Raw genomic sequence first — 288,358 nt, 5'->3', positions numbered from 1 at the left:
TAAATCCTTTGGGAGTGAAATATGTGGTGAAGCTTTTACGTTTTACAAATAGCCACATGGACTCTTTACATGTGTTGTGTGACTTTAAGTGTGCGTACTGATCTCTGTGTGTGTGGGGTAATGTCAGTAAAACCCACTTTGAAGATTTTTTTCTTTTTTTCCCCATACAAAAATATAACTTGTAGTCATGTAGATCTGTATTTTCCATCCTGGGGCAAGGCAAGAATTGCAACTTGAAGCCCCTCTGCATTCTACAGATCCTGTCAAAAGCTCTCAAAGCTGAAATGTTTCTCTCATAGTAAAAACAAAGTTCCAATTTTCAAGTAGTGACTTAAAGAAGTAGGAACTTTAGGAGAAGCAATGCATATTCTTGAGCCTGAACTGCCATAATTGTAAGTTGCCAACACTGGAAATTCTGGTGTGTGAAATGGCAGAAGTCAAGCCAGGTGTTTGCTTTTTCTGGCAGGCATTACTCCTTTAATGTAGCCTGTGCTAAAACTGAGGTGTTATGTTGGGCAACGATTTCAGGTTCTCCTTCAGAGGGTAAGAGCACTAGTTGTACAAATATGAGTAAGTTTTGAGATAAAACATTAGCATCCCTACCACAAAAAAAAAAAAAAAAAAAAGGTGGATTCTTCACAGTTTATGCACAGCTGGCCTGATGCAAATGGCAATGTAAAGATGAGTGCTTGCCCTAACAAATTTCAGGGATATTCTTTGCAGTATTTATGTGATGGACATTGAAGAAGCATCCTTTGAGACTGCTTGCAAACTTGTTGGTACAAATTTGTTCTTATACCTAAATTCTTAGTCACTATGAATCATTGACCTTTTTTGACATGCCACAGCCTCTTACGTATAAAGAGATTGACTTGTAAGCTTTAAAACAATGTGTGGATGAAGAAAGAATTGCTTATTTTGGTCAACTATCAGACAGTTAGACTGAAATCACAATGCATAAGTGTCCTGGGGTGACTGGACAATAAGGAAGCAGATTGTGCATTTATGTAGTATGACTGCATTCTAATATAAACAACATCTACCCTTCAAGGCTGTGTTTTCAGCAGAAATTGGGATCATACCACACAACATCCAAGTTATAGTATTCTCCTTATCTAGGCTTCTCAGTTGGGAAGAACTCATTTTCATTAAATCACAGATACGCCATTTCTTATTAGAAACACAGTGAAGTACTCTGCTGTGCCTTGGAAAAAGTGTTCTTCCCTGAGTTGGTTTAAAAAGGTTATAAAAATGTTGGAGCTGCTGATAGCATTTTGATGGCACAATATTTTCCCACACGTTGAGAGCTTAGCCATTTTCATTCTTTATGCTTCTCACAAAAGGTGTCTATACTTCTATAGGTTATAGGTGTTAAACTACCAGAACAGCTTAAAGGTAGCTAAACACAAACTGAGAGTTCTCCAATGAAGGAAACACAATATAATAATGCAGGAAGACCTAGAAACCAGATAGACAGTGCTGCCTGCAGCTCAGGCTGCTGTGGCCACGTTGGGTACCTTCACAGCACTGGGCAGCATTCAGGATATTTCTGTGATTTTCAGCCAGGGTGTCATGTTTTGAAGGAAGAACGGGAATGCTTCCAATAAAGAATTTTGTCAGGGTTGCTGGAAGAAGCACACCCTAGGTTCCTTCTGGTGCCAGTGAACTGGGATTTCAATGCTGACATAACTTTCAAGTGATGCATCGATGCAGTCTATATTATGTTTGCTGTGAGACAGTGGGGAAAGCATGAAAAGCTTTCAAAAGCAAATATAAAATTGCCCGGTGCTGCAAAAACTTGGGAGCATAGTGAGGACATGCTATTGCATGGTTTGTTTCTCTTCTCCATAAGTATTTTGTATGCAAGCAATTCCAATCTTAGGAGCCTTTCTTTGAAAATCTTTTTGCTTATAACTGAACTACACCACTGATACAGAGAATCAGGTTAGAGGTCCATTAAGCCAAGTGGCTTTACTTCAGGAGACTACATTTAATGAAGGAAATAGTAACAATCCATATGCCAGCTCCAGAATTAAAGACAAAGTAGTATCTCAAAGCATGTGAGGCAAGGTCTCCACAACAGGGCTATACCTGCTGGTCCTGGACAAATCTCCAGAAAATATAGTAAGGGGTTAAACTACTCCCTTTAATGTTTTTGAAGGCCTGCTCCTTTATCTCCTCCAAGACATTTAAGGAAATCAGCAGGCTTTGGAGGAGTTTATTTCCCTTAGATGTTAGGAAGTTTTCATGGGGGCATTACCCTGACAGTTATTTCTAACATCCTTGTCTCATCCAGTGGGCAAATGAAGGTGGAGGTAGTGGCACTGCTGTTTCAGGTATGGAGATTCCCCTCTTACCATGTATCCTTCAGTCACAAGAATTCCCTCAGCTACTCCAGGAAGCAATATAGATGTATCAAGTAACACTGAGAATGAAGGAAGTGTTGATCAAGGCTGGAAGAGCTATAGGTGCTGGGATTTGCTTCGCTCTCCTTGATAGATGAAAAAGTGAGCTCAGAGAGTGACAATGCTTGCCTGGTTTAGAGGAGAACTGTGAAAGTTACCTCTTCCCTTCCCTTCCCTTCCCTTCCCTTCCCTTCCCTTCCCTTCCCTTCCCTTCCCTTCCCTTCCCTTCCCTTCCCTTCCCTTCCCTTCCCTTCCCTTCCCTTCCCTTCCCTTCCCTTCCCTTCCCTTCCCTTCCCTTCCCTTCCCTTCCCTTCCCTTCCCTTCCCTTCCCTTCCCTTCCCTTCCCTTCCCTTCCCTTCCCTTCCCTTCCCTTCCCTCCCCTCCCCTCCCCTTCCCTTCCCTCCCCTCCCCTCCCCTCCCCTCCCCTCCCCTCCCCTCCCCTCCCCTCCCCTCCCCTCCCCTCCCCTCCCCTCCCCTCCCCTCCCCTCCCCTCCCCTCCCCTCCCCTCCCCTTCTCATTTTTAAGTGGTTTTTAAGTGTGCTAAGCTCTTGGGAATTAACATTGACCTGGGCCTGGATCTCATAGATGTGTACAACAGTGACTTCTCTGATATACCACAGAGGTCCAGCCTATCTCAAACAGCATACATATTTTCACTTCTCTTTCTTCTCACCCTCTGCTGTGAGGATAACAGCCTCTAGTGTCATTGTGGTGATAATTGCATGTTTATGAAGCTTTCAGGTAATAGAATAATGAAAGCCATAATAATTGAGGAAATAAATAGCAGTTCATTTTCATCCAATTTTAAATACTTTGTAACTACTGGAGAGTGAAAGAAAACAGAGAAAGGGAAACGTGTAAACCTCAGAATGGGGTTAACTCCACACATTGGAATGACAGAGAAATAATGATCTATTTTTACAGCATAAACCACATTACTTCTCTCCTGAGCACCAGATAAATTTGAGGTCAGGCTGTTGAAACACGAATCAGGATCCATCTACAAAAAACATACAAATGGAGGAATCAGTGTTTAATAAAGCAAGTTTAAATTTTTTCTTGTGTGATTGTCCATGCAAAAATAATACTGATAATAAGAGCTTAATATTGTTCCTTTTTACTTTTGAGACACAGATCTTGATAATCTCATATTTGTAATTAATACAGCTCTAATTCTGTCACAAAACCAGAATTATGTTAGACAGAATGTTAGTGGTAACAGAGACCCCAAGATGAAAACTTCAGATACCTTATCTTCAAGCTGCATGTAGTTAGGAGGACCTTGTGAGAACTGAAAGTGGGAAGTTTATTCAAGTGATCTGAGTGCTCATTTAATGGTAATATTATTGGTGTTGTCCTTCCTACAGATTTTATCTGCAGAATCTTGGCGATGTCCATGAAGGATGTGTGTTGCACTGGGCAGGGATATGCCTACCTGTGTGATCTTTTGAACTCTGCTAGGATAACAGAAGCCAACATTGGCCAGCCTGGATCCTGCCCTTTATTCAGCAAGGCCAGCAGCAACCTGTGTGGGGAAGGTGACAGTGAGTTAGGAGCTGTGGCTGGGCCACACCATCTGTGTGTCTGGAGACTGTCTTCCTGTTTCTAAGATGGCATGAGTTTGTTTCTTTCATGTGTTTATCTTCAAGGCATATACAAACAAGGAGATCTACCTTCTCGGGAATTTGCCTCCCACCTGTGATCTGAATCATTGTCTTTGCTAAAAGTACTGCAGTGTTTTACAGGCAGTGGAGAGGGATATTCCACCTGACCTGCAACGTAGGGAATCTGTAGTGTAATTGAATGTTCCTTACCCCCTGCCAGGCACCGGCCTGGACCATGGTGTACTAGCACATGGTCTTCACTGTGACTGACCACAGTTTAGAGCCAGAAAAAGGAGACACTTTCCTACATCATTGTGGCATGCCAGATATTTCTCTGCAGAGCTGTCCCAAAGCTCCCTGGAATTGGTCACATCTGTCTATCTGTTCCCCTGATGCTTACACCTTGACAAGAGCTTCCCAGGTCCTGTTCTATCAGGTGAATGCAGTCCTTGAGGAAGAGATTTCAGGAGAACATGAACACAGGCTGTTTGACTGAAGTTCCTGATCCTGACTGAGGATTTGCCATTTCTTGTGTACTGCACTGCTGCACACAGCTGTACAAATGGCTTTTCCCAACTTCTTTTAGGCCTGTGCCAGTTAAATAAATCTGAGTGAAATGAGAAAAAAATTCTGCTCTTTTTGCAGTGTCTTTTTCAGGAGACCAAAGCCTAAAATCCTCTCACAGACCTATTCAAGTTCAGAGTGCTTTGGATATGTACTTGTGAATCACAGAATCATTTAGGTTGGAAAAAACCTTGAGGTAATCGAGCCCAACCTTTGCCTGATCAATGCATTGTCAACTGCACACTAAGTGCTATGTCCATTCATTTCTTGAAGACCTGCAGGGATGGTGACTCCACCAGCCCCTTGGAAGTCCATTGTAATATTTAACGACCCTTTACATTAAGAAATTCTTCCTGGTGTCCAACCTGAACTTCCCCTAGGGCAGCTTGAGACAATGTTCTCTTGTTCTGGCACTTACTGCCTGGGAAAAGAGACTGACCCCCTCCTGGCTGCATCCTCTTTTCAGGCTTTTTGTAGAGTGATAAAGTCACCTCTGAGCCTCTTTTCCTCCAGGCTAAACAACCTCAGCTTCCTCAGCAGCTCTTCATAAGATTTATACTCCTTCCTCAGCTTTCTTCCCTTCTCTGGACACACTCCAGCACATCAATTCTTCTTACAGTGAGGGGCCCAGAACTGGACACAGCATTCAAGGTGTGGCCTCACCAGTGCTGAGCACAGGGTAACAATCACTGCCCTGGTTCTGCTGGCCCCACTGTCCTTGATACAAGCCAGGATACCACTGACCACCTAGCTGGCTGTCAACCTGCACCCCTAGGTCCTTTTCCACTGACTTCTTTCCTAGCCAATCTGTCCTAAGCCTGCATGGATTTTTTGTGGCTGAAGTATAGGAAGTGTAGGCACCTGGCCGTGTTGAATGTCATACATTTGGCATTGTCCAATTTATCCAGCATGCCCAGATCCCTCTGCAGAGCCTTTCTGCTCCCCAGCAGATCTGCATGACCACCCAATTTTGCTTCATCCATAAACTTACTGAAGGTGCACGCAATCCCCTTATCCAGATCATCAATAAAGATATTAAACAGGACTGGCCCCACTACTGAGTCCTGAGGCACAGCACCAAATGGATGCAGCACCCACCATTCTCCACTGTCCTCTAGGCTCAATCATCCAGAACATTTATACAACAAAGAGAGCTCCTGTATAAGTCATGGGCTGCCAGCTTTTACAGGAGAATGACAGTGTCAAAGGCCTTACGGAAATCCATGTGGGCAACACCACAGCCTTTCCATCATCTGCTGGATGGGTCACCTGAAGGAGATCAGGTTGGTCAGGCCTTTCCTAAGCCTGTGAAGACTGTGATCCTGTGGTTGTCCTGTACATGCCGTGTGATCACATGCAAGATGATCTGCTCCATAACCTTCCTGGATACCAAGGTCAGGCCTGTAGTTCCCTGGATCCTGCTTCCAACCCTTGTAAATGGGCAGTGAACAACCTCCAGTTATTTGGGACCTCCTCAGTTAACCAGGACTGATGATAAATGATGGAGAGTGTCTTGGTGAGCTCTTCTGCCAGCTTCCTCGATTCTGGTGGAGGAATTCATCCAGTCCCACAGAGTTGTGAGTTCTAAGAGCCACAGCAGATCACTGATGATTTATTTCCTCCTGGTTTTCATAGGGTCTATCCTGCTCCCTGCAGGAGGGTGTTGACCAGCTGAGACACCCAGTTGCCCTGGGGATAACTGGTCTTACTGCTAAGATGGAGGCCAAGAAGGCATTAGGCCTTTTCCTTATGCTTGGTTGCAGTGTTCCACCCTGGGCCCAATAAAGGATGGTGTTTTCCGTGGCACTCCTTTTATTGTTAATGTATTTAAAAAATTCTTTTTATTATATTTTATACCATTTTTGAGCAGATTGAGTTCTAGTTGGACTTCTGTCTTTCTTTTTTTTTTTCTCTGCATGACCTAAAAACAGCCTTGTACTGTCCCTGAGCATTGGATGGGTTCCCTCATCCAAAGGGAACTTCTCTTTCTCTAAGTTACTGCTAAAGCTCCCTGTTCGGCCAGCCTGGTCTTCTTCCCTGCCAGCTCATCTATTGCCACATGGGGATGGCCTGCTCTTTTACGTTTTAGATTTCATCCCTAAAGTATGTCCAGCCTTCCTGGACCCCTTTGTTATTAAATGCTGTTTCCCAGGGGACTTTCTGAACCAGTGGTCCAAAGAGGCCAAGGTCTACCCTCTGGAGGCCCAAGGTTGAAGTATTTTGCTGATCCCTTTCCTTACTTCTCCAAGAATCAAAAACTCTGTGATTGACGGCCTCTGACCACCACATCTCCCACATCCCTTCTCTGTTTGGGAGCAGCAGGTCTGGCAGGGCATGCCCTGGTAGGCTTCCCTACCAGCTGTGTCTGGAAGTTACCTTCTACACACTCCAGGAACCAAGTCAGATATTTTATGTTCTCTCTTAGGAGAACAAAATTATCCATTATTGTGACTAGTGGCTTTTGTGGTATTTCTGGCCTTGTCAGAAGAAAAAAATATTCAGAGTTTTAGAGATTTATGTCTTTGGTTATTGTCTTAAATGTTGCTTCTAGCAGTATAGGCACTGCAAGAATCTAGGAAGAAGCACTCTTCCTGTTCCAAAGTGCTTAAGACACATTATAGCTACACTAAGAGTATTTTACTGGCATCAGTGTATGAGGAATACTTCCTTTTTTCATTGCTACATTTAGCACAGACTAGGATGGCTATAGGATGGCTAGTTTTTCCAATCTAATTACATCTTTAGTGGAGTGACCTGAAGCTTTCAGTCAGTAGGGACTATCCTCCTTTATTTCTCTGGATGAAATGGTGGCAAAAGAGCACAGCTGATCCTGTTGAGCACTATGCACCTCCCTCAGCTATCTCAAGGGCTGCTTAGAGACCCAGCATTTCTAAGAATCCCTGCCAGAGCTGTATGCAAAGCTTGTTTCTCTTTTATGCCACAGTTTCGTGCAGGAGGTCAAGAAAGTGGGCAATTGTTTTTGAAAGATTTCCTGGTCCTACTTTAGCAACAGAATGGGAGGAAGGCAGGGAAAACTCATCCAAATTTGGCTTCTGGGATTTTTGATCCTTTCTTGTTTTTTCCGAAATCTGTGCTTAGCACAGCTTACATCTCTAAGATAAAGGATACCCTAGATTGCCATGACCTCAAATTGTACCTATTAGGGACTGTTTCACTGTGTCCAAAGACTGCTTCATAAACAGCATTTTTGCCTACAAGATGTTCTGGCAGCCAGATGTGAAGGTTTATTCACTAGTATACAAGGAAGACATGACAGCCTTTTGGGATTTTACAAGCTGATTCATTGGATAGTGACTAAGAATGGTTATTCATCAGTAGCTGACTACTAAACCATCTTCCAGCCTGATAGGACAGCACCCATCAAAACTTCGCAGAAAGTTGACTTTAACCCCATATTTAGTTATCAGGTTTTAGGTCACGTTATGAATAACATTGTGATTCAGATGTCTCAGAGACGTTCAGAAATCTTTTATCATAAGGTTTCCTGGTAACAGTTATTAATCATAACGTTCCCAGAAGCAGGTACTCCCATGCAGCATGACGATTGAATGCAGGTGGTGGAAAACAGCCTTCTCCATCCATTTCCTAAGTAGGCAATGAAAAAGAAACAAAACCAAAAAACCAAACACCACCCCCCCCCCAAAAAAAAAATTAACAAAAAACCCCAACCACCCAACTAAAAAAACAAATCAAAACAAAACAAAACAAAACAAAAAAACAACAAAAAACCCACCCCTGTAGATACTTCCTCTGAACAGGAGTAAGGGAAGTTACAGTAAGGACTACTGACTGCGCCACACAGCAAAGGTGTTAATTTGTTTTCGCTTCCATCTTTGTGTCACTCGTGGAAGAACTGCCTTCTATCATATCCCTGAGTGAAGGCACTAGATACAAGTATGCAATCCTTCACCTTCTGCCTACCTGGGGGTTTTCAAGGGAATTTGTCACAGAGGTATTTGTGCTATGCTGAGCAGCAGGCACATGAGAATATTCAAAGGAAACTCCCCCCCCTGCACTACCTGCTCTGCATGAACAAGCCCTGCCCAGAACACTTCAGGGGGCAAGGACAGAGATCCTTCAGAACTGTCATTTGAGACATAAAGATGACTTTGCAAATGAGTATCACTGCTGCAGCCAAAAAGGCATGATTTTTCCAGACATATACGTCTGCTGCACCAGCATCCAAATCATGCATAGTTTGAGTGGGAAGCTGTCAATGGGAAAAAAAGGGAAGAAAAAATTACCAATTATTTTCATTCCATGTAGGAAAACATTTAAAATTTAAACTTAATTTCATCTAAAATACAATGAAGAAATCTTTTAAAATAGAAATGTAGTTTGAAATTGGAAACTCAATCCTGTATCTAAATCAAAGCCCTTATTATTGTGCATTTTTAAAATTCATCCTACTTGAAATCTGAAAACGTCCTAAAATTACTGTCACGTTCACATGAGAAATACCTAAAATGCCAAGTATTTGTGGGATAATTGCTGTTTACTTGACATTTGTTGCTGCCCTGAATTTCAGCAGACATATGCTTGCACAGTTCAGCCATTAAGCTTAACATCAGCCACTTTGCTAAGTTAAATAATTCAGCTGTTTGCATTTGCCTACTAATTGCTGAGAGCAGCCATTCACACAAAGGATTAAGTGACTATTATTCTTCAGAATAATATAAGTCTTTTATTCTGTAGGAAGTCTAAAAAATGTCATTTGGTACTTTCATGTATAGCATCTCTAGGAATAAGTTAATGGAGTACAGCAAGTTAAAAATATGTTTGGGTCTGTATATCAAATTCCATCTTGATGTGCTTTTAACTCTAGAAAAACATTTTGGAACGGAAATAGCAATTGGCTCTTAACTTCCATCTACTACTAGTGAAGTGCTGTTTTACTTCTAGAATGAAACAGTTCATTTAAGAAAAACCCAAAACAAATAAGCTGTCATGTCCAAAAGCATTTGAAAGCTTGCAGTAGGCATTAATGAGGACAGCAGACTCTTCCGTGATAGGGGTGCTGAAAACAACACAGCAATATATAATCAAATGAATACTTTATGAGTCATTATAAATCTGTCTTGAGGTAGTGCCTAGAAACTAGAATTACATTCTTTCCTAAACACTTTTAACTTAGTGGACCTTATTGCAAAATTTTTACAAGCATCTTTGACTTTTAAAAGATTTCCTTCCCTTTGCATTGATAACTCCTCCATAGAGTTCATCAGTTAGAAATCAGGGCATACATCTCAAGACAGTAATTTTCAGACTGTTCTGTTCAGTTTGAATAATCTGCTATGTATACATCTCAAGGGTTCTTTCCCTGGTTAAATAAATACGGAGGCTTTCACTAACTCTTGCACTTGCTGCTCTGCAAGTAGCAATAACATTAATCTAGCAAAGGAAAAATAGTTGCACTGGATTTAGCTCTAAATTATTAGATGGCATATCTTGCATAAATAAAAGCAATTTTATTTCCTTTGAAGCTTTCACATAGTGATGATGTCTAAGGCTGAGGTTCTTTGGTGCATTTTAGTGACTTCTGCATGGCCTTGTAAGCAAGGGGTTGTGTCTGCACAGCAGAGTGTGATGCTGTGCTGCAGCAACACTGTGCAGAGCAGCAGATGCAACAGAAAAAGTGCAGTGCCAGAGCTCTATAGGTGACTTGAACTTGTAGTAACTCTCAGTTCTGCCAGGCAGGTGCATGACCTAGTGCTGGCTCAGAATTGGCTCCTGGACTATCACTCAGTGACTCATGGTTCTCACTCATGCCTTAAAAAAATAATGGGCTTCTAATGTCACATCTCAGAACCTTTATTTAGTGTGTGCACCCCTGGACTTTTTTCCCTGAGAGGTATAAAGCTCAGTCATGGCTGAAATGTGCATTCATCATCATCTTTGACCCTGCTGCCTTGTGCCAACACCTTTGATGCTGGGTGACACTGACTGGTGCTGCTGGACGAAGGATGCATTCAGATGGATGGCTTAGGCATACAGAAATTCCCAGAAGCACGTGTCTCTGCTCATACTGGTGGGAGCTGGAGCTACAGTCTCCAGACAGGTTTTGCAATTTCAGCAGTTAGTTTGCTTCCCACAACAAAAGCAGACAACCCACCTTCAGGCAAAACTCAGCATTTCCCCAACATCTGAGAAGACCTTCTATAAATGTCACAGTCTTGCACTGTTCTACTGTACTCATGGACCTGTCTTTCTCTGTTAATTACCTCTGTCCATGCCTCAAAGTATTCTTTGTAGACCCTCATAGCTTAGAATGTCAGCTATAGCAGTAGGGCATACATGCACTTGCTGCAATTACTGTAGTCTGGAGGATGCTGGAAAAAGCCTCACTTCAGAGAAGCTCTCAAACCTTACATTTGCCTTCCCTTCCATAAAATCTACTGAACTTCTGTTTTTCCCAGAAAAGCTTCTTTGGACTGTTCGCTTTTGTGTAATTTTTGGTTCACAGAAAGTATTTGGTGATTTCACATAATTGTTTGTCTGTATCCCTATGTCTGCAAAACTGGCCATGTTGCCATGTTCTGGAAACAAAACTGGCTCAGAGAAATGTATAGCTTCTGATCAGTTTTGAAAACAAGTTTGAAGCCCTTCCAATGCAGGCACCACCTAAAGTGCAGCACTGAGCTGTGCAAGAACCAGCTTCTGACTTATGGGGGATTCTTTCCTTGCAGAATTGAAACGGGGAAGAGCTGACCAGGCTTTATTTTAAGGTTACATTCTTGCAAGAGCAGTATGTGATTAATGAAGGCTTTGAGCTTGTTATAGGCATGATCAATCTATGCTGTAAATGGCTATAAACAAAGCTAGGGAAGGTAATGTAGCTAATTCTAAGCCAATGTTCATAAACAAGTTGTCAAACTTTATCACTGTTGGTTAATGTCTATTAGCAATGTATTAATGGTTTATAAACTATTTATAAATGGAACCTTAATATAGGAAGAAACTTATGCAACTTGGTTCTATGGTTGTGGTTAAGTACAGAATCTTCTTCAGCTCCAGCTTGCACAGGTATTTCTTTTAACATTCAGAGATGTAGTACTGCACAAACACTTACGTTTGTGGGCCTTGATAAATGCAAAGCTGATATGCTGATAGAAGAAAGAAAAATATCACCATTCAGAAGGTTCTGGCCTGGTACCCACTTACTACTAATATTCCCTGATACTCTGCTCTGATCCCTCTCCAAATGGCTGGTGAAAGTTTGCAATATTTGATTGTTGTCCCAAGTTTCCTGTTGGATAAATATACAGAGGATTATTTTCCTGTGTAATTTTAAGTAACCAGTTCACACTACATTTGATCTCCTAATCTATGAAGAAGGTAAAATGCTACTGAAGAGGAAATTATTCACTGGCCTTAAGAAATGAGCAGAGATGATCTCAAGATGCCACAAGGAAACATGATCAGGCATTTCAGTGGAACTCAGCCCAGGTGAATACACTTCCTTAACCCTTCCTTTCCACATGATACCTGCAGAAATGGAATTTTTTTAAGAATTATTGACTTCACTTCCTCCTGTAGATGAACACTGTTTTGTGCATAGTTCAGCCTATTGGATGTGTCATAGGAATGTGGCATGTTAGAAGGCCATATTCAACCCAAAAATACAAAAAATTTTACAGATCTGAGTAGTGCTGTGATAAATACTTCAGGACAATAGGAAGCAATAGTGTTTTTCAAAATGTAATCTAGACCAATGTTTAATTTATAAACAATTCATCATTATCTATGACTGCATTACACACTTTGCAATTTAACCAAACCATGCTAAAAATAAAATAAACTCAACCTTGGTGTTTTTTTCTTTTTCTCTACATTTATAAGTAATTTTATTATTCTAATTTTTAAAGATGGCATGTTGTGCTAGCTTAATTTAGTTTAATTGAGTCCTTTCCTCCACAGCCCACCTCCCCTCTCTGGACTATCCATCATTTGCCCTGGGTTTCTGACACTTGACAATGCATCCAAACTACCACAGCAAACAGTGATCCAAAAGAGCAGCTTTAATGAGGCAGAACAAAGACCAAATGTCTGTACAGTGCAACATACTTGTGACCTAGCAATGAATGTTTCCTCTGGCATCCCTCAGGCTCTAGACCACACCACTCAGGGTCCCAGCTTCCTTCCCAGCCTCACTCTCCACTCAGCATCCCACAAGCTGGGAAAGTAAAGCCAGCATGAAAGGGAATGCATTCCTTAAAAAATGTGCCTTTCATTTTCTTGTTTTTTTTCCAGTTTGATGTGAGCTGTATTTTGTTGAGGTTGACAAACAAGGCAGCATTTCTGTGTATTAATGAGGCAGTGCAAACTCTCAACACGTGTTCAGGGTTCGCTTGAAATAAACAGATGAGGGCCTGTATGACCCACTGAGTTGTTTCTGATTCCTGTAGTGTCATTAAAAGGAATGACCTGTGTCATCTGTCTTCATCTGGGAAACACAGTCATTAATGTTAGACAAGACAAATTGGCTCTTCTAGACCGTAATGCAGTTTCTTGAAAAGTGATCTAAGTATGATGTTTTACTGATCTGCACCTAGGTGAGGAACACAAATGGTTAGGAACAAGCAATATGTTAGCATTAGCAAAGCTCAAGGAGAAAAGTAAAATGGTGAGATCTTCCAAAAACATGTTGTAGTGAAGAGCCCAAACTTGTGCGTAATTTTTTTTAAATTAAAGGTCTGTCAGAGGAACTTGCAAATTCACTGTCTGTGATGGAAAAACAAGCACTAAGAAGGAGATACAATATGCACCACACAAGGCAAGAAAATCAAATGAATATTTTTAAACCACCTCAGTGATTTACGAGTTACTGCCATCATTTGGAAAATGATAGGCTTATGAGACTAAAACGTTTTTGCCTGTCAGTGAGACAATGGTTTCTAAATGCCTACAGACCTCTGCCTGCAAAAACATCAAAATGGAATTAGGAGTAAGTGTCTAGAGCACAGGACACAGGGATGTTGGCAGGCCACAAGCCTGGACTCAAATACCTTTCACATGTCACCCTGCACTGGATGCATCAAAGGTAGACTTCAGCTAGTTCTGCAAAAATCACTAGTTTGCCATGAGGCTGCAAAATATAGCAGATGAGTGTTTGAGTCATCTTAGAGACCTCCTAAGGCCAAAGAAGATGGTGCTTGTGATGTATGAAGAGTAAACTTTCATAGCATTTCTGTGTTAACTCACAGTCTGTCCACCCCTTGGGGTAAAGTATCACGTGTGACCGTTTGGGGGCATTTTTTTCAACTACTATGTAAAGAAAGAGGAAAATGTGAAATGTTCTCTTTCTGCCTCTTTAATGTCTCTTTTGGTTTTCTTCCCATTAACAAATTTTACTGTTTGACAGTTGAGACAGCTCAGTTTAACAACACCCTGGTCTGGTTTCATGGGAAATATGCTGGAAAGAAACATCTGAAAACAACATGTCAGACAATTACACTCACTTCTGAATCAATAAAAGCTCTCCTTCAAAAAAGGTGATGAGAAATTATCCATCACTCTTCTTTAATTTTTCCCACTGCTTTCAGTTTTAGAGATTGGCCAGCAACATCTCTTCATCTGCTCATATTGTCCAATCATGAACTCTCTGGTGGGCTTTATTTGATGTGAGAATGAGACTTACAGGTTAGCTCCTTGACAAGTTTTATTATAAGCCTGCTGCTTTTATGAAAATGCAGAACTCCACCAAGCCACTCAGCTCTTCTCCTTGTGCTGTGCTCTCCTGCCAGCCCAAGTGGCAAACTGCAAACCATCTTCACACCAGATCTGCGACCAGGGTCAACTGCACTTTCTTTTCAAACAGGCAGTCTTTGGACAATGGTAGAAGCTGACCTTTGTGATCTCGGTGCAGTGAATGGGCTTGAAAACTGTTGAGCTGAAAAAAGGATCTTTTGACACCTTGCACATTAACACAGGCAAAGATGTTCACCCGCAGTAGCAGCCTGGCAGCCAGTGAGAAGATGAGAGAAATGATGCTAGCACTTCTTCACAGACAAACTGCAACAGCAGCTCTGTGTTTTGGCAGTAGGGACACCAGGTTTGCACTGAAACAGAGGAGAAATCTGTGTCACAGATCAAGTGCTGCTCTGCACTCACAGTTTAGCAACAGTTGAGCATTGGTAAATGATGCACTGCAGGACGTGTAGAGCATACACTTTAACAACCAACTGTGACAGTTCTTAAAAAGGCAGATAAAGGGTTCAATGCAAAGTAAAAGGGGTGGAAAAATTAAATTAACAATATCCAGAATTCAGAGCACTTTTGTCCTAAAGCCAGAACACAAGGTCTGCACACCTGAAAACTTATCCATTTCTCAACTAGGTAAAATAAACTTCTTTCTTTTTCTCTTTTTTTGTTAAATGCAAAAAGGAGTTATCAGGAAAAAACCCTTTACCTAGGTCTCTTGCTGTTTTGGATCTGGATACAAATATATTTCGCAAGGGCTCTTTCTCTCATCCCAGGCTGATTTCTTCTAAACCAGCAAATTACTGAAACTTCAGCACAAACAGAAAGCTGCATCATTGTGATTCTTGCAACTTTCTGATGAAACTTACAACATATCCGTACATTTAAGGAATGTTGCTTATATTTAAGTAAGAAATAAACAATTTCCATACCAAACATGGACAGATTTTAGTCATAGTATTACTGAGAGAAACATCTGTTCCTGTGGTTCCTGAGATCTCAGATGTCCTGTGCTGATGTTTGATCCATATCTGCTGCGAAGATCAAAGCTGTAGAAGGCAAAGTTTCTGTCTTTTTTTTAGGGGAGTGAGGTACCATAAAGAGAGTAGGGAGGGGATAGGAGCTAAATAAGTCACATAACTGCCTTCTAGTTGATGGACAGCACAATGGAAAGAGGAGCTGTCTTTCCTCTGTGCCACCTACACCTTCCTGTGATAACCAGTCAACACACAAATATCTGCCATGGGCTGTGCATCATAGGTATAAATCAGAAGTCCCACACAGTGGTATAAAGATAAGGACTTAATCCTTTACTGGGTTGTAGGAACAGTCATTTATCTACTATGAGTCTGATGTCAGGGCCTGAGGAGCAGATCTTTGAAACACAATTTTTCAATTAATTTTAAGTTCTCCCACCTCCCTTCTTGGGAATTCAGTTGTAGTTTACATATAAACCACTAGGAATTCAACTTCAAAGTGAAAGTTTCCCTATACAGCACTGAGCTAATTCACTGGGTAATCTCTTACTCTGTCACACAATAAAATAATGGGAGACCAGCTCTATCCATCCTTCAGTTCAGCCTGCTGTGAAATTATCAGCCTTATTTCTCTGAAACAACATGTGGAAGGAAATGTGCAATGAAATTGCGCTGGTGCCCTTTGAATGATGAGTGTTACTAAGTAGAAGAAATGAGGCAATGTGGCCATTCAGTGCATCCTCTGTTTCAATTTGATAAATTATTCCAAAGTAGATTAAATTGTATTCTGCCTGTATTTTTCCATTTTTTTTTTCAAGTGAGGTACCATTTTCTTCCTAGGTTTTTAACTTAAATTCATGCATATTATTTCCCTTTCCTTCCCCCTCACCTCTTTTCTTCCCTTTTGATCTAAGTAATGTAGAAAATGAGTCTGAAAATATAGAAATATGTTCAAGAAATACTTGACTGCAAGAGATCCAATGGAAGCAATTGAGAGGGGTCTAGAGCACTAACCTTGCAAAAATAGGTTTTGGGATGTGTCTGGCTCAGCCAGGAGCAGAAGCAACTTTGGCCTTGTGTTAGCATCCCAGTGCCTATGGGCACTGTGCGGGTCAGCAATGCTTACAGGAGATGGAGAGATGGTGGTCATGACTTGAAACAGGAAAGTTTGTAACTGCATATACAGGAGAGAGAAAAACATTGCAAGATTTATTAGCCATCAGGGCAGGGTCCAGAGGGGCTGTGCTCTTGGGGGTGGTTTTCAAGAGCTGATTTGACAAAACTCCATGCAACCTGTTCTGAACTAATAGGTGGTTGCTCTGAACCGGATGTTGGACGAACCTCCCACCCAACCTGAATCATTCTGTTATTCTAACACACATCAGGATCAAGGATTTTTTCACAAATAAAGACAAAAATAAAATACACTGTACAAGTTTCTGCAGTCTTGACTACAAGCTATACAAGCACATTTAATTTCTCATTATCATCTAAGCTCAAACTCAATTGCAAAAATCACAAAGGAGCAAACAAGAGCTCCTCATATAAACACAGTACGCAGTTGTTTAACTTTGCATCTGGCCTCCACTGGAATGGCTTTGAGGGCTGACTTCTGCCTTGGTCTAAGCCTCCACAGTATTAACTTTAAATTTGCAAGACTTTTGCCAAGGCACTTGTCCCAAAATCTTACAACTGTCACAATCTCTTCTCTTGAGGCAGCAAAATGCTTAGGCTTCTGCTTCAGTCTGAGCCCTTAGCTGGTATTTTACTGTTGAAGCAGGCTTACAGTTTCTTTTCTGATCTCAGGTTATACAAAGTGATAGTCTATAGAAGATGATAGTGGCAGATACAGCTTCAATACCTCAGCAAGCAGCTGCCCCAGAGCACCTTGAAATGGCTCTGCTGAGCTTGATTCAGCTGGCATAGCAATTAGAGCTAGTCATTCACTGCAAAATCCAACATCAAGACAAAGTTTTGAAAACCCAAAATTTGTGATGTGCAGTTGGGGCTTGCACTGCACCCATGCCTTTCACTGAAATATGGTTTGTTTCCCACTTTTTCTGTGAAAATGGGAAGGTCACTAGCTAGAATCAGTAAACACTCAAATACAAGGAGACTTTGCAAAGCTTGTAGGAGTTGAGTACACTCTGTAAAAATTATAGTCATTTATCTTTGTTAGCAGTGCTAAGGATGTTGCACAAACCTGTAGGAAATTTCCATCCAGGGCAAAGAACAGCACTCCTCCCACCACCTTGTGTTCTTATTGTGGCTCTGACAGGACATAAACTGTTACAAAACGACCCAGAGCTGCACCACAACACAGCAGCCAAAGCGAATGATGCCTCTTGTAACTCCATCTCCCCGGCCCTCTTACCAGGTGAAGGTCAATGCAAAGAATTAATTAGCTCACACCTGTGATTTGGGAGAAGATATTTAAAATACCATCTGTTAAAAAGAAAAAAAAAAAGTGAAAGCCACTACAAAAGTCTGAACAGTATTTTTGGGTTTGTGATTTCTCAAGCTAATTTCAAAACAGAAGAGGACGAAGGGCAAGGGAGTAGCTGACTAAGTTTTTGATTTTTCAACTCTCAGTAATACCAGCATGCTTTCCAAGGATTTTGATCCCTATTCCACCATCAAAATAAAATGCCTGCGTTTTTGAAACTGCTCCATCAATGCCCTGAGGCATGTTCTTTGAAAACATAGAAAAATTGTGTTCCCTGCTTGTTCTGCTAGATATAGAGAATTAATCTGAACACTTTGGTTTTAACCACAGAACTGGACATTCTGGGATATATAAAAAGTACATTTTCACATAGGTTCAGTTGGGATTTTTGTTACCATTTTTGTGCTTCTCCCATTAACTAGTGAAACTGAAAATGTTGAGAGAAAGACGTTTTCAGCCTGTGAAGGCCAAATCTTTACTGTCAGAATTACTCATTTGGGAGGTCTTGCTGTCCTGGAAGCAATTGTGGTTGATTGGTATTACTCTAAGGCCACATGTCACTGTGGCAAACACAGACAAATGATGGGGGTTTGTTTTCCATTGCATCAAGAACTGATTTATCTTAGAGCTGTTTGTGTTTATTTTTCTGGAAATTTGCTAACGTATAACCCAGGAAGCTGGTACATGTTTTTATTCAAATAATTCTTGTTTTAAAGTCCTTCCTCCACTTCAAAGTGGCATCCCCTTCATATATTAGCAGATTCCTGTTCTTTTGGACCTATCCTCCTTATATTAACACTCTGCCCTATTCCAGTAGGGATCCATTGGTGTCCCATGCAGGTAGTTTAAATTATTTCAGTGGTGGCAGGAGCGAGGCAGTATTAACTTTCTCACAATTCAGAGGATTTTTTTCATAAAAGTTGAATTGATGTGCCAAAGCAGCTCTATTATACACACAGGAAAACACAAAAACAGCTCAGTTCAGCCAGAAGAGAAAAAGAGGGCTTGGTGCAGCACCTGTAGGAGAAGATACCAGCACAGCGCTCCATATATCAGGGCAAAGACAGTAACTGCACTTTCTGGATCCACTTTCTCCTACTTACAGGAAAAACTACCCCTGGGAACAGTGTAGCTTTCATTCCTGGTTAGAGCTGTGATGGGCACGCAGTGCCCATCCCTCTCATTGCATCTGGCCCCGGTGTGCCAAGAACATGCCATTTCAAATTAGATGCAGGTAATATAACCCTGAAGGTCAGGTTGCTGATTCTTGGTGTATGGAAAAGAGTCTTTCCTTGGACTGTGATTTCCAGTCCCACACACAGATCTGCCTTCCACCCACTGACTGTATGATGCTTTCTTGTCCACTTTTTCTCAGACATCATAAGTCTCTCCAAGATATCTGGCATCTCTAGAAAGGGCAGGATTGTTTTACCCTTGCCAGCCTGCCTGGTGGGAGAGAGGAAGTGGTGGGAGGTCTGTATGGGAGTGGTACAACAAGTCCATTGTCTCTGTTTCATTGTGCTTTAGGATTTCTGAAGGCCACCCAAAAGGGGGGTTCCCTTCCTGATGCATAGTCCTGCTAATTTAGGGAGGAAAATGTCTTACTCATCCTTATGTTGGAGGATTTCAGACCTTGAGGAGGAGCTGCAGTGAGAAAGCTGCAAGCTTGAGAAAAAGTCCTACCAGGTAACAATGTTTCTGCTTTACACCTTTTTCAGTAAAATTAATATTAAAGCACTGGACTCATGTGGTGGAAAATTGGATTATGTCCTGGGTCTCTCCTAGTTTACTTTGGCATCTATAATCAAGTACTTCAAAAGAAATTTATGAAGGAATACAAATATCTCAACTATCTTCCATCTGGAAAGGAGCTGATCATGTATACCTTTTAGTAAGTTTTTTGCCAGAAATTCAGAATACAGTTTGAGGCATGTTTTGGGTGCAAGCAGCTCCCAGAATTATTCAGAATTATTTGATCCTAACTTTTGGCTGAGGCCTACCTTTGTAGTAGTGCAAATAAATTAGTAATTTTTCTCAATTTCAAAATTTTTTGAAGATATAAAGGTCTGTGCAGAAAATAAGGAGATGGTCCTGTGTTCCTCACGCTTACCTCCCTGTCCCCAGCTGTTTGATGGCATCTTATACCAGCTCTCGTGCCTAATGCACCTATGACCAGACAGACCAGGAAGCTGATCTGCCTTCAAAGTTAGAACTTAAAGTCTCCTAGATTTTCAAGGTTCGTTCTTTGTCAACACAAGGAAGGGACCAAAAACAAAAGCAGAATGGCAATACAACCTCTTCTAAAACAGGTTGCTGGATATCAGTCTTAAACTTCACAAACCGAATAGCCTCAAATTCCTTCATGCTAAGGAACATAAATAATTCCTGCTATAGAAAACCCATTTGTTTTCCTTGATTATTTTATATGCAAACTGCATAAGCATAAATTTGCCACAGTGGTTATAAATTTAGGCCTTACTTTTGAGCAATAAGAGTGTGTTCTTTTTGCTGTAGTGGGTGCAGTCCTTGGATTACCTAAAACTATATGTACATCTGTCTCCTCAAATCATATCACTTTTTCAGCATGTGCTTGGAAAAGAAAGTAACACTGTCATACTCCTAAACACAGCACAGTAATCTGCCCCACAGTTCCAAAGTAGAAGCAAAGTGGAAGATTCTACTGGCTGACAAAGATTATCTTCTGTTTCCTGTTTCAGTGAAGAAAAATGAGCAAAAATAAAGGTCATCTGTGTTTATATTAACTATACAACAGTTCCACTATGTTTCGTAACAAACTTGGGTCATTATTTATCCACTTGTCCTTTATATCACAGCTTTGAACTCCGGGTTTGCTTATCATGATCTTTCTAAAATCCGTAAACAGTCAGGGAGAAGTATTTCTAGTTTTCTAAATAGAGCATTAGGTCATTTTATTATCAGAGAAATATAACGCTGCCCATCTGTTGTTGTTTCACATGTGGAACAGCAGGCAGCCTCCTCCTAACCATTAATTATTTCAAGGAAGCCACTGCAGCAACTTTGCCATAAGGGCCCGGTTTCGTTTCTGCTCGTCATGATAGCTTTCCCCACAGGCATTCGTGAGGTGTGGGTAGTGCTAATAAAACACCCATTCACGCAAATCCCCAGCTAACAACACACTTTTGGTACAATTTGCTTCAAATGTTTAAATTTTGTAATTGGAGCAAAGGTAGAGCTTAGTTTTTGCTAAGGACGTTAATTCATCTCTCGGTTCAAAATCAAGTTTGCGTCTTCTTGAAGCCTCGGAAAAAGGTGAAATTCTTTACTTCCTAACCCTGGGATATCATTTCCTGGTAGATCAACATACTGCTTCCTGCAGCAAGATGTCTCTCTTGTTACTGTCATATACCATAAAATACAGGAGACCAGTAATGAGAAATAATAATTAACTAGATCCCAAAATACTAAGTCCCTTTGTGGTTCACTGAAAACATATTCTTCCATGTCAGAAGGTGAAAAAAATGTTGAGGTAAACAGGTTCAGTCACAAAGTAAACAGAAATCCACTGTGGTTAGAAGCCCCTCTCGGCAGCCATTGTGTTTCCGCAAAGTGTCTGCGCAGTGCTTAGCAAACTTTGCTACTTCTTGCAAGTGCTACAGTAGTGCAGAAACAGAAGATGTTATTTCATAGAGATAAATACAACTAAGGAGTTATCAAGTGTTTTTGTCCCTTCTTGAGTTTAGGTAAAAGAGCAAATTGCATGTGAACTTACTGCAACCTCATATGATGTGACCTTCTCATATACTACTATTCTTCCCATTTCCCACCATTTCCCCTTTGTAGTACCAGCTTCTTCAGGCACAACTGTGCCCTAAGAATTCATCACTTCCACCTCATGAATAACTTACTCTGCATCAAACAGCAAGCTGTGCATCAGGATGTGGTGCTTCTGTTTCTGTCTAAGCGTCATGAAGATTTATATTCAAAATGTCTAGCAAAACTCAGTTATCAGGTTACTCCTACTGAAATTGTAAAATAAGACACAGCTTGACTGGGTACCACTTGAGTCTCTGTGGAGTCTCTCTTCTTGTCAGGATGCTTCAGAGAACATTACACTCTGCAACACACTGGGGCTAGCCTGGGCTATGGAATTTTCTGGAACACCTGTGGTGTCTCTCCTGGGAAGATTGTGCTGGGGTTGAGGCTGCTTGTTTGTTTTAGTTTGAGGAGAGATTTACCAGGGATTCTCCCTGGCAAAACTGTGATCTTCTAGGGAACTGTGATGTCTAAGAAGTCCCAGACGTCTTTTAGGTGTCCTCTAAGAATTTTTTCAGCAGAAAGTAGTGGGCGTGGAAAGGAAAGACTGAAAAAGATTTAATGGGCCAGCAGCATTCCCCAGACAATATTATAAGAAAGCTTGCAATAGGATGCTTGTCACTATTATACAGACTTTACAAAGGAATGTAGACCCAGGTGGACCAGTTGGTCATTTTTCTTTAAAGATCAGCTGGATGGGAATATGAATGTTCCAGGTTTATATCAAAATATCTATTAGTTATACATAGGTGAACCTACATCAGGACATAGCTTTGTATATTTTCATGCAGTAGGGACAACTTCCTTTGTTGCTTTATACAAATAAATCACATGCATGATCAATACAACAAATAAGGTACATGAAAAAAGAATGGAAAAAAGTTTTTAAGACAGCACTCACTGGGAAGCTACACAGATCCTCTCATGAAGAAATGAAGGGAACAGAAGGGGGAAGACAGGTGAGTTTGGAATTGCTCTATAGTTGAGAAGTGTCTCTCCTGGGAAACAGATGCACCATCTTCCCTTTGCTGTAAAAAGAGGAGTATGCTCCGAGCTTGAGGAAAAGTGAGAACTGCAATGAGGCTCAGCACTGTGCAAGTAACTCAGACAGATATCCTGGGTTGGCCCCTGCTATACTGCCTGTTGCTCATCTACCATGAGCAAAATCCAAGCTAGGTGCTGGTTTACTCCATATGCATCCTTCCATGACACTGCTGATGCGCATGCTTTCAGATCCCTATCCTAATCACTGAGAATTTTGTGAGCAGGAACCTGACCAAAAAGTAATTTTACTGGGAAAACTACTGTCTTTTTTGAGGTCTTACTGTAGATAACGCTTTTGTTCCTGTAAGTATAAATAATTTTCAATATGAAGACTGCCTGAGTTGTTTTAATGTCCTGGAGAAGAAGCATCCTGTATTTTTATTTTTTTTAAATTTATGTAATTTCCAATGACCCATAACTGTTTGCAAGGGCTTGGACCACTTTTAATATATTAAAAAAACATAGTAATGTGCAAATTAAATGAAAGTTTAGATTAAATTGTTTTGTTTTGTTTTGTTTTGTTTTGTTTTGTTTTGTTTTGTTTTGTTTTGTTTTGTTTTGTTTTGTTTTGTTTTGTTTTGTCTTGACATGTGTGCATGTGGCAGTGATTAAGGCTTCACATGGACCAGGATGCAGGTGAGATAACTTCTAAGCATGTTAGAACTGCATAACATATTCCATTCTTGATTATAATCCCCCATAAGCAATGGCTGCATATTTCATACAGCAGCAAGGATGACCACAAAATATGTGCTATATTCAGATAGTGCATTACTTTAAACTAGATGCCACTGCAAACACATTTAATGTCTCTTTCTTCTATTTTCCCTGTCTCAGGTTGGTGTGTCTTTCATTCAAACAGATTGCTACATGTTACAAAAGTTCTTTAGCCTAAATCTTGACTCCACCTTATTGACGTTGGGACTATAGGTTATGCTTGTTTCCATACCAATCATACAACACAATTTAATAATGGAAGTTTAGCCCTGAGATCTTTGCTGAGTGTCTTAAATGTTATATTTTCTCTTACTCATGTAGCTAACAACTATTTTTGTGTGAATCAGTGGATGTACCTCTGTCCATTTCACAAAGGCCAGCTCACCTCTAGAATGCTTCTCCCCAAAAAAGTGGAGTCTGTGCAGAGGAACTGACTAATCCTACCGCGATTTTTGACCAGGAGATGTCTGTGCTTAACCCTACCCTCTTCTTAGACCCCCATTACACAGCTATGTATCAGCAGCAGCAGCACTACTTCCAAAGATGGGGGTAGTGCTAAAGGCAAGGCAGGGTTTTTCCAGCAATCTTTGATTTCTAAGCTTCTAAGGAGACTTTATGAAACACGTAGTAAGTACATAATAAAATATATATAAAGTAACAGAGCAGCAATAAAGTAAATTGGAGTAAGAATGAGCTAGGTTCTTGCAGGTAAGCAAAGAGACTATAAAATAGGAGGAAATAGAATGAAGGTCACTGTTTTGGTTTTTTTTATCAGAAATCTTGTCCAGAGCTCCAAATCCATTTTCAAAGGACAAAAATACATGTGTGACACGTGAGGAAGTGAACTCTCCAGGATGTGCTTTGGGAGTGCTCTAGGACAGAGGCATTTTGGAAAGAGGTGATAGTGGCCTTAAAAGGGCAGTGATGAGATTGTCAAACTCCTGTGTGTGGGTTCTGGAAAAAAAAGATATATTTGAAAACAAAACAAAACAAAAAAAACCAAAAAAAAAAAAAAAACCAACCAAAAAAAAACAAAAAAAAAAAAAAAACCAAACCCAAAAGCTCCTGGAAAATGTGAGCAGCTAAGCTAATTGTAGACACTTGGAAAATGGAAAGATGTTTCCTTTTTTTCTTTATTTTCAAATAGGAGCTTTTGCAATCTGTCTTCTGTTCAAAGTATAAGTAAATATGTCTTGATTTCTGTGTCTGTTGTGGGCACCCTTCACAATCACAGCCTACAAACCTAAATAAAGAAAATCACTGGAAGGTAAACCCAAAATATTCCAAAATACTTCTTATCAGTCATTAGGAAGTGGCCCTTTTTTGTGGATGGGTCCACACTATTTCATTTTTACCCATCCATCAAATAGAAGCTTAGGAAATACTCATATCAGCTAGTAAACTTAAGTTGCAACTTTGAATTGTAGCAATTGAAACAATATAAATGATGGGTAAATTACCAAAAGATGACTCTAGAGTCCATTACCAACTCCAGTAGACTCCTGGTAGACAACACTTCATGCTGATGTAATGTATGCAATGCTTGGTGTCATTTCAACGGAGGTTGTAGCATATGGAAGTACAACCAGATCTCTTTCAGACTACATACCTGACCAGATTCCCTCTGAAATCCATATTTCTTGTTCCAGTTAGCAGTCCTCATCTGGAAGCAGCAACTCTGTGAAAATGGTGATATATTGTAGGCTTTCAGAGATAATTCTTTGCCTGAATGAACTGGAGGAATGATTTCTTTGTTTCATGTTTTGTTTCAAGGAATCAAAGAAAACCCTAGAAGGCTCTGAACTTGCTGTGAAATATCTTCATACTGGTCACTAGGATCTACATTCTTTTTTTCTAAGGCCACTGAAAAACTACACAGAGGGTTTAAATTAAAATTAGAAACTTGTGTGCTTTTTCTCTGCAGTTGTGGCTATTTTTTTTTTTTTTTCAGCTCTCATTGTTTTCCTATAATGTTTATTGCAGGACTGCCCTGCTGTTGATAACAGTGCCAGTTTTGTCTTAAATAGTGATGTTGTTATCTGTTGCCCTTGTGTTTGGTGAAAATTAAAAATATCTTAAAGTGAATCCTGCTTTACAGTCCACCTGTATTTGCTACTCAGTGCTGGAAAGCATGATTTGTAAATTTACAGACCTGAAATCCTCTTTGAGAGGGAAGCACATTCTTGCACAGACAGTTTTCTTTGGTTGGTATAGCACCTTTCTGTGATCGCTGGGACTCACATCCTGTTATGTCCTTTGCAAACAGCCACAGGGCTGTTCTAGAAGGCTCTAGGAAAAAAACATTGCTGGTTTTGAAAGCTGCTGTCCAGCATCTCACCTTCTTTACCTGTCCAGAAAGAGCTATCACACAGAAAGTCTTTATCACCACTTCATTTAGCAGCTCTTGAGGCACTTAGTAAAAGCACTGCAATGTACTGAAAAAGCCAGAAGAAATCTACAACACTGAGTCTATAACTGATTTCTTCAATCATATATGAAAACTGTAGCTTTTTCAGCAGAAGGTCATGGTGCACAAGCCATATCGTTGTCTTTCTCTTCCTTCATTTAGGCCAACAATTAATCATGGCACAAGAGGTAAATGAGTGGGGGATCTCAGTGTAAACTGTGCTGGTGGATTGGTAAACATTTCTGGTATTGTTGCAAATAACCAACACAAGTGTAAGGAATGGAAGTTTAGCTTTAGGCCTGTATGTTTACCATTATGATTTTAAACTGTTTATAAGAAGAAGAGTGCTTTAAATGTTCCTGAGGAGATGGGCAAAACCACAGGGCTGCTAAGGGTTTAACTGAGAAAAAGTGTTTCCCTTAAAATTCAGAGAAACATGGTCATTTTGCAGGCATGGTTTGTCATTTAAAACATTGCTGTTGACATTGTGTTGTGACACCAGCCTAAAACATTTATGGTAACTCCAGTAATGAGGTGTATTAGAAGCTGGAAGGCAACATCTGGTTTCTTCTTTATCACTGTGTTCTCAAACAGCTAATTCAGAGTTTTCCATGTAAAGTAGCAGTATAATCCCAACAGTTTCCCTCCACCTTCTTCTCCCCCACCCACCCCACCCCCCTATTTTTATTGGAGATGTTAAGATGTGGATTTAAATGTCTTTCAATACAGCCCTAGATCCAGGCTGCACAGCAGTTGGTGAAAGCGTCAGTTTTCATGGTGAGCAGTAAAAACCTGACTGAGGTTTTCCACTAGATAAACCAATGGCTAAAAGTTAGGTAGACCTGGGTGCTGTTCTACTAGATGCTGGGAACTGGACTTGGCACCTCCCACACGTCAGCCAAGAGATCTGGTCCGGCAGCTGCCTTCCACGTTGGAGACCTTGTAGTCCATGACTCAAATTCTTTCTCTGCATGACAGGGGTCAAAACAGCCCTTAGCACTATCAAGAGGTTCTCCAATAGATTAGGAATATGTTGTGGTTGGAGATTATTTTCTGTCCTGTTTAATCCTGGAGACAAAACTAGGAATCTCTAACTGGATTATGGTGTTGGTAAGCAAAGAACTTGGTTCCAGTCAGTGTTCCAAGGTTTTTTTAAACATCCTGTGAGGTTTGGCACCCTGACTTAGGATTTGTAAACATGTGATGTTGGCAAGTAAGAAACCAATCTCTACTCCCAAAACAGGTGGGGAAGGACATTAGAAAGACAAAGTCCCTTACCTTGGGGAAAGGGATCTTCAGAGCTCTGGTCAACCTCCACTCAGCAGCAGTTCACAGTAGCCTGGTGTTACCTGAGGAGTAGCTTTCATCTCGACACTATACAGAGGAGAAGGACAAATACCTAGTTTGTGATTATGACAGACTGAAGTTAACAAAAATAAAGTCATTTTTTGTTACTTTGTAAAACTGAGTGCTCCAAGAGTGCATTTCAGACTGACATCAGCGTTCATTAGCAAGAAGAACACAAGGACAGATGTAAACAAGACAGCTGTCTTCACCTGAGAACTCTCTCACTTATTAACATGTTTAGCTGATTGCTTTTTTTGTTGGGATGATACCAAGAAGGCTATCTGACCACAGTAAGCTGTAGAGCACTGAACTGCCAACAAATTACATGATTGCTTGGAAAATCTTTAATTTAAATAGAATAGACCAAATATGAAGGAGAAGGCCAGCATCCTTATCCCATGTCACTGGTTTTGCTCTTTAACCTTGTCTTCTCCACAGCTGGATCTAATGCCTGTCTTTTTCTGCACGTGCCACTCAAAAGAGACCATGTAATATTGTGTGACTTCCATGTGTGGGTGGGTGTAGCCTCTCTCATGCTGCCCTGAAATCAGCCCTTACCAGCTGGTGTTTTGCTGTCAGCAAAGGTCTTTCTGGATTGCACTACTGAAGAGTCTGCAGTCTTCACTGTGTTTGTCTTTCCTTGGTCCCTGTGCCTCAGACACATTTTAGAGAGTGACTTCCCAAGCTTTTGACCAGCACCCAACCCATTAAACCTCAGTATGCCAAGTGCTCTTTGTATGAAACAGTATGTAGGAAAATCTAGTCCATATTGTGGAGCATCTCCCATGAAATGAGGAAAATGTTGATGAGCTGGAGGGGGAAGATGCCTTTAATACAAACAATTTGAGGTAGACATGACCTATGCCAAATTCCTGGAGGAATTTCTTTTAGAATTAGATTAGATAAGAAATTAGAAACCCTGATTAGATTAGATTTAGAAATCCTGTCAGTGAGGACTTTCTAGATAACCCAGAGCTTGCTGGGGGCCATCAGGGATGGAAAATACAATTTAGTCTCTATCATATGGATGCTTTTCTAGTCCTTAAAAATTATTTGACTGTAGGAGTAGCCCTTCAAGACCATGCTACCTGGGCCAGTATTTAGGCTGAGCAGTTAGATTTTACTTTTCAACTCTGTCTCCAGCCCAGATAAGGGGCTTTGGTAGTAATGGAGTGATTTCTAGCTGCTGTAAATGTGAGGGGTTATTTGAATTGCCAAGCTTACTTTAGATGATGAGCTGATGAGGAAGAACTATAGTGCAATTATAAACAATCAGTCATAAACATATAGCTAACATCTACCTAGACCACTGACCTTGAGACACTGCTGAGATCATAGCCAGACCCCTAGCAATATGTCTGCAAGAAAAAGACAATTAATTACAGACTGATTGGCTCAGTTAGGAGGATTAAAATATGCCTCTTTATACAGCAAAGGACCAACTTAAATTACCTCTGTTACACAGGATAGTTGTATCTGTCTAATGGCCTCTGATCCTTCCTGAAGGGAAAGATGGTTTATTGTTTGCTATTTCAAATTTTCTGTTGAAATAACCTGGAATCATTAATCCTGCTCTTATTTACCTTTCTTTATCTCAAAGTCAAGAACAATAAAAAAATCTACTTGTCCAGATATTTATATATGAAGTTTTACTGAAGAAAAATGTATTCCAATTTATATATTCATAATTTTAAACAAACATTACATACATTACATGTATCAATGTATGTATTAATTTATATCTATATACAAATATATCTGTATATAGATATAAAAGTACAAAGGCTAATATATAAATACATAAAATATATGTATTTTTATACACACACACTCTCACAGGTGCATCATCCATACTGGCATCCTGATACTCATAGTAGCCTATGAGTATCCCCTGAAAGAAAACACATGAAGAATTGCAATAATGACATGTTGAAAGTCACCTTTCAACAATGCTCTCTTTACCAGAGTACAGAGCACAATGGCAGAGTAGAGTGGAAGGACGGACTCTTGTGAACAAACTATTGCAGTGATCTCAAGCTCCTCATGGGGAGATTTTGCATGTGAGATCTCTCCTTTCTCTTGCCAATAAAGCCTGTAAAAACAGAAGTTTATCAACAGCACTTTATTGAAGCTGCAGGTGAGCCCATGCCAAGGGCAGGGAAGAGTAGAGGATCTGAGTATGTTTTAGACTATGGATTACAGCAAGAAAGCGGAACACCTGGCAGATTTATAAAAGAATTGATAATGTATATCATGGAATAGAGTCAGACTGAGGCACAAGCCCATGGAGCATGTATTAAATTGGTCAGTTTGAGCTTATGGAGAAAGCAAAGTGGAAGGAACCCAGTGAAAGTCAAGAGAGACAAGTTCATGATCCTGTACCTGGCAAGAATCAACCCCAGGCACCATCAGAGGCTGGGGGTGACCTGCTGGGAAGCAGCTCTGTGGAGAAGGACCTGGGTGTCCTGGTGGACAGCAAGCTGTCCATGAGCCAGCAGTGTGTCCTGGGGACCAAGAAGGCCAATGGGATCCTGGTGTGCATTAGGAAGAGCATTGCCTGCAGGTCAAGGGAGGTGATCCTGACCCTCTATTCAGCCCTGGTGAGGCACATCAGGAATACTGTGTACAGTTCTGGGCTCCTCAGGACAAGAGACACATGGAGGTCCTAGAGGGAATTCAGAGGAGGACTATGAAGGTGGTTGAGACTGGAACATCTGACTTATGAGGAAAAGCTGAGGGAGCTGGGCCTGTTCAGCCTCAAGAAGAGAGGTCTGAGATGGGATCCTATCAATGCATACAAATATCTGACGGGAGGTTGTTGAGACAATAGAGCCAGGCTCATTTCAGGGCAAGGGCCAGTGGGCATAAACTGAAACACAGGAATATCTTTATTAAGATGAGGAAAATCTTCTTTATTTTGACAGAGCACTGGAACAGACTACTTGGGGAATTTGAGGAGTCTCCTCCTCTGCAGATGTTCAAAACCCACCTGGACACAACTCTGAGCAATCTGCTTTAGATGAACTGGCTCTAGCTAGGGGGTTTAGACTTGACATCTCTAGAGATCCTTTCCAACCCCATCCATTCCGTGATTCTGTGATTCTGGTGGATTTCTGTAATGTAATCACTTTGTGGTCTTGCCTAGAAAATGTGGAATGACTCAGCACAGTTTTTCTCCAAGCTTATATTGCATGTGGAGTTCGTCATAATATAGACTTCCGTTTCTTAGCCTGTAGCATGCACCATGGACAAGCACTAAAACCCACTTCAGAATAGAAGTTCATACTTGGACACCTGGGGCTTGATTCAGGAAGATGTTTAACCGTTCCTAACTCTTCTTGATTTCCAAGAAGCTAATGCAAGTTCTTGGAAGGTAGAATGTGTGTCTGCAAGTACTTTGCCGAATCCATTAATAACAGCTTATGTTCCCATCACATCTCAGTCCCTGTTCAGGTTAATCATGTTTATGAAGTTCTTCAGAAATATAAAATTACTCATTGATCAAACATCCATGAATAATCAAACATATTTAAAATATAAATTGCATTTCTGGATATTGTTATGTGCCAGAGGCAATTCTCTTTAGAATTGCTAAAACTCATACAATTATTTACTCATTATAAATTATTCACTTGTTTGTAATAAACAAGTAGTCTTCACCACAATTCTTGGATTTGGTTCCTCTAAAGAAGACATATAAAGTGAAAATTGGAAGGATTCTGGTAAATGGCTATTATTGAGGCACTATTTTCTATGTCAACCAGATTTGGAGCTGAATATTTTGAAGAGATTTTATTAGATGCTAAAAACCAACAAAAAAAGAATGAATTTACTCTAAACCAGGTTTCATTTAGGAAAAATGGGAGCTGTGTCAACCCCACAAAGGGTGGAATATATTCAAAAGACTGCTCAGGCAAAGTTCTGGACTGACAGAGAAATCAATTTAGAGAGAAATTTATTATGCAATTAAAACTGTAAAAATACTGTTTAATTTAAGCCCATAAACATCCAAGTATTTGCTTCCTAAAACTGGGTGGTAATGGATCCTTTTATATCCTGTCTGGGTCCACATATACAAAATTAGAAGGTTCCATTGTTTCTAAGGAATGATGGTAATGGAATGATAAAGGGACATTAAAAAAGAGAGACAAAGGCATATTACATGTAAGAACCAAAACAGGACATGGAATGGCCTTGTTGCAGGTGTGTGGCAACCATATTCAGCCCTTCAGGAGTCAACCAACACAGCTTGATTGGCTCCCACCCATGGAGATAGTCTGGAGATACTGCATCTCTGGAGATACAGTGGCCCCTTAGTGGGGCCAAGCCTTAAGAAATCAATTTATATCAGTTGATATAAATATAATTGACCTTTCTTGATAGGATAAATGTTGCCAAAATTAGTCCCTTCCTTTGCCAAGCTTTTAGATACACATTACTGTATAGAGATGTGGGAGTTGCCATCTATGCAGTGTGAAGATAGGAACAGAACCTAAGCACAGGGCAAGATGTGATGTTATCCTCAAAGAAACCTATTTCTTGGTTTGAATTTCATTTGACTATCCTTGTGTCAAGGTATATAAAAAGTATTTTTTTCAGTTTAAAAATGGAATTAAATAATGCCCTATGTTACATGAGGCTTTAGGCTTAGATCCTCAGAGATATTTGTCTTTGTAAATTTAGTGCCTGAATAGTGAATCCACACTTTACACTTTGGATCAGAAATGCCCAGTTGCTTTGTTCAGGCACTCTTTTGAGTCAGCTGCTCAGGTGGAAGTGTCAGCATCACCCCAATGGAAGCTGCCACTTCTGCAATTCTGCTGGCAGAGAGGTTTTCCAATATGCTGTAGGCAAAACCAGCTGGCATAACACAAACCTAAGCCATGTGGTTTACACGTGTAAACCTGGATGATCTTCCTTGAGGTGGTGTTAAGCACCTTGGCGATGTTAACGTCATCATCTGGCTTAGGTCAGTGCAGTGTTCAGCTGTAAGGCATGGCACTGGCACGCTGATTGCAATGATTCGCCTGCACCTGGCCTTCAAGGTCCAAACTGGAAAAATGTGCAAGCAGAATTGACACTTTAAAAATGTTGAAAGAGAACCAAGAAAAAAATAATCTATAGTATGACTGGGGAGTAAGGATTAATAAAAATTAAAACTCTGTTGAAACATGGAAGTGCCTTCTATTATTTCAATTTTGTTTATTCTGACCTTATGGGTCCTTTTATAAACAATTTGAAACCATCATTCTGGGGACTATGGTGTGCTTTTCTTCTCACAGGGCAGCTAGGTGTCCCAGGAGATTTGCAGTAAGACCTTTTCCCATTCCTGACTCAGGCAGGCTCCCTTCCTCATAATACTAGTAACTGTTCATAACATGAGGAGAAGTTTTGCTCAAGAGATTTCACAGACTGTCTACAAGACACTGGCAGCATGGCTGGAATTCACAGGGTAACAGGCAGAGCACAGAATCCTGTTGAGGGTATGTGAATGTGTCAGGAGGAGGGCTAGTTAGAAAAAGGATTAGTGGGCATCAGGACCTACTCTCAAACAGCCTGCACAGAGCTGTATTTGCAGTTTTTGGCCATCTCCCAGACTGAAATGGTGGTGATTTTGATCCTCACCCCTACCCACCTTCAATACTTGTATTTGATTTCCTGGTGATTTTTAAAGACTATTTCATGCTAAATTTGAAAAAGAAGTGTGCTTTTTTTGGGTGTAATTGTCAGAGGTCAGAACTGTGAAATTCAAAACTCTGAAAGACAATAAATGCAGAGTTTTCACACTCACCAAGCAGAATATCCATTTCAGTGGAAGCCAGGCAGTATTACACATACTTTAATTTAGAGTAATGTAACAAACACAAAAGCAAAATACAGCCAGAAAACAAAGGAGTGGAAGATTCAGAAACAACTCAGCTACCAGCAATCATCCACCCCCTCAAATTTATTAAACTGTAGCTTCAAACTAGCTTTTGTCTTCTCTGTCAATATCTTTTTTCTAGGTGTACATATATAGCCACCTCCATGGCCTCAGGACTCAAAAAATCATGGAATATTGTGTCTCTCCATTGTCAACAGGAACCAGATAGGACACATGGTATAAAAGAAGCTGAGGTTTTCACAGCTAGCTCTCCATTGCCATTAACCCAAGTCCCCGTGTATCCCAGCCTTGGTGGCAAGGGCAGCCAGTTTCCACATGGATTGAGGGATACTCTTATTCCCTGAAGGAGGGCAGACCCACACACTTTTGAATCAGACACCTCTGCCATCCATCTCCTGCAGGTGCACATACAATCTGCCCACAGCATGTGTGCTGAAACACTCCCAAGCTACCTGCCCTGCCAGCCAACAGGCATCCCACAGACTGAGGAGGGCTGCTGAGTCCTTGGGTTGAGAACCCGTTGTTCCCACCCTGTGGGAAGCTAAAAGCCTGTTATATTGCTATCTATTCAGCTTCAGTACACAACCAACTTTAGACAGTGTGACTCATCAGTGGTCTGCTGCAACTTCTGCCCAAATTCTATTTGGTGTCCTTTTATTTAAGAAAATAACTTCTCAACCTTGAAGACTGATTTGATTTCTTGAAAATACAATATTGATTTTTTTTTTCTTTGCCCTTCTGCTAATATTTGCTGTTATAATGGACTGGCAATGTAAAAGTGATTGTTAGAGCAGGTACTGAGCTAAAAGACAGCAAAATACAACCGACTTCATAGCACCTTCCAGCCTTTCCTATAATCACAAATATACATGATTATCACATCTGTAAAGAGCTTGTTGCTTTTCTTTTCCTTTTATCTGGTTGCTCTTAGGGCTCTGGGACCTCAAATAACATGGCATAAAAGAATGAGGCACAAAACCTGAAGGTGAATCATAAATAGGTCAGATTCTAAGTTACAGTCAGCACTCCAAACCTTGAGCTCTGACATAATTATTTGCAGCAAATCAAAGTGTTACTGCTCCCAGCTGTCTACACTGCTTCTCTGCCAGAAGTTGCTACTCCCATGGTGGAGTGAGAGATGCACATGTGCCTACACCATAGCCCAGTGTGTTCTTCAGAGTTTTAACTGGGGGGTGGAAGGCAGAGCACAGTTACTCCTTAACCTACAGCAGATGAAACCACTTGAGCTTATGATTCAAGGTCCACATATCCCAACTGCACCTCACAGGTAGTGCGAAATGGCCTTCAAGGCTTCATTACAATTACAGGAGCAGTACTACTGTACCTCAGTGCAAAAGAGATCCCTGGTCCATTTAGAAATAACCTCAACTTTACAGATTCAAAAGAAATCCAGCTATCCAGTGACTGAAACTGCTATAGTCGTGTAGAGGATTCATACCCACCTTGCATGAGGTGGTTGGAAGTATCTGGAGGAAAGCCAACAAACATTTTTTGTTACAAGACACAAGTGAATTGGATATATTTTCTTTGAAAGTTGTCAAATCTCTAGTGTCAAATCTCTGTGTTTCTTGCCTTCACTTTTTGAACAAAAACTTAAAATCAATTCTCCATATATTTGGTGTGCTTTCAAGGTGCATTAAAAAAAGGTTGCATGGTTTTCCTCAGTTTCTTGAAGCTTTTGTATCTATATACCAGCTTGATGTCAGAAGAAAATGCATGTGTTCCTCTTTCTACAAAAATGATTGACTACTTCAGGTGGATAATGGATTGGACTTAGTAGTCAATTGACCAGTCCAGTATCCAGTCTGATTGATGATTTTACCTTTCTTTCCTGGTGAAGAAGACAAGTGTCTCTTTTGTTGCTGTGGGAGCTCCAAGGCCTAATGTAGCCTTTTAGTTAGGTAATTTCACCACTGAGACAGGAAAAATGGGTCTTTACCATCAATATGTGCAGGTGCAAATGAAAGACAAAGAGTTCATAAAGTTGGATGCTGAATAAAGGCTAGAGGATAGATGACTTGAATCAAATTGAGCTCTCATTTTGGCAGACAGGCAGAGCACCCACAGGCCTTTTTTTTCCCTGCATCTCAGAATCATAGAATCAACAGAATCATCAAAGTCAGAAGAGACCTTTGAGATCATCAAATCCTATTGTCAGCCCACCACTACCACTGTAACCCCTAAACCATATCACCCAGAACCAGATTTAGAGGCCTCTTGAACGCCTCCAGGGATGGTGACTCCAGCACCTTTCTGTCCACTTAACATTGGAAAGGACAGCACCATCACCTATCTTCTGTGATGCTTGGGAAATAAGTTACCAAAATTGCTAGGAAGCCGAAAAGTCTAGAAACATCATATTCATATTCACAAGTTCCTGCATACATGCATCTCAGATGGTTTTGGGGATGCCGAACCAAAGCCTAATTGTCTATATAGACATCAGTGTGAAAGCTGAGGCCTAAGGGGCAACCAGAGACAGACATTCAAAGTTCAGGTGGTCCTCTGTGCCTGAATGGAGTCAGGGGCTGAGTACAGTGTTAGCATGGTCTTTGGAAGCACCTACTGAAAAACAAGACACACCTATGACAAGCTGCTGAATGGTGGAAAGATAGTCACCTTTTAATGACAGTGCAATCTTATTCTCCTTTATATCACAATCACTTTAGAAAATGTGGCCAAAGTCACTGGGTCCCTTGGACAACACTAAAAAGCGTATCCAGAAACAAACCAGCTTTCTGTGTGGCTAACACTGAGCTGGAGTAGAAGGGCATCATGAATATTACATTCCCTCAGTATGAAGAACGTGAAGGTTCTAATTTCTGTGTGTTCTCTTTGCATTGTTGCAGGAGTGTGAAGAGGGTGTAAATATAATGCACAACCAATATAAAGCTGCAATATACTGTCAGGGTGATGCAAAAGGGTATTTTAGCTGAATAAATGGTTGCCTTGAGATTTTATTATTGTACTTACAGTAGAAATACAGCCAAAGGATTACAAATCATCCTGAGATGCAATTCTTCTGTGCTTGGTGGAAATCCAGGTACCATAGCCCCAGTCCCACAACAGACCTTGTTTCTGTCTTGTGCATTTCCAAGCTGGAAATCCTCACTGAATGGCTCAAACCCATTCCTAGTTCAGATGAATACAGGAAGAGGCCTCCTTCTTATTGCAATGGCAAAAAAAAGGGGTGAGGTCTACCCACCAAGATACAGGTTTTCTGGTGACACAAATATGAAAGAGAAAGTATTTTTGAATTAAAGGTACCCTTTTGGATAGTGTTTCAAAATTCTGCCTGCTGGCTCTTTTCCCTACTTTCATTTTGATATGCCCCATGGCCGTATCAGACCCACAAGACACTGACAGCTCTGCATTTCATTTTCAGTGCTCTTAAATGATTTGGCCTACTCAGGCGTCATGCCATGATGGACATGGTTTTACCTTTCTCAGAGATACATGGTAAGGACAACCTGTGAAGAGCTTTGAGATCCAGAGCAGGAAAACAAAAACTGTAAAAACACTTGCATAGTGTTTTCTTTATAACCACTTGTACATGTCTGGATGTTGGATTGCTTCAGCCTTATTCCCCATTATAATTGATGACAATTTCCCGTTTGGCTAGATCAGTAGAGGTTTTACCTCATCTTCCTGGTGGGGCAGTCGCAGAGAAGAGTTGAGAAAGGGAAACCCTTTGAATCTTTGGGACATCACATCATAACTGTCTTCTTCAGCACATAGCTCTCCCTGCTGGGCAGCAGCCTGCTGATCCCTAGGGAACAAGGACACTGCTTTTAACAAGCAAAACAGTGTCAGTTAGAGCCTCTTATGACAGGAAGCAGGATTTTTAATTTCTTTTATATATATATATATATATATTTTTTATTTTTTTTTTAATGTACTCTTTTCCTCTTCCTGTTTTTAGAGAGTAGGAAGGAGTGATTGAAAGTGAAGCCTGGAAACAGCTGGCTTCTCTTTTGGGTCACAGAATTATCCAAACTGTTTGCAAACTCAGGTCTGTAAAGCTAACAAATGGAGAGTCACTAAGTCCACCGTATACTTTAGGTTTCATTTGACGCCCACATGCTGAAACTACCTCACTTGCATCTGCTGATACAGAGAGATCCTTGCTGGAGTGAAGTATCACCCTTGCACTGCTTGTCTGAACATGCTGATTTCTACTTCTGGAAAAATTTTCTTCAACTTTGGGCACTATGACATCTATGACTCCCTCTCCCACTTGCTTGAGCATGAGTGAAGCCACTTGCAAGTTCCCTTTACATGTTTCTGTAACAGAGGTGTTATCTTTGTAAGAGATGGACTTAGCAGAGCAAGGCACGTGGAAGAGAAAGCAAACACTGTGGCTGTGTGTTTCCATAACTTCCAGCACTGCAGCTTGCAGTCAACATAATCTTTGACTTAGGAGGAAATAAACCCAGGAGGAGAAAAAGTATGCTTCACTCTAAAAAGAATTGATGGGGGGTATATGTGACTGTCTCACTCCTTTAGATGCTCTTTATACCTGTGCATGTGGTGATTACAGTGAATGTTAAGATTAAGCACATTTAAGAGTTATGATGTATGCTGGAGGCTTCCACTATAATGCCGTATTGGTTAGGCTGGCTAAAGGTTTTCAGACATCCAAACTTTTCCAACGCAACCAATTTCTTCAGCATTATTCTTCAGCATTATTTTAGCTGTGTTACTTACACATCTGCAGTATGACAGTTCTCAAGGCCTATCCAAACCTGTGTTGTTATGATCTGGGATTTACAATGTGTGTAGGAGAATGTTGCAGAAATGCATTCCTTAACTTCACTGACTTTAAGATGTACTAATGATCCTAATGATGCAGCTTGTGAGGGACAAAACTCTCCAGCAAAAACCTGCAACCTGGAAGACAAGGCATAGCAGATGGATTTCAACTGTCAGATGATCAGAGAGAAAAGGCAACACAAATAAAGCGAGCTGTAGAATGGCCTGGCCCCTGTGCTACGTGGGCCTATCTGTATTTAATCTTTGTGACAGTTATGGTAAGAGTTTGTGTAAATGGAAGCACCAACATGGAAAAACTGTCCCTGGCACAGTTAAGGAGTTTCTCAATATGTTCTTCTTAGTTTTCATTTGTTAAACTAACAGCATCTATCCATTAACAAATGCCATCTTAATAAGAAATCCTCACAGTGAGAAGGAAACATGCCTTTGTGGATTGTGTGGCTATAACTTCCAGCCACAACCAGATCAGCCAGGACATCAGTATTAAAAGGACTCCTCAATGATCTCTGAAGCAGTTCTTTCTGGTGGAACTAATGTTGGGGCAGGCTCTCAGAAAAGTTACCAGATGTCTCATACTAACAAAAGATAAATGAAACACATACTTCTCCATTTTGTTTTGTTTTGTTTCATTTTGTTTTTTTCAAAACTTCACCTCTAAGTTGGAGAGAACTTTTTTATATAGTACTTGTCATGCATTTGGCAGGACTCGGGGAGTTTGCATGTATATCTTTCAATATAACCACTCAGCTCAAATGCATTATTTGTAGTTTTGCTCCATCAAAACAATCAAGGTCTAAACACAAAAATTGCACTGTGAGACTGCCTTAAGGTAGAGAAAATCAGGCTCTGGTCTGATTGAAGACAACCTAGGTCTTCTGACATGTAGTTTTAGAACATGGCCCTGCTGAGATCATCTGTTTTCCCTTTCCATTAGGGAAAAGGTAGACATATGTCCTGAGCAGCATATACTACCTGAAAAGGTGATCTCCTTCTCTTACATGCAAAGACCTGCACAGACCTGGCCTTGCAGGTGGCAATGGAGCTGAGGAGGGGTGTGAGGGACATGGGACACAGCTCCTCCCTTCTCCACTCTAATGAGAGATCTCTGCAGAAAGGAGGACCAGCAGGCTTTGGTTCTACCCTGATCTCCCTCTGCCTTACCCTGCCCCCAGCCTTTTTACACACCAGCAATCCAGGAAGGACCAAGGCATCCATTTGTGATGAACAGAGGGAAGGTCCTACGAAACCATTCAGTCAGGTAATGAGGTGCATAGTGTTGAGGAGGTAAAAGACAAAGACATACGTGGCACTATACAGAATTGCCTGAAACACCCCCAGGCAAAATTAATTTAATACTTATTGCAACAACAACAACAAAAGGGAAATTCCCAGAATGTGTAACAAAAAGAAAAAAAATTTAACTTCTATAATTTTTACCTAATATAATTTTCAAAAGCCCAAACAAAACAGTAGAAAATTAGTTGTTACATGTATTTACTGAAATTAACTATTTGGCTTTGTATTAATTAAATATTTTGGCTGCCTACCTATCTTAAATTTTTGATGAACACTTAGCTGTGCTATCACTGAACACTGTGAACCTTCTAAATATTAATATTAATATTAATATTAATAATAATAATGATAATAATGATAATAATGATAATAATGATGATAATAATAATAATAATAATAATAATAATAATAATAATAATAATAATAATAGTAGGAACCTTCTAAATAATTTTTATTCCCAAAATTATTTACAGCAGTTAATATCCATCCATAATGGCTATTGTTAGACACTGTCAGATTTCCCAGCATATTGAGAGGCACCATTGCAGAGAAGCAGCTCACTTCATAAGGGGTCTAAGGAAAGACAGGAGTTCACAGGAAAAACCTATAAACTGTAGTCATGGAAAACAGGCTGAATGATAATTACAAGATTGGTGTGGTTGAAATATGCAGAAAATCCCCAGTTTTCTTGATGGGTACTGACAGAACAGCTGAGTGAGCATGCATTTGTTCTTGTTTCACCCAACAGTTTGACCCACTGCAGCTGAGAAGCACCAAATTCACAATTATCTGTGCGCAGTCTCCACTGTCACATTTTTGCTCACTATCTGGTGGGGACAGGGCAGAGAACATGCCTCTGTCATTGAAAATTCTCTGGACAGATTAAGCTCTGCACATGTTATTACCCAAGTGAGAGCCTGTCCACAGGAAAGAGAAAGCTTATTTCAATGTCATCATTAATTCAGCTGTGCAGATCCATCGTGTGCTTGGTATGGGCGTTGCCCACGTTTGGTCTTTTGTGTTGTAAAGTGAAATAACTAAGTGATGCTGCCTGTGAAAAGCCACTAAACAGAGATGTCACTGTGACCGACACAGGCTTCTGATTTCCATGAGTTTTCAATTAATGATAAAGCTGTACTTGTTATTTTAACTCAGTTCTTCAAGTCCTATCTTGGCCATCTGTTGTATGAACAAATGCAGCAATCATTCAGATCAAGGGAAAATGTGACTGCTAGAGCTGCTTGCTCTTCCAACCGGTCTTATTCAGATAACAAAACTGGTCTGGTTTAAAGGTATCACTGTGACCTTTATGAATGAGTAACTCACAACTTAGGAAGTGCAGTCATTACACAAAGAGCCTAGATAACAGGATAACAGGTCCTATGGTTCAGCAAGGCAATCCAAGAAAAAATTTAAAATCACTCTAGAAAGCAATTCCTTAGCCTATTTAATTGATATATGGCTTGTATGGGGAAGTCAAATCTTCTATCAGAGTAGTTCATATATGAAAAAATACAGTGAACCTTTGCAGACCATTTTTTCTCTAGCTCATCAATTTTTTCCAACTGTATCAATTGTTCCAATTAAGAGATGGTAACTCTCCCTTCAAGCATTGACCCAATTCTACCCCTAAATGACCATTGTTACAACACAGTCCTACCAATTTGTCCATCTGATATTTTCTGAAGTATTTTTTGACATGATCTACAACCTATTTTGTGATGTGAACTAGCATTAATATTATTATTTTATCAGCTTACATTTAAAAGTTCTATTGAAGGAACTGTAAGATTATAAAGTCAAAATCTAGGAATTATTTCTGTGACTATAATCTGTCTGTTCAACTTCCTAGAGAGTGGCCTTCATGGTACAGTCAGAAGTGACACTTTTTTCCCTTGTGACTTCTTCATCCACTACAACTCTTGACTTTCGGGCTTCTTAGGTTGGATCCAGTATTCATCTCTAGAGAAAGACATTTCAGGAATTTGCTGGTGCTTTCCTTACAAAAGAGTACTCTACAGCTTAATCTTACTGCAAGAATACTAGGATCTCTTCAGAAATCTGATTCTGATTGCTGGTGAGAGGAAATTAAAACTCACTTACAAGAGATTTCGAGTATCAAAAATTGGCCTAGCTTGTGGATATTGCTTAAAGCACTAGGCAAGTTTTCCATGCTTTGAAGTAAACAAAATATCAGTTCTTCAGATAAAGGGTTAAGCAGTATTGAGTTGGAGACCATTTAATGGAAAGTACAGAACACTGTGTGAAAGGCAATTGAATGGATTATGTTCTCTACACCGTGCCCAGAAATTTAAAAATTGGATGTGGCACATCCTTGCTTTTAATTCTTAAAATTAATTTCTTAAAATTTAATTCCTTAAAAACATTAAGTTTTAGTGTGGATTTTAATCAGTCACATTGCCAGCAATGTGTTGTTTTTCTAAGGGCTCAAAGGCTTTTGAGGCTATCAAGAGAGTGTTTTATCCTATGGCACAGAAGGTGTGATTTCACTGGTTATAAATTAATTTACTTTAAGATATTAAAAATATTCTTCCACTGACTACCTGCAGAAGTAAGAGTCCAAAATGGCATCTTGAGTGCAGTTCTAGGTGTCATCGTACACTCGCATCACTGGCATTTCAGCTATGCACATCAATAATCACACAAAATAGGCAGGGGGTGACATGAATTAATATATACAGGTTTGTTTGGTAATTTGGAAGTGATTCATTTTGTTTAAGCAAAGATTTTTCAAAACAACACCAAATATATGTAAAAAGGGGAATTTTTTTTATTTTTTCACCTATAGGGCTGGGGTTTGTGGGCAGGGAGGCTGCACCATTTGTGCCTTTGACCCACTGCAATTTCCCCTGCCCACGGTAGGGTCTCAGCTGGCATTCAGGGATGGCTTTGCTGGGGCATGGAATGGGAAACCTGTCCCTTTTATCTGTTCTCTGGCTGCCAAAACAAATAAGGTCATGTCCCCACTAAAAAGCCTATGTGCAACTAGGAGACTATTCTCTTAATGTGAGCATTTATGTACCTTCAAAGTAAGTCTAAACAGTGATTTTTCCACCCTGAAAAAGTATCAGCTGTGTGGCACAAAAAAGTAAAGGAAAAGAAACATTCCTCTCTGTAAATTAAAAATAAGGGCTTTAAAGTTGTGTCTAACTAGGCAATTATAAGAAGACCTGATCATCAAAGGTTTCATCTTTGTAGTGAAAATTACTATCTGTATGATTTTCACACCTTTCTTCTGTTTCCCAAGCTCAAACAAGCAAAAAAATTCACATCGCCAGTTTTCTTGATTTCTTAAATCAAGGTGAATGTTACCATGAAAAGAGCCTGAGAGTTCCAGCACCCTTCATGAGGCTGTTTCTTGTAAGTATTTTGCTGGGCTTGAGTTTAGCTTTGTTGATTTTTTTTTTTTTGGCTATGAGAGACAGTTAGGCATACTCTTTTACACCATCAGGGAGAAAAAGCAGATATGAAAAGTACAATTAATAGATCTGGAACAGAACCTTAGCAGCAGCATAAGCAGGTTTTTTCCAAAGAGTCTGTAGTTTGAATCCTTGGTTCGCTCTCCTCAAAATTTTTTTGATTAAAACCAAAACAAAACAACACAAAAACCAAAACAAAACAAAAAACAACAAAAAAAAAAACACCAAAAAGAAACCAAAAAGAAAAAAAAGAAAGAAGGTTTATAAAGAAGGGTGGTAAAGGGGAAGGTAGGTGTGTCTGGCTTATGCTAGACTCAAGTCTGATCATCTTGATTTCTGCTAAGAGAGAAGATCAGGGCCAAGACACAGCACTAGTTGAAGTAACTACGCAGGAAGAGTCTGGATCATAGAGAAGCAGCCAAAATGTTTATTTTTTTTCTTCAAAATACACATCTGTCCAGGAAAAAATATTGTCCTTCCTAGCTATGCCTCAGGCAAATGTTTTCCATGATTCACTTAGTCTGATGCTTTATGTTCAGGTTTCTTCAAGTGGTGCTACTAAGCACTCTAAAGGCTTCCTCAGCAGAGCTGGCAGACAGCAGAAGGATCCTGTGCTGTTGAAAGGATATATTTCAAAGGCAAATGAAAAAATTTTGAGGTCTTTTGTAAATCCCCTCAGCTGGCCCAGGGCCTTGTGTAAAATTCGTGCTCCATGGTATCAAGGGAAGGCTTTGAATTTAGACTCCAGACTCAGAAACTTTCCTCACCTGGCACTTGGAACCCAACATTTTCTTGCCTGGTCCCTGCTTTTCAATTTTGTCATCCAGCTGGTCCAACCAGGAGAATATTCATGGGGTGCAAACACGCTGCAAAGCAGCTTGGATGAAGGAGATAGGAAAAGCTGCTCACAATGCAGGGGAGATATTCTTGGCTCTTCAAAACACCATTTTAAAAATTATCTGGCTCAGGAGTCTCTTGGAAAGTGGTGTGATGCAGGTAACTCCTGTGCCTGCTGAGACATTGCTGCAAGGCACAAACTGGCCCCAGCATGTGTCCTGCAGTGTGCTGTACAGGAAGGGTGTGAACTTGTTTGAGGTGAAAGGAGTTCCACAAGGAAATGCTGGCACTTCCAAGAAATCACTCAGGACATGAGTTGCCTGTGGAGTGAGTGCCAGGGTTGGAAGAACAGCAACCCATCTGACCAAGCTAAAGTGAAGAGACTTGCTCCTCTTCGGCAGCAGGAGCTAAGTCAACCCTGCTGAAATCTGAAGTACCGCTGTGTAATATGCATGCATCTATGATTCTTGAACCGTGACCATATACTGCTGTCACTATCCACTAGAAAGATACCTATCAGAACCACAAAACAGAAACAATCTGGATGTAAAATGCACTACAAAGATCAAGACAGTATGATTGAATATAATATCTTACAATTTTCTTCACAAATCATTTCATAAAAGCTGTAACCCAGACAGTTTAAAAGAGCAGTATTAGTGACATACAGCCTTAGTCTGAGAGCTTTGTTGTTCAGGGAACAAGGAGCTAAAAACACCTCCCTGGTTTCCTGTTCTCCAATATAATCAAAACAGTTGTACCTTTCCCACTCAGTAACTATTTTTCACATATAGCAGGTAAGGTACACAGGGCAGATACCCCATGGATGTAATTTTTTATGCTTTTTGAAGCAGTTCATTGTATAAAAAAAGTGGAATGTTCTTGTAATAGTAGACCAGCTCCAAAACCACACAGGTATTGCATTTTTTTTTACTTTCCTGCTTTTTTCTTTTGGTTTTTGTTCTGCTTCGCAATGTTTTCTTTATTTGTCTGGCCTATGCATTTTCCTTGCAATACCAAGTCAGTCTTGCATTCCTCTGACTTTTCAGAAGCCTGTGGCTGTTATAAGGCATCATGTGAAGGTGTTTAAATCATGCCTAAAGCAGACATACACAAATTTAAGCATGATCAGATATTTGTGGCCTGACTGGAGTACCTCTTTTCCTGATGAGTAGTGCTATAGTAAGTAGTCCCACTAACATAAATGAGATGACTCAATCACTCTGTGTCGCAGTTAAGAGGTTGGACACAGGTGGAACACCAAAATGTGTACGGAAATTCTTCTCTGCTGAGTGTGTGTCATGAGCAGCCAGTGCATGTGTCCACAGGTCCCTCTGTGGAAACACATCCTGCCTGGCTTCACTCTCTGCTGGGAATGAGAAAAAATGTCTCCCACTAATTTGCAATGTCTACCCGACAATATCTGCATTTTTAAATGGGATTTTGGAAAGAGAAGTGGAAGAAATGGCAGCATAAAGCTGGACAGAGAAAGAGGGTCCCTAAGAAATCGTGTTCCAGACACTGATTTGCTGGGTGGCAGTGATGTGTTACAGCTGGGAGCTTCCTTCTGGGAGGAATTTAGCTTGAAGACTCAAAGCCTGTTCATCATTAAAACCATGCTGATAGAGGGCAGGCCCTAGCTCCTCCTCTAAGCACAGCTGTTGCTGCCAGCCAGGACGTTTACTCTTTTCTGCTCCAGACAGAGAACATGGATTAAATGCTCCATCACTGTATTGTCTGTGTCCTCACTTTGTTTTGGGAAAAGAGACAAAGCAAAACAGGTGCCTGGCGATGCTTTGTTTTGGATATGGACAGCAAGCAGACTGACACTGATAAGGTCTAAAGTATGCACAAGCATTTTTTAGACCCATAGAGGACATCAAAGCTAGTTTAACACCGAGCTTGCTGGTAGGACTTTTGCTATTTCTATAAAACAGATAAATTCAGCATCATACTGCACATATGGCAATGGAGGCTATAATCCAGCCCATTAGTCTTGGTCATCCCAATACAGTGTAGGATGGATATTTGGAGATAGCAAGTGCCAGCAAGGGCCATTTCCTCTTTAAAGAGCATGTTTGGTGTTACAGAAGGTATCCTGGGGAAGGGAAGGTGTGCAGCCAGGCCAGCACGCCGCTGTCAGTCTGAAGGCAGCTCTGTGGCACCACTGACAGAGCCGTGCCTGCGCTCACTGCCACCCTCCAAGGGAAAAGGGAGCCTTGTCAGCTCAGCGAGGGGAAGAGGCAGCACCAGGCTCCTCTTCCACCTCCTCCTTCCCTGCCGAGCGCCGGTGTCAGATGCCTGGCCAGCCTGTCTGCCGGCGACAGGGCGATCGTGCGAGCCCCGCGCCCCGCGGTGGGAGCACAAGCACAGCCTTGTGCCCTGCAAAGCCGCTTCCCCGCCCACCTGCCTCCACATCCGCTGGTGTGCTGCAGCCGTGTGGCCTCCCTGACCACCCCCCCAAGGCTCACACAAGCCCGGGGAATGTCGAGGGACGGACATCCGAAGTGTGCAAGGGCAGACTCTGAAATGGTGCGGCTCAGCGCAGCCTCTTGGTTCCAGCGATGCTGCACTGACTTACACCAACTGAGAGCCTGCCCTCTGCTTTTGCCAGAGTTAATGTATTTCCTTAGAACAGGGATGGAGTGGTCTAATGGTAATTATTGTTAGGGAGGAAGTTGAAGTTAATATCAGTTTTCACATGAGTATAAATGCCAAGGCCTGAATACATACATTTCAGAAGCTAAGAGAAATTACATCAGAATTATGGCATTTCATTAGCATTTACATTATCTTTGGGCCCAGAGGGCTCGGTGGAAACAGAGCCTAAGAACTTTACCCAGGCTTTATAAGGACTTTTTAAATTGGGTCTTGGAAACCTCCAAGGATTAGAGAAGGCTTAGCTTCCCTGGGAATCATTTTGCCCTGTCTGGTTATCCATGGTTATCCATGTGGGAAAGAAGCATGTCTTTGTATCCAGCCTGAACCTCTCTAGCTTCAGCTTATGCCCACTGTCACTCTCACTTCCACTAGCCACTGCCAGGAAGTCTCTGCCAAACCTGTCTCTGCTCCAGGGGAAACCAGCCCCACCCAGCCAGAGGCTTCCTGGTGCCCCTCTGCTTTGTCACTGTGCCACCTCTCTGGGGCCCAAAACAGAACTCAGTGCTTGGATGGTCTGAGGTGCCCTGAGCTAAGGGGACCATCCCTCTCTCCTATAAAATCAGTCTGCCCTGTAAGACTTACAAACTGAAAAATAAGAAAAAAAAGGGACAAGCTGAATCATAGCAGAAAAATTATATGGAGAACATGGTTTGCCTAAACTTAGAGCTTACTTTGGTGAGACCAGAAGATGATCTACCTCACTGTTCTGCCCCTGAGACTAGCCAAGAGACAAGCATAAGGACAAGGGAGGCACACAGAGAGGGATTTTTGGGAATGATTTCCCAGATTCCAAGAACTTGACTCTCATGGATGATGAGTTCAGGTTTAACAGGTCCTGAATCACTTTTTGTCCTTAAGTTTATCAGATTGGTTTTGAACTCCATGCAAATCTTTACCATTTACAATGTGCTGTGATTAGGAGTTCCACAATGTATTTAACTAAATGATGTATGAAAAAGTACTCCGTTTCATATTTCAAACAGGGTTTGTGTTTGAAACTGTCACTTTTCTGTTTTATTGATGTGTTCCTTACTTCAATAATTCCCCAATAATTGTCTCTCTGTTCCAATTATATGGAATACATGGGACTCCACCACATCCACCAGACTGCATGCCTTCAGCCATCTGTCTTGTTCTCTGTACTTTACCCAGAGCAGATGCAGGAACAAGAACTGCACATGGTTTGGGGTTTTTTAATGTGGCTGTAAACCATGTTTGGCAGAGAGATGTTTTGTTTTCTTCTCTTTTCTTTCCCAGAAGTTCTTATCATGGAGTTTGCTGTTTGGGTGGAGTACTAGCTGTGCTGTATATAGCTCTATCTGTTTAAAACTGAAAGGTACTGAAACCCTGTACCAGTAAAAACCATGCAATCCATTCAGTGGTAAAGGTCAGGAAGGGTTTTTCATCTGTAATTTCCCAATCCCTTTACCTCCACTCCAGTGTCCTGCCTTCTAAGCTTAGCTAACCTACCTTCCAGGAATACTCCTTTGGGGTATTTCAGTTCTGGCCTCATGTCCTTTCAATTGTGCCTAATATACTCCAGATTTCACCTCTCTTTATCAATAACACAGTAATAGGTCAATGAGGACTATGCTCCATCTTCTTTTCTATTGAATGGAGAGTTTTATGGCATCTTTGTATTCCTTTCTTTCTGCAAATCCACTGATTGCTTTAGGCCCCACATTTACCCCAAATGCCCAAACTTCAGCTTTTGGAGTAACTTACCCCCTCCAGCATGTCCATTACCAAGAAAGCTGAGAGGCATTGTGGAGAGAGACAGCAAGCACATGAAGAACAGAAAGAGGGAGTGAGGTATCCCCTCTGTGCACACAGTCATCTGTAACCTTCATTATGGTGGTGACTAAACTCCATGGGCACTGCTCCACAGGCAGTAAAATGGCTCCAGCATGAGCTGTGAGTCCACACATCGGCATTACTGTTATGCTGGGAGTCACCTGCTGCCACCCCAGGGCAGAACCTGGCCCTCTGGGTGCTACTGGGAGATTAGTACTGGTGGGGTCAAATCAGTGGTGCCTTTAATCATTGTCCATAAGAAGGGAAAAAAACAGTTTTCACTGTTTCACCTGTCCCAGAGAGCAGCAGCATTTCTGAAAGGTGACATATAGTTAGTCCAGCAAAGTATAAAGGCCACCACTCTGGTTATATTTTTCTTCCTATCAATGACTTTTTCTGTGGCTGGTACAATGATGCAATTATAGTCTGTCATTGCTCTCTCTGTGAACAATAGATATGACCTTTTACCATTAAACAGATGTTGCCAGCCTTCCTCAGAAAGGTTCTGGCCTGTGGTGTGTTGTGGGTGAGGCCACTTAGTGGGGCAGCCTGTCTGCACAGGCTGGCAGAAGGGCCAGGTGTCCTGCACCCTATCTCAGACTGGGAACACCTGATTTTACCAGCAACACAGCCTGAAAGAAAAAAACAAAAAAAAGACAATATCTTGTGTCCTGAGTAAAGGCATCAGGTAAAACAGCTCTGTAGATCAATAAAACATCTTGAAGATCTGGCATCTTTATGGTACTGCCTTAGCTTTCATGAGCTTTCCTGAAAAAACTGACCCATTGTATCATGTTTGAGTTTCCACATAGGGAATCATTACACAGACTCCCTAATAGTGGAGACTGATTTCAGTTAAATTAAGGGAATGGTGCTGCTGACAATCTTCAAGAACAGATATATTGGAATCATGTAATGTTAAGGGGTTGGAATGGACCTTGAAGATCATCTAGTCACAACCCTTACTGCCATGGACAGGGACACCTCTCAATAGAGCAGGTTGCTCTAGGCCTTATCCAGTCTGGATTTGAACAGTGCCAGGGTTGGGTTATCCACAGCTCCTTGGGCAACCTGTTCCAGTGTCTCACTACCCTTACAGAAAATAATTCCTTCCCAGTATCAAACCTATGTTTCTCCTCTTTCAATTTGTACCCATAACTCCTTGCCCTGTCACTACATTTACTGACCAAGAGTCCCCCCCCAGCTTCCCTGCAGAGCCCTTCAGATACTGCAGGGTTGCTATGAGGTCTCCACACAACTTTCTCTCCTCCAGGATGAGCAGACCCAACTTCCTGGGTCTGTCTTCATAGGGAAGGGGCTATAGTCCTCTTATTACCTTCCTGACCTGTCAGTGGACTTGCTCCAACAGTTTCATGTCCTTATGCTGGGACCCCAGAGCTGGATGCAGGGTTCCAGGTGGGGAACCCACTGCACCCTTCTGCAGAGGGGCAGAATCCCCTCCCTCCCCTGCTGCCCACCCTGCTTTGGATGCAGCCCAGGACACGTTTAGCTCTCTGGGCTTTGAGGGCACATGGCTGGGTCATGCTAAGTTTTCATCCACCATCATCCCCAAGTCCATCTCCTCAGGGCTGCTGTCAATCACTTCTCCACCCAGCCCATCTCTGGGATTGTCCTGGCCCAGGCCCAGGACCTTACCCCTCACTTTCACGGGACCACAGATTCACAGAACGGGCCAACTTGGAAGGGACCACAGTTTCCTGGTACAACCTCCCTGCTAAAGCAGAGTCTCCCTGGAGCACACGGCCCAGGATCTCACCCAGACGGTTCTTAAATATCTCCAGTGAGGGAGACTTCACAACCACTCTGGTCAGTCTGTTCCAATTCATGTTCACCCACACAGTAAAGAAGTTCTACCTCATGTTCAGGTAGAACTTCCTGTGCATCAGTTTCTGCCCATTGCCCCTTGCTCTGTTGCTGGGCACCACCGAGAAGAGCCTGGCTCCATCCTCTGACACCTTTCCTTCAGAGACACATAGACATTGATAAGGTCCCCTCTCAGCTGTATCTTCCCAAGACTGAAGAGGCCCGACTCCCTCAGCCTTTCCTCACAAGTGAGGTACTCCTCTCACTCCATCATCTTTATTGCTTCCCCTGGACCCACACCAGGAACCTGCTGTCTTGCTGTCCACCAGGACCCCAGGCCCTTCTCCACAGACCTGCTATTTCTTGGAGGCGAACATTGTCATTTCCTTACTGATTACCAGAAGGCATCTATAGATGTTAGAGTAAATAGTAGCTAATTGACCATGTAAAACCACAGATGACTGAAGAAGCTGACTCATATCCCACCTTTTTGTTTAAACTTGCTGTAAATTCTTCACATTTTTTATTTGTAAGAACAGAGATAAACTGCTTTAAATGTAACCACAACCTCTAAACATTACATGCAATGTCTGAAGCATGGGTTGGAGTTTCTTTTGTATGAATGGGTGCAGCTTTGAGTGAGGCTGAGAGGTTGGATCAGCAGTTTCCAAGACATGAGCACTTCCTGCCTGAAAAAGAAAAAAACCCAACGGTTTCTGCAGAATGAAAAAGAGCAAAACAGCTGTCTTAAGGCCAAAGGTGCGTACGGACAAACTGGAAGAAATGGACATGCAAGGGGGAATTTTGCTGGAAGAATGTTTAGGTTCTTAAAGAATACAGGAGAAGTGATGCTAAAGAGGCTTTTTATTGTGGTCTCCAGTCCAAAATTCAGATAATTAAAGGTTTTGAAGATATCCTCCTGAACACATGAATGAAAGACAATAAACACATGGGAGTGAGAAAGCTCCTCTCCTCTTGAGCAAATCTGGCATTTGTACAGAGCTACACCAGAACCACAGGAGATTAAACACTACTTCCAAAACATTTCAGACACCAAAAGCTGCTGAATGTTGATACTTCTTTTTTCAGCCTGCTCACTGCGTCTCCACCCCATCAAGATCCTCAGGCAACTTGGGCTGCAGAATGTGGGGTCAGCCTGGATGTTAGGGCACTCTTCGGCTCCAAGGGGAGCCGCAGCACAGTTTCTTTCTCTTCATCACATTACAGCCTGCCAAAGCCATTAGCTTACCTGAGAAACTACAGTAAGTTCAGAAAATTGACTTTTCAAAACTAAGCCTGCCTTCTCTAGTTGTTCACAGGGAACAAAAATTGCATTTGATTGCTTTGCTGATCCTTAACTATTTTGATTTCATTACAGCAACTTTTGCTATTTAATTATTCCCTCCAAACTCAGGATAGTTCTCTCATTACTTACTCATTTTTGCCAGAACACTGGGATCTGTATCAACGTGACTTATTTTCTTGAGGTGTCCCTGACCATCAGACACTTCATCAGATTCTTTAATATCTTTTGCATCCTGTTGCTGTAGACAAGTCATGCACCTGCTGGACCATCTGCCGTTGCAGACTGCAATTCAACCCACGCACACAAGAGATTTCTTTATCCATTACTTTGCACTTTGTTAAATGGTAACTGTACAGTGAGGCTCTAGTAAGGTTTTTCGGAAGGTGTTTGAGAAACACAGGCTAAACCTGATTTATTCCTGCCATTAACTTGAGAGGACTCAAGTTCTGCCTCCAGAAGTTGAAAGCAGCACATGGGGAAGCCTGCAAGGCAGTGTGGCATACTAAGTGCTTCTCATCCTGCAGCCAGGGAGAGGGAGTGCAGTGGCACTAGACAGCCTAGACTTTTCAGGACACTTACGCAGAGTGCAGAAGTGCTTTTATTCCTTTCCTGACAATTTTCTTTTTTGTTCCCTGCCTTTGTCTCATGTTGGTTTTTGTTCACATTTATGGAATGGCACGAAAAAGCTGTGCTGTAATTACCTAACATTTGCATGATTTTTTTGGCTGCTATTTATTTTTCTCTCCTTTTCTTTGCCCCTCAAAAATCAGCCTATTGAGAAGTTGTTTTGGAGGTTAGGCAATTCAGATAAATACCAAGCTTTCCATCAAGCTCCCAAAGTCTTGAATTCACAATATTTTCTTTTCCAATTTCCTTGCAGTACAGGATGAGAATGTCTCCAAATTGTTGTGTTGCTTACCATGACCCTGCAACACTGAGAGCTGTACATCTGAGCTTAGTGCTTGCAAATCAATTGTCTTAAATTTCTTTATCCTGTGTAAGAAGACAGCTTCTTCCCTGAGAGAAGAAAATTGCAGGTATTGTTTTGGTAACTCTTAATCTACTGTATTGGAAGGGTGCATTCCCCAGGGGTAATTTTCTTGGATGATTTACTTGCTTAGTCTCTCAAGGCCCTTCAGAGTTGGTTGTTTTGGTCAGTGTCCTTGGGCAACTAAACCCTTGTGAAGAAACTTGGCCAAAATATCTTCTCTATGTTTTCTTTGTTCAGAATGTTCTATCACCAGTGCTGTCCTACAACCGGTTAGTGGGAACACATCAGTAACCCAGAATATTTCAAGGGAATAGCTTTCACTGACATTCTTATCAAATCATCAGGATTTGGTCAATTGTACTGTCTTTGCTTTTGCTACAGAGTCTTTATCTCTGGAGATACCACACAATTAAAGTGGCAAACTTAATTAATGTTAATAGGAGGCTGAGTGCCATTTACCAGCAAAATGTAGCCTTACAGAAGACAGAATACTTAACACCCCTTGACAGACAATAGAGGTCAGTATGGAGTGGAAACAGAGGCTGTTGTCTGCTCTCTGATTTGGTTCAGACCTTGGTTTTGGTTATAGGTGTTACCTTCCCATCTCCACATAGAAACTTTGAGAATTTGGTTATTAATCCCTTAGCTGAGGTAGTGACTCTAGATTACCAAATTCTCTGTGGCAGCTGTGGTGAATAGTTCAGGAGCAAACTACAGGATTAAATGTGTTTGCATAATGAGCCCCACACAGAGCTACACGTAGCAATCAAATTAACAAATACCACTTTAAAATGCTCCCTATTACCAACATATTTGCAGACTTTCTGTGGGTTAATCATGAACAGGCAAAAGTCTGAGCTTGTGGAATAGCATATTCATTGTAACTCATGAGTAAACTTGCAGGAGGAATTGCCATTAAAATACTTTCTTTCTCTGTTCAGTGAGGTGCTCCCACAACTTTCAGTGCTTTACTAGCAAGCTGTATAGAACTGGTACATTTAGGGTAATAGGATTCCTGTCTTGGCTCGGTTTTGAATGTTTTATGAGTCAATTAAAACCACTTGAAAGAATTTAGTGACAGAGGCACCATACATTTTACTCCCTGACAGCTATGTTCTGCATTGTTTTCATACGGGTAGGATTAATGAAGGTTTTTAAAAAACTTTGCCCCAAAAGGAAGTACCCAGATTCCAGTTATTTGTGTTTTTAAGCACTGGAACTTGGAAGTACAGCATGTAGGAATTTTTCAATGATCCGAACTAACCCTAAATATACATGCATTTAGATCTTCAAGCATGCTGAAGTATTGTGCTTACTGGGATCTGTGTGGTCCCACAGCACCTTCTGAGTTGTACTTTGTTGGTGTGTGTGTGTGTGTGCATGAGCTGAGAACCTGGAAAGAGTTCTGTCTAAAGAATATTTCATTAAAGTTTTATCCACAGGGGAAAACACACCAGTCTGACTACATCAGAACACTTAACACTGCTGAGGCTCTCCCACCTGACCCCATATTCAGACTTCCTTTAGATAGGGAGGAATTAGTCAGCAAACAGAAAACTATTTATTATCTACATAGGGATCAACTGGAAGTAGCCGTGATGTGTTAGGGACAAATTTTCAGGCATGAAAATCACTATTTCCATTTTAAAAAGAGCCATACTAATTTTCAGTCCCCAGGGTCTTACCTCTGTATTTCTCTTCAACTTTCACATTATATTCACCACCTTCCTCACCACATCTTTTGCCAAACAAAGTTATATTTTGCCTTTTGCCTGAACTTTTATGCTAGATTCAATTTTCCCACCACTGTTATACAACCCATAATACCTTAATTTGTGATTTTGCAAATCCATTAAAAAATAAACAAACAAAAAAACAAACAAACAACAAAAAACCTAAACTTTTTAAAATGTAGTTTTAACTCTGCCTTGACTTTTATTAGGTGTATGGCTTTGTAACTTCTGATGTCCCAAAATTAGGAACTATGAGACAGTGACTGTGAGGGTCCAGTCACTGAAACTGTGACAGAAGGCCAAGGTAACAGGACTTTACATCATGTCTCTGCATTTGTAGAAGAACTGGGAAGATTCTGGGAAAAAGTAACAAGTTCCTATGAACTCTAAACCAGCACTCATAGATCACTAAAGCCACTACTTGCTTTTAAAGTTATAGTGAAGGTTGATATTGTCCTGAAGCCTTAGACACTTGTTTAATTGAATGCAGAGTTAAAGAATATTGAACTGGTCATATTGGGTCAAACTAACTTCCCATCCAGCTTAATATCCATTTTTTAATATTCACTAGGAGCAGGCTCCTAAAGGAGATTACAACAACTAGACATGTAGAGAGCAATTTTCTGGATTTGTGCCCCCACCTCCTGTATTTCAGACAGGTACTATGTTCTTAGGATAACTGCTGAGCCCCTAGATGTGTCTGGGGTACATTCATCCCTCTCCCCCTCATCTTCCCTGTCTCCTATGGTTGTGAGGGCTCAAAACAGACAAATACACAGTTTTGTACTGGCCTGTCTGCAAGGTAAACCTCACCTCCACCCTACCCATCAGTGCACTGTGTTAAACACAATTTCAAAACACTATTTTTTGAGGCTTGAAATAACTGGATTTCCCTGGGCTTTAATTTACCACTTGACTAGTTTCCTATTTAACCTTTCACTTCAATCCTTATTTCACAGCATGAAATTATACCCCTGCACACCATATTTCTCTTTTTGAGGCAAGACTACCAAAATTATCTTTTGCTTGGATGTGATGGGAAATGCATGCAACTTTCTGAAACAACTCAGTGAAAACAACATATTGCTCATAGAAAATTCTCAGTAAAGGTTGCAGCTGAGAAACTTTGATAGGAGGAATGGCATATCAAACACACTTTACCCAAAGTTCTACTTATTTAGAAAGGGAAAGGCATGAAAACTTTCTGAAAGAACAATTTTTCCCAAACCCCATTTGTGAAAGGTACCTAAGTATGTGTCTGGCTTTAAGCAAAGGAGTTGTTATAGAAATACTCTTGTGCCTGATATAATGTCTGCTAAACCATTGATTTTACCAGTGATGCTGCAATTAATCACACTAGTTTTTGAAGCCTGAGCTACAGAGTCAAGATTTGCTAGCTATCGATATAAATATCTTACACAGACAAAACACTGCAGGGAATCTTACATTTCATTAGACACTTCTTCATTTTCTTGCTGGATGAAAAACCTTAAAACAAAACTGCAGTGACTGTACATCCTCCCTACCACTATTTATTCATTTTTGCTTGGGATTTAAATAAGAAGAGTTATGGTGGAAACAAAGCCCACACAGAGAGCCCTCTCCCCATAAGCAATATATTTTTGTTTACGTCTAGTCATCTAACTGATTTTCACGAGGAGCAGAAGCTCCAGTTGAATCAGTTCTGGAGTAGCTGTGAACATGTGTGTGAGTAGGTATGTACATAGGGGAAGCCCCATCCTTCATTTTGTGTATTAATGACAGAATGGATCCAAACAATTTCAGCATTTAACTGCAGGACTTTAAGCTGAGCTCTCAGAGAAATCCATACAAAAAATGTATATCTGCATGTGTGGTCTATGGTGCTAGACTTGTTGGTATGTTTAAACAAGAAAATATCTTACAGCCTGAGACAGTCTAGTCTAAGTTGTCCCACCATGTAATGGGACAAAGAAAGATAGCATGGTACTAGTCTGAGAGCTTATGTGAAAGAAAGGGTGGTTTCAATTCTAGTTCTTGCTCTTACTTTCACCAGTCCAAAATTTCTGACAAAGCTGCCTAAGAGCCTGACTGTCTCCTGAGAAATGAGAGATGTGCACTTGTATCTCTTCAAGCACATGAAGAAATTGAGTTCAGGTTTCTCCTTGGGAAGAGGACATTTGCCACCACTTAATTGTAAGTACATGCAGAAGGGAGACAGTCCTATGTTACAATCCTTTTCAAAGAGTACCTTCCCATTGTGTTTTTGTTTCACATCGGGGCTGTGAAAGCACCTCCTTGCAGCATGGAGTTGAAAGTCTCCAAAGCTTCAATGAGAAATCCTGTTTTATTGTTAACACTTTGATAGTTTCTTGCTTAGCAGACATAGCAGTTGTGGTTCCCACTATCAGACACTGAACACACCTCAGGTGATGAATGTGAAGCCTGTGTGCCTGACCCAAGATACTGTGTTGATGACCTGATTATGATGAATTTGGAACTCCAAAGCTGAGACCTTTTTGCCTGGTCTAAATACCCTCTAAGTCCTGTTCCCCTTCTGCAAGGAAAGAAGCTAGCAGCTTTGCCACTCTCTCACGTGGGTGTTTTGAAGATGATATATCTTGGAGATTGCATACCACTGAGATAATATCATAGAGAAGGCTGCAAACACCTTAGATGATGGTGTGGGCAGAACACACTCCAGAGTGCTTGTATTGCACTGATTGATCCCCAGAGTAAGTTGTTTTCCGCACAGAGCCTGTGGAGGAAAGGCAGCACATAGTGGAGCCTTGGAGATCCCTCAGCCAGCTGATTTCATCAGAGACACTGGGATAAGAGTGCACCACAGTAAATTGTACCCTGCCAGGAGCATAGATTTTGCTCATACAATATGGCAGGGATGCGTGCTGGTGCCAGTGCTCTCTCAGTCACCTTACTGCAGGACAGGCCAGCTTGTGGCTGCAGCAGAGGGGGCTTGCAGGCCATCAGAGAAGCCAGAACTCTTCCATCTTCAGGCTGTCCTCAAGACCACACATGGCATGCCTGTTTGACATGATGGCCCAGAGACAGAAACAGCATTACCAAACCCACCGGGCAAAGCACACTTTGAGATTGCTGACCATGAGAGTGCAGGCTTGGGAGGGGCTGGGACTCACATTCATTCTGAGATGTGTCACAACAGAGATAAGGGGGCTGATTGTGATGGGGTACAAATTAACGACCAATTTATGCATAGAGTGTGCCAGTCTAATTTGGAAGACCTTTTGGTCCCTCACTAGTGCACCAGGACAATGGGGATTATCATGCTTGATCACTAAAATCTTGCCCACAGAGATGAAATCAGTCCAAAAGAGATAGGCATTTAATGTGAATTTGTTAAACCACATTAAAGCTCTGTTTCAGCATTTTTAATCAAAGGTGCTTTTAATGTGATTAGGCTTCTGTAACTTACCAAGTGAATTGATCTGAACCTAATTTCATATTTTTTTAGTCCAGAATTAGAATGTCCATACAGAAATTGAATGAAGTTTTAGTATACATTTAAAAAATTAATTTGGATTTACTTCCATGAGATCAAAATGTCTGGACTGAACATGAGTCAGAGAAGTCACATCAATGAAGTGAGAGAGCTGTCAGTCTTCAAAGCAGTCCTCACTGCCAGTGCTGGAATAGCTCAGATTCAAACAGGGAAAGCCAAATTATTCCTGTTAACAGATTTCCACCTTCCATGTCTTTTTGCTTAATTATTTTCAGAAGCCATATCCTGGGTTATAACTAACAGTGTATTTCAGGAATGTAGCACATTAATGGGGCTAGCACTGTGTGTGCATGTGCATACGTATATATTTATAGTTAGGACTGAATGATGTAAAAAGTTCTGAAATATTAGATGTTAAAATACCCATCTTGCTGTGAAAGTTTCCTGAAGTTTCACTAATTGAGTCTGTAAAAATTGTTGGCAAATTGAGGCTATTGGATCTTGTTTTATAGCAACTTATATACAGATACATGTACAAACAACTCTGAAATGTGCCATTTCCTGAAAAGAGACGTTAATGGGACGTCATCACCTGTCAGATTGCTGCTGTTGCCAAAGATGTTGCCTTGACCTTTAAACCACTGTTAGGATACTTCTGTGTAATCAAGATTTGCATCTTCAAAATGTCAGTAGAACAAAAGGTACTGTTGTCCTGACTCAGCTGAGTTGATGTCAAAGACCTGGTGTTTAGCTGCTGACAAAATTTCAAGTCACACTTAAGATAAGACTGGGTTTCATTCACAGTTATGTTTACAACACATCATTCCCATTTCATTCTCTTTAGGATGACAGTTCTTAATCTTTTCTTGCTACCAGTGGAGGGCAACAGGCAGTTTTGAAGTTCACACAGTTTTCCCCTTGTCTCCATAGGTTTTAAGGAGCGCCAAATGAAGAAAAGGAAATATCAGTCCCCAGTTTAGGGAAGCATGAGAACAGGATTAGACCATGAACTTAATTATGAATTCAGGAACTGATTTTGTTAAATGAATAAATTTTCTGTACAGAAAAAAAAAATAGTTTTAAACCCTTTTTTTTTTTTTTTCCCTCTTGGTAAGGCATTGGAATTTCGAAGTACTTGTAATTAGGCCCCTTTTGTATGGTCATAGTATTTGTAAAAATGAACTTAGAAACAAAAGAAAATCAGATTGTTGAAATTATAGTCAATTGTTTGTTATTCTGGAGCATGTTTTATTTGTTTTTGTTTACTCAGCTGTCTCTTCTAGCTTGCATTACATTTTGCAGAGATGTATATATGAGTGGAAATATTAGACTTAGCAGCATTCTGCATTCCTTCACCTATGTAAGCACGTTCACATAGTGCAGAGGTCCAGAAGAGCCAGAGTACTAACATGAGATGAGCCTGGGCATAGGCAGGGCTTAGATTTTGTGCTGAAGAAGTCGACAAGGAAATAGCGAAGATGTAAAAGCTCCATACACAGTCTCTACCTATGTATTGGTGGCAAGTAGACAGCACTCCTTTTTAGCTGTCCTGTGATGAACTTATGTACATGAACATTTGACTGCTGTTCTGAAAGTAACTGTGCAATTTTTGTGAGATTGTGTAACATGTCTGAGCTACAGTTCCCATTCCACTGAAATTGGTCCCATCTCTCTAGTTCAAGAAGTCCAAAGTAGCCCTTGGCTGTAGGAACAGATAAAGTATTTTGAGATCTGGAAATAGTACAGTAAATTGGACTGTGCTGTACTAGCTCAGAAGATTGATGTTCACTGGGCATTTTCTGACCCATCTCTGACAAGCCAGCTCTTTAGCACAGTTCTGCAACGGAGGGGGTAAAATGGCTGATTTAAAATGGTGTTAAATCAGCTTCTACCCACTCTGCTGAAGTATCTCACAGATGGCAACAGCAGAGAAGGAGAAGCAGACTTAGGTACAGTAAGCAATACCACCCTCTTTGGCACTGGTGTACACAGGAGTAAATCACACCCTTCAGCTGTGGATCTAAGACACATTGTATAAAATGAATTATAATCTTTCTTCTCGGAATAATAGGCTTATTTCTGGAACAGATTTCTGGTATGATTTTCTGAGAAACTTCCCACTTCTAAAAGAGAAGGTGCAGGAATTCATCTGGGGTTTCATTTTCAGGCTGTCATTTTGAATGCATTCTTGGGCTGCTGGGGTCCTTCCACAGCATCTCACCCTCAAAACCAGGGTCTTTGGTGAGGGTGCACCCTGTGTCTTGCTCAGGTTGCCTCAGTGCCGATAACTCCCTGGAATGATGGCTTAATACTGGTGCACACAGCCTCGAGATAATTTGTGAGTATTTCGATTTTGCAGAGAACAGAAAAACAGGTTATAGCGAGATTATTTAAAAGTACACTTTGTTAGCCAACAGAGTCCCTTACATTTTGCTGAAGTAGGCTTCCTCCTTGCTAAGTAGTGACCCCTTAAGGAAAAATCGAGCTACTGCCTCCAGTGATTTCTCCCCATCTTCAGCTGTTCTTCCGTGAGGCTTACTTTTCCTCGCCGCCCTGCCTGGGGCTTATCCCCTCAACTTAATTTCAGCGCGCTTGAGAAAGGATGTCATAACCCTGTCTGTCAAGAAACCCAAAATGTGACTCAAATGCATCTGTAACTTTTTGTATCAATAATTGTACCAATGTCTTTTCCTTTTACTCCCCTCCCCATCTTGATTTGATTTTTCACTAAAGTTGTATTGCCAGACCATTTAGGAAGTATATTTTTTTGCCTGGATGTCTTGGAGTCAATGTTCCCCACCACTCCTCTTCTACCAAACATATAAGGATTAGACCAGCATTAGGATTTTTTTTCTGTTTGTTTCAAAGTCCAAATACTGAAAATCAAAATGCTGGTTAGCCACTGCATCTTAAAAACCTTCTCGCTCCAGGAAAGTATGTTGAAAAAACTTGAGTCCAAAATTTCAGCCAAGAAGATGAGGAGCTCAGCATATATTGGGTTTTTACTTCCGTGCCTTTTTTTACTGATTTGTGAAGATTTTTTAAATTACTGTGGTCCAAGAATACTGAAAAACCATTTTAAAGCATCTTCTGTGCATGATGGTCATTGTTTGATGTCTAAGGGACATGCACATGTCTTCTCAAGAGTAGAAATCACTAAGAACTGTGAAGTAGCTAACCTAGTTTTAGATTCTGACTCAATCGGCTTTTCCACACTGCATTACTTTTCCAGGAAAGACCTTCTTCCATTGTAAGACTTCAAGTAGTTTGTATAGATCTTTCCTTCTAACTTCTGAGTATTGTGCTTTCCACCCAAAAATGTGTAAGTGCAAGTCCTACAGTTAATAGTTATCTCTCCGAGCACGGATATGGCTCAGGTTAGCTGAACGATTACATACAGATTCCCGAAGTTTTCCAGATGATGGTGAAGTTCGGTTTGGTGCATTTACAGTGCTATCAGTTACTTCACAGCTGTCTTGGGTATGGCTGTATTGGATGCAGTTTCTTCTGCGGGCTGCAGCAAGGCTTTACCTGACCCACTGGTGGTGGTTCCGGGGCCAGCCCCGTGAGAGGCAACAAAGTAGAAACGAACCCACACTGAAGGCGTGTGAACCCACAGTGAGGCGTCCCTGGGACAGCACCTTCTTGCAAGTCATCAGGTGCGCGAACGCACGCTAGTCTTGCAGACCCTCCATCCCCTGAGCTTCCCCAGCCGCCGGGGAGCAAGCGGCACTGCCGGTAACCTCGCAGGTTAAGCGGAAGCCTCATTTTAAGCAGGTGCCTAAGTGGCAGCATGTCAGTACCCTGATGAATGCCGCATTCGGCTCTCGCTTTTCCCATGGTGGGGCCACCCTGTTGGCCGAGGGAGGCGCCGTGCTCTGCCCCTCGGCGGGCCCGCAGAGCCACCCGCGCCCGCAGCGCCCCGGGCAGCGCCGGCCGGCGGGGCGGCTCCAGGCTGCAACACCGCCCCGTCCTGCCCTGCCCGGCCCCTGCCCGCCCCGCCCCGCCGGGGCCGCCGTGCCTGCGCCCTCCCCGGGGCTGGGGCTGGGGCTGGGGCCGGGGCCGCCCCGCACCCTGGGGGCCGTGCCGGCTCTTCCCGAGAGCCAGCGAGGGGTGCCCGGGGCGGGCGTTTGTGAGGCGTGTGCCGAGGGGGTGTGTTTTTGGGCTGGAGTTTATTAGTAGTAGTAGTAAAGAAAGGAAAGCGGGGGGTGGGAAAAAAAAAAAAGGGGGTGGAGAAGGAGGGAGGGGGGTGAAGGAAAAAAAAAAAAAAAAAAAAAAAAAAAAAAAAAAAAAAAGGCCCGAAGAGGAGTTTCCGAAAACTTCCAAGGAACTCACGGCTGCGAGTCCCAGCGGCAGGCAAGAGCGATGCTGGAGCCTCGGGCGCTCCGGGAGCCGACAGCGGCGGCGGTGGCGGCAGAGGGGGTGACCGCGGGGATGGCGGCGGCAGCGGGGAGTGCGGTGCCGGCCGGAGCCGGGATGGCCGAGAAGAAAAAAGCCGGCAACGGCAGGAAGGGCAGGAAAGGCAAGGGGCCCGGCAAGAAGCCCGCTCCGCCGGAGGAGGGCGAGGCGCCCGGGTCCAGCACAGGTAAGCCCGTCGGCAGGTGCGGGGGCTGCCCCGAGCGGACCTTCCGCGGCCGCGGGTCCGCACGCAGCGGGCACATCCCGGCGCCCGCCGCAGCCTGCCCGGCTCGGCGGAACCTCCGCGCCCCGCGGCCGCTGCTCGCTGAGCTCCCGGAGCGGCGGCGCTGCCGGGAGCCCCTCGGCTGTCCGACCACGGTTCGGTCTGCTGCCCTATTTCCCTCCCGCTGGCCCCGAAATCCTGAGAGGCTCTCGGTCAGCTGTTGCTATCTTCATATTTTTCCCCACCCCCCTCCATTTTTTGGAGGGAGTGAGGCTATCTCTCCTATTACAAAACACATTTTCTGTCCTTTCCCTTCTCCAGGAATCACTTAGCATAGTTGAACAGATGGTCAACTTTCATATGGGGTATTTTGTCTAAACTTGCAGCTATTTACTCAGGGATGATCAGAGAGGACATTTCTCTCACTTAGCAGCACGTGTTGTTGCTCTCATGCCTCCTCAGTATTAAGCACAAGAATTCATGCCAGTGATGCATGCCATGCCACGAGGACCCTTGTCCTCCGTAGGTGTCGAGAAGCAGGACCCAAAGGAAAGGGTCACAGCTGAGCGTGCTGCCCCGCTCTCCATAGTTACTTACCTTTGTCAGCCAAAGCCCCAGTCAGGATCAAGACTCCTAGTGCAGTACAAACATATATGAGTGCATGATGCTTTTCCTAGAGACCTTGTGTTTATGCCACCTAGTTTTTCAGAAAGCCTAGCAGCATCTATGGATACCTTTAGCTTTTTACAACATATAGCTGCAGTTACTGATCTCCAATTTCTTTGAATTCTTTGGGGTTTTGTGAGAAATTGTTTTACAAGAAGCATGGGAAAAGCAGTCAATTGCCTGTGGTTTAGGTTTTTTGTTTGGTTGTGTATTTTTCCCCCTTTGTGGGTCTTCCTGTCCAAACAGCCAAATTAGCATAAAGCCCAGTAGGATAAAACTTCCTAAATATACCTACTACCTATTTTGCTCATGGCCAACATAGTGCTGCTCTTGACTTCAATCATCAGCCCACAGGGAGGATATGTGTGATTCAGCAGCAGCAGATATCCCTTTGGGCTACTAATTTTTACAGACTAGCACTGCCCAATGCATGCTCTTCTCTAGATTGTTTGGAGACACAGCTCACCCAGCTTCTGCTCAGCAGTGGCTGTAAACAAGTTTCAGGTACAGCCAAGGAGGTTTCCCTTTGAAACTAAGATAGAGACAAACAATTCTTTTGACCCTCTTTTTCTCTTTCATCGGATTTTTAAACTATGTTTTTACTTTTACACTGTTACACTATGCAAGCATTGTAAGCATCTCCTGCTAAAACTAACCACCCCAGCACTACAACATTAAAACCTCTGGCAAACTTATCTGTGACAACTGGGCTTTTTGAAGTGTTTGCGGGGCTTTTTGTTTGTTTTTGTGGCTGACAGCGAACAGAAAGACAGTGACAAGTTGGACAGTTTGTGATAGGAATGATCTATCAAGGAGGCACACATATTCTCACTGTGCATCTCAGGGTTTTATAGCATCCCATCCCATTTGTGTAGGAGAGATTTCTTTCTCCTGATGAGCAGTTTTCCTTTTGCAGTGGTGCTGAGGGAGTAGTGAAAGGAGCTGTGAACCAGTGGACAGATTTTTTGAGTAATCCAACCAAGTCAGCATTTAAACTAGGCAGAGATTTTTGGGAAGATGTAGAGGGGAGCTAGAATAACAGAGAAACCCATGCAGGTAAGCAGCACCTGTAGTTTAGGTATCTAAGTGTGGTTAACTCTCAGTTCTGGTGGTCTGATTATGTCTGCCATGGTGTATGTTTTACCCGAAAATCTGAAGGGTAGCAAATGTAGATTGAGGTTCATCAGGGCAGGATTCAGAACATGCCAGCTTCTACGGCTTTTCTAAAACTCTAGAAGGCTAAGTCTTTATTAAGCCAAAATATGTCAATGTTTGAAAGAGAAAGAATCCACTTTTCTGGCAAGTGCTTACCTCAGGTCTCCAAAGCACCAGGATGTTTTTATAGGTATGAAAGAGTACCGCCTTCATCCATACCTGACATTACTAGTCAAAAGTTTCCTGTGTGGGCAAGAACTGAACATTCTTCTGTCTTATGTAATAAAAATCCCATTCCTTCCAAGATGAGTGTATGTTGCAGGATAGTTCACATGTGTAGCTAATCCATGTAGTCTGTCTAATGTGAAAATGAAATACAGCATAATGCATAACTGTAAATTTGACTCAGAATCAGATAATGTTGCACTGGCACTTTTTAAAACACAGATTTTATCTAATCTGTTGCTTAAGGGTATTATATAGTTTGAGGGGCATTTAGAACTAGAACTGATACTTAGAATAGAAAGAGAAGAAAGAGTGGTTAATGTAAAAAGGTAACAAGACAGCAATTTTGCATTTCAAGCCATGGGCTTTTATTCTCTCTGTTCAAGCATATTAGAGCTTGAATTAATTACTAGACTACTACTAGTCTACTCATACTGATTAAGTACTGACATATGATAAGTACTGACAGTATGGGGACTGGGAACGCTCTGAGGGCCACCTGACATTGACAGGACCACAGTTTTACTTTTTGCTAATACTGTTTTGCAGCGTACCTGTTGTCATTTGGTGTGTTTAGGGTGTGCGGTCTGGGAGGTTATGAAACAGTTTTGATTTTGATTACCTGCCTTCTTTACTATGTCAGGAATTAGCTACTCTGCTGTGTTTCTGTCTGTGAGTTTTCATCCACTTATGGTCTTCCTTATGAAGAACAGTGGGTTGCAGACAGTCCTCAGTTTTAAGATCTGGTACAAGCACAGAAATCCTTAGGAGATGTTCAGTTTTTTGTTCAGTGTAGTTTTTTCTGACCGTAGCTTCTTGTAACTTAGTTTGTTTTTGGCTGTCAAAATCATATCAAATGCGCTTCAATCCTGGGTCTGGAAGCATTGGTAACTTCTCAATGGGTTGGGATTCAGCTTTGCTAATTGGGAAGAAAGTGTAAGAGAAAATCTTTCATATTCTCTCATAATGTACCCAGAAACTCCTGAACTGCTATTGGAGAAGAAAGTTAGTTGGGGGGGGGGGGGGGGGGGGGGAAGGTATAGGAGGTTTGGCCTTCTCTGCTCACCAGCACAGTGGTAACACAGAAAAAAAATCTTCATGTTTTCCAGTGTCTAGGTGGAGTCTGGGCTCTGTTAAAAAGTTTGGGGAGATCCATACTGCTATGATTTCCTTGTCACTAAAATTTAGAACATTTACTCCCCCTTGCTACAAGTGGTCTTGAATAAACTGTTACTATCTGGCTTCTGTCAAGACCAGAGTGACTGTATCTTCCTTTAGCAGGGCACTCTGGACTATGATAAATACAAGGCATGGAAAACTGAACAGGCAGTATTATAAATGGACAGAAGCTTACAGCTTTTCTCCAAGTTATGTCACTGAACTGCCATGCCAACTGAGCGTGCAGACAGGCTCAACAAATCTGCCAGCAGGGCTTCCTAGGACATTGCCAGCACACTGAAAATACACCCAGCCTGAACAGAGAAAACTTATGCAGGAACGCTGAGGCTGGGAGCCAAGGTCTCCAGACTTGCCCCTCACAGGGGCACTGCTCCTGATTTAAGGTGCTGTTAGAGCAGGAGCACAGGGCCTGGGAATGGGCCCTTGACCCTGTGTCAGCCCAACCTTCTGCCTACCCAACTTTAGTGCTGGACTGTGTAACATGGGGCTACTGCACTGAGACAAAGGAGTCAGCCCTGGAAAAATCCCTCTGTGGAAGATGTGTTTTTGTCAGTAAGGTGGAGTACCAGTGCAGCTGCCCACCCCCTAAGTTGTTTCCAGACATCTTGAGGAATATGAGTTTTAAGGTGGTTTTGCTTAGCAGAGAAGACTAGGGTGAGGTTGCTGGGCTTGAAAGGATGAAGTGTGAGAAGATGTGAAGCCTTTCTGAGGAGAATACCTGGATGTGTGTGAAGACTTGATAGTGCTGCAAACTCTAGCCTTGGGTTTTGTCAGCTGCTCTCTAGTGGTAGGAAGAGCAAGGCTTCACAAGCATCTGGTGCCAAAACACAGAGAAGGAAGAGGGAAGAGCATCGTATGGGTCTCAATCATCATTTCAGTGAAGTAACCTCAGCAGCATTGTTCAGAACACATCTGCACTAGCAGAGCCCAAAGTAGAGAGGCTGTGGTCATTGACATAGAAAATAAGTATCTCCTGGTCGGTTTGATTTAGAATTAGATAAAATGACAGGGCTTGGAGACTGCTTGACAGAATAAGCAGCAGAAAGTTTAGATGGGATGTGTATGGCTGAGCAGAACTGTATAATGACTGCATCCTGGAAGCAGGTTTGGTTGCCAGAGGAAGAAATGGTTTTGATCATATTAAAGACCAAGCTGCAGGTTGGGAGGATTAGAGCACAGTCTGAGAGCTGCTAAGTTTAAATTGATATTCAATAGTCATACAGAAAATTCAGAAGTCTGATCACTGTTTCAACATGAATTGAAGACAAGAATCTGGTAGATGGAATGAAAGTTGTGATATCTGACAAAACCAGTCCACTTTTAGAGGTGAACTATTGCTTAGGAGGAGTGACAACTTCTTTTGGTGTTTCCAGTCCAAAATATTTATGTGCTGCTGGTATGCTTGTACATTTTTCTGTGAGGAAAGCCTCTCTACCTGTGTGCAGTGCCTGCATTCTCCAAACATTCCACACAATCTTTAGAGCAATTTTGAGAGTGAATCCTTTAAAAAGCATGTGAGTGCATTCATGGGTTTTTTTAATAAATGAGATTAGTCACCATTCAAACTTTTTTGAATTAACACTACAAGTCCTACTTGACTGCAGCCATGGGAATGCAAACAGATTGGTGAGAACATACCAGTACAGTTGTCCAGTAAATACTGCATGTGTATTGAAAGACATTCCCCTGTGAAATAAACCCAGAAACTGTTCTGAACTTTGTGCAAATATTGATGGCTGGGGAAAGCTGAACAAAATTCTTATCTTTCGTGTAGAAATGCCAAAGCCTGCTAAGCTATGCACGGATTTTAAAACTTTAACCTCTGGCAAAGCTTGTGAGCTAACTCTTAAATCTGAGTTTGTCTATTTGTAACTATGGGCTTCTCAGATTTCTGGAAAGGCAGTAAGTGAAAAAGGTGGGGGGTAGGGTGGGAAGGTTGAATGAGGCAGTTTGAAACTGCACTTATAACTAAAAAAGAAAAAAGATCCTATGCAGCTGATATTTCAGAATACTTCAGCACTCACTATTTGGGGCAGCTCGTTTTTCATCTCCTCTACTGAATCAGTCACTTAGTTTGCATAAAAATTTTTTGGGTGCTTGGTTTGTGAATGCCTGGCAATGTAGGGTCTTTGACAACACATTCGACTTTAGGCACCTAAGTGGCAATTAGTTATTCTTAAAGTAAGGCGAGTTACACAGGCGGAGCTGTGGAAAACTTTCTTCCAAGCATCTCTGTTCCCGTACCTCCCCCCTTTCAGTCTATCTACAAGCATCTGATAGCCCTTTGAGGCAGGTGGTAATAACCGTAGCAAAACAGTGGAGAACAATTGTGTCTCAGGGTGTCAGGATCTGGAAATGCTATGAATTCTTACCAAATCAGTGTTTTGCTAACATTCCAAAAGTAACAAGAGTGAATGTGCCTTTAACAGTACTGATAGTTTATCGTGTTCCGTTATGATACAAGAAAACAAACCAAGTGTCAGTATATCGTATGAGTCATTCTAGTGGTGCAAAGAGCTGCTCGAACGTGCTTGAGGTGGTTGAGTTAACCCTCAGTTGCTACCTCAAGTACGCGGAGCCCTGGTTTCGGCGGGGGCGGCGGTCTTGTTGCAGGTCTAGAAAACCCACAGTGTCAGGCTTGTGTCGGGAGAGTCACGCTACCGGCGGCGGCGATGCGGCGGCGCAGCAGGGGCAGCGCAGCGGAGAGAAGAGACAGATTGCGGGGCTTGCGTGCGGAGGCACCCATGAAAGTGCTGCTTTAAAAAGAAGCAGAACAAGCGAACTAGCAGGGAAAGGGGGAAAGGGCCGCTGGTGACCTGCCGGGAAGGGACGAGGGGCTGGCGGAGGGTGCGGGTTTTGCTGCCGGTGCCCGCGGCGGCCGCGAGGGGGAGCGGCGGGAGCGCTGCTGCCCGCGGCTTCTCCGCAGCGGGACGGACCCGCAGCCCCCGGAGCTGCGTGGTTCTAGCGGGGCTTGTCAAGGCTGTTGTGTTGAAGGTCAGTGGATGTGCGGTGATCAGGTAGAGAAGCTGTAGAAGAGGGAGACTTTGGTCCTGAAAAACACTCTGCTCTGATCTCATGCAATGTGAGGATGAAATCGTCTAATGTGAGGTCACAGGGATGCTTTTATTTTCCTTCATTCTCTTGCTTCTTCCTTTCCTACCACACTTCCTCTGTCCCTCTTTTCCCTTCCTTTGTCCTTTTTCCTTTCCATCCAGCGGTTCTACCATCCTTTTATGCATTCTTTTTTGTCCTTCTTCCATACTTTTCTTTCTTCCTCCTTTCCTCCATTTTTCTTACTTCTCTGTTATCCCTCCATCCTCTTCTTTCTTTTCTTCCTCCTTCTTCCAGTGCATCCCATCTGCTCTCTTTCTGTTAATGAAGGAAAACAAAACAAAACAAAAAACAACAAAACAATAAAAGGAAAGTAAACCAAGATACTTCATAAGGGACTGATAGAGATCTTTAACATAACCTCCTGTCTGGAGTAACTGCTAGTTTTTAATTTATGCACAGAATACTACTTGCGTCTGGTTTTGTGTTTCTGGTTGTGTAATTTTCTGTAGGACCAGATTTGGGGAGAAATTGACCGTGTTATGTAGTTTGTTCACTATGGGCCATTTGAAGCCTAGCTCTGACAACCAAGTCCACAGGCTTCACAGGTCAGTGAGGAAGAGGGATACGTTAATCCACTGGTGACTGTGCACTTGGGAGCCTTTATTCACTCTCTTCGTGAATCTCTTCCTCAGGTTTTATGAGCTGATGGTCCTTCCACCTCTTTAAGCAGGGGGAATCCAGGTCAGGGAGTTTGGGCTTGGCATTCAGACATGGACTCAGGCTGAGCCTTCCTCAATGCCTTTCTCCTGCATTAACAGCTTTCATTTCACCCTTGAGTCAACCACATGCCATGTCCTATGTCTAATGGTTAATCCCTTTGAAGACAGTTACCAAAGCATGAATGCATACTTAAAGTGACTTAAACAGAGTCCCTAGTAACATCCAGTTGTGGAGGTGATAGATAGGGGTTGTTAGCACTGCTATTACTGCCAGAAGAGTTAAAGTCTAAATCAAATATTGGGAGACTCGTGTGTGTGTGTGTGTGTGTGTGTAAGCACATTCAGGCGTGATGTTTTAGTGGGATTTTTGGCTTCTACATTTATAATCTATTCAGTTTTCCTTTGGGGAAGTCCACTGAAAAGAGAAAAAAGGGGCTGTTCTATTAATGCTATATCGCACCTGTGTACAAAACAGCACTGAAAACTGATCTGAATTATTGTACTATATCTGGAATGGGTGGTCCTGTTATTCTGTGAATATATTTTTGCATGTCCTCTTGAATTGCATCAAATAAACTGGTGTTGTGTCATCACAGCCATTGAGCTCTAGCTGAAATCTCTGTCCTTCAAACTGCCCTCTGTCGAAAAAGCTCCCATTACCTAGGATCATACAGTCTTTGTATATTTAAGGTCACAACAGATCAGTCTGATCAGAAAGAAAGAAGAAACCAGAGTCTCCTGACTCTCAGTCCAACCTCTTCCTTCAAACCACTCTGATTTCTAACACATGGCCATGACATAGAAGTATCACAACCTGCCACTTGCTCTTTCTTTTTTTTTTTTTAATGTCAAAAAGATTCCTTTCCCTTTATGAAAATAAGTTTCTTGGAGGGCACTAAGCATTGTTACGTCTACTGCAGGGGAGATAGAAAGAAGACAGGTCTTTTTAGGTAGCAGGTACATTGCTGTCCCACTGCAACTATGCAGCCTGCCCTATGGCAGGGGCTGTTTCCACAGTGTGAATATGGGGATGAAGGGCATCAGAGAAGATGTCAACTGTGCCATTGTGCCAGGGAGAGTCACTGGCAGGATTTGAAAAACCCTCTGAGAAAAGGTTTTATTAGAAAAGTTTTCCAGCAGGCTGCTTCCACGGACAGTATGTACCTTTACCAGAACAAAAGAGAAACCTCCCATGCAGAGCTTCTCCATTCCAATGGGAACAATATGACCTGTGAAAATGGGTGTCCCAGGGCAGCTAGTGCCTCCTTCTTGTTTCTGCCCACTGCTGTACTTCTGCAACGATCCATGCCAGCTTTAGAGCAGTGTCCTGATCATCTCAAGAGAAGTTACATTAGGACAAGTTCGCTAAGCCTTTGAAAAACAAACCTGAAAACATAGTAGCTGCTAGGTGAGCCTGTTCTTGGAAAGAGTGGACTGGAAATGCAGAAGTAGAAACTGCCCTGTAGAGAGGGTCTTCACTGCCAAGCCCTAGAGGACTAATGCAGCTGCTAGTGCACTTGTGGGGTTGGTTAAAAGGCAGTGCTTTTAAAAGTCAAGGCAGTTGTGCAGTGAAAAAACTTGCCTGGGCATGTGGAGGATTTCTGTCCCTCATAGCATCTGAGATGAGGATTGGCATAATTTTTGAAAGATGGGCTATAGTTCAGCCAAAAGGTATGGGATGAATGCAGAAATTACTGGGTGAAGTGTTTTTTTCTGTTAGAAGCTTCTAGTCTGGCAGACATTCTGAGCCATTCTAAGTGGTGTAGATTCCAACAGTCCTAGCCCAATCTTTTTTATCTTGGTACATTTTGATTTAAATGCAACTTTGACTTAAGCATGTTGCTCATGGCATGTGAGAAGGCACTGCCAATGTACAAAAGGCTAACTGCAAATGCTGGATAATAAGATGAAATGTGGAAAAAAAGAAACTTATTATCAACCAGGCTGAAACTGATGTTAAGCACAGGTTTTCCTGGCTTTATGAAGTGCCAGGAAGGTCAGAAATTGGAAAAATATTTCAGAGCAATAACAACAAACTGAAGCTAGAGCAGGAAGGTTTTTGGAACAAGGTCAGAGAGAAGGATTTAAAATAGACAACTGTCCTGTTAACTCAGGTCCATTGCTAGGTTATTTGGCATTGATATGCCTTGGTTATTTTTCCTGTCTCTAAGTGAAGATGTCTTTCATCCCACACTGTCCTCACACTTAGAGTGAAGGCCATGTCACCTGGGTGAGGAGCCTCTTTGTAGGGACCATCCTACCCCATCGTCACTCATTGTGGCTGCAAGGTCCCTATTGAACTCATGTCACTTCCATAAATGCTGAAACTCACTGGTCTCAGCACCAGCGTTCTTCCTTCCATCCCCAAATTTCCTGTCTTCTCTCATCCATTCTCCCACTCACACCTGACTCTTAGAAGCTGATAGCAGTAATCAGGCCAGTTCCCAGGCCTGGAACAATCTAGTTTCTAGGCAGATTGCATGAGGGGAATAAATTCTTTGGCAGTTAAGAGTTGTACCTAACAGCAGGATGAAGCTTGTTGTTAAGATAATGTCACTTCAGTCCACAGAAAAAGACCAAAGGAGGGGATATAATTTCTAAGAGATGTTGAGAGAGAAGTAGCTTCATCTTGGTATTTTGTTTTGAAGGTATGGAATTAATTGCACAGATGCTGCCAGTGACATTGCTTCCTCTTGGGGGGAGGTTTTTCCCTTCTCTCATGTTACACAGATAACCAAATATCTTTAAGCAGACCATCCTAGGTGTCCTTTGGCAAGTCCCAAAAGGGCCCAGTAAAAATGCAGTTAAAGACACTACAAATTATTTAAACTGAGAATAACTGAAGGACTTCTGTCCCACAAAAGCTGTTTTTGAAAGAAATTGATATAATGCACTGTATTATGTCTGCTGGCCAAGAGTTAACAGGCAGAGAAAGATAATTAAATTGAACATCTAATGTTTGCTGTCAGGGTTAGTGGTTAACTCATCTGATGTGTGAAATGGGGTACCTGTATGTTTGGAATTGTTTTGGCATCTTTTTCATCTTACCCTCTTTATAACAGCAAGCTGATAGCTTTTACTCATTCTATTCTAAACTACTTAGCTTTCACAAAGAGAAGGCAAATTATTCATTTCTTTTTTCCCAAGTTTTGCTAGAGCAACATTAGTGTAAACATATATGTGGACTTGTGCACACACATGCACTCCAGTCCATCACAACTGCAGCAAGAGAGGAGCTGATTTGAGTTTCAAGACCTCCTAGAGATATATTACAACACAGAATTTATCCACTGGGGAAGTGTCAAGAAAAGGAAAGACTTCTTCTTTAAGACATTTTTAACTCACAGTTCCATAAAAATGATGGAGCACCTGGAAAGATCTCCTTAGGGAGCAGTCCTGTGAAATATGCCAACAGCTGGATGGCACAAATTTGGAAAACGTTGCTGTTCTTAAAGAACAGAACTGAAACCTCTGTGAGAAGGCAGTGTATTTTCCCAAATAACACCTTAAATTCCGTATTAATGTTATAGAGAGGAACAAATGCATGCATCTTCTTTTGATAATGCAGGGAAACAAGCTTTTCATGGAAAAGCAGAAATCTCACCATGGCTCGTCAGGGAAGAGTAGAAATGTCCAAAGTAGTGAGTTTACTTTTATTTATTTTTTTTAAAGCTGCAGCTGGTTAACAACTCTCTTAACAGATTAAAGAAACACCAAGCAGCCTCAGAATTGCCTTGTTTCATGGCACATTTCATGATGTTTCTCACTATCAGTTTCATGGCAAAGCTCAGTTCATTTCATATCAATGCCAAAGGCTCCAGGCACAAAGAGCTATAAATCACTTCGGAGTTGAGGGATAAAGAACAACTTCAGACATTTAGAACTGAAATTAGTTTGTGAGGCTACTTCCATTCAGAAAACCATGGTGACTGCTGGCTCTAAACTGGGGAGTAGGTAAGATAAAAAGCATAAGACAGGATTACGCTCACAGTGTTTGCACATCTTCTCCTGACCATCCACAGGGCACATGTCTGTCCAGTAAGACTGCTTGAGGGTTTTCCATCACTGTTCCAGTGGAAAGTCCCACCTCACCAGACCCAGGTCCTGCCTAGGAGCCTATGGAGGTTTCCATCCACCTCCAAACCGCACCAGAGGAACAAGAGGCAGCTTTTGAGTCTGCATCACACCACAAAGGCTCCCAAGCATCTCACCTACTTCCACTGCAGCTTGCTGACCTGTAGGGCTTTACTATGTCCAAGGACATCTCAGGCAATGATTGCTGGTTACTTTTTAGTTTTTTTCCTGTCACCAATAATCAGCTGTAGCTGAAGATGGGATAGTAGGCTAGTCTAGCTTTTTGTCTGATCAGAATGGTCATTTTTGTATGGCAAAATATGCTTGAGGATGAAGTGAAGAATGGGCATGTGGGCCTACTTGACAAAAGAAATTATTGGGTGTGGAGGGTTTTTCAAACAAGAGGGAGGATTTACACTTGACCAGGAATGACTCTACCAGCATCTCAGAGCACCTTCCTTAAGCAGTTGTCTATTTCTGTCATGCTCTCAGTGCTCTGCTTCTGTCCTGTGTCTGCTATATCTCTTTCCTCAGAACAACCATCCACATTTCTAACTCAGGTCTTGCTTGGAACATACTGTATATAATGTTTCTAGGTAGGAATGTGGGGGTGGAAAGACTACATGAGGTCATAAAGTTTTTGTGGAGTTGCAATTTGATCCAAAAAGTGAATTACCAGGTGCTTCTTCAGAGAGAGATTGGGGGGTTATATTTAAGTACGTCATTTAGTAAGGCCTTTTATTCCAGAAGATAATAAATTCCATTTATTCTCTAAATGTGCATTTGTTTTACCATAGCATAATACTAAGATGATGTTTAAATTGATCAGTAGATTGAACTTAACAAATTAAGAAATAAGAAAAAAAATAATAAGACAATGCTACATATCATTTTTCCTAAGAAACAGGATTTTACCAGACTACTGAGTAATAAAACCTTAAGAAGTCAATACATTTCTGATGTTCATTTTGATAAATTTACCGCTGCATTGCAGAGAAGGGGGAGAGGAGGGGCACTGCTCCAGTAATCAGCATGTGAACTCTCAGGGCCAGGGTGGGTATAGCATCTTTCAGTAGGCTTTCATCAAGATGGGTGGCAGAGAAGCTTTGTAATGCTCCGCAAATGTACGTGCTGTTGCCGAATGGTTGTTACCTCTCAGGGAGGCTTCTTGTACCTGAAGGTTCCTATGAAAGGGCATTACTTTCCTGTAAGCTGTAAACAGGGGTGCAGTGGATCATGGCTTGGCTGGGAAGCTGCTGGCTCTGCTCTGCAGCAGACAGAGCTTCTGGAACACAGGTTGTATTTTATTTCTGCTGTGTTTCTGAACAGAACCACTGAGTGCTGCTCCCCTACCCACTTGTTCAGGCATTCAGCAGGGAGAATCAAATGCAGGCAAAAATGGCTTGGAAGGCAAGAGTCTGTGGTTACTGGTCTGCTTATGCAAGGACACCTGGAAAGCTCATCCAAATGAGCTTTTAAACTGCATAACATTAAGTCATTGGATGACGACTTGTGTTTTTTTATTATTTTTAGCTATAAACCAGAGAGAATTAAGATCACTTTATTTCTGAAGGTGTGTCCTCACCAGAGTGTAGCAGAAGTACTTTAGATTCAGACTTTGCATTACTTCAGCAAGAGTTTTGCAGTCTGTCCGTGTACCAACAGCCCTAAAATGCCTTCCCCTTGCTGATGAACCCTGGATAATTTTCTAGCCCTAGTCAGGGGAAACCAGACACGCAGCCTGCAGTGCTGCTGTGGTATTACACATGAGATGTTACCCGAAGACAGGGAGAAGTCAGGTTGGAAGGACCATGTTCAAAGGGATGGGAGAAGTGCTTGAAAAGCAGGGACAGGACTGAAATTTGTGGACACTGAGCAGTGGGGAAATGAGTGAATAGAGACACCCTCAAGACCTAAAAAAGGAGGCAGGAGAGTGAGAGCAGAGAACTTGGGGAGAAAAATGTTTCTGGGAGATAAGGCTGCAGGAAGAGTAGGGGAGAGGCACACAGTCATTTTTTGGTTCAGTGCGAGACTGGAAGTTGGGAAAGGGGTGAAACTGAAATGTGACCGACCCACAACAAGGATGGAATGAGTGAAACAGAGAAGGAAGGTGGCCTTGCAGGGGGAGGAAAAAAGGCTGTTGATATAAATGGTGCTGGGCAGCCCTGCTTCCCCTGGGGTGAGCAAAGTGACTTCACTGACCACCCTCATAATCTGTTCCCTGCCTGCTTAGCCACGCTGTTGCCATGCAGTGACCATGGCAACCGAAGTTTCTGACTGGCAGTTCTAGGATGGTAGCTGGAGTGACAGTGGTAGTGAGTATTGACAGAGCGGAGGGAAGGCAAGCAGCTGTGGAGCAGGGGAAGTTGCCTGCATACAGTAATCGTCTTTGGCAGGTCAAGGGTGAACCGTGGCCTGCGGGAGTTGTACAATGCCCAAGGCTAGCAGAGCAGTGCTATAATAAACCCCAGATGTTTCCGCTATTTACAATGTATATGTTATGTTTAAACCTGAAAATGCATCCTAGGATCTGGTGGGTAGGGAAACAGTTATTAGCTGCTTGGAAATGACTTGCTGGTAATGTATCTGTTCCCCCCTGATATTAGCTGTTGCCTGTTTAAAATATAAATCTTCTAAGCAGAGACACTCTTGAACAGCCTCTTTGCCAAACCAGTGGTTCCATTTGGCTTCATGAGAAGGAGCTGGCTCTCCCTGACAGTTTCCTGGGAGGCTGCATCCTGGGCATGGCAGCCCTGGGAGCCGTGCTCACAGCCAGCGTGCCTTGGTGTAGGAGAGGCACCGCTGTCAGGCAGGGAGTGCAGCCAGCCACAGGTGTGTACTGAGCACTGTTTAATTTCCCCAGACTAATTATTTCAGAGCTGGGAGCCAGAACCCTTGTGGTACGTCATGGGCCACAGCACAACTTTGAGTAAGCATTTAAGAGAGGGATAGGATTTAGTTGATCGGGCTTTTATGCCAAAACAATTCCTTGTCTATAAAAGTAAATTAGTCAGCTAAGCTGTGAATTTGTGGCCAAATGGTTGCTTTGCACAGGACCCTCCAGGTGATCAATCCTACAGATGGTCCAGGCAAGGCACTCAAAATATTAACATTCAAAGTGAATGAGTTCAACTTCCCAACCAGTGGGAAGGCCTGGAGTGGAGGCTTCTGTTCAGAGATGAATCATTCTGAGTGAATTATACCAAAGCCACACAAATTTGGAAGAGACATTTTCTCTTCAGTATTTCATTGGATTTACCTAATCCAAGAAAAATGCACACCTTCAGTAAATCCTTAATAATTCCTCACACATGTCCCCTACCTGTCCTTGCTTCTCTGTCCACCAGTCTGCACTGTGCCACATTCATGCACCTTGTGGCACTTGTACAAAAGGACTTGTCTGGACCCCTCTCCACAGGGTATACTGAGACTAGCCCTTTGTGTCAGGAGTGGAAGAGGAGTGCTTTAAGATAGGTTGTGCAAAAACATTGCCGAAGATCAGATAACAGTTTGTGAGGAAAATGGCCAGAAGTTGAGTCCTCATCCAGACGCACCAGTGTTGTGCTGAGAAACCATTTTGCCCGGGATACCTGGGATATGTGGGAGAGTGGAGTAGTCACATTACACAGCATTTGTCATGTCTTGATATGAGTTTTGGGTCTGCATAGAAATGGATCTTGTGGCTTGGGGAGAAAACAATGCTGATTTTGAGGTTTTGTTGAATTTTTCTCCCTTATTTTCTGTTCCTACTCCAAACAGTCCCTGTGCAGCTTCTCCATCACAAGTCTACTGTGACTTCTATTAAGGGCGATGTCTTTTCTTCCTGAGCTTTATTGTCCTCCCACACCCCACTTGCCTGCCTTAGAGTGATTTTCTTGAATGTTAGCCCTGATAGACCACTCCCTGCCTAGACATCCAGTTTTACAGTATTTCACATCACACCTCATAAGAAGGGATCCAGTGCAAGCAGTCTGTGAGGCAGAGTGCCTGCATGATGATGTGGAGGACTCTCCGTACCTTTTGTTGATTCACTTGGACTCAGTATTGTGGGTGAAGGACCATTCATGTCAGTGGTTTCTAAAATGATACGCCAGTTTAAAATGCAATTAAGCCACGTCAGTCAATGTGAATTCAGTGCCTGAGGTGGCTGAGTGTAAAATGGCCAGAGTTCTGTGAATTCACATCCCATCCTACTAACTAGCTTCCCCACATGGAAAGTCAAATCTGTAAAAATGTTATTTTCCTGAGATCTTTTTTGAATTTTAGACTTACCTGTTTTGATGATTGCAAAAAAGGTTTTCTTAGTATTTCTCATATAATTCAATGTGATGACCAAGTCACATTGAAACTGCTGAACAAAAGTTAAAACAGGAAAAAAAAGTATTTTTTTCTCTTAATCTATGCCTAAAACTGAGGTGACTTCCTTTTTTCAGGATGTGATGGCCATTTACTCAAATGTGACTCATAAAGTCACTCATATTACTTACTTGTTTAGTGATCCTGTTGAGTCTGAATTCAAAACATGTTTTAATAAAATTTCTGCTTTTTTCCTCTCTTGGGGGTCTGGTAGATTCAGCTAATGCCAAGTCCTTGTCTATTTCTGTATTCTGTATTTCTCTGCAGAATAATCAATAAGATAACTAATGCATCAGGTAACACATTATTTTCCAGCCTAAAATCGAAAATGTAAGAACTTACAGTGTTCTTACAGAGATAGAATATCTTCAGAACTTGGAAAACTGGGTTACCAAATTGAAATTAAGGGCTGTGCTTAATTAGAAATAACGGTGTCATAAGAGTTAGAAGCCAGTGACAATCTTTCCCCTTTTTTTTTCCTTTTCTTTTTCTTTCTGGAGAAAGAATGAGGTTTAAAAAAGAAAAAGATGGTTAAAATCTGTTGTTTAAGTTCAGTGCTTCCTCTGATTATTTAAATAATGTTTTGATTTGGGAAAGAAGCCATGGGGATAAACAGCTGTCAAACATCTCAGTACTATCAAAAACAATGACATCTCCTGAGCACTGATAAATACTGAGGAATTAAATTACCATTTTTTTTTCCTTTTTCTTTTTCCTTTTTATTCTTTTCTTTCTTTTTTTTTTTTTTTTAATTTAGTGAGAAAGGTTAGGATGAAAATATTGTGAGAAACAGGGTACCTGGCCCTGGAGCTATTTGCCTTCCTTGGTATGGAAACTTTGGCTTCCATGATTATATTCTATGTTTGGTGTGTATTCAGTCAACCCTGGACAGGTCTGCAGGGAATACAGATGGAGGTGCTGTGCACTGCCAGCAGAGATGATCACTTTGTTGGTGATTTACTGGATTTAAATCCTCCTCCTCTATTCTCTCTCAGCTCATGTCAGAGTTGTTGCTGAGAATCTCTGAACACACAGTGTGTGCTCATTTCCTCTTCCTCCATCACAAATACTTGATTGTTCCATAGGCTTCAGGAAAACACTAATTTGATGCTGCTTTTCCTCAATCCTTGATCTGTTTGTTTACTACTGGAAATTCATGAAGCTCATGGAATAAGCAGTATGTAAAGAAATCAGGCCTGGAAACAATGTCCTGCAAAGTCCAAAGTATGCCTTAAAATCTTTCTAGAAATGGTGATTAAAATGGAAAAATATGGTAGACTTTCTGTGTAATTATATTGGGTTTTTTAATTATGTATTTCAGCAATTGGGTTTTATGACATCTTTCAGTAGCCAGATGCAAGTTCAGAATCAGTTAATACTCTGAAAACAGAATACTTATCATCTGCAAAGTATTTTGCTCTATTAATTGTTTCAATTTCTCCTAACCATAATGGTGTCCGACTTGGTTACTTCCTACAGAGAATTCCCTTTGTAGCCAGAAGGGGGACTCAGGATATTAAATTTCAGCAGATGCGGTGAACTCGTCCTTTATGTTCTTTTTTTCTGAATTGTTTTCTGATACTATTGTGATTCTTCCTTGGCTTCTTCCATCAATCTTTTATGGCTTTTATTGTCATAGTTTTCATTATTATGTACTCAGCAGTGTGGGACAAATTTCAGAAGGAAATACTAAAATGGACATTTGGACATGCCTGGAACCAGGCTCCAGACCATCAGGAAGCAGTTTGGTGTATCACTTCTTTGTCTGTTTATCACAGGAGTTTTCAGCCCATGTGTTGCAACATCTCCCCAGGGGTATATCTTCCCTCTGGTGTGTCAGTAGGATCCCAGATTGTAATTAATTAGGGAATTTTCTGGCTGTTGTGATACTCAAACATAAGAGTGGGTGAGACCCAAGTAAGAATCCTGGTCTGCTCAACGGACTTCAGACCATTGTCCAGCTCTTGACAAAAGAGAATAAATGACCATTTCTAAGCAGAGGTCTCCATGTTGCTTCATGTATAGTGGAACAATCTGTGAGAGAATAGCCAGAAGTTAAAAAAAATCAAATACAAAACAAAGCAAGCAAACAATAAACAAACAAAACAAAAACAAAAATAAGAATAAAATTAAAAATAAAAATAAGCAAAGTAATGGTGTAACAACAAACAAAAACAAACAAACAAAAAACCTGTAGAAAAATCAAAGTGTGTGGATACATTATTTTAGGTAAATAGAAGACTCAGCTTTTGCACAGTACCAAGGACTGAATTCTATCTGCCACTGGGTTTCTTGTGAGACAGCCCTGTTACCTGTTGTCATATCACCTTGTAGGACTGAGTCTTGCTGGAAACTTAATACATGGGGTAGTTCTGCTGTTGGGATTGCATATGTAGCCCTTGAAAACCCCTGTTTTTCAAACCCTTTTAGAATCAAGATTTTATCTCTGATTTTTTTTTTTTTTTTTTTTTTTTTTTTTTTTTTTTTTTTGTAATATGCGTTTCATTCTCATGTCTTCCAAAAAATGTGGACAAAATAGATGACAGGCAACCCCCTAGAGTTCAGCACAGATGGGGGGAAAGTTATGCATTCTGCCTGTTGTGTGCTATTTTCAGTGAAAATCTATATTGTAATTTGACGTGATACCGTCTTTTTAGGATAATGTGGTTTTGTTTGGTTTATGAAAGACTGGTTTGTGGACGATTTTTTGTTTTGTTGTTGGGGTTTTTTTGATTGGTTTGTTGGGGAGTTGCATTTTTTTCTTTTTTCGTCTTTTTTCTTCCTCTTTCTTCCTTTTCCTTCTTTTTTCTTCTTTTTTCACTTTTTTCCCTTCTTTTTTCTTTTTCTTTTATTTTTTCTTCCTTTTTTCTCTTTTCTCTTTTTATTTCCTTTTTCTCTTTTTCCTTTTTCTTTTTTTTCTTTTTTTTTCTTTTTTTTTTCTTTTGTCTTTTTTTAAGACTAGTCAAAGAAGAAAAACACTGGCACTGTGTAAGAATTAGTTTGAACACTATGCAGGTAGCCCCTAAGGGAGATTTGAACCTGTTTTCATTCTTGAGCTCATCTAGCTTGGGGAAGCATCCTTCCTGTGCCTGATAAGTAGCAGCCCCTCCTCTAACAGATTTTGAAGTTATTTAATTCAGATAGTTCCAGAGAGGCACCATGGCCACATGTGATAAATCTGGAGAATGAATTTTATTTCTGGTTCTCCAAGAAATAGATAAGCAATCTGGCAAGCTGCTGCAGCATGACACCAACACCACAGGGTGCTCTTGCTTTTCCTAGCCTGGACTTTTCCCTGAGGAGTTGTTTCAGGATACTCCTGTGTGAGACTTCATTCTGTTACTATAGTAAGGATTATGTAGATGGCTGCCTTCCTTGCAGCTCACCTGTCCAAACCTGTACAGAGCTGGTTTGAGGTCTGGTGTGACTCTGTGAAAGCAGCTTTGCTGCAGATTGTTTTGCAGTTGTTCTGTTAGTGCTCTTCAGTAATTTCTCAGCAGCAAAGCAAAAAAAAGCACATTTTATGCTGCATGCTGTGTGTATGCAGTCCACATGATTCATGACTGAAGTTGGTGCCTTGGATAGGAAGCAAAAGCCAAGGAAAATTTACCTATTGCACGAATTACAACAAACTGAAATTTCTTATAGAAATTATATGGAACAGATAAACCACAGGAGATGATATGCAAAAATCTTCAGCTCAGTAGTAGAAAAAATATTGTATTGTACCCAAGGCTATTTTCTCTGAGAATGAAACAAAATGGAGGCTAAGAAAGAGATGGGACATTGGTCTGATTAGTCTTTTTTGTGCAGTAGTTTATGGTCACATTGATGTCTTTCTACCCTGAATGATGAATGCATGTATGAGTGTTAACACACAAAGTCATTAGCAATAAAGTCATATTTCGTAATGCTATTGAAGCAAGAGAGAGCGTTGCCTCTAGAAAGACCCGATAGGACTAATTTAATCCAGAAGTTTATTGATTCGACTTAATTTATTAAGGAATTTATTTTAATGTGAGTTTAATCATAAATCAGCTTTAGATCAGTTTGAATGTGTTCACAGTGAGACTTTGCATTGGTTCAAATATAATTGATTTATGTTTAATTAGATCCCTGCAAATTTGGATGTAGATAAGGTCTCTATTTTTTTACTTCAGTAAAACTGTAGCACATTTCTCCATCATCTGGGGTGAAAGTCTAGCTGTAACGAATCAATGACAAAGCATTTTATTTTCACAGGGCCTGAATTTTACCTTAGTTCTGTTCTGGGCCCTGCATTTTTATCATATAGTAAATAAAGCCCTGGATACTGGAAAATTGATATAATCAATTTTCAGGGTGTGATTTTATCCAAAACTGTGACACACAAAAACCACTTGTAAGTTTAAAAAAAGTAGTGGGGGAAGGGAGTTTTACTTGATTTACCATGTCTTTATTCTTTTTGCTGGCAGTCTGTTCAGAATTTATGTGGAATTTAGTCCCCAACTCCTTTTTAGCTAAAATTTACCATATAAATGCTGATCTGCTCATGGGGACTCTAGATTGGGAAATAAGGCTTGGTAAATTATACACATTGCTTACTTCCCTTTGTATATTTGAGCTGGTCCACAAAGTTCACCATTGGCTTCTACGTAAGAAATTTATTCTACAATAAATGCTGTAATTTCACCTTGACAGTAGCTACTGGTGGCCACAATCACAAGGGTTAGAGTGTTAAATAATTACTAACTGTTTGGTGCATGTTTTAGTCTTTTTCAAGTACTCATAGATTTTAAAGCCATTGAGAGATTTTGACAAAAGGTTGACCTGGCCACATGGGCTATATTGTTATAGACCAGAAGCTCCAGGCTGGGCTTGGTGACCTGGTGGTCTGTGACACAGTTTTTCTGTATTTGCGTGAAGACTCCACTCCTGTATGGATCACTGCTTACCATTCACACACATTTCCCAGTATGCAATTCAAGCACTTACTGTTGATCTGGAATATAGTAATGTAATTTTTTAACTTTTGCCTAGAGTCCAAAACCATTTCAGAGGTGCATCATTTGTCTTGTCCCTTCTCCTGTGATTGCTGCACCATGGCATGTATCTGCACACTTTATTTATCATGTGGTTATGGATTTTTTGGAGACTGGCCTTGAAAATTATGCCTGATCTTGTATAATTTAGCCAGTGGAAAGATTTTCAAGTATGTCTTTTTGCAAGCTGTTCCCAATTGCAAGTATTTAGCAGTATTAGAATTTTATTCAAGTTCTTCTTTGTGTGAAGATAGCACATATATGTTCAAACAATTGTGACATAAATGCTTCCTTTTCACTGCCGTTTCAATTTCTGATTTGCCATAGCTGCAGAGTATAAATGTGTAGTTCAAGTATGTTGGAAGTAAATTATGTTGAGGTGTACATGATGAGATCTCTCTGCCTACTGTGCAAGTCCATAATGTTAAATGCCATGTTTAAATTTTTGTTGAGCTGGGTTTGAGCTCATGATTTTTTTGCAACACCCAGGTGTATCCAGTTCCCTGGTTCTCAAAATGTGGCAAATGGCTGTTGTCTCATAGGCCAAAGGGCTTGCACTCCTTCTGGTAAAAAAAAATAAAATTAAAAAAAAAATTAAAAAAGAGAAACTATTTTTCCAACAGCCCCTTCTGAGTGATGGCTATTTTGTCAGCTTCAGTGATCTGGACTAGCACTGTGTACCTGAGGGAAGAACACATCCTTTTGCTTTTGGGTGTGTCACTTCTGAAACTGTCAGACCTTTTTCCTTTTGTGTGCAGGTACAAAAGCAGTCGTATTTTAAATTGAGTTAAGAATGGAGGCACCAGTAATTCCATGGACTACCTCCATTCCTTTACTGCCTGGTGGAGATTAAGGCAGGTAGGCAGAGGCAGGGGAAATCAAATTTTCCGTTGTTATATAGCTGGGATCAGGCTGGCACATCCTCTGTCTGTGATCAACACCACAAGAAAATTATTAGAAAACTTTTGAGGTGCAGTGGAAGAACAACTCTTGCTTTCCAGTCTGTGCAGTCTTTCAGTACACAGATGTTTTTGTAGGCCTACATCTTTCTACAGCCTGTGCTGAACACCCACGCAAATCCTAGAGAGGGAGTATTGCTAGGAGAGCTGACCACAAAGAATTTAAATGAGAGGAGGGGAAGGAAAGTGGCAAATGAGGAACCATACCCACAGTGTTAAGTTTGACTTGTGCATAAGCAAATCAATGTCTTCAAAGTTTCAGAATTCTTCACACTGCTGTAAATATTTTATGCAGCCAGTAATGCAACAGCAACTTCTTCATTTTAATGCTCCAATTAATCTTGATTTTCCCAAATTCATTTCTATGATTTGATTTTCTTTCTGTTCATGTGAAACAAGCCAGCAGACAGGTTTCAGCTTAGGTTTTCTACCTTCGTACCCCAAAATTTCAGAGTGGTTGAGTGGTTCTTTGCAGGGAGGAACAACACCAGACAAATGAATCTCCTAAACTTAGAGTTGTGCCTTGGGATATCCAGACATTTTCTCATCTAATTTGTGAAAAGCATTGGCCTCTGTGTGAACTTTGTGAGAGGGAGATTGTTTGGGTCTTTGGGGAGTCAGTTGTTTTGGGGAATTCCATTTCGGCTCTTCCTGTATGCTAATTATTCATTCCAGTGGTTATATCCCTAAACTCAAATTACTCGTGTGTCCTTATTGGTGGTGGCAGTGACTAGCTCTGTGAACACATGCAGGGTATGGTAATTAGTGGTGACCTATTAAGGTAACCTTCATTCCATATTCTGAGAATTGCCTTCTGACCACCATTTCCATTGTATTTATTCTGTCATGGCACACCCTACACCCTGTGTTTTATCATTTTTTAATAAGACATCCTTGTGGACAGCAGGTCCTTCTGGCTTTCTTTTTTCATTTGTTCAACACAGAAAATTATTTTAATACTGGGAAAGCTTATGAGAATACTGTGAGTATAACATTTTCTGATGTTATTTAAATTCTTCTTGATGCAGGGTGTTTCTCCTATACATATATGACCGAGCTCTCACTGGTGAAGTAGGGACAATGTGCCATACTCAATGGGGATATCTCTGACCAGGCATGTAAAAGTGTGCTGGCAGTGCTGGATGTGTATTGTTATTCCTTCTCTTTAGACTTCTACAGCCGCAGGAGGAGGACGAGTATTTTTAGACATGTGAAAGCCTGCCATGGATAGATTTGCACTGGGCAATTTTTTGGCTGAGGTATGGTACACTTTGTCTATGAAGTGGAACTGTTGCAGAATCAGAAAATGATACAAAGCCAAGAAGACAGTGTAAGCCAGAAGCAAAAATGGGCCTCTGTGACTAGGATCAGAATGTGAAAATCCCAGCTTTGCTGGAACACTGTGAAGAGAAAGAGCATGGTGGAGAAATGCTGAAAGGGTGGAGAAGCAACTGGAGGCCAGGGATAAAAACAAGAGTTACAAAATAAAATATAGTTCATAGGCTATGAAAAGCTTACAGGATCTGACAGAAAAAAATCTCAGTGTTTTCTGATGATGTCAAAACAAGAGTGGGCCAGAGAATATGAAACATGAGAGGGAGAAGAGGAGATGTCTGCAGCACTTTTAGGACCCTGGATTGAAAAGCTAAAGCTCTAAGGAAGCTATTTTAAAAAGTAAATTCTACCAAAAAGAGAAAAAAAAAAAAAAGAGAGTAGCCAAAGAACTGGATTTTCATCAATAATGTAGAGAAATAACCTCTGAATTTGTTTGGGTTTTTATTTCCCAAGATCTTAGGGTGCACCAATGTACAGCTACACAAGGACCATAGCTGAGTTTAAGTCCAGTTTAAGCTTCTTAGTCCAGTGATAGGTTGAACCTTACAGCTCTGGCCATAAACCGAAGGCTGAGACCCAGACAAGTTAACAGTGTAGTTGCAGCCTTTGCATTTATGTGGTTCTATCAGCTGCACTGCCCTCTGTTTGATGACTTACTGAATGGCTTTTCTTAAAGAAAGAGTAGAAATTAGTGCTTAACGTTCTTAGATTGGAGAACAAATGAAAGAGATATATGTATGATGTGGCAAATTGCACTTCCTTCTTTCATCTGACTACAAGGCACACAAGCTGAGTCAAACTTTTTTAAATCTGCAGTCCTGAAATTTAGCTCCCAAATCAAAAGTGGCTTCATGTAAAAATAAAAATTAAAATTACTGAGTACTTGCAAATCCCCTTGAAGTCCATGGGACTTATTCTGCATAGCATTTCTTTGGGTTACTTTAATTTTCAGTGTCCAAGTAAAGATTCTGGAGTCCCCTTTTATGCACTTAGGTATGTAAAATATGGACCTGCAGATTCTTCCATCAACTTTACAACTGTTTTCCCTGAATCACTTTTTGGATATCAACTATATTTGTTTTACACTGTTGCACATTTTCAGTCTATATGATCAGGTTTTTGTACTGGCAGTGTCTAACAGGATCATCAAAGCTTACCGGGGATGCAGCCAGCTGGAGTCAGCTGAAGCACTGAGAATCAGAGGAGAGCGTATTTGATGTAATCAGGCAGTGTGTTCCTGCAGACCTGATCATCAGTAAATAAATTAAGTGTTGACCTTTAAATCATAATCTTTAGGTTAGACACTTGCTCACACCCAGCTTCTCTTGCAAAACCTACATTTTGCTTTGAGCACAATTCCCTGTCTCTGAGGAGGCCTAAGTTCAGAAACTGATATCTTGAGTGTCTGCAGGAGAATGGACAGCCTGTCATTATCATGTTACACTGAATAAATGGGTGCTCTCAGGCTTTCCTACCGGACACAATACTTCTAGACATGCTGTTTTGCCTCTACCATCCTTTTTCACTGTACTGGAAATGCTTTTTGCTTGTCAAGGGGAAGCGAGGGGGCAGAAAGGCATGCTCCATGTGCATAGGACTTCTCCCATATGCCCATTTTCAGTGTCCTGTGAAAATCCTGCCTTCCCAAGGTCATCTTATGAACTGGCCCATGGTTTTCTCATTGGCAGGGTTTACTAGGCTTGTGATGGGGAGAACACAAGATTAATGCAAGCTCACAGAGCAATTTCATGAGCATGGCTGTAGTTCTGTATCTCTCTATTGCTCTGTTTCTTGGCTCCTGACCACATGGCTAGCCATTGCTTTGGTTCTCCCCTTTCTTTTGGCCTTTAAAATACCTAAAATTTCTGTAAAAATTTCATTTTAGCATCACTAGAATGAATGATGTTTCGTGGATCTTGGTTTTATGTGTAGTTCCAAGCAAATGTCAGTTTTGCTTTTTTTCCTTTTTCTCTCCTGCATAGATACAAGTATTCAAATATCAAGACCCAGAGCTGAAATGTATCTGGCAGTATTTTCAAAAGAACTCAGAAATTTCTGCTAAGTAGTGAAATTATTTGTTTGGTTTTTCAGTCCTCCAGCTTGTATTCAGTTACTCCGGTATATTTGTAGAGCTGGGTGTTTGGGATTATCTCCTATCATTACCCACAGTGTTTTATCATGTAGGTAATCTGCACAGAGTTAGCATGCTTGCAGGAAATAGTCAGATTTTGAAAAGCGTTCAGAACTCAAATGTTGCCTGAGAGAATAATAGGAGGATCAAAACCAAGAGAATCAATGCAAATATTGATGGGTTTTAATTGTTTATTTGTTTGTGGTTTTTCTTTTTTGTTTGGCTTGGGGGTTTTGTTTATTTGTTTCGTTAGGGTTTTGGGGGCTTTTGTGGGGAGGCTTTTTGTCTAAGCGCAAGCGGTATACATTTTAAAGTGCAGCTTATATGTTTAGAAAACCTGGTCTGCTGATGCTGAGCCTGACCTTGATTACAATCTCATATGCAAGGGGAGAAGGCTTTTGAAAATAATATAATTTGTCCTGCATTACTTCCCTGCCTTGAGCATTATGCAGAAAAAAAAAAAAAAAAAGCAAAGAAAAAAAGGCAGTAAGTCAAGTAAGTAAGGCCAAGGCAATGGGTGTTATTCCTGTGGCTTCTATTATCCCTCACCAAGCTGCTGGTAACAAGTTTGTGCAGCAAACTGCACATGTGCCTACTGGCAAGTATGCCTAATACATTCCTGTGTTCAGGCTCTCAAAAGGCTTTGCACCTTCCTAGGGAAAGAAAAGACGGGGAAATAAAAACAACCTCTCATGGAATTTCAGCTGAGTGTGGTTGTGTGATAATATTTTGCAGGTTTCCTGTTTAATTTGTTCAATGTGTTGAGCTTCCATGCAGATTAACTATACAATCAAGCACTGAAAGTGAGGAGATTGATGTTCTTTGCCAAACTCACAAGTCTGGGGAGAAGAAGTTATCTGCACTCATACATTATCAGTGAGTCTTTTGCAGAGAGAATATGGGAATTTGTGTTCCTTATCTGCAATGATATTATGTAGGGCAGCAGACATAAGTTTCTGAAAAAAAATTGCTAACAAAATGACAGGTATTCAAGCCATCTTTATACTGAAAGATCTTAACACCTTGCTTGCTTTTGCCTGTTAACTCCTTCCAACTGTGTGGGGCTTTTGCTGACACAACTGCTCCACTGCTTTGTGTTCTCTCCCTGTTATCACCCTTGTTGCTTTCTTAGAAAGTCTGTCAAAGCAGGGGAGGTCCATGGGTCACAAAGAGGCATCCTGACTGGGTAGTGTGAGAAGCCTGGGTGCCTTTCTGTGTGTCTAATTGACTCTTAAATGTGAGGCCCTACCGCATTTTGGCACAAGGAATACAGATAAAGTAGATGCCCCACCACATCTTTCATTCAAGCAGCTCCTCTTTCAGGGTACTTCCACACTTAGTTTATGCTGTTTCTTTTCAGGATTTGTCTGTTTTCTTTGCTCCCTGGCCCTTGTCATTCTGTGATAGATGGCATGTGTAAGGGCTCTGCTGCTGCCGTACCAGAGCTGCTCACAAAGGCGCTGCCCAAATAGTGGCCTGTAGGAAATGCTGTGAGGCTCCCTTCCATTTTTCTTTTGACTGAGTCCTTGTGTCCCCGATGGCACTTCAACCTCTATCTACAAGTAGGAAATGCAGAAAGTGTTTTCATCTCACTTCCTGCCTCATTCCTGCCTGCCACAGGCAGTCTGACACAGTGGGCAGAAGCCTGGCCAGCGGCAGGAGCGGTCCTGCGTGACAGGCACAGCAAGAAGAAGTGGAAAGGAGCCAAGCTGGCAGGAGATGCTGAGAAGACAAAGGGGGAAGGGGTGAAGAGGCAAGGGGAGGGTGGTATCAGGAAGAGCCATGTCTAGTTATCATTATAAGCATTTTTGTCTCTTCGAAAAGCATTTTTACCCTGCAGACAAGGTCCTGTCTTACCAGCACCATAGAATTGGCACAGACTGTGATGAAAGTCAGCTACCTCTTGCAACAGTAGAAGCTGTAGCTGATCTTGATCCAAGTGTACAATGCTGTAGTTTTATCAGCACAAGCTTTCTCATATGCCTGGCAGGTCTGATTAACTTCTGCAAAACTGTGACTGAAAGGAAACAAACATAGTGTAAATGAAAAGATTTAAAAAAACCAAAAAAATTAAAAAAAAACCCAAGAAACAATCTCTTTTCTGTCATGTCTGTGAACAGCTTTTACTGTTTTCCCTGGAGAGCCTGCATGCTTGGACAGCAAGTTACTGTGAATTAGTGAGGGTCACTGCCATTGATTAAATCCTCTTTTATGTTTCCCGGTAACTCCTGAATTATGGCAAGAGTTGAGCATATTAATTTAACACTTTTCTTTTTTTCACTGACAGCTCTGATGGAGAAAAAATCTGCAAGTCATTTTGTGCAGATAATACTGAATTAAAATTAAAATCTGGAACAAAATGGCATCTCTCTTTTATTCCCAGTTTAATATTGCTATGTTGAAAGAACAGTCAATAACTAGTTGAACTCCTTAGCACAAAAATGTTCATCCTTGCAATTGTAGTTATGCTTTTAATTTATGCATGATATAGACTAGGACTATAACAAATGAAATATAGGAAAATTGTCTTTGTATTTCAAAACTCTGCAGCTCCTTTTCTTACATAGTGACAAAAGACTGTAACTTTAACTCTTTAATGACAGAATGAAACTATTAGCATAAGCCTTAGTAGTAAGGGTCTTACTTAATGATAATTATTTTTGTTGGAAATTTTAAAAATTATTATTTTAAAAAAGTAATATTTTGTATTTAGACAATGTTTACATGTGTTCTTATATAAATGTGTAGATATACAAGTACACACTTAAAAAGAGTATGTATTTTGTATTTAAACATATTGGTTTCAGGATGGTGTGTGGGCACTTGTTTTTCCAAAATCAAAAATTGTTTTCATAACATTTTGAGAACACACTGAAATTTCCAAAATTATCCAGGACAGTGGGAGAAAATGGAAACCAACAGATGAGAAGATTTTCTTGTCATGAAATGCTGGGTCTTTACCTGATCCATCCCAGTGCCACCCTGACAGACGTGCCTACCCTGTGTGTACAACACCCATGGTTGCCATTCCCAGAGAAGTCTCCCTTTCAGACATTTTGCTAATGTCTAGAACACTTCCTGCCAGAAACTCGTCCACACCTGCAGAGGTGCATGGGAAAAGTTGTCACCTTCCTGTTAATCGGAAGTTTTTTAATTATGGAAGGCTACTTTGTCCATTTTCTGTCTTCTCTTGGTGTCACAGCAGGCATCACCTCATTTGGTTGCTCACGGCAGACCACATTTTCCCAAACACCACTGTTTATGCTGCTCTGGGCTCAGTTTCCAGGAAATTAAAGGTTTCCCTGTGCTTTCCTGGAGTGAGAAATTCCCCTTACAGGTGGGACAGGCCACGCTGCTGCCTTCAACAGTCACCCATTTACTGGACATGAGCATATCAGTTCTTTATTTAGGCTTCTCATAATTATGGTTATGATGATGCTGCTTGTTTTTTGTCTTATTGGAATAATAATGAAGGGAAACTGATGTCAGCAGGTCTCCACAAACACACAAGGAGCAGATACCAAAACATAATCAGGAGTGTCCAGTTTGTTAGGACATTTTCTTGCACCGACTCTGTTGGAGACCTTTTGGTGTCTCCTTGAGTGCTCATGGTCTGCATGTTATGGCGAATCATTTGACCACGGTGGCTGTTTGTGGCCTTGGACAATATTACAGCTGTTCAAGAAGCAAGATGCCCTGCAGCTGGAGGTACTGTGTGGCTGTAGTGACTCCATGGAGTCAGGCGGGCCACAGCTGAGCAAGGATGGGCTTACAGGCTATCACTCATCAGCAGACCAGCTGCAGTACCTCATGTCAGCCCTCCCTGGTTGTGTGGTAAAGGTGTTATCTTAGAGGAAACAAAGTCAAGCATAGGTGTTTTTCTTATACACTGGAGCACAGTAGTGGCTGGTTTACAGCTAAAGCACGGAGTCAAACGATAGGTAGCATCTCAAAGAGGAGCTGCATCTTCTTGTGAAGCCTGTGCTCAAAGACTAGTACTCGTGTGGAATATTAGAGGTCTATAACTTAGAAAGCCTGAAATGGTTGGAGATTTACAGATACAAGAAACATTATTGCTACGACACGGTAGAAATTGAGATGCGTCAGCTGGAGCCCTACAGTGTGTTGGCCGAGCCTTTTCAATGCAGTGTCCCCTTCTGGATCCAAAATACCCTTAATTGATATTGATTCTGTTGATGGGCTTCCAAGCTTGTATTTTGCTTCAGGGAAAGGATATGGCCAAGCTGAGGTTTGAGGTAGGTGTATAATGTGGATTATAATGTCTGGCTGAAGCAAAAGCCTTTCCCTGAGATGAGGAAGTCTGTAGTATTTATGCTTTTACCTCCCTGTCTGATCTGATCTGTTGCACCTGGAGCCTTTGGGTAGCCCAATTTCATAGCAATTGAAATTAGTAAAGCAGCAAGATACTCTCTTTGCCTTTCTGTGTTACCAATCAGAGGTGCCTGCCACAGTGTGCTGTCTTGTGCCTAGGTGCACACAATCAAATAATGTTGTTAGTCCTCCATGCTGTATTCAGGACCAGCACTTTGGTTCTCGCTGTGGCTTGCAGGTTTTAAGACCGTCATAGGAGAGCTCCAGAGCATCAAAGTAGGCTACCATTAAATGTGCCCTTTTGCTTTTAGGACAATATAGATCTTTGTTTTTCAGGAGTTTTACAGAAGCATTGCTACTCTGGTTGGGGTTTCGCTCTCCATGGCTTGCCTAGCTCAACTTGAGTTAGCGATGTTTTCCCTTTCGAGGATGGCCTAATTACCAGCACATTCTTTTATTTTTTTAGCGGTGCCCCTCAAATTGAAGGAAATGAAAAACCAAGAGGCTGCTGTGGGTCAGAAGCTAGTGCTCAGGTGTGAAACCACTTCAGAGTATCCTGCACTCAGATTCAAATGGTTAAAGAATGGGAAGGAAATAACCAAAAAAAACAGACCGGAAAATATCAAGATCCCAAAAAAACAAAAGTAAGTACAAAGTAATACCTTTCAAGTGGGGCTGGGAGGGCTGGGAAGTGATATTCACCAGAATGCAAGCACTGAGGTTGTTAAATGCAGTAACACAAAGCTGAAAGCTATGAGTTACAGAGGAAGAGAATGTAAGAAAACAGAAACCAGTATTATTGTTCCTGAAAGTATGAATGAAGTGTGAGTGTGGTATAAATAATTCATAATTAATTTTCCCTTTTCAATTTCTGTTTGTTTTCTGATAGCCAAAGGCTATGATTTTAACCGTAAACTTTGGTTAAAAAAATAAACTGCTAACAAGTAACAACTAACTGCTAAAAAGTAAACTGCTAACAAGAATAGAGGTACCTTTTGTTTATTGTCTAAAATCAAAAAACACTTAAAATCACCAAAGAATTTCAGATTTTGAAATGTTTTCAAGATTTTCTTTTCCAGCAGTTTAGTGCTTAGGAAGGGCCAAATGCTGTCCTCGTTAGCTCTGAATGTCTTATGCAAGCATGCAGTAGTCCTTTCCCAGAGTCATTCCTGCACTTGCAGGACAAGGCACTGGTGTAGCAGATGTCAGACAAATAGCAAAGAGTGCAAATTCTGCCCTCCTTTCTGGTGGTAAGTGCCCCTTACATGTGACTGATGACCAGTGCCAGAAGATAGACTGGTGCCTTGTTTCTGCAGGACAAAACTACACAATGCTTTTACTTGCATTGAGGCAGGAGAAGGCCTTTGCTTGTCTCTACCTTGTTGTTTAGACTAAAAAGTTTTAATTGTCACCAGCTATGAAAATCTGTTTGAGCACAGTCTTTCAACTCTGACTTCTGCTCTCAGTAGGCAGAGCAGCTCTCTGGTGCATCATGCCATGCCGTCCCTTCATTCAAGACACAGAAGAATGCACTCTGGAAGAGGCTTTTCTTTGTGTTCAGGTGCCCCCAAGGTGTTTAGTGCCCCTATACTTTGTGTCACGACTCATCTCACTACATGAAGCAAGCCATAAACAAGTAGATATTTGACTTTTTAGAGTTATTCAGGTTAAAATTCATAAATCCTGCCCTCCTTGGCAGTTTCTTGTACCCCAGCCTCAGGCACAAGGTGAAACATAGAGCGGGACAGAACAGCATCACCACAGCCCCCATGCCACAGTCGCACAGATGTCAAGAAGGAACCTGTGATGTCTCCTTCCAGCATTTGTGAAATGGAGCTGTTCCAGGTGGCAGATAGCCTGGCAAATTGTCTGGACTCATTTGCAGAGCCATATGTCTCCGTCAGAGTTGTATTTTCAATCAATTCTGTAAAGAAAATGTTCAGATCAGAGCCTAGCCCTCAGCTTTCCCAGCAACACAGTGCTGCCTGTGAGGGGCAATCAGTATTTTCTCCACTTGCATTTTGGCTGATGCTGATTGACCAAGCTCACTGGGGCTAGGATTTCACCTTCTGGGACTAAACATTACCAGTTCAACATTGAATCAAGGAAGTGCCTTTTGCCAGCTCACCTCTTTGTGGGTTTTTTGCCCCCAAAAATCTTTGAGGAGCTGTGAGAACCGAAACTGATAGCTATTGATTCAATAATGATGCATGTGGAATGTGTGAGACTCTTTTTCAGCTTGATGTGACAAAAAGTATTTAAACTTCCCCAAAAGATACATAATGAAAAAGATTAAAATTGTGCCTTTTTCTGGAAGATAGACATATGAAGTCATCTACACTAACCATAAGTAGACAGGGTGCAGGCTTTGACCTGTATTTAACACATTTGTGCTTCCCCAATCACAATGATACCATGCACTGCTGGAATTTCTCTCCTGTGTTTTAGAAATGTCAGTGTGGAATGGAGAAGCACTTCCAGTTAGAGATGTGCGAGTCACTAGCTGTAGAGTACACAAAAGGAAAAGACAAGGGATGTCTGCTGATACCTGAAGGGTATTCTTTTGCCTTCCTACTCTGACATTTTAGTTTGGGGACGTGTCATTACTTTGACATTTCTTCTTTTGCTGTTCATGTGTGCATCTGGGACTGAGTAGAAATGAACAGCTTAAGAGAAAATAGATTTTATTTTGATAAAAAGTGGGACAGACACATGTTGTGAAACTAAAGAGGAGGGGAAAATGCAGTGTAAATGAACGCATAAAAAGATGTGCACATTTCTAAGCAAAGCCATGTTAAAAAGATCCCATTGTAAATTAGAGGAGTATCAGAGATCAAGGAGTTTTTTTCCCCACTTATGTTCTGGGGTTTTTTTCATGATAGCACACTGATAAGTGGTTGTCATGTTCATATGCTTCCTTCGTGTTACACAAGAATTTTAGCGTGAATTTTTCATTATTACCAAGTGTGAGAAACATCAGCTACGAAGGTTAGTGTACTTGATACACTGCCTGGGATTAATGTTTGTTTTAAAGTTCAAATGGCTACATAAAACGTAAACTATGTTTCTGAAGAACCGTTAGCATGCAAAATACCACAGTTTACTGACATCTTCAGTGCAAACACTTGAAAATAACACTTTCTAACATATTTTTTAAAAGCTTACAAAGTTATATGTAGTACTCAATGGCCACTGATTTCTGTCAATGTAGGATTTTGCAAGAAATCACCCTTCTTTTGTGTGATGGCAGAATAAAATGTGTTTGTTGTTGGAATGAAAATAAAGGTTTCTTTTATTTGGCTATGTAGCCAGAGCTAAAGCTAAATAGCTTTAGGCTTTTTAACAACCTACAAAATATCTGGCAGTATGATGAAATGTCTATCTCAGAAATTGAAAATGAATTAGCTTTACACCTGAAGTGTAAAAAAAGGTAATCAGCATCAACTTGGTGGTTTGGGGCACTGATTAGTACTGGATATAGGGATTTGCCAAAGTGGAGCTGACTTTTTTTAATGTTTTAAGAGTTTAGAAGACCCTGTGGCAATGTAGGCTTCTTCAGCGCTTAGCCTTCCAAAGACAGCTTTGCATGTCAAGTGGTTTCACTCCTCTAAGCTCCCTAGGAGAGATTCAGGGTGTTTGATTCAGAGAGTGCAGAGCCCCAGTATGTGATGGCCCCACCTGGACTACTATGTCCAGCTCTGGGGTACCCAATGCAAGAAACACGTGGACCTGTTGGACCTCTGAGTCCAGAGAACAGCTGATCACAGGGCTGGAGCACATCTCCCATGAGGACAGCTGAGAGAGTGGGGGCTGTTCACCCTGGAGAAGAAGAGGCTTTGGGAAGACCTTACAGCACCTTTCAGTGTCTAAAGGGTGTCCTTGTCCAGCAAGTGGACTGGAGAAAGACTTTTTGCAGGGATGTGGAGTGACATGAGGAGGGGGAGTCTCCTTGAACTGAAGGAGGGTAGTTTTACATTAAGTATTAGGAGGACATTTTTGACTGTGAGTGTGGGAAGGCAAGTGGCACATTGCACAGAAAGGCTGTGGATTCCCAGTTCTTGGAAATGTTGAGGCCAGGCAGGATAGGGCTTTCTGAACCTGGTCCAGTGAAAGGTGTCCCTGTCCATGGAAAGTGGGTTGGAACTATATAATCTTTATGGACCCTTCCAACTCAAACTGCTGTGATTTTATGCTTCTATGACAGTATGGCAGGTGAATCACACTAAATGGCTGTATTCCTTCTCATTACACTGGAGAGTCAAGAGAAACTGAATGACTTTAAATTTTAATGAAATGCATTTAAAGCACTCACTTTTACCTCTAATTTGTCAGAGTAAGAGCATGCAGTCAGTGAGTTTCTGCTGTTGATTGCTGATGATTGATGAGGCCATGATTGGTTGATTTGTGTGTCCAGGCTCTAAGCTATTTCTTTGTGACAGTAGACATTCAGAAAAAATCAGGCCCCAGACAAGAGCTTTTCATCTACTAGCTAACTTACCCATGGCTGTCTTCTACTATAATAGCATTTCATTTTTCTTCTCTGATTTCAAATGCAGGTGAGACCTGTGCATTATTGGTTTGGGCAGTGTGCTGTACACGTCAGGTGCTCTTCTTTACACATAGAGAGACTCACGTATCAGGGTTGGGGTGGTTTTTTGTGGCAGAGACAAGGTGTTTGACACTTCTAGATGATAGCTTTGGGTGCAGTAGTGCACGAGGAAACTTTGTAAGTGCCCTGCACCTTGCGCTTCATCCAAGCTTCGCCTGGATATTTGCCTGCAGACAGGCAATTCTGGATGACAGATGGAGACTGGAAGCAAAATGAATTCAAGCAATCAGATAAGGTGGGCTGGTACTGCACTGTGCAGTTGTGTTTCTTTCCCCTTCATGTATGATTACAAGCTCAGCAGTGTCATAGTGGCAATGAGCTAAAGATTCAGTAGAAATAAGTCCTACACGGAGTGAAATTTTTTTGGAGTAGCATAGTACAGTTTGAGAAAAGGACAAGCCTTTGAAAACTAAATCCCTTATCAGGGGCTTTAAGTCAGTGCTGTTGGAGTACTGCATTGCTAGGAAACTGCTTCATTTACAGCCATTAATGAGTCATCATCTGCTCTGACTGTTTTGAATTCTGTCCCAGTACCTCTCAATGATATTTTTAAGGCTATAAATATTCATTTTATTTCTCCTGCTCTCAGAGACAGAACTCCTTACAGGGATTTTTTTCTAAAACCAAGAGTAAATTTGGCTTGTTAGAAATGGATTTGTAAGAAATGTTGATGCTTCACCTATTTTAATATAAAAATAAAATCATAAAAGGAAGACACAACTCCTTGTCTTTTCCCATATGTATCAAGTAAAACAAAAACAATAAAAATAAATGTGCAGGGCAAAGAGTTTCTTCACAAAGCCAGGCAGGGAACAAAAGCAGTTTGCATCAATATTACCTAATGTATGGAGAGGACTGCAGCACATATGGGTGTTGGCATTAAAGTGATGTAGCTGCAGCTGTGCTTCTTTCCTTTTCGCTGGATTACAGTGAATTCTTAAAAACACTGTTTACATTTCCTTTTGAAGCTTCCTATGGCTACAATTCTCTCTCCATCTAGAGAAGTGACTGCAAGTATGGCTGAGAGGTAACCTGTTGCAATATAGGAAATATCACATGTCCAAACAAGCTGTTAGGTGGTGTAGAGCACCACACCATGTTCTGGTCAAGCCCTCAACAGGCTGTTGTGAAGGCAGATGGCTGCCAGTTAAATTAAAAAGCAGGCCACTTTTACTGTTGTATAAGCATAGCTGTTAGTCAGGTGTAAAATTTTCACACAAAGCTACAGTAGCATAAAACTTTTGAGTGTCTCTGTTCCCTTTACCACTTTTTTCTCATGTATTCATGGTTGCCACGAGCTAGAGTCTGCTCTTGTACGCCATCTGAAGTGCAGTCCAGTTAACTAATTTAGCACTGGGAGCTGGCCTCTAACAGTTCCTGAGAAGGGAGCCCAAATACTCAGCTATTCATTTCTTTACCATTTGAGAAAACCTGAGTAAATTGCTAATCCTAGTTTGGCTGCTCCTCCCTCTTGCAAACCCAGTGGCCTCAAGAAAGCAGTCCTCTTTCAGGACATGGGGAAAACTCTTGTGATGCAGATTTCTGGCAGAGAGAGGTCCACCTAGCACAATGCTTTCATTCCATGAGAACTGACTCCTCAGCAGTAGGAGTTTCACATAGAGGAGGGAGGGCTGAGCTGCTAATAAGCAGATGTTTGGGGAGCAGATAACAGATGGGATAGTGTCCTGTGATGGAAGTAGGGGCGGCTCACAAGGATGTGTTGAAAAATTACATTGAACGTTTTGGTTGCTTCAGAAGCCCACACCTCTGCAACAGACCTGTTTGTGGTCTGGACCAAGCCCTGTCTGCACAGATAGTCAGGAGACATGGCAGTGCTGAAGCAAAACAACTCCCCAAACATTGTTTAGCTCAGTGGCCATGGTGGTGACTGAGCTTTTAGAGTGAGCCACCGCTGCCTCCTGGGGATCAGCTCTTCAACTCGGGGTGGGCCAGCCTAGGGAAGCCAGTGTTCATATAATGCTGAGTGACTATTCTGTAGATCAGGTTTTATGACAGGCAGAAATTTCCCCAGACCACTTCTTTTAAACAGTAACTGGGAACAGCATTAATGTGTGCATTTTCCCCAAGCTAGTCATTCTCTGCAGTCTAGATAATGGGATTATTGCCATCCTGTGAGTTGGGGACCCCATGAATGACACAAGAACATGTTCCTACAAAATTAATGGGTAGGCAGGAGTTCTGCATTTGAAAATCTAATCTTAAAACCTTGGAGACTGATTAAATTACATCTCTGAGCCAGGAACAAAATGTAGTTTCATGCAAATTGTGCTCCTGCCCATGGGTTTTTTTGGGTTTTTTTGGGGTTTGGTTTTTTTTTTTTGTTTTTGTTTTTTTGTTAACACTGGAAAAGGATTTACTGTTGGGGCTTCAGAGACTGTTAAAGACTGTGGCATGTTCTAATCTCATGATTATTTAGTCAGATGTTAGATGTTAGTACTTACCCAGAACTCTACTACTGGTAATATGAACCTGTAGGGAAGGATAATCTATTTTAATATTACACCCATTTCAGTGGCATCTGGACAGCCAGCATTTTGGCTGAGAGAGGGTGGTTGTTCAATGGTGGTTTTCCAGATTTCTTTTAAGAGCACATAAAAGCATAAGCAAGTATCTTCATTTGGGTTCATGAATATGCCTGTTTTTCAGCACCCTGTAAAAGATTTTTATTCTCATCCCTTCTTTCAAGCCTGGATAGTGTCGATCTCTCCTTAAGAATGGAAGACTCTCTGTTGAAAGGGGTTAGAAAAAAAGTGTTTTAGTTGATGCAGTGACTGTTACTCCAGTAGAGGATGTTTATACTTTTTTTCTGATTTTACAGGAAATACTCTGAGCTTCACATTTACAGAGCCACGTTGGCCGACGCTGGGGAATATGTATGCAGAGTGAGCAGCAAGCTAGGAAATGACAGTACTAAAGCCAGTGTTATCATCACAGACACCAATGGTAAGGCTTGACTCATTATTTTACTGTCGCATTCAGAAAGACCATGCATTAAAGATGCCAGCAGGGCAAAGGGCTAAGGAGCAGGACAGAGCTTGGCAAGTGAAGTGGAAGTGAAAGCTGAAATCTATTAGGTGTACTAAGAAAAGTACTCAGCCCTGACTTGTCTGTTATGTAGTTGAGATGCTCAATTTGCTTTACAAGCGAATGGAATGTCTGCTACAGATCTCTGGACAGATCAGCATTTTCTGGGTAACACCAAGTCTAAGACACTGTCTAAATAGTCAAGATCAGAAAAAGATGAAAGGAATATTATTCTAATTCCTGTTATACACAGTGGGCAAAGTTGCATTTAACCTGAAACTGCTAAACCAGCACTTCTCACTTTAAGTAATATTTGTATTGCTCTGATCGCCACCATTTTTACTTTCACATATGTTGATAGGTTTTTCTTTTAGTTTCTAAAACAATAAACACAAAGGCATGAATATATCTGAAGGGAAATTATTCAAAGGCTTGACTGTGATTCAGATACTTTGATTCAGGTATTGTGATTTAAGGTTATTTCCTGAGTAGTAGAACTTCTCATGAAATAGATGGCATTCAGACTTACTCAAAAGATTTACAGTTCCCGTAGATTGCTGTTTTTGCAGGGCTTATTTGATTTACAGGGCATTCCAATTGGTTCTGATGAAATTTTGTGTTTCTCCTGTTCTGCTGAAATTCACTCTTTCTCCTTTGGAAAGGCAATGAAGGCAGCAGCTCAGCTGAAATATTTTTTTCCAAGTGTGGCTTTGACTTACTCAGCTCCCATAATTCAAACTCCAGTGTCCAGCCAGTTGTGAAGTATGAAGCAAACATGCCCTCATTATCAAACAAAGCTGAAGTTCTCTGCATGTCATAGATGAGTTAAAGATGTTATAGCAATGTGAATTTACCAGGCATGCTTTTCTGTTCCAGATTTCTGTGCTCTTAAGTGGGAGATAGGCATTTACATAAACAGAAAAACAAATGTAAATCTTTTCCAGTGGGATTTGTCTTTGTCTATCTGTTGTTTTGTAATCACACAACAATTGCTTGACTGTATTCACTTTGTGTATTTGCTATTCTATTTCATCAACTAAAGAATCTCAAGTGCTAGAATTTCATTCTAGCTGTATGGTATTATAATCATAAGCAGATGTCAGGAGACTGATGTAAAAGATCAAGTGTTATTTACTGGAATGTTACTAAGATGAAAAATGGGTAGGTCTTTTTGTGTAGTTTTGTAGACTCTCTTGGTTTCCATGAATACAAATTTTGGTTGCTCATTAGCTGCTTACATGGAAAACTCCTATACCATTTTATAACTCAACTGTAGGCACTGTGCCTAGGCAGCGATACAGATAAATTCTAAAAAAAAACAAAACACATTTTCTATTACTTTCTCAGACAAGGAACAGTGTCATGGGAGTGCATGCAGGACCTCATTCCTGTGCTGCATGACATGGATTTTTCAACTTTCTTTTGGGCTATGCTGAATGGCTTCAAAACACTCGCGCTGCAAGGGGGCAGGAGCTTGGTCTCAATAGAATGTATTTGTGGCAAGCCCTGTTATGTGCATCCATAACATATATGTTAAAATCTATCTAATTGTGTCATGAAGTATAAGTTGTTTAAAACACAGCCATGCAAACACAGGTCAAACTGAAATCTAGTCTAAAAGTGCCAGCTGGCTCTTGTCCATAAAGATCTGAACTGGAAACTCAGTGATATCTGAACTGGAACATCTCAGTGATATTTGATCATCTAGACTCAGGCATGGCAGCATTCATTGGTCAAATAAATCAATCCTGCATATTTGGTTGTTACACATACATCTGAGCCCCCTCTGCTTACTGTTCCTTACAAATTACCAATAAAATTATTCATCATTTTCCTGCTAATGGTGGAATTTTCCACCTGGATTTGAGAAACAGCATGGGCAACATCTGGCGACTTAGGAGCAATAGATCCTTACAGCCTCAAAGGGCAACATCTGCCTTGCAAACAGGGATAGACCCCCTGCATGGGTGACCTCCTCACCTCTCCTTCCCCCATGTTCCCTGACCTCTTCCCCTTGCTGGCTTAATGACAGATTTAGGATCCAAACTCGTAATGAGCCCTGAAGGGCAGTCATTACTCTGGTCCTGTATAGCTGGGAGGTCCTGCAACATTCATAAGAAAGAAAGAGTTTAAAATTAAAAGGAAAAACTGAAACAACAAACAAAAATCCAGCATATTTAACTCTTACTTGTTATTACCTGTTAATGGGCTTTTGAGGAAGCCCTTGAGGTCTAGTGTAGCCCAGGAGTCCCTGTAGAAAACTGAAGTGTGGGTATCTGAGAAGGCTGAATCTCTCAAAGTGAGGCGAGAGATTGCTTTCTTCAGCCTCAAGCAGATAGGGTAACAGTGAGGTAAAGAAAAATGCAGCAGAGGGCCTGACTTTCTTATGGTGATACTGGTCTGCTCTGCCATGTGAACCATAACTTAAATTATGACCTTTAATTTAGAGACCTCACCTGGTCATATTTATTATGCGTGCCCTGCTGCTATCTGCAAACTAGATCTTCTTTTTCCTTTGTGCTGGTTACTTTAAGAGTGAGGGGAGACGAGGTAAAGGCCTTTCTGGGAATTATTTTTATTTCCACTGTAAGATTAGTGTTTTTCAGTATCTAAAGAAAAATCTGGGTTTAAATTCCCTAGAATTTTGTCAAACTAGGACTGTTTCAGTTGAAATTTCAATTACTGGCCTATGCCATGAAAGAGAACCCCAGGGCCAAACCTAAGGTCTGTTTGTCATTGTGCCTTGTCTCTAACATCAACTACCAATGGACGCAGGGAAAAAACATATGAAGAGCAAGGCAAATGTGTTGGGGTTTTCCCCCCAAGAATTCAAAAAGCCATACATTTACCACCAGGTTTTCTGATTTCAATTCCCTACTCCAAGCATAGAAAAACTAGTGTTTCTCAATAAAACAGTTGTAAGATATTTTTGTTGTTTTCAGTGAGCAAAGACCTTAATTTTTCCTGATCTAATTCTCTGAAGTGGTAAACTTTTCTGTCTAAAACAGTAATATTCAAAGCAATATAACTCCTGTCCTTCTTACTGTTGTTATAAGTATTGTTGCTACTTAAAACTGTCAAATATGCTCTTGTGCAAGTTTTTGCTACACATAAACATGAACAGACACTCCACACAAACTCTATTAACCTACATAGACTTTTAAATTGTCTCGTTTAACTGAAAGAAATATAAATCTTTGTCTGTGGAGCCATGTGTGTGGATTAAAACTGCAACAGATACAAAAATAGCGAGACAAACACAATTTTTACGAGTCTTAATAGCAAGTGAAAGGAGATATTCTGCTTTCTTTTAAATTTATAATGAATGTAACTCACCCACAGGATATGAGCTTCCTTCTCATTTTCATTCACCCATATTCACGTATGCTCCCCTAAGAAAGATTCTAATTGAGGTCAGAATAGAGGTATGAAGTTCTTCTGGTGTTGTATAAATAGTACACAAGTTTGCTAATTCAATAGTAACTGCTTTATTGTGCATCCTAATTTGTTACTTTTCCCAGGCAAAATTCTTGCAGTGATTTTTTCAGGGATTTTCTCATCAGCATAGGACTTCTGTGCTTAATAAATAACACTGGCAGAATACTTCACACCACAGCCAAAGCTTTCAACTTGTTCACAGAACCCTGTATTTAGACAACTAGCTAAGTGATATATTTTTGATGAAGAGTCAAGCATGCTCTATCTCTGTGTGGTGCCAGTCTTTTCCATTAAAACCTGTTGGCCTGATTCTTTTGCCTCTCTGAGGATGTTTTCTGTGCCCAACATGTTTCAGGGTGCAAAACAGTGGATCCATATTCCAAAAGCCAGAAGTCTGCAATGCTGGTTCTGCTGGGTTGCGTGCCAGGTGTTGGATGAGCGCTATTCCTTGATGTCTACAGAAAGTCAGTGAATGTAGTTTGACTCATCAGTGTGGATGGCTGAGACAATTTTGCCTGAGTTGATAGCTACAGGAAGTACTCAGGTGATCTGTTCATCTATCTCAATTGCAGGCAGAGGACACCCTCAGTAAACTCATTAGCTACACAGTGGCCTGTGCAGGCTTCTGGTTTTGCATCCATAGGACTTGGAGTAGTAGTAACAGCTCCAAGTTGTGCAGTAATCAGTAAGGATCTGATACTCATCATTCGTTCAGTTTTAATTTGCTCTTCCTCTTCTGAAGACAGACAGTAGCTTAGCTTCAAGAAGATTACTGAGAAATAAGTAAATAAAAATATCTTATATCTAGTACCCATAAAGCATGTGACAAACTATGAAATACTTCAAGTGCAAAAGAAGTCCCTTCTTCTGTCCAAGATTAGATTAAAATAGGGGCTCAGGATGCCTCCTCTCTGGCAGGCAGCCTGGGACATTGTTTTGAGCTGGCTGACATGATGAGTCAGATTCTCACCTGGAGCAAATCAGCATCCTTAGACCAATGTCACTGATTTGTTCTTAGAAAGTAATGTGGCCATCACTCACTTTGGTATTGCAACTCCCCTAAGAGTACTCTTGAACCTTTCCTTGCAAGTTGACATACTTGGACTGAGGGCAATGCTCTTTTAATCTGACTCAGCTCAGTAGTTTCTTGGAGGAAAAAGGGGGAAAGTATGGTAGTTTGAAGAAACTAAAAGTTACTTCACTTCCTGTGACTCATCACCCTGTATCTTTGACCATGTATGCCTGCATGCCTCTGAGGCCCCAGAATACGGCCTTACCAACTTTCTACACAATTACACTTTGCTCTGCCATCTATAGGCCAAGTAACAGAGATGAAGAAAGTGCTTCCTTTGCTTCAATGTGTATGTTAGCTTGTATATTGTATATTTGTATACTGTTTGTATAATTCAGATGATATCACCCTAATAGCACAAACAATTCAAAAGACTTAAAACATACAACACTGCCAGAAAGTACACCTCAGGATGACAAAAAGCTGGTTTGAAGCTCTAACTACCTATGGTGTCATGGTGTCTCAATCCTCAGCGGAGCCCGAGTTGGTTTCCCTATCAGGGTTCTCAGAATGACCACCTGCAAGGCCTGAACTAAAACCTATGAGATCAACAAAATCCCTTCAGCTTGCTCAAGCAGGCTTTTATGCAGTAGGCCTGTGACAAACTAATTGGGGGGAAAAAAAGCTGTGAGGGCATGGACAGAGCTGTTCACAATAGCTGTAAGGCTCTTAAATATTTGGTTATCCTGGAGGTAAAGTTTTTGGCTGAGGAGGAGAAGGACCTCCTGCCTCAGAGCCATACAGCAGAGCTTGTTGCCCACACAACGAGTGGTCTCCTCTCAGCAGCCCAAACAAAGCCCTCTGTCTGGAAGGATGGATCAACATGTCAAGGCCATCAAGGGGGTGCTGGGAGTCCTGCGTGAGCTGAAGGAACTCTATGTCAGACTAAACAGGAGAAGATACTGCTGGCCTGAGTACTAAGGAAATAGGGCTGAGAAGCTGCAGAGGCCTGCTCTTTAAAACATCCCCAAACAAAGATGTCACATGGATTCTGCAGTATTTTTACGTAAGTAAGCCCCTGCACAAGTATACTCAGTTTCAAGAAGTAGTACTTCACCAAGACTAAGTATTCCTAGAAGTGCCAGGGGACAGAACTGGTTGTAGCCTCTGAGGTAGCTGTTGTTCATGGGAACTTCATAGGAACATGTGATGATGACGACAGGGCTGCAGTCTGCCATCTCCATACCCTAGCAGACTGCAGCAGCAAAAGTATTATGATTGAAAAATGGTTCCAGCTCTTTCACCTCAGGCAAGTACTGATGGCTTGCTATGAGAAGTGTCTTTTTGTTTGCTTCTAGTGTTCAGATGGCTTATCATGTGTATCTGTGCTAGCCTTCCCAGGCACTGTAAAACGCCTTTCTTACTGCTGTGGTGTACTGTGTGCAATAAGAAATATACACAAATGTTGTGTCTTCCAAACCTTAGCATCAACTGTCAGTGTTGCTAACACGAATGTTACTAGTTGGGTTTGATAAAGTGTGACTTTGCCACATGTTTTCCAAATGTGTTTCTCAGCACATTTCAGGTGTAGGAGGCTCTGGCTGTATTTTCCACTGGCAGGGAAGCTTCCCGTCGGCGTTTGTACTAACACAGCTGGGTTGGGGAGGTGCCAGTAAGAAATGCTCCATCAAGCTCAGCACAGGCACTAAATGGAACATGGTTTCTTTAATGGTAAAAGAAAAGCTTGCTCCAGTTGTGCCAGATGCTGAGCTACACAGCTGTCAGACCTGTTCCATCTCCTGATGTGACTAAGAAAGGTTAATTGCTCAGACAACCCAGCTGCCATTACAGACAATACAGAAACTGCCATTATACCCAAAAAATGGTCCAGAAAGCTGCCTGGCTACAGGCCACTATGTTCCAAGACCTAATGCAAAGGTTTTGACCTTAAAAATTTTACTTATGATACACACTTTTATGCCATGCATCACTGGCTGCCAAGGAAATGCTGCATAACCTGTTCTCTCCCATTAGTGAGATGAAACTGGGATGTACTAACTAGGCAAATAGTACATTTGCCAAAGAAAGCTGGACCAAAGTGGAAAAAAAAAATACGAAAGAAGAGCAATCAAGTAAGAAGTTATAAAATACAGAGTTGATATCAAAGTTTAACAAGAGGGATGTTGAAGTGAAGGCAGTTGGACTAGTTTTGTCTCTGGTCAAGTTTCTGTAAACTCTGGAGACAATGAGCAGAGAACCACTGGAATCCAGATTCACAAAACAGAATAAAACCATTCCAGAGTTTCCTTTTCCTAAATCTCTTATGAGGTATTTTCTAAATTCTGTTTGTTTGACCAGCTAGGGGATTCTTGGCGTACCTTGAGGTTTCAGAGCAAGACTGTTTTCTTGGTATTCAGGGCCTTTCTCCAGCTGTAGAGTTGAAACTTGTGCAGCTGCATTAAACTGCACCACTTAATGTCTGAAATGCATTTTGAGAACTTGGGGAGGTCCAAGACTGTTAATGAATACAACTGAAGAGTGATTTGTTCACACCTAGGAAATTGCACACAGTTGTGGTTTGCAGGGACAGCAGAGCACTCACAAATCAATGCTGTCATTGGAACAAGGTCTCTGTGCAAGTCTGTGAAGCCTAAACAAAGGCTTTCTACATTCTGCTTTTTCCCATCTGTGCATTTTGCATTAGCAAAGATCTAAATATGGCAACATCATCCCTCTTAGCTATCATCTGGTTCAACAAGTAAGTGCAAGTAGCCCGTGCCAGTATGTAACTAGCAATAGTGTATGGAGATATACATAGGACCAGCATGGAAGAACAACTTTTCCCATCTCTTCAGCAAAGCAACTGCTTGATTTCTATCACAGAGCCCGCAGCAGTCCATGAGGGATGGGGTTTGCATGTGTGGCTCAGAAGATTTCCCTGAAGTGGCAAGTGACACTATTGGATGTACTTACCAGCAATTCAAGTGATATGAACAGGGACACGTCTTTGCAAAATTTAACTGCCTAGAAGCATAAGGAGTGAATAGTCACACTGACGTCTTCCAGAAAGAGAGCCATCTGTATGATTTCTCCTGTTGCCACTGATCAGTTATTCCCAGAGGAAAATGAGAGATTGAACAACTGGCTTCTTTCAGAAGAAGCAGGCTTTTTTTCTTTAGTCTGCTAGTAGGCACCATCATTTTTTTTGTTTTTTTCCTGAAAAGAAACTTCTGCAAGTTGATATCTTGTTGAAGCCTCTGCCCACTGAAGCGAACTTGGAGCTTGCTTCTTTGAACACCTTTTTCTTCTTTACCTTGTCCATTTACCTGGAGCTGAATACTGTTAGAGGATCATCTGACACCATATTATAACTCCTTGTTGCCTCTTGTGTTTTCCAGAGAGTACCAGCAAGATACCAGTATCAACAGAAGTGACAAAAACTTCTTCACGTAAGTTGAATTAAGAGTCTTTCTGTCTCTTTCTTTTCATTTCTTCTTGAAATTGCTTCTACAGCTCTGAAACACCTCCTCCTTCACAGAGAACAATTCATCTACATCCAGCAGCTCTGTTTTTGCATATCACCATGCATGCTTGAGCTACTTCAGGAACCAAGAAGTGAATGAAGAAGGCTTAAGCATACTTTTTACTATCCTGGGGCTGTATTGAAGAAGCTAATTTGGCCTATAGCTGTCAGGCTGCAGCAGCCTGAGTGAAGAAGTATTTGTGTTGTTAGGAAAAAAAGCTCTTACCTCCTTCTCCTATAAATCCTAGCAGCTGCTTTTGAGTTTGCTGAGTGTATAGGCATATTGATGTGTCCTCAGGAAAGTCTGTTGCCTAGACTGCTCTGCTCCTTAGGGCTCTTCATACAATTCCTGACAGCTCTGCAGGGTCCATGAGTGTAGACAGGTAATTCACTGTCAGTAATTTAACCACTTTTGAAGCTGCCTTGGCATACTAGGAGCCTTCTCCAGGTGGTTTCCTTTCAGGCTGATGGAATTTGCTTTCAGCATCCTTCTTGCAGTTACAGATTGCATACTTCCAGAGTTACTCCTGGAACTGACCCCAGAGAGAAGCTGCTTTCATTATTTAACTGTTAAGAGTTACTTTATATATGGCCACAATACAAGCACTTGTCTCTGCTGATGACTTTGGCTGAGACAATTGTAGATAAACACGTATAAGCCGAGCAACCCAAGGATTTTCAAGATGCACATACCCTCCTTGGCAAAGAGGCTAGGGTCCTGCTAGCTTTTTTGGGAAAGCTATGTCTGGCAGGGATGGATTTTAGTGTGAAATGACAGTGTTTGTAGGCTAGATCAAGGAAAACAGTGTGATTGCCAGATTTTGCATTTAGCATGCCTGCAGCCTTTCCTTTGATGCATCTGTGTGTGTGGCGACCTACTTCTGAAATCTTGGCATTGCTGCCTGACAGAAGAGAATGTGCCCATATTCTTTCATGTTCTCAGTGGGGCCTGTCACTGGTGCTTCACTGGGGATATATGAGACCACATAGCTAATAGCAAGCGTCCTGTAACCATTGGAACCATTTTTGTTCAAAGAAGGTGACACGCTGCTCACTGACTCCACTGGGCTTGCCTTGCCTTCTCTCTTGTGCAGCAAGAATACAGTCCCTGCACTTTGCTGCCTTCTTTCCCATGAACTAAAGTTCTTGTTCTTGTGCCGTCTCTTTCCCTGCTTAAGTCCCTTCAAGTGCCTGCTGTTACAGTACTGTACTCCCCTTCACTGCTATTGTGCCACTGGAGAGGAGGAAGCTGGGGTGTTCAAAAAGCTGGCTGCATTCCTGATGAATCTCTGCACTGGCAGATTTCATGCCAAGCAACACATCACGGTATTGTTCTCAGAACAGCAAAAAGCAATATGTTTAGTGGCTGCTTGTTTAGGTCTCTCCACATGGAGCTCTAAGGAGGTCTTTGATGTGTAGCTGGAGCAGAGACCACCTTAGTCCCAAAAACAGCCAGGTGCTGTTTTTCCTGCTGTTCTATCCCCGCTCTGGGTCCAGACCATGTCTTTCTCTAACACTTCACGAGTTTCCTGGTGACCAGTAGTGCCTGGGGTTTTGGGCACTGCCGATTATTTTCAAATGAAAATAATTAATTAGTGTGTTGTTTCTTTACTTGAAGATAGACTGTTGTGAAATGCTGGGGTTCAAATCACCAGGCTCTAGATCTCTTGAAGTACTGCTACAGTTACTTTTTGATGATAAGAGGACTTACAGAGCAGTATTAGTTTTTAAAAGTGGGGTTTTTCTGCCTAAAACCAGGCTTTGTTAGACAGCAGATTCATCTTTTCTGTGTGACATCACTCTGTTTCACTACAGAGCTTGCAGTATGCCTGACCTGCTCCCTAGAATTCACAGACTGGCTGTTAGCCACCCGTACTTCAAACTGGCACATCACATTGCCACCTTAGCAAAGTATTCTCTCTTAAAATTATTCCCTTCAGTTGATAATACTTCTCCAGACTTCTTTTGAATTCTTTATTCATGCATGACACCATATATGATTTTCTAGATAGTGAAAGCCCATGAAGCCACCCAAACACATGGCTCTTAATTGCTGTGTGGTTCTGGTTCTATAGTTCAGGAGGTTCAGACCTAGCTTCAGGCTACCTGTTTCTTCTATAAACTTTTCTGAGTGCTTCCTTTGTGTGATTTGTGCTGAGGTCCATTTCCTTCCACTGTCCTACAAGATTATTGACCATTCTTTTTCTTTTCTTTGTAACCACTTTGGGGCTGGTTCTATGTCCCATTTTGGTCTGGAATGTGTTCTGCTTTCCCTTCCATCTACAGCTCGCTGCAGAGGTAGTGGCACTCATGGATCCTCATCTCTTTCAAGCCACAGAAGTCCTTAACTATAGCTGTGATAGACTGAAATTCCTTACTGTTCAATTGGAGTTATGTGAGAAGAAGATAAGAAGCTAGTGCTTCCTGGGTCAGCATGTGGAGCTTCAAGACCTATTGCTTTCCACTTTCTCTGATGCTGTCAGAAACAGCTGAAAATTTTATTCTGCCAGTTTTCTCACGGCCTTTCCTCCCAGAACTATGGAGCATTTTTGCTATAATTGATTATTCACAGTGCGCCTAGGACATGCTGAACCAACTTTGAAGTTCTTTGCTTTCTCAAGCTATCTCATTTTTTTCTCTGCTCTGCTGGGTTTGTGACTGAGGAAAAAAAAAAATCTCTACTGGGGAAAGATGTTCAGGCTCCTCCAGTACAGTGCTGTAGCTGTGGCTGTATTCTTACAACTTTATTGTTACTTCTGTGTGTTGCAGAACCCATTCTTAGGATACAAGCTTCAACAGAAGGAACAAACACTTCCTCCTGTAAGTATACACAAGTTGTTTAAATTATTGCTGGCAAGACCCTCAAGTATATTTCTCCCTTCCTAGATCAGAAAAAAATGTGCATTAAGAGATGAGGAGTGACTGGGTGGGATTTCTGAACTACAGGTGCAATTATTATTTGTTATATATTATTAGAACTCTCAGAGACATGCTCTTGGTATGTTGAGGCTCAAACACCTTCCTTCAGAAAGGTCAAATGGAAGTTTGGGCAGGGCAAAGGAGGAGGAAACCACACCAGTGTTTCCTACATGGAATTCCCTTCTCTGCCCTCCCCAGCCAATGTACAGCTTCAAACACCATCTCCTCTGCCTCCAGCAGCCCCTGGCCCTGTGGTAGCTGGAGCACCTTCAGGTCCAGCCATCCCCACCTGGGTGCATTTCCCTTCATCTGCATGCCAGCTGGTGCTTGTTAGAGTTCCTTGCACTCTTTCTTCTGTGTCCCACTACCCTTAGGAAGAAGATGAGGAAGGTCAGGACATTGTTTTGTGCGTCTTCCCTCAGCTGGGATGGAGAGCCAGAAATGGTTCTTTCCTAGGAAGGAGAGATTGTCTCTCTGCTTATCTCAGGAGCACACTGGGAGCTGCAGGGATCCCAGTGGGGAAAATTACTCTTTTCTTCCTCAGTGATGATGCTTCCCGGGTGTCATGGGGTAGCTTTACCTTTAAGATAGTTTTGAGAGCTAAGGAAGTTGAAGCTGCTGGTGGCTGATGGGAGTCTTTCCTCCTGACCAATTATCGGTCATTTCTAAGAATTGACAGCAGTTTTGACCATTAAAACATGGAGTCAACTTGTGAACACCCCCTTAAGATGTACAGTCAAAGCTCTCTTGTTCTCTTTTGTTTCCGGCTTCTGAGAAAGTAACGAGGCTCTGTCTTGGCCTCCTCCTGCCCCCCCTCCAGCCCGGACAAGGCTGCAGAGGACGAAAGGAGGGGGGAAGGGGGTGGGGGGGGGGGGGGGGGGAGAGAAGAGAAGCAGAGCCAGCCAGCTTGGTTTAGTTTTCAGTTTCTGCTGCTGGACTGAAACCTGACACCATGAACTCCTGCAGTTTTTTTAAGACTTTAATTCTTTTACTACCTGGATAAAATGTACAGATTACTCCTTTTTCCCAGAAAGACAGAGAAAGAGAGACAATCAACATGAAGAAGACATCATAAAACCACTAAAAACAGTGAGGAAAAGAGTTAAGTTTTAGATAGGAAAGAGAGAATAAGGAGATGCTTTTTTTAAGCTGAAATACCTTTCTGTTAAAGCTATGGAGATGGACAATAGTAGTTTAAAAAGACTCCTTTAATTCATGACAGAGTATATTGGGAGGAATGGAGTGTTCAAAGTTTGGATTTTGAGCAAAAAGTAGAGTAATTGTGATACAGTGAGTTGCTGGAACTGAGTGAAGCGAAGACTTGAGGCCTCTTGAGGCAATGAGAAAACTGTTTCCAGGGAAGCTCACAGAGAGAGATGAAGAGGAGTTTTGCTTTTGAATAACTCATCCTTAAAATGACATCCCTAGACTCATGGCCCATACATACCTCAGAGTGATGTGAAATGGGAGGAGAAGAACTGATGACAGATTTCCGGGCAGCTGACATCAGGGAAATACGAAACTATAACAGAAATAGTTTTCTTGTGAGAAACTCCATAGATTAGCAGAAGGAGACTTCTATTTCTCTACAAAGACTGATGAAAAGACTCTAGCAGGAATTGGAACTGTTTTTAACCACCAAAGTTCTAGAGTTTTTTGTCTCTATGTTGACACGTGTACAAAGGAATGGTCAAGTAGTGAGGGATAAAAGGGTTTTCTGGAAGTTTATTCTAGTGTTCTTATTCTTGTGGTTTGTTAATAAACTGTCTTTATTCCTTTTAAGTTTTCAGCTCTTGTTCTAATCCATATCTCACAGCAAGAAGTAAGTAATTTTTTTAGTTACTGGTTTAAAACCACGACACCAGGGAAGCATGCATTACAGCCATTATCCTATACATTTTTTCCCTTGAGAACCATTAGGAAGAGACCTCCAGTTCTTTACTAGAACCAAATCTACCATCTATCAGCCTGGTTTTTGAGCAGTCTGGAAGGCCACTTCATGCGGTCAAAGTCAGTGGGGTTGTGGGAGGTAGGGTGTTAATCTTGCCCTAAAGCAGTAAGTGTTGCCAGCTGCTAAGAATAGGATGGCAGGTGAGGTGGACCAGTGATCCAATCCACCCTGACAGTTCCAGGGCTGCTATAAAATGTGTTTTATAGCAAACTATACATGAAAGTCTTTAACTCATATCTAATAGCTACTGTAGCAACACCAGGAGGAAAGGTCAAAGCCATATCTCCGTATTTTTCTAGATTTTCTTCTCAGCTACTACTCTGATAATTTTTAAGCGTGTATTGAAAGAATTAGAGAAATCTGATTGGTTATTTAAAAAGCTTTCTGCCAGCAAAATTAGAAGATTTGGATTTTGGCCTCCTTTTCCCCTTGATGGCTCGCAGCAGAGGAGGCAGGAATAATTCCTGGAGCAGTTTGAAACAGTAAATCCTCTCTGTTCTCAGAAGCATTAATTTATACTGGAGTTAGTACCATTCAAGTCACTAAAATAGGTGATGGAGGATATTGCTGCTTATGCTAGGTAGGAAAAGCAGGAGGCAGCCAATGTTTATAGCTCGCAGATGTGAATGTCTACTCGCACTACAGAGTGATGAGGGACTTGACTGTGTACTTATTTTAAAGTTCCTTAGGGATTTTCTTTTTTAAATCTTTGTGGGACATGACCATTTCACACTTGTCACTGTCAACCTTGTAGCGGCCACAGGAGATAGAATAAACTGTGTCCTTCCACTTCTCAGACAATGGCAGATGTTTAGACAACATGCCAGCACTGTCACTGTTGGCCAGACACTGAAAGACCTGAAAACAGCAGAATGATTCAGTAGGTTCTCATCCCTAGGGCTTTCACAAGAGAACAGACATGTGTCATGCTTTGCTTCTTTTGGAGTTTTAGGGAGAGAGATTCAGAGAGGAGGAAGTTTAGAAAAAAATCCCACCTTTGTAAGACCCTCCACAGTTGACATCCAAAAGATCCCTTTTATGTGCACGTATTGCTACACTCCTCAAAATCAATTCCACTTGGAGAGTGTGGATCTCCTTTCTTAAAAAAAAGGAGAAAGAGCAGCCATTAGGCATTCCAAGTTTCACATAAAGGACTGGTAATCTGCTTGAGGGGTTACTAATCCAAGAGAGAAGGAAGGAAGGAAATTCATGATTTTATGTTCTGTTTCATAATGTGTGACTTTTTGACACTGATCACTAATGCTTCCCCTAACAGGTAGAAATACTTCCCACCCTCTGTTCTACCACAGCCCAAGGATTGATTCATATATATTTATTTTGTACTGTGTAATCACAGAATCAGAATTTGGGGTTGGAAAGGACCTTAAAGATCATCTGGTTCCACCTCCTTTGCCATGGAGAGGGACAGCTTCCACCAGAACACATAGCTCCAAGTCCCATCTAGCCTGGCCTGGAACCCTGCCGGGGATGGGGCATCCACAACCTCTCTGGGAAACCTGTGCCACTGCATCACCACTCTCACAGTAAAGAATTTCTTCTTAGTATCTAATCTAAACCTACTCTCTTTCCATGTCTTATCACTATATTACAACTTCCCTTGCTAGGTTACAGTTTTCATTTTCTTTCACAATGAGGCTTTCTGTGATAGTTTTTTTCCTGCTGAAAGAAATGAACAAATCAACAGCAATTGTGTTGCATTGATAGCCCAGTGTGCTCCCACTACTAAGGACTGCAGAGGCCATTCTTAATCACATTAGAAAATTTGGGGATGGAAGACATTTTTCTACCCCTTGTCTCCCACGACTGCTATACTCTGAAACATATGCCTTATGACCCCATGACTTTCTTCTTTTCAGAAGCTGGAGTGGAAAAACTAAATCTGAGACTTCATTGTAACATCTTGTTATTAAGGGTTCAGTCAATTCTGTGTTCAAGACTAGAGCATGAAAATATGGTGGTCTTTTTGCTTTCCTGGGACTTATTCCTTTTCCTTAGAAAATTGGTTCCAAAACTTATATTCTTGTTTGTAAGAATATACAAACATACATGAAAGAAATTCAAAGGCAGTCAGGTTTCCTAGGCTAAAATCATCAACAGTGTACACAGACTTCTGGTGGAGGTATTATGCAGGGACATTTGTATGGTGCAAAAGGGAAAAGGGAATGGATGGGATGCGGGCTGTTTACAATTACCACAGTTCCTGTTGTGCTGTGTAGGAACCACAAACAGCACAGTATGGGAGTACAAGCCAGAAATGGTTCTACACTTAAGCTTGCTGTTTGTATGGACAACATCAGTCTGGAAACCCATGATCTGAGAGCTATACTGGATAAAAGCTGAGCATTTATAGCAGTAGGAAATGAGGAGGTTGCACGGAGACACAGCCTGTGGGAATATGTGTAAAATAGAGGCATTTGCTTAGCTGTGCCTTGCAGCATTACCTTCGTACTTGTTTGTGCTGCCTGCTAAGGGCTTCTCCCTAAAATATCTGTGGAGGCACATCCTCCATCAAACAGCCAGGGCATGCCATGTAGTCTACATATAGTCTACATATAGTCTACATGTTTCAGATGTGTTTTTTTTACCTGGGGATTCCAGATCAGATTTATCTGTATGGGCAAGATGGTGAGCTGGCATCATTGTTCCATCCCTTGGAATATATTCTCTGCAGCATGCTTCCTCCTCTACTCTATCTAGCAGGTAGATGTGATGCCCAGCTGGAGACAAAAATATAGATAAAGAAGAGGTAGGAGGCTGATCCCACCTTGCCTGTGGTTTCTGTTTCAGAGGAATACAGAATGAGTTTATTTAGCTTTTTCCTGGAGAGAAAGACCCATTGCTGGTCATCTACCAGACTGTGAACTTATTTTCCTAAAGACTTTTTTGTTGGCCTCTAAAACCTGCACATAAATTTTTAAAATAAATATTAATTTAGTAAGAAATGTGCCAGTTTGGATTGCTCATCTTTCCTCTCTGGACTTTTTAACTTACAAGCTCCAGGCCTGGTACAGCAAGGTACTTTCCTAACACTTCATCTTCTTGTCATGCAGTAAGAGATTCCAACATGTATATTAAATTATGATCAGATACAGCACATATAAAGGAAATTTGCAAAGACTTTTTGCCTGTCACCTTTTTTTAAGTACAATATTGAATTTCTTTGATAAAAATGGTCAATGCTGAGCAATAAAACCTTCTATGGCATGTTGTTAGGGTCACTGGTTTACAGATTTTTTTTTTAACAGGAGTGTTTTTGCATATACAAAGCTAGGAGCCTGGCCAATAAATCACCTGTGTTCTAAAATCTTAAAAAGCAAGTTAAGTTTTTGCTAAATTCCACTTTCCTTCATCTCCTAAAGTCAACCCAATTCTTCTCCCTACACCTGACAGAAGTGCACTTTCAAAAAACATTAATTTTCGAAAACTCACACAAACATAAATCAGGGTTTCTGGATTGGTGTGTTTGGGCCCCAAACTGTATAGTTTTTATATGGCTTTTTCTTCTGCCTTAAGAATACCCAAACCTGAAACCTGATTTTGTTGGTATTTCAAGCAATTTTTTAAAGGGTAATCTTGATTTGTATCAAGTCCTAAGACCATTTAAGTAGTCCTGCTATCTGATTTTTTGGAGGTTTGTTTAGATTTCTTTATTTTATTTTTTAATGATGCTTATGCACATATACCTACCTACCAACAGGAGCACAGTCATCTTTGATATGTGGCAAAAACTTGTAGAATCAAGGAAAGACAGATGGAAAGTTTTCCCTACTTACTGAGGTTCATGTGAATTGCAGTTCCTTTAAGATACAGCATGACTTAATGACAAGGTATCTTGTTATCAAGTATAGTGAAATATAGTGTATATATATTTTTTCTGCATGGATTCAATTTACTCTGTTTTGGTTGGTTTCATTTTATTCTAAGTTTGACAGATGTTAAGTTCTAATATTCCTTCTACAGTGGAGAGACAAAGACTGTAGTATGACTGACAGTGCTGCCACACAGTGTGAGGATCACAAATATTTAGGAGATAATGCCTAACCATTGAACACATGTTCAACTTATTTTATCTCTAAAAACCTTTGCTACTTTGTCATAAAATTTAAATACAGTCGTTGCACCTCAGAAACTTCCTAAATGCAGCTACTTTGGGGTAAAAAAATAGAATTTCTTTTATGAGATAGTGAGTAACTGTGTACAGTCAGTTGAGGTATCATGGGAAGACGAGAATACTGTAACCAATTCATAAAGCTGAAGGAATTCAGACGTGGAAGGCAATTACTTAGGTTGCAGCTATGCTATCACAGCAGGACTCCCAACTCCTGCTCTTGTAAAAAATTAGTCTGACATCTTCAGCTATCAGAATTTAATTCATCTGTGCCATAGATTAACAGGCTGGTTCTCCATACACTTCATGCCCTGGTGGGACAGTGGGTCAAAGGAAAACATGATACCACCTTGTACATTTTACTTTACAATTTCAGTGGGTTTATTTCTCACAATAGTGGTCTCCAGAGAGAACTTTGCTTTGTTCTAAGGACACAGTGAGTGACTGAGGGTCAGATAACTAGTTCTTGTTTAATGTAAAATGAGTTTAAACCCCCTAGTTAGTGAAATCCTAATGAAAGAGCAGTGGTGAAGAAGTGTCAATCCTTTGTAATAATCTACCACAGTGTGCAGTATGTTCCAGTTTCATTCTTCATAGTGGGCACCAATGACAATGCAGTGGTAACTTCAGTACTTTTATGATTTCATCTGTCATGATAAACCCTGTTTCCTGCAGTTATATTTCACAGAAAATAGATGGAAAAAAACTCATGGAAATAGATAACATCTCCCGGAGACATGGCTTTCAATCTTTTCTATGACTCCCAGTCAAAAAACGGTGTGACAATAAATACCTTCTCCCAAACTACTTAATCTTGCAGGGCTTTCTGTAGTTATATTCTTAGTGCCTCAGTCTTGCTCTGAAGGAGAGCTTGTGCTGTCACTGAGAACCTTAGCTGGGTTAGGCCACTCCACTGGGAAATTCATACATGTCAAACTTCAGAGACAACATCACTAATGTAAAGTCAGTTCTCTTCTGTGCTGGGGTTTCTTTTCTGTTTCCTTCAAGGAGGTCAGAGAGCAAAAAGCAATGATGGGTGTAAGCAGTGCTAATATTGAAAGAAGCTGACATAACAGGCACCAAGGAGTAAGTGCAACAGTTTGTATAGCTTAAATACGGCTGCCAGAGTGGAAGGGTTTTAAGGACATTTGCTTTAGCTAGCTGTATGTTTGTCCATGTAAGAATAAATCTGTAAGGCTGGCACTTGCCTCACTTGCATATTATGAGGCAATTGTGTTTTATGTATAAATATACTTACATAGATAGGTTTATAAAGTATATACGTGTAAGTGTAAAGGCAATGGTTTGTGTCTGCTTATTTCAAGATATGCTTTCCTGGGGTCATGAACTGCACTGTAATAAGGTTATCAAATATGTGGCAGTCTGCTCTGGTGGGATACAAGTCACAAAATCTACTTCACAGATTTCTGTTGTTCGTAATATTTCTCAAGCAATTTCCTAAGCCCACATCACATTGTCTTCAATGTTTGAGGATCTTCTCCAAAATCCTAACTCCAGAATATACTCCCATCATTCATCAAAAGTATTTTTAAGGATTCTGTGTAGCCTTAGTGATGGAGTGGGGGAGCCCCTCACACCAAGGTAGCTGTCCAAAAGTCACATTGTCAATGGATGCCTCAGCTGGAGAGTGTGGGTTCCATCCCTAGCTTTCCTCGGGAACCCTCAGTATGTCTGGACTTTTGTTCCAGAGACCCTGCAAATCATATGGGAATTTGTCTTCAATAGTCTCTTAGTAAGGGCTAGTTTCTCTGAGGTTCTTCCCACAAGGTCAAATAATTTGCAAATTCTATCCCAAGAGAGTTATCCAAGTTTGTGTCTTTCTGACTTCTTCTTCATACTTTGCTGGAATGATACATGCTATTTGCCTACCTGAGAGCAAAATAAGCATCTTTCTGATCTGCCAGCAAAGCCTGTGCTACACTGAAGGACACAAGCTTGTAGCACAGGGATGTGTTGGTGTTTTGATTGTGGTTGTTTGGGCTTCCAAGGAAGTCCCTGGTACTGTCACTCACGGTGCTCAAGGACTCTTGTTCCTCTTGGCTATACTCTTTCTGGGTAGCAACTGTGAGCACAATTTGTGGTATTGGATTAATCTTCTCAAAATCTTCGTTTTATTGAGGCATCAGGGTAGTTCTTACTGAGTAAAGGTACACGACAGGCAGTCATGCCAGTAGGGCAGGGATCTGTGAACAAAATGGAATATGTAACCGTGACAGAAACATGCATCTCTTTCATGTCATTATCCATGCTGAAATCAAGACTGTCAGTGTCTTGTAGGAAGGCATAAGGGAGACAAAGAGCTCAGAACAAGTATGAACAATGGGTACTCTCAACCAACAAAAATTATGAGCATGTGCATGGGTACAGACTAATATTTATATTTAATACAATAGGGAATTCCCAACTTACCCCTGCAGTCCAGCTATGCTGTTCATCTCCTTATCTTCCATCTATTGCCCCCAAAGAGTTTACCCTGAGGCACTCTCTTGCATTAACCCCAGGAAAGACTAGCAATGCAAGTTCCTTTGTGCTCTTCAGGAGACCCTTCTGTCCTCAGAAAGACACGATAACAGCTTATTTTCTTGTTTTTAAAGGTGGAGTTTCTCTTGTTTCAGGTTTAGAGCGAAAGGTCTAACAGATACAAAAATCCCAAAGGGAATTTAAGTTACCAAATTTGAGTTACTCTATCAAGCACAGAGCAGGTTGCATTCTTAGATGGTGTGTTATGGGCTTTCTAGTCCACATTCTTCCACGGGGGCTCTCAGGCTGCCTCAGCTGTAAACACACACCCTGTGGAATAGCAGGGCCCTGGTCATGGAGAGTTGTTTCAAGTTCATGGACGGGCAGTGGATGTCCGTCATGAAGCAGAAACAAATTTAGAGAAATACAAAGGAGTTAAGAGCCTGGATCCATCGCTTTGTTTTCATGATGAGCTTCAGATTTGGGCATTTCTGATCAACCGCAGAGGCAGATGGTGATGTCTAGGGAGTGAGAACAAAGAATAACACAGTGTTAGATAAAAGATGAACAGAAAAGTAAGCTGTTATTTTTCAGAATAAGTTGTAAAGTATATGGCTTTCAGTGGTTCCATTAACTTAAGAAAAACCCCTTGGTAAATCACTGTTTACTTAAAAAATGTAAACTGCATCACAGAGATAGTATTTCAAAAGCTGTAGGCAGAGTACTGAACACATAAATGTGAACTTTCCATAGATGCATGGCTTTGAAAAGCCATCACTGTGTTCCCTCATTAGTTTTCCACAAACACAGTGGCACTGTATGGCTGAGACTCAATTTAGACTACAGCAGTTTCTATCAGGTAAATTAAAAGCAATTCTCTTCTTTCACATTCCTATCTAGCAGTATTGTAATAGTGCGGTGGAAGCCAAGCTAAACCCTCGGGAAGAAATTATTATCCTATCCTTCATGTCCACATCTCTTCTAAATTGCCTTTTGGTAACCTCTTCTAATTGGATGCAAAATGGGAAGGTTGTATCTCCTGTGACTTTCATTATCAAAATGTTCCCGGAGGTTCTTAATGGTTTCTGCTGTTCTTGACATTCTCCCCCTGTACAGCAAGGAGAAGGAATTGCTGTAGTCATTGCAGCAATTAAAGAGCAGCCTTTTACAGTGTGATCTTCCTTCTAGGTTTGCATCTTCCTAAATATTTAGCAGTAGCCAGCTAGTCAGTAACTTTGAGTTGCATCCACCACAGCTGGCAAGTATCACAAAACACCCACTCTGAATTTTTTTTAAAAGAAAGCTGTGCCCTAGAGCAACTGTCCTTTGAATCTTGTCTGATGGATATCAGTATTTTCTTTCAATGTCGATGGATGTATATAAAGGCTCTTGTATTTCCTCATAAGATTTTATTTTCCTGGCTGCCCACTCTTCATTCTAGTCACTTCAGCTCCATTATGTGTACACAGAGTTCATAGGCCTTACTGGTAGTTTATGTTAATGGACAGCATCCAGTTGTCTGAGATCTCTCAGTAAAGTAATTCCAAGTTTTTCCTTCTACTCTTTTTAGAAAAGAGGAAACTTTTTCTTAGCCTTCCAATTTCAAAACTTTATCAATTCTGCATGGGGCATTTCTAATTTATGATGATCATAAAGGCTAAACCTAGGGTGCTATGTTGAGTGAGGCTGAGGAGCGAGATGGAGCAGTGTTTGCCCATTTCATCATTAATATGCTTTCTTGTGTCATTTTGGGCCATGCCAGCTGCTGATTTGCAAGACACCTGAGCACAATGTGCAGGACTAAAGGCACTGAGACCTTTACCGGGAGGCAGTATGGATACCACCGTGCCAGCCCAGGTCCCTTCATTCTGAGCAGTTCTCCGATAGCATCCCAACAGCCATTGCAACCCCCAAAGACTCGTAGGTGTCTTTAACTATGCCAGAGGGAATTAATCTTAAAGCTATAGTAATGCTATATCCACTTGGATGTGCTGAGATTCACTCTTTCCACAATTTAGACACTGAGGACTGGAGAAGATACATGTAAATGATTTTTAATGAAGGGCAGAGCCACAGTGAAGTGGTATGTGATGTGGATGTAGCCTAGCTGTGCTCGCCCTCTGACTGAGAGCATGATCTGCCCCTCCTTTCCTGCTGAGCAGTGTTGGAACATCTGACCAGTCAGGCTGCCTATCCCACCCCAGCCTTCACGATGACGGTGTGTTTGTGGGGCAAAAAGCAACAGGCATTATACCCCAGCCCTCCCAACTTTAGCAGACATGGTCACTGCTCTTGAACAGAGATGTGAGACAGCACATACTGCACTTAGTCCAAGCCAACAGAGGAGACAACTGTTTTCCCAGCCCTGAGCATCTGGCTCTTTTATTTGTCCATTTGTTTCTGTTTCATTTATTCAGCTCAGAAAAGCTCCTTGTTCCAGAGCTTTAAATGTTCAGAATTGAATTGAATTGAATACCTCCTTGAATAAGGAAGGATTTGACTGGACACAGCTCTGCAGCCTAGAGTTTTACCAATACCATGTGCCTCTGAGGTTATCTAAAGGTTACCATTTATACATGGGTGCTAATAGACCTTCAGAATTTAATACAGTGATTATTTTTCTGAGGTTTATAAAGTGGAATCTGACCTCTGTTATTGATATCTTTCTGGTAATATTCACAATGATCCAAAACATGACTCTTATTAACACAGTCAAGTATCTGACAGGTATTTAGATAAGCTTTCCAAAATGTCAGCATATTTGATGAAAAGTATTACTGGAATGGTTGGTTTCTAAAAGAAGAGGATAAGCCATGCTCCAGGGAAGAAATATTAGGGTGTTTTTTCAACAATATATATTTTGCAGGCAGATACCCAGCTGTGAAAGCTGCAGCTACCTGCATTATAGAAAGCTACTCATTTGATCTACTAGTGCCAGTTGTGGCACAAACTGGCAGAAAGCTTTTTCTAGTCTTTTCAAATTAGAAGTGAGCTAACCACGTGATGCTTTTATTTGTTTGAAATGTCTATGTTTTTATATATAGTAACTGAGAATGTTCTTTCAGTTGTACCTAAAATTCTGTTGTTAGCTTTCAAATACTGACGTCCAGTGGCATAGGGCATTTGTTCAACAGTTTAGTTATTGTTCTGAGAGAACAGTAGCTTCAAATGTCTGGTGCTTTCCCCTGATTAAATGCCACTCCACCCCCCTTACACCTCCCCCCACCCCCCCCCCCCCCGCTTTTTTCCATTCTAAGAAAGTCCAAAACTTGCACTGATTGTTTTGAATTCTTTAAAATTTTCTGTTATTAAAACAATATAAATATGGAGTGATTCCACAGGGCACATGATGAAATAGGATTGGAGCCTAATCTTGCACTGTACTTTTCATACTGTTAGTATGACTTTTATTATTTTATTATTTCCATGGATTGGCTCTTTCCTTCCATTTCCCACTGGGGAAATATTTGGCTTAAAACAAGCTGGAGGCTATGCATAGTTCTTGAATATTTTAATGATCTACACAAAACCCATTAGCTGACACAGTAGCAACTAATACTTGACAGACAGTAAGACAGTTGTCTCAAAGACTGTGAGAGGCCAGAAGAATCTTAAACACTAGTCTTGCAGGAAGGATGAAGAGTTGCCTTGAGCAGTGATGCAGCTCATTCAAATGCATGTCGATCTGTCTTGATGAAGAGCTGGTGCTTCAGATCCCTGGTGTAATGAGGTCTGAATCAGATGCTGTTCTTGGCTACTAGGCAAGCTGCATCTGCAGAATACATCCTTGTAACTCGTTTAAATATTTCTCACTTTGGAGGGAGTGGGTTAAGACAGATCCAGGGAAGGAATGCTGTGAACATAGATTTTGTGTCTTTTTTGGTGGACTAGTAGTCATGTCGGTGTAGCTGTGATCACTGAGAGTGGTGGATCAAATCCCAAGCATCATGGGAGGTAACACAAGTCTGAAATCCTCTCCATGTGTGATCAGCCAGTGCATTTGGTCCACGCACTGGTGAAATTTCTTCCTGGAGTCAGGCAAGAGGAAACAAGACCTGGGTTAGGGACTGTTTACCTTAACCTGTCCAATTGCATGTTTCTATCAGATGGAGAGGATTCTCAGTGTCCTACCCACAGTGTTTGTATCCTGCATCAAGTATGTAAGTGACCTCTCATGTTGGGAGCAACGCTATGACTGAATTACACTTCCAAGGTCAAGACTAAATGCCAGCACCCTACTAATTCTTCCAGCCAAATAGACACCTGGAGAGCTACTGTTGTACTTACTGCTTGAGTTATACATAGAAAATATGCAGTAAAACTGTAGATAATTGGATGTGGATTGCATTTGCAATCATATGTTCATATGCATACATCAGAGACCTAATATTCACCCCAGCAAGAGAACACAGTTATATGTAGGCTGAGCAAATGGAGCTTTTCAATTTAAGTATGCAAATGAATTTCATACACACATGGACACTATTAGCAGATGGTCAGTAAGGAAGGCTGTGTACAGGGGAGGGAGTCTTTCCTTTTAATTTGATAAGAATCTGTTCTTATGGATGCTGTTTCATCCTGAGGAATAGCTTTTATTATCTGTAAATATCTTGTAAATTATGAGATTGCCATTCACAACAATCCAAGAGCATCATGTACAAAGTAGCGGATGAAGAAGTTTCTCTGGGTGGAGAAAAAAAAAGTCAGAAGGAGAGAGTCAAATATTTTTCCTGTCATCAAATTTTCAGAACACAATGTGGCACAAGTAACTCTAGTAGAAACACATTAGCCAGAGCTGTTGATTCACACGTGATTGCTGGAAATTTTTAGATTCTTTCAGGAAGAAAAGAATTCTTTAAAAAGACCTTTAAGAATAAATGGGCATTAGCTTACTCTGAAATGGGAGGTAGGTAGAGAATTGGTTATCAGTTCTCTACACCTGCTGCTCTAGAGTTCATCTGCTGTATCCTAGTATTGAAGGGGTGGTGGATCACAGGAGAAGACAGTATAAGCAGAAAGGAGAGGAAAGCGTGGTAGTATGAGCTGGCATTTGTGCTTAGCCTCCATTTCAGTCAGATCTCATCGCTCACTTCTTAGACACTGCCATATTCTTGGCATCTCCCCTTTTATTATCTCAATAAATTGTCAGTGTGACAAAGTACATTACAGCTTTTGTGAGAAATACTGACTAATAAGGGTCCTGTGAGTTTTTAAAGAGCTCTGCATGATTTTCTGCTCTTTGAGGACTCTTTCGTCTCAGTCCTAGTCAGGATCATGTCTTGACCCTCAGTAGCTCTGCAGAAAATAGTTGTTTCAAATAATTCTGAGCACAATCTCTGTGCACAGTGCCAACTGCCAAAACTGAAATATATTGAACAAAAGTCCCAGCTGTCAACCAGTCAAACTGACAACATGTGAAGCAGTCATGGTGCTCTACTTCCTCTACCTGGCCACAGAAAGGAAGGGAAGCTGACCTGTTCTGGAAAGCAGCATTTGACACTGGGCAGAATTTCTGCCACCAGCCCATGCTCAATGATGATGGGGAAGCAGAACAGCTAGAGACATACATCAGCAGGCAGGCTGGCCAGCACCAGTGCCCACCAAGCCCTGTGTTCTTGTCTCACACACAGGTAGCAACTAGTGCCTCAAGGACTTGGGGAAAGACACAACAAAAAGATGACTCCTCTGCTAAATGGATTTTCTCCTACACTGTGACCATGAGAGGGAACTCAACCTTTCTGACTCCTGTTTTTCTCTAGTTAGATTTATGAGGAGTCTTGTTTCTTCAGTAATCTTGTTTGTATTACTCTATGTAACCTTGTTTGGTCTCTCCAATTTATATGTCAGTACTTTACTGATTACTGTCCACTATTTGTGGGCGAGGCCAAAAAGGGAGAGATGGGTACAAAAACTGTCCTTGTGAAAAACTATGGACTTCTTTCATTACCTAGAAAATAGATCCTTGCCCTCCTGTGCTTAACTATTCACATATATGCTACAACATGAGGTTTACTAGCCTGGGCATAAGAAGCATTTGGTTTGTTAGTGCAGGAATATTCCTATTTTCTATGCAACTATCAAATATTTTCTCAAAATTTCCCTAAGAGCTCAACTAGAATGGGGCCAAAGCAAATAAGTGCTTCTCAATGGGATGTTTTTTTTTCTTTTCTATATCCACCTGGGAAAAAGAAATGTGTCTATTCCCCATACAGGAAAATCTGATTGCAGAGGACTGTAAAATCACCTGACAGGCTGCAGAAGCATAATTTGGCCTGTTCCTCATAGTCCGCAAAGGCTCTTCTCTTAGCTCAAGAGATGGAAGGGTATACCCTGACTGTCTGAAGGCACTCCCTTCACTACTCTGGTAATGTAAGATCATAAACTGAGAAGCTTTGGGGATCTCATTTTGTAGTCCATGGGAAGTGCTGAGAAATATCCCTGTATCGGTCTTTCCAAGGATTCTAACTGATCTTCAGACTGGCCACAGCTTGACCTGATCGCGGTTTATTTGTCCTGGAGCAGATACAATTAATATGTATCGCCCACAATTAATATGTGGGTGAATATACAAGGAAAACAATGTCTTCAGCAGGGCATTAGCACAAGGCTTCTGTCACTGACACTCGCCTTTGCCCTGTCATTTCACCCACTGTGATTATAAATTCATCAAATATGTCTGGAGAATTTGCATGCTTAGCCTGCCTTGGAAGGAGGGGATTGTCTAGCTGTGAAAGGAGATTATGCAGCAATTTCCTCCTCAGCACAGCAAGACAATGAATCTGACTCTTCATTATAGAGGAAGGATGAGTAAGAATGTTTGCATTTCCTGTGCAGCAAGAGCAACATGAGCCGTGCTCCAGATTCCTTTGGGAATTTCCATGATCATCTCAATTTCAGACACAATGCATAATGTTACTGTGAGAAAAGATAGATGTTTAAATAGGATTGTTTGTGGGGAACGGGAAAGGGATTGATTCACTAAACAATGTTTTAGATCTCTGCTACAAAGACAGCTCTATGAAAGAAGACAGGCTCAAAATTAGTTGAGTTTTAAAACTCATGCATTAATTACTGACAGCAGCAATGTACTTCTCAGATGGCCCTAGCTTTTACTAAATATTCACACACTCTCTCACCACTTATGAAAATATTTCCCTCCACTTACAAAAATATTTTGCTGTGTTTTCATTATGTGAAAGACTGTAAAGAAGTCTTGCAGTTACTTGCATACTTGCAAAATGAATGGAAAGAGGTCCCACGATGCATCTGCCTCTTTCTCCTGCATTTTCACACTCGTGCTTAGGGTAAACACAACTGGTGCTGCTGGTCAGGCATCAAACAGTCTTTCTTTTCTGGAGTCTTTAACAGATTCGCAATCCTGCTTAGACTTTTTCTGACTTGAGGGCCATCGTACATCTGTAAGTGCAAATATGTATCACAGGGACAACAGCCACAAGGACATATTCTTCTGCTCGAAAAAGACTGTCTAGCAATTGGATGTTAACAAGACACTGGTCAAAGGAAAAATTTCCTGAGCAGCCTTAAGCTCATGCCTTAGGACTATTATGTGTTTCAGGCTGGGAATCCCAGATCAACAGTTGGCTCCTGAGGACCAACACATGATTTCTGAAATGCATGTGCAGAAACACCAATGGATGCCCAGAAAGACTTTGGATGCCTCAAAACTAAAATTATTTATTACGAGAATTAGTCCAAATGATTGCCAAAAGTTGTTCCATGATCATGTGCTGAGTGGGAAGCCAGGCTTGAAGCCAGCACATTGAAGATGACTAAAATGGAGCATGGGAAGTTGTCTCCATGTCCCTCCATCTCCTAGATTCTGCCTTTGAGGAACTTCCTCAAAGTTGTAAGGAGGGAGAAAAGAAAAAAAAAAAAAGAAAAAGGAAAAGAAAAAGAAAAGAAAAGAAAAGAGAAGAAAAGAAAAGAAAAGAAAAGAAAGGAAAAGAAAAGAAAAGAAAAGAAAAGAAAAGAAAAGAAAAGAAAAGAAAAGAAAAGAAAAGAAAAGAAAAGAAAAGAAAAGAAAAGAAAAGAAAAGAAAAGAAAAGAAAAGAAAAGAAAAGAAAAGATTTAAAAAAAAGAAAGCATTAAACTATGATCATCTAAGATCATCTAAATGCACCTACTGTTTTTCTGTGAGAGAGTGTACCATGTCTCTTCTCTGTTCATGAAATCTTCAAAAAAAGCTTCAGTGACATTCACCTCTCAGATGTAAAAAATGTATCATTTCCTGCAAAGTTGGAAACTTCCTTCAGCAAAAGGAACATGGAAGTTCTTCCTAAAACAGCCTATAGTGCCAGTGTTGAAAGTATGCTCTCAGGAGAGAAAGAAGACTCCCAAGAGAGAGAAAGGAGTAGCCATGATAGGTTATTTTATAATAAAATCAAAAGCTTCTATTGACACCTTTGGTGAAGTCTATGATGACAGAAAGGATCTGAGCAGGATCCTGATTCATACAGAACCCTGTAGGGTAAGGAATGGAGGAGAGATACATAGAGGTTAGATCTGCCTGTTTACCAGGTTAGGTCCATTTTAAGTGCCTGAGTACATTTTCTTTTTTTAACTGGCTTCCTTTTTTTTTTTTTTTTTCCCTCCCTCATAAAGGAAATGCAGTGACTGCACATGCCTTATTAAAAGATTGCCTGTTTGGCTGGTGGCCATAGAAGAATAATTATTCTTATTGCTCAATAAATCAAGTTACTGTCATTTTAAACACTCTAGCTGAATTCCTGATGAGCACATGAAAGAGTTAATTCTACCACTGTCATGCTACCACAGCATTAAAATATCTGAAAATTTTGAGAACATAAATTGTATGCTCTCTTGTAGCATAAATTTTGAGCCTAAGCAAAATCCTTATAAAATTATGCCATTCTGTAAAAGTCTTACTCTTACTTGCAAAGTATACAAGTATAACTATGGACTAGTAAAATGCAAATAAAATACATGCAGGGAAGCAGCCTTTTGAATTTGTAGGCATTTCAAATGCCTTTTAAAAATTTTAAATAAACTGCTTAAAATGTTAAATATTTTTTCATTTCAGTTAACACAGCTTTTCTTATGTACAATAATAATCAGGCTATCCTGGGCTGGAGGGAATGTTGATTTAATTTGAAGTGGTGGGCTCCTTCTCTGGAAGGTTTTTTTGTTGCTTTAGCAATTGAAAGCCTTTCTTTCCTAATACGATTAGCCCAAATAATTACCAAAGGATTTCTCTGTCATCTAAGCACTGCTCCCCACAGTGGTATTAAAAAGCCTGTCTTCAGTACAGAAATAGTCAATGGCCGTGGGTAGCTGAAAAGGTCATAGTTAACTATGCTGCCACTCCATCCAGAGAAAGTCTTCTACAAAGGCAAGACTGCAGTGGTTTTTTACCCAAATCTCCATTATGCCCAACTGTTCCCATTGCGGGAAGAATAAACATTTGGCAAGAAGCCACTAGGGAGGTTCTGACAGATAGTAGGGTGAACTGAGGGACCACAGCCCAAATGGTAGGTGTCATCACAATCCTTTGCAGTGCATGTTCAGTAACTTGCAAGTGATCTGGGATAACAAATTGCACACATTGCATGTGTGCCAAATTTGATGCTAGCCAGCCCTTTGGCTCTGAATGCAGACCAGGGTCCTCCCCTCTGATCTACTGGGAAGGGAGTCTACTCAAGGTTTTTTGGCAGATCTCTGTAAGATACATCAGCAGTCTGTGGGAGAAGCTTATGGCTCTTCAGCTTTAGGACAGCTCCTTGCTGATTTTTACACTTACTACATTTTAGGCACTTTATCAAGAGCAGTTACAAATTTTGTATGAAGAAAGGAACCCCTTGAGGAAGTGAAAAAAGAAATTGTGACTCAGGTTGAAAATGCACAAAGGCATTCTGCTGGGGAAGTAGGTCTGAATTAGTATCTGTGACTCTAATACATGTATCTAATCTGTAACTTTATTACTTGTTCAAGTCATGCAGTATGTTTCTGCTGTTCTAAACTTTCATTTCAGGAGTTCTGGCTCTGTATCCATATTCTGTGCAGCATAATATGTTGTACAGAGTAACAGAAGATTAAATCTGAAAGGCATTATTCAGCATTAACGTACCAGTTTGACAGATATATGTTTGTAATCACTGTCACTGTTTGGTGTGACAGGAAATGAGCACTTCCTGCCTGACCTATCTCATATTCCTTGAAATCACAGGATGTGTATGCATACTTTTACCAGCTCACTGTGAACACTCTTGTTTTGGTAGGAAAAAGGCATGGTAAAGGTCTTTATTTAGGGTGCTTCTTCTCGTGGGGTACTATCTGTACCTGTTTCCTCTCTGCCTGGCCTTTGGAGACTTCCAGCTTGTCTAATTGGTTTTGAACATAATCGCACTGATGGATCAAAGAAAATACACAACTTTATTGTTGCAACTTGATTGTTCCTGGAATAATTCTTACATGTTGTCCATTGTTGCTCATCTCGATGGTAGATTCAGATGCATCATTCCTTCCAGCTTCTGTGCTTTTCCAAATAGCTGGTATTATTTCACTTTTTCAGTTGGAACTCATGGAAACTGTCTCATTATCCAATGCACAGGCAAGCTGACTGTTGCCAGTAGCTACAACTTACCTCTATCGTGGTAAGCAGTAAACCTGAACTTTCTGTCTGCTGCAGACACATTAATAATGCATAATGTTTCCTGTAATTACATACATGCACAGGGATTACTTTTGTTTTGTTGGGGGTTTTTTTGTTTGTTTGTTGAATTTACTTTTTTTTTGTTAGAGGAGGAAAGAAGATGGAGGTGGGGGGTAGAAGGTGGTGGAAATATATACAAGTAATTATTACTGTTGATGAGACCCCAGGTGCATAGGTTTTTAATTAGCCCATGTCTAAGCCTAATAGTCACTGTTAGGGTAATACTAGCACTTCTTAAGCAGGCTAGTTTAGAAAGGGAAGTGTATTGTCTGCTCACACCTGCACTGTGTAGTGTTACTAGCACATACTCAGCAATACGGGCCAAAATGTTATCTTTTTTTTTTTCAGTTCACTTGGTTAAATTTTAGTCTTGTTGTATTCTTCAAGGCAGTCTCAAGGAGTGAACTCTGTGCAGCTGCAGAGGGCTGCTTTCCTGACAAAACCATGATGCCTGACGAAGGAAAGGAATGCAATATACCAAACTTCACATATCTTTCAAATGTTAGTAACAAGGCCTCCAGAGAATCATTTCAAATTGATGAGTAGAGCAGGAGCATGATCTCTACTCTTCAGAGCAAAAGGAGTTCAAAATTCAAGACACCCTGCCTTTTTCTTCCTTAACTGAACTGAAGGCTTCTGGAATAAGTAGAAGTGTTTTGCCCATGAATGGATGTCAGCCTGGTCCATCCTTGGGAGCCTGGTCTTTGCCCTGTGGAGCTGGTGCCTTTAGAATGGAATCTATTTTGGTCACACCCTTGTTTTCTCCTCTAGATTGTGCAAAGTTGTTAAAATGTCGTTCCTTTGTTGGAAACCCTGAAGGAAGGACAAAGGATTTAGTGTGAAATTAGAAACACTGAGAGGTTTTTCTGCCCTTTGGCAGCTTTTAATTTAATTGGAGTTAAGCAACAGTTTAGCAGTATGCAGAGTTTAAGCAAGAGCAAAACATCTCTCAAGTGAAAGCATGTATTAGATCCTCAGTATTGCCATAGCTGAGGCTGAAATCTTGCTCACACTGGAAGATGTTTGACCTTTGCAGAAGCAAATTTCTGAAGGAATGGGAGAGTTTTATAAGGTCTGGCTTCAAACTGTAGCCCTAATCAGAGAGGGATTTAGGGAAGCTGTTCATCTCATCTGTGTGCATACATGCCAAAGACACAAAGTGCCTTTTTCTTTTTCTTGCAGCACTGTAGGCTTCCCTTCTCCACAGACACCATTTCTACCACAGGCATAGTGTACACCTACAGTGGTGTACATGAGGACAGCTCTATTTTATTTGTCTTTCTCTCTGGATGCTAATTTGGTAGAGTTTGGCTGCGAACACAGGATACAGGGTGACCTTAGCCCTGCCTCTCTGGACCACCCATTAAATAATATTTCAGAGTAAATTCATTTATACCTCAGACACCCTTAAGAAGAAGGAAAAAGACAGGCTGTCCTCTCCATCCTGTTTTTGTAGTCTCACTACCATTCTGCAGCCTCTGCAGTGAAACACAGGCACACATAATGCAACCCCAGTGGACATGACCTGCAGTGTGAATGCAGGAAATGCTGCAGGAATAATGAATCCTTTAAATGAAGTTATAGTTATAAGCTCATTCTGATACATATGTATAGATATATCAGCTCTATCAACTGCCTCTGATGCTTCATTTCTAGGTTGTCCAATGTCTTGCAGAAAGGGATATTTCCAAAGCTGCATTACAGGATTTGTATCATCCAGTAGCCCATATTGCCCAGTGCTGTTGTATGTCCATGTGTTAAATACGAACAAGTTGTAATAAATCCGTAAGGGTCTGCTCAGCGTCTGGAGCAGCACAGAGTCTGCTCTGTTGCCTTGAACTGCATCAGGCAAATGAACATTTCTTTAAGTTTTCAGAGCTTCTTCTTTGCCATTTTCCTCTCTTGCTCTTAACAAGACCCAGCCTGATGCACAAACATTGAAGTCCTGTGTGTAAACAAAGTTAACTACCTTGAATCAATTCATTTCTGGAAAATAAGAGTTTTGCTTTTCTGCTAGATCATACAGAGCACAAAAAAGAGCCTGGATGCAGAAGTGATAAAAATGTGATGTGATAGGCTTTGCATTTAGAACACAACTATGTAATAAAAGCATATTTGATTAGACTACTCAAAACTCATTGCTAAACATAAAATCTCTTTTGTCATTCTTATTTGAATTCCTCTTAATTTGCTGGTAGCTGACAGTTTTCCAGCCAACACAAAAGAGTGATTAATGCCTTATATGGCCTTCTGAATGCACTAAGAAAGAATATTAAACATTAAATATTAGATGGTACTAGGTACTAAGATTCTGAGGCATGATGAAAGCTGTTGCTTTTGTTATTGCTGAGTTTTTGCACTTAAAAATATTGTGTTGCTTGTCTGTTATCACTGCTTATCACTGTTTATAACAGTGGACATCTCAATTCTGCTAACTTGTGCATAATCAGGCAACATGTAGACATGACCAGAACTGCACCTAAAATGTGTAATTGAATTAATATTTCAATTTAAGATAAGGTGGATTCGTTTCATTATTTAGAGGTATTTGTAGAAAGTTGCTCTTGAGCTAAAATCATAATATTTTGATTTTTGCTCTTGAGGTAAAATCATAATATTTTCTGCTAGCAGAATTCTGAAATTTCTAAATTCTTAAAGTATAACTGTACTGTAAGATGTACTTTAAAAGTCCAAGCCACAAATATGTTAATGTCCTATCATTAATACATGTTCATTTAATGATACAGAAATTCCTCCATGCAGTAGGCTGGCTCCATGCCTTTGACTTCTTTCTTTTTGCTTTTCTAGTAGAAAAACTATTAAATACACATGTAGTAAAAAGTTATTCGACGGAAAACTCCACGTGTGGTTAGAATATTAAGAACTGAAGTAAAGTATGGTGCCTTAAGATTTAAACAGCAGGTATTGAGAATACTTGCAGGTACAAAGATAATTCTATTTATACAAAAAAAAAAACCAAAAACTAAGGTGCAGTAAGTAGCATCAAGATTTCAGAGTGATGTGTATCCTGTTGGGATCTTCTAAGGGCCTCTGCCCAGATTATTAAATTAAGCCCAGATTCAGGAAGAGCTTTGGGTCATAAATTGGCTATGCAAAGTCTTTTGTGAGAAGACAAGATCAAGGGACTTCAGGTCTCTGGAGCATGGTCCTATTCTCTTTCTTCCAGCCTAGAGATATAGATATAGATATAGATATAGATATAGATATAGATATAGATATAGATATAGATATAGATATAGATATAGATATAGATATAGATATAGATATAGATATAGATATAGATAGATATAGATATAGATATAGATATAGATATAGATATAGATATAGATATAGATATAGCTATAGATACATAAATATATAGATATTTACAGGACCAGTATGGGAATTAGGGCTGAACAATGTTACTGCATTACTGCAAGTGATGGAACAGAAGGAGCAGGAAGAAAGGAGAGACAAGGAAAAGGATGATATTGCTGCCCAAACTGTTTATCATGAAACCACTGCACTGTGCTCCAAAAATGCCTTCTCAGTTCCTGAATTAGGCTCTGATTCAAAAAGGCACTTAGATATATGATGTGGCCCATCTCTAATCAGGAAGGCATTTCACCACTTGTTTAACTCCATGCACGTTAAAGTATTTTATTAGCTGGGTGTCAATGAGGAGGGATAATCCCTTGATTCAGGGTTGTCAGGACCTTGACTCAAATTATCATTGTCCAGTGACTCTGCCAGCAGTCGGAGCACTGTGAATACAAAGGCGGACAGCACAAAATCCTGCATAGCAGAGCCTGTGCAAAGTAGCAGTATTGCCACTGTCCTACAAATACCCATGAGGATTTTTTTACTGTCTGAGTCAAGCGGTTCAAAAACTGGAATGCACTGCAGTCATTGCCACAGTGTGAAATCAAATAATCGCAATGGCCCCAGCAGGTTTGCTGGAGACTCCAGTGACAGAATGAAGGGGGTGTAAGACCTGAGAGAAAAAACAACCCCCAAATAAACAAATTTTAAAAAATCTTAATTGCATGTGGACTTTCTCGCTCTGCTTCTGCCCTCAGGCAGAAGAGCCTAGCAGAGTGCATTACTTGGCTTTGCACCTCTTAAATGTTCCTGGTCAAGATAATTATTATTAGCCTGAACAGTGGTAGGGACCATCTCAGTTTTGCAACTTAGCAGAGGCTGGGGAAATGAGTCAGTGCCATTGATTAAAAACTGTGGCATTCATGGTTTGATGTCCTATTTCTGTGTCTCCTGTAGTGCCACTAGCTCTGCTTTAGAATAGGATGAAAGAAACTCAGTGTCTTACATTTCTCTTGAAGATGAAAAGACTCAGAACAACTGTTTTGGTTCCCCTGAAATAACAGCCCATTTTATGGCAGTTTTCAGTTTCAATTACTGGCTGTAGCTATTTAAAGTATATACTTTTCTTAGAACAGCCATTGTAGTTGTATTGTTTTTTTCAAATTACTGTTTCTGCGAGACACAGCTATTGGACTTAGAGAGTGTAAATGCTTGGTGTAAATGTATACATGTCATGCCAATACAGAAAATACTGCTACAGAGGCAACGTGAGCTCTCCCAGATGTTTTCAGAATCATTGCTCTTTGTGTACTGTTCTTCAGACATTTCCAAGAAACATACTAGTGTGAAGACCTGCTTCTGACACACCAATATAGCTGGTTTGGCTTGAGGGTACACAAAGGGTTAGAACATTTTCTTCATGTCTCCATCTTCTGTGTTGCCTGAGAGTAAGGGGTCTTCCCGCAGCAATCCTTTATACCAACTAAATTAAGCCTACTAATGATTCTGCTGACACTGACATATTTTGCCTCAAGTCTATGCCTGAATATGTGCTTATTTTTATTATTTCATCTTTTCTTGCCTTTTCTTAGAGGCTTGATGTTTCATCTCCTCACTCACATATGGCTGAAAATGGGCAGAGGGTTTAAAACAAATAAAGGGAAGAAGGTGACGGAAATGGGCAGAGTGTAAAAACAGCACAATCATCTATGTTATGTTTGCTTTACATCAGGTGAAAATTAGGATGTATGTGTGCAAGTGACAGCTTTGTGTCACTTTAACATTTGGAGTTCCAGTGACAGGACCAATACAGAAGCAAAATGATCTTTTCTCCTTGTGACATTTGAGCTGAGAAATGAGGTTCCTAGTAAGGCCTTTTGGAAGGACTCAAAGAATGCTGGCATCAGTCCAAGGGAGATGGATTATGGAAGGGAGATTGGTGAAACACTGAAAGGATGAATAAATGATTTTGTACCACGTGTGATGGCCCACTCTTCCCACACCGTGACTGCTGGCAGTGATGTCGCCCATTGGACCTGATCACTTGCTTTGGGTCACTCCTCCATCTTTATATAGTGCACTTATTTAATTTGAAGAAAGTGCAGTCAATAAAAAGTGATCCTTTTATCTTCATCAATCTCTTAATGAACACGCACTTTTTTTTTCTTAGATTCTTGGTTACAGTGCTTTTAATTTCTCAATATATAGTAAAAAAAGGGGCGCAATCAAACACATGATGGAGCAGTTGGTGCTGCAAGTTCCTGGTTGCTTCCTACTGAAGAATGGGCAAGTTCTTAAAGGAAAGTGGTCACCTGGGGAAGGGGGTGCAGATCACTTGTCCTGCATTGATGTATGGTCCTCTGAGTATTCTTTCTTCAGCTGTCATACAGCAGAGCCATGAATAACCACTTGTGAAGAGGCATTTTAATTTCCTAATGTCCCAGCAGTTTCAAGACAGTAGATAATTCTTAAGGAACCTTTTGGGGACTAAAGGAGGTAGATATCTGAAATCCAATGGCTTCCATGAGAATGACTCACCAAGCCTATTTTCCAGAATTTTCAGCTGGTTTGGGTCTTATTATTATTACTTATATACAGTATGACTGAAGGGTCAGCTGAGTTAAATGGTACTTGTGCTCTAGTTTGCAGGATGATGTTGGTTGTAATCATACATCTGTTCACATCTTTGTGGCTGGCCAGAGAAAATGGTACTCTGAATTTTGCTAATATGAAGTCCACCTCCTTTTTAGCACCTATAAAACTGGTGTTTTATGTTATTTCCTTGAGCCTTTGGGAGTGAAACTTTGCAAAAAAACCTCACTTGATTCTTTGCAAAAACACTCTGTGAAATAAAATTACAGTTTTCTAAGGCTCTTAGTTTCAACCTGTTATTTGGCAGGAGTCAAATCTCAGTCTAGATTAATTTCATTAGCGTAGACTCAAACTTCATTTTCCTGTAAGCCAAAGAGACCCAAGCTACGTGGGAATCAGGAATAAATCTTTGCACAGAAGCTAACCTTGTTGCAAACGGGAAAGTAATTTCCTTCCTTATCCTGCTGTATTTACCACCAATGGGCTACCCCGGTAAAACTTTGCTACCTTCAAGGTCATGCTCCCACATGATTTCTTCCAGAGCCTCCCTTCCAGTGAGCCAACTTCTGACTTTTCCCAGCCACTCCTTCAGCCTGGGCAGAGTCCATGTTTAAGCACAGCATGCCACTGCTAGCATGTCGCTACACAGATGTAAAAAGCTCAAGCCTGCAGCTGCAGGATGAAGCTTTTATGCATTGCTTTGGGGGCAAGGGGAACACAAAGGACCCCCAAAGACAGCAAACTTTACCTTCAGTTAATACTTTTATCTTCAGACCGAAAATGAGAGACCATCATCAATCAGCTTTTACTGCAGCCTCGAGAGCAGACTCAGAAAGTAATGTGCTCCCGTACCCACCCCGACGCGGTAGCGAGCACGGGGTTTCATTTTGATCCAAAAGGTCCCGGGAGGAACCGGCCCGCGAGGTATAGGATTGCAGCGTGGCAGGCAGGCTGTGTTCTGGCCCTGGCTTGGGCCACCTGTGGAGCGGGGCCGAGGAAGCTGGCTGGCCGATGATTCAGCACCTCCTTTCGCCCTCCTTGGCGGGGAATAGCGGGAGCCGCCAGGCAGGCACCCCGAAGGCGGGGGCAGCGTGCCGGCTGCCGCTCCGCTCCCCTCGCCGCAGGCCCCCCAGCCCCCGCGGAGCTGTGGGGCTGGAGCAGCTCTGCAGGCTTCCCTGCGAAGGGCGGCAGGAGGAGGAGGAGGAGGTCTGGGCAGAGCCGGCTGCGTGATGCTGAGGCAGGCAGGCTGCGCGCCAGGGCTGGAGGTGCGGCGGGGGAAGGGACCCGCAGCGGAGGAGGGCACTGCAGCCTGGCCGGGAGCCAGGGACCACGGGCACGCTGCGGCCGCGGAGCCGGCGGGGGTGTGCGGCTCTGCCTGCCTCCCTGCCTGCCTGCCTGCCGGGAGGAGCTGCTGCGGGCGGGCTGGGCCTGACGGTGGAGGAGAAAAAGGCACGGAGAGATGCTGTCCAGCCTCAGTTTAGCCCGCTGAGCCGTTTGGAAGTGCCCGGTCCGTGCGAGCTGGCGGCCCCTGCGGCAGCAGGGTGAGAAAGAGGGCGATGTCCCCACATGCAGAGGAGCCCCTGCATGTGCCCCCCATGCAGGGGTTTGAGTGTTCGGTTTAACTTCGTGGCAGCCCTTGTAAGGAAGGTGCAAGATCTCCACGTTCAGCACAGTACCAGGAAGATGTGAGCGAAGCAGGAACATGTTTTAAAGGAGAGCAGATGAGTGTAGATAGGATGGAGGGTCACAAAGATTACTGGAGATTGAATACAGGCAGTTTGCCAGGAAGACCAGTGAAGGAAAGATGTGAACACGACTGTGGATTAAACATAGGCTCAGAGAAGTGTCAGCAGGGAAAATTCTCTAACTTGAAATAGGAAGGTTGAAAAATCAGACATGGATAAAGAAGGAAAGTCATTTAAGTGCTCAGATGCTGTAGTATTTAAACTGTGCAATGAGTAGAATATTCCCAGCTGGTTCTCAATTTGCACTCCACTTTGAAGAGTGATGCTGTAGCTTCACACCTGAGGAACAACTTGGGCAAAAGTATGTTTAGTTTTCCCAGATTTATCAGTTAATCAAATAAAAGGTACATCCTTTCTCTAGAAACAGACCACCACACCTGTCACAGCAATGCTGCTGTTCTGTTACACTTTCTGCAGAGGTTGTGTTGTTACTACTGTTTGAAATAGGTTTTGAGATACTCCAGAGAGGCTGCACTGATGCAGGATATTACCAGCAAAAGAGAACATGTGCTTTGTAATAAGAGAAGCCATGTATGTAAATATGCAGTGCAAGCTGTTCATTCTGTCTGAGGTTGCTGATCACGTCATTAACCCAAGGACCAGACACTTCAGTGGTAATGTAGGCTAGATTGCAAGATGATTTATCTTTTTACATTTTTTCAGGGAGTGTTATCACTGGCTTTGCTTTAAGGTAAATGCTCCAAGCACTTGACTGTAGTAGCATTGTGATTACTTCAGCTGGCTACTACAGCCTCAGAGGAAGCTTTGTGATCAGACACATCAATTAGTCCTTGAGATGACAGTCTGTAAAAACACTGTGGAATTCATTGAGATTTTGATAAATCTTTTTCATGCAAATTTTACTAATGTTCCCATGGAAGGAAGGGGTAAGATGGGAGTGGAGTTGGAGGCAGTGAGAGCATGGATAGAGCCAGATGCCTCTTTTGACACTACCAGAAATTTACCTTTCATGTGCCTAGATAAGACACCATCAAAAATTAGTGTGGAGCAATTTGTAGCACTTGATTCTTTGTTTCCTTATGCATCCTGCAGCCATTTATACTAAGAAGAAAGGGGGATTCTCCCCAGCAAAATTTCAAAGCAAATGCTTTCATTAAGTTCAAGGAACTGGAAATTGTGTTATAAGCCCCTTGCCTTTCTTTATCTTTCATCTTTATTGTTACACAGGTGTACTTTTCTGTGAGAGACAAGAGACTGGGAATAGATCTGATTCTAGTCTCGCTTTCATTATGTTAACCGGACTGTTGATTGATCTCTGTATTATTACTGTTCTGGTGGAAATGGTAGTGCTATGTACTAGTAAAGGTGAGAAATGGCAGCCAAATTTAAAACAAAGTGTAAGCCTTCAATTAATACTAAATAATGAATTGTTTACTTTTTTTTTTTTTTTTTAGTCTAAGGTGTGTGAGGATAGATTCTAGCAACATGTGAGCTCTTGAAAAGTGCATTCAGGAACTGACTTTAGTGTGAAGTCTGGGGTTTTTGGGTTTGGAAAAGGGTTTGGAAATGAGGTTGGAAAATGGAATTTTTAAAAAAGCATTTTTAATAACTTGATCTGTTTCAATAACTTGAATGAAAATTTATCAGAGGTGGGAATGGATTTGGGTTTTTTATTTCCTCTGCTTGATCTAAGAGGCATTCCAGCCCTGTTCCCAGGAAACAAAACTTACTCGGAAGCTTGGAAAGAAAAGCTGTCTCTAGGTGTCAGGCAGGGAGAAACTGTTCTGGAAAGAGGTCTTCCCCCCGGGAGAGATCAAATATCAGACTAAGCGAGCCCAGTCCAACCCAAAGAGCTCCCACTGACACCCGGTCCTTGCCGGAGGACTTTGCCATCGATGGCCGCCGCCGCCTCTGGCCACGCTTTGCCTGGAGAGAGGGAGTGGGTGGGTGCGCAACTCCTGTCCGCTCCCTCCCTTTGATTTGATGGCCTTTATTCCTCCTAATTGGATAAAATAGGAAGTCACTGACAGTCCTGCGTTGCTGGGTGTACTGATTTCACTCAGAGCAGCCCTGCAGAGTGTGGGGGGTGGGGTAGGGGAGGAAGGAGCGAGTCTGTACATCAGGGAAACAGGCTGCGAGGGGGCTGGGGAAGCGGGGCGGGGGGGAACGGAGGAAAGTGAATGAGCGCTCAAGGAGGACAAAGAGGGAGGGGAGATAAAGGGAGTTACCACCGTCTTGGCATCGCTCTTGCTTTCAAACCTCTCTGTAATGATATTGTTTGCAGTGATGCTCAGACAGCGAGCACCTGCTGCTCTGTAATGATTCAGCCTCTTTCAGCCGCCGCTGTAACACGACAGGATGCTGCTGCTACTGTCACTTCTGCCGCTGCCGCTGTTGTTAGAGATTTTGCTTTTGCTCCTTCTACCGCATGACAATTGTTTTCCTCGTCTAAGCAGATACCAGCCTCAGATGCTCAAGGTGAGAGTCTTGCCTTTCGCTCTGGGCTACTGGTTTACTTAATCTGGTTAGTTTGTTCAGTGTTCGTGGTTTTCCTTATCTCATCACCCTCCTTCCCCCTGTTTTGTTTTGTTGTGCTTGCTTTTGGGGGAATGTTTCTTCCCCCTGCAGAAGAGCTGGAACTGCTTGAGAGGTGTTTAAGGAATTATAAAAGTGGCTAGCAAACAGGAGCTCAGTAATTGCAAAGCTATTCTCACTTCAGAGAAGCAGAGACAGTGACAGAGGGCTTGGGGGCACAGGAACTGGGGGGATCTAATTTTTCCTGTGCATTACCCCTCTCCCAGTTTGGATGATGTTGCTGAGCTTCGACCTTTTATTGACTCCCACTCTGTGATTTTTGCAGAGCACTGTGACTATTACTACCGTCTCTTTTTGTCTGTGTCTCACAGTAATGGACTGTGATAGAGTTAAGGCCTTTTGGAGGTGAGCTGTTTGAGAGCTGATGCTTAAACATGTCTGAAGTAGCTGCCGACACTTTCCCCAGCCCCTCAGCACAGCTGAGCCCTGATGTGTCCCTCAACGGGCTCCCGGATGAGGAGAACATGCCGGGGACCCAAAGAGAGGACAGGAGGGTCCAGGGGATAGCAGGCCTTGCCGCAACCTGCTGTGCGTGCCTGGAGGCAGAGCGACTGAAGGGCTGCCTCAACTCTGAAAAGATCTGCATCGCCCCTATCTTGGCTTGCCTGCTTAGCCTTTGCCTCTGCATTGCTGGCCTCAAGTGGGTCTTTGTGGACAAGATTTTTGAGTATGACTCTCCTACCCACCTTGACCCTGGGAGGATAGGACAAGACCCAAAGAGTGCTGTGGATCCTACAGCTCTGTCTGCCTGGGTGCCTTCGGAGGTGTATGCCTCACCCTTCCTCGTACCTAGCCCCAAGAGCAAGGCTGAAGTGACAGTGCACAGTGACAGCTCACTTGTACCCTCCAAACCGTTCCTCCAGCCTTCTCTATATAACCGCATCCTAGATGTTGGGTTGTTGTCCTCTGCCGCGCCTTCGCTGTCACCACCCGCCCTGGAGCCTACCACAGCGTCTCAGGCACAAGCAACAGAAACCAATCTCCAAACTGCTCCAAAACTTTGTAAGTAAAAGCTATGTGTTTCTTTGGTTTTTTTCCCTTCCACAAAAAAAGAAAAAAAAAAAAAAAAAAAAAAAAAAAAAAGAGAGAAAAAAAGGCACTTAACTGTTCTGGGACTACCTACAAGGAGGGCATGTGATTGACTTGCAAAGCTTAAGTGTGCTAAGACGGGTATAGTATGGTTTGCCTTCTGAGAATTGCATCTGGAGTCCTCAGAACTAAGCTCTGTATAGAAGGACTTTATCTGGGATGTGTGTAAAGGGCTAGTACCACCGTTTATCTCTGCATCCACTTGTAGGGAAGTATGTGATTTGCTTCAAGGGTTTATCTGATAGTCATACCACATGGTGTATTTTCCTTATAAATTGGCTTTGTCTCCTGTGCTGGATCTTCCATGTGTGTTCTTTGCCTTGCCTGCAGAGCACTTCTGGTACATCCTTCCTGAAGTCTGTGGCTGGCAAATATCCCTATAATCCTCATGAAACTCTCAGAACAGTGAGAAAAAGTGACAGCAGGTTTGAAGTTAGAAACCGGGAACTATTAACTTAGCATCTAGCTTATGATCTTTACCTTTCTCATAAGAGCAAAGCATACATTTCTCTGTGTCCTTCCCCATCTCTAGGAGCTGTTCTTTGTTTAACTTGTTTCTCATGTATTGCTTTACTGCCTTTTGTGGGGCATTTCAGGAAAGCATTCTTGCCGATGTAGAAAGAGTCAATTTCCAAATTAGTCTTTGCTCATCATAAAAACAAACAAAAAAGGTATCTGCATTATTTTCTCAGTAGTTATCATAAAGCATCAAAATACTGCATTGCTGAAGTGTCATTTCTTTGACATTCATTATTTTAACCTATCAAATTCAAAGCAGATCAAGCCAGCAATTCCTGAGCTGTGTAAAGCTGCATAACTCTAGTAAAAGAGAAGGCATCACTCTTCTGCTGAGAGCACACGGCTCAGGTTTCCTGTGGAAAGCTGCAGTGATCAGAGTGAAAAATTGCATTTCTCACAAATTTCCTCGCAGAACCCCACGTCATTTATTCTCCATCATGCCTTCCCTATAATACTGCAGGTTGGCCACATTGAAGATGGCACATACTGGACCTCACCCTGGAGCTCTGAAGTCACCAGAAGTTCACTTCTAATTTTAGCCCCACTGGGGCTGGACTTAGTATAGATAGATATGCGGTTTTTGGCTTAGCTCTCACATTTTAGGCCAAACACATGCCAGTGAAAATGAGCATAACTACAGTGATTTCAGAGAAGGTCCTTTCAGCTGAGAGTCAATCTTGAACAGCAGCTCCAGAATCAATGAAAGAAAGTTCTGAGTATTCCTGTAGAAACCCTGCTGCTTTTTGCTTAGATAATGGGTGACAACCATCCTTCAGATTAAAAGTAATTTGTCAGATGGAAACAGTCTAATAGAGAAATACTGCTGTACCATTAAATGACAGGGGGCTTTGTCTGTGGTATTACTTGAATTAACCACCTTTGCAATTAAAATAGAACTATACTAAGTGAGCTTTTCTTTTAAATCTCGCTGATGCATAAAATCTTTTTTTTAGTGCAAATATTCTGACATTAATTACATGACTTTTTAACACATTTTGCTTCATAAAATGACCAGAGACTGCTATTCAGTCATAATTGCCTCAAGAATCCCTCTTGAATTTCCACATATGTGACAAAACTTTATCAATAACATGCTTGCTAACTTCATCTCTGAAGTAAAGGAAGAGGCAGAGGGGTCACAGAAAAGATTCTTTGGAGCTGTCACTGACGAAAAGCCATTATCTGCATTCAGATCTGCTCACATCTGGGAAATAAATGGTAGTCCAGAAGTTAGGTGGTTGAGTTGACAGGGGGTTTTTTATTTTGATTTGGGGGTTTTGTGTGTGTAGGAGTTTTTGGGTTTTAGGTTTTTTGTTTATTTTTACTGTATTTTTTTAAAGATAAACGTGTTTAAAAGCATTGTAGACTTCCATAGATACAGACTGAAAGGAGAGGGAGAACTGATAGCAGATCAAGTTTGGTTTGCTCTGGGGGAGAATGCTGTGTAGACAGAATTTATTCTAACTGTGGCACATAATTCTGACTGTGGCAAGCATCTCTGATTCTCTGCAAAGAAAAATAAGAAAATCTAGCTGGAAAAATACACTGCAGAAGGTCTGCCTAAGAATTCCAAGAGGCATGAAAAGAACTTTTTTGGACAGCTCTTAAAGCACTGTCTTGGGGTTTTTGAAACAGCTGCATTTCAAACACATCATTGTGTTTTATGTAGAGCAAGATTTGTTGGAGAGGTTGACAGATTGCATCAGTGCTAACTCTTTTTTTTAATGCCTTTGACTGCTATAAAATTCTCAGTGACATGGCTTGAAAAGTAGCATCTGCAAATTGGATTGTCCCTTCTTTTGCCTTTCAATGTCCTTTTTTACTTTTCAGGCAGAGTGAGGTAACATGTCCCCAGAAAGTCCTTTGTGTGCTGAATTTTTTTTTCCACTACAGAAATAAAAAATAGAAATAAAAATAGAATTAAATAATAAAGAAAAATTTCACATTTCATATTCTGTGCTTGATGTACTGTTTCTGAACCTATCCTTTCCAAGAGTTTCCAAATCCTTTTCTCCTCTCTTTTCTGTCTTACTCAGCATAATCCCCCTTAAAGCTGTATCCGTCAAGGTCATAGTCTGCAGAGGGCTAATTGATTCTTCTTTCTCCTGGAGCCTGGAAGAGAAAGCAGAAGAGAGACAATCCTGATAATTGTGTCTGGTGTATTAGATTCAAGACTGGTCTTGCTCCTTTTGTTATTTATTGCCCTTTATCAGAATCTATATCTATGCCTTTTATACAGAAATATATCTTTCTGTTTAGCTTACCTTTTGTATTTTAATATAACTTTTCCTTTGCTGAAAGAGGAAGGAAAGGTGAATGTATTAAAGCTTTCCCATATTTAGGGAGCTTGTCAATCTTAGCATAATTATGCCAGAGAGGATATTATTACAAGCAGGATATAATAATGCATCCTAACCTACAATCTCACTCCCTCTGAGAAGACATGCAGATTGTAATAATGCTAACTCAGTTCAGGAGCTAAATTTCACTTTTTCTATCACTATCATCTTTAAATACAATTTCACCCTTTATCCAGGCTGGTTAGAGATTCAGCTCTGTAGTACTGCAAAATCTGTATTTCTGTAATAATAGCTTTTATATATCGGCAAACCAACCATACCCCTCTTTAAAGGTCTTCCTACAGCCTCCTCTTTCCACTTAAGAAGATTTCTCCACAAAACACCCAGAAAGGCCCATGTGGAGCTTGCCTTTCTGGGGTGGCAGCTCTGTCAAAGCAGTGCAGCACTCCTGTGCTTTGGTTCAGTGCACTGCAGGGCTTGGCAGGCTAGCCAAGCAGGCCTTGGCTTTGGGACCACAATTCTGTTGACTTCGTGAAGTGCCACTGGGCACACAAGAGACGGGGCAGGAGACAGACCACAGCATGTTTTTTATGGTGTGGAGCAGAGCTAAAGGCCCATCAGAGAGCAGGGGCTGGAGGATGCACATGCCCCGTGGCACATCTACACAGCCTCTGCATCCATTTCACTTTTGGCTTCCCTGGCCAGCTCAGGTACCATTCGCTGAGGGGCCAGCTGCACACATGCCATGCTGGTGGCCAGCAGATGATCAACAGGCGTGTCTTCATCTCCCTACAGCAATGGACCTGTGCCTGTCCCTTGGGAGGCAAGCAGGACTCCTTTTTATCTCACTCATGCTGGCCCTCACCTAGAAAATGTGGCAAAGTGGAAAAAGGGTTCTACTGTACTGTCAGCCACCTCTGACTGGGACAACTCCCCTCTCAGGTTTCTGATTTCTGCTTCCATTTCAGGTGCGCTGGGTCAGTGTTAGCAAAGGATGCTGCTTTCTCATCCTCAGTGGAAAAAAGTTTAAAATTGCTTCTGAGGTCTGGTAGTGGCTGTTTACCTTGGAAATAGTCTCAGTTCCCCTCCTGCTTTGACAAGCTCTACTCCAAGAGTAACAAGTTCCCTAATTATGGCAATGCTTTAAAGCATTCACCTTTCCTTTCTCTTTCAGCAAGGGAAAAATAATATTAAAATACAAAAAGTAAGTCAAAAGTAAAGGAATATTTCTGTATTGATAAAGGCATGGTATAATAAAAGGAGCGAGACCAGTCTTGTGTTGAGGCACAATGTCTAAATTTCTTATATCTTTTTAGAGATATAGATGGGGAAAATTGCATAAAAATTGTACTGTACCTTATATCATACCGTAAATATTTCTTACATTTTTTTCCCTGCCTCTTTCACTTCCACTCATCCTTTCTCAGCTCTGCATTTGATATTGTTTCTCCTGTTTACAATGATTTGGGAAGGTCTATACTTTAGCGTGATGACAGTCTAGAGGGAGCCTCTCCATCCACTTAAAGGTGCTGCAGCCCTCTAACTTCAATTTAAGGACAGAGGGTTTGTTCATAGCATCTTCATGCAATTTTTTTTCTTATTCTTGAAAGAGTCTAATTCTGACCCATGCAGAAATATGTGTGTTGAAATACCCATGTGTTTCAAATCCCTACCACAACGCCATAGGGTTGAGTCCATGCTTGGTAACTTCTGAACATGTCAAGGTCAGGGATGTCTCAGAGAGCAGCAGGCGACTGCACTTTGGGGAGGGGAAAGGAGATGATACAGTACAGGCTCTACTTCAGCCTTTTCTGTGTTCACTGTTGCTCTACATGGCAGTGACACAGGAGAGAATGATTTTCCCCAAAACTTGAAGATACAAGAGGAGAGCAACTTAAAGCTCATGCTGGTCCATTTCTGTCACAGTACTGGATTTGATTAGCTTTAGATACCTGACTTAAGTGCCTGCATTAAGAAGCTAGTTAGCCTTCAGCTGCATATCCAGCATTAAGGGAGAGACTTTCCCCAGGCGATTCCCAGAGTGACTCTAACAGGAGTCACTCTCTTTCCACATGAGTCTACAGGGAGACTACCCTTGCAATTCAGTTTCTAAGTTAAATATCTACTACTCAATATGAGGAGTAATTTTGAAAGCCATGACTTTCCTTTCATGTGTCCTGTGAATTAACAACATCTTGTCACAGGGAAGCTACAATTAATCTCAGTTAAGATACCAGACAAGTTTTGAGCCTAAATCAGGAGTGTAGTAAAGGATGCTGATCTCAGTAGGCCCAGGAGACACAACTGGGCCTCCATTAACAAGCAACAATAAAGCAAGTGCCACTGTACTGATGCAGCCAGTCTGTATTGCTCTGCTGTTCCAAAGGTCACGACGGCTCCTAGAGGTATATACTTGTGACAGGAGCACTCAGGGGGACAGATGGGGTGAGATGCATAAGATGCAGCAATTTTTAGGAAGTTCAGGTCCATTAAGCCTTCTAAAGCAGTAACTGAGACTTTCCTCCCCAGTCTGGTTAGTTCACACTGTCTTTAAAATGTCCTCAGCAAACACAGTTTGCTCAGACAAATTTGTTGTTTTGTTTCTTTCAGTATCTCTACCATTCCCCTTTTTAGCATTCATTGATTGCATGGAGACAGTTCTTCTATTTAATATGCAGCAAACTGTAAGGATTGGTCCTGGGTTTCCTTCTCTTGGACAAGCATCCCAAATTCATGGCTTTCAAATTTTCCTTATGGGTGTGGTTTTCATTTCATGCACTATTCATCGTACACAGAACATGGTGGAGAAACAGCAGTATTTCTTGGAGTGTTTTTTCTTAATAACAGTCTGAATTTCTCAGTACAAAACAGTGGTCTGCACTTGTATTTCTTTTCTAAAGCTTCATTTTGCTTTGTAAACTTCCCTGAGAGTAAGTAATGTATTTGTGCAACATGGAGCCATTTGAATGTTTTCCCTCCTCATCTATATACAGGTGCATATGTGAGTATAGAGAATACCATAGATATACAAAGTATATGGCCATTTTTTATGTCTTTATTTAAAAATAACATTTATGACTGTTCTGCATCAAAAGTTTCTAAGCAAAACTGATTAATAATTGATGCAATTACAAAATTAAAGGTTTGTATTTCCACTGCAGAGGACTAAAATTATCTTTTGTATTTTTTGCACTAATTATACTGTTTGATTTCCTGTTAATGCACTGCAAATAAAGCACACAGCAGCCTGCCTCAGATTTGCTGTGCCTAACTTCTGGTTACAGAGAAACCTTGGGGAACTTTCTCTGCACCAGATGAGAAAGCACAATTTGGCTTGCTGGAGGCTAAGTAGCAGGTTAATTGTGGTGCAGAGCTGGGATGATATAAATGAGCATTTTCATCATTTGCAGTCTTGCTAATGGAAGTGCAATAGATTTGCTGCAGAAATCCAACTCAGAATCAATAGCAATGCAATGAGGCAGCTGGTTCAGGGAGAGCACATGTGATGCCAATCTGCTGCAGACAGTACCTGGGCAGAGATTGCGCTGTCTCTCTTTCAGGAAAGGAGAGACAGACCTGAAAAATGCCATGGCAGGTGGTAAAAGAATTTTCAAAAGAAAATGCCTGTTTCACCTAGGGTGGGCTGGAATTAGGAGAACATACTTTCTCTGACTAAGGGAAGAGAATTGTTTTCTTTGAGGGATTCAGATCTGTTTGGACTCAAAGCTGGGTTACTGTAACACGGTGCTAAGTTAAGCAACAACAGGAGTCTTTGTGTTTCAGGACATGTTCAAGCCACATAAAATCAAGGACTGAATCATGGTGTGTAGTTTGGAGATGGATAGATAGGTTTAAAGTATCTTCTAACAAAGGCTTCTGCCCTCTCATTCCCCAGGCAGACCACAGAGAGGAGCAGGCCCTGTCTTTTGTGGACTGTTTTATATTAGGCACACTGGCTATCTTTACAGTTTACTCTGAAAGGAGACCAGTTTCCTGGAGAGTGAGCACTGTGAATCACATCTTGATCTTTCAGTACCAGACACAGTAGGAGGTATGCATGAAACTCAGGAGCTGGAGCACGACCATTGTTTGGAAGTTGGGGAGCAGCAAGGGAGAAATGCATTCTTTCGAGATAATGTGAGCTCTGCTTATTTACACCCTGACCTGTCTCATCCTTTTCCCCCATCCACAGTAGAGTCTTAGTCACTGAGACAAAAGAAGAGATTTTAGCTGAAGGAAGAATGTGCAGGAACAAATTCAGTGGGACATGACTGGTCATCACTCAAGGCTTCCCTAAGTTAACCAGAGGCAAGGTCCATTCAGTTCTGGACAAGATCAGTAGTATTGCAGCACCCATCTATTATATTTGGTCGTGTATTGTTTGGCTATAAAAGCCTTATTTCAACATATACCTTCTCGCGAGAGTATATTCAGCTTTTCCACATATATTTTCCCTACTCCCTCCCCCACTTTTTTATATGTCTGGTTCATCCTGGAATTTGCTGGCAGTGCATTCTCATAACTCAGACAGCTTTTTATTTTGGCAATGAATATCGTCTCAGTTTTTGAGATGAAAGGAAATCAATACTGGGCTGGTAGTCACGTGGCACTGGGGGGAGTATATGAAGCTATGATCTTAAGCATGATTTGTGACATAGTTCAGTATTTCTGTGGAATTCCTGAAAGATGTTTGAATATTACGATTTTTAACAGTCAATTAATGCATGTGATTAGACAGATCAAAGTAGAAAAAAGGAGTATCAAGCTCATTCAAAAGTCTTTCTCTTATGCAAAAAAAAATCTCCGAGTTCATAAAAGATTACTTGAATCTTCTGATGAGGTAAGTGGAAGCTAGGGTAAGGCTACTAGAACAGCATCTTGAGAAGATAAACTTGGGCTTTTCCCTCTATTAAATTAACCTGGATAATTAATTTAGTATTTCAGATTGAATTAAATGGCCTGAATTTTCACTGGTATAAAGGTTCTCAGGTCTGTAGCCCTGTAAGACCTATCAGAGCATCTTGTCATCTGGCCATGCTGAGTGCGTACTTTTTGTTGATGGAGAGATCCAATGAATTGCCCTTCACACCCTGCTTTCTCTATCCACCCCAGTGGCTGGAGTTGCTCTGCTTGTCCTGCAGACACTGCAAAGTGCCTCTGTTATTGAATTCCCTCCCATCACTTTGTTCAAAACCCCTCAGTGCACCCCAGCCTTTGCCTCATGGAGGTTTGTCAGCTTACCCTTCTTTTTAAGGTGTTGATTTAGTATAATGTTAATAGATTTTTAATGTCATCATTAACAATCTTGCAAATTCCTTCAGCTACATAAATTTTGGTACATACAACTGTGAATGCATTCTCTTTGTGAGCAAAGAAAGGCTGTGTTTCTGGATTAAAAGGCCAATGAATGCATTAGAACACAGACCTTTGATTCAAAATTAGTTAACAAAAACAGAAAGACACCTTAAAATTCTCCTTTTGGTTTATAAAATGGCATCTGGCCAGTAAAGCCACCAAAATGGGATTTCAACATATGAATGTTTAAGAACATGACTAGCAAGCTTTCTGTTGTTTGCTATCTCTGAGCATTTGAATTTGCCATACTGTAGAGATTAATAGATGCCTCTCATATAAGTAGCTTTTCAAGCAACCCTGTAATTTTCCTAATTATTGCTAAATAGGTTGCTTAATGTGTGCAGATTTTCCTTCTCCAAATTTGGAGGAAGGATTAAAAAGACATGTTCCGTAAGTGTATTCAGATAACTGCTACAAGCCCAGGAAGCAGATTTGCTAGCTGTGAATCAGAGGAAGTACCAGTTCACAAAAGCCACTTAGCTGGGCAGAAGCTGGCAGGGGAGGGGGCTGAAGACAAAGAAAACAGAAAAATATTCTGATGTTTCTTGAACAGGGACTGAGATCCACAGAGTATTGTATGTCAATGTGCCAGGATTCAAAGAAGAGTCTAAATTTACTTGTCCCTAACATACCTAGCAGCTTCCCCAAGTTGCGGAATAATATGTGGTTATGCTTTGCTTTTGCAGATTATCTGTAATGTTTTCTCAGAGATGTTACTGATACTTTCAGGATGCTAATACACATTGATTTTTAACAAATGGGTATACCAGTACTACTTTCTGATGTTAACTTACATTTAAGTCATATTTTATTTTTTACACAATACTCTGTTTTACAAATTATGATGACATAATGGCAATTTTTTCTGATAATTAATCAAAAATTATGCCTTAGAAGAAATTTGGATACAGTGTTCAAAAAGCACTATTGGCAAATGTTGGTTAAGTCACGTAAATACTGCCCCTTCAAAGGAAACCTTAAAAATATCACTCAATAGAGAAAAATCAGACAACTTGATCAGGACTTCTGTGTAATTAGAGGTCACATAAGACAAAATTTGGAGTGTTCAGATCTGTGAAGGAAATCTGCATCATGCAAGACTGAGCTGAAAATAGATTTTCCAAGCTGAAAATTAACCACAGTTCTTCTAAGGATAAACATGTTAAACTGCAGAAATTTTTCCTTTGGGGGTTAACTAACCTGCATCAACCACAGTAATGTCACCAATTGTATCACAGTAACTTGCTACCCTAAGGTTATTGTTTCATATCCCAATCTCATCAAGAGAAAAGCTTTAGCAAATTCTGGTCACTTTGGGTCAGTGAAGATTTCTTCTTGATTACAACTGTTGCCTTTTAAGCAAGGCAAACACCCTGTTTCAGGAACGACACCGTGGCCAATGCCCAGGCCACTCAGTCCCTCTGCACACAGACACCAATGTGATGGATGGCAAAATGGCGTTTATTGCTGGAGAATTTGACATATTATAACCTAGGTCCACTGTGTTACTCCCATCTGCTTTCATCACAGCTAGGTGCTATTGGCTAATTGCAGGAGGCATTACCATACTAAAGAGGATGGGGGTTACTATCTTTCCGTTACATCCCGATATCTTCCGAGCTGCCAGGCCCTGCTTCTACATACAACAATTACTTGAAACAACTTTTTACCTGCACACTGACTCTAGTTTTCCCTGAAAATTAGTGGGCAGTTCAGCTACACTGACATTTGTTTTACCTTGTGCTGAATTCAGGGTGGGAAGTGGTCTCTACTTTTCCAGTTGCAGCTCAACCTCTCCTGGCTTAAATGTAAAAAATAAAAGAAATGTTGGGATGATCATCTGAAACCTTGGAATGATCCTTTGAAATCTAACACTTAACCCGCTTTAGATTCTGCTTATTTAAAAAGCATTATATTGCATCCTCATGGAGGTGCTGTAGGGTGAATATTCATAAAGTGTGAGAAGACTGTGTAGCAGAAGGACTACAAATGAAGTGATAGTAGACTATAGAAATAGCAATATTTGTTCAAGTATGAGAGTTTCTGGGCATGTTCACTTGTCAGGAGAGCTTTTAAAATTGTCAAATTGCGATTTCCCATGTGTGATCTCAACCTCAGTCTTTCCTGTGCTTCATTTTCTCACACTGTTAATGATCTGCCCTTCTCATTGCTTGAGAGGCCTTCAAGCTTGTGCTGCTTGTAATTCTCAGCAGATTTGGACCCAGAGTTCTGCTCCTTCAGGCAGCTCATGTTTTGAATTATGCATACATCCATTTCAGAGGGGCTGCATTTCATGGCTCCTTTTTGGGGGTGGTGATGTAAGGGAGTTTAAGTACTATGGTGACACTTTTCATTTTTCATGTCCTAGCTCGGTTAAGAGCAAGCCTTGAATTGTGTCATTTTTCTCTCATGTGACTGTTTAATCACCTGAGAGAGCACCAGCCAGAGTTTTGTGGTAAGATTGATTATATTCCCAACAAAGTGCTTCCTTCAGCTGAGCGCCAGGAAGTAGCCAGTTTAGCAGCTAATGGGCTTCAGTCTGATGTGAAAATGGCAACTGTGATGGAAATGTCACTGCAGTGCACGCCAGCCCTTTCAGCTAGCTGCATGCTGAACAGGACTGAAATGATTGGAGGCTGCTCAGCTTTAAAGATGAGGGGAGATACTCCTAATCTGGACTGCACAAATCTGTGCTGTGGGTGCACATCACCTCCTTTGAAAGTGTCAGGGCAGCATGTGTAGGAATATCCAGGCATTCAAGTGGAGAAGGGTGTTGTTGCAGGGGTAATGATGACTTTTTTTTCCCTGTTAGTCTTTATGGGGCTGGTGCTACGAGGTTTGCAATATCAGTGTTGGCATCAGCAAAGGGTGCTCCAGGATCAGCTGAGACTCTAGTTTGCATGGCATGAAATGGAGAGAACCAGAATGGAGTGATCTTCCATTTAACACCTCCCAACACACGTTTGGACAGCAGCTGACATTCATATCCATATAAGTCTGGGAGAGAGCTAAGGAAATACACTCACCAGTCCCATTTTACACACCATGAGTCAATAATAACACTGTAGGTGACAGTTTACAAATGTTTTGCCTTGCTTGGATGAATTCATAGCCTCTGAGTGCCAACAGCTCCTCTTACAGATGCCTCCGTGATTTACCCTGTATAAGAGAGGAAACCTCTGGCAGCACCCAAGAATGAAGTCCCAGAGATTGAGAGGCAGCTGTGCTCCCTTTAAGTGGTAGCATCTACTAAGGAAAATCCAGGAAGAAAGAGTAGAAAATTCACAAATAATGGGTAGTAAGTGTAGTTTTACTTACAGGGATGTGTATAAAGACACAGCAAAGTAAAAATCATTCCAGAATACTTCTCTTAGCAAGATTGTTTTCTTTTCCTGGTTTTTTTTTTTTTTTAATTTCTGAAAAGAAATATTGCTTAAAATACATAGGAAGACAATATATCTTCACTGTTAAAATGCATTTCTGGCATTTATTGCTAAAAATGAATGAAATAAATGGAAACAAAATAAGATCCTGACATTTCAAGTCAGACTGTTTTTCTGTCATTGTCATTGAATGTAATAGACTATTAGCTAATGGCTCCCTTCAGGGGAAAAAAAGAAGCAATGTTGCACTTCTTTGACAACTGACAAAGTATTAGTTAACCAAGGTCTGGTGATGATGTTTCCCTAAGTTGAGAGCTTTGAGTGTTGTTGAATAGTTATTCATGCTTTAGCTGGACCTTAACTAGCTGCAGGGCCTGTTAGTTTGTGTTTGTGTCTGGTTTATGGTTTTGGGTGCTTGCTTGTTTGTTTGTTTGATTGATTGTTGTTTGTTTGTTTTTAATAGAGATTGATAGCTTCTTTCCAACCTTGGCTAGTTTCAATTTTTGTACATAAATACACAAAATCAGATCATCATTTGATTGAGCACTGTCTGGTCCAATGGCTGTTTTTTCAGCCTGTCCATTGTACAGCATGGGCTCAGGCATCAGTTCTTCAGCCACTCATGGAGCTCCATTAAATTTAGCAGCCTTGATGTGCACAAAGCAGGGTTGCAGGGATGCCCTTCACACCATCACCTGCTGTGTAACTGGCCAGAGGATCTCTCCCTGGGCAACAGTCACCATGAGGGCTCTTATGTCCCTTCTTCTGCTTCTTGTGTTGGAGGAGGAAGGAGCCCACACTCTGCCAGACAGAGAAACACAGCTGTGGGAAAAAGAAGAGCTGTGAAGGGCCTGCTGTGCACCACCACACCACTATGGTGGTGACAGGTTGCTGTCCCTCAGCACTGACCAGGGAAGTTGCAGGCATCCAATGGATACACAGCACAAGGATAGCTCCAGCTCATCACAAAAAAAGAATGACCCTTCGGGCAGGAGAAGAAGGGACATAAGCACTCTCTGAATACCCATGGGACACTCATAGGCCTAAGTGCAATTTCTTTGGCAGAAACTGCCTCCTTGCTTGTCAGGCCTGTAGAAAAAGATTTTTTAGCTTTGCCCTTCACTATTGTCATTAATATAATAAATTGAGGATAATTGCTTGGTTTGAAACAGCTCTCTGTCTTCTGCTGTGTAGGTGGGGAAATGATGCCAGGAACAATCCTTTCTTCCCCTGCCAGTTTGCTTTTCTCTGCAGCAGGGATATATACCGGTTCTGTATAGATGCTGCTGTTAGCAAAAAGCAACCTAAGCACTGCCTCAGCTAGAAATGCAAGATTGATTACATTAGATGTGCTTTATTCCCAGTGTCCTGCATGAAATCAGCTCCAAAATAGGTTAATACTGTTGCTTCAGAGTGGAAAATGCCAATGTTAATATAGGGTTTGTTACGGATAGACAGCTTGGTACAGAGCACAAATGCATGGGATTGGGTCACTGCCAGACTTGTATTTGAGAGGAGAGGTCAAATGAAGGTTTGCATGGGATGGTATCCCCTGTTCCAAACTCAGCATGTGACCATTTTCTGGGATAACTGAGGGAGCTCTATCCTCTTCACATCTGAGTTCAGGTGTGCTATAGTGCTGTTTACAGAAAATTGAAACACTTTTTCAGCCATTGTCCGAATTACTCTGCTGCTTCACGATTAGGACAGGACACCATGACAACACTTTAAATCCCACTTGAAAATGAAACATCTCTTCTGGAAAACATCTAGCTTGAAACTGCAGGGAAATCACTCGAAGAAGAGGCAAGCACATGATGCCTGCTGCAGGGACAAAAACCTCTACAGGGTCCTTGTGCACTGCAACAAGATAGATCATAACTTTTTAGTACATCAAAGGTTAACTAAAAGGCAGCAGGCCTCTGCTCACTGGAGCATCACTGATGTTGATCAGTGATGGTGGAGAGGTTAAGGAATTTTTTTATGGCTCTAGAGTTAGGAGACAAAATTCTACTTTGCTTTGTGAACCTCTTCTCCTGTGGTTCTCTGCACAGAGAGGACCATATGAAGTCTGTGTACTGCCTACATGAGGTTGTGGTCCTTGACTTTCTGGGAATTTCTGTGCAAGTGAATGAACAAACCTTTTCCATCTGTCTTTTCTCAAACTGCCCTTGCAGTTCAGTTTATGAGTGTAACTGCATGAACAGTGTGGGCTCCCACTTGGAAATTTTGTGGCTGGTACAGGTCTACCCACAGTCAGAATGGACACTTGTGCAGAGCTGGAGTGAATGCTTGGTTTGAAGGGGTGCCCCAAGACGGGGAGAGTGATGCTGTTCCATGACCAAGGAGTGTTGCACAGAGCCTTACATCATGCTCCCATAACCCCAGTCCCCATGTGCCACATAGGATCTTGTTTGTGACAGCCCTTTGCCGTTAATTAATCTTCCAGAGGAGGCATTTCTAGAGCAAGATGATGGTTTCACACAATAACCTGAAGACATCTGAACAGTAAAACAGCAGCTGTTGCCCTTTAGGTGAAGACTGGTGCTAAGCTACCAGTACAGGGCTGTATACTTGGTTGATTGTTCTTCAGGACTGTAGGCTGTGAGGAGGTCCCAGTTTTTCTTCAGAGAATGATAATGTCAACATAGTTAAATTTTTGGGGTCAGGACCTGCTAGTGCTTTTACATATATTCCTGGCTTTCGCACCTTCTCAAGGCACAACTTATATCCATCCTGCATCCCAAGTACTTTTTGATAAATATAAGAGGAGTAGTCAGCTGTAGTCAACTAATGTGGGGAAACAACATCTCTGAGATTTCTCAGTATCTTCTGTTACTGAGCAAGGTTGCATAGTTTGTGTAGTGCTGCAGTCCACAAGGCATGAGGAAAAATGCTGCACACCTCTTAGACACCAAACTGTAAAGAATTCTTTGTCTCACAAACTACCAGCAGCTAAAGTGATATTCTGCCATGTGATACACCTGTTTCACATTCAGACTGGGGCAGAAAGCAAACACACTGTAGGCTATTTTTTATTTTTCCAGAGAGTTGGTGGATATGGCAGAGGGTGGATCTGTCAGAAGAGTTAAGATCATTAAGGAGGAAACATACCTAATTTTCTCACAGCTACTCTTACAATAGAGTGCATGTGTGAGTAAATGCCTGATTAATGAAGCTGTAATTTTAGGCCTGACAGCTAAGCTTTTACCAAACACACTGGAACAATCAAGCACCTGTTCTCCTTTACTTTGTTGGGATGATCTCTGAGGCACATATGGACTTCTACAGGTATTAAATCTAAGTATATGGAAGATAACTGAGAAACATGGATTCAGCATGCAGTGGGTGATGGCCTTATATGCTATGGTTTTGTCTTCTCCCACTTTCTCAGAGATTTGAAAACCCAAAACCAAAAACATCTGTTGTAAACAAGGTTTATTGTCCTATTGCATTCGCTGGTACTTGTGATTAACTGTCTATCTCCCAACTATTCTCATCTACTTTCTATATCCTAGGTGGTTGGGTTTTTTTTCTTTTTTTTTTAGGAGGTCTCTTGCATCCTGAAACATTTTAGTGGTATACTGTCTCCTGTTCAAAATGCCTTATATCATGTCCTGGTTATCTGACACTTTTAGAGAACAACAGGGAAGCTAAAGGCTCTTTACTACCTTGGGACATGGCTAAGACTCCTTTCACTTAGAAATTCAAGGTCTTTACATGGGAAATGGGAGAGTTGCAATGGCTTCTCACTAGGCTAAAATTACCATATTGTCACAGAGATTAAGTAGAATAATCCTGAAAGACCCTGGTAAGTTAGCATTGCCTGATTCCAGCTAGGAGCTGGTGGAGCAATGTTTCCAGGGGACCATCTATTATTCATCTCACTTTTTTTCTCTAAAAGAAAGACCATAGACCCAGAGCACAACTAGATTTACTTTTGCTTTAAAAGAAATGCCATGCTGTTTCATCTTTCATAGTGCAGTTAGGTCCTTTTGGAGAATTTATATAACAACCTGTTCTTGCCATGGTGGGGGAAGCCATAATTTATTCTGCCCAAAAAAAGGGCTTCTCAGAAGCATAAGGCATTAACAGTGAGCAAGCTACCAAGTTCATAAATCTCCAGAGACAAATAGGGAGCTCTCTAGTAAATGAGGATTCTCGTACAGCCTCCCACTCCCCGTTCCAAGGTGTTGCCAATCTTAGGGATGGCAATTCTACCAGATCTTTTCTAGTAATGTTTTACTCAGTTCCTCTCACACAAATACACTCAGTTCTGTAATTGCTTCTCATAAAATGCATTTCTCTGCCTAACTCCTGCTATGTCATTGTTGCAGTGCAGGATCTTCCTGGTGCTAGTAGAGCTCTTGCAAGCTCAGGACCATGCAGCCACTGGGAGGGGTTCTGAAATCCAGTCAGGGCCTGGATTATCACAAAAAGCTATTTTATTGTGCAGTAGTACCTGTGGCAGGAGTCATCCGGACTCCATACCAACCAACCTACTTAGGTACCACAAATGATGTATGTGCTTCCACAGGGGCTGAACGTGACCTGAATGTAGGGGCAGAACTAGTGGTGTTTTGAGAGGCACACTGTTCTGGGTAACATGGGCAATAAGGGTCTGTTTTCTCAGCACTGCATCTCTTCATGTTCGCCCTTTTGTCTTCATGGATGTGGCAGGGCCTGGCTTTGTTTTGGGCAAAGGTCAGAGGAGTTTAGAGCAGCAGTGCAGAAAGCTACAAGTTTGAACCTCAGCAGAAGCAGTGTGTGCCAGCACCATTGTCTGGCCAAAACCAAACCATTTCCCAAGCAGGTTGGATGTCCCTTGTGCTGCCCAGCTAATAACAAAGTTTGTGACTGCTCCACATGGTCATGTGAGAAGGGAGAGCACAATAGCTGAAACAACAGTGCCTCCTGGTTACATACGGGCTGTAACCATATGCAGAAGCCCTACAAAAGCAAAGTCGCAGCTGCTGGCTCATTTTGTGTGGCAGCCCTTAGTTAATGCTGTGTAATGTAAGAGCTGCTCTCTGCCAAGACCACTGTGTCCCTCCTTCCTCTAACCTCCCTGCCCCCTACCAGACTCATCTCCAAGCTCAAAACCTGTCCCTCCTGCCCCAGATGAGGAACACATCAGGGCAGACTTCACATGAATGGACAGGAGCAAAACCCCTCACACCACAGGCTTTGTTCTGTTATATAAAATCCACGTGGGCATAGTCAGGATTATTGCTATTTCCTTCTTTGATTATGCAAGTTCACATATTGCTCCCACTCCAGACTCACAGCAACTCATGCATGGAAGTAGATCAGATAAACCCCTCTATACTCAGGTGTGAAATCCCATCCCCTGGGACAAATTCATATCCAATACCCACCTCTACCTCCCACCTTCCTCCCAAGGAGCAGTGAAAGGCACCAGGGGAATGGCAGTGGGGCTGACATTCAAAAGTGTGGAAGAGAGATGCTCGGCTGTTGTTGATGGATGTTCCTTCTGTGGCAAATTGTTGGGACCCACTGGTAGCGGATGAAGTTACAGAAATTACCCTATACAAAAGGAATTGTAGACAATGCATGAAATGTCCTTGCTCTTCTCTCTATTTTTCCTCTCAAAAACTGTATAAGATGTAGACAGGCAAGGAAGAATGGATGTGTTTTACTCCAGGGTAAGGTTTGACCCTTTTAGTAAGTCTCCTTAGGTGTCAACCACCTTATTTAGGTATATAAATCCCTCTGAAGATTTGCCCATGCATTAGAGAAAGGTTGCACTGCCAGTGAAAAAAATTATTTCAGCAGCTCTAGTCTTGGTCTGTTGCATCACAATAAATATTTCGCTGTTGTCAAAAATTAAATCCAGCATTGCTTTCTACTGTCTTCCTGCTTGCAGAAGGGAGGTGATATGGGGCTCTCACTGCAGTAGCACATTTTCCCCGTGGCATCTGTTGTGCCATTATTTACCTAAATTGTCAACAAAAGCTCCTGCTTTTGTGAATTCAACCAATGTAGATGGTATCAGCTGTTACTTGGATCATGGCCCTGATTTGGTCAGCTGTTGTCAAAAAATTACTAATGACTATTGACTAAAGCTTTGCAAACGTTAATTATGATAACAGTTCTTTAGAAATATCAGTTTTGTAATAAAAAGCACTTCAGAAGCATGGTTTGTCAGAACAACTGACTTAGAAGTTGCTAGTAACCAAGTGATATATTCCACCAATGTAGCACTTAAAACACAAGCAGTGGAGTATGACTTGTAATACCCATTCAGATACAGACACGAAGCTCTTAGTACTCAAAGCTTTCTTGACAAAGTATCAGCCTATTCAGTTCTGATACTGTATAAGCATTTGTACTTCATTCCTCTGTATTGCTATTTTATCATAATTTCTAATTGTGATGAATGCAGAAATAAATTCGAAAATCTGGGCAGCTAAAGATCAAAAATCCAGAGGAAAAACCTAGAGTGTCATTTTAGTGAGATTTTAATATTCATGCCATGACTTTTTAGCACTTAGGATTGGCAAGATGAACTGTATAACCTTTTATTGAGAACGCAGTCTTCAAATCTTGGCAAATTCAGGAATCTGGATTTTAACAGATTATTTATTTTTTTTCTTCAGGCCAGACTTCTGGTTTACTTTTTCTTGTTCCAAAAAGTATCCACTTCGGCTGAATAAAAAATAAACAGGCCCATATACGTTATTGGTGGATTTAAGCAAATGTTTAAAATCCTCTAGAATGTTTCAGAAACACATTGGATAATCTTTTAAACTTTTTGGAATTATTCCACTAATAGTTTTTCCCCCAGGAAATTACTATTATATTCCCAGTAATAAACATCCGGCATCCTCCAAATGACACTAAGCTGATGAATTGAGAATATTGCTTTCCACTCAGCCCTATGCAAAATTTCATGTATTCATATGCACGTGTACATGCATACAAACACACCATGATCCAAACACAGAATGTTTGCCAAACAGAGCATCAGGATCTTTTTCGCTCCCCACTAATTCCTCCTCACCATCTCAAGACTTGCATGTCCTGTGTTGCTCAAAAAGTCATGTCCATGGAATAAAACAACCCTTCTTGTGCTGAGTATGACAAGTAGATCTGAGGCAAACAAATTATCTTCTCAGCTGCCCCAAGCGGACTGGTAATTTTTGCTACAAACTTCCACGACAAACCTACTCTAAAAACTGAAGTCCTTTATTGTCTAGTGCTAGTGCTAGTGCTCTTAATGTAAGAGTTTAAAGGTTGCAGACAGAAATGCACTCAAGGCTCATTTAGTTAATGTCCTTCTACCAGAAGAAGCATGGAGCTGGTTATCTGAAAAACCTTCCTTGAAAATTACAAGGCCTGCTGTGGGGCTAGCCTCTCCTATGAATCTCCAATGAATTGCATTAGAGTTTGAACTCTGAAAGGGCAAGTACAAGCAGCATGTATCTGATATCAGCTGAGAACCTCCACAAACTGACAGTCAGATTTTGGTCCGCAATGATATGCAGCAGCAATGGCAGTAAGTTGTTACACTGCTAAAAGCCAGGTCTGCATCTGAAATGTGTGTCGTATCTGGTGCCCCAATTCAACATTTCTGATTTTGAAGTCATTTACTCCTTTATGTTCATGTGTTCATATGTTCACACTTATGTTTGGTATGATTATTGCTGGACTCTTCTTTGTTTGTCCACATTCTCCTTCTTCAAAGAGTAGACTGTAGTCTTGCATGGGGAGCATGGGGCGTGCCTTTTCTGTGGCTTTGTTGTTTCCCACCATTTGTCATCCACAATGTCTCAGATATCCTTTTGTAGAATTGTTCATCCCTACCTTGTGTTTGTGTCTGGTTCATTCTGTTCCCAGCATCTTCCTCCTCTTTTTCAAAACCTTTTCTCATGAAGAGACTGCCTGCTACGCACTCATACTATCAAGACCACAACCATACTTCTCAACCTTTAGAGTTTTGCCAGTGTGTGACACAAGCCATAGCAATGTGTGACAAATGACAAAAATGTGGAACACTTGTGCCCCATTGCGTAGCATGCTGTAATTGACAGATTATAATAGCTTTTAGCCATAAAAGCTGTTTACAGAGTGCCTTTTCAGAGAGTATGAGTCACATAAAACAGTTTGGGTCACTCACTTGTTTACATGTGATTTGCAAAATGGATTCTTTGGCCGAGTTATCAGATAGCTGTGGCCAAATTATCAGATGGCTGAGTCAGAGACCCTCAGCTGAGAGTCTCTGTTAATTCCTTCAAGGGTGAGATAGTGACCAAAAGAGAACTACCCCACTGACTTAGCTCCTATGTGTCACCTCTTCTGTAGCTCTGCAGGTGTTCATATTCCTCCCCAGAGAAACTGGACCAGATGTAACCACTTGCAAATGCACTACCATCTTGTAAAGCCTCTCTCTTATGCCCTCAGGGCTTGAGCATTGCGACTTTTCTCTTAACCATTCAGTCCCTGCCAGCAGCACTCAGAAGGCGCAATGTTTTGGAAAGATCAGGCCCCAGCTGTCAGAAAAATGAGTGAAATGAGATTAGTGGCCATGTCTGAGAACATCCTCACTTGCTAACATTGCAATGGAAGCATATAGCAGAGCCAAGCACAAAACTTTAATTGGGTATAACCACTTCCTCCATCTGTATGGCTTCTTCAGTGGTGATTGTAGAGTTAACTGGTAGAAAGCAACACAGTGCCAGAAAACAATGCATGTATCCTGTGGCAGGAAGAGAGTCGGGAAGACATTCCTTATGCAGAGGGACAAGAGACCACTGGTATTGCTGGGAGTTGTGCAATTATAAACGTGATGGTGGAGTCTGGGAGCCCCACAAAAAGGAGTCTTTCACCCTCCTCCTCCATGCCAGCACAAATCCAGTGAATGTGTCGGCAGGATAATAGAACCAGTCTTATAGCAGCTTTAACCCAGATCACATTTAAATGTGCAATCTCACACCCATTCTAAAAACTTGCCACATTCCAGATTTGCAATTGAAATTAAGGAGCCTTGGTGAACATTGCTTTTCATGGGATGCTACAAAAAAGCAATGGCTTTTTTTCTGTAGTTTTTACAAAGCTGCTACCAGAGTGCCCTCATTCCATAAATGTATTGATTATGAGACTAAACTACAGTGAGAGTAACTAACAGGGAGAACGGAAAAGAGAAGTGTAAAAAGTTTTTGAAGAATCTCAAAGATGTCTGGTTGGTTACCTGGAAAAGCTCCCTATCCATACTGGCTCTTGTAATCCTCACTCAGACAAAAATCAAGAATCAGATATTATAATGGCAATAAACCCTGGATGGGAGAGATTACTTAGATTGACTCAGCAAGATTTGACATCTGCCTTCTCTCCCAAATGTATGATGGAGTTGTTATTTTTCATGGTTAGACATGCAGGGGTTGTCCATGAGGGGAGTTGATCTAGCCTTCACCAGGAAAAGTCAGGACATAAACACATAGCTAGCTGAAAATCCATCCCCACTCCACCTCTCATACTGAAACAAAAAGAAGGAAACGCATATTTTAGTCCTTGAGAAACCAAATAAACTTGTGCAAAGGAGCTGCAGCTGCTTCTGCATAGTCTCTGCACAAAAAGTAAAAACCTCTAGTAAAAATCAGGTTCTGAAAAAGCTGTTCACTTCTGCAGTTACCACTAGATCTGCACAGCAACAGCCACTATAGACTGCTATGCATTCATTAGTTATTACAGTTATTTTAATTAATTGCTTAAAGATGTAGGAAAGTATAAAGTTCCATGACCATGCTGCTCAAGACTTTTTCATAAATGTAGGCAGTTAATAATAAGCACTAAATGAAAAAGCTTTTCCAGTTTGTTGGCAAAGTTTTTTGCAAACATATTACATAATAACCCTTCTCAGAACAATATTGTCATGAAAATTGTGTCCTTCAGACAAGTATTTGATAATTTTTCAGTGCTTGATAATTTTCAGGATACGGCTAAATATTTCATAGTGGTGGGACAAGAAATAAAATAAGGCATTCTCATTAATGTCCATTGTTGCAATATCAGTAAGACAATTTATTATGTCAGGAGTAGGTGCTTCCTAATTCTAAATAAATTCCTAAATACTCATTGAATTTTTTTTGCTCTTGCCTCCACAGTACTTGTTTGCTATATGAAAATGTAAGTAACAGAGTCCTAGAAGATTATCTGATGACTTTGAATGCTTTCTAGCACAGCTATGCCTTGAAGTAATTCAGTGTCTCACATGAGAGCTAAATATTATGTCAACAGACAAAAAAAATTGGGGGGGGGGGGGGAACGGGGACGAGTGGAGCACAAAACCTTGAGGATCATATAATTGGTATAATTAGCGGTCCCTTTTTGGGAGGCAGCATGTCTTCCCTTCTTTGTTCACTGTGGGGACTGCCTCTTACAGTCAGAGTCTATTCAGTGCTAGACCCACACTGCCCACAGTGGGTGGAGAAGCTGAAGGGACCTTTTCCATCAGCTCACATTGCCCTTGCGCATGTAGCTGGTGAAGCAGGTCTCTTGGTGTGGTCTCATCAGGAGGATTCTCATCACAGCTTTGTCCTTTTACAGGTAAGAGTAATAATTTCAGATACCCAGAGGCTGGAAATTCCCAAATTCATAAGCAAGCATTCACACAGGATTACTTCCTTCCACGTTCTCTTGCCATCACCATTTTAGCAAGGCCTGAGCTCTTGTGACATGAGCTCATGATGACTACTGCCAGGAGTCTGTCTCAGGTGCATTTCTGGATGTACAAGTGGGGTCACACCGGTATCTCAGGAACCAGGAACCAGGCCCACAGCTGCATCGGTTACTGTGCATAACAGTCACCACAGCAAGGGAGCTTGGACCTCAGTGTAGCATAATCATGGTGGAAAGTGTGCTGTGTCCCTTTGGCTGCCAGATGAGTTGTGAATGTGGCAGGTTCCTTCCAGGTTCAGTCTTGGCAGCAAGGACATTCCCTTCCCCTACACATACTGATGAGGCTCTGCCAGGTGAACAAGATCTAACTGGGTGAAGGCAGTGGATGTAGACTGTAGAGTACTAATTTTCTCTTTGCTGGAAAGAAGTACAGAATGTGTGAGCTTTGGAGGCACACAGGAGGCCTTTTTAGGAAAACCATTACTTTATTCATTTCAACAGAAGCCAGATATACTGGACACTGTTTAGCATGTTTTGTTCCTTAAGGACATCTCTGATCACCAACTGTTAAAGTCCAGCTGAAGGCAAGATATCAGACAGTTCCACTTAAAACAGTAATTGTGTAATTACTGTGGAAAGGCTGCCTTTCCCCCTCACGTCCCATTGTGTTTCCTTCACCAGTACAGCTTGCTACAGTGACTCATCTGCCTAGGGCTTAATGAAATTAGTCTGCAGCATCAAAAGCAATTAATGTACTTTTGTACAGCAGCTCCATACAGTTACCTTTAGCTTGTCCTCTGAGAAGTCCTGTGCTGCATTCGCAAAGACTCCTCTGCAGTTTTGCAGGAACAGTTGTGCTGGATCTGCATGTGAGAAAAATAAACCAGGATTGCTCTTGCCCTCAGTTCAGCATTGCTCATCAGGCTGGTCAGTCCTGGGATGGAGAGTGTGGCTCTTGGAGTGAAGTGTTGGGGAATGAAACTTGGAGGAGGATTGGCAAAGGATGTTGTTAATGGCTAGGTCACAGAATCACAGAATCACAGAATATCCTGAATTGGAAGAGACCCACAAGGAACACTGAGTCCAACTCCTGGTCCTACACAGGACAATACCAAAGGTTTACACCATCTGCTCAAGAATACTGTTCCCCTGGTCTTGGGCTAGAAATGGGCTTCCTGAGTTCCTGCAGGTATCACAGACTCACCTCTCAGCGTTACAGTCTTTGTACCTCCACTCTCTAAAGGCACAGGTAGCACCTGTGAATATAAGCCATAAGATGCTGATGTGCTATTGGGTTGCTCAGGACTCTGGCTGAGGTGTTTCAATCAGGCACCATAATGAAACTCATTATTTTCCAGTCCTTCCCTGCACTGAGCACTAGCAGCTCAGCAGTGAACATAACCCCTTTGAGTACATGGAATGCAGATTCATTCCCACTTCAGGGGACAAGGGGCTTGATATCATGTCTCTTATGCCCTGTCTAAGCACACCAGCCATTCCTTGTTACAAAGGCTGCTGTCCCAAATCCAGCTGAAAACTTTCTAGGAAATTAGACTTTTGGGTAGCAACAAATCAGTGCTTCCTGAAAAGTTTTTCACTGCTGGGTACCCCACCTCAGCTCTCACACATGCTAGTCCACACCCTGTGAGATTTTTCAGCTGAGCAGATGACATTGACAGGCAGCTGGATATGCACATCTCATTCTCCCTAAGGCCTGTGCCTTGTTGGTATCTTGCTTTCCCTGATGCTGGAACTGATCCTCCTTCCACATGCAGGGTCTTCAGGCCAAAACTAAAACTTAGGTGGAGAAAGTTGTATACACAGTCAGAGGAAGTGAGCAAGGGTGAACAGAGTTGACCAGCAAACACATTTCTGGGAATGGGGAGACTAACTTCCTAAGATGGGATGGAAGGCACCCTGAAGAGAATGCAAGAGGCAAAGATGCTCCAGATATTTACAGGGAGAAAAAATAAGGATAGCTGCAGATACAGAAAAAGCAGTATGCAAAACAGGAGCAGGATTTGAGAGGAAGACATAACAAGTACTGTATTTCTTAACAGCTCTTACTCTGAAAAAGGGAAGTGTGGCAGAAAGGAGAGAACAGCTTGCTTTGTAGCTGTGGCAGCATCGAAGATCTGACACCCTCTCCTCCTGCTCATACCTCCCCAGCTCATCTGCCTGACCCCCACACTGGAACAGATAGGATCCCAGTTCTCTTGTCCTCCATGGTTTGAGTCTTGTTTCTTTAGTTTTTAAGCTTCATTTGTGGCCATTTCATTCAGGCAAAGCAATATAGATGTGTATTTTTCATCTTCTTTTATGCCTTATCTCATGGCTTGTGGTTTTATGCACATTATATATTATGTGTAATGTTTCCTGGTAGTGGATGGAAGCAGGACGCACAAGCAAGGATGTGTGTGTGGTCTCAGGAGGTGATGTGAATGCTTGGGCAAAACCCTGGTCCAAAACCATGCAGCAAAGGAGATAATTTTAGAAATAAGTGGCATGCTCTGCCTCTAGGATGCCGTCTGGCAGGAACTGATCTTGGACTGTTCTGCATTGTGTTTCTTTCCATTACAAGGACAGGACAACACTATGAATGAACTAACTGAGCTGCAGTTATACAGAAGAAATTGGGTCCTGTTTCATTGCTTCAACCCAATGCTGAGCAAGTAGTTTCCTCCTCTAGTGAGTTTTCAAGCTGCTTCTCCTGGGTATCAAGATGGTAGTATCACCATTAGAAAGAGCATCACCCAGGTCTGCAATGGGCACATCTGCCTTGAAACTGCTCTGTGTACCAGCATATAAACCACTGTACGGTGATTTGTTCCTCACTATATGTTCCAAGACTTCAGGCTGCTCTGCCAGAGGCTGTCCCTCGTCCCAGCTGCCCAGCAGGTCTGTCTTGAAGATCCTCAGAACCTAACAGTGATAAAAAGCACCTTTTTTAGGAAGGTGTTAGTATACTTCATCACAACAGGCACAGGCTATTTTCCCTAGAAATCAAGGAGATGCAAACAGTAAAACTCTCATTAAATAAACAAACAACAAACCATTATGCTGCACAGACAAACCCAGGTTTTCTTGTCCTTCACTCCCTTGAACAGAGTCCGTGGCACTGTGGTTTGGAAAACAGTGGTTTTTTACATTGTGAGTCCTGCATTATGTGAAGGAAGAAATATGTGAATATTAAAAGACTCAGCAAATCAAAAATAGCTCAGTCATGAGTGAACAGCCTTTTCAACACCCCATGAGCAGTCTCCATGTCCTCTTGCAGGAGTAGAAACCTGCTGCTTCTACAGCTTTGCTTTTGGGTAAGCTTTGGTTGTAGGGTGTTGGGGTTTGGGATGAAAACTGATCCATTGCAGAAATACCTACCCCAGACGTGAGGAATGCCACGTGGACATGGCCAAAGACAGCTGTGTGAAGCGGGAGGGGGTGGGTGGTGGGGGCAGCAGGTGGTGCCCTCTGGGTACACACAACTCCTATTGTGAGTTCTGCAAAATAAGATGAGAGAAAATCTCTGCTTTCACACAGCCTACAGCAAGCAAATAGGCAGGCAGTATACCAGCACCACAGCCAGCATACTTTTAGTCGGCAGCATCTCCAGGCTGTAATTTATAAGATGTTTCTCAGTTAGCACATCAGTTTCTGCTAGCTCACCATGCAGCAGAATGAGAAAGGCTGGATTCTCAGGAAGTGCTGGAGTGCAGCAATCTCATTTGAATGCTGTGACCATTGTGGGGTAACCTTCCTCTGCCAATGGGCTACAGAGACCGTTTTAACACCCTCATTCTGCATTCCCCTTGAGCCACTAGGTACCTCTGATCACTTACTGAGTTCAGGGGGTTGCTGCATGTCCTCCCTGAAAGACTGCTTCATCATAGAGTGCTTGCCTGTTTCTTGCAAGACAAGAAAGGATGATTACTTGTAGTATTTTAGGTGACAAAACATGTGAACCAACCTTGTAAAACTACTAGCCTGCCCACAAGTTTCCAGAGTACTAGTACAGAGACAAAAAAAGGTTGCAAATTAGCTTTGGAAGAGAGTGATTTTGTGTTGAGATCCTCATTGAAATTCAGAGATAAATGACTGGGGAGACTCACAGCTGTTGAATATTTTCAGTTCTCCATCAGTATAACAGCTTTTGCCTGCTAGGGTCTGCCTGTTTCTAAGTCACAGGGAAAGTGAAGTCTTGTATATTTTGGGGACAGAGCTGGAGTAAGTGAGGAAATTACTGCCCATGGATATTCTTTACTGCCAGTCTTCTGAAGTCACAGTTGAGTTTGAAAGTACACCACTAACTTGGGGTAACTATAAAGATCAGGACAAGATGCCTTGGCTATAATGGAATTATATTGGAAGTAGTCCAGACTCCATCCTAATGTGAGGGGGAGACAAGGGAATCCTTAAGTGAGAGGAATTCTTTTAGATACTAGTTTAAGACAATTTGATATGAAAAAATCTATTGTTATTTAGAGGCTATGCATATAAGACTGTTAAAATAACAGTTTTGTGTAGCTGAGCATTTCTGGGCAGTAGCCATGTTAGAGTTCTATTTTCTGCAGTTGTTTGAAATGCTTGAGTTTACCTGATTTTGTTTGTAAGCGCAATACTATCCATTTTTTTCTCATTGCTTTGCCAATCTTATCCTTGCTTCCTGGTGCCTCAGACCATTTGAGGTATGTCTTTTGGACATCACATGCCATAAAACATAGCATAACATAGAATAAAAACGTCTTGTGCCTAAATGTCAACACGTTGGGCCCCGTGTGCTGATGAGGCCCTTAGCAGAGCCCTTCACTTGGCAGATTGTGTGCTGCTTCTGTCATCCCCAGCTCTGGCAATGCATGTTAACTCCTGTTAACCCCTCAGTTTCCACGATCTCATTTTGACTGGGGATATCATGAGGCACATGCACTTGCAAAGTCATTGTGGTAATAAAATAGTGTCAATGTTTCAGATTCCAATTGCTAAGTATCACATGGTGCAATGTGGGAAGGGAAGGGAAGGGAAGGGAAGGGAAGGGAAGGGAAGGGAAGGGAAGGGAAGGGAAGGGAAGGGAAGGGAAGGGAAGGGAAGGGAAGGGAAGGGAAGGGAAGGGAAGGGAAGGGAAGGGAAGGGAAGGGAAGGGAAGGGAAGGGAAGGGAAGGGAAGGGAAGGGAAGGGAAGGGAAGGGAAGGGAAGGGAAGGGAAGGGAAGGGAAGGGAAGGGAAGGTTCCTCTTATGTGATCATAGAACTGTCTGTTGATCTGTTTGTGGTGAAAAGTCATGGAGAAAGGAGGTAAAATCCTCCTGAATGATTGAATGAACCTTCTTGAATGTTGTCTGTGTGGAGATGGAATCTCATTACCTACATCATCAAATGTCTCCCAGTTTCTATAAGAGAAAAGTTTGGAGAAGGGGTGGTGAAAACTTGAAGAGATAGGGAAAGAAAATGGCAAGCATGGATAAGGTTTGAACACTACACTGACAGATACCCTATCATTGCCCAATGGCTAAAAACAGGCTCCTTCTAGTGTGCACATAATGGATACTCAGTCTGTCTCCAAACTAGATGTGTGCAGGCTTTACAAATGCCCATTTTCTTCCCATGAAAAGAGAAGCAGGCTGCACCCCTACTGCTTCCCTACACACAGGCACACAAGTTTCTGACTTTCATTTGTACTCATTTAGACTTTTATTTAGACTACAGATGAAGCAAACTCTGCATGCTCAGTCTAAATAAAGGGCCCTGGCTCCCAGTTCCACCTAGCCCTTTCATAATTCAGGACAAGTGGAAATGGATTTGGGAACTAGGAAGAATGAGACCCTTGTGCAGGGCCAGCTTGAGGAGGAGCTGCTTGGGCAGCCCATCCCCAGAGATTTACAGGGGCAGGTTTCCAGCTGGTGTTGCTCTGAGGAGCTCTTATAGCCAGCCAGTGGAGCTGCAGGGATTTACAGTTGATGAAACTGAGACTTGCAAGCCTGCAAGCATCTGGTGCTGACTCACTGCTGGGTGCAGCAGGGTGTGGATATGGTGTGAGAAGGCACTGACATCTCATGCTTTCTGCAGCAAATGCAGCATTAAAAATGGGAGCATGGCAGGACCAGCTCTTCATGCTGAAGGAAAGGCTCACTATGCCAGCAGCTTGCTGCTGAAGCCAGGAGTGGGACTGGGGGGAACTGGGTGGGGGAAATGACACATGATGTGTTATACAGAAGCTGTAAGGCTGTGGATTTGGTTTTTTGTTGGTTTTTTTTTTTTCAGTTCTTTGCTTAAAAAAGATTTCTTAATCTAAATCCCCTTCTTCTCACTGCCCACACCAGTCGTCAAGAAAATAGTTGTAAACAGCAGCTTTAGTCACAGAGTATTGCTTCTGTCACATTACTGGCAATAGTGTGTAGCTCTGTACAAACTGCTGTCTGCCTGTGCTGCCAAACCCCTGCCTACAGGAGCCCTCCTCACTGTCAGATGTCTCAGCTTCCACATGTGCTCAGTGAGAAGCAAGATTTATTGCAGTGATAAGTGGTCTCTGAAGTGCAGTTCTGCTGCTCCGTAACTGAAGCCAAGAGCCCGGCTGTTCCCAAGCCTCATGTGACTCTCAGCACAGCCAGCACTGCCTATTCCCTGTAGTGTTCCTGGCTGTACTTCTTCCCCATGCCCAGAAGCAATGCCCCCCAAGAGTTCTGCCCTCTTCTGTCTCCAGTCCTGTGTCTTAGCTCCCCACAGGCAAGGGTAAGCAGCTCACTTCTGAGGCGTGTGCAAGCTTTCTTCTCCCCAGCAAAGGGATAGTTAAGGAAAAGGAAAACCCTTCTCTTATTGTAAGCAGACATCAGTCATGAGCATCTTCCTGAGATAACGTTACAAATAGAGTGTGCTTGGTATGGGCAGCTACTTTTGTCAAAGTGGCCAGGCAAAGCTACCTCTCCTAGGCAGATCCTTCACCTGGGTCTTTCTGAACAACTTCCCAGGAAACATCAAATTAATAGGGGAGTACAGGCGCTTCAGGATGGGTAAGAGGCAGCCCAGGCTGTAGGGAAGGTCCACGGGCTGGGTTTGTTTTTGCTCTTATTTGCTCACTTTGTTTGTCATTCAAGGAACTTCTCTGACACCTCCTTTATGAGCACTGCCTTGCTCCTCAGGTCCCAGCAGGCAAATACACAAAGCCTTCTGCAGGGATCCCAGAGGGCCTGAAAGCTGTTTCTGCATGGAACTGTTTAGGGAAAGCATCAGGAAATGAGGAGAGGTGAGGCTACAAGAACTGGGGAATATGGCTTCAGTTACTTCACAGCTGAAACATGCTGACATTTAGGTATTTTCCTAAGCACTGTACCTGTCTGTATTTCCAACCCAACAAAAGCAGTGTTGAGTATGTAGAGACTGTATCAGAAAAGCTAGAGTGATCCAGCAGTTCCCACTGCCCCGTTCAGCCAGAAAGAAATGCCAGTGATGTACAATCCCATTTCTGAACCTGGATGGGATCCAGCGCTGAAGACTTAGCTAGATATTAAAACTTATTGTGCTTCACTCACTGGGAAAGCCATTTGCATGCATGAGGCTCCTTACCCTGACTGCCCCAGGGTGGATTTCTAGGCTGTGAGATGTGCACAGAAGTCACCCGGGGCAGTGTCTGAAGTCACCACGGTTGTAGTTCCTTCCATTCCAGCACACAGAAACAGGCCAGAAAGTAAAAACAGGACATGGTTTCCCAGGGTGTCTTGTTTCTAGCAACTGCTGTGATCCTTGGCAGTAGTGGAGGGAAAGAAGAGAAACTGTGTGCAAAGAGCTCAAAGAATGAAACAGAGCTGTTAGCATTATTGAACTGAGGTCTTTCATACCTACCGGCATCTTAGAAGCTATTCGTTAGCATCCATGTTGCAGGCAGTAGGCTGATGCTGACTCTGAATAAATGCCCCTGAGTAAATAGTGATCATGTTTCCTGAGGCTGGTGGAAAAAAGATGCATATGAGACAGGCTGGAAATTCACAAACCTCAAACTGAGCCTACCCAGTTTCCTGAGTATTGGCAGCAGAATTGCCAGGCTTGTGAGCAGTGATCTATGGGACGCAGCAGTAAGGCCTTCAAAAATATTCTTGGTTTGGTTACAGCACAAGGAAATCAGGACCAATGGCAAGTGGTCCAGACAGTGTTTGGAGGCAAGAGATATCACCAAGTTTAGCAAGCTTAGCCACTTACATGTTCCTGTGTTCAAGGACAATAGCTGTAGCTAATAACTCAGCATCCAGAACACTGGGACCACAGCTAAGTCCATGGCATCTTAGCTCAGTCAGTCTCATTTAAGCAATGCTCATGAATACATATGCATCAGATGTATACATACATCAAGCCATGTCCACCACAGATGTAGGGAGTCACATTGACCTTTGTGAAGTTAAGCCTCAGCACCAGCAGAAGGTGATGTTTGTGGAGTATAAGAACACTGGAATTAGACTAATTTTTTGAAACTGTAGAGGCTTCAAGATACATTAGTGGGCTCAAAAGCTCACCTGCCTTTCTCCAGCTCAAACCATAAGTCTACTGACAGACACTACTTCCCAATAGAGACCTTAACTCAGTTAAAAGTTAATGTGTACAAGAGTTACAAAGAAGATTCTGCCACTTGTTTACCTATGTTACTGCAAAAAAATACAATTAAATCTTCAGTGGTCTGATATGGATATCTCCTGCCATCACCAAAAACATTGCAAACAGACGTTTTATTTAGCAGGGCATGTTTAAAATGGAAAGAAAGGCGTGAAGAGCAAAGAAGGTTTCACATCCATCAATAGGTTACAAAAAAAAAAAATTCTCCTCTATTTTAAGATGCTAATGAAAGAATCAGAGCTTTCCTCTCAATGGAAGACATGGTTGCAGCCAACTGAGTACTATTCCAGAGATGTCCAAGGTAGGAAATAGCTTCAAAAGACAAGCACATATCTTTGGAGGAGGAAGAAACTGTGCCCAAGATCTTCATGTTGATCTCAGCCATGGCCACAATACAACGCAAAAAGCCAGACCAGGGACTATGTCTGCTGCTTTGTGACCCAATCTAGAAAGCCCTTGTGGAGCAATGTGTATAGTACTCTGTTTTATTGAGACAGGTAATTTCAATAACAAGGCAAACCAGAAAACAGAGAAGGAAAGTACAAAACCAGTAACAGTGCACCAGACACACTTTAGTAACTAATGCTCTTTGCAAGAAGCTGGACACTTCATGTTTAGGCAAAGGCACAGTGAAAGTAGGCTGATGCAGAGAAAAGTGGATTCAACATTTTATCCTTTGCTGAACACCCGCATGAAACAGCATGGACATCCATCTCCCTGAGAAGGCAGAGTGAGAATAATCCACACTGCTGAGTGTGATGGTAATCTGTGTTCACGGCAACAATGTCAGAGCAGTAAATCTTGTGACACAAAAAGAGAGGTGGAGGAGATCCTTCCCAGCACTCACTGATTGTTTGTAGGGAGTCAAGGAGGGAAAAGAATCCAAAATACCACAAAGCTTATTGAAGGAGAGATCCTGTCTATACCTGACCAATATTTAGCAAAGCCCAGATTATAAAGAATCATTAAAAATGGAAGAAGAAGAATGGTAACCCTTCTCTAGTCAGAAAGGTGGCTAGTGGAGATCTGCCAGATGTCTGTCTGGGTTTGTCTGCCAGTGAAGAGCAACCAGATGGACAGCACCTCTCCTTCTTCATGTGTGGAATATCATCAAGGTCCTCTCCCACCTGAGGATGCAGGACAGTCTCAGCAATCCTGTAGGGGTTTTGCCAACAAACCTGTGTGCTGTACAATGCCAAGCAGGAGGGGCAAAGGATGCAACTCTCAAAATGAGTGACAAAAGGGTGGCAAAAGGATTTGCCACCTCCACCAGTCCTTTCTTGTCCTGCTTCTCCAGAGGCTAGCCCATAGCAGTAATGAGTAGTCTCTGTACATTCTAGACATGGAGGCTGTGGGCCACCTGTGTGCTGGAAAATCTCTTACCAAAACATCCTTCCACCAACACAAATAGTCTGTCAAACCTCCAAACATGGTGAGAATACTGGAAGTGAAGACAGGTCAGAGGGCAGACTGAGGAATCTGCCAGAGGTGACTTGAGTGATAGTCACCTGGGGCATTACCCTGGATTTTCTCTAAGAAGATGGTCTGCTGAGTGACCTGTTTGATGCAATTTTCCTTGAATTCTGGTCCCCTAAAAATTACTGTTATTCCTCATTGTTGCAGAAGTTATTTTCTTCACTGCAGCCTAACCTGAGGTGTGCATTATGATTGCAGGCTATTTGTCAGTTGAGCATCTCCAAAGTAAACCTCTGTTACTTTTTATTTCACTTGAAGTTTATTGCCTTCAAGCTGCAGTCAACATCCCTAAGTTGTAACACCCCAGTCTGAAACATGTGTGCTTTTTGTCCCTGACGTGTTCCAAAAAAAAAACTTTTGCAGCCAAAAAATAGTTTTAAAAAAAGGATAGCATCTTGTATTCACTGAGAGACCTGCTATTACTAAAAACATCTGCACAGTCAGCCATACAATAGACCAGAAAAACTGAGCATTATATTTTTAAAATGATGGTGGTTGCACTTTCTACTAACCCAGCTAGTTTTAAAAATATTTCTCTATATGACAAAACCTTTTAATTCCCCAAATTGTTTAAACAATTCTCAAACAGGTACTATGTCAATTTTTTAAAAGAAAACTTTTTATGGGATGGAAAAAGGATGAGCATGTTCTTTTTTCTTTAGTCACTTTATCCCAAGGAGATGTACATTGTATCTATGTATCTAAAATGAGAAATGGTTGTGATAAGTATGAGCCTTGTGAAATGGGACACAGAATAACTTGGTTTTGTTGTTGTGTGTGGTGTAAAGAAGCATACTTTTCGTAATTGAGTAGTACTGTTCTGCACTATGCTAACCATCTTTCAAATTCCTGAAGACAATATATATTATTTGCAAGTGGACAAGTCTGGCAGCCCTGCTGTGGTGAGGCTGCAGCAGATCCATGCATCCTAGGTCCAGGCAGGAGTGAAACTGGGCACCCATTCATAGCAGGCATGCACACAGACACTTATACACATGACCTGTAGCCACAGGCATACCACTCACCCATTAAAAGAGTTAGAAATGGAGTTTCATGAGAAGACTGGACAGACTGCACTCATCATGTGCAAAGCACAGCTGCAGAACCAAAATGACCAATAGCCTCCCTGTTTCTCCATGTTTATACCCTGTCAGATCCCACTCGTTCCCTATCTTTGCTTCCTCCACTAAACATTTCGAGACTTGTACCATGTCAGATGTCCTTCCTTTGCATCCCATGAGAGGTCCCAGACACCCAAAGGCAGTAATACTCCTCCGTTTGAAAGCTGCACCAGGAAGCCTTCCAAATTGGATCACAGTGCTAGGTTTAATCCCTTGATGTGTGGTTGAAGGCTCCCATGATGGGCCTGGGAGGACATCATGTCATTTGAGGACCCCCTATCTGCCCTTGTCTCGGTGCACTCTGTCAATGGTAGGCAAATTAGTTTTCATCACATGACTTAACTAGAATAAAAAATAAAGCTGAATTGTGATCAAAGTGAGTTGTGCCCTTCTTTCACTTCTGAATTATTTCTGCATGTTGTGATTCCTAAATTGTCTCCAGACAATTTTTTTTATGAAAGCTTAGTGCTGTCACTGTCTTGGGTGTGAAGAAACACAGCCACAGCCACACACCCATGAGGTGTTGTTATTGCAACATCAGACAGATCATAGTCACACAGGCAAGCCTGGTTTGTCCTTTTACATTGATAAGCTTCATACTACATCTGTACTTTCAGCTCTCACATAGAACTTGCCTGTTACAAAGCAAGGGTTTCCAGCCCAAATTTTTCAAAGAAAGGAGTATTTTGGAGCACCACCAGTGGAGCTGAGGGTCAGAGGCAGACCACAACAACTCAAGTGCACAGCAGTTTCGGGTCCTTTAAGAAACTGCTAAGTGGACATGGTGCAAAACTCAAGAAGCCAGTGCTGCAGATATATTCACCTCTTTAAGAATACTCTGGAAAAGGCACAGGTGCTGAGGAGGAGATAAGAGTGTCAAGAGAAGTTTGGTTGTAACCTGATTATGGGGCTGAGAGCATCTGGTTGCTTTCAGTTCTTCTGTTCTGCCTTGACTTTTCATCTGTCTAGAGACTGGGTGCCTAGGGAAAGTTTACCAATCTCCTGTCAGACCTGACTAGCATTCAAGTAAAACAAACTTTATTTAAATAAACACTTGTTTAGAGATTAAGTGCAAAACTGTTTTTTCCTGCCAAGGTCTAAGCTCAGAGCTTTTTACTTCCTCTGCAGCAATGAATGACATCATTGCCATTCTTACACTGTGTTAAGCATAAAGGAGGCCATCCAGTACTGAGCAGAGACAGAAAACAACTGCCTAGAAATCTTGCATAACAAAAACAAATTACTTTCTTTTAAATATTGAAATGTCAGTAGCCAATGCCTTGTAGCTGTCATGGAATTTGCCATGACAGGTCCATGTTGTCAGTTGTTTGCAACTTTTACAGACTGTTCAAATGGAAATTTTCCCTTCCTCATGATGTAGGTAAAGCATTGTTTGAAAACTTTCACTGAAAAGAATTTTTCTGTTTTTCTGAGAGACAGATTAGGGAAGTTTTTGCACCACTTCTTGCAGGTTTGGTGGTGCAAAAGGATAGCTTGTGAGTACCTGCTGGATGAGGTCACACATGTGGGTGGCTCTTTAGATATGGAGTCATGTGGCAGTAGGGACACTACTCTAAAGCACCCATATGAAGAATTATGTTTCATTTACATTATTGGTGCACTTGTCAGAAAGGTATCAGCCTTGATAACATTTGGAAGAGAGAGAGAATATTTTGGCAGCAGGTCATAGTTAGCATCTTGCATGTGCAAGCTGCTCCTTTTCAGGCCTCAGTATGAGCATTGACTCACATCTGCCTGCCTCCATCTTCTGCTTTTCTGTTTGTTTGTTTTGCACATTGCTTGAATCGTGTGGGATCTAGACAAGGTACACTCACTGAGGGTTACAGGGCTGGCCACTGGTGGTGGGTCTGAAGGTCTGCCCCAGGCAGAGATCTACCAGTACTCTGGTAAAAATTACAAAGCCTGCCATCTCCCTTGGCTTCATCAGCTTCATTCAGTTGCTTCACACAGCCATTTTCTTGTTAGGGACACCCAGTTTGCAACCATGAGGGATGCTGACTGGTTGCTGTTATGATCAAGGTGTGTCTAAAATATCTCTGCCTGTGTGGATCACAAATGTTATAAAGAGGAGACAACAGGGAATTAGTGGGAGGACAGAGATGTCAACAGCAGATTGATTTGATTTAGTGTGTTCCTGATAGGAAATGATAGGTAATATGCTCACTATGGTAACCTTGTTCTTCCTAAACAAGAGGGGTGGAGAGAGGAGAAGGGGACAATTCAGAGGAAAAGTGTATACCTGCTAGTAGTAGGATCCCTGAGAAAAGTGGAATCTCTTCATTTTTGACATGGCTGACAGATTCACCCGTGAGTGAAAATAAAGATGATCTGCCTTCCAGTGTGAATCAGCATTGTATGCAATATTCAGAGGAGTTTTCTGGTTGTTACTCATCATCTGGAAGACTAACTATCTGGAACTGTGACTGAAGATCACATTGTCCTGAGGCATGATTTTTTTTTATTTTTTTTTAACTGTTATTCGTCTCCTTACTTTTTTTCTTTCATTTTATGAATTATCTGTTTTACATTTAGCTGAAAGATACAGCTTAGCTCGTTCACTTGATGCAGTCTTAAACAGCAAATGGAGAGCAAATTAAAAATTAGCAACTATAAAAATACCCCAAAGAGTCAAGGATAAGAGCTGGCATGATCAGTGATGGTTCCAATTGCATTGAGAGGCTGTAACACAGGCCACATTTCTATTTTCCCTTTGATTTGCTATGAGTTGCTGTGAGCAATGTTAAATAGCTTATGCTGCTATGCTTCTCTCATTCATTTCCATAATTTTTTGGTCATCTAAGATAATGCCCAACAGACAGAAAGAACGAACATTGGCTTAGAAACAGTGGCTACTTGTCAAACTAGTTCTGGCTGCTCTAGGAGAAAAGTCTCTCCTATATGTCTAACTCCCTTTCACTCTCTTCGTTTCCACTTCCCTCCTCTATTCATCGTCAGTTTTCGTTCTGAAAGGCTCGTCTCAAGCTCAGCCATCATTTAAAACCCTGGGATAGTAATCATAAGGCTGTCTGGCCAGTATTTTAACGAGCGTACAGTATTTCCGGCGTTGGATAGGATTCTGCTGTTTAGTCTTTTTCATCCAAGAGTGAGTGTGACTGTATGCACCTCTGTGTGTGTGTGCATGCATGTGCGTGGGGGCTTTTTAGTTGGCTAATTTTCTTTGTTACTCTGTCTGCTTGCCATACAAAGTAGACTCCTGGGCTGTGCATAGCAGCTTGAATTTACATTCCATGTGATCTGGGTTATGTTTGATTCATTAGTTGCATTGTGGCTGTTGCATGAAGCTGCATTCAAAATTACAGAAACAGTGTGATATGCAGGAGTGCATGGAAAGCAAAATGCACCATTTGCTAGGGTATCTCTGACTGCTTTTAGGCAGCTCCTAGGGCTTTGTTCAGGGCTTGCCTATCTTGTGGTGTCCATCACTATCTATGTACCCTGCATCTTCCTCCCGTGTCAATCCCCAGCAGCCAGGAGCCTCAGCATTAGATCTGGGAGCGTGCTATGTAGTGCTGTCTGTGAGAAAGGGCTTTAACTGTTCCTCACAGCCTCTGTTGTGAGACATGAGATGGCAACCCTTCCACTGCTGGCTCTGGAAAACTCAACTCTATTGGTCAAACAGAGCCTCTAAACCTGCAGATGTGCAGGCGCCTTGTCAGAGAACCTCTGCAAACCCTGCACTGGTCTGGAAGCAGCAGTCCCATGTGGTCAAGAACTGTCTGCAGTGCTTGTGGGGCATCACCATAAGACTGAAAATGATGGAGAAGGGAATGTGGGAAGTTACAAAGCCTGCCCAAGCTGAGGATCAGTGGAATCTCAATGCAAGCAGGAATTAGCAGGGGGATCTCAATGCAAGCAGGGGGACAGGCCCTGGCAGAAGAAATTTCTTTGGGAACAAACAATTGATCTGGGAGGACAGAACTGTTGAAATCTAGGAACCACAGATTTCAAAGGGTCTTTTGTAGACTCACACATGTTATGAATGCTCATCAGCTGAGAACGGATTTTACTGTAACTTTTAAGTACAGTTAGAGATGATGAATTCCTTTGTATCCTCTCCTGTCAGAGAAACCTCATCAAGTCGTAGCACCATAATTTATTGTAATATTTTTACATTTTACCTTCTGATAAAAAAAACCTGTAGTGCTCTTCTCCCAATAGCCCTAATTTTCTGTATTTTCCCCTCCTCACTCCCACTTCAATATTACAGATCATGACAGCAAAGGCATTCAATGTACCCTACCATGGTATAAAGCAAGTGTACAAGCAGAGTCTCAGAAATGCCAGCTCTCTCAAAAAAACATTTTAACACCCCACACATGCAACTGATTCTTTTCCTCACCACCATGGTTTCAAAGTCTGCAAGCTGTAGACACTGTCACTTTAAAAAGCAGGCTTTACTGTGTCAGAAAAAAGAAGAGCTGGTAGTCTCTCTGTAGCTAAGGCTGTGATTAGCTTCCCTTGTTAAGCTTGGAATTAATCTATCCTATTGCGGTTCAATGAAATTGGTCCATCTGTGATGTACTTGTAGCTCTTGCTAGGCACTAACTGCTTTAGAAAGTCAATGATAATTGTATGGGAGAAAGGAGGAAGGTTGTCATACATAAAAACTCAATATTACAATTTTTGCATGTCTCTGGTGGCTACTGGATAGGATAGAGGGGGAGGATGATTTACAGAAACAAATATAGCAAGAGACCTAGATTTATGTTTTTCTGTTGTCTTAATTGAAAGCCAATGCACTGGTCTGTGTAAAGAGTGAAGCATAGTAGCCCTAGAGGAATGAATAAACCAAATAAACTCTTCCAAATTTCTGGCTTGGATTTTGTAGTAATATGAAAATAGATTTTCCCTAAGTAAGGAGAATGAAAAATTGTAATAATCCTGCTTCATATTAATAGAGGTTGATTTACAGTCTTTTAATTGTCTTAGCTTTTTTTTTTTTTTCTTTTTTCTTTTTTTTTTTTTTTTTTTTTTGTGACCGCTTCCAGCTTCAGACTTCTTAGTTTAATAGTAGTCCAGGCAGTGTTGGAATTAGGGTGGTTCGCCCTTTTTTACCTTTGAAGGCATTTAAGCACAACCAGGCATCAACCTGTGCCAAAACACCACCATTTCTAATTACATGGCAGCATTTAACTTTTGAAGTCAAAAGGCCAATCACCCTCTTTCTTTCTCAGCTGAAAATGCAAAAAAAAGTTGGGCAGCTGAAGATGTGAGAGATGTCTGGGCTACCGTCTTTGCAAGGGCCTGCCTGCAGACGTGCTAGGGACATTTGCTAAGGCAACTGCTAAGTCTTCCTCGTTTGGAATGAGGCCCCCATTCTTTCTCAGTCCAAGTGGCTTGGCTGCACCTACAGCACTGCTACATCTTGTTACTTCTTCCTGTCCAAATCAACTGGCAGTTGCTTTTCTTTCCAGATGGTTCCTGTGGTTCATCATCACATACTAAGTATGATACAGGCGAGATTACTCTGTACCCAGTTGTGTTGCCAGGGTGCATGCACTCGGGAAATTACAAGTACCTCCCTGATTTTTCCAATGTAGGTCTTTCTGATGACAATCAAATTAATACCAAGAGCAGTCTTCTTTGGTGTACTTATCCTGTGTAAGATTCGGGATGTGTTTCGATGCAGCAGTAGATGGAAATCTGCCCTGTTACTATGTATTTGTGACAGCTAAAACTTGGAGTGTTCAGAGCTGAAATGAGTGAAGTCTGGCTGTGAATGGGAGAGGTTCAGGAGCTGTTTGTCCTGTACTCTGCCAAACACGGCTCCAGTCCCTCATTCTCCTTTGGGAGTCAGTAGCTGAGGGTTACTCAGACAAGATGAAAGTGATGTTCAGAAGAGGCGTATTCCAGAAGAGCAGGCAATGGTAGAAGCTCTGCCTCTCCTGCTAAGCTGTCACACCTGTTCAGCATGACTCATCAGGGACCTGCAGCAGTCAGAGAGCAATTAGTTCATCTGTATCTCCTGGCAATCATGTAATCTTTAATGTCCTCTCCAGATTTTGCTGCCATCATTCATGGTGTTGTCACTTGGAGACTGAATGTTGCACAGTGCCCTCTCTTACTGCTACCTCCCATCCACTCCATGCCCCTACCCCATTCAGGAGACACCTGTGTAAACAAAAAAGTGGGAGACGCAGAATGTATTCAAAAAGTTTGGTGTTGTCCTTTTGGTAATACAAAGAGGGAGACAGCATCACACAAGTAGGCAGATCCCTAGCTATGGCTGGGTGCTGTGGGGTATGCATAGCTTCCTCCCAGGTACTGCAATGTGTAGATAGTATGGGTTCTTCAGGATGTTCTTTGCAGTCCTTGACCAGCTTATGAGAGCCATGGCAGTTTATCTCCCAAATAAAAAAATAAGGTTGCAAGAAAGCATTATGGCTGTACAGGATCCCAAATGCAGACAGCTCTACAGGCTTTACAGGGAGACCTGTTTCTCACACACACCGTTTAAGAGTTGTGCAAAAGACATTTTTCCTTTTCTACAGTTCACAACTGCCCTTAACCCTGAGTAAGGACTTGCGCAAGACCCATCTTCTTCGCTGCCTTTTGTTTTATATGTGCTTGTGTTGTTTATCTTTGCAACACCCACTACTGGATAAATATCTGCCTCTATTTCACCCACTTTCACAGCAAGGTCATATACCTGATCATGACTCTAGACATCTCAAGCAATGACTTCATTGTGGGACCTATTAGGAAAAGGGCTGTGAAGCATTGGTTCTTTAACACAAGGCAATGCCTAAGTACGGAGAGCAGCTGCAAAGGAAAAGTTCAGTATGATTCCTGTTTCTATGGTCTCCTTCACTGAGCTGTTTATGTTGTCGTTTGATGAGAATCTTGTTCTTTGAGGTACTGTAGTAATTTTGAGGTCAGCACTGGACCTTGCCTGTATTTTGGCATGGATGATCTCCCTGAGCTCCCAATAACACATTCATGAGGCAGAAGGACTAGCCTAGCAATCACCCCCACTTTCTGTACAGCTGGCTTCCTTAAATTCCCTGATCAGTGGCTATCCATGAATAAAACTTCCATGCCACTTCTACTCTGCCTTTAAATAAGTAAGTTACTGAAAATAAAGCAGTTTCACTTCCTCCAGTCCAGTAGGTGACAATGATGGAGTGGCCTGGTATGCCCACAGTGGCACTGAAATTGATTTATTACATTGCATCAGCTGTAAGACCCACATTTTGATTAATTAAACTGCTTGGTTGGCTAGTGATTAATGTGCCTGGAGGACTAAAATATGTTTTTTCTAGAAGACAAAGAGAATCTGTATGAAGTACAGGCTGTGGCAGACATTGTCAGATTGGTGACAATTGTCACCAGTAATTGTCAGAATTGTCAGAACAGTGACCAGAACAGATTTGAAGTGTAATGCAGTTCTAGGGATTTTTAAGGCAAAAGATGTAGTTAATGTTACAATGCTCTTTGTATCTCTTTGTATTGCACACTCTGTATTGCATGAGGAGCACACTGCTGTTGCTGCAGAGCCATCCATGCAGTCTTAGAGTAAATGCAAACTTGCACCTCTGAGTCACAGATCTTTATAATTTAGAGGCCAGTAGAACCCATTCAGTGTGAGATCATGTGAGAGATGGCCTCTGGTAAACTTGCAGTTTTGCAACTCCAGCGGAGAACCTTCACAGTGATAGGCAGTGTTGGAAGGTAAGTTTTTCTTGTCATATACTAGGAGATGTGAAGAACATTGCAAAAGTTACTTATGCAGACTTTTCTTAGTTTCTCAGAAAACTCAGCTTTTAATTTAAGGAAGTTTTCCTTGATGGAAAATCTCCAAGGGAGTATGTCGCTGGCACTGCCATCTGTCTCTTTTCTGGGGAAGTATATCTAGTGAATGAGGAGGAATGCTGGCTGGCGACTAATAGCAAATTTTACCCTTGCACTGGTTCTAAAGACTACAGGTCTGTAATAAGGCAGTGAATATATGACATAAAAACTGTCTGAACTAAAATATCAAAAATTATAATTTGCTACAATAAAGTTTAAAAAAAATGTTGATCTAGAGACATCTGTCACCTTGAAAGCTGTTTACAGAAGCTATGCTTTTGGGGTGCTGGCACATCGTAGTGCAGACTGCTTGGGGTTGGCTAGGTGTGGGGTTGGCTTGCAGATGCGCTCCCTCCAATCCATCGGCTTTCTTTGGCCCATAGGCACAACGTGGGTCAGTAGTACATGTCTCTCCCCTTTGCTCCAGCTCTGGGCTGGATATTTGTGAGGAGAACAGAAAAAGGGGAAGGAGGGACAACATAGTAAAATAATTTTTATTCAAACAAAAAATTGAAAGCTAATAGAAGGAAGTACTTTTTCACATAATACACAATTAGCTTATGGAACTCACTGCCAAAGGATACAACTGAAGCCAAAGATTGCAGACCTGTTCAAAACAGGATTAGGCATAACATGAAAAGCAACATTAGCCAGATTCATAACAGTTAATGATTAAAAATAAACAAGAGATTTTGGAATGAATATAAATCCCCGGGCATCAGGAAAGAAGCCAAGTTCTAGCTAGCAGGATTTAGGAAGAAAATTTCCCTCGGGCCTTCTTCTTCTGTAACTGAGTCTTAACAGAGTATCTTGCACCTTCCTCTAAAGCAACTGATGTTGGCTGTTGTCAGAGAGGGGACACTGGGTGAACTGGGCCCTCATCCAGACATAGTCTGGCAAAAACAATTTCCTTTATTTAAATAAATTCAGAATTAAACAGAAATGAAGCAAAAGGTTTGAGAGAGCAGAACAAGTTTTCTCCCTTCAGATTCTGGGAGCAGAAACCAGAAATTAGCCTATCTCCACTCAAAAGCAGGAAACCTAATAGCTAGCCTCATATGTTGATGTAATCTATTGAGTTCAGCAAGACCTAACCACATACATCTTTATGTATGAACATCAGTATGAGTCCAAGAGGCCACATCATCCTCTTCCCCTGTAACACTGGAGCCAGTCAAAACCCTTTTTTTATTTTTAATGCAGCTTTTTAATTTTTAAAGCAATCTCAATGGGACCTTCTGTGCAGGAGAGGAGGTGTGCCAGTTCTGCTAACACAGCAAGAGGTTTGCCAAGACTAGGTTTCTCCTAGGGCCGTCCAGAAAAATCTCACTCAGCTGCAGCCTCTATGAAAGAACAGCATGCCAACACAGTTGTCATTAATTGTTTCTAGTGAAGAGTTAGGGAAGGGTTCCCATGTAGAGAAAGAAGGCTCTGCAGAGGGATCTGGACATGCTTGGCTGGATTGTCAGGCCAAGGCCAGTGCTAAGATGTTCAGTGAGTCCAAGTTCCAGGTCCCGTCTTCATGTCACAACAACCCCGGGCAGTGCTGGGGGCAGACTGGCTGGAAAGTTGTGTGGCAGAAAAGGACCTGGGAGTGCTGGTCAACAGCAGCTGAACACAAGCCAGCTGTGCCCAGGTGGCCAAGAAGGCCAATTGCATCCTGGCCTGTATCAGCAATAGTGTGGCCAGCAGGAGCAGGGCAGGGATCATTCCTCTGTACTGGGTACTGGTGAAGCCACACCTTGAGTGCTGTGTCCAGTTCCGGATGTCTCACTACAAGAAAGGCACTGAGGGGCTGAGTATGTCCAGAGAAGGGCAGTGGAGCTAACGAAGGGTCTTGGAACACAAGTCTTATGAGGAGTGACTGAGGGATCTAGCGTTGTTTAGCCTGGAGAAAAGGAGGCTTGGGGGTGACCTTACCACTCTCTACAACTACCTGGAAGGAGGCTGTAGCCAGGTAGGGGTTGGCCTCTTCTCCCAGGCATCCGGAGATGAGAAGGCATAGCCTCAACCTGCAGCAGGGGAAGTTCAGGCTGGACATCAGGAGAAATTTCTTAATGGAGAGGGTTCTTTAATATTGGAATGGACTGTCCAGGGATGTGATAGAGTCCATCCTTGGAGATGTTCAAGAAATGACTGGACATAGAACTCAGTGCTCTGGTCCAGTTGACAAGGTGGTGGTCGGTCAAAGATTGGACTCCATGAACTTAGAGGTCATTTGCAATATTATGATTCTGTGATTCTGTTTCAGATGGGAGAGTATGACTGCAGCAATGCAATGGGGAGGACGGGGAGAGGAGGAAAGATAAATTTGGAGAAAGTACTGAGGTAGGCAAAGAGGAGACTGGGCCAAAAAAAAGTGGAGTTCAACCAACATTCAGGTGCATCTTTTTCTATTGAATAGGCATGTACAAAAAATGCATGTCTGTTTTAAAGAACAGCTCCCACTCATCCAGATAAACCTGTTGGCAGAAAGTTTTCTCAAAGGAGCCAGCAAAAGCATCACTAATCAATTTTGAAAACTTCTCTAGGCAGCATTCAATGTCACCTCTGACAGAAAACAGTCCCCACAGAAAGCCACAGTCGGAGAAAATCAGGCCCTAGTAGTAGAAGCAGGCAGCTTTTCAGCATTTGGAAAACTCTGTCCTCATTTTATCAGGTTATTCTTTATTGCTGCAAGGTTTGGCATTCTCTGATGCCAAAAATTGAGCTAGTTTTCTTCTTCCAAACTTCAAAGCAATTTCTTGTTAAATCTAGAGAGAGAATGATATCAATACTGGAAATTTTTCTGTTCTACAATCAATTCTGGAAATGGGTGAAGGAGGAAATAGAAACTTTCTTTTAGCATCATACAGGCTCAACAACATGAGTCTGGTAACTGGAAAACTGTCACTTCAATAAGAAAGTTCATTAAAGTGTCTGCAGTAATTTCCTGAGTAGTGGCCATTCTTGGACCAGATGTGCCAGCAGGAAAATGACGAAGAAGCAAGAAATAAAAAGTGAGAGATATACCTATTTATAAATCAGACCAGCTGTAAGACTCAAAGAACCCCTGAGACCTGTGGAATGAGGAACATGAATTAAGAGCTCCACATTTCCTCCTTCCTCCCTACCATGAAAAATACACTGTGGAGTATATTATGTCTTTCAGGAATAACTGGATGACTTTTATCTTTGGTTTTCTCCTTTTTTTCCTTCCTTGAAAACTTTGGATCAAAGTCACTGCTTATTTCCTTGCTGAAAGTTAAACTTTGGCTACAAGTAGGTCAGTTAAAGTTTCATTGTCTCTTGGGTGACCATATCTGTGCAGATCTGTTAGAGCAGAGCTCATGAAACAGTTATTTCTCCTGATTCATATTAAACAGATCTGGCAAATAATACATGATACAGGGAGAAAAGAGGAAGAAGAGAGCCTCTGAGGGGACAGTGAGAGGTAGGCCTCTGGATGCAAGAAAACAGACTTGGGGAAGCAGGTGTATTCCTAACAGCCCTTTGTGATAGCTCCTTCTCCACTTTGTTAGATTGCTTAAAGTGATAAAGGACATTGGTGTAATTAGCTCAATTATCCATTTCCCAAAGGGAAAGCCAGAACCAAGGCACTCAGCCACACTCTTAGTCTTTGCTCAAGATAACCAAGTGTTTTCTCTGTCTCTTCTATTGACACTCTGTCTATCATATCACCTCTTATCTTCTGTCTCTCTGCTGACTTTGTGTCAGAAGGACGATAGGGATGAGTCTTCATTTGTGTTACAGATGTTTCTGAAATGCAAAGTTTATTCAACTATTTTAGTACTGCAGTAGTTCAGTAATTTGTTGTTGTTGTTGTTTTTAAAGCCATAATAATAGCTCTTCTGCACATATCACTGTGGTCAAAGACCCAAGAAGTTGTTAGGAAACACAAATTAGAATAGGAAAGCTATAGGGAAAATGTTGTAATGTCTTAATACAAAATGGTGATGCACTCCAGTACTTTGGAGTGCTGCCTTCTGCTTCATTTCATCTTTAAAATAGCGGAGTAGAAAGGGAATCAGCAAGAAGTTAGAGGATTAGCAGCAGGCTTGGAATAACTCTCAGGGGTTTTCCTGTGTGAGGAGGTTGGTGCTGAAGTATTTGAGGGACAACATGGGTGATTTAAAAACTGGCCTTGAGAGGACTGACAGGAGGTTCTGTTCTCTTTGTCCATTCATACAAAAGCAAGGATGTTCTCAGTCACATTGCTTGCTGGACTAAAAAGCTGATCAAAGTCAATCTTATATTGCTTGTAGTTAAAATGTGAAGCTTGTTGCCACAGAAAATCATAGTCTGAAACCAGAACAATGATTTGTTGGATTAAATTTCTGAGCATGGAATTGTCAGAAAAGCACTGGAAGTGCTTGGTGGAAACTGTCATTTTCTTCTTGGAAACATTTGTGTGGTAAAGGCGCAAGTAGCAGGATCTGGCCAATTTCAGATCCTGAAGCAAAACAGGAATGCAGGACAAGGTGATGTGCAGGTGAAGAGGAAGACTGCACTGGCTCAGTCCAGGAAACAATGCAGCTGAGGTTGGTCAGCAGAGGGAAATGCTTTAGCAAAGGAATGGATGGAGCCACTGGCTAATCTATCTGGTTATCTGAAACCAAGCTTGCTGGGGTCCTTCAGGCCAGCCAACAGCATCATGAGACAAAAATGGCAGATTTCCAATGGCAGCCAGCCAGCTGCTTCTAGGCAGACAGGAATGCACCACAGTACTGCAGAGCTCTTTCACCTTCAGTCCCAAAGCACACAGTCAGAAGGACCTTCTACCTCAAGTTGGCACCATGTTTGTCATATCCCCACAGGGAAGAAGGTCTTCTGAAACTTGTAAAACAGCACACTGAACAAGAGAGGAATGGTGCACGGGTGAGTAACAACAGCAGCTGTAGCATCAGTCCTCCCTACAAGCCTTTCTCCTGGGTCCATCTTTTGCTGCCAAGTAATGGTCGAGCCTTACAGACTCATCTTCCTCCATTTTCAACCACCTTCCAACTGCATAACCAAAGTGAAGGGGCAGGGAGAACACAGCTAGGGGTGAGCAGTAGGATGTGACTTGTGCACAGTCTGAGCGGGTACCCCACTGCAGGCTGTGGGACCTGAGTCACGGCTGATGAACGTCCCATGACTTCCAGAGAGCAGCCCCAGAGTTTGCTTTCAGTTACTCCACTCTCCTCTTGAAGATCTTTGCAGGAAACACAATTCTCTTTAGAAGATTATGTCCTGGCCCCAGGCTGATAAAAAATGAATGGATTTGCTCCCATCAACAGGTTCTGTGTGGATCCAGGCTAGGAATGGATGTAGCTAGACTTTTGCTCTCCAGAAAGAGGGGGAAAAAGAAAAAAAGAAGCACAGCATGTTTAAACTTGAAATTTGATTCTTTACAGGTGGATTTGGATTAAAAAGCTCACTGTTTCTCTGCACTACCAGACCAATACCATCTGTAGCCCATATCAAACAGTCTGATTTGGATGTTGTAACAAGAGATTAGTTTTCTTTCAGTATAATGCTTCTGTTTTTTAAATATTTTTTCAGATGAGCAGAGAAAACTTCCTGTATGCTTTGTTAACTCAGAGAATATATGATGCCAAAAAGTAAAGCAGAGAGACTACACAGAACAAATTAAACATGATAAAGAAAGTCTTCTAACTAATCAGATCAATTTTTCTGAAGTAAACAGGCTAAGGATACTGAAAAACAGTAAGACAGAAGCACAACCAATGTGTGATACAGGAGCTGACACATGTTTTCACTTACAAACCATAGCTGCAAAGCAAAATCAATTACTTGTTTTTACTTTTCTCAATATTAGTAGAGTAAATATCACAAGAAATCAGTAACATTTTTGTTCTGGTTGGGATAAAACAAACCCCCCCAAGAGCAATCCAGATTTACATTTGTAATTTTCAGTCTGCCTTCTCTATGGCCTTGAAATTCATTGGCCCTTTCCGGGATTTTTTTTTTTCCTTTAATAATACCTGTGTACTCTTGGTGGTGGGGGGGGAGCACAAAACAGAACAAAACTGAGTTGATTGCACAGACACTTACATATGCTGAAGGAGATACTTTCTGTCTCCAACAGCCAGGGGAACTAGGACACTCAAACCACCCTAGAACCAGTGCATGACTGTGTCAGCAGTAGAGTTCACAGGCAAAGGCAAGCAAAGCCTTTTCTTTCTTCATCTACCCTGACCTTCACCCCAGGTTTTTAACTTTCCTGTATTTTTTCTGTTTGAAGGCTTGAAGAAACAAAACAATCAGGAAATAAGACTCTGCACAGGCTATTTTGCTTCAGTGTTTTGGGATTGATACCAGAGACCAGCTGTTTGCCCCATGTGTGTTCTGGCAGTGACTGGGTTCCCTGCTGGTTGATGTGGTGTTGCCCATTGGGGTCTTCTTCTAGCTTGGCAACGTGAGAGTGATGTCCAGCTGTCCACGAGCTGATGTTTACCTGCAGCTGAGCTGTGTTTGTTGTGATTCCAGAAGCAAAGGATCTTTGAACCTATGTGGTTTTGGAATGTGACAGTTTTTGCCCGTATTTCAGTGTAGTAGGCTTGTGGTGCACTGGGCTCTTTCCCACCTGGTATTAACCAGTTTGCTCTCTTTCAGATGTTTTGCACATCCCCTTTGGGGCAGACTGAAGCCCTTGAAATAAGATGATTTATTCCCTTAATAGCCCTTTGTAAGCAGCCTGAAAAGTTACTATCCTGGTTCAGAGGTGAAAGGGCAGAAAAGCATGTGTTTATTCAACCTTAACTCCTGGAATGCTAATGAAGAAGCCAGTTGGTTTCAGTACTCCTTGTAGCTGGTGGAGACATTCCCAGAGTGTGATTTAGGGGGAACACACCGGAGTGCACTAGTCCTTCCTGGCGTATGGGCCTGTCTGCCTGAGCCATCTGTTGCTGCTCTGCCTGTTCACCCATCTCCAAGGAGCAAGTATCAGGTGCAGACACAGAGGTGTTTTGGTGGCAGCACCCTTGCACAAAGATCTACCATGGTCCATAAAGAAACTGTCTGTCCTTTTCCTCTTTCTCCTGATGCAGAGCCTTAGCAAATCATTCAAGAAGGCCCATGGTCAGAAAGGGTACCTGTCATATGTGTCTGCTTCTGAGGTCTTAGTCAGATTCAATGATTGAGCAAGGCTGGAAGAGTAGGTCAGCAAAAGGAAGAGGAGGAGGAAGGCTCCAGATCTATTTTTTAAGTCCAGTGCCCTCCCAAAAGGACCTCAGACCATCGATGGATGGAATAGAATTTTTGTCTATTTGGATTTCCCTTCCGCCACATCCTTGTCCACTTTTGTTCAGCACTCTGAGGGTTCCTCCACAGACGCTTATGAAAATAAGAAGGCAGGTGGAAGAAAGATACAGTTTCATCTGCTTCTGCTGCTTCCCAAGAGAAATGAGTGTATCTTCCTAGCCACTTTTTCATCTGCTTTTAGCAGTACCTCATCTGTCGTGTATGGCAGAAGAATTTCCTCCTTCCCTTAAGACTCCAGTAGTTTCAAAGAGAGCACACAACCTAGAGTTTTGTGCAATAGAGGAGATCAAGCCCAGATTTCATCTAATCTGAAATAGATGCATGCAGTTACAAGGAGGGCTTTTTGTGGTGTTGTTAATATGCTGGAAGAAGAAATTCTGATAGCAATCCCAGCATAAGCCTTTATATCCTCACAGGAACCTTAGAAAAGGCTAGAGAGTCTGGATGTACTGTGGCTGACTATAAAATGTTCCTAGATTCTTTCCCTCCATGCACTTTTAGTGTCACCACAGTGAGCTTGAAACTGCATGGAAATCAAAAGAAAGAGAAAGAAAATAGAAGAACTGTTTAGATGCTTCTCACTGCAATTTTTAGTGCAGCCTCATTTTCAGAAAGGGCTGATGAGGGCAGTCTCAGTCCAGCTGGGTATTCACGTGCTCAGGTGCCCAAATTCATTGATCAGCTCAGATATCCAAAAGCAGAGCTTGATGTCAAGCAAGCCTTGGCAATATGCCATCCATCTCATAAATCATTGTTCTTTCACTGCAAGCTGCCAACTGCTACTGCCATGAGAGATTTCTGCTGTGCATGAATGTCTGAAAAAAACTTAGAAGATTAATTGAACAGAAGTAATAAACACTTGCCAGTGCCTTTGATTTCAGTGAAAGCTGTTCAATCTCAACACCTATAAAAAATATACTGTATGAGATCATTATTTAATTGAAAAAATACTTAAATAGAGACAATAGAGACATAGTCAACGGAAAAGCTGAATTCTGGAATATGCTCAATGAAATCTAGGAAAATAATTTTTTTTTTTTTTTTTTTTTGTGCTAATGTGCTGATCCTAAGGAATGAGGGAATTGATTCAGACTCATGAGCAGGGAATTGGGAATTACATGTGATATGTGACTCCACATGCTTCAATGTCCACCTGGAAGTGCGATCTTTCATTTATGAAAAGTTTTGCAGACATTATGTTTAGTAGGCAGGAAACCAAACATTTGAGTTTAAGCACTCCAAGGGACAAAAATAGCAGTCATACATAAAGGATCTGAAGATCTGTAAGTCTTGGGGTCCATAAGCACTCTTTTTCCCATATATGTCTTTTCCTTTTCAGGGTTTGCTGACCCTTCAAAACAGAATTATTTAGAACACTGAAGTCTGTTTTACAAATTTGCTGTAAGCTTAGTGACTGAACATGCTCTTTAGAAAGCAAAAAAACATAATTATGAACATACTGTAATGGTCAGAGATACATTTTCTACTCTTTTCCCCATGTTTTTACATGAATTTACATGTTTTACATCTTTCCTATAGTACTATGAGCTATTAATCTCTTGAAGTATTTAATTTACCTTGGACTCTCTCACTCAACAGACCATTGCCAGAGTGCTTGCCACCAACTGCAAAATTTCACTTGATTTGTTTGATCTGAATCTTTGAAATCCCACTTTTTGTGAGGTCACTGTAAAATGATCGTGGGTGACAAATATGACCTTCATTCATGCTTGTTTGCTCTAAATGTTACTTTTATTGTAAGTTTAAAAGAATTCTGGAGAAGATGATCTCACAAAATGGTATTGTATCCCCATAACTGGGGAGGGACTGAAGGAGCATTACTAGGCTGCAGTGTGTAGGCTGCAATGTGTGAAAGCACAGGCTGAACCAGCACATGATTTCATCAGACAGTAAAATCAGCTCCACGGGTAGCTGGTGCAGAGCTGGAGCAGAGCACAAAACCTGGCATTGAGCTGGATGTGTTTTAGCAGGAGGGGCAGGAAGGATTGGCATGTCTGGGAAATTTCTGTCCTCGATGCGCAGGGCTGGCATTACCGCACAGTCAGAGGATGCTCGCACAGCTCTGCTGACTGTAGCTTGGCACTACATAGCAGGACCAGGTGACCTGAGCTTCTCCAGATCTGTTCACCAAAGGGTGGCTCTGGACAGGGCTTTTCAAGGCATTTGAAAGCCTGTGAGACTGAGACTCAGTCCCATTGCCTACCAGTGTGTGTTCCTTGCACACTTTCAGGAAGGTATGTGTGCATGTTGCATCATTGTGGTGCTTGAAGCAGGCTGGCTGTGCCAGGTTTTGCACAGAGTTGAAACCCAAAGTTTAATTAAGTTTATTATTTAACAGACTAAGAAAGGGGGGGTTATTTGTTCAGCTTCCTTACCTCATTGCTGGAATTAGCTCACATAATTGCCTCACTTCTTTTGAGCTCTATTGCTTGGTAATTTCCTCTCATAGTGTGTCTGTCACTCTCTACTCTCTACTGAAAATCCAGAAAGGCCTAGGTAAGTGCTGGGGGAAAAAAATACACAGAAAAGTTGAATCTCCAAGTTTGAATCCAAAGCAACAAGCTCTAAAATGCCTATTTTTTCAGACTAAGTAGCTGAACTGAGGCTTTTTTTTGTGACCCTTTATTTAATACCAAGGGCATGTTCTGTATCAAGATATAACCAGACCTGTCTCAAGAGAGCAGTCAGTCTAGGAGACAAGCCAGGCACACCAGAACATGCAGGGGATGCAATTACTGATGGGTCTGGTTACTGTGTTGAGCCTGCTGCCACACATGAACCGTCTCCCAGCCTCTCTTCCTATACCTGATTACTCACTTCTGCTTCCTTCCAGATAGTCACATACCTGCAGTAGGGAAAGAGAACAGCCCTCTTCATGTTGTTTGCAGAGAAATTGTCCCTTTCCCATCCCAGCACATCTCTGGATGCTGCACACCTGGCTCACATGGGTGAGAGCAGGCCAGCATTTGCCAAGGTGTGGTGCTGCTGGAGCCCACAACCACCCCTCCTGTCCTTGCCTCCTGTAGGGCCAGCGCTGTGAGGGCATGCAGTGGGGTAGGGAGAAGAAAGGGAACTGGCTTCAGCTGGTGATGAGAAGGGCTGCAGGGATGACTAGAGGGAAAATTGTGACAAGAAACAAAAACACAGACAGAACGGACTGCTGGTCTGACAGCCTAAAATAAACTATCGGGTAGAGGGTATAAGGATCTGAAAACAGAAAAGGTAAATGCTGTTCTCTATAGGTCCACTGTTGCAAGAGTGAGCCAGACTTGGACTCCAGCTCTGTATGGAGTCAATAGTGTAATTTTAGGCAGCCATAATTCTTTTTCAGACTGGGAACAGTCTAGTTAGCAAATTTCAGAGAGTAAAGCAGTCAAAGACAAAACCCTGAAATTTCCTTTTTCCTATTTTATTTCAAAGTGATAACTTCTTGCATTTCTTTTTCAATGGGACACACTCCACCAGATCACACTGAATATGTGTGAAAGATGGGAATTAATGAATGGCATCCTGTTCTCCCTCATTAGTAAAATGTGTCTGCTATTGACTTTGGGCCAAACACTGATCTCAATTATAAGACAACAGATTCCTAATTCTACTAGGAGTTCATACTGTTGCCATTTAAACTCAGAATTTAGGAAGAGGCTGCTGATTTTTAGGTACCTCCAGTTTTCAACTCCGTAATTCAAGGCAGCTTCAAGGTAGGATAAGCTCAGTTTCTCATGTTGGTCTAACCAAAGCCAGCAGTATGCCATAGCAAAACGCTTCTATCTTTTATTTTAGGAGAACTACTTTCTGACTATCTCAACTACTGAACACTAAAACCAAGGCAGGGTGGGGAGGGGGAGGGAGGAGGGGAAGCATTTTTTTATATAATTTCTTGAAAAATTGGTATTACTTTTCAGACAGAGGTAATGATGTCCATGACATAAACAGCATATACTGCACTTCTCTGATAGATGTACAGAAGTCATGCACCAGACAAAATCTGCATGTGTTGACAATATACCTAAAAGATTTTTATAATTAATCGGTTCAAAGCTTTATCTCTTCCTTTTCTGCCAATTTTCATGTACTGTATTACATCATAGTTTAGAGCAAATTCATAAACAAAATTTTTTCCCTGCAGCAAAAAATATGATTGTCAGTCTACCCGTTCTTTTTCAAGAAAGTAGAGAAATAAATATTGATCCAACTCTGTTTCCAAATTGTTAACTTTCAAATCCCTTCTAAAATATTAAACATTCTCTTCACTATCTCTTTCTTCATAACTGCTGTCTGTTGATTTCTTGAGGCTTTTCATTTGCTTTGATTACTAGTTAGGAAATAAAACTTAGAAACCGAAAAATTGTTCGTCGTGCTTTTGGAAGCACAAAATTGTTTAATATGCTCATCAGGCTCCTTGAGCTTGATTCTAGTTTTGCAAAATACACTAAAGGGTTTTTTTCACTTAATTTTTTCTAGCGTCATCTCTTAATGGATATCTCTTTGATATCCACATTTCTTCTGAACAGCATGAGTAATGAAGGGAAGATTCTATGCTACAGTAAATTTCTGCAAGACCACACAAAACTAACAGACCAAAGCAAGGAGAAAAAAAAGAAGTTGAGCAAATATATTCCTTATTATTCCTAGTTTATTATCTGTAAATTAATTTTTCCATTAGTCAACTCCTTGATCAGAAGTATCATCCACTGATTTAGACTTACCTTTCCCACATGCGAGTGTTTTTTAATCTAGTCTTTGTTTTCATCCCTAGCTGAAAAGGAGAATTTTCAGCTAAATGCTCAAATTCACCCATTTTCATGCCAGCACTGTCTCAAGCTATTTATTTCGAAGAGCTGCTTCTGGCATTAAAGCATTAAAGAAAACTTCACCAAGGATCACTCTTCATTGGTGCATGTAAATAAAGGCAGAGAAATCATGCAAAAACATCAGAGAGAAGATCTCTCTGTCTCCCTTCCCCCTCCCTCAGTGGTATCAGTTTCTTATTTTGTTCAAGTCATAAGTGACTTTGGGAGATAAATTCTCCTGTACTGTTTGCCCTTTTGTCTCAAAGCAGACTCCTTGCACAGCAAAATGCAATTTCATCCCATTCAGTGAGTTTCATAAAGGCCATGGAAATTAATGGAATCCAGAGGTCACATCTACAGCAGTGTGAGAGTAAGAGATTGCACAAGCCATGTAACGTAGCTCACCACAGGCATATTTCCAACACAGGGCTTTCATTACCTCCATGATATGGCTGCTGCCAGTGACAAAATGCATGGCTTGGGTGAAACAAAGCAATGTTGCGTAAGTGGAGGCAGACAACAAGGTCTTCCACAGCACTATCTGTGTCCTGCTGGCTAAAGTTAAATAAGACAGACAGCTGACATAGGCCTCTGATACAGCAGGAGAGTTGAAAAAGACATGAAGTCAGCTTTGCCTGGCTGTAAGAGAATCACCCTGAAGAAAGAAAAATCATTCTGTTTTTCCCTGATATACTCAAATTTTGACTTGTCTTCACTGACCTTAAAGTATTTTCCAGAAAGGAAATGCATCCTGTAAAACACAGGTTTAGGCTAGAAGTGATGTTCTTAATTTATGTTTACTGAGATCTTTGTGCCAGGAAGCTTGCTGAGTTTCTGCAGGTTGCAGATTGGTAATGAAGACTGCAGGAGAGGGCTGACAGTAGAAAGGGAAGAAGGCCCTAAAGCAGCTCCCACAGGTCATAGGTTCAGCCTTGTGCCAACAGCAGCAGCTCTGGCAGCACAGAGGTGTGATGTTTAGGCACAGCCACACGGCTGCCACACATGCCAGGCTAGAATCCTAGGCCTTTCTCCCACACTCTTTTCAACCCTGAGAAGATCAACCAGTTACTACTTTTGCCATTTTAAAAGGCTCAACCTTCTCTCAACATTCGCAAGAGTAAAAAAAAAAATTTGCCATTACTAAATCCTTTATCCTTTCACAGGCTGGTAGTGTGCTGTTTGCAACTCAGTCTGCAAAATTATTGGGTACAGCAGCCAAGGAACCTTTGAAAGCAATATTTACAGGTGGTTTGCAATGGATTGCATTGTTTTCCTGGCTATGGTAAAATGCTGAATTTGTGCAACTAGCACACAACATAGACAGAATCCCTTCAACATTTGGTGTCCTTCTTCAAGCTACATTTTAGCTTTCACTGAAAAGGAAAAAGAGAAAGTCTAACTGTTTGGATTGCAATAAAAGATAAGCTCCAAGTCTTATCAACAAAATAATAAAAAATACGTAATGAATTATTTTTATAGATATCCTGCTGTTCTAAACTAAACTCAGGGTTTTTTACGATTGGCTCAAGGTTTTTAAACAGCTCAGACTATTGATCTTCTTGTTTTAGCTCATATTAGAAGACGATATTTAAAAAAAAAAAAAAGCCTACATCCTCCGTATCCTCAGGAGAGCTCCACTGCTGTCTCTGTCAAGCATTCGCCAATGATGTTGGCCCTGAACACTTGTTAGCTTCCCTTTTCTCTGATTTGTGCAAAATTTCTGTCCTATGCTCGAGCTTCTCTCTCTCTTTCTATCCTTAGATTGGTACATCTGCGCAATAACTTTAATATATGACACACATTCTGCTTTTTGGTGTAAAGAGCACCAAGTTTTGATGGGCTCAGGTGTTCTATTCTCTTCTTTGGGTTATCTTTTGGGATTTTTTTAAATTGCTGGCTGAAACCCATGGAATAATGCTATCTGATAAACAACGTGATGAGAGAAATCCCTGGGGTCTCTTGTGCAGGGTGGCAGTTTCCTGAGTCACCTGCAAGAGGCAGTGGCACATTTGATACTCAGGGTTCCCATTAGCACAGATTTCTTTCTTAAATGTACACTTCACGGCACTATAAAACAGATGTAGCAGTTGAGAAATCATTACAGTTCAGCTGTAGACTGAAAGAAGGTTTAAAGCCAAACCCACCTAAACATTAACTAATGAAAATGTACTTTCATTTTGGTACAAAATTACTCAAAAAACTGTGAGCAAATGGAGTGCTTGGAAGGTCTTTGGTAGGGTACCACACGCACTAACAGTTTTCTGCAAGGAACCTGAAAGATTAAGCCCAGCCTGCAGGAGGAAGGTGAGCCTCCATCTTTCTTGTAAGTTCCCTTCAGGTACTGGAAGGCCATAGTCAGGTCACCCTGAAGCCTTCTCTTCTTCAGGCTGAGCAAATCCAGTTTTTTCAGCTTTTCCTTGTACATGAGAGGCTTCGTACCAGCAAAGAATCCCTTTTAAAGCTGAAGAGCAAGGACCAACGATAGGTCTGGCTTAGCAAATTATTTTATGCTGGAAAGGCAACTGCCGCATGCAAACATGGCGGTTTGGCCTGTAAATAGTCTTTTGGCTGTGTGGCTGCCTGTATTGTTGCCACACCTCCTCCCTTAGCTGGACAAAAGTCTTTGTTTTCTGTAGAAAGTGTGATGTTCATCTGGACTGCATGTTCTCCTTCACTTGGAGCCTGACTTGTCCTGATCAGACTATTGAACAATTTTCCCATTCCCATTTCCCATCTTTTCTGCAGGTCCGTATCTGCATGAATAAAGGAGTGAAAGTGCTCTATTATCACTGCAATTGCCTGGAATCTGTTAGCATTTCATTATAAATCTGATTTTTGACAGATTTATAACCAGATTGTAGAAATTAACTGCTGGAGGAAATGTGCCATTTATTCTCAACAAAAACACATTTTATTTTTCTGCACGGTTGTTACTAGACTGTTTTTTAGAGGCTAGAAAAGTAATGTTATGCTTGTTTTCATGTATTTCTTTTTAAGTGAAAAAAAACTTCAACCTTTTCATAAACATTTAAAAACTGTCTGGTACTTTAGCATGTTTATTGCATAGTCCTCTCTGATGTTTCTTGAGAACAGGAATTGATTAAATAGCATTACTGTATCAGCACATTAAAATACAGCTTAACTGAAGAAACATCAGCTAAATAAAATAAGGTTAGCGGATGAAAAAAATGTCAGAACCATGTCATTGATAGAAAGAAGGTAGTCCTTTCTATTGCAAGAAATTCCTTTTTTAAAAAGCCTAAATTGATAGCAGATATAAGGGACAGCATTACACTGCCCTTGCAGTAACTTCTGAAGCTTTGCAGAAAGCTTTGCCAGTGAGCCCAAGGTGAACTACTGCACACCTTTAATGCAGGCAGTGGAAGAGGTTGCAGGAGTGAGGGCAGGGGAAAGAGAGCAGTCTCTCTGGACTGGTCTGGGTGTAAGAACTTGCTCCACAGCACTCACAGCTGCCATCTGCAGCAGCTCACAGAGGTCCTGGGCAGGGTTCACTGAGGACAGCGAGCCAGTGCCTGCTAATGTGACTGCTCCTGACACATCACGCAATCCTTTGAAGCCTGCCGGAGTCAGTCCCACCAGGATTATACTACATAGTTATGAAAAAAATTCTTCCAGGCTAGGCAACCTGAAATCTTTCTGCTTTGCCTGACTAGTCACGTTTTCTAGGCCATTCTTGTTTGTCTTTTTACTGTCACCAGTATGATTTCCCTGAGTGCCACCTCACGCACACTCATTCTCAAGCAGCACTACAAACAGTGACAATTTCATACCCCCAGGCAGGAAATTAGGGAGGGAAATGAGAAAAGGCTCCCTTGCTACAGAAAGCTCTTTCTTTGATAGGAATTCTAAGTGCTTTGACAGTTTGCAATGAAAAGACCTTGCTTACAGAGTCCAAAGGATCTTGTTAAAAGCAAGGCATAACCTAATAATGTCTTTCTCCACGACTCTTCTCTGGAGACAGAAATTCTGAACAGGGAAGTGTTAACTGTATTTTTCAGAAACAATGGGCCCCATGGCTATGCTGGTGGATAGCACAGTCAAAATTTCCCTCTGCACCCACCCAGAGAAGATTTTTCTCTTTTTTCAATGAGCAACTCCCAAATTGGACAGGAGACTGGATCCTCTAGCAGAACCTGCATAAGAGATCAAAGAGCTCTGTCTGGGATTTTATCATACCTTCTTCCAAGGGGATTGACACCATTCAAGTTAAGGAATAATTTTTAACAGCAAGAAAATAAAGTCTGTCTTCTTGTCTACAGGTTATATTTCAAAACTTCGTTTTGAATTGTACAGGAAATCCAAAATTTAAAAAAAAAAAAAAAAAAAAAAAGTAAAATTTGAAGGCCTTGGAAATCTCTGGTGGAATACAAATATCCAAATAAAATGACAAATAAATTCAGAACACATTAGAAAGGAAGCTGTCTTTGATAAGCATTCTTGTTCTTTGCTTATCTTCACACCTGCCTGTCTATTGGGAATCCTTTCTTTTAATGCTTTCTTATCAAAGATATCAAGGAGATATTTGGCAACCTGTGAGAAGCCCTTTTTTGTTTCCTAGAGGAGTTGCCTTTGCTGTACCTTTAACTCAGAGCTGAAGGCATATTTCTTCATTAGTCTGTGTCAGTTTGTCACAAGGGGTACTATTATATCTTAAAAGCTAATCTCTGCTACTCTTCTCTTCCCCACCACCCGGGGATCTAACACGGGTTAAAGAGATTGAGCTTCAGTTGCCTCAGGTTTAGCACATCCCTTTCATGCCTCACATTTCCAGCAGCTTCCTCTCATGGCCACCTCCATGAAGCAGAAGGCCACAACAAAAGCAACAGGTCTTCCATGCTTTGGAGATGGGGGCATGGAGGGGAGAACAGGTCCTTAATGAGTTTGAAGATGTGCTTCAAAGTCAATGAAAGTTTGTTTCATTGTGGAGTTAGTAACCTATATGTTTTTCACTGCAGAATACGCAGTAGGAGACAGATTAATGGGTGCCTAAGAATCCTGGACTGGACAATTACAATTACTCAAGGAAAGGTTGCAGACACAGACTCCTCTTGCAATATTATTTAACATGAGGTATTTCAGTGGGAAAGTCTTGCTTTCAACAAGGCTAAACACTTAAGGCACTGTGCCATTCTCCTTCAGAAAAACTTTATAAAGACACAGGAAAAAACATGGAAGTGAATGTGACAATAAATTAAGCTGGTGCTTGAGTGCAGTCTCAAATTTGGTTGGGCTTACAGGCTCACTCTTAGGTATATTCTTGCTGCAGAAAGAGGATTCATGACAAGGATTATCATGTTGAATTTATATGAAACATAATTTGTAATAAAAAGCTTTCTTTCATAAGCTGCTAAATAGTCTTTATTATCCCTGCTTTTCTGTAGTAGATAGAACTAAAGAGGTAAAGACATTTTGCGCTGATCTGCACAAGCATAATTGGTTACTTGGAATTAATAAGAAAAATCCTTCAGAGGAAAGAGGAACAAGAATAGATTTTGACTGACTATGTTATAATGGAATGAAATTATTTCAGTACGCAATGTGATAAGGAAATTGTTATGTCAGTATCACTACATACCCATTAGGGCAAACTTGATGGTACCAGATGGAATGTGTAATATGATCCTCTGCCACAGTAACTTTCAGGAGCAGAAAGACAGCACTGCTACCTGAGCTAAACTAACAGCAGCTAATCAGACCTAGATTTTATACCATTATTTATTTTAGTAATTGAATGTTGGTTACAGCACAAGTAAGCTAAATTATCAACTCTCATAGAAAGCATCATATTTGGACTGGAGTAGAGAAAAAACCATCCAGAGTTTGCATCCCGAGGCAGGGAAAGCAGTGTTACTACAGTTGTACTTGCTGTCTTATTTCTCAGGATGCTTGCTGCAATAACAAATCTGCAGTTGGATTTGGGTAGCTGTCAGGGCCTTAAGACAATGTTCAGATTGCCTCTGGACATTTTCTTGAAGTACAGCAATCTGTCTTCATAATCTTCATAGTCTTTGTGTGTTTGTCCTTTCAGTTCTGTCAGTTCAGGTTCTTTTCCCCTACTTTTTAAGTGGAAGTCTTCTTCAGTTAGAACCTTCAGGCATGGTGGTTTGCTCTATATAGAAATGATGCTGTTTGGATTAGGGTGCCCCCCAGCACTGCCCTGCAGAACTCAGGCTTTTGGGACTTGAGAAAAGACCCAAGCTCTCTGCTTTACTGTCTCGAGTCCAATCCTCCTGCCAGCAGCTTAATTTCCATATAGATCCAATCAGTCACCTCTCCAGGCTGCAATGCAGCTGCAGATGGTTGCAATAGCACCTTTCCTATGGATTAGACAGGGTCATGACAATAACAGGAGAACGTGATCTGCCCAGAGATTTGGTGCAGTTAGTTCTCCTGAGGTTGGTATCTATGCCTTGGCCTGCAGCAGAAGATGGCTTCTTGCCTGTCTAACAGCTGTTTTCTCTTCTGAGTGCAATGGCTCCCTTGGGAGCAGGACTATCAGAGGAGGAACTGGACTACCAAGGCAGCTCCTGCTTTGAGAAGCTCCACCTCCACTCTAAGCCTCCTTTTCAGTTTTCACAGTCTCCTCTGCATCTGCCCCAATGGTCAGCAGGCTGAAGAGACCTTTCATAGCTCTGTGGAAGGGTTACACAGGAATAAGACACACATGATAAAGCACCTCCTAACAAATGTATTAGTGGTTGTTTAGCATGAGCTCAGCCCATTATTTCAAGCCCAATGAGTTATGTACCTTATCTTGCTGCACAGCAGGCAGGAAAAGAGGCCTTATGGCCCCCAAAGCAAGGTGAGCCAGGAATCCTTTCCTACAGTTTATTTGGCCACTCAGGTTTTTCTGCATGATGGGATGTTCTCCAGTACAGCAAAGGACTCCACACTGGATAACATTCATTGTATCATGACATTTGATTTCGGCTCCTTGTCTGCTGTCTGCTTTAATCTAAGGTCTTTAAATTTTCAGACCCTCCCACCCATTCCTGGCATTTGCAAGGCTGTCTCTTAGTAGTAAAAGCACTTCCTTGTCTGGCTGTAATTTTAGCATTCCTGAGTTCAGACCCGTTTTTCCTGCACTGGTCCAATCTGTGCATATTTCCTCTGCATCTCCTTTCTTTTCTTTTCCTTCTGTCCCTTCCTACCACACACACATTTTTCCTCTTGGGATGATCTGGTCTGTCACCGCCTTGTGTTTTGCCATTTATGTCTCCCTTCACCAGGTGGGGGATGTTTTCTAAAGGCTCTTACAGACCTTTTGCTTATCACACCACCCTCAAGTGAAAGCTGACATCTTTCATGGCAGTGAAAAAGTATGCCTGGTCTCAAATCTCAGTTTCAACGAGGTCTTTCCATTCTCTAGTATTCTTCCACAGCCTGTGTTTTCCACCCTTCCTCTGAAAACTTTATTTTACAAGCAGTAATTGCATTTCCTCACTAACAACTTGTGAACTTTGTGTGTCTGTGCCCATGCTTCCTACCACCTCAAAGTTAAATGAAGCAAACAAAAATTGTTCTTGATCAGCAGTGTTTAGCATGTGTCACCTCTTGACCCTCTGTGGTGAGCCAGATGCTGTGCAGGTCTCGCAGTCGCGCGCCTGCCAACTGGGTCAGTCTGTTGGCCTATCAGGGAGGAAGCGATCGGGTGGTGCAGCAAGCTGAAGCGTCTGTGCTTTGTTTTTCTTTTTTTTTTTTTTTTTTTTTTTTTTTTTTTTTACTTTGCTTTCCTAAGGTTGGATTTGTGAAAGGAAACCACCACTGAGTCCATGTCATAGGGGGAAGAGAGACATGCCGCCTTGGTTCAGCAAGAGTTTATGCGCTCTCAATCTTTCCTGAAGGTTCTATCTTGCAGACCCGGCGATTTCCTGTTTCCTTCTTGCTGGCCCTGATCTTCACAGAGATAGTACCAAAGTCAGAAAGTACTGTCTTAGGGCCAGAGAACAATTCCACTGACTAGTAAGCACTCAATTCCAGCTGGTGGCTGAACAGATCCTCCTCTCCTGCGGAGGTCCCAGGAATCTGTTACACTGTGTGTTATTTGTTAAGAGGGAAGATGAAATAAATCTTTAACTGGATTGAACAGCCAGTTTAGAGTATGAAATCACAAAAACAATGTGAAAAATTCTGAGGAGCCCCATGGAATAGACTGCAAATGCCTCATATAGAGACTTGGTTGTTTTGGAGGTGTTTTTTTCCCTCTGGTGTTTATCTGTTGGTATTGGTAGTTTTTTTAAACCTTTGGTATGTCCACAGCTACATGAATGCAGTTCCAGGTCTGGAACAATTAAGTATGAATGACTGTATGAAATAAATCTTTTTACACACCTGGATAAATGGAAAGGGGCTCTTGTCTTCTCAGAAAGAAACTAATTTTTGATTGCTCTCAGGGTTTGGTTTCACTTCTCCTTGAAAGTACCCGTATAGCTTCTGTTGCCCCCAGTTACACTGGAACCAGCAGCTTTCCTCATTCAGTGCAGTACAGAAATGCCAAAGTTTTCTGTACTGTAAGAACCTTGCAATTTGTATTCATCAGAGAAGTCAGAGTGAGCTAAAGAGACTCAGTTCTCAGCAGGAAGAAAATGTTGGTGGTTTCATGGAGATACAGAGGAATTAATCGCTACAGCCAAGGTTACACAGGAAATCACCATACCCTACAGATCAGGAATGTGCATCTCTAAACTGCACATCAGCAAGAGGGAGCTGGACTGTGCTTTCAAAGAAATGAATGAACTTCAAGTATAAGAATATGACTTAGCAAAATTGGCTTTCAACTGGGAGCAGACCCTCTGTCTCCCCAAGGCTTGTTTGTGTGCACTCTCTCCTTACCTCCCTCTCTCCTGTGGTCCTTCTTGGTTCCATGCAGGTCCCTTTCTTTCCATGAGCCACAGGGTCACAAAAGGAGACTGGAAGGGTGTCCACCTGCAGTCCAATAAGGTGGCATATTTACCTCCAGTAAGTGGCCTTCCAGTGAGAATGGCAAACTTTGCTTTGTGCTGCAGATGCCACTTTGCCTCCACTGAGTCATAAGCATCCCACTAGCTACCTTGCACGACTTTGAGTGTGTCCTCTGATTTTACACCACCTTTGCAGAAACTCAATTCAAAGAGGCATGGATACTGTTCTGTTTAGGTTGCAAAGCTCTTCCTTCTTAGTCTGAATTGAGTAAGAGATCCCTTAGGGCTCCTCTCAGTGGACTGTCTCATCTGTGCAGGGTCTGGGATTCTTGGTGCTGTAGCCACTAAACATCAGAGGGTTTTTTGGAGAGCAAGAGAGAGAAAGAATGCATTTTTCTGTTTCAGACCAGAAAAAAAGGGTCAGAGATTCCCCAGGTAAGAACAGAATTACATTAAGTTTTGTCTGCTTGACATGAAATGAACCTAAGGTAGTCTTACAACAGTAATTCACCTTTTAGAGAACGGCTTTTGTAAAATGGAATAGCTTATATTTTTCTTCTTGTTAATGTCTTTAGGCAATTCCCATGGATGGGAGCTGATCTCATTGTTTTTTAGTGCCATGTGAATATTGGCTTTACGAGTAGTGACCTTGATCACACTGCCTGCAGTTGCTTTTTTAAATATGATGTTTCTATCTTCAGGGAAGGGATAAGGGAAAGTAAACTATGCAGTGTTTTCAGATACTCTCTCATGAATGATATTTTCAAATTGTGATTTACCTGTAATGTGTGTAACTTAGTCCTTGCAGTAAGCTAAGTATTTGGTATAGGGATCTAGAACAAAAACAGCTTTTCTCTCTTGTGCTTGTATAGCTGAAGAAAACATTACAAAAGAGAAAATAGGTACAAATTTTGACTAGGTGGAGAAGTAACTGCGTAGATACATATTCTATAGCTGTGTGCTTTACCTCATCACTGCTGGTCATTCTGACTAAACATCTTCCAGGACCATGTCTGTTAGAGAGGGATGGAAAGGCATATTTTTGGGCTCGTTATGGACTGTATGAAATGGACTCTGATGAACACCTGCTCCCAAACACCACATTTCTTCCGTTGTGTGGCTTTAAGTGAAACCCAAACCCATAGTTAGTGTTTCTTGAATTTAATTGGCAAAGTAGGCTTACAGTGCATACATTGAATACTGGCCATATGCCATAAAAACTATGCATATTTTGCAAAGAAAAATTAATATCAGAACTAACTGCCCATAGACGTTTTTCCTCCCCTCAACCTATTAAAAAGCTTGGGCAGATAGGGACTATGGTGCCAGCAGATCAGTAGTGCAGAGAAAATTCCTGTGCTAGATTTATACATCAGTTTTGAATATGTGATGCCCAAAACATAGGTAAAGATACTCCTCACAAATATGTGTGAAGCCCTTGCCTCATGAGATTTCTCTGAGAGCTGCAAATTATTCCCATCTCTAGTAATTAGTTCAGAGCAATTGCTGCTGTCCAAACCTCACTTATATCAGCTGGAAAATCACTGTTAACTTTGAAACTCCACGGTGCTCTGGTTTTGATTGAGCTTCTACTTAAAGAAAGAGCAAGTAAGTGATATTATGGAAACAATTACAGGCAGCTACAAGTCCACTTGTTACTGTATCTACCTTCAGAATTCCATTTAAAACATTACATTAGCCAGCAGGTTAGCAAAATGGTGGGTTGTTTTTGTTTATTCATTTCTCAAAAATGTTGCAGACAATATTGGTTCTTTTCCCCTTCCAAATTAATGCATTAGCTTTCTGAGCTCAGTGACATCCTCAGAGCATTTGGTTCACAGCTTGAAGTGTGTCCTTTATTAAAGGGTGGATAGGTTATCAGCAGTGATAAGCTTAATATTGTTTGTGTGTTGAGACTCACAAAAGCTTCAAAGTATTCATTAACTGTACAGATGGAATTTGTTCACCCACCACATTGTTACATCCTAGGAGATGGTATGACACAGCCTGTCGTGTCAGGCATCTCCTTTACAATAATAATGCAGGCTACTTTCAAACAAGCAGAGAAGAAAAGTCTATTCTACAAGGCAAATCTCTCCATACTAAGGGAGGGGAGATCCTCAAGGATGGTGGTCAAGCCTCTGACATCAAACACAGAGGACCCTTCACTGCTGAGGGGATGGCAGTCTGTAGGCCAGCCTTTTGTCAACATTGGGTGCAAAGTCCTGTTTGAACTGGTGCTAGCTGAAAGAGTGTCAGACTACTCTTAAAACATGACCCCTTTTCCTGCCCCTAGACCAGACATAAATTTATCCTCGTCTGAGAGGATATAAATCATGCTTTGAGGGGCCAGGAAAAAGGAATGTGTTATTAAGGGGAATCTGTATTCCATGTTTGCATTTCATTAACACAAAGAGGCCCCAGTCAAGATCAGGATCTGTGGAGATGTGACACAATGTGTGGATGCAAGTGAGAAGCCGGAGGGAGCTTCAGTTTTGGAAGATGTCACAGGAGGGTTTTTCCTGGCCTGTTGGAGGAGAGCACCCCATACATGCAAGGCAGCATGGAAGAAAGAGAAGGAAGGCAAAGTGGTGCACTCTCCCTTAGTGATGCTAAAAATGCATCTACCTGAAGGATAATGGGAAATGCATAAAAATGAAATGTGTCAGGGACTGTATCATACTATAGTTCAAAATGCACAAGCAGTATTTGTTCATAGCTGATCTGCTAAAACCATGTTTTCTTCAGATTCAGTGTGTGCAGGAAATGGTAGAATGTCACACATTACTATTATAAGCATGCGCCTTGAGTGTCTTTATGTTAGAAAAGGCTTCAAATGTCAGACAACTTTTCTGTAGGTGTTTGCAGCTTTCTAGTCAGCTCCAGTGAAATCAGTCAATAGGTAATAGCATTGTTTCACCTCAGGATACAAACTGTCTTTCAGAAACAGAAATATTGGGATTTTTTAAATCAGAATAACAAAATTCCTAACTTCTGGAAATATGTCTGGAAATAAACAAATACCATGCAAGAATCTCCACGACTTTTCACAGTTTGCAGGTAGTCACTTCAGCTGGTTTTAGCCATTTAAAATGTATGGGCATATTGTCAAGAGTTTAAGCTTCACCTGCAGTGAAGCTTAAACAGTGTGAATAGACAGTCATCACCAAAGGGGCTTATCCCTCTCCTTCGGGGGATAAGTTGAGTTGCTTTCTGTGAGTTCATGAAAAGCATGTCCTTGACAGAAATTGCATTGGCAAATCCTAAGGCTGTGATTTCTTATCCTTCCCAGGCAGCCTCCCTAAAGGTTGCTAAATAAACAATGTCCCTGCCTTCTCTAGGTATTCCCTAAATGCAGCAGGGAGTAAGCTACGGAACACTGTGGTCAGGATGATTCTTTCATTTAGTAGCAATTTAGGCACCTAATGGTGTTTAGCAGCATTAGTGGCCCAAGACCTCTTGCTCATCTCACGCAGATGAGCCTAACTGCAGGAGATGGTAGGCTGCCCTCTGTTTCAAATATTCCTGTGGACACCAGTAGCAATTGTATACGCACGGGAAGGAACAAAACCTGCAATGTCCCCATTCTCTTCCCCCTACAGGGTCAAACCAGGGTAGCCACAGCTCTTGTTTATGAGCAAGGAAAAAGACACTCAGCATTCAGCCATTCACTCTCTCCTCAGGGAGAATTAAGTGACTGGACTGAGATCTTGAATAAGCACAGGGCCTCAGGTTAAGCTTCACTGAAAAATACCTGCTTCAAGGCAATACCAGGACAAAATATCATCCAGGACCTTACTTTATTGGACACTACATCAGCAATCTGTAGTGACTATCACACCCCAAAATTACTTGGATGCACATAATGCAATAAAAGTTATTGCACATAAATTACACATTTTTAATGAAACACATAGGAGTGTTGCAAAAAAATTTAGGCCACTTGCTGGACAGGGCTAGGAAAACCCTCACTTCCTTCCTGGCTGAGTGTGGGATTGTGTATCTCTGAAGTATGTATTTAAACTCCACTCTCTCTAGCAATCAACAAAATACAGGGTCAAGTGATTAGTGCTTATGGTAGTAGCAGATAGAGAGCTCAAAGGATTTGCCAGATCCTCCCTAGCTTTACTTCTTCCCTCACATACAAGTATACTCACCAGTCAGAAAGAAAAACAGCCTCTGATCTGTGTTTTCATTCTTATCTTTTCCAGCCACTTCCACATCTACAACTGGGACAAGTCATCTCACAAAATGTGACATAAAGCAGAAAGCCTTCTGTGTAAATGGGGGAGAGTGTTACATGGTTAAAGACCTCCCAAACCCCCCAAGATACCTGTGCAGGTAAGAAATCCTATTTGCTTCTTTTGTTGGAGCCATCAGGTTTCACAAATGTTTTTTTCTTTAAAGGAACACCTGAAAAATGTCTTCTTCTGAACTTGCATGTCTTCATTGTTTAACTATGCGGATGTGGAAAGAATGTCAATAATTACCTCTCTGTGTTCTGCAGAGGCATATGAAACACAGCAGAGGCTAACTGGGAAATACTTCTACATGATAGTGGCACAGGATCTTCTGCTGCTGTTTATGTGGCACAAAGAAACACAACTTGAGCTTTATATTAGAAATAATGAAACAGACATTGTAAATTAAATATTCTACATTTAGACAAGGAAAAAAAAAAGGGTGTGGAAAACTGTATTGAATATTACACTTTGTATAGAAGAAACTGTTATTTTAATTGTCTGATGTAGTAACTGAACAGTTTTTGGTGATACCAGATTCACAACTGTTGTGTTTAATTGCATAAAAACCAGTGAATGTTATGGTCATGGTGGAGGTTACTATTTTGTGTGCCAATCGTGATTCATGAAGCCATATGAGTTTAGTTTAGTGGGGTGCTTGTGCACCTTTTTCAGGTCCTGATTGTGTCTGCTGCAATAGTCCCTTGCGTTGGGGAACATCCATGAAGAGCTGCAGCACTGGAATTTGCCTCCTGTCTGGGAGCATGTCATGTAGCTTTTACCCCTGAAGGTGACCTAGTCATAGGGACTTCTTCACACTGGCTTGAGAGGAAACTCAGCATTTAAACCTTGGGAAACATCCTTGGTACCTAAGAGGGCCTTTTGTGAGGATATTACTGTTTTTCAGACAAAGAGGTAGTAGCTGGTGAAGATTGTCATCTGCTGTAACTGTGTAATTTTTCAGTCTCCTAGGACTAAAAATTAAACAACACTAATTGTAAAGATAACTTTGGTAGGTGAGTTAGGTGACGGTCTGTGATGCTTTCATCAGGCCAGGAAGAAATTGGCTGCTTGTCTTTGTTGGGTTTTTTCGGGTTTTTGGGTTTGGGGTATTTTTTAAAGGAAAACAGACAAACAAAAGCCATCAAATCCCCACCAAACCTCACAATGTTCTGGTTTCCCTGTAAGTTTTCTTTGTAAAAGATGCTACCTGCACATCATGGGCTTTGTTTTGCTTTGGATTTTCATGGATTGCTGTGCTGCTGAAAGCAATGAATTTTCCATTGAATTTTAGGATCATTTTTAGCTGAAGCAAATATGAAAAAGTTATATGTACTGTGGTTGGATTCTTTTTTGAGAAAGATTTGTGTTAAATTTACATGTTTGTTGTAAGCCAGCATTCAAGATGAGCAGTTTACTACGACTCTCCAGAGCACATACAAGCCTGTGTGTTTCAACTTTCTATTCAAACAATGTTCAGAAAATTGCAGTGAATGGCAGAGCTGAGCACTGAGCAGACTCGCTAACCATTAATATTGTCTGGGTAGTTTCAGAAGTATCCCATCCTCACTGGTGTGGGGACTTCTTTATTTTAATTCAAATGTCTGTGCATGTTCTGTAATGATGTTATAGACTGGCTAATTTTTAAATAAAATGTCTTGGAGACATTTGAATAAAGTGGGGACTGTTTTTCCCTGTTGTAGACAAGAAATAACCTTTAATTCTGGGGCTGTATTTCAAGGAAAAGGCAATTCCCAGATTTGGCAGATGTGCCTCTGCCTGGGTGGTCTAAGACCTATTTGGAAAAAGCATCAGAGCTGTAAACTTAGACAGGGTGAATCTCCTTTACAATATGGCAGTAGAGAAGGATTCTTACCCTGAGAACAGTCAGAGCCACCACTATTTTGCAGGGCCATTTGCTATGCCCTCTAACAGTTGCCAGAGCAAAAATTTTATGTTGTGTAGTAAAACAATGCAATACAGCTACATAAGAAATAAAAGTGAGTACTGGAAAGTGGGTGTACTGGGAAACAGAAGGGAAAAAACACAGTTCTCTTCTTACTTCTTTAAAGATGCCCACTTTTTATTCTAACATTCCAGTTATCTAAAATAGGTATCTAACCACTACACATTGTCTTCATTGTTCTAAGAAAACAAATCTACTCCCAGAACATGCTTGTGGAAACAGAATGCTTGAAATATGGTACTTGCTCTTCATATTTCTGCCTCAGTAGCAAGTTCACATTTTTCCATATGGTCCATCTGTTGAGAGCAAAAACAAAATTTCTAAAGCATGAGCCATATCATTCTAAATTGGTTTTATCCCTAACCAAAAAAACATGACTCAGATTCAAAACAATCATGGAATTTTCCAAGTAATCTCTGGTTTTGTAAGTCCCCTACTCTATTTAAAAAAAAAAAAAAAAAAAAAAAAAAAAAAAAAAATCTAAATTTATCTTCTGTTAAAATCTGACTATATATTAAAAAAAGAATATTTTATAAAATACATAGTGATGATCCAGGCAGGATCAGATCTTGCTCTTCTGGATACTGGTGTGAACTTCAAGAAAATTCCCTGCTTTCAAGTGGTAACCATGTGAAAAGCTCAAGAAACGTGTGAAGACTTAGTAAAGCATTGTACAGCTACATCTGTGGTAGCATGTATTTTCCCCACATGTATTTTAATTAAGGCCCAAGACTAAGTAAAAATATCTCAAAATAGGCCAGATTAAATAGGAAGCTTTGACTACTTAAATAAACTAGTGTATAAAATTTTCAGAAGCTTCATAAGAGCATGAGTCACTTTTTGAAAACATCGTAGACTTTAGAAGCTTGGATGTTACTGGCTTCCTATGAGACTGAGATTGCTAAGTCATTAATGTTCAGTTGGAAAAGTGTCCACGAGTTCACTGAAGGAAAAGATTTCAATAAATTCAAAATTAGGACCAAAATTCCTAGCATTTCCTTCTCACTTTAAAAAAATCTGTGAATATAAGATCTATTATATTTTTAGAGTGTTCTTTTGAAGTGTCATACCCTGAAGGTCGTGATAGTCTGGTTAATTGATTTCTGACTTGCAGACATCATCTTTTCTAATGGATTTGTTATTACTGAAGAAATTAAATTTACAGTGAAATTTTGTTCGATGAAAATAATTCTATTGTCTTAACAAAAGTGTGCTGCTGCTTTTTTTAACAGCAAAAGAGTGAATTCTGTACTTTTTAATGATGTAGCCATTTTCTATAGCTGTCTTCATGTAAAGGCCTTTTTAGAATAGAAATGGAGAGAAGTTTCTTCTAACCAGCAAGTTTACAAGCAGAAGTTCCAGAAGTATTCATTCAAGAGAAAGGATAGAAATACTAGTTCTGACTTAGCAATTAAATGGATTACTAAGTACTGTACCTCCCATGGGAAAAAAACCACCAAAAACGTGTTTGTTTGTAGGCAGTGAATGAAATGGAAATATGAGTTCCTGAGCCATTCCTCTCCTGATGAAAAACAGTGTGATGATACGTGTTCAGTGTTCTGAGAAGTGTCTACTGAACACATGCAAATGCTGCCCTTTCCAACTACTGTGTGTAGAGGGAACAAAGCAGTTATTCTACTATATGTGGTTCAGTATTTTGGTTTTACACAGTTAATACAAGAAATAAATTATCTAAGTAGACTTTTATAAGGCAGAAAGGAAATTATACGGGTTGCACAGCACAAACATATACATTTTGCTCCAAGCTTTTTGACCTCAACATTTGCTACTGTCCTAAAGGAAAATGGTATATGGATAATGATCCAGAAAAAAAAGTCACAACAAGAAATAATGTCTGAAAACTTTGATAGGATAAGGTGTTCGGGAAAGGACATCATTGCAAGCAGATTGTAAAAGTATTGTATATGGGAAACAACCTTCCAAAGTGTACTGGAAACAGTGCTGCAGTGCACATCTGAGCAATGAAATGCCTTTAGCATTCACACATCATCATAAGTGGCTCATCTCAGCTTTCCTCTCAGCTGGCCCATCCTGGGCGCATTCTCAAGGGCAGGTGCTGCAGTTGTCAACCATTTGCTGACAATGGTTTCAGAGCAAGAATAAACACACCTGAACTGTTTTTGGCACCATCTCAACAGGGCTGACCCTGTTTGGTCTGGACGTGATTTCAGCATTGTTTATACCAGTGCCCAAGTTGTTTTCATCACCTCCACAGCTGCACCAATATCTGAAAACAAGTACAGACAAAGCAAGACAACAACCAGCAGCCATTGGGGGAAAACATGAGGCTTTCAGTCGTGTTCCTTGGGAATTTGTAGGGTTGAGCCTGATGACAAAGATGTAAAGGTCCCTGTGAACTGAAAGCCAAGCATGCGCAAATGTCAGCTTTACAGGGACAGCCATTTAACAAGATCACTAGTGCAAAACATTTTTATTCTTTATTCAGTAACATAGATCAAATTGCTTTCTATCAAAAGCATTTTGCCTTTTCTCAAAGGTGCAAAATGCCTTCTGTCATGCCCAGCAAAAGCATCTTCTAAAGACAGAGTTATCCTTGTTTTCATATTTTTCTCAACTGAATATATCTATGGAGACTGGGATCTCGCCACACTGAGTACTTCCCGAAAGAGGTGACTTTGTCTCTGGAGAACTCGAACTCTCTTCCTTAATAAACAAATACATCATTACAGCGAATCAGGTTCATCTGCAGATCCTCAAAATATACCTTTATTACACAAATATCATTCCAGCATGATTTGTTTAAACAAGATGCTAGTGTTTATCCCTGACACTGATCCTTTTGCCAAAGAGATTTTCTGAAAGTCTCACTTGTGCAAGAGAAGCATCCCTGTTTTTTAGGGCTAGAGGCAATTGTGGAAAATTAAAATAGAATTTAAAATATTGAGACAGCTTTCAGTACACATGAAACTCGGATAGAAGATACGGAGCATTATTCTGATCAACAGGTGTTTGCAAATAAGAAGGCTTTTCAGCACCTGACAAGTAAATTATGAAAAAAAAATTGAAAAAGAGGCTAGCACCATATCATCAGCAAAAGAAAAGAGTGGGAGATCCTTGTCCCATGGCAAACTCACGGAGAGCATCACAAAGACGGGCAACATGACTGAAATGTGTTCACAGGAGCAGATATGAGGCAATTTCAGGTTACATGCTGAGTAAGAATGGAGGGAAGAAGGAGAAAGAGCAAAGAAAATGAAATCTATGGATCCTTAGTGTGGTGGAGAGTCATTCACACTGAAGTCTGAAGCACAGGAAGCCTGCATTGCTGTGGTGATATTTGGTAGCCCTGCCCCAGCATGAAGAATGAAGGTGAAGGAGAAACTGATAGGCATCAGCAGAAAGGACAGGCAAATCATAGAAGAGAAATTCCTTCTCTATGATCAAGGGGAAAGCTTCATGGAAGTTTTCTGCAGAAGAGCTTATGAACTGGAAGGACAACTCCAGGGCTGCAAATCTTGAGAACATTTCTGCCCTCTCATTTTACTTATCCCCTGGACTGACTTTTTGTCTTTTTGTGAGCCATGTTGAATATACTACCCTTTGGATTTGACTTTGTCTTCTCACTTTTTGGATTTTTATGGATTTTCAGTGATCACTGTACTAACTATTCCTCCTCAAAGCAAATTACCAGAAGACACAACATGCCCACAGAAATAGGGAAATCATTGTATTTTCATAGATTTTATGTGACTAATGAAAGCAGCAGTGTAAATTGTTGTTATGCACCACATTGCACATTTTAAAAAAGAACTCTCTGGTCCCTTCATGAGATGGAGTAAGCAGTGAGCTGGTACACATTTTTGCTAGCCATGATTCTTCTTTCTTTTTCAAAACAGATAAGCAAAAATACTTTTTTTTCTCTCTGATGAATTTTTGCTGTAAATTTCGCCAAGTTTTATCTTCTGGAAAGGTTACGCTTTCTTGCATCTCTTCTGATCATTTTTCACTAACACCCAACCAGGAGGTCACTCAATGCACTCGCACTCCATAGACCAGCAGATGTAAGTCTGTTAGTGCAGTGGTTTTGGTGTACTATTGCTTATCACGTTTTTGCCCTTTAGGTGCCAACCTGGATTCACTGGAGCAAGATGTACTGAAACTCTGCCCATGAAAATCCAAAACCAAGAAAGTATGTTAAAATAATCTGAACTTTGCTTTCTTCCCCAACTACAGCAACAAAATCAATAGTACTTGGTGTTTTCACAGTTCAGCTGGAACCGGCCTCTTTACTCACTAATTTATGACCTGATTTTCTGAAGTACAATCTGTACACCATGGCATTATTGACCTCCAAAATATTTCTCGTTTGTGTGATTTTTGATCTTTCCATTCATTCACAGATGCATTTGTTTTGCACACGCTGGCAGTTTTCCTGTTTGGGAGATTGCTGCAAAGTGCAACCCTAAAAGACCAAACTCATGGAGATGAGAATGTACAGATCTTGTGTCCTTGCTGCCTTGTGGAAAGAGCATCCTAAAAATCTGGGTCTCTGGAATGGTGAATTTCTGTCTCAGATCCTGAAACACACTTTGATCTGGATTGGTTTGGTTTTGGCTGGTTTTTCAGGGGGGATTTCTTTACATTTCCACAGAGCAAATCACTTGCTCTCAATATCCTGAGCTATTTTGACATGCTAAACCGAGATTCAGTTTCTGAAAGTGAACTCACCAAGTCATATCAGTTCACACTGAAGGAGCTTCTTTCTTAGCATATATTCACCTCTTCTCTTTTCTCTGTTTTTTTCTCTACCATTTTTTTTGTTTGTTTTTCCTCTCAGGTGCCCAAATGAATTTACTGGTGATCGCTGCCAAAACTACGTAATGGCCAGCTTCTACAGTACGTCCACTACTTTTCTGTCTGTGCCGCAGTAGAAGCATGCTCAATTGGTGCTGCTTTCTTGTCGCTGCCTCTTTCCTCCAATTTTATTTTTTTTTTTAATCTGTAACTAGATTTGTTGCCTAAGGCCTAATATTGATTGTCTCTGCCTGTTGCATGAAAATTATAACAAAAAGCAGTTGCGAATTATAACAGAAAGCAATCCTGAGATTGTTTGGCATTGAGGGTATGGGGAAATGCAAGACTTAGGAATGCCATGAAATTAACTCTGAATGTGTGATATGGACTCCCTGCTGACATCAAGCAGAAAAAGTACACAAATGACATTTTGAAAGTCTCCCATTTTATTTGCCACAAAAAGCTTGTAAGTCATAACACAGGCCAGCACTCCATCAACCAAAGGGTGGGTAGCTAGTCCTTGACTTATATATGAGATTTGCATTTGGAATTTGAGGTTAAAGGTAATTGAAGTGCTTACATTGTTTCTAAAGGGCAGATGCCAAACAGGATCAGAATGTTCTTCCTCCTCCTTGTCCAAGCTTCAGTGGAAAGAAAAAGAAAAAGAAAAGGGGGACAAATAACTTTAATAATGGGGTCTAACATGTTTTGGGTATATTGTGAGCAACAGTTCAAAGATTAATTGGCCAAATGAAAGTATCAAACATGCACATACGCCAAGTGCTAGAATCAGCACTGCAGTCACATCCCATAAGGCTTCCCGTGGAGAAATGGCTAATTATTATTACTTGACAAGGATGTAGCAGAAGATACACTATGTATTTATTTTCTCTCATTGGCTATGGCAAAGGTAACACACAAGAAAATCGCTTAGATCGTAAATTTATATGCATGCGTACTACTTACATTCAATGTTCCTGGCATCAGAATGTACTGTGATCTAAAAACCGTATTATAGAAACTGGTTTTTTGATGCCAGCACAGAAAGACTATAGACCAGTTTAATTTAATTTCAGTTGGTATATAGGACAAAAAGCTGTAAGTATATGCTGGACATTTTGGACCCTGAAGAGATGCACAGAGGTTTTCTCTTACAATGAAGGATAAAAAACATCCATACATAATTCATACTTTCCTTCATGGAAGCTATCCACATGAATCCCAAGAGTGCTGACTGGGGACCGGACCTTCCAGCACTTGGGTGTTTTAGAAGCTTTATTAGTGTGAGTTATACTTAAATACCTCTGGTAATGATGGCTTTAAAAATGTTTATGCTGTTACAGTATTTGTTTACCAAATGTTAGATTTAAGTGGCCTTTTCTGTGGATTGTGATGAAAAGTGCAGTTAAGATTTTCTGATCTTAGAATAGTAATTTCAAAGGAGGTAGTGTGAAAAATACAAGATCCATTGTTTACTGCTATATTTTCTCTGAGAACTATAGAAGAATTGTGTGTTGATTATAATTTTTTTTTTAACCTAGGAGGAAAAAAAAAAATGTTTAGGTGGGTTTTCCTTCCTCTGTCTTTCAGTTTCCTAACCTTGGTTGGGATTTTTAATGACACCAGGTTGAGATTTTTCTGAAGTTGCCTCCATGGAAAAGGCACAATGCCCTTGCCTTGCTGCAAGAGTTACATTCAGTCATTAGTACTTAAGTTGGTAAAGTGCTTCCTCTCCTGAAATCAGAGGCAGGAAGGCACACTGCTACCTACCTTAGGCCACTCTGAAACCCCAGTCAATGGCTATGAGACGCTGGAACTTCTGCCTGCCCTGCGCCAGCGCTGCAACCTCTGATTTCTTATACTGCTTAAGGTCTTGAAATGACACATTTGGAAAGGGTCCACTGCTGTTTATACTTAACTAAAAAAAAAAAAAATCAATGAAGAAGCATTTATATGACTTTTTATTATCATATCCAAAGCAGACCAGAGCATACTATTTAACAGAGGACTTAGAATGAGAGTTCTCTAAAGCCAAATGTGGCATCTGGGGCTTAAAGCCAAGCTTGTATTTTGCACCAAGTGTGTGTATGATTAACTTAGTTCTGTAGATGCAGCTTTTGCAAAGTACAAAGCAAATTGGGATGCTAAACAGTGTAAGTGCTAGTAGGAAACAAAAGGGTACGTGTGAACCATATAGCTGTGCAAGTTCACTTGCTTTAAGAAAGGTCTTTCTTTATTTGGAAAGAAAGAGTCAGTGGGGTTCCAAGACAAGTGTGCTTACCGATGAGCTGTTACTGTCTTAATTTAGCTGATAAAGAAAATTTGTCTTCAGAAATCTGCCCTGGAGCTGGTATTTGAGAGTCCTGAAGTTACTGGGCTGAGGACCTTTTGCCAGATCAGAGCAAGGCACCGCTGGGCAGTATGGAAATGCCCTGTCCCAACAGAGTGCAAGGCTAACTTGACTCATCTCAGCTGCCTGGCTGGCAGACCAGGGTAGTGTCCTTTCCTTGAGCACAGCAGTCACAGCTGCTATCAGCCATGCTGCCCTGAATTTTTTTTTTTTGTGACTGCTTTGTCTTTGAGGCTTGTGATCCAACACTGGTCCAAAAGACAGCAGAAGGCAGTCCACAAATAGTTTTGAAAATACATCTGTTCCAGACAGATACATTTTCTGTCTGAATGTTCGTACATTCACTCCCTTGAAGTCAAGGAATCAAGGTAAATGGAGGAGAGCAAAAGTAATGAGTAAACATTAAAAGTTTAGGGTAATTTTAATTAGGCATGAGAACTCTTATAGAAACACTGTGCAGAATGATCCCTGGGATAAGAAACAGTGATTAAGCCATGAATTAGTAGAAGGTTGGGGAAACATCTCTAGAGTTTAATCACAGGTAAACCCTTCGCCCTCTCAAATGCCTCCGATGGACCAAAGTCCCCACCAAGGGCCAATGGACTTGCTTACTCCACTAGTTAACAATTTTATATGAATTGTGAATTTAGAACTGGCCAGAGGCATGCTCTGAGCCTTCTTGGGCATCAGCTGAACAGGGTCCATGCCATCCCTCAGCATGAGGCACCAGTTTAAACAATGTCCATTTCAGCTCTGCCATCCCTGATGAGCAAGAGGGACAGTACTAAGAGGGGCAGAAAGAATTTTCTTTTTAGATAGTAATGGCCCTTGCCTCTTATTGTCACTGTGAACCTGGCTGAAGCATTAACAGGGGCAGGAAAAAAGCTATGATATTCTAAAAGGGTGACCAAAACTGCAGTCACTGTGTGATGGCCTAATTTTTCAGCCTTTCATATAAACTACAGGTCTTCATCAGTCTGCCTTTAGCTATTCTACTACCTCAGTATTTCTGATTTTCTACGTTTTCTCAGGTAGTCACATGTGTATGAAGATAGTAGACAATCTCACCTGAAATTTTCATTTTCTAAAGCCTTTCAGCACCCTAAATTGTACACTTTATGTGCTGAGACCAAGATTCCTAAATGAACAAGGAGATTTGAAAAATGTCATTGTCCATTTTTTCCTCAACATTAAAAAAGACGGGCTATCACTACAAACTGCTCAGTTAATGTTCACTAAGTGCTAAAATTGCAGTGATAAGATGCTTCAAGTATGAAAGAACAAGTTTTCTGTGCTCCTGAGATTTGAACCGTCACTTTTACAGGAGCCATAGGACTTAACACATCAAGTTCAAAACCAACTTTGCAACCTGAGTACTATTGAAATGAACCAGATTTTGTATCCAAAGTAGAGTTTAAATGTCACAAAGAGACTGTATCCCAGTCCCTCAAATAGAAAGGGCTGACATATAGGGAGTCTTCTCTGTGATAGTTTAGGAGATTTGAGTTTGTTTTCAATTGAAATTGCATGAAGAAGAATTTATATTTTTTTAGCATTTTTCATTACCTACGGAAAGAAACATGACGTTTTGGTGTTTCAGAGTTTAAATCAGTCTTCCTGGATCTCTCTGCTGTTGCAGTTGATCCAAAAGGGTCCTTTGTTTGCCAGGTGCAAGCTCTCTACAAAAACCTGAGGTAGTGCTCACCCCTCACTGGCACCACCATGTCTCCAGGCTACCCACCTGAATCCATACAGCAGTCACCCCAAAGCCTTGAGTGCTCAGCAGCTGTGGCACACCACTCATAAACAGAGCATGCAGTTCTGGAGGATTCTTTTCCACATTTCCCAGCGTCATCCTCTTGTTCCGTAGACCCTGCATCTCAGGAGGCTACAATATACCAAACAGGTTGTAGTTTTAAATAACTGTGGTGAAAAAAAATTGCTTCCTAAGCATTTTTTCCTGCAAGACTGCTATGTTTCCCCCAGTCACAACCAGAATGAAAAATGAGTTGTTAACGATAATTAATTTTATTTATTCTTAGGGCACCTAGAGACAAATACTCAATAGAAGCCACACCGCATGTAAAAAGTGTGCAAAAATATCAGGCTAAGTAGGAAAATATCAAAAATAACCACCTGTTTATGAAAGGAGAAGTGTTGGGATGTTTTGCTTATCAGATCTAGGGAGTGTAACTAGGAATACTGTAGATAAATCAGAGCTACCTAAGAAGTGGGTTTGAATAAGCAGTGCATGTTTCTTCAGCATGTTTTCTTGTTAGGCCTTCCAGCCAGAATATATTCCAATTTAAAATACCAACTTCCTATTGAATTATATGAAATAGAAACTGCATGATATGAATGACTTCCCTAAAATTAAATTACCTTCAAACTAGGTGTCTTACCTATAAGCAAGCATAATTACAGCAATATATATGCATGGGCATGTCATTCATTTTACTGAAGATTTAATCAAGCTTTCTATGCAACTAATGTATATCATTAGCAGAGGTCAGGTAGGAATGTGATACTGGCTCTTTAGGAGGAGACCTGGATGGATTCCAACTTACTTAACCCTTAAAATGTTACTGATTGGCAACAAAGAATTTACATTCCCCATGTGTGTGCAAACTACATTAAAAAATACATTTGCCATGAAAATTACCATTGGATTTAAATTCCGCAGCACACAAGAACAAGAAAAGGCAAGAGCTACCATGGCTGTGGTGTTGGCCCCCTGGGAAGGGTTATCCCCCCTAGGATACCTGCTGGGGGGAAACTTGTGTTCCTCTTTACCCACAGGTGCTGGGGCCTGGGCGTGCTGATTTAGGCATGTGATTTGCATCAGGGGATCAGGCCCTGCACCCCAGGATCCATCCAGCTGGTCAGCAAGTTGTTCTGCCAACGCAGCACAGTCCAAAGACAGGGAAAAGGGGTTGGCTCCTCATTTTCCATTAGCTGGAGGCCTGCTGCAGTCAATTTGCAAAGCAGAGGACTCCCACTACTGAGTAAGCAATGCCAGCCACCTCCAGGTCACAACCTTCAAGAGCAAGGATACACATTCTGGCTACAGAAGCACAGCCAGGAGGGAGAGCAATGCACAACCCATTTACAGGGGTATGCTGGCCTTTGTAAAGCATCCCTTTGCTGTCATGTTCCCCTGTGAAAACAATCAGCCATTGCCCATTGTATCCTCAGGCCACAGCTCTGCTCATCTCAGTAAGATCTTTAAGGGTTAATGGTTCCTCCTGCGTTCCCTGGACTGTGGCTGCTCAGATGCCTCATGTATACATATTTTTGTGTATGGCCTTGCAGAAGGTCTGGTCACACAGCTAAGAAAGGTGCACTTGAGCAACTGCCCACATAACCATGCACCCTTTGTCCTGTTTCATGTGCAGACACAGAATAGCTGTAATTCTCATATGTAATTTATTTTTAAGTACAGTGTATTGCTCTTTTCTGAAACTTTTTCCTTTTTCTTTCTTTTTTTTGACAACTTTCTGCATTGGCAGAGCATCTTGGGATTGAATTTATGGGTATGGACCAATCATTCCTTTTAGCCTGCAGATTCTAGACCCTGAGAGATAAACCCCTTTTTATTTTTTTTTTCCCCTCCACTTCCCCTTTTCAATTCCTAACCAATTTCATTATGCTTTAAAAGGGATCATACAGCTATAACAACAACCCTTGTCAAAGTGTTAGTGGAGACCAGTTCACTAAAATGATAATATTGATAGGATATTCCAGATTTAAGGAGTTCTAGGAATTACTGAAGTGATCAGAACGTAGTGTACATTCCTTTTTCTGCTATATAATTTTGACGAGTTTTGATATCTGCTTTTGGTGAGTTTTTCTCAGGTTGCCAGGTTTTGGAAACACTGTAAGTGTTAAGCAAAATGTCTAACTAGTGTATTAAAAGAGAGAAACTGTTATGGCCACTTAAAATTCTGCAAATTTGCAGTGTTGAGCTCTGATTTTCAAGTAAAGTTTTATGTCTAAACCCACATCTAGGTGGTTACACATCATGTGTAAATCAGTACATATCTGTAAATGATATGCATATATGCATTCCTTTCCAGGTCTGTGAATTTGAAGTGGACTGAAAGTTATTTAGGAATTTAAGTAGAAGTTTACAGCTAGAGTCTAGATTCTCAAATCAGCAAATATATTCAATATTTCTAAAACTAAACTCAACAAGAACATTGGCAATGGGTACCATTTTCACACTTTAGCTTTAAATATAATAGAAATAGATCTTTTAAATCTTATTCATTAATAGACTGTACTTATCTGACTAGCTATTTGTATTCAGCAGTACAAATAATGCATTTCTTGACCAGGCTAACTTGAAATTCAGGTCAATTTTAGTTTGGTATATCCTATAATTATTGATAATTTTTTATTTTTTTTTTAAAAAAAGCAGATGGTGAGGCAGTTTTAGTTCATGTTCTTATTAAAAATGCCCCTACAAAATGTCATTAGCTTAAGCTGTGAACTGTGGAAAACCAATTACAAGCCCAAATTTTAAAAAATCACTCACAACCCATCTTATTTTTCTTTTTATTATTATCCTAAGTTAGCATTCATTCCCACTAATACATATTAGATTATAGTGTAAGATATGTAGCTACATTAACGTATGAGGGGTTAAATTAAAATCCTTTTAAAAACTGACATGCAAATTTTGCTTTATATATGAAATTGCATCAGCAGATCAACTTCTTGGAATTAAATTATTTAAAAAATCTCCAGGGATCTGTAAGAAAAGCTTTAAAACAGAGAAAATTTAAGACCTCATATATCATCAGTTATGTATAAATTAGAGTGATGTGAAATTAATTACATATTTGAAAGGCTGCCTATGTAATACCTTAAGTCTTACGCTGATTTGATTTGCCTAGCATTCTGTAGCGTAAAAAAATTATTCAAATTATTTTCACTACTTAACAGGCTAAAATCTTTCCTAAATTCTCACTGCACATACAATTCTTTAGACTTTCCTGCAAGGCTGCTTTTCATTTTTTCCAAGGTCGTTCAATGAGCATCAGTGTTATTTAGTTGGGTGTCAGTAACTGACTCCATAAACTTTAACACTGGTCAGAGACAGAAGGCTGTTTTGGGGCAAGATGTAGTATAACCACAAGTGCCCCACAGGAGTTCTTCTTGGCCTTAAACAGAGAATCCAAGGCTTGTCTTTGAGGTACCATGCCATCTGCCGAGTCTTGACCAGAATCCCAGTCCTGTTCCAGCTGTCAGCAATCCTGTCACCCACACTGGCCCCTGCAGAACACCAGGGCACCCCCCATTTAGCCCCGGCTGTCCCCTGTTAGCGAGGAGCACAGCCAGATTTACGTGAGAGCTTGATGGTTTGCTGGCATGGTGCATGTGCTTTCCTAGGCAGAGCTTGCCCCCAGAGTTTGAGGGAGGGCATGGCAGCACCACCGTTCATGCACCATGTCAAGCTGCATTGTTCTTAGGGCCTCATTTCTAAGGGCACAAAAGGGAACTAAGGCTATGAAAGCAGATCCAGGAATTTAATTTTCCATGCCCATCAATATCTGTAGTCCAAGCAGACTTGCTGGTGCTAGGAGCATTGCTCAGGGCTGCACCCATAGCCCTGCTCCCTCTCTGCATCCCCCATCCCCTGCACTGAGTGAGCACCCAGAAAAGTCCCACATATAAGCAACAAGCCTCAGGCAACTGGCAAACCCAGTCAGGTCATCACCAGTCAGCTGCCCAGCACATTTGCAACAGCGTCAGCCAGAAGCAAACCTCCTGGAGTCAGTGCAATTTTTCCTTCAGTATAAAAACTGAGCAGAGTGTCCACTGTTAGTCTACTATTTCTTCTCCCTTGCCCTCCAAAAAAAAAGAGGTTAATATGTCATTATTCATTTTGCTTTCATAAGCTAACAGCTGACAGCATGACAATGAAAAATAATAATAATTCAAAGCATTTCCAATTAGCCCCTAAATTGCTTAGCACAATTCTCCTGTTTCCTGTGACATCCTCGTAATACACCATTTCCATGGCTAACTAATCAGCGCTTTCAGAAGGGGCAAAAAAGGGAAGGGCATCCAGTGCCACTAACTAGCCTAGGTGAGGAGTTATGCTGTATGAGAAATCCCTTCACACTCTGCTTCAATCTTTTTTTTTCTCCCCAAGCATTTCTTCTCTCTGTTTTTTTCCAGTTCCAAGCATGCTGTGCCAGGCCTGTAGTTGACTTCTCTACCCTTTTTTCCTGTCTTTCCTTATATTTTACCTTCCTCTTTTTCTTTGTCATAGTTTGGTTCAGTTGGAGTTTCAGCCCTTTCTTCCTTCCCTTTTTTGACTTTCTGTTCTTGGAGTTATATTTATTTTTCTTTAATACATTTTTGCAGCATCCTAGTTTTACCACACTCACTTCTCTCCCCTCCCCCCATCTTTGTTAATAATTAGTGCTATTAATTTTGTCTGACAGTGCTCATGACGTGTTTGCTGGTGTTTGATTTACAGTGGGTTTGGCTTGTAAGACAAACTTGTTCCATGGTGTGGTGCATTGTATCAGAGAAATTAAGATTTATTTTTGCTTTTTGGTTTGTTGCATGGAGTTTTTGCCACTTGCCCACAGCAACTTTAAAACAAAACTAGACAAGCTCAGGAAAAATACTGTAGGGAAGTCTGCTCCTTGTTCAGTAAGGAGTATTTTCTCCTGAACTGGTGTGTTATTTATGACAGCAGATCATTTGGACAGAGACATATGGCGCATGTGAGAGGCCATTGTGCACCTTTGTACGAGTCAGATGTAAGCCCCTTTGAGCAGGAATAATGCTGGCTTTACCTTCTATCCCAAAGGTAGTGCAAAACTGTGCAGCTCACATTCATTCATTTATTTTTTATCACCTGCTGGTGTTCTGACTGTGATCGATATTGCAGATCACTATTGGTCTGTCTGCTTAGTCAAAAATAAGGCTTGAGTAAAGCTAGACATCTATTTTTGTCCTAACAGCAGGAACACAAATCTGTAAAGCGTCAACACAGAATGCACCTCTGTTTCGGAGCTCCTTACGTAACATTTCCCCAGCAGAGCACTCAGCAATGCTCTCTGCCAAGCTTGAGCAAGGCTAGAAAGCATCAGTAGCTCCAGCCCAAACATTAGCAGTGCTACTAACACCTTTATAAAAGCGAAATAGCTCCAATGGATGAGATCTGTAACAAGTTGTTGTCACTGAGCAAGCTGCCACCCTAGATAGAGAGTTCCTTCGTTGGTCACAAAGGGATACAAGTTGGAACTCCCCATTTCTCTCACACAAAGCACTGCTGATTGTTGATATTGCTGTGTTTTAGGAGGAGCACTGGAGTCTGAACTTTATGACCAGAGCTCAAAACCTGTCTTCATTTCCATTGGTGATATAATTACAAGCCAAGCTCATGTCTCAAATGTAGAAGAGTATTTTGAAATTTCTCCTGTAAAGACAGCTGAGAGATAAATTGACATGGGACCAGGGGGATATTGGATATGAAAACAATCCAAAAAAGAAAATAAATTAAAAAAAAATTCTCATAAGACCTGTAAAAATGGCTTTCATTCCAGCTGTCTTTGCAAAACCTTCAAAGCATTTGCAAATTCATGTTATTACCTTACCACACTGCATTTTTATTTCCAGCAAATGCTGTGTTTGTCAACTGTGAAGTTGTTTCTTAGATATTATTCTTGTTGCCTAAAAAAAAAAAAAAAAAGAAAAAAAAAAAGTTGACTTTTGACTGTAATTCTGGAATTGTTCTCATCCCCGGTATTGTGATAATTGTCCTCATCGCCCAGTATTGTGGTCTAGTCCTGTTCTCCTCGCAGTCGATAATGAGTCTGCCTGAAGTATGGTGGCTGTGTCTCGGTGTGGCTGTGTGCATCTGTGCAGTGGTTTGTAGCATGACAACTGTTGACTGTGTGCTCCTTGCCTAGCCATCCTCCATGTTGTGACTTTCTCTGTTTTTGTCCCTTTCTAGAAGCTGAGGAACTGTACCAGAAACGGGTGCTGACCATAACTGGCATTTGCATTGCTCTTCTAGTAGTTGGCATCATGTGTGTGGTGGCCTACTGCAAAACCAAGTAAAATTTTCTCTTCTATTTCGTACCTGTGGTTGTTGGTCAGGGCCTTCCCAGTTGACTGTAGCTTCTCTAAGGGCCTAAGGTTGTATCTGGGTTTCTCTAGAGGTGAGCTTAAGAAACAAGCTTGTGACCAGGGTACTCTGGTTCAAGCCAGATGGATGCGGGTCTCCATGTCCACCAGCAGTGCAAAATTAAGAAAGGTATCTGAAAGGTTTCTCAATCTTCAAATGTAATTTGCAAATTTTTGTCTTCTTTTTGTTTGCTTTCTTTTCTATCACCCATTTCAGCTGTTTTCCTCAGCTGAAAATGAACAAACTCCAACACTGAAATCATGATGCTTTCCAGCAGTAAATTTTATATATAAGCCTAATTTGTTTGTACTTGAGTCACAATTAATGATGCTGCTATGCAGCAAAGGCCAAAAAATTGGACAGAAAAGTGCTCTCAATGCAAAAATGGACATTCTGTGAGTCTCTAAATTACTGGGGTGACTCTCAAACATGCATGAGGCACTCTGGACCATAAATTACACAGAACATCAGCAGAATTTCTGCTGCCAAAACTTCTGGCTGTCCATATAAATCTCCCCACCAAAACACAGAAAACCCTTATCATAAATATTCCACATTTGTATAAACCTGATTTACTGTTTCAGGGCCTGATTGGCAGTTGGAGTGTTGGTTTTTGCTGTAAGCCCCACCAATAATGGATGTGTTAAAAGTGGGGGAGGAGTGAGATCAAATGTCCCTCTCAGTTAGAATCCAAACACATACACACAACTACTCCCACAGTGGTCAGTAGGGAGCAACTGAAACAGTCACAAAAAATCAGATCAATTATTGCTTTTAGAAATCACATCCCCATGTATTTCAACAAACATAGTCAGGATCTGCAGGTTTTCTGCAGAATCCATCAGGGGTTTTTGCCCCAGACATCAGAAATCACTGTGAACCAAAAGTTAAATGTTTTCAAAAACAGTTGATGAGAATGCCATGTCAGGGCATGGGCCTCCAAACACAGCAATAATGCCAGACTGGTATCTGTGAGGTGATTTTCATATGCTCTTTTCTCTGAATAGCGGAAAACTCAGAAACAAGGAGAAATCTTGGAATGGTGTTAGGAGAACAACCAATGTAATAGCTTTGATTTTGTGGATTTCCTTGCAAGAAATACTGCTGATATATTGCCAAGGCAATATCTTCAGTCACTGAGTCTTAATTCAGAGGTACTTTATTTGCAAATCATTTACATGAAGATACAAGCTTCTTAAGTACCCACTAGCTTTCCCTTTATTCTTTCGTGTCAGTTTTGTGGAGTCATTTCTTTTTTTAGTTAGTGTCCTTTTACTACAGGATTAACAACACAGATCAAAGCATGCAAATTCACATACATTGGTCACTGAAGGTGGGAAGTAATGCAGTTTTCTAGGGATGGAATCCTGGGTTACATGTGCCAGGATTTCAGTCCTGTAGATGACAAACTCAAACTCCTTCTAGAACTCGCTTTCTCTACTGTGCTAAGGAATTCCGATTGTTCTCAGCTCCCAAGGTCTCCAGAGCCTCATGAAGGGGAGCTGTGAAATCAAGTTAAAAACTTGCTTGAGTGCTGCTTCTGAGCCCAGCAGGTCTTTGAGTAGCTCAAATGTCTCCTGACACAGTGCTCTCTATATACCTGAACTGCTTATATGTCCTAAGATGATATAGTTATAATATCATCTTAGGTTATAATCTTAGTGTAAAGCTGAGCCTGGTTATCATCAAAGCATAAAGGCCACATGAACTACAGACTGTATCCTTCTGAGACAGGAGCATTTCCAAGACAGAGGTATCTGCCTAGGCCAGTCATGTGATGTGATACAAGTTAAGCATTTTCCACTATCCAGGCACATACACACAGAGAAAATATGTAAAATGCTGTGTGTCAAGTCATGTTTCCATTGTCTTTAAGCTTTCATGACTATCAGGCTTCAACACATATATTGCCCTCCCTCACTCCTCCGTTTTTTGCAAAGCTTGGAATAGTACCCTTGAGTTCAAAACAGGATTGAAAATAGTTATCTTACACTGCCCTACCCTGCCATGACTATCTGCACTTCTGCATATGGCTTAGCATGTATTTTAGTTTTTGCCACAGCCAAAGTCATATGCATTCCAGAGTGCGTTTGAGCCTGCATCCTCCCTTCACTGCCCTGGATTATGTGACAGTACGGTGGAAGTTCTCCAGTGTAATGGGAGAAAATGGGGTATTATTTATAAATTAAGTCTGAAATTGAATAGCCCTTTCTCTGGTTATTTATTTTGGTGTTTTAATTAGTGTGTTCTGCATAGACAGGTTTTACTATGCTGTAAGTTTTACTGCTGACACTTTGTAATGATCTTCTGAAAAGTTCTTCTGAGGAGAGCTGGAAGGATTATAGAATCACAGAATCATTTAGGTTGGAAAAGACCTTTGAGATTGCACCCAGCCTTTGACTGACCACCATCTTATCAACTAGACCGTGGCACTAAGTGTCATGACCGGTCATTTCTTGAACACCGCCAGGAAGGGTGACTTCACCACTCCTCTGGGAAGTCCATTCCAATGCTTAATAACCCTTTACATGAAGAAATTCCTCCTGATGTCCAACCTGAACCTCTCCTGGCACAGCTTGAGCCATTTCTTCTTGTCCTGTTGATACTTGTCTGGGAGAAGAGGCTGACCCTCACCTGGTTACAGCCTCTTTTCAGGCAGCTGTAGAGTTATGAGGTAACCCTGAGCCTCCTTTTCTCCAGGCTGAACAGACCCAGCTCCCACAGCCACTCCTCCTAGGACTTATATGTTGTTAGTAAGTGGGAAACAGCAGCTAAGGACAGGAAACAGTAGAAGCATCAAAGTCAGAGATCATGTCATTAGTACATGGATAGTTCTACTAAATGCATTAGCAGCCATGGCATCCACCTGGTAATCATTAGGCTTCAGAGCAAATCAGATGTTGCTGAAACAAAACCTTCCAGAGCTTCCAGAAAGTCTGCAGGCTCAGGCCTATCCCATATACTCTCACTTTGGATTTCTAAGGTTTCCTCTGCAGTCTTCTTTAACACATTTATATATTTGAAGTACACTGTTGAGGCAGGGGATGAATCCACCAAAAAAAAATCTGTAACTGCCACATCACAAAGACCATGTTACAGTGTCTGCAAGCAAGCCCTGAGACACAGACACTTCGGCTCCCTGTGGTGAATGAAGAGACATAACTCAATGGGCTGTCAGAAACTTTGCCTTGGCCCATGTGAGGGTGTCAAGGTGTCTGGGTTAAAATCTCACCCCCCTCCCTCCTGAGTGCAGAAAAGAGCTACTCCCAAGACAGAGCATTGCTTAGAAAAGACTTCCCTTTTCCTCTCATTTATTCCTGTCCCCCTGTGTCCTGCTGACTCCTGGAAGGGATCCCAAATATCTTTCCCCCTATGCAGGTCCCCACAGCTCCAGCTGCAATTAGACCTGTGGTTTTCAGAGTTACTCTAAGCTCTAGCAGCAGTGGAGAAAACACTGGTAAAAAAAAATGATGCTATATTATTATCACCAACATCAATGTGCTGAAAGGTGCAGCTGCTCTCCTTTTGTCTGTTAAAATTGTTTCCGTGTTTCGTGCACAGGAAGCAGAGGAAAAAGTTGCACGACCGGCTTCGGCAGAGCCTGCGCTCAGAAAGGAACAACGTGATGAACATGGCCAATGGGCCACACCACCCCAACCCACCGCCGGATAACGTCCAGCTCGTGAATGTACGTTTCACTGCACGTGCTTCAGCCTAGGCTGCCAGTGCCACAGGAAAGCTCACCCCACAGCTTTTAAACTGCTACAGGCTGGTGACTGATTTCTCTTGGCTTTCCCCACACAGAAAAAAAATGCTATCGCAGACTGCTGCCGTCTTATCCATCAGAGAATAGTATTTTTGGTGTATCTGATGGTAATGGGAGGTTGCTTTTTCACATGTCTGTCTATTGGGACTTTCCATTCCCTTGTTAAATACATTTTTATGGCTTGATTGGGATGCAGACCTTTACTACCTTCCTCATTTGTCTCCTCCTATTTTGAGTCTAGATGGGCTATGTACACAGAGGTCTACATGAATGTACTCAAGTGTGTCAGTATGGTTTCTACATATATTTAAGTGACAAAATTTGTGCTTTGAGACATATAAAAGGCTGAAATCTGGGAAGGAGGGGTTGGGAATTATGTCTACAAATGTGCTGTGAATTACAGTTTGCAAACCTGAGGTTTTTCTGGGTTTTTTCAGCAGTACGTTTCGAAAAATGTAATCTCCAGTGAGCACGTCATCGAGCGAGAAACAGAGACCTCGTTTTCTACAAGCCATTACACCTCAACAACACATCACTCTGTGACGGTCACCCAGACCCCTAGCCACAGGTACTGGATGGGGAAGGCAAATAGCAGCAGTAATATCTGATCTGTTGCTGTTGCAAAACCAAAAAGATACATAAAACAACAAACCAGGGAAGAAGATCTGTGCTCTCTTCATAGTGTTTTCATTTTAAGTCTAACAATATTTGATGCCATATCACCCAACTAATTATCTTCCCAGGAATTTACAAAGACCTTTATTATCCAAGTGGCATTCCAATAGAGTCGCCGTGAATTTTAGCATATGCAAATTGCTAAATCAGTGACAGTTCTGATGATTGGGAAGCCCTCCTTCCCTCGCCTTTTATCCATACATGCAAAATCACCTTGATGCCTGTGGATTCGTACAATATGCTAAACTCTGAAGCTCCAGTTAGCAACCCAAAGGTTATGCAGCAGATCCTGAGTGGCAACAGAGCTTCTCTTTTCCCTGGCTAAACTTCTGCTCATACACATTTGCCACCAAAGCCCACTCTCACTCTCTCCCTTTCTCTTTTCCTGGTTGCTGCTCTCCAGCTGGAGTAATGGCCACACTGAAAGCATCCTCTCTGAAAGCCACTCGGTGCTCATCAGCTCCTCCATGGAGAACAGCAGGCACGCCAGCCCAGCAGGGCCCCGCGGCCGTCTCAACGGCATCGGTGGGCCACGGGAAGGCAACAGCTTCCTCCGGCATGCGAGAGAGACCCCCGATTCCTACCGAGACTCTCCTCACAGTGAAAGGTAGGACACACCACCTCATTGCTCTCAGGTGGCAAGACCTGGTGTTTTCCCAGATGGTTTCAAAGCTTGGGAGCACAGGAGAAAATACAACAGTGCAAGTGTTCACGTAGGGCATACATCTCCTTATTCATAAAGGTGGAGAGCTCAGTAGTAGTTTAAAGTCCACCAAAAGCATTTCTTCCCTTTTTGCCTCTGCTGGATTTAGTCCTATTAGCCAGCAGTTCACACTTGGAAAAGCTCCATTGGAGTAACTAGTCAGAAATTTCCACTGTAAACTATAAACAGAACTTTGCCTATTTACCAATTTCTTAGAAGATGTGAGAAAACTGAGAGATTTTTGGGAGAAAGTAATGTATTGGTCTACAGGAGGAGGGCACTAAGGACTCCTAAGAAGTATATAAATTGTGCCGCCACCTAACTTCTGGAACATTCCAGCTCCTAAACCCTTTAAAAACTCCCCTTAACCCTTTATTAAATAAAAGCAAGGAACACAAAGTGCAAGCCAGAGGGACTCAGGCCATTATTAAATCAGGAACATTTATAAATAAAGCTGACCAGGAGTTTTCCAACCACGTAATTTTTTTCTCTGAAAAGGCTGGTTCATCAGTTCCTGAGATCTGCCTAGAAGTACATCAGTTGCCAAAAAACTTCTACTGAAAAAGTCCTTCACAGGTTTAGGCTAGAATTTTACTTCAAGATGGCCCCAGAATAGCAAAAGAAAGATTGAGAAGAAGCAAGACGTTTAAAAAGATCTTTCCTCCCAGGAATCCTAGGCAGAAGAAAAGGAAAACAAAAGGTTATGGACCAGTTATCCGAGCACTTTGAAATCACAAGGAATTTGGCCTTGTGGAGTGTCCATGATGCCAGAAATGCAACCAGGCAATCCCCAAGGAGTATGAGTTGTGTAGGAGACAAATCATGGTTTTCAGAAAAATGATTGTGCAAGTACAGCAAACACCATTTCTGCTGTACTCCCTCTGCCACACCAACAACTGCTAAGCAGCAGGAAGAGGGCCCACTGAGGAAGGACCCTGAGTGTAGTACCACTAAGGATAATAAACTAGCCTTCTCATTAAAAATTATGTGTTATTTACCATGGAATTTAATTTGAAGATACGTGGCTCACATGACATAAACAGCCATGGCTCCAATCCAGCAGAGCACTTTGACAAGATTATCTTTTAATCGTGCAAGTAGGCCCACTGAAATCAGCAAGATTACTCACATGGGTAGAGCTCAGCATGTGCTTAAGTGCTTTGCTGGATCAGGACCTGTAACAGTAAATACCATGTTGTCTCCTGCCTGGGAACCGAGCAGGATGCACGGCCACACGCCTGCCAATGGTGAGTATTACAGTTTAGTATATTTGGGCATCTGCATGTGAGAAATTAAGACCATTCTTGCTGTCTGCCTGCATTGCATGGGACACCCAAAGCATCATTCTAATACAAACTGTTTAGATTTAACTGGGGGGAGGGGGAAGGGGATGAGGAGAGGGGAGAGCGTATTCCTTTTTGTTTCTCTGAGAAGAAAGAAGGCACTTCATCAATTATTGTGTCTCTTGAAGGTTGTATTATAGGTCAGAAGCAGCAAAACTTCTGTAATAATTCATCAGGCATTGACAGCCTAGCCTGTGCCTGAAGCAATCACAAATTTGGAACATCGGAGATGATAGTTCCCTGGGCATTAATTGCAGGCCTCATCTATTTTTAGCAAGCAGGAAATACATGGCCAATTGTTCCTTGTGTGTACATAAGGGAGAAAGTGAGAGTTATTTGGAGCTAAAAATTACTCAGAAACATAAAGGAATGTAGGAGCTGACAAATTACTTCCTGAAGCCATCAAATATTGCTGTACTGTGAATTGTTAGACCAAGGCTGTACTCGCTCAATTTTCAAATTAAATTGAGCAGACATTACAAGGGGTTCTTTTGCGTTACCTCATCCATTTGCTGGATCCCACGCCCTGCCACCTGTGTGCACAAGCAGAGGGCACAAGCAGTTTTATCTTGGATGTCCTTAGCTGTCTTACAGGAGAGAAGATCAAAAAACACTGTCTCTGCACAAAAGGCTGGACTATATGATGAAGCTGGCAGCGTATAACTAGTTAATGTGTGCTGGATGGCCATGGGTACGCTCTGATCTCCTTTCACTGAGCCAGCATTGTTGGCCATGAAGCTGGATAAATCAATCAGCTTTTAACCTTCCTTTCAGGGTGGGCTAGAGCTGCACGAGTTCAGCTCCTTAGCCTCAGATTGCAGACAGCAGCTAGTTAGCGCTGCCCTGTTAGGGTGTGGGGGAACAGTCCAGAAATGTGTGAATGCACAACACTCCAGTATGAGTAACTTGACACTGCTGGAAGCCTGCACAGTACACTGAACACATTTAACTGTGCGTTAACAGAACCAGTTTAGCTAAAATCCAGTGTGTCATAAAGACGTTTATCTGACAGTGTACCAGCTGGGAAAGTAGAAAGGCCTTGGTTTTTCAGACAGTGCCTATTAAAAATGTGAAAGGGATTAAAAGCTCACTCATGGGAGGAGGAAAAATTACTTAATTCATCCAATGCACAGACCTATTCATTGCCCTTTACTCAACCAACTTGATTAATTCCCATGCATAACTCCAGGTTTCTCTTGCTCCTCAGTTCATGTAAATCAATGTGCAATCAATGCACCTCTAGTGAAATCAATTTATGCTACTGCATGTCTATCCAGAATCTGTCCCATTTTCTCCTTTTTCCCATAACTCCATTTTTATCAAGTGTAATATATGCAACTGAGTCATAGATTGGAAAAGAAAGCTGGATTCAGGATTATTTTGATAATTTTAGGCTCAGGTAAATAAGCCATTAGTGGAAAACTAAACAGTTTTACATCAATCATAGCCATATAGCTTTTCTCAATGGGCCTGTGATGAAGCTTAGAATTATTTTAACTTTAGACACAGATGAAATTCAGGCAGGTGAATTTAGAATAAGAATAAAAGTAAAGCCAGACCCATGCAAAGTGTCATGCTGGGCACCGTGCTTTTGATCAAGTGGTTTTAGGCAGATCCTCACCTGGCATGAATCCACATGACCTCATAGCATGTCTACTGATTAAAACTAGTTGAGAGCTTCATGGTTTTTTTTCTGTTTCTTTGGGACAAACCCTGTAATGGCACCTGAGCTTCATTTTCAGAAATCACTTCTGACCACTACCCTTCCCACAGGAACAGGGACAAATTTTGCAGAGAAATCATGGGCACTAGGCCAGACAATCCTGTCTTTCAGCATTTGTTCCCATATGAGGACAAGTGATACTCTCTGCTTCTTTGCAGATAGATCTACCAGCCAGGGTAACTAGCACCCAAGGAATGGAGCAGGACAAAGCTGCTGGGATGGTGCTACAAATACTTCTCTGACTACCCTTGGTGATTAAAATTAGCAGAATCTGGCTCTAGATTTTATCAAAACATTACTTTCCTCCCTAGCCGAGACAGTTTGGTTGCCAGAAGAGGGTGAAGCCCCAAGAGGACTGTCCTTCAGTTCCCTTCCTTTCTTTCCCCCTGTCTGTTTGCATGTACCCCAGATTCTGGTCAAATCCTTCCAGAAGTGCAGCAGCTGTTTTCCTTTTGAGAAAATACTTGCAAATGCATTTTGTTTCTGGCAGCCTGTCTGTCTCTGAATCCCATTCCTGGATTCATTCCAGAAAGTTATTCTGGCAAAAAATTTACAGCATCTCTATGGCTGGGATCTGGGAGTTTTGCTACACTCCTCCTGCTTTCAAATGTTTTTGCCCAGAGTCCCAGAAGTCAGCAGTTTATAGGATTAATAGGAACAGGAAAGGTTCCTTAGTAGCCCTCTGTAAGGATGCTGGGGATTTTAAGGGATCCCTGCCATTTCTCTCCCAGTCTACATGAGCTGCTGTGTTCACAGGTCACTACTGCTCCTGTGCTCGCAACCTTTCCCCATCTCTTTTCTTCAGGTATGTCTCAGCTATGACCACACCAGCTCGCATGTCACCCGTTGATTTTCACACTCCAACTTCTCCCAAGTCCCGCCCCTCCACAATGTCACCACCGGCTTCCAGCTTGACCGTCTCCATCCCTTCAGTGGCAGTGAGTCCCTTCATAGAAGAGGAGAGACCCCTGCTCCTGGTGACTCCGCTGCAGCTGCATGAGAAGTATGACCACCACCTTCAGCAATTCAACTCCTTTCACCACAATGCCACCCATGAGAGCAACAGCCTGCCACCAAGTCCTCTGCGGATCGTGGAGGATGAGGAGTATGAGACCACGCAGGAGTACGAACCAGCACAGGAGCCTCCAAAGAAACTCACCAACAGCCGGAGGGTCAAAAGAACAAAGCCCAATAGCCACATTTCCAGCAGGATGGAAGTGGACTCTGACACAAGCTCTGAGAGCAGCAGCTCTGAGACCGAAACCGAAGATGAAAGAATAGGCGAGGATACACCATTCCTGAGCATACCGAACCCCGGGGCAACCAGTCTGGAGCCAGCCACTGCCTTCCGGCTGCCTGAAACCAGGACTAACCCAGCAAATCGCTTCTCCACACCAGAAGAGTTGCAAGCAAGGTTGTCCAGTGTGATAGCTAACCAAGACCCTATTGCTGTATAAAACATAAAACACATAGATTCACATGTAAAACTTTATTTTATATAATGAAGTATTCCACCTTTAAATTAAACGATTTATTTTATTTTAGCAATTCCGCTGATAGAAAACAGGAGAGGAAAAAAAAAACTTTTATAAATTAAATATACGTATGTACAAATGTGTTATGTGCCATATGTAGCAATTTTTTACAGTATTTCAAAAATGGGGAAAGATATCAATGGTGCCTTTATGTTATGTTAAGTTGAGAGCAAGTTTTGTACAGTTACAATGATGGCTATCCCATAGTATTTTGCGAAACCTTTTAGCCCTCAGTTGTCCTAGCTTTTTTGTGCACTGCATTATAATGACTGGATGTATGATTTGCAAGAATTGCAGAAGTCCCTCTGGTCGCTTGCTGTAGAGTCTCCAAATCAGAAAGCCCTGTAATGGCACTCCCACCCTACTCTGCCAGAAAAACACACATATACACACACACACAGAGTCAGAAAGAAAAAAAAAATCAAAAAAGATTAAAAAAGCTAAAAAAAATATGTTTCTTATATGAGAACTTTTATTTGCTTTCCGTATATGAGATGAGTTTTGTCTGCTCTCTGCCAGCCAAAAGGTTTGCTTCATTGAGCACTGGGATAATAGTAGATCCAACAGCATGCTACTATTAATTACAGCAGGATAACAAAAAACATACAAACAGACAAAAAAAAAAAAAAAAGCCAACCTGCATTAAATAATGTTACTTATAGAAAGAAAGTAATACTGTGATTTTAAACCAAATATATTATTAATCAGAGGTCAGCTTGTAATCACTAGGAGCTGCCATTTCATTATTTTCCAGATATTAATTGTTCTAGTTATCCCTTAGGAAATGGGTTTAAGTTAGCTGAGGCTTTGAACCCAATACTCTATCTAAACAAAAAAGAAAAAAAAAAAAAAAAGGAAAAAAAAAAAAAGAAAACATTTATATTAGTTTATGTTAATGGGGCAAATATAATAGATATCTGTAATCAAGCAAGGAAGAGATCTAGCTGGAAAACAAATGCCACTAATAAAAGTGCAATCAGTTTTCACCTCTATTTCTATAATGTTGATTTCCAGTACATGATTTATTCTATTGTTTCCCCTCAATTTTCTTCCCCTTTTTCTCTTCCTCAGAAAGAATCCTGACAAGCTTTTGGCAATACCTTGTTAGAATTGTTGTTGGAGTAAGGCTTTCTCTTGGACACAGAAAGGCCTTTCAGAGGAGAATTTGATTTGCTGGATGGTTAAAAAGTATAGGCACATAGGAAGAACAAAGCAGATGTATGGAGCTTATTTCCATTCAACTTTATAGACTCCGTTACTTGGGTTGAGAGAGGCAAGACTGATGCAGAGCCCATTTATGAAGGCAAGCACACCATGTGGGTTACAGCCCATGTGTGACTATTTGGTACCAGTGTTTATATAGCCGGTGGCAGCCTTGAAGTCACTGACTGGTAATGAACAAAGATGCTGTCAGTGCTGGAGCAGATGCATCCATCCAGACAGAAGCAAATGGCCTCTTTTGCACTGAATTCCTATCAGTTTAGTCAGGGTCACTCTGCCTCTTCTATACTTTTGATTTTTTGTTGTGTGTTCAGTTGGCACAGCATTGACTCAGGATTGATGTGGAAAACAAATGTTTTTCCTAGACTCTGGGGATTCTGAAAATGAGAACATATGTTTTACAGGTATTACTGAGCTCTAAATAAGAGCCCTGTCAAGAGAAAAAGAATTTCAGCCAAACTACACTCATCCTTTGGGCCACATTCTGGTCCTAGTTAAATGAAGAGAAATACATCAAGGAAAATTCGTGAGATGCAAACCTGAGGAACGAAAGTCCCAACTCAGTAAATTGTTCAAGCATATGCTTATGCTAATCCTAGCAAAAGTTACCTTCAGCATGTGCTAGACTCTCATTGACACCTCCAGCACATGCAAAAAGTTAAGCATGTGCCTTAGAGTTTTGCTGAACAAGTTGTCCTATTGATTTGAGACCTGAAAGCAAAGTATAGCAAAAAAAGCTCTTTGCCAGGATGACAAGAATCAGTGAGTTCCTCACTATATAAATAACCATATCACATTAGTAAGAACACAGGTGAGTCTACCTGAACACCAGATTCAGCAGAAAATGAACAAAAAAACCTTAGTATAGGAAAGAAAAGTTGTCCACTAGGATGTTAGTGGACGAAAGGCTAGGAAACTAGCACAGCGTTGGGCTATGTGGTGGCTGAAATGGCACTGCTTATTTGAGAAATCAATGGGAGATGGCAAATACGTGTTGTCTGGACTTAAGTCCCCTTTGCCATTTTTCCTTAGCTGGCATGTACTTGAACACACTTTGCCTTTGCAGACTGAAACAAAAGCTCTCTACAAATTCTAGACATCATACTCTCATTTTCATCCCTTTAGTCATGCCTTTTTATCTGCAATCCCATGCAGCAGAACTCTCCATCTCTCCAGTAACTCTGCAACTCAGAAATACAAAGGGCCAGTTGGGCTTTCCTATTGAAGGCAACAAGTTTCCAAAGGATTTTCATTGTTGAGTTTCTGTGGGCACTTGAACATCTGTCCTTTCAGGAAGGCCTCTGACACTGCAAAGGCCTTGCAGGACAGATAAAACATAAAAAGTATGGCAGAGAAAAAAGAGATTTGCCCCAAAGTCACCCATCTTAGTGGCAGAATAGAGATTATAACACAGGTTTTTGTAAATTCCTCCAGTATACGTCAACCACAAGGCCTCTCATTGAAGTATCTATAATAGCCCAGACAGACTAATCAGGATGGAAAGGGAACATCCGCTGACATTGAGTAGATTATTTGACTACTAACACTGTTATTATGGGGGGACAGTAAAAAATGAAGGAGCAATTCCATATTTGGGAGCTGTACATGTGAGATTTATTTAGTATAGGTCTAGGGAAAAATGTCATACCTCTTCTGTTGCAGTGCCTCAAAGTCACATTGCTGTGCGGTTCCTGCTATTCCTCCCCCTCGGAACATGCACAGTGTGTTATAGGGCAAGCATGAAATTAGGCTGGAGACTTGACATGGACCTAAGAACAAGAAAATACAATTGGGGATATGGCTGCCTAAGCCCTTAGATCTTTGTGAAGAACCCAGCCTTACAGCACAATTCATGCAATGATGAATTTGGGAATTGCCCTGGCTTGGCATGCACAGAAGCGGGAGGAGGACACAGACCCCCACTTGTGTTTATCACACTGTGAGGGTGTTTCACATCAGTCAGTTCCACACACAGAAGCTAGTGAGTCTACCTGGCCACAGGTGCTGCTGGCAGGCTGCAGCCAGTTCCTGCTGGCCAAGGGGCTGGAGGCTGAAGCAGCATGGAGCAGAGCCAGCAAGTGCCTATGGAAAAGGCCAGCTCCCCTGTTGGGGATATTTGCTTCATTACCCAGACCTTTGAGCTAGGCAGTCCCAACACCCTTGAGCCATCACTGTGTGATGCTTGCCAGTTCTTTGGCTGAAAGTCATGGCAAGAAGAAACATATTTAGAAGAGGGGGAGAAATATTCCAGTGGTGGCAGAGTTAAGATTGTACTGGTTTATTTCCATGTCATTTAGATTGAGCCATGAGTTTTTCCTGTGTATGTGTTTATATGCAGGAATTTTTCCAAGATAAAAAGCTTCTTTCTAGAGTGTATGACTAGATTATGTTGTGCACAACCTGGTACAGCCTGCCTATTTACAGGGTGTAAATCATTACAGCTCCATAGAAGTTCTCATGTAACAGAGAAAAGTCTACTCCCGCCTTTTGGCCCAGTTATTCCCTTCCTCACTTGAGCCACCCCAACACACCCAGGTTTAAGAGATCAATCACTGCCTTTATCAGGGAACAGGAAAGGGAAGCTCCTTCTTTCCAGTAGTCCAAAACAACAATGCTGCATCTCCCTGCTTCTCTCACACACATTGCAAGCAGTTTCCTGAGTATCCAGGATAGCAAACTGGTGTCTCCTCAAAGGACACACCTCTTAGCCTGTTGAGCACTTCTTGGCCCTGGAGTGTGGCTACTTACCATCACCTGGGACTTACTTCTAGTAAGAAACAAGAAAAGCACCTATGAAATGCTGCAGAGAAGGGCAGACAAAGAACATGGCCAATTATCATCATTTGTAATTCTCTATTCTATTGTAAATATGTCTTGTACATACATGGATGTTTTCATTATTTACTGTCTTTATGGATATTGTGTTAAATGAGACGCTCTTAGTTTATTATGTAACACTGTAAATAACATAACGTCCTTTATTATTTATGCATAGGCATCTAACACACAGAGAATGTTATCCTCATTATTTTAAGATATATGTCAAAAAGATGTTGCATTTTTCCTTTTGCTTTGAAAAAATTGTAATATATCCTCTTTTTCCCCTCTTTTCCTTTAAAAAAAATGAATGCTAATTTATTGTTCAGGAGAGAAAGGGGATGTAACTGAAAGGCAAACTGTTCAAAGAACATGCTATGGAAGCCACAAGCTACTGATAAACTAAAGAATTTATTACCCCAAATACAGCAATAAGTAATTGTTGATTTATTAAGGTTTTGTTATTCATTTTCAGTAAAAGAGGTGCTGGATTAAATTGTTTATGTGTGGTCCTGGCCCAGCTGCTCAGCAGACTGTGTCAGGTCACCAGCTACCATCTTTCTGTATCCAAACATTGTTGTAAAGGTCTTGTTCTGTTGTTGTGGACCACTGTTCCTTGAGATTTCTGACTCATCCCTGTGGGGGTCTCTGGCAGACACTCTTGCTCCTACATACAATTTTAGTTTCTCAAGTTAGAATTATTAGCTCTACCCTGACCATTACTACTTAAGATGGATGGGGTTTGGGGAGGGGGAGGAGTTGGGGGGGCAGAAATGACACGGTCTTGGGACTGTGGGAGGCTGCTCTACAAAAATGTCACCTCACTGCTCAGCAACAGTCAATAAAGCAAATCAGATACCAGGAACTCTTAGATGGCACCACCATGTCACTATATAAATTCATGATTTGTGCAGGTTGTAAATACAATGAGTGGTCCTGGTCTTCTTGTCTCAGGATAGAAATAGTATAGTGGGAAAGGGTTTAAGGGCAACTCGGGTGAATCTGGATGCCATGAGGTCTGGGGAGCACTGGGTAGGCTGAATATCATTATTCTGATAGAATAAATAGAAAGAAATAGATAGAAGAAAGGACAGCAGAGAGAAGATATTAAAGGTCTGTTGAAACATATTTATCTTGCAGAAGGTAAGAAAGGACTGGATGTTTAGTACCTCTTTCAATAAAAGAAACTGAGTTATCAATCCAAACTACCGGGCACCATATTCCCAGAAAGATGTAGCTCTTCATGTAAGGGGTAGGGAACTTGGAGAATTACTTGCTGCAAGAGACTGTGGATTGTAAATCTTTCCATGTTTTGGAAACCACCCCATGGTGGGGGCCAGATCTTAGGTATTAATCCAATAAGGATTAGTAAATCCATGAAAACTTCATGAGATGTGGGAAATAACTGAACTGAAAACATGTGGAGATTGTATAAATTGGAAATATTGTGTATCCTACTGCTGCTCTTACCTTCTCCAACTATCTGCCACACTTGGAGAGGAGGGCAGATATCTGATCTGGCTGTGCTTACATGATAAAAGTATGTCAAGTCATTTGCTGTTAATGAGCATTAAACAAGAGGAGGAAAGCTAGGCATGAGCAGAGGAGAGAGGAATGCAATAAAGATGTTTTGGATGTGTTTCACATCCATTTGTTCCCAGGGCTAGTGCTCCCAGGCCTACCTATTGGTGCAGAATGAGATGCCAAACCAAGAATGGATGGAAAAATTGAAAGATAGAAGAATGAAGGGATGGAAGAATAGAGGAATGGAGAAACAGAGATTCTGTTTCTCCAGATGGGAGGGAGGGAGGGAGGGAGGGAGGGAGGGAGGGAGGGAGGGAGGGAGGGAGGGAGGGAGGGAGGGAGGGAGGGAGGGAGGGAGGGAGGGAGGGAGGGAGGGAGGGAGGGAGGGAGGGAGGGAGGGAGGGAGGGAGGGAGGGAGGGAGGGAGGGAGGGAGGGAGGGAGGGAGGGAGGGAGGGAGGGAGGGAGGGAGGGAGGGAGGGAGGGAGGGAGGGAGGGAGGGAGGGAGGGAGGGAGGGAGGGAATGACTGGCAAGGGTTTTCTGTCATCCTCCCTCTTCCCTGGCTCTCAGCCCAGAGCGTAAAGGCCTGGTATTTCAGTCTGATCTAGTTTCCCTCAGACAACTTCCCTGTTTTTCTATTTCATGTGGCTGCAAGTCTGGATGATTAGGCTATTTGCCTCATGAATGTCTTGTAGGGCCTTGTCACCTTACAGCCAGGCCATTTTGGCTAGCACATTATGTGCTACAATGGAGAAAAGGATGGTCCTTCCATTGCAGGCTGTTGAAATGGACTGCTTGGAGAAGACAGACATCAGGCATCTCCACTGTCCTTTCATGCACGGGAGTAGAGGCAGACAATTTCTGAAGCAATTAAGTACCATAAGAACCACTCGGAGTCAACAGGACTAAGGACCTCATGACACATTTGATACAGACAAGGAGGCTTTAGGGAACACATCTTTATGTGTCCCAAATATCCTCGCAAAAGTTGTTTGTCAGTCCATGCTGTCTTTATCCTATTAGCTTTCTCTGCCAAGCTTCTGCACTTCTCCACAAGGTCTGGAAGCAGATGGCGTCAGGGAACGCTACAGGAAAATCAAGCAAACCCTTCTCATTTCTGCAGCCCACAGCTGGGTATGCTCTTAGCATGCCAACTCCACCCAGTTATGAGCACATTATTTGGAGAATGCATTCCCCAAGTTAATTCTCTCTGTCTCAGTTACAACTGATGGGAAGAAAACTATCTCAAATGCCTTGAGATGTTTCAGCTAGTCAGTGGTGATTAACCTGTACAGGAGAAGCAAAGCAACATAGACTGTGCATAGATTATGAGCCTGATAACTCCTCTTTAGTGATAACAGACCATTGACAGTGGCCCTTTCAGGCCTAAATCTCATTTTATCTGTAAAAAAAAAATAAAATAAATAAAATTTTAAAAAAAAATTGAGCCTCCTTAGAGTTTTCTGAAATGGAGCCTTAAGGATTTCTGATCCCAGAGTGCCTTTTCTACCTGATGCTGTGACCTTTTGCTGGAGTCATTTCAGAGTAACTGTCATTAGAAAAGTTGTACTGATTGCAAAATTATTTCACATGTCTCCAGACTAAGGCTGGCAGGAGTAATGTCATAAATCACTGGTATGCTCCTGGTGTCCCCACTTCCACACATGAAGACAAGGACTGAAGGACAGTTCCACATCTTCTAGAAAGGAAAAAGTGGAACAAGATCAGGCCCATGCAGGTCTACAAAGGTTACCGTGTCACTGGGGTTGGGCACAATATGGAAATTCCGGAGGGTATTTAGAGTGCTGTACTTTCTAAGCATCGTAGGGTCTGTCAAAACCTGAGACAAAGCCTTCAGCATGAATGGAATTAATTTCCTTGAAAGTTAGACCTTACTCTCTAAGGTTTTAACTCCAGAAGGTAGTCAAGCACCAACTTTAGCTGGAAACTGGATTTCTAACATAAATGGCAGCTGCTAAGTTTCCGCTTAGGTTTTCCCCCCTTGGGGATAGCAGGAGTTCCCTGCACTGGATGTAATGCCTTTAGGAACTAGAGAGGAGCCTCTGGCAGCAGTGCATAGAAAACACCTGAAATAAGGCCAGCTTATTTGATGACAGCAACAGAGGAGGTGTCAAGGGAGTCTTTGCAAGGTTATATGCACATCAGTTGGTAGGGAGTACAGCGATTGTTAACAACTGATTAAGTCATTACTCTGGTAATGGTCTACTTGGAGCCATGCTTCAGAAGCCTGATATTGTGTGGGAGGTATTTTAACTTACCCTGCACATTACTGCATCAGTTGGGTTATGCATTCTCTATGTGTACACACACACATACAGTCTCTCAATTTTCTCTAATGATTTCCTGATGTTCAGTGCATGCTCAGTGACAGGAAAAGAAAAAATGTCATAAAAAGGCCATTCAGCAGCTGCAAAACTGCCTGCATCCCAGAGAAAACAGTTTTTCACCTCAGAGAGGAAAAAATTGAGGATGGCATTCGTCCTGTACAGCTGTGAAGATATGGAAAGGGAACACCTCTTTCTTCCCCAGCTGGAGAGGCTGGGTCACAGATTGCAGAGGATCCTTTCACAGGGCCCACAGCTGAGAAGGGACTGGCAAGGTGGAAGATTAAGGGGACTTCAGCTAGGGCAAAGGGTGGCCATGTGCCTCTCATTTCAATCAAATAACCCTAGAACAATGAATTCAATCCCAAACAGAAAAAAGAGACCCTAAAGATTCCCAAGTGGTGGGTCGTGGGCCTTCTATATGTGGCAAAGAGAAACAATCTCAAAAGAGCAATTATTGTCCCATGTTCTGGTTCTCAGGATGTTCCCATCTTGAGCTCCCCTTTCTCACCCTAAAGGCCCCAGAGCTGAGTGTGAGGTGATTCAGATCCTCCACAAAAATGGACAGTAATCTGCTCAATATATGTGAGAAGACCTGTGCCTCCAGCAGCTTTTCCAGAAAAAGCCAAGGGAACTATAGTGCTGTGAAAGAAGTAATTCAAAAACTAAAGGCCAGTTAGGAAATAAAGGCCACTTAGCTGAATACCACAGTATAAATCCAGGAACCTGAAATTTAGCATCCTGTTTAAAATTATCCCCTAATCAAAGCTCCAGAAAACAGAATAATACCAGTCTAGTGATGCATTAACCATTTTAATAATTAAAAGTGTCCTGTAATTCAGTCAACTTAGCCATCTGCACACACCATCTTATCATAGCCAACTAAAACATACAGTATTTATCTGATGGTTAATGACTATGAAATAAAGCTGAAAGTAATAAAACTCCAAATAAGAACTGGCAGACTACAGTGATCTTGTGTCTGTTTTATAATCAATGTCTCAGTTGTCATGGTACCAAATCACACTTTCTGGGTCATATCAATGGAATAACAGAAAAGAACTCTTACACAGTAACCCTATTACTTTCATTTCCAAGTGCCAGCTTCCTTCAAATAAAACTTACATGGCCTGTTACAAGATCCGATTACTGAGGTAACAAATTTGAAGGCCAGGTAACATAAAGTCCAGGTAACATAAAGTCCAGGTAACAGGATTATCATCACAGTGATTCTACACGCAGCTCTTTATTTTGCTGTCCAGAACAGTCCAGAGCTTTTCTAATTATTTCTTTGCCTCTCATGATTAGTTAAAATTGTCATTTTAGGGCTTCAGATGTGATAACCATGGTATTATTAGTAAACTTCACTTTCTGTCTTACGACTTCTTTTGACCGACAAGAGCTGTACTGGCTCAGCAGCAGACACAGTCCTCAGCTTGGTCCCGAGGTGATTGCAGTAGGTCTTCAGCTCCAGGGGAACAGCATGCTTTCTGCTCCTTCTTTGGTATTTCACCAGGATCCCATCATCAATGTCAGCACGTACTTCCAGGCTGCTCTTTGAAAAGATTTTTGGTTCAGGAGCTAAAAGAGCTGATTTTGTCTCTTTCCCACCTAATTTCCACATGTATTTTTAAAAATTAAAAGAGCTTGGGAGGGTGGTGAGGAAGAACAAAGCTGATACTATGAGGTTCTGTCTCAGAAGTAAAAGATAAACAGCTTTGCCAAACAGTCCATATTTAGCTTTGTCACATACACTGGGCAAGATACCCTTCATCTCAGACTGAGGTGATGATGGGAAATGGACCATCCTGACTGTGGAAACTGATGATGCTGAATTTCAAAGCAGAGGCTCAAGCCCCCTTGCAGTCTGTCACCCAAAGACTTGGATGCCCTGAGAGTTCCAAAAGTACTTCAGAGTACTGCTCTAAACAGGCAGCTGAGCGCATTGTAGTGCATCAAGCCCTTGGCGTGTGTGGAGGTTCCAAAGGTCAGCCATTCTTGGCTGCAACTTGCTTTTAGGGGTGTTAAGTGCTCCCACACTGGCAGGGAAGCCCTTGGCTAGAAGACGCCTAGCCAGAGCTTTCGCCCTGAAGCAAGCTGAGACACTCAGGATATCAGCAGTGCTCCTTCCAGCCCAGGGAAGGAAACAAATGCACAGCTTGACTTTCTGTGTGTTGGCCTGAAACCAGACACTGTGTCAATACTCTGCTATGACAGCTATGGTAGTGAGAATTACTTCAGAACAGAGGCATCCGGTGAGTTAGAAGCTGAACAATCTCTTGCACCAAAGAGCAAATGTTTTCCCTGATTTCTTGGAGGGGTGGTGGGTGGGAACTGAGATGATGAAATGCAATGGAAACCTGCAGTCTGCAGGCTGGGTTAGCATCCTTCAAAGCCTGGGGGCACAAAAAGCACTCAACAGCAGATGGTCTCACCCACTACCAAGATGGAACCTCACCCTTGTATATCTGAGCACTGACAGGAGTGTCCAGTGACTGCAGTTTTGTAAACAGCTGTCCCATTCACCTATAGATAAACATTGCACCTATGTAGCAAGAACTTGCAGGATACTATCCACTGCCCATGCAAGATGTTCATTTTGCTTAAAGCACATAACTGCACTCATCCAACTCTCACAGAAGACTCCTTAGCAACTCCAAAGGTCTGATCTCTCTGTAAGAGTCCCCTAGAATCTGCAAGCTGGTATCCCTCTGAGGGGACAGGATATCCCCTTTATTGCTGATAGCAAAATAGCACTGATAGCAGAGAGGTAAGCATGCATTGGCCACAAGGCTACTTACCTAGACTTGTGCTCAACAGATGACATTTCTAGGAATTGCTGAAATATCTCTATGGCTAAGCGTAGTGGTCTGAGCTCTCATTCTTGTACTCGAGCTAGTAAATTACACACCATCTCTCTCACCAAGATATTTGACCCAAGCCCATATGCTGAATTCTGCCTCTCTAGAACAGCTTTTTCCTCACTGGAACAAGCGAAATGCCTGAGGTCAGATTCCAGAAGAGGGAAAGTGAAAAATCGCTCAAGTAGTTGGGGAAAAAGAATCCTACCTATGAATTATTAATGCTTTTGTTCATCCCTAAATTAAAAAAAAAAAAAAAAAAAAAAGAAAAGAAAAAAAAGAAAAAGTTATTCACTTTTAAAATAGAAATGTAAAGAACTGGGTTAAATGCATGGAGTCTTCACCCCTGCCCTTCCCAGGAGAAACTTAGCTGCTTTTCTTGGTCTTTGAAGAGTAATAATTTGCCCAGAGCATAAAACCTTCTACAGGATTGCAGCCCTGATTTGCATGTGCTGATTAGCCTCACTATCACCAAAGTTTTGTTGTGCAGATGAGCACGCTGAAGCTTCTCAAAAGATAATGTATATTCCCTGCCTTCATTCACAAAGCTGCAAATGTTTGGCAGCTTGTGAATAACTGTTTTGCTAATAGTAGTCACTAATTCAATGCCTGGGATTAAAAATAAGATTGCTAATTCTATTAATAAGTGACAGTGATAATGTCACTGTGCTATGTATAACCTTGCTATAGCTGAAGTTTGTTATGATACTTTCAGGTTCTCTCTCAGCTAATTTGCAGGAACTTACAGCTGCAAATGGCTTGTTTGAAGTATGAAATACCAATCCCATGCAATGTTCCAGTACTTGAAATTACCCCAGAAAAGAAATCTATCTGACCCTGGTGCCATTAATAGAAAGGGAGAGGAAAATATTTCTGCTGGTGGCTGAGAGAAAACAAAGCTGCTTGGAGTGCTCAGTAATACAGTTTGGTCTTGTTCCATGATGTCTGGTCCTCAGAAGATGACTTTGTAGAGTGCATGTGAAATAGGCCATGACCAGCTTCAAAGACAGAGAAGCAAAGATCATCTCTCTGCTGCTCCCATTTTCTATTGACTGCCTAGTAATTCTCCTTAGATATCTCCATGTGAAGTAGGGCAAGAAGCTGACCAGCAGTGAGTACTTGGGACCTTTGGGGAAAAAAGGCAGAAACAGTTCAGAAAACATAACTGAAAAGAAGTGATATAAATATCTTGCTGATGAGAGAGAGCAAAAATTCAGCAAAGCTCTAACACTTAGGAATGCCCCACCCTTGTTAGGGACAGCACCACAGGCCACTGGGCTGAATAGCTGGGACTTGCTGCTCTGGTTTGAGCCCACACATGGACCTTGTTCCCCTAACACCTACAGGTTGCAGCCAGAGAGCAGTGCCCAGGACCAGGCAAGCACTTTGATTATTCCATAGAAAGCTAACTATAGAGAAGCTGTGCACAGCAGTCATCTCTCCTGTCTTCTGTGTTAACAGGAGCATATTTGCTGGACATCAAGAGCAAATTCTACAAGGAGGAATAAAACATGTGAGACTTTTGTATTATCGAGCTTCATTAGATAGAAGGTTGCTGATGGGGAAGCAGCAGTTTCCTTGTCCATTGCAAACAATTATGCACAGTGGCCAGAAACAGCATGACAGTAGTTACCCCTGTGTGACCAGGACTGAAGGAAAATAAATGTGAAACAAAGCAGTCAGCAAGGCAGTCTGCCACACTGCAGGGATAGGTCTGCTCCCCTCCTGGCACTGAGACCCTCCACGCAGAAAAAAATTACAATGGATTTCTGCAATTAATAGCAGTAGGCTTCCAGAAAGTGAAGCCTTCCCTCAATTACTCTAGGAATGGAGAGTGACTTAACTCATTGGCTGGACCATGTTTATATGGCTATCCACTAATGACTCCCAGGCACTGCGCCAGTCATCAGGCCTGTGTCACATCTGAATGGTGCTCACTAGAGCATTTCTGCATCCTTGCCACTTCTGAGTAGACACTCATCTTCCAAAACACCACCTAATGCTGAGCCTAATCTTCAGTCTGATGCTTGTCCTAATTACTTTGGTTCTAATTCCACCTTGACCTTGGACAACAAAAGCACACTGAGAACAAGACACTCAGATGGAGACAACATTTTGCCTTTTGATCTTTTGCCCATCTAATTTTATTCTGAGATCTCAGTTTAACTCCAGGGTGGCTGCAGCCAAATCATCTTCTGAGAAAAGCCCTGTTCCTGTCTTGCCACACTTTATCCCAGCCAATGCAACTTTTCAGCTGTGGAGGACTGTGATTTTGTCCCCACAGAGGGGTAAGCTGCAGACCAGGTAACATTTCCTTGCTGCCCTACAGGACTCTGGGAGTTGGCAAAGTGGGATTTTTGAGGTGTGCCGTGGCCTTCTTGCAAAGATTAGCACACCTTGTAATCATCAGGCTGCACTTAGGCATTGTCATTTATGTCACTTCTGTGACATGGCCTATGGGATGGGCCATGCCTCAGCCCAGAGCCTCAGCTAGGCTCTCACAGACCATCATCTCTCCACATTTACTCACAGATGAAAAACAAATTGGCATATATGGCCAAAGAAGTCCTCTTAGGGTAGCCACAAGGAAAGGAGTTGTCCACCGCAACAAGACCTTCGGGGACAGGCACTGTGGAAGCTGAATCAAGGGCAGGTACTGTGAAAGGTGAAGATAGACCAAGGTAGACAGTTCTTCAGTGATAAGACTTGCCCCATGGCCATATCTGTTGTTTTCACCATTAACAAGCTGTGTCCCCACAGTTACTGAACGAGTACCCCTTCTCACAAGAAGGGGTCCAGCAGCACTTTTATCTGATACTAGTTGTTGTAACTGTAATTACTAAAAACATCAACAATTTGTCCCACACAAGGTCACATGCTGGGGGAGGCTACTCTACAGCATTGATAATCTATTGCTTCCCTACCTTAATTTGCACAAAATGGAGAGGAAAGACCCTTTTTCCCTAGCTCTTGCACCTTTTCATTAAAAGCATATCTTAAACACATAATTGCACTTCTAAGAGTTTTTCAAGTGAAACTGCACTTAGAAAAAGGATACAAAAAGGCCTAAATCATGGTGAAATGTATTGTATAGTTTCTTCTTCAGCTGAGGGAGCTAAGTTACATTCTGGTTACCATGCAATTGGAAGAAAAATAAAAGACACTTCTGGAAGAGGGAAATAGCCTAAGCAAGGTAAAAGTCAAGAAGGTTAATTAATTTTTTTTAATTTTTTTTTTTTTTAGTCAAACTGTGCATTGAAGTGCAGCCCCTTAGAAAGTCATTTTCTGGATGTGTAGACAGTGTTGCTGTAGGCAACGAAAGTAAGCCAGAAATTTGATCAGATTGCTGGTCTCGCTTTAATGCTGATCTATCCTATCCAGTACTATTCATGCATTTAAAAACTCTGTGAGAGGGCAGGCAAAGTCAATTTCAGATTAAGTGTGCTGAAGGCTACATGAATGCAGTAGGAAATGGTTTCCAGAAGTTATGGGCAAAATAAAAGAAAAACCAGGGTATCGTCTCAGTTGCAACGAAGTCCCTGTAGCTTCTTGATTCTGTCTTATGCAGGGAGGTGGCCAGTCTTTGAACAGTGTCAGATGATTAATTTTGAAATTATCAAGGTCTTTAGAAAGGAATCTGTTACATCTCTAGTATTTAACCTATTTACCAGCTACAGTGTATGTTTTCCTGGGTGTATTGCTCAAGCAGCACTGTCCTGACTGCAGAAATGCAGACAGCGCACATAAGGATTATGCAAATGATTCAGTACCCAGCCAGTAATGCAGCAGACAAAGGTCTGTTTACTGCAAAGTCTCATATAGGAAGGACATACTAAAAGGAGGCTGAGAGACTGGAAAAGTGTGTTTAGTCATGTCAGCTTTCTCAAGCTGTTTAATGGCAGGGAATAAAGAATTGTTTCAAGGACACTGACTCAGCTTCAGCCAAGGCATCTCCTCTAGGAGCCTTATTGAAGGATTGGATTCAGTTATCTTCTTAAAAGACACAATTTCTTTTTATACATCCCTTCAGTGCCTGGGAGGGATAGATCTGCTTTATCCAGCATGCACTGTGCTGCCTTGCATGTACCCATAACCGGTCTATCACCGAGGGACTTCAGAATGAGGCACTTCAAGTGGATGGGAGTATTCCTTGAACAGATCCAGTCTATTCAAAGCAGAGTATCTATAGCCAGCTACACAGCCCTCCCTTCCAGGACTGGGCCACCAGTTTATAGGTGAAAATGCTATATAATCTACTCCCAGCCTGATTTATTTTATGCATTAATCCCAGCAGAGGAGTTCCTTTTCACCTCAGAGGACTGAACTCAAGCTCATCCTTTGGATTAATCACCCTACAATCCTGAGTTGGTGCCTGGAAGAAAAATGCAGCAGAGAAGCTTGGTGGCAAAGCTCCCAAATAGAGCTTTGGGATGAAAAGTGTACAGTAAAGGGGTTAAAAAGTAAGTGTACTGACCAAAGAGAGGACACAAGACCACATGTATAAAGACCAAGAAGTCTCCTGTGCTCATGACAAAACAGAAGGGCACAGAAACAATAAGTTTCAGTGGGAGTGGAATCTGACAGGGCCACAAACTCCAGACAATTTTACCCAACCTTTGGGATTAGCTGTGAATATCTGAAAGGGCTGGACTTGCACTCGTATGCAAGGCATCAATCAAACATTGGCCATTTTCTACAGCCCAGATGGTGTACATGATCAGGTAGGTGACAGAGTCAATTTTGACCTAGATTTTCAAAGGTAATTTTTGTTTATTCCTACTTTAAAAGAAAAAATTAAAAAAAAAAAACAAAACAAACAAAACAAACAAAAAAAAAAAACAAACAAAAAAAACCCCCACCAAAACCTGTATTTATTTCCTTGTTTCAGGATTACATCTCTCCCAAAACTGGACATAATCTTTGGTTTCAGGGGCAGAAAAATATCTATCTACTTGTGTGACTAGCATTTTTATGGGTGTCTATGTGTATTAAGAGAAGCATGGTGTATCTGTTTAAACTGTTTCAGCAGCTCAGAGAGTTAGGGTGTCAGATTTTTCAGATTAGTCCTTTTAGCAGCTGATAACATATGGGTCTGAACTGAAGGGCTATGATGTAAGCCTTGCAAAAAGCCTGAAGGACAAATTAACCAGTAACATGATTGGTGCTCTGGCATCATAACAAATTGTTTTTCTTTCTAGGAGGTGCACAGTGGGGAGAGGTATTCCCTCCCCTTCACTCTTCTTGTATTCACCCTCAGGCACCCAAGATGACAGACTCTGTGCTAAGTATCTCAGGCTGCTTTGTACAGCTGAGGGTACCAGCTGTCCTGCTGGCAGACCCCAACAGCCTGACAGAAGGACAGCACCTGGAGGAGCTGGCAGGCTCACTGCCTCTCCCCTGGGGCTCCTCCAGCCTAAACCACAGCCGTGTAAGAAGGACATCCCAAAGAGATAAGTCTGGGGAGAGAAGAGAGAGGGAAAGGCAGAGAGGGAAAGAACTATGGAGTTGGGTTAAGAAGGAATGAAAAACTGCTTTAACCCTAGACCAGTCACAATTTTCCTGGTCACCATTGTCTGTGGATGGATAGAAGGCAGAGATAGCACATGGGACGGGACGGGACGGGACTGGACGGGACGGGACGGGACGGGACGGGACGGGACGGGACGGGACGGGACGGGAGGGGATGGGATGGGATGGGATGGGATGGGATGGGATGGGATGGGATGGGATGGGATGGGATGGGATGGGATGGGATGGGATGGGATGGGATGGGATGGGATGGGATGGGATGGGATGGGATGGGATGGGATGGGATGGGATGGGATGGGATGGGATGGGATGGGATGGGATGGGATGGGATGGGATGGGATGGGATGGGATGGGATGGGATGGGATGGGATGGGATGGGATGGGATGGGACAGCCCTTCTGCCCATGCACCCTCAGTTAGCAGCCAGAAAGCTGGGATGTGCTTTGCCTGCTGCCCCAACTCTAAGTCCCACTGTGCATGTTTCTCACTGCAATCCAAGAGGTTTGGGAAGGGGACAGAAAAATGACAGGGAGAAAGAAACAGAGAAGGACACTGCTGCTCATTATAGTCTAGGACAAAGAGCCACCAATCTAAGGTTAAGAGAGTAGGAGGGGGAAGGGGACCATTCCTGGGGAGGGCTGGAGAATTCGCTCAGGAAATAAGCAGAAGCCTGCCCTGAGCCCTGCAAGAGCATTAACAAGGCTATCTTTCCTGGTCAGAATAGGGACAACTTCTCTTAATACCCAAAACCAGGCAGTGTCTGACCTATGATTACACGGTTCCTCTTTGAGAGGAGGTCTGATCAAAGGGGGTCTGAAATGGGGAGCACAGGGCAGCAACAACAATCCACCTGCTGCCTGCCTACCCCAGGGAGCTGGCAAGGGATGCTCAGGGGCAGGTTTCAGGATGCCCTGGTCGTGAACTGGCATCCACCACCCGATCAAAGAGGGCTGTGGTCTCCCAGCAGTAACCATGAGGTGGCCTCACTGCCATGCTGCTGTTTGAGCAATTTCCTGGGAGAGGAATAAAAGACACCCCCAGAATGGGTTACAGACCTGCCACGATGCCAGGGAGAGGTGTAGTGTGGAAGAAATAGGCAAGATCTGTGCCATCAAGAAAAGCTCCAGCTGAATGTTGCATTTAATCCTGAGACTTCCTGAAGCCCAGTTTCATGTTCCAGTGGCAGTGCTGGCATAACAACTCCCAAAGCTGGCCTGATGCTTTTCTGGATCCTTGGAAATCTAGGCTGGCCTCAGTAACAAAGTGCAGATACACACTGGAACATACAGGCATATCCTGTGCTGTAATGCTGTGATGAGGGAAACTCCTGTTTTTGAAATCATTGTATTACCTAGCTGAACTGCATAAAGTTCAAATAAAATGTACTGGCTGTAGTCTAGCCAGGAAACCTCGACCTCTGGAGTGAGGTCATTAAAGCCAAACTTCTGGAAGCTCAGAGGTGTTCAGAGAGCCTGTTAATTACTGTACTAATCCTTTAGACAATGCTGGCTGCCAGCACTTCCGGAGCATTAGCACTTCAGTAGCACTTGGGCCCAGACCACTCCACTCCCCCCTCACAGGAGTACCTTCTGATGAAAATACTGCCAGTATCTTCTCTAAGCCCACACGTGCATAAGTAAGGCAGTCAGGAGACTCACTGTCAGAATCTGGCCCTGAGCATTTCTTAACAGATGTGAGTCCTTTTTGCCTCATTATCTGGAACTGACATCATCTGTTTGATCTGTTTGTCTGACACCTATGAAGCCTTGGATGTTTCCTACCCACTGTGGAACAAGTGACTTTTCCAAAATCATGTCACTTCCAACACCTTAACCCTGTAGGCTCAGCAAGCCAGCAGGTCAGCAGGACAGAGCATGGGTTTAATGATAGTGTGGAAATCAAACACCTGATCCATTAAAAATTTCAATTTCCAGTGACAAAATATGAACAATTAAACCGTAATGACAGGGAACAGAGCTCATCAAAACAGTGGTATTCATTCAATCAGACAAAGTAGCTGCTGCCCAGCAGCTCTCACTTTTTTCCAGCTGGACACTCACATTCCTGAGCATGAGCCTTATTTATAGGAGAGCAAGCAATGCCCCTGCAGAGGTAGCAGCAGTGTTTTGTGGACCCCTTGTAGTTAATGATCTTTGTTTGGCTGATCAATGACTTTCTAGCAGGTTTACTGGGCCATGGTGAAATAGCAATCACAATTGGTTTGTATTTCTGCATCTTCTGCAGCAACCCACATCAGCTACCACTCTATCATGGACATTAGAGTGCTGCTTAGAACTTCTGGCCATCAGACTGCTTGCCTGGTACTCCTTCAGCTAGGCACATACCATTTCCTAAGGTCATTCAGGCATCCCAGCCTCACTGATCTAGGCACTGAGATTTCCAGCATGACTGTTCACACAGTGGGAGTCTCAGGGGCCCTCAGGGATCCCCAACTTTCTCACAGAGTGTACCTGCTACTCTGCAGGCAGCACAGAGGATTCCAAGAACGGAAACTGAATTCATGCCAATGTTTAACGATGAGTGCAGTGTCTCCTGGATAAGGTCTTACCCAATGACTGGCATTTCCCCGGCTTTGTCATTTATACAGCATAGGATATGCTGCACAAAGCATGTTGAGACAGAGACACAGCTATTAGCAGGGTCCGTAGCTGCCAACAGGCATTGACTGCTATGGCAGATGTTACTTTTGGGGGCAAAAAGTATTTGAATGAGACAAAAAGAAAGGAAAAGCAAGAAAAACCTCTCTGGCAGCCAGCTGGAAGAGAGGCAATGTAGAGTCAAGTGTCCTCTTCCTGCTTGTATCTCCAGGGCAGTAAATGATCCCCCTACTTCACCAAAACAATCACAGAGTTTTTCATTAGTCACAGACACCTTCCTGGTACTCCCTGCTTATGGAATTCTGTGCACACCAAAACACCCCTTGCTCAGGTGTGACTGTTGCACACTATGTGGTTGCTGGCCTTTGTGCTTACATAAAACGGGCTCCCAAGTATATACCAAAGAAACCACAGGCAGGGAAAGATGGGGAAAGCAGACAGAGCTCTTAGATTTGTGGCAGTCACTTCTGTGGGAGCCCAGCACTGCACAGAGTCAAGGCTGCAAGACCATGAGAACAGCAGCAAAACAAGAAGACAACACTCCAGCAGAGGATCTGCAAAACACAACCACAGCATCTTGGGGGAAAAAAGTACTGAGTTGCAAGTAGAATGCAGGCCACACGGTTGAAAGTTTCAACTTGCAGCAAGGCTATTTGCAAAAGCCTTTGACCTTAAAAGAGCTAAGGGACCTACAGTACCCTGCAATGAGCAGCTCCAGCAGGGACGATTGCAGAAGCCTTGCATTGGAGTGATCAGTAAGCTAGAGCATGAAGTGCTCTTTTTCACTTTGACAAAGGCAGGCCAAAGTTGCTGCCCCATACCTGGTACAGGCCCATCAATGCAAGGATCTGAGCTGCTCCCTCCCTCATCCCATATTACTGCTGTGTGTCTGTGGCTGCTCAGTACGGGACTGTGCTCTCTTGTGCAAAGACAGGAGCACTCTGTTTAGGAGCTGGGCAAGTGTTTATGCTGGGGATCTAGAGAGAGGTTACCTTTTTCCGGCTCTGCTCTAGTCCTCTGCAGCTTGCTTGTGCCAGGCTTAAACAGCTGTAAGCTTGTCCTCTTTCTTCTGGTGCTTAAGTCTCTCTATTCATCTCCTTGAAAAGACTCCACATCTGATCTGAAAGCAGAGGAGAGTCAGAGGTGTATACTTAGCTGTTTCTGCAGACCTGAGCAATCACTCCACCACGTGGAGTGTCCTCAACAACTCCACCAGAGAGCAGAGATGTCCTCAGCCAGATGATAGCACTTGAGCCATTGTTTAAGAAAAAAATTGGAGCCTTCAGGAAAGAGTAGCCAATTAATGGATATTGCAGACTAAAACTTTGCTCCATGGTTTTCTGTCTCTCCTTACATAAAACAGTTTCAGTGGTAACTCAGAGAAGATAGCCTGTGAAAACACAGTCTATTTGTAAAAAAAAACCAAAAGCACAGTTTTCTGGTTTTTGCTGTGACTCCATGTACCTCAGAAAGGCAGACTGATGAAGAAGACTACACCTGGCCTAATTTTGGATTGAGAAGCATAAAATGTCTGCATTCTGGAAGAAGTCTTTCTGTTATCTCTGTGCTTGAACTTTAGTTAACTTTTTAGTGGCTAGCAAAACTTAACAAAGTCCAAAACTTAGCCTGGTTTTGGACTCAGAGTTGGACCTAGACCATGTAGGTATCAGTCATATAATCTGAACACCATTAGGCCTGGGATCATCTTGGCAGTTGTGCTGCTGTAGTTGTTTCAACAATTATTAGACAGTTCTGGCCCTTGACTCCATTTGTGAGCTTACTGTAAAAATAATAGTGACCAAACAACAGTTCTTGCTATCTGACCAATCAAGTCATGTGAACAAAGTATATTTTGCAACCTAGCGAGTAAGATGCTAATTTTTAAAAGCTCATCAACTTTAAGCTAAAAACAACAAAAGCCTTATTTCTGTTAGAAATAGCAATGCTGTAGGAAGGTCTTTAGTGAATCATGCTACCAGGTTAGTAGTATATTTGATACTTAACTGTATGTATTCTCTTGTATCCTCAAAACAACAGGATACAAGAGAGAGAATTGGGAAGAAAGAGACAAGTCCTTCACCTCTGGTCACTAATGTGCCATAGATGAGTTTCCAGTTTGAGAAGTACAGCAATATGTGGTATCTGAGGGAGGCAAGCAGTGCAGTACCTTGCTAACAAGAAGTCTCTTAGGCTTGATAATGATGTTCAACCTTTGGCCCCTGAGAGGAGCAAGAAGAGGTTCTTCCCCAGTTTGCCCTGCCAACTCTTTCTACAGATGGGGAGAAGACTCTTGTGAGATGGCAAACAAAATAGCTGCTATGGAATTACATGGTGCATAGCAATGAAGAATCAGCCACAGTTACATTTTTGAGAAGACGTAATAGGGTGATGTTTTCTTTCCCTGTGTGTGTTGCTGCATAACATTGCCATGGACAAACAAGATTTTTCACTCTGAGGGGGCAGAAGGAGATCTTGTTCAGGCTGTTATGTATGTCAGGAACAGCTTAATCACCAGTAGGGTTGCTTTCTTGCCTGAGACCATTGCTTTATCATTCAGGAATCATCAATGTTCCACTTAGGAAATATTTTTGCCTCTAGCGATTTGTCTGTGTGTGTTAGCTATCCAGCAAAAGATGGCATGACTAAATAATCCAACAAGTGTTTTATCAGCTTGTGTTTGCTCCTGATTCAAAGACAATGCCCCCCAAACAGTCATTACCCAGGAATGCAGATCTTAGAGCTTTGGCATTAGATTTCACTTAATGGAATTTGCTGCACAGATAAAACACAGAAAACAGCTAGTCCTGACTCTGAGGACATTTCCTGTGATAACAAACAGTTGACATAGGAAAAAATATAATTTATCCACTGGTTTTTCTGAGGTCAGTGATTCAAAAAAACAAAGGAGGAGTTTTAAGGGATTTTTTTTACATCCTGACAGGCACCCCAGAAGAATGGATTTCAAATTGATGAGGTATTTCATCCTGATTTTCAAATCATATGAGCTCACTTGTTGCCAGACATGCTCTAGAGGACTGGCACTATAAGCTGCAGAGGAGTTGGGTTGCCATTTCATCAGCATTTCAGCATGCTTCATAGCTGGTACCCTAAGAGCCCTCTGGACAGCCAAGCGTGACAGATATCTGACCCTGGCCAGGACAGTGGAAGTGATTGTTACACATACTTCAGACGTCTTAGGAACAAAACCAGCATCCACAGATGTGTTGCTCCTGATGGCCTTCTGTGTCTGATGTCTGCCAGGGCAGTCATGGGGAACCTTTCTCTGGTATGCCACCATGCTCTGCCTATCTGGAGATTGAACATGCTGGTAAACAGGAAAAACCAGAAAAGGCTTTCACCTTTCCAGAGTATTTTTACTATGTTTTACACAGGCAGCTGTCTCTGTAACTTTTGTTATCACACGTTCTTTGTACCCTGTGTCAGGGGCTGCTGAACCCTCCTTTGTGGATTCATCTAGCTGCAATGGGTATGGAAGGGAACTGAGAAGGGTTGCAATGTTTTTTAAAACCCTGGCACGTTTATAATTTGTGTGATGTGCAATTGCCTTTATTAGTTACTGCCTGGGCAGTCAAGGTTCCAGAAAAACTAACTAAAGCATCAGGAGGAGATCATGTAATAGGAGATGTATATTGTCCAGCTGTCTCTTAAGGGATACAACTCCTGCTTTTGTCTTCTTCATGCCCCATCCTCCTCTCATGACCCTCCTGTCCAAATCTGTGAAAGTTCACCTCTGTTACACCATGGGATGATTTATTTCTTTATGCCAAAGAAAAGGCCTGAGCTGTTCCACATTGCCAGGTAAAGCATGAACTGTCTAGCACTGCTCCCTTTGTAAGCAGAGAAGTACACTGCAGAGAACAGTATGTGCACTGGGAGTATGAAAAAGGAGCATTCTTCTCAGTTCCTGTGTTTTGCTTGTCTCCCTCAATGACAGCCCTGAAATTAAGGACTGTGGTACATTTGCCACCTCTGGCAAAAAAGAAAGCAACACTTCAGCCCTAGAGGATATTACAAAGAAACACTGAGTGGTTTGACATTTGCTATAAGAAATGGCACATTATGGCCTGAATAAGAAATTCAGGCATACTCCTGAATGTTTTTTCAGGAGTAGATTTCAGTCCCCAGGTGAGGCATTTTTAATAACAGTATACCTGGGTAGGCACAGCCTTTCTCAGGGAGAAAAGACTAGAGCAATAACTCAGCGCCTTAGGCAGGCAGACAACCCTGCCCTACTCTAAGAGCATGGGTATTGCAAGGGTATGTGGTGTAGATACATTTGTAAAGTAAAAGACAGTGTCCTATGGGGTTCCCTGGTTGTTAAAGCCTTGGAGTCTTCTAAGAAAGCCAGCTGGTGGTGGAAAAAAAACATTTCCTCTGAAAAGGAACTTCATTTTCGAAAATTTTTCATGTGTTTCTAGAATACAAGTCTGTCCATCCACTATGAGATTTCCTGGACTACAAGGGAAGATGTGGCAAGGGAGTTATCAGCCATGAAGGATGACATCATGACTGGCATCTAACAGCGTCCAGGAGCCTATTCCCATCAGGAGCTAGGTGACTGTCCTCTCCAATGCTTTGCACCCATAACAGGCTGACAGTGACAAATGTTACCTGGAGAAAAGCTCTTTCTATTCAGCTCACCTTCACAATAATCAAACACTAAGAAATAATGCATTCTTACTGCAGGGAACTCTGCAGACTTCCAGCTAGTTGTGTGGTTTGGAGGGCAAACGAAGATGACAGCAGGCAGGAGAGGTTATTTGTAGAGTGAGTTGGAAAATTGATTTGTTCCAACCATAAAGTAATATGGCTGAGAATAAAAATAGAAACCCTTAGTCAGAAATTTCTGCATTCACTATCCATACTTACAGCATTTGTTGCAATGGGGACGTGAGCCCTTTGGGAGCACTGAAATTTACTTCTGCTTATCTCCTCCCTTTCCTTAAAGATTTTCACATAATTTTCACAAAATCCTAAGGTATCAGAAAATGTATCTTTCAAGAAAGAACGACCTTCTCAAAAAACATTCTGATCTGATATTCATCAAGAATCAGGATATAAAAATATGCTGTTTGCTTGCTATCAGTCACTCTCTTCTATAATAGTCATTGAAGGTATTCACCACTATCTCAGAGAATTACATTTCCACATGTTTTGTGGAGGCTAAAACTTGGTCAGGTAATCCATTGTAAAAGGGACTGTGATTTACATTCACCAGGTGGCCTGTGGGCTGCCTTGTTAGCTTATGTCACCTGCCCAGCTGGATGTTAAGGGCCAGTTGAAGGGACAAAACAGCAAATGGTGACAAAATAGGGAAGAGTAGCAATGCTATGTAGACTGAAATCCTGTAGAATCTTCTTTGGAGAATGAACTGAAGTTGTGAAAAAATTGCTTTCATTAGTGTTTCTGCTAGTTTGATAGACTTTCTGAGAGGAATTAAGTACCCCCAATTCTCCTTATTCACCTCTCCAGAATAAGAAAAGCAAGTGAACAAATTGCCTTTTCCTCTAATTCATTACTGCTCTGAGCAATCAAATGCAGAAATCCACCTGTTTCCATTGTCTCTCTGGTCCCAAGATGAAGGACACATCTGCAACTCCCTTGGTGGGCAGTGGATGTGCCACCTTGAATTAGATATTTGGGACAAGAGACAAAAATATGTATTTCAGCCCAGAAAGGAATTATAAAGTCCTAGCAATATCACAGACTGTATTTCATTATCCTTTGAGAACTTGAGTGATAACATGCTAAGAACACAAACCTTACAGGCACCCAACCTTTTTTCCCCCTAACTGCTAACAGCATGTGATGGAAGAACAGTTAAGTCATCTAGATCTCTATAAAAGGATCAAATCAGGTGAGATTTGAGCTTTGCTCTGCCTTAAGGCTGAAATTGTATTCCCATTGATTCGGTTGTGAATGAGAATTTGCTGCCTTGGCTATCATCTCATCACTCTCTCATGGACTTTGTCCATAGCCAGTGGTGACCTAAAACTCCATCACTTCTCAGGAGTTTCCTCAAGCCAGTCTGTGATCTGCAATAGCACAACTGTGGGTTGTTTGGAAAACAAAGATGTATCATGCTATGGTGCAGCTTCCATCAAAATGCTTGCAGACTCATTTTAAAAGATCTTTCATTGATACCAGGAGCTCAAAATAAAAATATAAGAATACTATTTTACTTGTTGATTCCAACTTTCATGAAATCCATCTGTCTTTGCATGGATGTAATTAAATTCTTTCTTGACTCCACAAACATAGTATCGGGCAAATGCAATTACATGTGTGTCTAACAGAATGAAAGAAATACTTAGGTTTGTGAATAAGTTCTGAATTTTTTCTTGATTGTTTTTTTGACATTTTCTATATGCAGCCATTGCACTAATTCAACTGAAATGGATCCTTCAAGCAAATTTGTCTGTAAAAAACTCTTCCAGTGGTTTTACTAAGTTCTGTGGTTTGCACCTCTAAAAAAAATCCATTGAAATTAACCCAGGATAAGCCATTTTCTCTGGGGGAGCTTTTAAAATTATTTTTAGGGTTCTGACAGGTAAATTACTTTGAGTCAGATACAGCAGTTTAAGGATTTTTAAGACATTCCTTGATCCTGGTCTTTGCTAATGCTACAACAGAAGTAATCACCCTGGTTCCCTTAGAAGTGCAGGGAAGATGGGTTGCAAGGAGCAGAAGCTGAGCTGTAGAAAACCCCTTCCCTGAGCAGCCCCTGCTGCTCATGGGCTGGGAGTTACCCTGCTGCGCAGGACCCTACACAGGCACTCTCTAAAATACTACTCTCAGGTTTGCTGCCTGAATTGCCTTTATGGCTTGGCACAACTGGGCCTTCAAAGATTTGTTTGTCAAATAGATTCAATAGTCAAACATGCCACGGAGCTTGAAGAACCTCCACTGGCCCACAGTTTTGGCCTTACATGAATTCATATTGGCTTGATATGGCTCACTTAGCAGTGTGGTGACATGAGTCAGCTTTTAATTCTCAACAGGCTCTGTGCCATTTGGACATGCAGCCCAAATTTATTTTCAGGTTTGCTTCTAAGCGTGTCAAAAGGACTTGCTGAAGATGCTAAAGTCCTGAAATGCTAAATGACTATCCAGGTTTGATTCAAAAGTGCTGGCCATTTGTTTTATCAGGTTCACAAAAAATTGAATAACCTTAGCCTGTACATAACACCAGCAAATCACAAAATATGCCAAGTTGGAAAAGACCCACAAGGATCATCAATTCCCGCTCCTGGCCTGGCATTCAACCATCCTATCAGTTACTGCAGGCAGAGTTTTATAGGCCAAAAGTGGACAAGACATATCTGGGCTAGTTCTAGGCTATGAGACTGGTTATGCCACCATCTTAAGGAGCTATTGGAAGGAAGGGTCTGGGAAAATTTAGGTAAAGTCTCTTCTATCTGATATGAAGCATCAAAGGCTGCCCTATTCCTTTCCTAGGGTGTGTTCAGTGGCATTGACCACTTGAGATCAGACTCAAGAAAGGGCCACTGCAGCAGTATTTTTCTCCTACAATTAGGACAGAGAACTTCGGGTTGCACATTGGATGCCCTCCAAAACAACCACTGTAATGCCTGGATATTGGATTTTCTTCCATCTCCTGGTGGACCTCTCAGTTACATTTGTTATAATCAAACAATTAACTGGTAGACAATGGCCAGAGGCTGGCATTTCTTGATGCTGTTGCATTTTTAATGAGATGATTGTCTACCATGCGTATCCCTCCTGGAACTACACACATATGTAAAATCCAGGCTACCAGAGGAGGTGAAAACTTCCATATTTGTCTAGTGTGTCTGTTCCTAGATGATTGTTTACTCCATTTAATTTGAATACAGTGGGTTTCTCATTCTTGTTTTTCCTTTCCAGAATCAGTTCTGCGGCTGGTGTGTGAACTGTCTCTCATTCAACTAATCTACAATGTGTGGCCATACCCTAAATGAAGAGTTTTCCATAAAGAAACTACAGCCTTTTCAACCCATGGAATGTTATGCTACACTTGTACTTCCTTGTGGAGGAATTGTACCTGTGGAGGAATTAAACCTCTTCATTCTGGCGATACACCTAAACTCTTATATATGTCAGACTTCCTTTTCTTGCTTCATGAATTTGTTTTGCTGTGTCTTTCTCAGTAATTAAGTGCCTTTTTCCTACAACTTCCCTATCCCATGAGTCTCTCTGGGAAGGCAGACATTCAGACTTCCTGAGTTTAGTGGTACCTAGTAAACAAAATATCTGAAAGTCATTATGAGAACAGAGATTTCACAGCAGATTGAGCTGTGACTTTGTGTGTCTTGTTTACAAGGGACTTGGCCTATCCCACACATCCACTGTCTGAGAAAGGCACAGCAAGAAAACATCCTCAGTCCCATGCCTTCCTTTTTTTTCTCCTCTCCAAAACTTCACATGCTTCTGCTTTACCTCTTTTCTTTGGAGACCTTTGTCTGCTGGACTCTTCCCCACACTATGGCAAGGGAGGTCACAGACTGGATGAAGGGCTGTCCATAAAAATAGGTCTGTAGGGAGACTGAAGACGTTGGAAGTTGTGGTCCCAAGAGAACAGGTACAATTCTGGCTTCCAAGGGAGGGAAGGTGATGTCCTGCATTTTCACAGGTCACAGCCCAGAAGAGCACAAAAACTAAAAGAAAAACACACATACTGCATAGCTAGTTTTACATAGTCTGATGAAAACAAGTAGAGTAAAGGGAAAATAGCTCTTATCTCTCCAGGTTTCCTCTGATACCTTCTTTATTTCAGTATGTTTGTGGATAGAGAGAAGGCATAGGGGAAACACTATTGATTCCAACTCAGTCCTTAGTCACTTTTCCACTTTCCTTACATAAATACTCAGAAAACACAAGGCAAACACAATCCTCCAAATGAGGATTTTTCCAGCCATTTTCATCCTGAGTCTTACAGTTGCGACCATTCTTTAAGAATTTGTGCTATCAGTAAGGCTGGCCCCTCAGAGACTGGTCATGCAGCAGGTCTGCACAGCTGGGCCACCAGATACCTCAGAGCAAACATGACTGTAGCCCCGTGTGCCATGTCAGGTGCCAGCCTAAGAAGTTTTTTAAGGCCTCCCATCTTGGGTGCTCCTTTTTAAACTGAATTAATGTCTTTTAGGGTATCAGTCTTTGCAACACAGCTTGGATTTAGGTACAGATCCCTTCTGCAGACCTGGCTTTGAGGCAGAACTTGCCCGTCCCCTCTATGCAACTCCAGTATGCCTTCTAGTATTCAATGAACAGCTTCTCCAGTTTGCTGAGATTGTTTCATATGTTAAAACTCCCCAGTTACAGTTTATGCACTGCTTCTTTCCATTTTGCAGACTGAATGAAATATAAGATATGGCTATTTAAAGGCAGAGCAAGGTGCTACTGAAAAGATGATGGCCATGTCCAGAGAAGGGCAAAAAAAGGTGAAGAGTCTAGAACACAAGTCTTATGAGATCAAGGGACACCTGAAGGAACTGGAGTTGTTTAGCCTAAAGAAGAGGAGGCTCAGGGGAAACCTTATCACTCCCTACAGGTACCAGAAGGGGGGTTACAGCAACATCAGGGTCACTCTCTTCTTCTAATTCAAAAGCAGTAGGACAAGAGGAAATGGCCTCAAGCTGCACTAGTGGAGGTTTAGATCAGACAGTAGGAGAAATTTCTTCAGCAAAGAGATTTCCAAGCATTGGAACAGGCTGTGGAGGAGTCAGCATCCCTGGAGGTCATTAAAAGACATGTAGATGTGACACTTAGGGACATGGTTTATAGTAGACTTGGTGGTGCTGAGTCAATGGTTACACTTGATGATCTTAAATGTCTTTTCCAATCTTAAGATGCTATAATCACAGAGTCATTTAGGTTGGAAAAGACGTCCAAAATCATTGAGTCCAATCTTTGACCGATCACCACCTTGTCAACCAGACCACAGCACTGTCTGCCACATGCAGTCACTTCTTGAACACCTCCAGGCATGGTAACTCCATCACCTCCCTGGGTAGTCCATTCCAATACTTAATAACCCTTTCCACAAAGAAATTCCTCCTGATGTCTAACCTTACCATCAGGTAACTAACTTCCTCCTGGATTGCAGGGTGCCTCTTCTGCTCCCTATCCCTGTGCACTCTCAGAGCTGTAGCTACTACTCTACAGCTCAGGGGACCATTTGCCCCAGGGATGTCTCGTCTTACTGTTAAAGACCAAGGCAAGGAAGGAATTAAGTACCTCAGTCTTATCCTTAGCTACAACATTCCCCTCTTTGCATCCAAGAAGGATGTAGATGTCCTTGACCCTCCTTTTGTTGTTACCTATTATAAAAACACTTTTTTTTGTCTTTCACAGCAGTGGCCAGATTGAGTTCTAGCTCAGCTTTTGCCTTTCTCATTTTCCCTTTACATGATCTAAGAACATCTTTGTACCCTTTCTGTGCTGCCTGCCCCTTTTACCAAAGGTGATAAACTCTCTTTTCCTGTGAGTTCCTGCAAAAGCTCTCTGTTCAACCCGGCCAGTCTTCCTCCCCAGCAGCTCATCTTTTGGCACATAGGGACAGCCTGTTTCTGTGTCTTTAAGATTTCCTTCTCGAAGTGTGTCCCGGACCCCTCTGTTTATTAAGGACAATAGTGGTGCTGTAATTTTAAAATACATACCATGGTCCACCTGATGAAAATTAGTGTCAGTTATAAATTCAGGCCAGCTCCTGTCACTCTATTGGGAACAGCGAGAAGAATGACACAGACTCTCTTGTGGAGGCGAACTGGAGAATTCTCTCAGTTTATTGCCTCAGATCTTTTTTATAGACTGATACGTGAAAAGTACAGAAAGGAAACTCTTATTGGTTAGTAAACTAACACATCACCATCATTGGTCAGTGGGGTTCACCACCCCTTGACCTTATCTTGCAAGAAAACAATGAACAGACAAACAGCACCTGCAAGACTGTTTTCTATCTCTGAGTGTTGTTTTAATTCCTCCTTATGAATTCCCAGGCCACTTTCCCAGGCAAGACTGAAAAAGCTATGTGGCCTGCAATTTCCACAGACACCATGCTCCCTGCTTCACAGTTAGCATCCATAAGCTCCAGCCTAACACTGAGAACCTTAAGGGTTTATGAGGTTGAGGAACACCCTCCCAATAGACTTTTCCATGTCCAGCAGTGACACCAGCCCCACAAACATCACTAGATCAAATCTCTGCTAGGACAATGTTTTTTGAACACATTGGTTGGTTTCATATGATGGGAGTTTATCTTAGAATTTCAATTTTTTTAAGAATTCCTTACTCTTCTGCAATTTCTTTCTGTTCTGCCCTTTGAACTTTTTGCAAAAAAGAGCCTTTCTGTTTCACATCATGGATTTTTCACACACACAAATCAAAATGCTGCTACTTTCAAAAGCTGAATTGATTCATATAATAGGCATGGTTTTTTAATGATGGAAAAAGAGTGCAGAGGTAAAGAAATCTGTTTAAAGAAACATGAACCTGAGGAGTGCTAAAACAGAAGGTCCAGAAGTAATAAGATGACACAATGAATTTCAGGCACCCCTGAATAAAGTGTCTTTCAGCTAGGATGCCTGGCAGTCCAAGAGACTTCATAACATAGTCAAAATTGACATGGATAATGTGGAAGATAGGTCATGTGGATGAGTTAGAGTGATACGGATGAAGATCACTCTGCTGCAAAGAGAAAAGATCCTTCAGTTGTACTGGCCCATTCAAAGAGAAGAGAACTGGGGGGCTAGGGGCCAGGGGGGAGGACATATGGAGAGAAGGATATACAAAAAATTATTTGTGGGCTGCATGGGCATCTTTTATTATTAACCATTAACTAAATGTCAAAAAATGAAGGCCTGTGATTTTGTTATTGTAAATGGCTTCCTTGACTCTGCACGGTACCCATCCTTAATGTCACTCATACCTGGCGTCTTGGCCTCCTCAGTGCCCACAGCAAGGAGGAGCTGCTGCAGAGCAATGTAAGACTGCCCTTCTTTTCTATGTCTGTGCAGCATCTGGCACAATGAGAGACCATTTCCAAATGCTGCCACTCAGATGATAATAAGTGTGAGATTTGGCAGTTCAACACAATTTGTTCAAGGTCTTTATATATCAGTCCTGGTGCTTGTTTAGGGTCAAGGAAAAATTTATAAGAAAACTCTGCTGAAGAATGTGTTAGTCTCAGAAGTGTGTTTCCTGAGAAATGAGTGTATCCCTACAGCAGTGCACGTTGGCTTTCGGGGAATAGTTTGTCCTCAGCAGCTGGAGACAGATTCCTTAGAAACTTCTTTCACTCTTCTTTCATTGCCCTCATCTCTGTTCTCCATGGAGAGCCAAGTAACTTAAACTTCTGCAACAACAAAGTTCAGATTCAAAGAGAGTTCTGGCAGCTCAGAAATCCCAAACACATTTCCCTCTCATGGGATCCATTCCCACTGCTTCAGCACTAAAATCTCCACTTCCCTGGGGTCTGGACATCACACATCACGGTGAGCATGAGCTCTAGCACATTCACCCTCAGCCAGCTCTTCTCAGGAAGAAGTGTCCTGCTTATATTTAATCACTCTGCATGCTGCAGCCTCTTCACACCCCAGTCATTCTCGTGGTGCTCCTTTGGCTGCACTAAATTCTTATGTGATGAATGAACTGGAGCTGGTATTCAAGATATGGATATCTTAGGCATGAATGGATTAACAAAGTAGTATTGCTTATTCTGATACCTTCCCATCTACTAACTCTAAACATTAGTTCCTTTTTGTATTTTTACTGTTTACTGAACAAATATTTCTGCAGACCAACCCACAGCAATAAAATAATCTTTCATTTATTTATATTATTTATTTTATTTCTATTTATTATTTATAAATAATTTGGTTTTTAGGGAAAATGTAGAAGTCACAATTCAACATTTGAATACATACACACATACATCAACAATGCTTGTATGCAGCATTGACACCACTGTTGCCACTGCTTTGTATTAAATACCAGAGTTTAACCTACAATTTTTTCTTATGCTATTTTGCTTGTTGAGATATTTTGACAACCCTTCTCAGCACCACTTGTTTTACAGCCTCAGCTTGGTACGCTTGCCAAAGTTGACTGCCTCATTAGACAACTACCCCTTCTAATAATCATCTGTAAATAAGCTGTGCAACATGCATTTCTGTATAGATCTGCTTCACTTGCAATCTGTATATTGTAAATTCTGACGTTCTATTCACTTACTTTTTCCTTTATTTTATCCTGTTTCTTAGCTAGGCAATACATTTTTACTTGTAGCCTATAGTAGTTTAGGTTCTCCAAAATCCTGTAGGAAATTATATAATTTACGGACGTAACAAATACAGTCAGGAAGAGTCCTTTGGTCCTAAGAAAACCTGGATCTTCCTCACAAACAAATTCAGTGGTTCCCCAAAATAACCCTCACAGATCAGTGAAACATTACGTCCTTCCACAAAAACCAAGCACTCTTCTGTTATCTGTTGTATTGATAAATTCTATCTTATATTGCTCAGCACAGGAATCAGAATTTCTAATGTGCACTGTCTCCACAGGTCTTTTAAAACTCCCTTACTTACCACCACCATTCCTCCATTTGAGCTGTTGTAAATGGTAACTCTCACAGCACAGATACTGATGTGGGAAATTCATACTTGGGCTCCTTCTGAAGTTTTGGAGGAATGGCATCATTCATGGAGATGTTTTCTTTCTTTATTTTAAGAGGTTGTTCTGTAGGTTTATTCAGACACAAATCCTCCAGCATATTCCAAGAGAAAAATAACTGTAAACCTCAGAGAGCTCATTCTGAATGAATACAGACATGGAGAATGTATTCAGTTTTCTGCTGTGGCCTTATCTTCTCACCTTGACCTCTGCAACCACCTACAACTTTTACACAGCCTGTGAAGAGCATCCCTCCCCTGATGAGTGTAGTAAAAAGATATGCCCTTGGCATGTTGCTTCTCCAAGGTTTTTGTCCTGCCTACTCATAACTGACTAACCAGAAGAATTCCTGTTGTCCTCATTTGGTCCCAATTGGAACTTGTTTTCTCCTCCTGATAGCATCTTTTACCCTGCCGTTTAATCCTATCAGCCTTTCTCTTTTGAACAGAGTCTTGCATATTGCTTGTGGCCAAGTAGTCACCTGCTGTGACATTTCAGCACTCTATTAATTTTTACTCTTCTACCAAATTTCTGCTGCAGTCTGTTTATTAGTACTTTCATTTAAAATTATGTTTTCAGTTCTCATACATTTCTAAGATGACCAATATCTGACAACAATATGCATGTAGATTTATACATGTGCATGTGCATATGTACCTATATGCTATGATTTAATTTCCTATTGCCCATTTTCTGCTTAAATGAGAACTGATGTATTTTCAAACTTCTTTTCTTTTCCATGAGCTTCTACTCTATTGTTTTTCTCAGAGTGCAGTTTCTCTCACTTCACCCTTACAGACACAACATTCCAAAGAGTATCTTTGTTGTACTTCATTGCTTTTTCTACTTTTTAATTTTCTGATTTGCTGTTTGACAGCTCAGCCCACTTCCATGCTGGATTAGCTGAAGACATTCCACTCCAAAAGTCAATCCTTTGAGAGTTTATAATGAAACTGAACATTTCCCCCTCATACCTCCCCTTTGTCATCTCCTCAGCTATTCATTAAGGTTTTGCTTTTCCACATCTCTGACTAGCCCTGAATTATGCTCCCAGAAGGAGTTCCAAAGATGATATTGTCTAAAGCCATAAACATTAGACGAAGAATCTTCTTTCTTACCCACCCTTCTTTCAACCACAACTGATTGTCTATCACTATCATCTCCCTTCCAGCAGTCCCTAAAAAGCCTGTCTAGACGCAGGGAGAAATTTACCACCTTTGCATCATCTGCCAAGCAGGTTTCCATGTATTCTTCTCCAATATCCTGAGCAGATACCCATACCATTTATATGCAAGCACTGTAATTGCCTGCAACTTGCTCTCTGTTGGAATACCTATTATTCTTTGTGCAATGCAATATATGTGCCCTCTCATTTACCTCGTTTTTTAGTTAGCTGGTGGTTGGATTCATCTCTTTCTCAGCTTCAGTGCACTGGTAAAGCTGCATTGGACTGCCCTGACATGTCCAAGAACTGTCATGATAAAACCCTCTTTTTCACTGAGTTGTTCCAGACCAGTGTCATGGGAGCTGGGTAGTGATGCACCTCACTGGAAAGCAATGACATGAGCCATGAACAGGTATATCTCTTGTGCTTCTGTGCCTTGCAGGCATTCCTGGAGAGGAGAATGAAATTTCCTTGCTACTCTTGCATTAATTTATTCCTTGGTTTAGGCAGGTTACTTGGTTTCCATGTATGTTTGATTTCTCTGAGAGTCAGGACAGACTCTCTGTTACACAACTGGCTGGGTGTTGGGGGCTTGTTTTGGTTACAAATACTACAAACACCTACATACACAAATTCTGTGTGCCTCAAATCTTAAAAGCAGATATTCTTCCAGTCATACTTTTTTCAGAATGAAAGCCTTTCCTAGATCCTCAGCATGCTTGAAAGATTCAGTTTCAATTGCCTTCTCTCCAAAAAGGACCTAACCACAACACAACAAAGCAAATTCTGCATGCATGAAAATCATGCCTAGAGTTAATTGCAGCTAAAGACAATTTGTTGGTAAGAGGTGCACTGGCCTGCTATCACATACATAGCACCCATAAAGATTCTGTCAGTGAAGGAAGACTGGATGATCTTGAAAGCACCAAACTGGAGAATAACATGTTTTCTTCCTAGCATCCTTTTAAATAAACAGAGATTTGGGTATAGCCTGGGACTCTCTGTCAGTAACTCTCGACACCAGGCATAAAACGCTGCTCCCTAGTGGTAACCAACAGCCCCTGCCAGTAAGAAGGCAGGTCCCTCTGCAGAACAGGGGGTTGAAGATGTAAAGCACAGCATCTCTGAAATAACGGTAGTATTTTTCATGCTTCTCTTTTCTTGGACAGCAAGCAGCTGTGGTAGGAAATAGTAGAGAAAAAGCCCACAAAGAAATGCTACGTTGTCAGCACCATGGTCAACATCAATTCCCCAGGCTGCCAGGACCAGAATGAATGCACTTTCCCAAATGAATAAGGTTTCCATTGTGTTCTAAAGTACCTCTTCCTTAAAATAAGCATGGTCTAGGAATCAATAAGTCCTGTTAAATGGATTAAAAATGGACCAAAAAATAGATCTCAAATGGTAATTGTTCAAGTGGACCACTGTGTGAATGCAGATGATTTTAGTTGTATCCCTGAAGGACGGATTTCAGTCCAAGGGCTGTTCAATATTTTAATCAATAATCTGGAAGGAAACAGGAAAATCATTGCTGATAAAATTTGCAGAAGAAACAGGAATGCATAGAATAATGAACAGCTAAGGAAGAGTTCCTAAGGGAAATCCAGATTACCAAACTGTGTACTGCCCATAATATAGGCCTTTGTGTTTGGCCAATTTTAAAAATCAGTAAGAAGAAGCCTGTGGTGAAGGAAGGGACAGTTCTGGAAAGCTGTTCCTCTGGCAGGCTTACTTGATGTGCGTTTTAAGTGAGAGGCTCCAGCTATAACAATTAAGACAGTCCCTCTGTACAGAGGCTGTGAACAAGGAGCAGAGACGGGTAGCTACAGACTATTGGCTTCAGCTGTGCTAACACCATCCCTTCCCCACTGTGCCCAGCTTGGTGTCACTGGTATGGAGAGAACACTGGAAGAGGCAAAGAAATAAAATGGGACAGCAGAGGGCTCAGAATATAGATATCCAAGTGGTGCAAGGTCTGAAAACGCTGCCTTGAAGTAACAGTTTCAGGCACCTTGGTTTATTTAGACAGAGAAGGATGGGATATTGATCACTTTAAAAGCAGGCATTTTCATCCTGTGGTTACTGAGGCACTGACGGGGGACCATCCAAGAGAACTAAGTACGAGTGGGAGCTCAAAATTTGCTGGCCTGAAATCCGCTTTTGTATGGGCAAATGCTCAGGAATATGTAAATTTAAAAGCCTTGAAAAGAGAAGTTTGCAAATAACAAAACAATACTACAGTATTTTTTTGTTATTTGCAAACAGTACTAGGTGGGAAAATCCTTCGAAATCCAGGAGCTGCAAAGACAAAAGAGGATGGAAATTATTTACAGGTAAAGTAATTTCTGGAGTGGTGGATCATTGTTTCATTAAAAGCTACATCTCTTCCTGCAGAGTGAGGTATGCTAACTTACCAGCTACACACAGCTTGCAGCAGATCAAATGAAGATGGAGGCAAAACAGGGCACGTAACCGTGCAGCATCTCCCTGGCTGAAAATTAAAATGCTCCTGGGGCCTGTGCTCTGTGGACTTGCAGAAAGGTCACATTGAGGAAATTTATTTTGGGTACCACTTTCACTTGACACTAGGAGCTGCCACAGAGGAGCTACTTTCTGTGGGAAAAATTCATTTTTGGGAGGCAAACTCAGAAACAGGGTGCAAAGACATTTCTGATTTCTGAGTTCCGAAGTGTGAAAGGGCATGCATGAAAGGTTTTATAGCAACTATTGAAGTGTAAGGTCTATTCCTAATATCAGTATAAGTCTGAACAGGAGAATTCTTAGCACCCAAAGCTTCTCAACTCACTTTGGTAGCCTGACAAGTATCCTGATCTCAATGTACCAGATGGCACAGTCTCCTAGAGGGATGGAGCTGTGCGGATGTGATGAAGATAGCTGCAGGTTTCAATTTCAGTCCCAGACTAATTTTCTCTAGTCACTGATGCAAAATATTGATTTCAAGACAGATTTAAAAGTGCTACTAATCCACAAGGGAATGACAGTATATATTTAAATCCCATGTGTTGCTTAGAGCAGTCAAAGGTCTTATATGTAATTAACAGTGTGTTTTTGAATACATTTAGTTTGCAGCTCTGTACAGAGCAATCTTCAAGATGAGGGATAGAAAAAGAAATAAGATAGCAAGGTCATAGGAATAGAGAATTATGAGAAATTCAATAAACTGCCCCAGACACAGAATCTCAGATGCAAATGGTGGGTTCCTTCCTTGCTCACTTAGCTTAGTGGCTTCAGTTCCATTGCACAAGGATTTGAGTTTAGAAGGGGAGAGCACCAATGTTACATGGCTTTGGCACAGTCTTGACAGTTGAGTGGTTTCCTCATTCCAACACCTTTCATGAAAGCTTCCTGGCTACTAGAAGAGCACAGTGTAGGACTTACTGAGCCCCTCAGTGGGACTTTCCCAAGCAGTATAACTACTAATGCCCAGGATGTCTTTTTGGTGCTGTTCTCTCCTGAGCACTATTTTCTTCCTTCGTGCTCTTGCAGGCATGTGGCCAAATGTGTTACAGCAGCCAGCTCTGCTTCAGGTGGAGAAGCTCTGATTCTTGATGATATTTCAGGCTCTTTCCCTCTATTTTTTGAATACTTTTTGTTTATCTGTTGTAATACTTCGGTGTTAAGTGGAAGAAGTTTGTCAACACAAACCAATACCAAGTGGTTTTGGAGTAAGAAACTTCTCAGCCTTGCATTGGGCCTTGAGTGCCTAAGTGTCTTGGATTTATTGGAAACTATTTGCTAAGTATCTTATTAGAGCTGATTGAAATGTTCTGACAGGACACCTGCCCATACACTGAATGCCCTTTTAGATTAGATTGAAACATTCTACAGAAACATGCCAGTTTTTTATGAAAATTATTGAAGTATTTTATTTCTGCTGGAGCTTTTGGTATGATGAATTTGGTACACTGGAGTGGCATTATGATATGCAAAATGGCAACACTGAGATGAAGAACTGGAGCCTTTATTGAGATGTTGCATTTTGATATAACTATTTTATTACACTTCAAAAATTAATTTTAAAGGAAGGTGTGTGTAGGGGACAGGTTTTGCAGAGAAATTATAAAAGCAAGGCTTATTAAAAAGAGATCTTCTGCTTTCAAGCTACCTGTCTTAAAAAAGCTCTAGATTCTGTGCAGCCTGCTCTTCAAACACAGCCTGTTATCCACCCTACCCACATCAGCAACTCACTTCAGCCATGCTCCCCACCTGCCCCCCTGGGTGATCTCCCTTCCTTCCAGCAAGAAGCATCTCCTTGAGACAGGTATCTTCTCAGGTCCTGGTAATGACCTGTTCCAGATATCCTTTTCTTGGGAGAATTCAGGGAAAGACTCTCATGACAAACAGATATCCAGGAAAATTGGGCCCTGGGGGGAGGAGAAGGTGTGAAACTCCTGAACAGTAACTTTTCTGTTGAAAATATTAAAAGGAATATTGAAGAATTTGGCTGCAGCGCTGCAAATTCCACAGGGAATGTGTGCTGAGTGTGCATCTCCAGGATGAAACCCTTGAGACTCATCCTGCAAGGGAAAAAGCAAGCTGTGCACCCATGGGCATTTACCTGTGCTCCCCGGGAGAAGAGGGCAGGTGGTGGAGTCAAAAGGCAGACAACCATAGGCTGATGGGAAATTCCTCTTGCACAAAGACTAATTAAATTTGTGCTGCCATGCAGAGAAGCAGATTTGTCAGTAAGGCTTCCAAAAAGGGATTAGATGCCTTAAATGGGTACAATCTGCATTTGTAATTACACTGCTTAGGATAACATTTCTGTGAGGTGCTTAGCCTTGTTTGGAGAATATACTGATCTGCAGCAGGGCTGGTGACAGGAGTTCCCTTGTGCTGAAGACTCTTCCAGCAAAAGGAGCATTATACATGTTTTACTGCTTACTCCAAAACATTTGGTTGCCAGCCACTGCTCTAGGCAGTCCCTGGACTAGACTGACCATCATGGTCTATCTCTGGAACATTTCTAATGTCCCTCCATTATATTATATTAGTGTGATAACACAGGCAATTCTGATCTGCAAAGCCATAGCATTAGGAAGCACTGGGATGTCACTGAGACAGTCCCAAGTCTTGTTAAACCCACAGATTATTACCCACTGTTAGTGTGCCTTGTGGGTGCCAGTGAAATAGATATTGAACAGCAGTCTGGGAAGCATTAAGAGGGACTACAGAGGCCTGGGTGCAATCAGTATTACTCCATGGATAAAGAAAACTGCCTATATAGCCACACTCAGAATTGTGATCAACAGTTCATTGTCCATGCAGGCAAGTGACAGGCGGTGTCCCTCCGGGGTCAGTGCTGGGGCTGACACTGTTCAACATCTCTGTCAGTGACATGGACAGTGGGATCAAGGGCACCCTCAGCATGTTTGCCACCAACACCAAGCTGTGTGGGGCAGCCAACATGCTGGAGGGAAGGGATGCCATCCAGAGGGGCCTGGACAGGCCGGAGAGGTGGAGCTGTGCAAACCCCATGAAGTTCAACAAGGCCAAGTGCAAGGTCCTGTACCTGGGTTGTGGAAATCCCAGACACAGCTATAGGTTGAATGGAGAAGTGATTGACAGCAGACCTGAGGACTTGGGGGTGATGCTTGATGAAAAACACAACATGACCCAGAAATGTGTTCTCACAGCCCAGAAAGCCAATGGGATCCTGGGCTGCATCCAAAGCAGTGTGGGCAGCAGGGAAGGGAGGGGATTCTGCTCCTCTGCTCTACTCTGGTGAGACCCCACCTGGAACCCTGCAACCAGCTCTGGGGTCCTCAGTATAGAAAGGACATGGACCTGTTGAAGCGAGTCCAGAAGAGGGCCACAACATTGATAAGAGGACCTGACCACCTCCCCTGTGAAGATAGACTGAGGAAGTTGAGTCTGTTCATCCTGGGGAAGAGAAGGTGGTATGATGACCTCATAGCAACCTCTGAGTATCTGAAGGGTCCTACAAGGATGTCAGAGAAGGACGCTTCATCAGAAATTGTAGTGATAGGACAAGGAGTAATGGGTACAAACTGAAAGAGAGGAAATTTAGGCTAGATGTTAGGAAGAAATTCTTCACCGTGAAGGTGGTGATGCACTGGACCAGGTTGCCCAGGGAGGCTGCGGATGCCCATCCCCCTTTCTTCTGCTCCCCACAGCAGTGTTCAGCGTCAGTGGATAAACTGTTGAGCAATCCAGTCTAACAAAAGCTGTCCTTGTCCATGGCAGGAGTGCTGGCACTAGGTGAAATTTCAGGTCCATTCCAATCCAGGCCAAGATTACAAAAAAAAACCAACAAACACGAGACACATAGACGAACCTTTGGGTAATGTGACGCTGTTGGGTACCAGTTTATTACTGCTCGTCCTGAGCAGTGTATTTTTCTGATGTGTCATTGGAGGCTTAAATGATTGCAAAGCAGCAACAGTTTCTCTCTTTCAGCTGTGGAAGAAAATAGCAACTTCAAATAGAAATTAAAGCCTTCAAACACCATGAAGACATAAACAGCCTTTATGGGCCACACACTCTATAACTCATGACTGATGGGAAAGGTAAACGGAAATGTTTAATCCCAGAAGAGTGACAGAAATAACATTTGGGGTTAAGCTACAAACTTTTCAGAAGCATGGAGTGAGTCAAAGGGGAAACCCTAGAGAAGATCGAGGGGATAAAGACAGTCTTTTGTATTGTCGGAATTTCTGCACAGGAAAATACAAGATTTCATTGCCTGAACAAACAGTGACACTTAGATTTGTCTATCTGGGATAAGGAAGACAAATGCACAAATTTACATCACATGTGTATTGTACCTCTGGTGATTATACAGTTTATGATACTGTTTCTTCAAAGTCATATATGCATTTGCCAGCAGAATCCTGTCAACAATCCCATTAATCCCAGTGCAATTACTTCTGATTAAAAAATTATACACAGATGTAAGTCTTTTGGAACTCTTCAGCATTAACTCCTGAAGAAGTAGCTGGCCAGTATTAAGGAAGTGGTTTTTTTCTTTTCTGTGTTCCTAATATTTTTTCTGTGGTCTGAGTTCAAATCACCCCAAAAAGTCAGGTTATGAACTGATAGCTACCAAATCATGACACTGCTCTGAGAAATGGACTGGTCTTGTGCCATGTGGGAGGTTGGGAGACTTGGAATGGAATGGATCTGCACCGTGGTTAAGGGCTCTTGTTTTTTACCTGGGGCTTTTTACTCAGAGACATTAAAAAGCCTCCAACCATTTCCAAACAGATCATGAGACATTTTCCAGGGCCACTAAAATCCAAACATTCAGAGAGAGGTTTTGTTATGCTTGTCACTTTTGTAGGATCCTGCCATCAGTATGCCTAGCTGAGTGAGCTACGTTTCAGGACAGGAGAATTTTCTCCCACCTGAAGCACTTAAGAGGGCATACATAAACTATATATATTTACAGATGTTGAAACCGCCACGACTTATTTTTAGAAAATACTACTACTACTAAAATACTATTACATGATACTTACCCTTTTTATGAGTTCAGTACTTTTGGTTTCTTTGTTGGGGGGTCTGGGCCTTTGGCTAAGATCTTTGTTTGCTGTGTGAGAACTTCAGCAACTCAAGATGTGCCCTTAAGGGCACCAGAGATGGCCTAGAGGATTGAACTATTTGGAAACAGATATGCACATGTAATGAAAACTCATGTGCTCACTGAGTGTCCCACTGCTCACAAGTGGGATTACCACTGTTCTGGTCTCTGCTCAGGTCTCAGGGTGGTTTTGCAAGCCAAATGATCAAGAAAATGAAAGGCCACAAAGCCAGCTGACGAAAGAGGGTATCTCTGTAAGAAACACCAAAGTGTTGGGGTTGCTGTGTCAAATGAGTGGTAGAGAAGACTTTGGCAGGAGAGCTATGCTTTAGCTATGGAATATGAAGCCATGGGAGCATGGGCTCTATAGCTACAGAGAGTGGTCCATGGTCCAGGTACTGCCAGATGTAACAGCAGTAATTCTCCACACTGTGCTGCCTGTTTATCTCTGACAGAGCATGTGCCCTACACAGGAGAAGACATTAAGGGATTGGAGTCCCTGGCATGTTTCTTCCCCTTTAGTCTGGATAACTAAAGCAGCACACACACTCTCTCATCAGACAAGTCACTCGATGTCTTCTTTCAGCCCCTGAAGCACCAACATAGCAGATGCATCTTCCTGGTAAACCTGGCCAATGATTTCTGAAAACACAATCTGAAATCTTTGCAAGTAAACATGTATGTAAGTATACAACTCTTCACATTTACAGAGTAGCATATCCAGAGCTTGATCCCTCTGGCTCTTGTGATGTCTTTGACTTAGAAAAACTTCAGTCCACCATCAGTAGGGGCATCCATTGTCTCCTGACCTTTACATGCAGGTTTCCAAGTAGGCTGTCTTACTTTCATACTGTCTTACTTTCCTCTTCTGCCACAATGACAGAGCTTCTTCTCCCAGCTGTTAAAACCTTTCCTCCAGCATGATCTTCTTGCCAGGCATTTCCCTTATGAGATGTGGCTGAGTCATCCAGGGGTCAACTGCTCTGACATATTACTGGAAATGTGACAAGGTAGGGGAGCTCACAGCAGCTCCTCCCACTGCTTTTCAGGCCGGCTGAGCTCACCAGAGGCCGATCACTAGCTGCCTGCAGGACGAAACAGGAGGATTGTGCTGGCAATTTGGCACCCAGCACTGAACATATTGGTTTCCCAGTTGCCGGCTGTTTCCTGGAAACCAAATAATCTCTGTGGCCAGCACCATCCCCTATTATTCTTTATTAAGAATTTAGCTCAATGCTTCAAACTGGCCACAGACGCATCTCAATTAATTGGCCTCCTCGGTAGATTTGCTGCTCTGATGTAAACAATGAGGCTGCCTTGGGACAGCAGAGCTTAACACCAGACTTGCTTTCCAAGAGGAAAGTGCAGAGAGGATGTATGTGTTGAATGACAGAGGGAGCTGCACATAGTGCTGAAGTCTAGCAGGCGTGAATGGTGTGTCCTCATCCAACTCACTGCTCACACAAGCACAAAACCGCAGAAGAGCTTCAGGCTCTGGAGAATGATTGAGGGAAAACATGAATGCCTTGGAAAAGAGTTGCTCCAGCACTTGTTGCTGGACAAAGGTACAAGTCATGGCTGCTGGGCAATGCAGAAGTTTCAGCAAGCAGAAGCCCCTTTTGTTGCTCATGAAATGGCACTTGCAAGGTTTTCATTACATCCTCGTGGCCCTTCAGAAAGCACAGCCCTGCTGAATGCTGAGACTGCTGTCTCAGGACTGTTGCTCCTTAGGTGCATGGGGCAGAGCCACGGTTGGGATTTGTTTGGGAAGAGTTTGGGAAGAGCTGTGTCTTCAAGTGTTTAATGCTAATCAGCAGCCCTTCCCTTCACTGCTCATTTCTCCATTCCAGGTCAAGTTCGCTGAAACATCCTGAATTTGTCCCTGGGAGACAGACTTCCTTGAAACTCTCTGCTGTGTGCTCATCCATTTTACATCCTTTTCTGCACTTTTTTTCCAAATGCTTCCACTAGAGCCTAGTGGAAGACTAAGAGTAGTGATATCTTAGCCATAGAGCACTTTAGAAAACTCCGGCCAGACCAGGAGGGGCCAATTCTTGCTGCCAAATTCTGGCAGCAGAGTGGTATGTTGAAGGGCAGGTAGGGCTTAGACAAGTCTTACCAGGGATGAGTAGCCATGCTCAGATATGTCACAGGGAGTTTGTAGGTAGGGATGGAGACATGCACTCAAACCTGCAATCTGTGTATGCACTTCGAGTGATTCTTCCTTAGGGTGATCCCTGGACCAGTGTTCCAGCACTGGGTGTGAATGTCTCTATGATACTCAGTTCTACTTCTGCAGCCCAGACAGGACTTTTCTGCAAATTGTTTGGTTTATTTTTACTGTTAACATTACCTGAGGAATCAAAAACTTTTGTACAGAATTTGTATTTCAACAGAAGGGAAACAGATTTTCTTTACATAAATGGAAGTGTACTTAAACTGTTCTAGACATTTGCCTTTTTCTAAACAAACTATATATACAGGAAATAAAAGCACCACTTTCTTTAGAAAGAATTAACCAAGTTTAACAATTTATCATTAGTTTTCTTATGAAATAAAATTTTATTCTTAACTACACTGAAAACAGAAAAAGGACAAAAATACAACAAATTCTATCTTTGTTTCAAAACACTTTTCAAACATGTCTTTCTTAGTTGAGTTTGAGATCACCATCAGCTGTTTAAATCAGAAAACACAACCATACATTTCCTTAAATGTGAAAATATTGGAAGAAAATTGTTAGATAGAAGAAATTACTGGAAAACTAGAGTGTCCTTTGTTTAGAAATCTCTTTGCTGTCTCATAGGCATTTCTTATCTGACACACAACGCATGTCAAAAATCTGAAAATACCACTATAAAGACCAAACTACTACTTTTAATTCATTACTCGGATGTTGTTTTCCTCCTAGAGACACTATGTGTCCAAGTGAGCCTCATCCCAAAGAAAAACATATCCACCTCCCTCTTGTCACTGTCTGCTGCTCATCCAGCACTCACTATTCTGCAGACCCCAGAATTATGTGATTTGCAAATTGTGCTGCAATCTCAGAGGTGATGTGACCTGCTTCAAACTGCTGCATTTCCAGCAGGTTTGCATAGAAAACCACATGCTTTCAGTGGTGAAACGGGCTGACCAGGGAAAACCATTTCTTCAGAGTGAAATGTGCCACAGGCATATAAAATCTATGGGCTGATGCAGAGGTAATTGGATGAAGCCTTACAGCCTGTGTGCTTTACCGGATGTCATCCTAAATGAGATAATGGTCCCTACCGACCTTTAAATCTATGAAAAGCTTATTCTTGGACTGCTTGATTATAGACTTTTCTGATGGAAATTCTCCTGTTTGGTTTTCAGACTGAACCACAGCATAGTATCCAGACATTTTCACACAGAATTATCTGCAATAGGGACATCCTTCAGTAAGTTCACAGAACATCTCTGGTTTTCTCCAAAAATCCTGCTTCTTTTTTAAAGTTAAAAACTATTTTTAATAGCTGAAAAAGCTACAACCAGTGGTGTCTTGTATAACCCAGAATTGCCCTCACAGAAGAAACATCAGAGACAGAAAAAAATCACAGTCAAATAAGAAAACTTGAGTCCACTAAAATGCCCAAAAACTGTTTTACCAGGGAGGTTGATTTTGGAAAAACAAAGCAGAAAATTAAATCAAACTTTTAGCCTCGGCTTATTTAAACAAAATCTATAGTATTGTGACAAAAGGTGTTCAGCACATCAGCTTTTTGGCTCCAGAGTGATCCTGGCAGGACTAGTAAATATAATGGGCAGAATCATAAAATTAAGAAAGGTAAACTGTTGAAGCGAGACCTTAAATTTATAGTACAGGAACTAATGTCTTCTCACTCTCTTCTGGAAGATGAAACTAGTCATCAATTAATATATTACTTCCGTCTCTAAATTTCATTGGAATCTGTCAAATAAGTTAATTAATTTGAGAGTATGTTTTATGTAGATGGAAGGTGCAATACGTGTAATTTGTAAGTAATCTGAATCTCTGAATCCTCAAAAACATTTCTCCTCAACAGATGCATAGAATCATAGAAGGATTGCAAAGTACTTAAAGATCATGTAGCTCCAACCCCTTGTCCTTGGCATAGACACCTTCCACTAGACCCAGTTTCTCAGGGCTCCGTCCAGCCTAGTCTTGAACATTTCCAGAGATGGAGCATCACAACCACTATGTAAAACCTGTTCCAGTGCCTGACCACCCTCTGAGTAAAGCCATTCTTCATAACATGTAAGCTGAACTGTTTTCTTTCAGTTAAAAACTATTTCTCCTTGTCCTGTCTCTACATGTTCTTACAGTCTTTATACTTCCCTTATATAAAACCTCTTAAGGTCCTGGAAGGCTGCAGTGAGGTCTCCTTGAAGCCTTCTTGAGGATGAACTATCCCAGCTACCTCAGCCTATCTCTATAGCAGACAGTTCTATAGTAATCTTTCTGTCCTCCTCTGGATTCTCTCCAGCAGGTCCATATCCTACCTGTGCTAAGGATCCCAGACCTGGACAGAGCACTCCAGGTGGCATCTCACAAGGGCAAAGTAGAGGTGGAAAATCACATCCCTCTACCTGCTGGCCACTTTCCTTTTGCTGAAGTGAGGATGCAGCTGGCTTTCCATGTATGGCTCATGTCCAGCCTTTCATGCATACCATAAGTGCATGGTTCATGTCCAGCCTTTCATCCAAAAGAGCCCCCAAGCACTTCTCAGCTCTCCATGACTTCACCTAATTTTCACTCTTGTCTGGGATTGCTGATTCAGGTGCAGCACATGGCACTTGGACTTATTGAACTTCATGAAGTTCATAGGCCCAATCCTCAAGTTCATCCAGGCCCCTCTGGAAGGCATCCCATCCTTCTGTTGTGTCAGCTGGACTGTTCAGCTTTGTGTCAGCTCCAAACCTGCTGGGGATGCACTCAATCCCACTGTCTGTGCTATTGATGGGGATATTGAAGAGCACCAGTCCCAGCAGAGAGCCCTGACAGACATCACTTGTCACCAGCTTCCACCTGGACATAGAGCCACAACTCTCTGGTTGCATCCATCCAGCCAATTCCTTATCCACCTATCAAATCCATGTCTCTCCAGTTTGGACATTGGGATGTGATGTGGGACCATATCAAAATCCTGACAGAAGTTTAGGTAGATGACATATGTCAGTCTTTCCCTGTTGACCATATCAAAATCCTGACAGAAGTTTAGGTAGATGACATATGTCAGTCTTTCCCTGTTGACCATTACCATCACTCCAGAGGTCATCAGGCTGATCAGACACACTTTTCCCTTAGTAAAGCTGTGCTGGCTGCCTTGAATCATCCCATTGTAATGTGCTGTAGCATACTTTCTAGGAGGATCCGCTCTATGATCTTCACAGGCATAGAGGTGAGGCTTGCCAGCCTGTAGCTCCCCTTTAACCTTTTCCTTCCTTTTTCCCCTTTTTAAAACTGGGAGCAACAATTCCCATATTTCAGTCTTTAAACTTGGAACTTCTACTTGACTGCCGTGAGTTTTCAAATATAATGGAGAGTGGCTTGGCTACAATGTGAGCCAGTTCCCCCAGAATCCTGTGATGTATCTCATCAGGTCCCATAGACTGGTGGGACAATTTTAGCTGGTGGGATGATTTAGCTTCAAGTGATCCCACACCTGCACTTTCCTTACGGTGAAATGGGCTTTACTCCCCCACACCCACCCATAGGGTGGGGGTCTTGAAAGAAAGTGGGAAACCTGACTGCCAGTGAAGGCTCAGGAAAATAACTCAATGAGTACCTCAGCCTGCTCTGTATCAGTTGTTACCAGCACATCTTTGGCACTCACAGGTTTTCGGACAAAGTTTCCCTTGGTCTGTCTTAGTCTGGGACTGAGAATGGTGCCAGCACAAATGGGGATATTGACAATGTGGGGATAAAGAGAGAACATCTCCTCCTAAATCTTTTCAGTTCACTCTGATTATTGCAAATTCATCACAAGGCTGGACCAGCATACAGGTCCTAGACAAATTATATAGATTTCCTGAAAAGCTGGCATACCACCAGCATTTTTTTAAAGATTAAAAATCTTTTTTAAAGATTTTTCTCTAGGGGAACTCAGGGTTTAAAGTCTCTTTTGTGAGGGTATGCAATGATTGTGCGTCACTGAAATGTTCTCCACCTCCATCTGCTAACTATGACCTCACAATTATACTGGAAGAAAGGACAGAGACAAAACCACACCAAGGTATCCCTTCCCCTAACTCGCATTGCCCAGATCAGTGCTAGCCCATCTCAGAGGTGAGGAAAATGGTAGGATAGCTTTTCTGTACACTGATGATTAGAAGCAGAGACAATTGCATAGACAGTGCCATAGATACTATGACTGTTGTGCATCTTCTTTATTACTCTTTACCTCTACTACAACACTTAAGCACATAGCTCACAGGCTCACAGTCCTTTCTATTTACTGTAGCTGTGTAACAGGCTGAGGGATTGAAACATTTTGCCTTAATCTCTTTTCTAGTTATGATGTTTGCTGAATGTAGCAGTTATTCCCTAGATTGTATCCTTGAATTCAGCCTCATTATTTTATCATTTTGACAATGAACTGCATTTCCCATCTGCCGGCTCTAATTCTCAATATAATCCAAATCCCTTGGAATCTGGTTACGCTGTTCCTTGCTATTTGTTCATCCTCTGCATCATCTGTAAACTCTGAGCTCTGAGAGTTTTGAGCTCTCAGAGTCAGACTGTGCTCTCCATCTTTTAACTAGGGTAAATCTGGATCTTCTCCACTAAGGTCTGTGGAATTACTCCAGAGTGAGCAAACGGAAACTAGAGCTGGATATTGCTTTGGTTTTCAACACCCTTATCCAAGCAATTTTATATTAATATATAGACACATGTTACGAACAACAGATGTCCTAAAACTGACCTTGAGGACATTTTTCATCTATTCTGTTCCTATGCCATTTTTCTAGTCAACACTCATTTTTCCTCAGTCCTGGGTGTTTGTCTGAAGTTAATTCAACATCAGTAAACATGTTCTTACTGTTATGAATGAAGTTCTGGCAAAGTGAATATACTTTCAGATTATGTTTACACTCTTTTTTTTTCCCTTTAATTTCCTCCATTTTTTAATTCCTTTTTCTCAATATTTTCTTTTCTTTACTACAGAGAAAAAAGATTACTGTGTAGCAGACCAACTAGACATGCCCAGGGAGAGTAAGTTTACTGTGCTCCCTGGAATGAAAAATAAAAAACTTGCAAAGTGCCTGAATGCACAGTTTAATACTCCACACCAAGGTGAAGGACAAACCTAGCACAACTGCTGACCTGTCACATAACTCTGCAATTTAGTCTTACGAAATCCCTTCCCTTTCCCACACCTCTGGAACACCACTATGCAGCAGAAACAAAAAATACATTTTGTCTCTATGACTCTTTCTCATTTTTTCTATTTTTCCCATGCTGGTAAATCTTACTGCTGGTCGTAATTACAATTTTCAGCATAAAGCCCCAGGGACAGACCAGACCACATGGGAATAGTACCGAAGGCAGATGAAATCTTTTATCAGGAGGTTTGTGCCAAACATTGCCACATACCTGGAAGGTGTTACACCTCAACCAGATGTTTTTCTTGCTTACACCTGTTGTCAAAGTACCCTCACAGTTTTCTGTTTTGCATTTTACCCCCTAATTTCTGTCACAGGAGCAGGAGAGACATAGAATCAAGCTTTCCTCCAGCTTACAGCACCTTATGTTGTCTGACCTGTGGAAACAGGAGTAATGTGATCCTGTAAGTAGAGACTGCTTCATAATGTGCACACACGAGGGAGTTCAAGTGTTTTTGGCATTACCTAACTCCCAAGTACTCAACTTTTGCCTCTTATGTTCTCTTGGCAACATGTGGTGCAATTTATATATATAAATACATGTATATATATATGCAGTTTCCTAGGTTTTTAACACAAGAAGACACAAATAGTGCCACGTGCAAATAAAAGAGCCCACCCATGTGATCCATCAGGATTTGAAATATAAGAATCAGCAGACAGTGCTGGTTATTGGGTTAAAGGTCTAAGGCCACTAGCGAGCTGCTCTGTTGGATGGTTTGGCTTTACAGACAAGCCTTGGAGAAGAGAGGCACCACACTGAATTAAAAATCAAACAGTGTGGGAGAAGAAGCATGCATTTTATGCATTCTTAAATGTCCAGGTTTAGGAGGTCTGGCTTGAAAGTGAGCCTGAGAAATCACAAATGACATCTGTCCCTGCATTGTGCTCCATCTGGATCACCAGTGATCTTATTCCTTCTCTGTGGTAAAAGATGTGAATTGGCTTTTGTCTTCTACTTTAGATGCTGATTCTTCACTCCCTACAAATAATGTGGTAAGAAACACAGGAGCAGCACATCTCACAGGGAGGTTAAATGTGGGCCTGAGGACCTGACCTGACTTAACCTGAGGACCAGGTAAAGCACCTTGTCTGAAGACAGAAGTTACTTGGAGACAAAAAGGAGGAAAAATGTCATCTATTTCTGTGCCCCACAGAACAACACAGAGAAAGATCAGAGTAGCATGAGAAGCTGCTGAGTAAAGAGTCACAGAGGAACATGAATATTTTCTCAATTTCAGGATGAATTTCCTACTGATCTGCAGACAAAAGTTACTGGAGACCTTCAAAGTAATTGTAGCTGGTTTAATGATGATAAAAGGTTCTCAGAGTGAAACAAGTGTTTTATTCAGGCTTTGCATTCTCTGCCTGGCCTTCCCATGTCCAAAAATACTTTTTCAATAAAGGTTTATACCCTTACTGAAAGCAGCCAATACTGTGGCTCTTGCTTCTGCACCACACCTCAGGAACGTAGAAACACACAGACACTGTGTGTTTTCACTGCTTCAGTGAACAGAGAACAGTTGATTGCATTGCTAGTAGGCTGGATCTCAGGCTAGCCTGGCAATCAGGCTTCACTGTGCAAGTACCAGTGGTGAGGAAAACAGCAACAAAAGCACCATCCTTCTCACTCTCCTGGTATGAAGCACCCAGGCATCTCACCTCTCACAAGGTCAAGCTCCCATGATGTGCAGAGCTGCTCTACTATCAGGAAATGCAATGAAAGTCCAGAATTATCTTCTTTGGTCAATTGCAACCTGCTGGATGTAAATAATAAATGGCAGTCTGTGTGCCTGGATTTCAGACAATGGGTCTGCAATATCATCTGACATCCATGAAATCTACATAACACATGCTGTAAAGGAAGTTGCAGAGAGAACAGTGATAATGGGATTCCAATGCATTTTATGCCACTGGAAGGGAAGGATACACCATGTTTTACCCATCTGGCTTTATCTTTACTCCCTTTTCTCCTTCTTTCTTTCCACTTGATTTCATAAGATGAAGTATCTCCAGTGTGCAAAGATGCTGAAATGGTAGGTGCAACTCAGAGCCCCGGCCTCACATGCTCTGTCTCCAAAACCAGGGCCCAGAAATAGGTTGCTGTGTTCTGCCTTGTGCAGCTCCTCCTTACAGGGAGAGCATCCTCCCCACCTTCCCCAGGCTGAGCAACTCAGTTCTGCTGGGACCTTTATCAGCCCTGCACTCTGAGCCACAGCATATGCAGAGCACCAGTGGAAGAAAACATTCAGAATATGTCTCCTGAAGTGACTGCTGCTGAAGAGGAATTCAACAAGGGAGGGAGTTGTCATGGTCCATTGAGCAGCTGCATGGAGCCACATAAAACAAAAGGCAAAGCTGGAGGACAAAACCAGGTGACACCTCAGTCATGCACCTGGAATTATCTCCCCTGTTAAAAAAGCCTCCTCTGAATTTCAGAACTTAATAGGGCTCCTGATAAAACTGTCACCTCTGACTTCATTAAGTTAAACCAAACATGAAAACAATTGTTTTTTATGGCAGCTGTAAAGCATCATAAGCAGCAGATACGTGAGGGCAGAGCTTTTGCTGTACCAAAGTGTTCCTTGGAGCACATGTGTCAAGGAGAGTGGGATTCCTCACAAAGTCAGGGAACAAGGAAACCAGAGGTGCCACGTGAGTTTGAAGAGAAGTGATAATTCAACACAGAAACTGAGGACAGCCAGTGGAAAGCTGCAAAATGTGCACTCAAGTGCAGCATTAGCTAGCTGCTGTGGAGAGTGCTTTTTAATTTGGAAGTCTCTTCCCTTCAACTCCAGCAGCTACCTCTCTGATAGAAGCTAGGAAATATTTTTTTCAGCATTAATCAATACATACCATAATTTCCCTGCCATACTGCTTTTTCAGGTTCACATGCAACAAGTTACACTGCTATGCTATCATTTTAAAAGGACTTACAACAGTGGCCACAAGAATATATTGAAAATATATTGAAGATACATTTTCAGTGAAATGTATTGAAAATATATTAATTGAAAAGTCATTGAAAAATGACTAGTAGCAGCTTAATTGAATTATTGACAACCTTCCTCTTCATCTCATAAATTTGCCAGTGGAGTATTCCAGTATTCCCACAAACTTCATGAAGGATGCTATGCAAATTGAAATCCTGAGTATAAATCTGCAAAGAGCATGCCTGTGGATCTTAAGGACCTAAGATCAGGAAGAAGCCACAGTTTGGTGAAAGCTGCTCAAAATTATGCCTTTCTCAGGTCTGTATGTAGATAGTATATTCATTCTTACAAGTATGTGCAGCCTATCTAAAAGTATGAGAGATGTACTAACTTGGCTAAAGCCGGCATAAGGTAATTGTAGTACAGAAGAAAACTTAGGAAAAAAGAAACAATAATTTATGTCCATTTCAATTCCACATGGTATGGTTTCTCTCACTGCTGTTTGATTTAGAGTCTGTTGAGTTGCCCATTGAGAAAACTAACCTTTAACTCCTTCTATAATAGCTATTCTGGGCTCTTAGGTTCCCAGCAGCAAAATTTATTTCCCACTTTCAGGCCAAAGAAAATTGCTCCATAGAATGTAGCTGAGACATGCTGATGTCTGCATTCTCTATATGTGCATACATGCACATCTGTTCATGCGTCTGTATGCATGTTCCTTACTAAGGACACACCTTTGGTAGCATGACACCAATGTTAAAATCTTAAATTAGTGCCACCATTAACCTCAACAACGTTTCTCTGAATTTATTCCCTTCTAAAAGGAGCAGAATCTCACCCACTCCTTGACTAATTAGAAATGTCGTCGATCCTGATGTCATACCTACTCCATGTTCACAGGCCCTGAGATACACAATGTCATCCCACATAATTTCATTTTTAATTAAATTATTAATTTAATTAAAGTTAGTTTTCTAAATTTGCTGGAGAATGAGGTTTTGGGTTGGATTTTTTTAACGTGTATGTGTACTTTTAAAATATATTTAATGTCAGACTGTTACTGTTAAAATTGATTTTCATAAAACAATCTATTATATCTACATATTCTACCATAAAATTTGACTGCCAATATTTTGATTGAAACTGTTTTTAAGAAACACTTACAAGCTCTGTTCCACTGCATCTGTTAAAATTCTTATTCCATTTTCTTTTATTTTTAATTGCTTTTATGAATAAAGGAGATTATTTGTAAATATAGTTTTGTATGTGTACAGTATTTCCTGCAAAAATGCCTTTGCTTTTTCATTGATCTAAAAAGGAGTTTCTTTTCCTCCTTAGGAACTTAATTCTCCAAAGCAAAACTGCATGCCTACATTGAGTTACCCAAGAATAGTTCCTGTTCTTTTGATCTTCATTGTCAAGCAAAAAAAAAGTTTTGCTTGAGTTCAGCATGAGCTTAAATAAAAGAAATACAAGAAATTACTTTAGCAAAGCAGTACAGCACCCTCTAGTGTGGACACATTTACATTAATAAATAACACAGCTTTATGAATACCTGATTAACTTGATGTTGACCCACTAGACAGCCCAATGTCTGACTCAGACTCTGTTACTAAACTTCTCATTTGCCTTGGCTAACTTGGCTCACTTTGTCTCTTTTTCTTCATGCATGAAAAAAAAAAGAGAACAATTATCCCTTTCAAAACACATTACACTGTCCTAATGGCAAGATCCTCCTGTACAAAAGGTGAACTGATATCCCAGTCATAACCAAATGATGATGGCCAGATTGTCCTCTCTGCCTCCAGAAAATGTACTGTGCAGTGCCAGGGCTAGACGAGCTCTCTTGTGCAGTGCTGCACATCATCTGTCAGGCAACAGCCCCGGTTTTTTCACAGTGTGATTTGCACCACTAAAGATGTGCTTTATGTCCTGGGATCATAGTCCCTACTGTCAGGATTTCAAAACTCATCAATAGCAGACTAATACTTCTACCCCTTGGAATGTCTGTTGCACATTGGCTCATGTAGACTGGGATACCACTCTCTTAAATTAATAAATTCCATTATCTTGCACCTTATTTTGGGACTTCGTTAAAGGTCACAACCTGCTTGGGGAAATTGAGTGAGAAAGAAGGAACAGAGATCTGGTCCCTATATGATTACCTCTTCTAATGAGGTAAATAGATCTTCAGAATGTCTGAGGTTTTTACAGAGGCAACCTTTAGCTATAAAAGAGACCATGTAGAAGCTGATCTTTCACTTCTGCTTTGTATTGCCCATTCTGCACCATTCCTGTTGGTGATTACTGAGCGTAGCTTCTGCTAAAAGCTGAAGATTATGTGCCAGAGGAAGAATTTTACACTAGTTTTAGTACACTGGAAGTGATGGGGAAAGAAGATTACTGTGCAGAACTCTTTCCTTAAGAGTGATCTGCCTGGAGTTTGTCTGGGACTGTGCTCATCCTGCATGTATATGTGATATGCTCATACCTGGGCATATATTCTTTTCAAGTCATATTGCCATTCCAGTGCATAGCTAGATACATAAACCCCAGGCGGATTTAGATACCTCCCTGTTGATACCACATTGAGGGGACAGTGTTGCAGGTCTGGACCTGCAATGTAATAACCCAGAACTTTTTTGCTAGAACTTGCTGGGTACAAACCACCAAATCTTCAAGGTCTCCGACTCACACGTGAAGTGACAAAATAATAAAGTAATTAAGGACCTGTCTAGGCTGGACAAATACAGAGCAGACAAGGAAATAAGTGCCAACACACTCAGTTCAGATGGCAGATGCACTGCTGCCATCTCAATAGCTGGTTTTCCCACTGCTCAAGCACATGCAAGAAGACCAGATCCAGGCCGACCTCTTTCTAGTTAACCAAGTATTTTATTATTTTGGGAGCTGATATAAAATTTTCTTCCTGTCTCCCAGTCAGGTTCTTCTCTTCTTGCAGCCAGCAGTTATGTCAGTCAAAAGGCTCTTCCCTTCTTCAGCTATTTTTAGCCCCTGTGAGAAAAAAAATATCTATCAAAAGTAGACCAGGGGAGACTTTTTTATGTTTTCCCTCTGCAATAAGATCCAAAGCATAAAGTCAGAAGACAGAAGTCTCTTCACCTGTGAAAGACAGGAACTGGGACATACAAAATCTCCAGGTTATTCTTAGCACTACCTCCTGCTTTGGGGTCTGCCATGATCATACTTCAAATCAGAAATCTGTGTTTTCAAAAAAAGATGGGAAAAGATATTTTCTCTGTCTTGTAATCAGCAGTCTTCAAAGCCAAAACT

At 41.6% G+C, this 288,358-nt stretch overlaps 2 protein-coding genes across 7 annotated transcripts; both read left to right on the top strand.

Annotated features, from left to right (window-relative positions):
• Positions 1 to 61,339: 61,339 nt before the first annotated feature.
• NRG1 (neuregulin 1) lies at positions 61,340 to 237,905 on the top strand. Of its 6 annotated transcripts, XM_058827557.1 has the most exons (13): positions 61,340 to 61,628; positions 91,337 to 91,514; positions 98,319 to 98,443; positions 106,373 to 106,423; positions 109,267 to 109,317; positions 206,395 to 206,524; positions 213,210 to 213,268; positions 219,026 to 219,049; positions 223,495 to 223,597; positions 227,230 to 227,356; positions 227,872 to 228,002; positions 228,513 to 228,716; positions 232,684 to 237,905. In XM_058827557.1, the coding sequence occupies exons 1-13, from the start codon at positions 61,409 to 61,411 to the stop codon at positions 233,333 to 233,335; spliced, it is 2,055 nt and encodes a 684-aa protein (XP_058683540.1). In that variant the 5' UTR covers positions 61,340 to 61,408; the 3' UTR covers positions 233,336 to 237,905. The 6 variants fall into 6 exon arrangements, with proteins under 6 accessions (XP_058683540.1, XP_058683543.1, XP_058683541.1 ...); XM_058827560.1 differs by lacking the exon at positions 219,026 to 219,049; XM_058827558.1 differs by lacking the exons at positions 213,210 to 213,268; positions 219,026 to 219,049 and adding an exon at positions 212,494 to 212,561.
• Positions 138,645 to 138,806, top strand: LOC131573529 (uncharacterized). The gene has a single exon (XM_058827563.1). The coding sequence runs from the start codon at positions 138,645 to 138,647 to the stop codon at positions 138,804 to 138,806; it is 162 nt and encodes a 53-aa protein (XP_058683546.1).
• Positions 237,906 to 288,358: the final 50,453 nt, after the last annotated feature.

Source organism: Poecile atricapillus, chromosome Z (genome assembly GCF_030490865.1).
Source record: "Poecile atricapillus isolate bPoeAtr1 chromosome Z, bPoeAtr1.hap1, whole genome shotgun sequence".
Taxonomy (NCBI): Eukaryota; Metazoa; Chordata; class Aves; order Passeriformes; family Paridae; genus Poecile; species Poecile atricapillus.
Note: the sequence above shows the minus strand (reverse complement) of the source record. Positions and strands in the feature narration are given on the sequence as shown.

Bases quoted from the DNA above. Each gene is read 5' to 3' on its own strand.
- LOC131573529 (XM_058827563.1), top strand. From the start codon at position 138,645: ATGCTGCTGCTACTGTCACTTCTGCCGCTGCCGCTGTTGTTAGAGATT.
- NRG1 (XM_058827557.1), top strand. From the start codon at position 61,409: ATGCTGGAGCCTCGGGCGCTCCGGGAGCCGACAGCGGCGGCGGTGGCG. The intron at 98,444-106,372 runs GTAAGGCTTGAC...TGTGTTTTCCAG, and splicing joins TATCATCACAGACACCAATG to AGAGTACCAGCAAGATACCA. The intron at 213,269-219,025 runs GTACGTCCACTA...CTGCATTGGCAG, and splicing joins CGTAATGGCCAGCTTCTACA to AGCATCTTGGGATTGAATTT.